Source organism: Monodelphis domestica, chromosome 2 (genome assembly GCF_027887165.1).
Source record: "Monodelphis domestica isolate mMonDom1 chromosome 2, mMonDom1.pri, whole genome shotgun sequence".
In the NCBI taxonomy this organism is placed as follows: Eukaryota; Metazoa; Chordata; class Mammalia; order Didelphimorphia; family Didelphidae; genus Monodelphis; species Monodelphis domestica.
Window position 1 is genome coordinate 201,217,841 of NC_077228.1, and position 288,358 is coordinate 201,506,198.

General features: G+C 39.3%; 4 protein-coding genes, 1 long non-coding RNA gene and 1 other non-coding gene across 19 annotated transcripts; 3 read left to right on the top strand and 3 right to left on the bottom strand.

Moving 5' to 3' along the window:
* The first annotated feature begins 6,311 nt into the window (after positions 1–6,311).
* On the top strand, positions 6,312–6,383 carry TRNAQ-UUG (transfer RNA glutamine (anticodon UUG)). Its single transcript has one exon. It is a non-coding gene; the product is annotated as a tRNA-Gln (tRNA).
* A 9,695-nt stretch (positions 6,384–16,078) lies between these two features.
* GNGT2 (G protein subunit gamma transducin 2) lies at positions 16,079–24,002 on the bottom strand. 3 transcript variants are annotated; one of them, XM_056816879.1, is made up of 5 exons: positions 23,865–24,002; positions 23,487–23,582; positions 20,283–20,552; positions 17,006–17,109; positions 16,079–16,479 (listed from the first exon to the last, which is right to left on the bottom strand). In XM_056816879.1, exons 3-5 carry the CDS (start codon positions 20,497–20,499, stop codon positions 16,354–16,356), a joined length of 447 nt encoding a protein of 148 aa, XP_056672857.1. In that variant the 5' UTR covers positions 20,500–20,552; positions 23,487–23,582; positions 23,865–24,002; the 3' UTR covers positions 16,079–16,353. The 3 variants fall into 3 exon arrangements, with proteins under 3 accessions (XP_056672857.1, XP_056672859.1, XP_056672858.1); XM_056816881.1 differs by lacking the exons at positions 20,283–20,552; positions 23,487–23,582; positions 23,865–24,002 and adding an exon at positions 17,520–17,676 and having other exon boundaries at positions 17,006–17,093; XM_056816880.1 differs by lacking the exons at positions 20,283–20,552; positions 23,487–23,582; positions 23,865–24,002 and adding an exon at positions 17,520–17,676.
* Positions 23,864–37,770, top strand: ABI3 (ABI family member 3). 2 transcript variants are annotated; one of them, XM_056816876.1, is made up of 8 exons: positions 23,864–23,921; positions 28,337–28,504; positions 30,541–30,717; positions 32,736–32,821; positions 33,236–33,322; positions 33,535–33,665; positions 33,993–34,124; positions 37,121–37,770. In XM_056816876.1, the coding sequence occupies exons 2-8, from the start codon at positions 28,370–28,372 to the stop codon at positions 37,282–37,284; spliced, it is 912 nt and encodes a 303-aa protein (XP_056672854.1). In that variant the 5' UTR covers positions 23,864–23,921; positions 28,337–28,369; the 3' UTR covers positions 37,285–37,770. The 2 variants fall into 2 exon arrangements, with proteins under 2 accessions (XP_056672854.1, XP_001373650.3); XM_001373613.5 differs by lacking the exon at positions 23,864–23,921 and adding an exon at positions 24,189–24,341.
* Positions 37,771–38,266: 496 nt separating this feature from the next.
* PHOSPHO1 (phosphoethanolamine/phosphocholine phosphatase 1) lies at positions 38,267–47,081 on the bottom strand. Of its 6 annotated transcripts, XM_007482382.3 has the most exons (5): positions 46,692–47,081; positions 44,880–44,931; positions 42,731–42,850; positions 41,507–41,625; positions 38,267–40,217 (listed from the first exon to the last, which is right to left on the bottom strand). In XM_007482382.3, the coding sequence occupies exons 3-5, from the start codon at positions 42,773–42,775 to the stop codon at positions 39,356–39,358; spliced, it is 1,026 nt and encodes a 341-aa protein (XP_007482444.2). In that variant the 5' UTR covers positions 42,776–42,850; positions 44,880–44,931; positions 46,692–47,081; the 3' UTR covers positions 38,267–39,355. The 6 variants fall into 6 exon arrangements, with proteins under 6 accessions (XP_007482444.2, XP_007482443.2, XP_056672856.1 ...); XM_007482381.3 differs by lacking the exon at positions 44,880–44,931; XM_056816878.1 differs by lacking the exon at positions 41,507–41,625 and having other exon boundaries at positions 38,267–40,117.
* A 54,192-nt stretch (positions 47,082–101,273) lies between these two features.
* On the top strand, positions 101,274–107,398 carry LOC103097905 (uncharacterized). Of its 2 annotated transcripts, none has more exons than XR_008916381.1 (3): positions 101,274–101,836; positions 105,248–105,432; positions 107,170–107,397. It is a non-coding gene; the product is annotated as an uncharacterized LOC103097905 (long non-coding RNA). The 2 variants fall into 2 exon arrangements; XR_008916382.1 differs by lacking the exon at positions 101,274–101,836 and adding an exon at positions 101,963–102,436 and having other exon boundaries at positions 107,170–107,398.
* Positions 107,399–115,673: 8,275 nt separating this feature from the next.
* Positions 115,674–225,781, bottom strand: ZNF652 (zinc finger protein 652). Of its 5 annotated transcripts, none has more exons than XR_462133.3 (7): positions 221,268–221,405; positions 138,312–139,473; positions 135,809–135,956; positions 134,262–134,377; positions 133,520–133,664; positions 126,570–127,398; positions 115,674–116,317 (listed from the first exon to the last, which is right to left on the bottom strand). XR_462133.3 is itself a non-coding variant. In XM_016430539.2 (7 exons), exons 3-7 carry the CDS (start codon positions 139,209–139,211, stop codon positions 126,893–126,895), a joined length of 1,815 nt encoding a protein of 604 aa, XP_016286025.1. In that variant the 5' UTR covers positions 139,212–139,473; positions 177,540–177,579; positions 225,537–225,781; the 3' UTR covers positions 117,886–126,892. The 5 variants fall into 5 exon arrangements, 3 of the variants coding, with proteins under 3 accessions (XP_016286025.1, XP_056672860.1, XP_003340342.1); XR_462134.3 differs by having other exon boundaries at positions 115,674–116,320; XM_016430539.2 differs by lacking the exons at positions 115,674–116,317; positions 221,268–221,405 and adding exons at positions 177,540–177,579; positions 225,537–225,781 and having other exon boundaries at positions 117,886–127,398.
* Positions 225,782–288,358: the final 62,577 nt, after the last annotated feature.

Consider the following 288,358-nt stretch of genomic DNA (forward strand, 5'->3'; position numbering starts at 1 on the left):
TTTTATAAATTTAGTTCTGATGTCAATCTTAAAAAGAAAAAAAACACTATATTATTTGTCCTGACAATGTGGTTGTTTCTTGTTCTGTCTGTTTTGCTGCTCATCACTTCATCCTAGTTTTGTGAGATTTCTCTGAATTCATCCCACTTGTGGTTTCTTATGACACAATGATATTCCATTACATTCATATGCTGTAATTTGTTCAGCCATTTCCAGTTAATGTGCATAACCTCCCTCTTTTCCAATTCATTGATGCTAAGGAAAGAGCTACTATAAATATTATTGTGCACGTGGGTCCTTTTCTTCTTTCTTGGGTTATAGGCCTATTAGTGGTATCACTAGATCAAAGGATATTCCCAGTTTAATAATTTTTTCAGGGCTTCTTTACAAATTACTTTCCAGGCAGTGGTCCTTGATCACTTTAAGGGAGTTTCTGGGAAGGTAGGATTTTTTTTGCAGAAACTCTGGGCATGACAGTAGAGAAAAAACTGAGAATGGTAAGGGAAGGAGATGGATTCAAAGTCTTATAAACTCTGGGAATTCTTAAACCCACTTCTATTCTCCTTTTTTTAACACAAAATTTCTAACTTTTTAAATATTGTAAACGATAATCTTTTATTGGTGTTTACATAATTACTTAGTTCTCTAGCATTTGTTTGCAATGGTGATTAGTTTTCCCTTTGCAAAACATGCTATGTGTCTTTTTTTTTTAATTCAAAGATATTTTATTTTCCTAATTACATGTAATGATAATTTTCAACATGTTTTCCAAAATTATAAGATCCAAACTGTCTCCCTTCTTCCTCCTCCTCTGGGAGATAGTAAGCAATTTGATCTGGGTTATGCATGTTTTATCATGCAAAACATACTTCTATATTGGTCATTGTTGTAAACCAACTCCCACTCTCAATGACAAGCTGAGTCCCTATAACAGTGATGGCAAACCTTTTAAAGACAGAAGACTGGGTCTCGTCCCCATCCCACCCCTAGACCGAGTGCTGTGCCCCTCCCCACCATGAGTGACAGGCATGCCCTCCTCCCCTTTTACCCCAAACATGTGAGGGAGGAAACACTCCCATTGGGCTGCTGGAGGGGTAGATAAAGTGAGGAATGTCCTCAGCAGCTGTAGAGAGGAGGAGGGGAGTGGCCTGGCTCTCTGCTCCCCTCTAGCTCTGCTGCCTGTGATCCACCCACCTTACCCACTGTGAGCTCCCATTGAGCTGCTAGGCAAAGGGATGGGTGATGTGAAAAAATGTCAGGTGCAGTGGAGAGGGGGAGGGGAGCAGTTCTCTGCCTTTCTAGTAACAAACTCTAGGGAATGAGGGGGTGGCTTAAGGACATGGAGCTTTGGTGCTTGCTCAATTCACTTCTGGGCTGGGTGAATATATGCTACTCCTCAAGTGGCCTTTTAAAAAGCTAAGTTTGCAAGCCCTAGAAGTCATTCAAGGATATGAAATACATCCAAGACAAGCAATAGTCTTATGGAGTGTGATCTCTACACCTCTACTAGAAGCAATTAATGTTGAAGGCAGTTTTGGCTCTCCTTTTCTCCTCTCTCCTTCCTACCCTCCCTAAAGTCCCTGGCACTTTGCAGCTGTAATAATTAAAAGTGGGTTTGACAAACATAAGAATTTTAAAAATTGTTATTGTGGTTGCCATTTATAAAAGTAATTAACTTCTCCAGTCAAAATGACTGTAAGCAGCTTTTATTTACAAGGTAGAGGTATTAAAGTGGGAAATATAGGAAAGAAGTAGAAAAAATCTAGCTACAAATGCCCTAAATACTAATCCTAATGCCTCCAGACTGCAAATGTGAATCCAAAAGTGAATCGTGCCAGAATCCAAAGTCCTAATTAGGAAGCTGAAACACGAAGAGCTAAGAGATGTTGAAAAATCTGCCAAGAACCTTCAGCACACACAAGGCTGAGACTGCCAAGAATCTCACCAAAGCTCACCCTTAAGAGAGTATCCCACTGAAAGAGGGGGAGAGAGGAGAGGGAGAGAGAGAGGGAGAGAGAGAGGAGAGAGAGAGAGAGAGAGAGAGAGAGAGAGAGAGAGAGAGAGAGAGAGAGAGAGAGAGAGAGAGAGTTAGTTCTTGCCAGAGCCAAGGAAGGAATCTATGAATCTTCTCTGCCTCACCTTTTATAGTTCTTTTTCCACTTCACTTTCTGTCTCACTCACTTCACAGGAACCAATCACAGCAGTGCTTGTGGCCTTTGGGATGTGAACTTTTTTTTTTCCTAGTAAGTGACTTGTGAATTCTCTTACTTAGTGATTTACTAAGTGTTCAGTAGTGTAAGACTAAAAATGAATACTCCAAGGATTTAAATTTGTAGATTTAATAACAACAAAGGGAGAGAGAAAGGGATCCCTTCAACCAAGTGAACAGAGTAAAAAGCCAGAGTCCCAGAAGCCTGCTTCCCTTGAGCCAAAGAAAAAAAAAAGCCCCAGCAACATGGGTTTTAGCAAATTTATAAACAAACTCATGCCAGGACAAAACATAGGGACTCCAGAAAAGAGAACCCCATGGAAGAGTAAAGAATGCTGGGAAATGAAGTCCCCAGGGTACATTTTTTTTTTAATTTGGAGAATTTATTTAATTAATTAATTTAGAATATTTTTTCATGATTACAAAATTCATGTTATTTCCCTCCCCTTCTCCCACCCCCCTCCCATAGCTGACATGAAATTCCACTGGGTTTTACATGTGTCATTGATCAAGACCTATTTCCATATTATTGATATTTACACTAGGGAGATCGTTTAGAATTTACATCCCCAATCATATCCCCTAGACCCATGTGATCAAGCAGTTGTTTTTCTTCTGTGTTTCTACTCCCACCGTTCTTTCTCTGGATGTGGATAGTGTTCTTTCTCATAGGTCTCTCAGAATTGTCCTAGGTCATTGCATTGCTGCTAGTAGAGGTCTTTTACATTCAATTGTACCACAGTGTATCAGTCTCTGTGTATAAGGTTCTCCTGGTTCTGCTCCTTTCACTCTGCATCACTTCCTGGAGGTTGTTCCAGTTCACATGAAATTCCTCCAGTTCATTATTCCTTTGAGCACAGTAGTATTCCATCACCAGCATATACCACAATTTGTTCAGCCATTCCCCAATTGAAGGGCATTCCTTCATTTTCCAATTTTTTGCCTCCACAAAGAGCACAGCTATGACTATTTTTGTACAAGTATTTTTCCTTATTATCTCTTTGGGGGTACAAGCCCAGCAGTGCTATGGCTGGATCAAAGGGCAGACAGTCCTTTAAGACCCTTTAGGGCCTTAGTTCCAAATTGCTATTTAGAATGGTTGGATTAATTCACAACTCCACCTGCAATGCATTAATGTCCCAATTTTTTACTTTCCTTTGCTGTCATGTTAGCCAATCTGCTAGGTGTGAGGTGGTCAGGGTACAAATTTTTAAAACACACAGTAGGGGTAATTTAAATTCTTAATTGATTAAAGTAAAGGTTGCTGGTTGATTACATTAAAAATAAACAAAGAGAGTTCAATTCTCTTTTCACACAGCTACTTATCCAGAAGGAGGTATCACACAAGAGTAGAGAGAGAGAAACACACACTAAGTTGGCGCAAGAAGCAATTTCAAGCAGCAACACCTTTGGAAGAAGAGAAGAAAAGTACAGTTGTAGATTCAAGGAAGAAATTACTCTGACAGTTGGGAGCTGAGCTAAAGATAGGAATGGAGCCAATATAAATGAGTAGATCAACAGGGACATTTAGCCCAGTGGGTGACAATATAATGATAGCAAGAGAAGTGAAAAAATGTCAGAGCCCTGCAGAATCAAGGGCATGGATTGCCTTGGCAATTTGTATTTCCTACATGTATACATTAATATCTGTTGTTCAGAATGTGTACCTGTTCTTCATTTTATGCTGTGTGTATTTGTGAGAGAGCATGCCTCAAGCTTCCAAGGGAAATACTTTGTAACTACCGTTATTAACTACGCCATTTTAATAAATGCCTTTGTTTTCAGCTAATGGTATCTGCCAGCTGACTTTTAAAGGCAAGTACACCAGTGAGGGTTTGTGAACTATAACTCCAAAAGTACAAACCCAAAGAGTACCCTAAAGGCAGTGAAAATAATTACCCGCTAGTCCTTAGCCAAGGCTAAGTTTAGAAAGGAGCCCAAATAGACTGTACCATGATTTCCTTAAGCGATTCTCCAATCAATGGATATCTACTTTGTTTCCAGCTCTTTGCCACTATAAATGTTGTTGCTATAAATATTTTGGCACATATCAGGCTTTTCTATCTTTGACAGCTTAGGGTATATGCCTAGCAGTGGGATATCTGAAGGATAGGAATATTTTAACCTCTTTCTTAGTATCCTTTCAAATTGGGAGCATTTCTACAGAATCTTTTGAAATCAATATTGAAGCACTTTCACATTTGTCCTTCCTATAAGGAAGTGAAAGAGAAAAGGAGAGACATTCACTCATTCATCCAAACTTATATTTATTGTTGTTCAATTGTGTCTGATTCTTGGTGACCTCAATTGGGATTTTCTTGGCAAAGATACCAGGAGTGGGTTTGCCATTTCTAGCTCATTTTCCAGATGAGGAAACCGAGGCAAACGGGATTAAGTGCCTTGACCAGGATCACATTATTGAATGTCTGAAGCCAGATTTGAACTCTTGAAGAGTAGCCTTCTGGACTCCAGCCTGGGCACCCTATCCACTGTGCCACCTGGCTGGCCTAAACATTTACTTACTATTATATACAATGCCCTATACTAAGGAATGGGAGAGGTATGAACTTTTGATAGAAGACAAGGTCAGGCTAATCCCGAACAGGATAAGACCCAGAAATAAACTATCCTTTGCAGTATTAAATCATAATTGCATTAGCAAATAACAAAGCAATGCCCAGTGTGAGGTCTGAAGAAGAAGGTCTCTGCCAACCGGGTATCGGAAAAGGAGACTGGATAAACATTAGAGGATATGTAGAATTCAACAAGTAAGGAGGAGCAACATGAACAAAGGCAGAGAGGGTTGACAATGAAGAATGAGTTGTGGGGACAAAGGTCATTTGGGTCCTGGGTAGAGTGGGTGATGGAGCCATGAAGCTAAGTAATGCAGTGGATACAGCCCTAGCCCTGGAGTAAGGACTGTTTGCCTCAGTTTCTTCATCTGTAAACTGAGCTGGAGAAGGCAATGGCAAAGTCAAAGGTAAAAGGCAATTTCAGGGGCTAAAAGAACACTGAAAAATGGGTGGAAGAGGCCTAGAACTATGAAACAGCCTGGGACTGGTAGAGTGATAACAGGTTGTGGCATTCCTACAACTCCAGGCTGCCTCTAATCTTTAGAAGATAAAGATATTTCAAGATAAAATCATTTGTAATTAATTATGAAAGATGGGGGAAGGCAGGCAGCTTGGTGGCTCAGTGGATAGGAAAAAAAAAAAGCCACTTAACCCTGGTTGCCTATCTTCTGCCCTAGTGGGGATTGATCCTAAAACAGAATTAAGAGTTTTTTTAAAAAATATTTTTTTAAGATGGAGAGGAAACAGACACCCATTCTAAAGATGAGGAAACTTTAAAGATGGTCACCCTAATTTACACCTTTAATGGTTTTCTAAAGAAGTTTCCGACAGGCAAGGGTTACAGACCTTCATTTTATTTGGAGAGAAATAAGTATAGAACACTGCGACCCTTAAGGTCTTAATGTTTATTTACAGAGTCAAGTGAAGAAAGGAGGACTCGAACCACCCATGATCCCCTTCTTCAGAGACTGACTCTCTCCCCACTTAGCCCTCTCATCCTTTCCTTGACTTATACTCTTAAATAAATATATAAATACCCAAACAAACCGCGCGAAGAGCCAGGAAGCCCTTTTCCCCCTAGAGCTCAAGGACAAGGAGCAGACACGATCTGGGCACGGGTCAGGAGGACACTGGACAATGGAGGGAGCAAGAGGTAGAGGAGATTCAGAGTCCAAGCTCTCCTCTCTCCCTTGCATCAGCTCTCCCAGCTCACAGCATGTCCCTGATGCCTGGTTCGCAGGGACAGCCTGGAGCCCAGGCTGCAGGGTGCCTGCCCGAGGAGACTAGTGGGAAGAAGAGCTCATTCCTCCGGGAAGCCCCTTGGAGCGCGCCCAGGCTGCTGCTGCTGTAGGAGCTCAGGGAAGTTTTCTTGCAGCTCCTCCTGCGAATGCCGATGGCTGTCTCCTTCTTGAGCGTCCTGGTCCCGGAGGTTCCATTTCTGCCCCAGGGAAATGCCACCACTTGGGGGAAGAGCAGCCCAATTGGTTGTGCTGCTTGAGAAGGCTGCCGGCCGCTTCCTACAGCCAGCGGGTCCCATGGTGTAATGGTTAGCACTCTGGACTTTGAATCCAGCGATCCGAGTTCAAATCTCGGTGGGACCTCAGGAGTCTTTTTGGATCCCATAATTAAAGTTTTGGGACCCCGCTGCAGGCTGCGGTCATGGCGAACAATGCAACTGCCCCGGTGACCGACTGGACTGCAGTTTGGGGCGTCCTCTCCCTCCCTTAAGACGCTTTCGTTTCGTCTTCCAGGGAAGGGCTCTACTGCGCAAGCGCTAGGGATTAGAAGGAAAGTATGCCTGGGGGAGCAACGAGACAGCAATTTGACCCCTCCCTCTTTCCCCCGCCCCTCTTCCACCCACCCCTCTCCTAACCCCTAGGGAGCACCCGAAGGAATCCGAAAGATACGGAGGCTGTTTCCTGCAGGGAACAGCAGCGCCCATTGGTTTCAAGGGAAGTCCCGCCCCTCGTGCCTTATTGGCTCTCGTGCAGCGCTGATACTCCTGTGGCAACTGTCCTGGTGGCAGGGGGACTGGGATGGGTGGAGGGGCGTGGAAATGAGGGACGTTCCAGCAGTTTCCATTGGCCAAAAGAGATGGAGGGTGTCTCCTTCCCCATTCGCTTCCTACTATTGGCTGTAAGGTGTTACCCTCCCCCACAGCCCTCCCTCCTACTTTGTCCCTCGGGAAGGGAAAGAGATCTTCCCGTGGGATTGTTTGGATGTTTGGGTGTCCGTCAGTCATTCTGTCAGGCAAGCAGAGTGTTACTTAATCTCTCAGTATCAAGCAAGCAGGAGTTTGAGTGTCTCCAATTCAATCCAAAGACAAAATTTTTGTGATTGATTGATTAATTGAATGATTTAATGATTGTAAATAGCATTTTATTAGGTAGGCAGCTAGATGGCGCAGTGAATAGCGAACCCTATTTAGTCAGGAAGACCCGAGTTCAAATTCACTCACTTGCTAGCTGTGTGACCCTGGCAAGTCACTTAACACTGTTTGCTTCCGTTTCTTCATCTGTCAAATGAGCTGGAGAAGGCAATGGCAAACCATTTCAAGATCTTTGCCAAGAAACCCCAAATGGGGTCACTAAGACCCCACAGCAAAAGCACTTATTAGCCTAGAGCTAGGAAAACAAATATTAATTACCTGCTTTGTGTAAAGCAGTATGGTGCTTTGTGTGTCCTGCGCTAGGAAAATAAATTCAAAACTAATGAAATAGAAAGTCCCTGCTTTCCAAGAACTTACATTCAGTAGAATTGGAGCTACAGCATGTAAACAGATCATTTGAAGATGAAGACAAGTAAGGTTTCCTTTGGAAGGCAGCATGTGAAATGAGCCTTTAAGAAGGTTAGGGAGGCAGCTAGGGGGCTCAGTGACTAGAAATGGGAGGTTCTAGGTTCAAATTTGACCTCAGAAGCTTCCTAGCTGTTCAACACTGGGCAAGTCACTTAACCTCAGTCACTTAGCCCCTTCTGATTAAATTTCCTTCTTTTCAACTCCCACCCATTGCTTCAATTCTTCCCCCAAGACCAAACAAAATGCTGATTCTCTTTCCCATGTTATAGCATCCACTTATCTAGGCTAAAACTTCCCAGATCCTTCAATCAATACTCATGTGACACAAATTTAAGGCCTTGGGTCAGAGCCTAACATTTCTTTGACCCTATCAATGTCTCAGACACTTCTTAGCTGTGTAACCCTAGGCAAGTCACTTAACCCCCCCTTTGCCTTGCCCTTGCTGCTCTTCTATATTAGAATTGATACTAAGAAGGTAAGAGTTAAAAAAAAAAACAACCCTAACCAAGCATTTATTAAGTGACTATCATCTGCTATCGGGGTTAACTACTAGGGATGTTTGCATCCAGAAATTTTAAAAAACTGTCCCTGTTCTCCAGTTCACAGGTGAATGCGGTTTGATTAGGTCAGAGTATATCAACACTGTAACTTATTTACAGAAACCAGATATCTCATAATACTGTCCAAGATCTCATTCGATTTTTTGGCTGTACTTATTGTTCAGTCATGTCTGACTCAGTGACCCATTCTTGGCAAAGATACTGGAGTGGTTTGCCACTTCCTTCTAGAACTCATTGGACAGATGGGGAAATTGAGATAGAGTTAAATGACTTGCCCAAGGTCATTTGTCTAGTAAGAGTCTGAGGCTAGATTTGAACTCAGGAAGGAGTCTTCTCAGATCCTTATTTTTTTATTTTGTTGTTGTTTTTAGACTTGTGAAGTTGTTTTCTTGGCTCTAACTGAATTTTATCTCCTTAAATTCAGCCTATAAAGATTTTTGTTTCTTTTTTCTTTTGGGGGGTGTATGGTTGGGAGAGCAATTAGGTGGCACAGTGCATAGAATGCTGGCCCTGGAGTCAGAAGGACCTACATTTAAATTCAACTTCAGATACTTACTAGCTGTGTTGACCTGGACAAGTCACTTTACCCTGTTTGCCTCAGTTTCCTCATCTGTCAAATGAGCTAGAGAAAGAAATGGTGAATTGCTCCAAATCTGCCCCCCCACCCCCTTAAACTCTTACCTTCTGCCTTAGAATTGATAGCAGGTATTGCTTAGATTGGTGTTTCTGAAGACATGGCACAGATACCCTGGTGTGCCAGAGGGGGCTGCTTGATTTCCTCCTCTCCACATTTTTTTGCATGCCCTGCCCCCTCTGTCCAGCAGACCAATTCAAGCACTTCCTCCCTCCACTCTCTGGGGTAATTCAAGGAGCTCACAGGAGGTTTAAAGGTGCAGTTTGGGCACATGGTCTCTAAAAGATTCACCAATGCTGACCTAGACCTTATGACTCTCATGTCTTCTAATTGATACTGTGTTGATTACAAGACAAAAGGTAGGGATCTTAAAAAATAATAATAACCCAATCTAGGACTTTCCCAGGAACTGGAGAGATTCTTTTCCACCCCAAACCTTCTCCATAATGATACCAGGATCCATGTGACAACTGGAAGTTGTTGCTGTTTGTTAAGTCATGTCTGCTTCTTCCTGACCCACCCCCTCTTCCCCCAATTTGCTGTTTTCTTAGCAAAGATATTAGAGTCATGTTGGCAAACCTGTTAGAACTTTTTAGGGATCTAGTGCCCAAACTGCACCCTCAACCCCACATGTCATGCTGGAGAGGACTGCTCCCCTCCCCCTCTCCATGTATGCCTGAGGACATTTCTCACTTCACCTGCTCCTCTGCCCAGCAGCTCAATGGGAGCACTTCCTCCCTCCCCTGTCTATGGTAAAGCGGCAGCTTACACATGGTGTGTGAGGGTGCAGTTTGGGCACTCGATCCCTAAAAGATTTGCCATCACTGTACTAGAGTAATTTGCCATTTCCTTTTCAAGCTCACTTGACAGATGAGGAAACTGAGGCAAACAAGGTTAAGTGACTTGCCATTAGTTATACAATTAGTGTTTGAATCTGAATTTGAATTCAGGTCTTCCTGACTCCAGCTCTGATACCACAGAGCCACATAGCTGCCCTGGCACTCAAAAGTCTTTGACTCAACTGCCATTTGGAACAAATGTCTCTTATTTATATAAGGGGAAAACTTCACTCCTTGTTAGAAAGACCCTGGTGGTCAAGTATTCTTAAAATGGTAATTGACCATTGTGCATATGCCTGAGCTCCTGGTCAGTTGTATCTTTTGGAATGATTTAGTCTCTGGAGCAATTAGACTTTGCCACATAATCAAGGCTCTAAGACTTAGAGTCTAAGCAGTCTTTGCTGGTAGTGCCTATAGTCGTTGGAAGAACTGTGTGATGGACTGCTTCTTTTAAGTTTCTCAAGAATGATGAACAGAGGTGGAGGTTATCTCAGGTCTTGGAGTCTGCTCAGCTAAACCAAGAATAACCTTGAGACAAAGCACTATTATCTTAACGTGAGGGCAAGGACTTTTGCAAAATTACAAGGAGGAAAAATCCACAACCGGTCAATCTCTTGGCATGCTGTTTTATGAGCTTACAAGTAGCCATATTTCAAAGAAAACTCTGAACGTCCAAACAAAAGGATTTAATGCAATAAAACCCCTGGCTCCTACTTAGGAAAGGAGCCTTTCCAAATTGGGGGGGAGGGGGGATGCTATACTTTCAGTTTAAGTAAGCAACAAGTCACAATAGCAATCATTTTATTTCTAAACTTTTTCCTTCTATCTTAGAACTAATATTAAGTATCTTTTCTAAAGCAGAGGCTCCATGAAGGCCAAGCAACTGGGGTTAAGTGATTTACCCAGAGTGACACAGCTAGGAAGCATTGGAGGCTACATTTGAACCCAGGTCCTCCCAGTCCCAAGTCTAGGACTGTATCTACCAAACCACCTAGCTGCCCTAAAAGCAAGCATTTTACTGGAGAAGGAAATGGCAAAGCACTTCAATATCTTTGCCAAGAAAATGCCATGGACAGTATTGGTGTGCTACAGTCCACAGGCTCACAAAGAATCAGACAACTGAACAAGAAGCATTTTTAAGGTTTCTAAAGCACTTTACAAATGCAATCTCGTATGATCTTCACAATAACCCTGGCACATGGCTGCTATTATTATTCCCATTTTACAGACAATAGAACCAAGGTGTGTTGCCTAAGATCACACAGCTAAGAAGTATTTGAGGCAGAATTTGAACTCAGATCTGTCCTTACTCCATATCTTGTGCTCTATCTACCAAACTATCTAGCTATCCTTTAAAATGATTATTATAATACCAGTAATTACAGTAGTTTAATCCGTTATTTAGCATCAATTCTACATTAAGTAAAAAATAAAAGGCATTTTAAACTGTGAGGTGGGCCAGAGAGGTCAAAATAAGGCATTAGTGGGGCAGCTAGGTGACATAGTAGAGTGCCAGGTTCAAATCTGGCCTCAGATACTTCATATTTGCCAAGCCCTTCCTTTTCCCTCTTAGAGTTGTTACTGGGACAGAAAGAAAGAGTTAAAGGGCCAGGGATGGGGGGAGGCATTAACTAATGAAAAAAGAAAAGGTTATTCAGGACTAGGAGTCCAGACCTCACCACCTCATTTAATCCTTGGGGTCATGAGGCAGGAGTCATTGAGGAGATGATTTAGCTGAACAAGAATTTGGAAATTCTCAGCACTGGACTTTATTGCCTTTCTGGTTCTTAAAGCAAATGTACCTAAGCAATAATGGCAGTGTATTTTCTTTTTGGGTCACATGAATTTTGGAAGATAAGCATTTTGATGGGAAATGAGACAAGAGCTCTATATTTAAACTATATTTGGAGATTTTCCTGAAATAAATTCCAGATGGAAGCAAGATTTCATGATAAATTTATGGAGTATTATATGAAGATGATTCTTTTATGTTTTTAATTCCCCAGACTGAATCAAGTGCAAGTGTTCTTGGTGTGTGCTGGGTCATTGACCACTTTGGCAGTCTTGTGAAGGAGGAACCTGTCCTTCTCAGATTGTCGTTCAGTCATTTCAGGCTTGTCCAACTCATTGTGACCCCATTTGGGGTTTTCTTGGCAAAGATCCTGGAGTTATTTGTCATCTCCTTTTCCAGTTCATTTTGCTAATGAGGCAATTGGGCTATCTTGCCTAGGGTCACACAGCTAATAAGTATCTAAGGTCAGATTTGAATTCAGGCCTTCATGACTCCAGGTTTGGCACTTTATCATTGTACCACCTAACTACCCTATTTTTGCTCCAGTTAGGAAGACTTTTTAATTATGCTACTAGTTGGGATAAATTCAACTTTCTTTACCTCTTTACCTCCAAATGTGAAGAAAAGCCTTTACCTCATATTTTCTTCAAGTTATAAGGGACTGTCTTATTTTCATCCTTATATATGGAATATCAAGTCATCTCTATGTATGGAAGACTTTTGTGATTATGAACCCTCCTAAAATGGAATGGGATACCTTGCAAAGGAGCAAATTCTCTATCCCTGAAAGTATTCAAGTAATATGATTCAAAAAGCAGAGACTGGCTGGTCAACTTGTCAAGGGCATCTTGAAGGGAGACATCCCTAAGGTGGAAGAAAGGTTGGGTTCAAAAAGAGGCAGGCTCTTCCAACTCTAAAAATCCATAAATTAAAATTTCTAGATACATTCTTTTTCAATTATGGCCTTGTTCATCATTCCCCAAGTCAAGGCCAGGGCTAAGGTGTCTTTCTTTTAAGACCTAGGTACCTCAATGATATACAGGTGGTTCCATTTATCTCTAAATCCTATGATGTTTCTCCCTTCCTCAAACACAGAATCCTCTCATTCTTAGACCTAGTCTCTTTGCAAACTTAATTAGAATTTGGAGATTTTTCTGGAATAAAATTCTAGGTCAGAGCAAGATTTGGGGGGAAATATTATGAAATATCATATGAGGATGATTCTTTTGTATTTTCAAAACCATAGGCAGAACCTAGAGATACTTGGTCCAATGTAAGGGGGCAAGTGTGTCCCTATTACCAATCCTCTCCCTTCCCCTATGGACTCTTCCTTCTCTGAGGTGGTGAAAGTCTTCCCTTTGCCCCTCTCATCCACCTGGGATCCTCTCTCCTATTTTATTGCAGCAGTCCACTGAAGTCCTACTATGATCACCTCACTATTGTGCCAATGAGACCCTATATTCTCAAAGATTCTGCTGACCCCAGGCTCTGATAGACTCTTGGACCAGTGATGAGTCCTATACTTGGTGAATGAGGGCCAGCCTAGTTGCATTCAAGGTAACTCCTCCGTTATTGGCTACTTTGGGGGGAAAGACTCAAGCCATATAGAGATTATGATTTGGATCAGTGAAGAGGGTATTCGTACTGGCTGCACTGAAATCACCACCAGTCCTTTCAAGATTGAAATTAATATCCCTGTGGAAGAGCCCTGAAAGGAGGACTAAGAGAAGGGGGACAAAAATAGAGCCGAGCCATAGATCTGCTAATAAGATTTGGTTCAGAGAGGGCCACAGGACCCCTACGCTCAGGTATAAAGACTGAACAGCAGAGGGCAGAATGCTCTCACCTATTGCTGCCTAGGGAGATCTCTCAGTTGTGGACGATGCCTTTCTGCCAAGGCTGGCTTTCCAGATGGGATTCCAGAATGTCCTTGTTTTGAGAATCACAGAATGATAGAATTGAAAAATACCTTTGGAATTATCTAACTCAATCCGTTCCATAAAGGAAACCGGGACTCAGAGAGAAGAATAGACTTCCCACTCCCATGTCTCTCTCATTCTCTTTTAAACCTTTATCTTCCATCTTAGAATCAATCTTGCATGTTGGTTCCAAGGCAGAAGAGTGGTAAGGGGTTAAGTTGCTCAGGGTCACCCAGCTAGAAGTGTCAGATAGGTCGGATTTGAACCCAGGACCTCCTGACTCTAGGCCTGACTCTCAATCCACTGAGCCATGTAGCTGCCCCCAGTTCCCATGTCTCCTCTTTCTTTTTGCCCACCTTAACCCTGATTCAATCTACATTCATGGGTCTGAACTTGACATGTTGTCTCTCTCTGCCTTGGATTAGTGATTGAAGTGAAAAGAAATATTATTCTGAAGTGACCTTCCCTTCCTATCCTTCTTCTCCCCTATCCCAAGCCCTCAGACAGGGACAAAGACAAGAATCTTGTTTCCCACCTAGATCCTAGTCTGAGATTCATGTCTTGTGCCTTCCCTCTTCAGTCTGGGAGCTCCTTGAGGTCAGGGATTAGGCAGGGGAAGAGAAGGGTGGCTCCTTTATCCTCTGCCTCTCTCTACTGGGGGTAATAGCTCTGGTTAAATTTCCCCACAGGTTTAAGGATCAGAGGGATACTAACTTCTCAAAGCCCAGGATCAGATACTAGGAGGCTTAGGAATTAGCTCCTCTTCCCTCCCCTCCCCACCCATCCCAACCCAGCTCCCACCTCCTTACCCAATCTGCCTAGCTGTCATGGGCTGGAGATGAAGGAGGTGTGGAAGAGTGGAGCAGGGCTGCTCTCTTTAGGATTATCCAATAGGACCAGTCTGAGGAACTGAACTGAACCAGCATTCCCTGGTTCAATCTTCCTTCTCTGTCCTTCCTGCCCTCCCCAACCCTGGACATCCTGGGCTGTCATCCAAAGATTCTTTAAGTAACCAGAAGAGACTAGTTGATACAGAGCCTGAGAATGGAATTTAGTTTACTTAACAGGCAGCAAGAGATGGTCCAGTGTCTTGGTGAACTGTCTACGATCCTTGGATTCTCTTTTATTTTCCCTCCCCTTCTCGACTGCCTTGAGAACATTTTCCTAGTCAATGGTATCTCCACTCTGCTTTTTGGCTAACTGTGGGTTTTAGTGATCCAGCCTGTCCTTGCTCTGAGGATTACCTCTGACATCAGAACAGAGCTAGTAATAGCCCATCTCTGAGATGAACTTGAAGAGTACTAAGCTAGGACTAGACTAATGACTAACGGCATTGCTAGGAGAAACTCTAGCAAAAATATCCTTTCTCTTCCCCTCCCTCCTTCCTGCTCCCCAATTAACTTACTATGGGACTTCACATCAGGGTTAGCCCTAGATCTTTGAATAGATTTCAAGGGATCTGTGAACTTGAACAGAAAAAAAAATAGCATCTTTATTTTGCCTAACTTCTAACTGCAACTTAGCATTTTCTTCTGCTAGGGGTCCATGATACGAAAAGGTCAAGAACTCTTGCCTTAAGAAAAGGGGCTGACTTTCAACTTTGACATCTTAGAGTTTATGATTCTAGTGAACTGGGTTTGTTTACAGACTGTGTCTGGAACTGAGAGGACTATGTTTGGGAGAAAGAGAGCACAGGGTTTATAACTATAAGGAATTGACTTTATATCATCTTGGTCAAGCCCTTCATTTTATAGAGGAGGAAACAAGCCTACAGGAGGCAAAACACAAGGTCTTCTTACCCCAGATCTAGTGAAATTTTAGGCTAATCATTAACAGTTCACACTTCTCCAGGGCTTTATGATTTGTCTCAAAACATAGTACTAAATTGGGTGTTGTAATTGTCCTCATCATCTGGTAGCTAAATGACAAAGTGGAGAGTGGTGGGACTGGAGTTGAGAAGACATCTTCTTGAATCCAAATCTGGCTTTGGATACTTACTAGCTGTGTGACCCTGGCCAAATCGCCTAAATCCATTTGTCTCAATTTCCTCATCTGTCAAATGAGCTATAGAAGGAAATGGCAAAGCACTATTAGTATCTTTGCCAAAGAAACCACAAATGGGGTCACAAAGATTTGGACATGACTGAGAACCAACTAAACAACAAATTATCCCACAAATTAGGAAAGATAGGCTCACAAAGATCAAAGGGCTTGCCTGAAATCACAGAGTCTGGTCTGAACCCAGGTCTCCAGACTCCAAGTTATGGGCTTTTTCTATTATACCATTACTGGGTCAAGTGCAAGAGACATGCCACAGATGGACAGGATAGGCTTTCTTTCCCCTTACCTTCCCTCAGGTCACCTAGAACAACCTGACAATGGAGAATAAATGACATTTGATACCCTTATTTCCCAGCCTTCCTGTCAATGTCTCCTTCCCTTTCCCCTACAAGTATAGACAGCACCTCTCAACAGTGGTGGAATCCCATACTATAGGTTCTCTTCCATTCAGATCAGACATCTTCCTTTCCTTCCAGTAAGACAGAGAAGCTAGAGACCTCACCATCTGACCTACCCTTATTCCCTCCATGTCCATGCAAGTTGCCATCTGATATGCTAATGTACCTGTTAGACTTCTCAACCCTTCCATCTCTCAGTTAAAATGGATGCTTCTGAAAACAGGACATGTTTCATTTTCCCCTTCCTATCTCCAGTACTTAGCCCAAAGTTTGATACATAGTCAGCACTCAATAAATGATTTTTCATTCATTCTAACATTTTATTGTCCCCCTAGATAGCCCTTTGGATTGAGCTGGCAGCATTTTCCTGGCCCAGCACACAATTAGGTTTTAACCTCCAATTAGTTAACTAGGAAAGAATGGGAATAACCTTGGAGGAAAGTGGACAGAATTGGGAGGGTAGAGTAGAATGATATTTTCTTGCCTGGTATTTGGGTCTGCAGGTGATCAGCTAGGGGACTGGGGAAAAGCTGAGCCTCGGGGTCAGGGTCAAGATTGGGGAAAGGGGTGGTCAGCTTATCATACAACCACCTTTCTCCTTAAAGGGATTTTTATCCTCAGGGATGCCTTTAAGGAGGGGGTCATCTCCAGCATGAGCTTCCACATAGTCCTTCAGTTCTTTCCCTGTTTTGGAAATCTGTGAAGGAAAAAAAAAAGTCTCCTTGGATATTTGTTCATTGCTTTGAGATCCTTGGCTAGGAGGGGAAAGGGTATATTCCCACTATCAGAACAAAAGTCCTGGCATTATAATGTCCCCAAAAGCAGTGAATTTCCCTAATGCATGAAAGAGGGTGGTCAGGCGTCTGAAAGAACTCAGCAACTGAGAAAAGCTTTAATCCCAAAGATTTAGTCTTCTCTACATGGGTTGACTTTAGTTTGGCCCAAGTTGGAGGCAGGGGAATGGATGTTCATATCACCAGGACACATTGAGCCCAAGGATCTCCTCTTCTTGCTCAGGAAACCTTGGCAGATCCACCTTATCATGCTCATTTTTGCAGTCCTAGCTTCCCCCATCATTCCCCTGATTCCAGCTCTTTAAAAAGGAGTTTCTAACACCTCCTAACCCTTTCCTCCCAATAACAACCCATTTCATCATCTCCTCCTATAAATCTCTCTCCTGTCATAAAGATAAGAAGAGAGAGAAAACAAGGAAAGAAGCTCACCATAGATCTTTCATTCTTCACTTCCTTCTTAAGTTGATCGATCTGCATTTTTAATAGCTCCTTTTCAGTGAGATCCTGAGCCATATTCCTGCTCCAGAGAAACTCTAGAAGAGAATGTCACTCCATATTATAAATGCCTCTACCACACCAAGCATCTTCTGTGTTCCCAGTCACCACCAAATGAAATCATTATACTCCCTTATCCCTTATAATCTTATGCTCTCAGTATTCAAGATGAAGCAAAAGAAGATTCTACTCTCCATGGGCAAGGAGCTTTCAGTCTGATGAAGGAGATCCTCACACTGGGAGAACTCAGTCTGATGGAAGAATCTCTATCTTTGAGGTTTTCTTCTCTCACCTCAAAAGATACAGGTGTCAGCATGGACTAATTTAACCCCAGAAGGTTTCCTCTTTGATCCACAAACATATGAAAACAATTTTTAGGGAGGTTCCTGAGAATCCTAACTCTCTTTGCTCAAATCTAGCTCCTGACCAAGTTGCCTTTGGTCCTCACCTGCCTGTAGTAGAGGTGATGGAACGGTGTCCTGAAATCTTTAGAGAGGCACTTGTCTCAGGCCTGGACCCAATATGACCTAGTCCTCTTACATTCCAGCTGAAGGTTTCTCCTGTTGAAGCAGCAGATGGTCTTAAGGCCAAAATCTCTGATCCCTTAAGCTGATTAATAAAATTGAAGTAATAAGCTCATCAAGAGACCTGAGCCCCCACTGGAAACAGAAAGGAATTGACACTTGTCCCTAAACCAGCACATTGGCCATCTCAAAATGGAACACTGTGGATGCTTAACCTATCCATGATTGGTGCCTTCAAGTATCTGAAGGTCTGTGATGTCAGGATCAGACTTTATCCTGACTAATGAAGCCCTGACAAACAAGGGATCAGACTTGATCTGCTTGAATCCAAGGTGCAAAATAAGAAGCAAAGGGTAGAAGTTTCAAAAAGACTAATTTGGGCTCCACATAAGGAAAAACTTTTTAATACTTATTGTTCAGTTATTTCCAAATCATGGTGACCCCATTTGGGTTTTCTCAGCAAATATTGTGGAGCAGTTTGCCATTCCCTTCTCCAGCTCAGTTGACAAATGAGAAAACTGAGGCAGACAAGGTTAAATGACTTGCCCAGGCTCACACAGCTAATAAGTGAGCTGAGGCCTGATTTGTACTCAGGTCTTTCTGACTCCAGGCCCAGCACTTTATCCACTGTACCACCTTATACTAAAGTAGAAGATATTTCCTTAAGGGGAGAAGATTACTTATGACTAAGGTAGGAAGGTTTGATAACCACTTTGGGGAATTCTTGGTTAGCTATAGGTTGGCCTTTGGTCTCTAATATCCCAACTGTAGAAAACTCATAAGTCATCTTCCTGCCTCCCAGCCCTACCTATCACTACTACAGTTGATTCCTTTAGGGTTCTGATTGCCTTAACTTCTATTCCAGTTGACATTCTCCAATTTTTCCTCCTCATCTTGAGCTTTCAAACTGTTTCCTCCTCTCCTCAACTCAGCTCTGAATTTTCTTTCCAGTCAGGCAACTTGCACTAATATGCTTTCAACACCTCAGCCTTTCTAACCCTAAGTCTTCAAATAAGCTTTTTCCTGAACTGAGAGAAAGCAGTTCCCCTTCCCACCCCTTCTGTCCTGTTCTCCTTCTTTCTGTAGCATTTATAAAGCACTTTTTAAATTCTGCAGTTGTGGAGGTCATATTGCCCCACTAATCTGTTCTGATACTTTTCCTTGGTGGGAATAATGTGTAGTACACAGGCACGAAGAGCTGTAAGTTGAGTTACCAATAATATTCACATGTCTGCTCTTTCTGCCTTGTACCTCAATCTGGTTAAGTACCAACTTCTGGACTGGTGACTGGTGAATGGTGGTATTTAGTTGTGGGAAAGTGTCATAGCCAATCTGACAATGTATTAATCACAAAATAACAATAAATCTCTAGCTTTTACACTTAAAAAAAAAGATAGATTAAATAATCTGATCAATCTCCATTTGAAACATTCTCCTCACATAAATTTGCCATCATTAATCCCACATGACCATAATTACTCCTTTTGGGGGTCCTGTTAGCCCTTTTCTTCAGTTGGCATTTCATCTCTTTGCTTCTTTATCTCTATTTCTTTCTGCCTCTTTCTCTATTCTAGGAGTGTGTCTATAAAACCAGGGTCAGAGACTATATCTTCATTTTCTTTTAGGTCCACTCCCAAGAGTTCCAAGAGATCTCTGCCTTCAGTCACACTCTATCCAGGGTTAGCTCAAAGAGTAAAAAGAAAATGAAGCTAAGAAATACACTGTGGTCCTTAATGTAAGAGAAAAATCTCCTATCCCCTTATATGAGGATTAGATTTTAATGTTAGCAGTAGGATTCAGTTAATTATTTGATTTTAGTAGACCTTTTGTCATTATTCTAGTATAAGTTTTAAAGTAAGATAATTGCTGGAATATAGTTAATCGTTGTTAGCATAGGTCTCAGTTTTAGTCTTAGCCTTCAAAATTGCTATATCATGCACCCTCAGCAATCATGGTTTTGAACTTGTGACTGGGCCTTCATTAGCATAGAGGCTTTTGCCTCCATTAGAAGCCTGGTGACACCCCTTCATCTTAGTATACACCCCTTATACATTATCCGGCTTTTGCCTGCTTTAAGGCCCGGCACCTCCTCCTTACCCTAGTCATCTTAGTATACATCATCCTTGACATCATCAGGCTTAGAAAGTAGGGTTCAGGATCCCCCACTCCCCTTTGTCTATCAAGTGACTTCTTCTGCCAATGAGAAGTATTTCCTGATTACTTCAACCAATCCATATCTCTCTATTTTTATCACTATCTTGGATTATTTTTAACTTGGCATATAAATTGTTTTGGGTATATTCTTTGGGGTATATAGGAATGTCTCTCACAGTGCTTGGGGTCTTTTGGTCTTGACCAGAAGTCTGGCTTTATTGGGAAACCTGCCCTCTCCAAATAAACCCATTTCTTTAGGGCTTTGAGACTTTGATTTGCATTCTTGTGGCTAGAAATTACATAACATTGAGGAGCTCATCTTGTCCATCTCCTTGCCCTTTGACAAAACCAATCTCAATTCCCTTTGGAGGTTAAGGAGGAGTGGGAGTGATGAGGAAATATGTGTTCTGTACTGCTCTTAGGAATATATTATATCCAGGTTCTATATTTAGCTACAGCTACGACAGGCCGGCTAAACCTTATGAGAGTAGCCAGCGAGTGGTCGACCCCTGGTGAACCAGGGCTTTGCTCACCCAGCATGTGAAGACTGCTTCGGCGGAACAGACAGAAGAAACCAATAAGAAGGTTCAAAGGCTGAGAGGACGACTCAGCAGAGCACTTAGGGCACTTTGGAGCACAAAAGACAACACGGCCATCCAATGCAGCTGAGGAAGTCTCCAGGTGTAACCACTTTTCGTGCCACTGGACCCAGGCTTCCAACGCCGAGAGAGTGGGACTGTCTCTGTGCATCGACTTTTCCACTTAAATCTCCTTCACACACAAGTGTCTTCGTGCACACTCATCTATCATAGATGAAAACGCACAAAGACAATCGTCATCCTCAGTTACCGAGAGACTACTACTAAATATTTAGCTAAGAAGAAAATAACATAGTTCCTGCATTCAAGGAGTTTACATGCTACTGGGAGGTAGACAGAGCACAGGAGCTAACATAGGGTCTTGTGTGAACCAGGAATAGATCCAGACAAAGTATATACTTTAGAACAATTTGAGCAGAGAAGACTTTGAACTTAGGAGCATCCAAGAAGGCTTTCTGGAGGAGGCATTTAAGTGGAATTTTAAAATAGGAGAAGGTGGAGTAGCTGGGTGGCTCATTGGATTGAGAGCCAGGCCTGGAGGTCCTAGATTAAAATCTGACCTCAGACACTTCCTAGCTGTGTGACCCTGGGCAAGTCAATTAAACCCCATTGCCTAGCCCTTACTCTTCTTCTACCTTGGAACCAAAACACAATATTGATTCTAAGATGGAAGATAAGGGTTTGGGTTTTTATTAATAAATAAATTTTTTAAAAAGGAGAAGTATTTGGAAAAGAGGTATCAGCCATGAAAAACCCATCCCTCAAATATTGAGAAACTTAGGTTTAATTAAAAAGATTATTAAAAGGGAAGGTATCAGACATGTTTGGCAGGGGATTTCCAAAATGAAGCCCCCACAGCCCTAGAGGGGCAGAGACTATGTTTGTAATCTACAAGAGGTGGTTTGGGGAAGAGTGGAAATTGGGCAGGCTCTTCCTGGGACAGATAAGAACAGAGAAGCAGGTAGTCTGGTAGACAGCCTAGGCTGACCACAAGGCTGGTTTAAGTCCCCTTAGGCTGCTTCAGGTTGAGTTTGTGATGGACAGCTCAGCTAGCAACACTGTGAATTAGTAACTAGGGCATACTGTGAAGGCATCTGGGTGTGAGCAAGAATTTAGTAAAGATGTCTGAGTGAAGAACAAGACATCTGGCTCACTGCAGGCTCCTGATTGACTTTTTCCTGTGAACAGGCTAATTCCATGTCCAAAGTGGATCTGCACAGTACAGTAGCTCATGGAACACAGACATATTAGTTTCAGGAATATTTCCACAAAGGAGGAACAAGTTTATCCCCAGAATGGAGAAAGGTCTGAACAAATTCATGGAGGTGGGAGATGTAATGTCAAATTTCAGGAAATAGCTAGACATTCAGTTTGACTGAAACACAGAGAAAATGAAGGGAGTAATTTGAAAAGCAGACTTTAGAAAACCTTAAATGTCAGAGGGAGGAATTTCATTTTTAGCCTAGAGGCAAAGAGGGAACTACTGAAGTTTTGAGCTAGGTAATGTGGTAGTCTATGGCTTAGGAAGGTTATTTTGGCAGCTATGTAGAGTACAACTTCCTTACTGTTTTGGGGTCTACTGTCACTCTCATCCATAGAATATCAAGTTTGGAAGAGACTTTAGGAGTCTTTTAGTCCAACTCCATCATTTTGCCAACAAGGATAAAAAGTCTAGAGAAGAAGACTTACCTAAGGTCAGTTCAGCCATATCCAACTCCTCATGATCCCATTTGGGGTTTTCTTGACAAAGATACTAGAGTGGTTTACTATTTCCTTCTCTAGCTCATTTTACAGATGAGGAACCTGAGGCAAACGGTTAAGTGATTTGACCAAGGTCCCAAACCTAGTATGTATCTGAGGCCAAATTTGAACTAGGGGAAATGAGTCTTCCTGACTCCAGGCCTGGTACTCAAGGTAATACAGATTAATATTAGGCAGAGACAGAACTAGAAACTAGAGCTTCTAACATCTAACTCGGGGTTCCTTCTTTACAAAGCTTTGCCTCCATGAAATAGCAATTTCCTCCTAAAATTAGAATCTGTCACCTATATATATTATAAGCATGTTTCTTTTTGGCATAGTAGAGAGAGCAATGTACTCAAAGTCATGGAAAATGGGTTCAAATCCTACTCCAGATGCTTACTGGATGTGTGACCTTGGGCACATATCTTAAATTCCCAGTATGTCTCAGTTTCTTTATCTATAAATAAGGAAGTTGAACAGAACCACTAAGATTCCTTCCAGTTCAAAATCAATGAATGATTCTATGATTTCTTTATCTGGGCACTGAGAAGAACATATCTCCACTCTACATAATAATAGCAACTCACCCCCACCCCCTTTGTTAACCCTTAACTTCTCCTAGAAATGATACTAAGCAGAAGAGCAGTAAGGGCTAAGCAACTGGAGTTAAGTCACTTACTTGTGACCACACAGGATGGAAGTGTCTGAGGTTAGATTTGAATCCAGGTCCTCTCAACTTCAGGCCTAGTGCTCTATCCACTGAAGTACCTAGCTGAACCAACTTCAAATAAACTCTTTTTTTTTATCTTTACTTTTCATCTTAGAATTAATACTGTATATGAGTTCAAAGGCAGGAGAGCAGTAAGATCTAGGCAATGGGGATTAAGTGACTTGGCCAGAGTCACACAGCTAGGACATGTCTAAGGTCGGATTTGAACCCAGGACCTGCTGTTTCGGGGTTCAGCCCTCTGTCTGCTGGGCCACCCAGCTGCCCCTCTGACGTTAACGCTTAAGGTGTTGCAGTAAAAGTATCCCTGGCTTTGGTATTCCTAGCTTATTTGGTCTCAGTAGAGATTAAAAAATAATAATAACCTTTTATTGGTATTAAGATTGGGAAAAAAATAATTTAAGTGAGTTTCAGAAAATGTAAATAAGTTTCTGTATAAATTTGTGTAAGATGAACTGAATGTATTTAATGGACCATTTATACATTCTTCAACAAGATGCAGTTTAATAAAGTTCCTTTTTATGGGGGGAAAATAGCATCATTTGGCCCCTACTCCATACAGGCTCCTATCTCCTATCCAGAAACAGCTAGATGATGATGCCATGTAACTAGAGTACTGGGCTTGGAGCTAGGACTATGTGAGTTCGAATCTTACCTCCAACACTTACCAGTTACTATTGGATATTGGGCACCTCAGATAAAAGCTCTTGGCCAGTTTCCTCTTCTACAAAATAGGGATAGGAATAAGCACCCACCGCACAGGGCTGTTGTGAAGATCAAATGAGGTAACTAACACATGTAAGGCCCTTTGCAAATTTTAAAGTACTGAATAAAAGCCAGCTATTACTATTTATTCCCTCCGGCTCACTAGCCCACCAGTGACTCATCTCTGAGCTTCCCAAGGAAGCCCCCACCCTCTGCCCTCTTCCCATCTCCCCACACCCTGGAGTGGAAAAACCATCCCCCCTCCCCCAGCAGTAGGACCAGCCTCCTTCCTCCTCAGGCTCCCAGCCCTCTCCTCCCTATCCCCCTCCCCCAACACACACCCTGGCTTCCTCTCTGGGGCCTGGAAGCAGATTCAGCTTTGGTTTCCTCCGAAGGGGGTAAGTTTACAGGAGGGGGAGGGGTGACATCCAACAGAGCCCACCGCCTCACCCTTCCCCTCTGGGCAGGGGCTGAGAGTCAGGAGGTGGCCAAGGGAACAAACGTTGGGCTTCCTCTTGTCAGGGAATGAGCCTGCTCATGCCCCTCTTCTGGCCAGGTTTGCTTCTCTGGCCCCAAAGAGAAAGCCGGCAAGAGGGGAGGGCAGGTAGAGCAGCCAATCAGGGCCCAGAAAAGGCACAAAACCAAGTGGGTGGCTCTGGGTAGCTGCCTAGTGAGAGGAGGGGAGCCACAGCCTGGGGGCCATGGCTGAGTTGCAACAACTCCTCGAGTTTGAGATCCCCACCGGCCGGGAGGCCCTCCGAAGCAACCACAGCAGCCTCCTCAGAGTTGCTGACTACTGTGAGAGCAACTATGTTCAGGTGGGTAATGCCAGACTCTTATCCCTCCAAGTTCCCTCTCCTGGCTTGCATTGGCTCCCCAGTACTTAGATGCCATTCCAGGCCAAATCCCTATCCTTAACACTGACCCTCCCCATCTCTGACTCACTTCTTCCATCCCTGTTACTAAATCCTTTTCCACAAACCTAACTCTCATTTCTAACACTGAACCCCAACTCCCATCAGCCCCCAGGGCCTGGGCCTTATGAACCTGTTTGCTGTGTAACCCAGGGTTGAAAGAGCCCTTGAAAGAGCCCTGCCCTCTCCCGATCCCCAGGAGCACAGCACTGGTCCCTGACTGAGGCCACAGGGTCCTGCTAAATTCATTTAATCCCGAGCTCTTCCAGGGAGAAGTGGCATCATCCTAAACTAGGTCCTCACCATTTCAGTTTCCGTCACCCCCATCCCCTGCCCCCAGAGAAGAGATGGGGTGGCTGGGGTGGTGAGGACCACCTTTCCACTCTTCCTAGTAGTCATTCGAAGTCACTGGGGCAATTGAGTTCAAGAGAGCTAATGGTGAGATTGTGTTCGTGTGGGACTCAGAGACAAGAAGATGGCAAAATGATCCCTGGGAGGGAGCTACAACTAAGGGCAAAGATTCTGGGATGTTTACAGTTCTCTGGGTTATCAGGGACTTGGCTGAAGCTTCTGCCTTCTCTGGGTCTCCTTCTGCAGCTCTGCTCATAATGGTAAGCTAAAAGAACCTTGTCACCTTGGTGAGAGAGCAGGAGTGGGGAGAGACTGGTGGAAAGACGCTGGAGAAAGGAGCAAGGGCTCGATTGCATATAGGCATGTGGGCAGGTAGAACAATGGGATTTCTATTCATATTAGCATTGTAACGTACAAGTGAGATGCCAAACGGTATGCAAAATAGCACCTGTTCTTGGACCATGGAAGAACTCTCACCTTTACAGTGATGTGGGGTAACTCAATTCAATTCAGTAAATTGAGGGCAAAGCTTTGGATTTGGAGTTAGGAAAGCTGGATTCTATTCAGACAACTCCTGTGTCTGCTACCGGGGCACCCTGTGTCTGATCTTCAGCTTGCTCTTCTGTATCCAGGGAGAATAAGTCTCCTCTGTTTCTGAAGTCCTTCCTTCTGGACATCTCAAAATATTTTTCCAGAGAGGCTCTCTTTTGCCTTTCTGGAAGGGAGAGAAAGAAGGAAGAGGCATGTTTCAGATTAAGAAACTGAAATCAAGAGGGAGAAAGCAACTCAGTCAGGGAGGGTATCTGAGGCCAAAGTTGGGGTTCTTGAAGACTCCGGGGCTCTGGTCTCTGCCCCTCAGTGAGCTAACTTGACTTGCCAGGCCTTAACTACCTGCTTTCTTTGCTTTATCTGGGAAGCTTACAGGCTGCTTCATCAAGTTGGGGGAAGATGGGTGGCTGCTCAATACCGTTACTTAAAGAGCCTCTGGTCTACCCATCCCCTCTACACACTTCTCCCCAGTCTGGCAGGTGTCAGGAAAACCACAAGGAGGAGATGCTGGGGTTAGCTTCAGTTCTGCAGTCAGTCATTTGTTTCTCAGGATTGACTGAGTTTCCAAATCTGGGGTGACTAGTGTGAGATCTTTGGAGGGGAGGAATCTCAAACTCAGTTCCAGGCACTTCCCCTATCCCGTTAGCCACTTTCCCCACCTGAATTCAGTAGCCTCTTCCCCATGAGCCAGAGTCAGGGTTCAGGGATGGACTCTAGCCTTCAACCTCCCAGAGACTGGGCCCAACAGCGGTTTCCTAATGAGGGCTAGACAAAACCTTACAACCATCTGTCATTTCAAGCTAGAGTCAGTTTGAGCTCCTAAGAGCGTTTAACTCAGAAATCATGCTACAAATCAGGGACTGAATGATTGGTTTTTTTATTATTTTGTCTTAAGAAAGCTATGGAGAAAATGTCAATAATGAAGATCAAAATTATAAGTGTATAAGATTGGGGGGGGGGAGGGCAACTAGGTGGCTCAGTGGATTGAGAGGCAGAGGTCCTGGATTCAAATGTGGCCTCAGACACTTCCTAGCTGTGTGACCCTGGGCAAGTCACTTAACTCCCATTGCCTAGCCCTCACTGCTCATCTACCTTGGAACCAAAACACAGTACTGATTCTAAGATGGAAGGGAAGAAGAAGAAACTAAGACCCAGAAGAGTTTAATGGCTTTCCCACAGTGTTCCGTATCAGAACTGAAATAAAAAGTTCTATATATTCCCTCAGTGTCCAACACAGTAAATGTTGAATAAATATTTACTAATAATAACAAACATTGTGAATAACAGCTAGCACTGATACAGTGTTTGCAGAATGCTTTACATAAGAGAATCACATTCTACCCTCACAACAACACTTGAAGGTAGGTGCTATTATTATTTCCATCTTACAGATGAAGAAACTGAGGTTGAAAAGATTAAGTGACTTGCCTAGGATCTCCTAGCTAATAAGTGTCAAAAGCCTGAGAATAACTCAGGTTTTCCTAACTCCATTTTTAGCACTCTTACTATTAGTAATGTGATTAATCTCTCACTTCTGTGGCTTTGCCTCATAGCAGCTAATAACTCTGTGCCCCCTTGGATCGTAAGTAATTTGTTTCTCAGGATTGACTGAGTTTCCAAATCTGGGGTGATTGGTGTCCACATCTCCAATGCATGTATCATATTCAATCTTGTACAGTAGTCATTCATGTACACATTATATCTCCTCAACTAAATTGCCAGCTCCCATAGCATAGGAATGATGCTTCTTACCTAGCGTTTCATCTCCCCTGAGCTCTAGTGCAGTGCTTAGCACATAGTGCGCACTTAATAAATGTTTACTAAGACTATTATTATCGACTTTGCACATAATAGATACTTGATAAATCTTTGACAAATGGATGAATGAATGAATGAATGAATGGGAAAATGGATGAACTGAATGGGAAAAGTCATCTGTTCTGTCTTCCTTCCCTCTTGTCTGTCTTCTTTTTCCTTTCTCAGTCCATCCACCAATGGCCAGGGAGGACAGGTGGTCTCCACACGTGCCTAAGGATGGAAAGGAAGCTGGGAGGATCATCTATTTCAACCCTCTTGTGGGGGGGAACAAAACTACTTCACCAGATGGCTAGAGCCATCGCTAGCTGTGCTTGTGTCTCGGGCCAAGAAAAAATCATTTGGAGCAAAGGAGGCAGCTTTGGGACATGAGGCCTGGGAGACAGGGGATGAGGAGACCAGGACCACTGTACAGCCTCAGCGGAGAGGGGAAAGAGGCAGCTGAGGAAGAGTTTATGTGACATATAGTGGCCAGGGGAAACCATTCTTGGTAGCCTGGGGTTCCAAACCTGGAATCCACAGATTCTTACGGGTTTCAAGAATTTGGATGGGAAAAAAATAACATCTTTGTTTTCACTGACTTCTAGCTAAAATATAGTATTTCTTTCTTTAAAAGAAAAATCCTTACCTTCCATCTTAGAGTCAATACAAAATGTGCTGGTTCTAAGACAGAAGAGCAGTAAGGACTAGGCAATAAGGGTTAAGTGACTTGCCCAGAATCACACTACTAGGTCAAATTTGAACCCAGGACCTCCTGTTTCTAGGCCTGGAGCTCTATCCACTGAGCCACCCAGCTGCCCCCTCCATTTAGGTTTTTTGAGGGTGGCCTGGAAGTCCTTTCTGAGATATTCTGACAGATCTTTCCCCATTACCTGTGATGAGACATCAGTCTTAATGACCCTAAGCTCTGAGGTGAACCTTTTCTCCCTCTTTTGCCTTTGACTCTCCGAGAGATAGCCATGGTGTGGTAGGAAGGGCCCTTGATTTGAAATTATGAGTGTTGGTGGGTTGAAGTTCTCATTTTCTGTGAAACCTTAGGCAAATCATGTCCCATCCACAGCCTTTAGTGCTCATCTATAAAATGAGAGGTTTGTAGTGGAGCCTTCGGAGTCCTGATGAGCAACGATGCGTGTGAGCTCTGGGAAGAGGGGCTGAGCTGAAGGCAAAGATTACGTGTCTTACAGGCCACAGAAAAGCGCAAAGCTCTGGAGGAAACCATGGCCTTTACCACTCAGGCCCTGGCCAGCGTGGCCTACCAGATAAGCAACCTGGCTGGACACCTGCTGAGGATGCTGGATCTCCAGGACGCTGGACTGAGGCAGGTGGAGGCCAGTGTGAGCACACTGGACCAGGTAAGGTAGCTGCCCTTGGCCCAACCTGACAGGGCCATCCTTATCACTTTCTTCCTTCATGTACCTTCACTTAGGTGGTCCTTCACCTTGGTTGTTATTTTTTGCTTTATTATTATTTTTCAAACCCTTACCTTCCATCTTAGAACCACTACTATGTATTGGTTCCAAGGCAGAAGAGCAAAAAGGATTTGGCAATGAGGGTTAAGTGACTTATCCAGGGTCACCCAGCTAGGAAGTGAGACCCCCCTCCCCATCTCCAGGCCTGGCTTTCAATTCACTGAGCTACCCAACTGCCCCTAAGAACTTAGTTTTCAAATATATATATATATATACATTGGAGTATCTAAGTAGTCTGGGCAAGTCATTTGACCCCCAGTGCCTAGCCTTTAATGCTCTTCCTCCTTAGAACCAATACACAGTATTGATTCTAAGACAGAAGGTAAGAATTGTTTTATATATATATATGGATATAGATCAGTTCTGTTCCCTCCATGGAATTCTTGTTGGAGACATGAAGCCTGGAGAAGAGGAATTATTTACTGGGGCATCCAGATATCTAAATTTATATATATATGATAACAGGGTCAAGTGAGGTGGCTCAGTGGATAGAGAGCCCAGCCTGGAGATGGGAGGTCCTGGGTTCGGATGTGACCTCAGACAGTGTGACCCTGGGAAAGTAACTTAACCCCCCATTGCCTAGGCCTTACTGCTCTTCTGTCTTAGAATTGATACTAAGACAGAAGATAAGAGTTAAAAAATTATTTTCAATGCTATATTTCAGTATAATTCATTTCCTTTGTAATCCTGTGTGGTTTATTTTATACATTGGGGTTGGGTTTTTAGGAACATTGTTTTTAGAAGTAGTCTATGGGCTTCAAGAACTGCCAAAGAGTCCATGATACAAAAATGGTCAAGAACCCTTGTACTGGATTCTTCCTCTCAGGCCATTCCCTGTCCATAATGGCCATCAGATCCCTAATTCCACTGTGGCTGTTCTCTTTTGAAATTATTCTGAATTCCCACACAGTTTCTCCATCTTTGTACTGGTTGTCTGATATAATCAAGTCAGAGCTCATGAAGGACAAGGAATCTGAATCTCTCCCAGTGCTAGCTCCTGGCTTTGTCTGTAGACTTAATTATGGCCTCAAGAATCATTGATTTAGAGCTAAAAGAGGCTAGAGATCATCTAGTCCAACTCCTTCATTTGACAGAGGAGGAAACTGAGGCCCCCAAGTGTTGTGTGATGTCCAAGGTACAGATCATTAGTGGCAGAGCCTGGATTGAAACCCAGAAACTCTGGGTCTGTATCAAGCACTCTTACCAGGAGATGGACAGAGAACCCAACTGGGAGAGAGTAACCTAGAGCAAAAGATTAGCCTTGGGTTGTATGCATAGGGAGGCAGTCCTCAGTGTGAATGTGTCCCTCACTTCCCCTCCCCCTACACTCTCCTCTTTCCTTCCTGCATATATACTTCTCCCCTATGACACATGCATCTCCCCACTCCAGCTGATGGGGTGTGTCCTTTCCTCTTGCCCCAGTAAACAATTCTTCTTCTCCAGGCTCCATGTCTCCAATGAGAATTCCACGGAGGGAACAGAGCTGATCCATCCACCCTTCCCATCAAGTCCTTCAGGCCCCCATCCCCTTTCACCACACCCCTTTGGCTGGAATGATATGTTCTGAGCCTATCTAGCTCCCTCCCAACATTCCCCCCACCCCCAGGGGGATTCCATGTTTTCTCCCTTCCTCCTGTTCCTGTCTGTCTAATAATAATTGCTATTCCCTTTCCACAGGAAGTTACTGAAGTGGCTCTCTCCTCCCCCTAGTCCCCTGCACATACATACATACTGCTGCCAACTGTCATTACTGTGTGACCTTGGAAACCTAGCTCACCCTCTCTGACCCTCATCTCTAGGTGGTATCCTCCCCAGTGGCAAGCCCAGGTTTGGAAGAAACTTTAATGGGTTATAAGTCAGGCAGGACCCTGGATAGGCACCTACCCTCCCCCCACCTCTTCTACCCCCAATCTCCACAGATGGTAAACATGCACATGGAGAAGGTTGCCCGAAGGGAGATTGGAACATTGGCTGTGTTCCAGCGGCAGCCGACAAACCAAAAGATCATCCCGCCTGAGAACCTGCCAGTGATGGAGCCCTACTACAGGAAGCCTCTCAACTTCGCCTGCCTGGATGACGTTGGGCATGGGATCAAGGTAGACCCAGAGCTCCCCTCAATCCTGATACACTATGCCCATCTCAGGGCTTTCCTCCCCAAGTCTTTCATTTCAACATTTAAAAATGTTTTATTTTTCGAAACCCTTACTTTCCTTCTGCCTTAGAATCAGTTCTATGGACTGGTTCCAAGGCAGAAGAGTAGTAAGGGTGAGGCAATGAGGGATAAGTGACTTGCCCAGGATCAAACAGCTAGGAAGTGTCTGAGGCTCAACATTTTTTTAAACCCTTGCCTTCCATTTTAGAATCACTACTGTGTATTAGTTTCAAGGCAGAAGAAAGGGTTAGGCAATGGGGGATAAGTGACTTGCCCAGGGTCACACAGCTAGGAAGTGTCTGAGGCCATATTTGAAACTTCAACATATTTTTTACTTCATTACACAGGCTACAGTATCTGTCTCTGGGAGAGATACAAAAATAACCACTTTCCCTCTTGCACCTCCTGGACTCCCTAGTACCCCTTCTAAGTAATTCATCCCACTTCTTATGCCTCCTTATCTCAGGTTTTTCATAATTGTCCCTTAGTACCCTTATATTCCACTTCTCAAACAAATATACATTTATTTTTGCTGAGTGTGAAGTCCTGAGCTTCCTCTCTTACTGTGGGGTACTGAGGAAAAGCAGTGGGTGCTGGGCCCTGGGTGTGCATGAGAACAGCCACATCACCGTATGAGAATAGAAACTTCCTCTGGTCTGGAGGTTTGAGGTTGCAGTCCTTTCTCAGCCACTGTCTCAAGCTGTCAGAACTGAGATCTTGAGAGAAAGAGGAGGTGCAGGGCTGCACATGCACATGCACATGCACATGCTCGTAGAGGATCTCAGGGAACCTACGGAACTGGAGTTTTTGTCTCAACCCTCAGAGACAGGGGCAGGAAGGGGGTGCCCACAAAACTTTCCAGAGAAACCTTCCTGATCAGGCCCCTTGCCCAAACTTTCTCACCCTGGGAGACTGGATTCTTCAAATCTCTATTTCTTATGCCATTAATATGGTCATTTTAAATAATCCCTTGATCTCAATCCAAAGGAAATTCCACACTCTGTTGCCCAAGTGTCATCTATCCTAAATCCCTCTTGCTACAGCTTTAAAATCCATTTCCTCTTACTGTGATCAGAAGTAATACTAGCCACCTTCTACATGGAAGCTTCTACTATCCCTTTTTCTGCCCTTGTCATCATTAACTGTCCCTATAAAAACTAGCCTTAATAGAAATCTCTTCCTTTACACAAAAAATCTTTTTCTGTCCTTTTATTATTATGCTCCTATGAATCAGACCTTCAGGAGATAGGATTCTTTCAGCTGTTCTCTAATAAAACAAATAAAAAACAACATTCATTTCCATATTAATGTGAATTATGTCCTTTGCAAATTCCATTCAAGTACAAAAATGAATATCTTTCCTGGATCAGCCACTTTCTCTCTGCTGTTTTCTAGAAACCAACCTGGCCTTCCAAGACTATTGCTTGGTCACACTGCTCAAGGAAGTTTCTTCCTTCCCTGAGGGCCCTTGGTTGGACTCAGAGGTCCAGCACATATTAGGGTCTTTCTTTCCCAAGCTCTACTATTAAGATGCTTCTGCAGGAGGAAAGAATCTGGAGAGAGGCAGAGGAAAGGAGGTTGTTGGAACATTAAGGGGCCAAAGACTTTGGAGGAAGTGTCTTCTCCAGAAGACCAAGAGAGAAAAATAAGGGGATGTTGTGGCTGAACAGAGGAAGTGCCTGGCAGACGGTGTGTCTGTCTCAGCTCTGGCTCTGGTGCCAGTGTAGTCTGCATACCTCATGCTTCTGAGGTGTGTTTTGAGATTGCCAGACAAGGGAGGAGGTATAGTTGGGAAGCGAAACTGGGAACTTGCTGAGCCATTTTCCCCACCCAGTTCCCATCCCTGGCACCCTAGTTCCTCTCTCTTGGTTCCTTTTGAGGTCAAGGAAAGGATAGCACAGAAAGGGGAACAGCAGGGAGATGTGTCAGCCCCTGAACTTTGGCTTATCTTTCCTTTCCCAGGATCTTAGCACTCAGCTGTCCAGAACTGGGACACTCTCCCGAAAGAGCATCAAGGCTACAGTTGCCCCTACCTCAGGAACACTGGGGTGAGTTTCTTGCATGGTCAAACCCTTTCCTTGTCCCTGGCATGTCCTTCCCTTCTCTTTCTCCCAGATCATTCCCAAATCTCTCCTTCTTCCCCATCCAGTCTACCCTTCCCTGGCAACAACATATTTACCTCCGTTGTTGGGGAGTCACAGTGGAGCATAGATAGAGCATAGGGTCTGGAGTCAGGAAGACCAGATATCAAATCTGGCTGACCTTGAGAAAGACATCATCTCCCTCAGTTTCCACAATTACAAAATGGAGATTATAAAAACACCCATCTCTGTTGTGAGGCTCAAATAAAATATTTATAGAGTGTGTAGCACCATGTTTGGCCCATAATAAGCACTTCATTCTTCTTTCCTTTTCTTTTTTTTTTCTTTCCACACCTCATTGTGTTACTCCTCATTCTCCAGTCGGGCCCCCAGAGTCCCCGAGCCTGTACATCTGCCAGTCATTCCTGATGACAAAATTTCTGCAGCTTCCTCTCTGGCCTCTTCCAGGTGAGCTCTATCTAATGGTAAAACCTGGTGACTAGGGAGAGTAGAGAATAGCTGCCCTTCCTTAGTAGTTGTTTTGGTTACACAATCTGCCCTTGGGATAGGTGGAATTTGGGTGGTCAAGGAATTTGGGACAAGGCCACTAGGCATTTGGAGGCGAGGACCAAGAGTCAAGGTCCCCAGTTCTCCTTATGTCCTCCTTTGGACTTCCGTAGCACTGAAGGCATCTGTGGGTTCCCCATGGCCAAGGTCCCAGAGATGCCCCAAGCCCCACCACTCCCTGGTTCCATGTCCCCAACCCCTGAAGAACCGGAGAAATCTGAGGAGCTGTCCACACTCCAGCCAGGTAAAGAGCCCCATACCTCCCCTATTCCTCTCTCTTCACCTCATCCCTCCCAGCCTGGCCTCGGGGTCCTCTCATTCTCCCATTCACCCTCACCAAAGGAGCCCTCAGCTCTTCTTTATATCATCATGCCCTACCCCAAAGGGAGAGGAAGTGCTGGGTGGGGAGGAGGTTGTGAATGTACTTAACCTCTTTGACAATGATTATGTGCAGTAAAATAGATTTAGACTTGCTCTAGGTTTTGTTGAAGATTATGGCAGAAGGCAGGTTCCATTTTCATGAGACTTTGCTCCAGATCCTCCCCTCCCCCACCTTCTGCTTTCCTTTCAGCACTAGATCTGCCGCTGCCCCTAGAGCTGCCCCCACCCTTAGAGGTTGATGAACTGATGCTGCCACTTCCCCCACCTCCTGAATTTGACCTGGAAGAACCAACCTGGGCTCCTGCTCAGTACTTGGAGAAAGGTACTACTTTCTACTTACTAACTGAAAAAAGGTGTCACTATGCCAGCAAAGTTTCAGCTGGTTCATATGCCTGGATCCCTGGCTCCAGTCTTTTGTTGGTCGGTTCTCTCAGCCAGAGATTCTTATCCTTTCCTAATGAGGACAATCTCAATGGAAGGAAAGGGGGCTTCAGGTTTTCATTTCCAAATGAAGGGACCTTTCCCCAGCTAATACTCGGTTCAGAATTTTGCCTTCTTTCCAGCATGGTGGGGGGGGGGGGGAAGGGGGGGTCCTAACTTTAAGCCTTCCTTTCCACAATCCCTTTGAAACTAGTTTCTACTGACCCGAGACCACCTTGTCTAGTATCCCCAGGGAAGCTATACTATGGACTAGTAAAATATCTCAATTTGGTACCACAAATTCCATGATCCTTGTGGTTTTAATCCTTGCCTTCAACTGTAGGCTCAGGAGGAACGGATCCAAAATTTATGGATGAGGGAAGAAAGCTGAGGTTGGAAGGAGCAATACAGAGAGGAGGAATTATTGTTTCATAATATGAGTTTTAAGAATTAGGAGACTTCAACAGTAACAACTGAGCAAACCTGTAAAAATTTGCCCTGGGGGTTGGGGAGGATCTACATTTTACAAAACTGAGAAGTCAATGATGAAGGTTACATAGCAAGTAAGTTAGGGCAGAGCTGAGAGTAAAAGGGCCTGTGTGACTGAACAAGTTATCTAAGCTCTCTATAATCCTCTTGTTTAATTAAACATTAAATCATCCAACTGGATGAGATGACTTCTAAGGTCTCTTCCCACTTCAAATATATGATCCTAGGTGTTAAAGCACAATTCTGACTTTTAATTCATTGGTCCTTCCATGGCACATGATCTGCTCCAAGATTGAGAGGACCTGGATTCAAATTCTAGCACTGCATGCCCTTGGCACGTCATTTAAACTGTTTATTAGTTGCCTTATCTGAGCTTGTTGACCTGGAGAACTTCTAAAGTCCTTTCCAACTCTAAAGGTATATTAGAGTTAAAAAATGTTCAAACCTTGCTGGGAGCACACAAATATGCCCAGACCAGGTTTTGAATCTAAGTAATTCAGAATCTGCCTCCTAAGGAAGTAGAACCCTAATATCTGATAACTGAAAACATTTTATGGCTGGGTTTATTCTTAGCATATCTTCTCCTGATTTTTAAATTTTATTCAAAGATATTTTCCCAATTATATGTCTTCTCCCCATTTTGGTAGTTGGTTCATTTTCCAGGCTGACTTGGAAACAAGTTTTGACTAGATAGTAGAGGGAGATGACTGGGAAAGAATCTTCTGTCCAAAGAGTAATTAGTGGATCTGTCAATTTGGAGTAATAACAGCAAATATTTATAAAGTATTTAAGGTTTGTGAAGCCTTTTATAGAAGAGCTCACTTAAACCTCACAACAATACTGGGAGGTTGATGCTGTTATCACCATTTTACAGATAAGGAAACAGGTAGAAGGAAGTTAAGGGTCTTGTCTAAAGTGATACAGGGGGTAAGTATATGAGACAAGATTTAAATTCAGGTGTTCCTACACCAAGTCCATTGCTCTGTGCACTATGCCATTGTGTAGAGTATATCTACTCTTTACCTTATTCTATTTACCTTTTTTTTTTAAGCAATGACTTGAAGGCACAATTGACAGGCTTATCAAATTTTTTGATTGGCACAAGGCTGAGAAAGTCAATATAAGATCCAAAAACATTTTGACAGAGAGGAAAGGCCAGCCCAGATAAAATGTAATAGGGACAAATGCAAAATCTTTCACTCAGGTTTAAAGAGTCAATAACATAAAGCACAAGATGAGCACAATTATGGCTAGATAACAATTCATGTGAAAATTGGACATTTTAAAAGACTATATGCTTAATTTGAATCAATAATGCAATATCACTGCTAAAATAGTAATATGCTGCAATGAGTTACATAGTATCCTGTATCTGTCTGTCTCCTGTTCTGGCCAGACAATTGGACGCCATCAACTGTCATGTTGTGGGCTTCGCTTTTTAAGATGAATATCTGGGTGGGGTGAAGTCTGAATAAGCAAATGGACTTAGTGATCGTGTCATGTCATAGAACTGGAGGAAGATCTATCATGAGGGAGGGGAATGTTTAGACTCCTTAGTTATATGGAACAGAACTAGAGAGGTAGATTCAGATGGCTTTCCAGAGGTAGCGAGTTCCTTGTCACTAGAAGTCTTCAAAAAGATGTCAGACAACCACTTGTGGGGATATTATTGGGAGGGATTGCTTTTCAGGCATGAATTAGATTTTAGATAGCCTGAGGTCATTTCCAACTCGCAATACCATAAGAGGTAGAAGAAAGCAGCTAGGTTGCCCAATGAATATAGTGCCAGGCCCTGAGTCAGGAAGATTCATCTTCTGAGTTCTTACTAGCACATACTTACTAGCTGTGTGACCCTGGGCAAGTCACCTAACCCTGTTGTCTCCATTTCTTCATCTGTAAAATGAGCTGGAGAAGGAAACAGCAAATCACTTCAGTATCTTTGCCAAGAAAATCCCAAATGGGGTCACCAAGGGACAGACAAGACTGAAATGACCAACAAGAGAAGAGGATAGTAAGCCTAAAACTTCACAGTAATAGTTGAGGTTTAAGGACACCGTAACCACTTGCCCTCTAAAATGGATTCTCACTCACACCTCAGGAATATAATACTTCTTCCAGGAAGAGAAGCAAAATAGCGAAATCCTGGGGCTTCATCTAGTGTTCCCTTTGTTCAATGCTGGGATCAATTAATCAATCCTGAGGCCTAGAGCTCATAGAATCAGTGCTGGGAGAGACCTTAAGAGGCACTACCTCATAAGCCAAGATAAATCAAATGATTTACTCAAGGTCACAATTAGCTTTGAAGCAGGATCCAAACCCAGGATGCCCTGTGTGACACACCAAGCTGCCTAAGTTTCCCTATGATTGCTACCTGCAGGTCTCAGTGTGTTGTTCCCTCCTCCCACACAGTGGTGACGCTGTACCCCTACACCTGCCAGAAAGACAACGAGCTCTCCTTTGATGTGGGCACTACCATCTGTGTCACCCGACGCTACTCAGATGGTTGGTGCGAGGGTGTCACCTCTGAGGGTTCTGGCTTCTTCCCTGGAAACTATGTGGAGCCAAGCTGCTAATTACCTTGCCCTTCATGCCACCTGGAAATTCCAGGACCACAAAGGACCATTAGAAAAGTGATGACTACCTAGCCTTGATCTTTCCCTTGTGTCCAGGGCCTTACCTTCTCCCCAGTATTCCCAGTAACTTCAGCCATTCAGGTAAGCTTTTCCCTGTGTGTGGGGACAGTTGGGGTAAATAAAGATGAAGAGACACCCAGTAATTAGATAAAAGCAGAAATTGTGAATCAGCTCCAAAAGATCCCAAATAAGACTGAATTATTTTTTGGTGGGCTGGGGCTGAACTGTCTTTGGGAGTGGAGAGGTGTTTTTCCTTCATGGGGAAAGAAGATGGGGAAAGAAGAACAAAGGACTGGGCTGGCTAGCTGGCTGTTTTGTTGGTGGGTGAGAATTTTGGTCTAAAATTTGGTGATCCTGTCAGAAAGCGTGGACATCCTCATTTGCCCTCCTCACTGGTGCCTACTTTAAATAAAACTCTCAGTTAAAGTTCTTGACTTGACTATCCCAGGTGGGGGCAAAGAGAGCATAAAATATTCAGCATTGTGGCTCTCCTCCTCCTTTCCCATTTCTAATTTTTACTACCAACATCTGAGAGTCCACTATATGAGCCTCATCCCCAGCTTTGGAACAGATCCCACCCAACTAAGCCAGGGGGAACAGCCCAAAGCATCCCTCTTGTAGGAAACTGCTGTTATGTGTAACTTCAGCAAATCAATTCACTTATCCAGGCCTCTTGCTGTTAAAAAGGGTGACTCAGATGGTGCCTCCTGGCTCTAGATTTGGGGGTTATTTCTCTTGCTGTCTCCATCCTGGTCCCATCATATTGGGAGCTCCTTGGGGGCAGAGGTCATCTATGTATTCTGTTCTTGAGAAATCTGTCTTCAAGAGAAGCCTGGTATGGGAGACGACGGAAAGGCTGATCTAGATTGATTGGAGCCCTCCCTCCCGCTGCCTCCCCCACAAAGGAGACCTGACTCAGTTGCCTTTTCCCCCTTCACCTCCTTTATAGCTCTTAGAAACAGCAGGGAGAGAGGGAAGAAGAGGGACCTTCGGCTTCTGCTGGCTCTGCTTTAAAACATCATGGCTTTGAGTTCCGAACAATCAGAGAGAGGGTTGAGGTGGGGAAAGGGAGATCCGACTACAGCCGGAGGCTTTGGAGAGGTCGCTGGCTTCTTGCTGCATAGATAAGGGGTGGAGGACTGGCCGAGAAGAGTTGGGACTGGGCGATACTTCATTCCACCACCAGGAGGCTATAGCTTATCTGGCTCTTCCCCGCCTTCCCCCCATTCCCCATTCCCCCTTTTGTACCTGGGTGGGGAAGGGGACTCTATAGGGGTCACTGTGGTGCAAGCTGAGTCGACTGGAAGGGGTGGGGTGGGGGTGGAGGACAACGAGTTCTTCCTCCCCAGCAGGGGATTGACAGTGGGTATGGCCCGGGGACCTGAGGGTGCTGGAAAGGTTTCCCTGCGGCTAGGGAGGGTCATTGTTGCTCATCAGTGGCAGGGCCAGAAAGCAACTATTTCAATACTTCCGCCCTTCCGCACCCAAAACAGCCTCACCACAATAACAATCCAGGTGCGATCTTGGAAGCTCTGATACCGAAGTCAGACTTCAGCCCCCTAGGAAAGGGGTAGGGCGGACTGAGTGGCTCCGCTCAATCAGGTGTGTGCTGCAGGACAGCCAAGACTGGACTCTGGGCTGCCCGGTAGGGCTATCTGCATAAATGGACACTGCCCCACCCCCATTCATAGGCTATGCACCCACCACACATTCATACATGCACACATGCGTGTGTGTGTTTGCGCCCTTCTCCCATCTCCCAAATAGATGGGATCCAGGGCTCTCGAAGCACAGTTGGAAGGGGCTGGTCCAGGGGAGTGAGAAGACAAAGCGAATTTGGGAGTGAATGGGGGAGGGGCAGGGGGAAAGTTCTGGTGTTGGTGGTTGAAACACAGTTTCGATTTCCAGGCTCCCCTCGGAGGCAAAAAGGGGATGTGGGTTGGGAAGGCCAGGCAGCCCTGGAGCTGCGCCTTTCCCAGCCTGCAGAACCAGAACCGCCCGCTTCGTCCCCTCAGCATTTCTTTAAAATCTCTTGCAAGTGACCACGGACTTCGGTCGCTGACTCCCAGGGCACCATGGAGCCCCGGAACTTGGGAGGCTCGGCCTTCAGGGCCTCCTGGATGAGACGGTGCATGGGGAAGCCGCGGCGCGGGAAAGCCACATCGCCACCCGATAGCAGCCCCATGGGGCAAAAGTCATTGGCGCCATCGCCCACATAGAAGAGATGCTCGAAGTGCACTCCATCCCGCGCTCTCTCGCGCAGGTATTCGCTGAGCACCTTGTGCTTGCACATGTTGGAGGGGCAGCGAGGGCAGTTGTGCGAGTGGAAAGGGCTCAGCACCAGGATGCCGTGCCCGTCCGGGCCCGATGGGTTGCTAATGATGCTGCGGAAGAGGCCACGGTAGCCCGTGGCACGCAGGGAGCTCTCCACACCGAATGTGTTGGCGTCGGAGATAAGGATGATCTCGAAGCAGCTGCTCTGTTTGTTCAGGAACTGGAAGAGGTCGGTCATGCCCGGAGTAAGCGGGATGTCCTCGTAGACTTCCCGGACGTCCTGCGGCTTCACACCCTCGTCCCCCAGATACTTGAAGACCCGCTGCATGTACTCGTTGTAGAAGCCCTCGCGGTACGTGGCCCGCAGGCTGTCGGGCAGCTTTTGGCCGGGTGCGGCGCGCAGGAGAGAGTCGTCGCTATTCTCATTTACTATGGTCTCATCAAAGTCAAAGACTAGCAGGAAGCGGGGCGTCCCTGGCTCCGCCATTTTTGTGCCGTCCTGGGAGGAGGGAGCAAGCGAGAAGGGGCGCAGCAGGAGCCCGCCAGGGAGAGGATGGTTAGCGAGCCGCTCGGGCCAGCGACGCTGGCACATCCACCACCTGAGGGGGACCCAAGGGCTCAGTTAACCTTGGCAGAACCTCATTCCTCCGAGCCCCCAGGGCCGCCCCCTTCCCCACTCCTCCCTCATTGTTCCTTGGTTCAAATTCTTTCATCATAAAAATCCCCATTAGCCAAGGTTTGGGTAGGAGGCACTTCTAATCAGCACCCACCCTGCTCCAAGCCCAGACTGATGTGGACTGCCCCATACCTTCATCCCTGAAATGCCCCAGTGGCTGTAAAATCATTTTTTACTACCCCCTAAAAAACCCCAGAATGTGTGAAGAGGGAATCTGATGCACTGAACTTTTCCTCAGGAGACATTTACCATACATTCTCTAAATAAAAGTAACTTAATTGGGGGGTGGGGCATTTTGAATTAGCCACTCTTTTTCATTGTGCCTTTGCTCTCCCCATGAGTCCCTGCAAAGGGGGAAGTTGCCTGTTGGGTTTTCTTTCTTTTTCTTTCCCTCTTTCCCTCCCATCCTCTTTCCTCCCTCCCTCCCTCCCTCCCTCCCTCCTTCCCTTCCCTTCCTTCCTTCCTCTTTTAAAATTCTCAATACACCCAGCAAACTCATTCCTAAAGTCATCTCTCTCTTTTCTGCAAAGTCCTCCTACCCCAACACCTATCTTCATGGTCCCCTTCCTCTACCCCAAACATAAATTCCAGGGTGCTGGAGCTCACTCTCTCCCCTCCCCCCCTCTTTCTCCATCCCCTCCCCAGGCACACACAAGGAGTTCCCTCATTCCTCTCTTAATTCCAAGAAGCAATCATGGGGCTGTCCAAGCAGGAATGGCTAGCATGGTTGCAGCCAAGGGAAGAGTCCCCAGCTTAGGGTGCATAAAATGAAAGACTACTTCTCCAGCAATCTATGGGATTCCTAGGATGAGGCTAAGTGCCAAGAATGATGGCTTGGGAAGCCTAGCAAATACTGAGTCTTGCCCTTTCCTAAAGACCTGGATGTTAGTTCTTCTAGACCAAAGGCTCTTAACCTTTTCTGTGTCATGGACCCCTCTGACAGTCTGGCAAACCCTATGGAACTCTTCATATTGTTGCCTATAGTCACAATTAAATACAATGTGAAATTTCGGTTACAAGTTTTCTCACCCAAGTTCATGGACCCTAGAAATCTATCCTCAGACACCTCAGGGGTTCTGGATTAAGAATCCCTATTCTAGAAGGAGTTAAAAGGAGATCCTCTGTTGCAGTGGAGGTAAAAGGCTCCTGTATCTAAGCTAAATCTGAGATTCCCAAGGACTCCCAACTATCGGTTCATCACTAATCACTTGCCAGTTCCCCAGGAGGGGGGTGTCAGCAGGCGGGGTTTCTACCAGTGTTCGAAGCAGCCGGACAGCAGCAGAAGAGGGGCTGGGGAGGGTGGGGCCGTCTCGAAGTAAAGTACAGCACACCTGGGAGACAGGGAGGAGGGGCATAATGACGGGGGATGGGATGGAGGGAAGGGAGGAAGCTCACCAGACAGGGGAGGGAGGCAGCCCCATAAGCAGAGGAGATAGTGCTGATGGCACCAGAACAGAAAGGCGAATAAAGAAAGAGGGGGAAGGTGAAAGGTCCCTCATGCCAAGAAGGATAGAGACAGAGGGAGATGAAGGAGAAGAGTTCAGCATGGGGAGTCAACATAGAGAAAAAGGAGTGGCAAGGACTGGGAACAGAGATGAAAGGAGGAAGGGGAGCAGGTGAGTGAGCCAAACAGTGTCAGAAAGTCATAGAGGAAAGGGACAAGACACAGGGAAAGCACAGCAGACCCACCTCTCCCTCCACTGACTTTGTGACACTCTGGTTGATAGTACTATGAATTATTCTGGAATATCAATGTCTCCAGCACCTCTAACCCCAAATCACTATACATGGAGGAATGGATTCAGGAAAACTGGGTCCTGGCTCTACAACTCGATTTGCTGTGCAGCCTTGGCAAGCCATTCCCCTGACTGTGCCTCAGTTTCCTCACCTGGAAAATGAGGAGGGAAGGTAGAGTGGGTCTAATGCCCCTTTCTACACAAATACTCTGTGAGTAGATAACTGAAAAAGTAGTATATTTATAACACTTCCCCCCTTTTCATCTCCTCTATCTTTGCCTGAGGGGAAAGAGGAAGGATGAAGCCAAGGTGATAATCTTCATGGCACAGAAAGGGCAAACCAATTTCCCAAAATTACACATCATTTTCCAGAGTTGGGATAGAAACTTGGCTCTCATACTTGACCAATGGGGATGGCTTCCAGTGGCCCTATTTCCCAAACACCTTTTATACCCAGTGAGCCCCAGGATACTGGGAGAGCTGAATTCTAGGGAGTCTTGTACTGGGTACAAAGCACAGGTAATTCTTCCTGATGGGAAGATATCCATAACCTCAGGATTCAGAGCTAAAGGGTAAATAAAGTCCTAGGGACATTAATCAGACCCTCTGTATTAGGGCAGCCCTTTGGACAACCTGATGCTGATTCCCTCCAGATCCCCCTTCACAAATACTTGAATGGCCATCAGAGGGAGCTACTTACCCTAGACAGGCATCTCAAGCCGGCAACTGGAAAACACCCGTTCATCCTCGGGACATTACTCAGGGCTCTGGCAATTGAAAATTTCTACCAGTAGTTCCCGAAAGCTGTATTCTCAGATCCCTGACAATCACATGAGAAAAATCAGTGAAGGAACACAGAATCCAGATTTCTGCATCCCATCCAGGAATGAATTCTGTTTCCTACCAAGGGGACTCAGTGGTCAATGCTGAGTTCAAGGCTCAGTGCTAGGAGGTTCTGAACACATGCTCACCATCCTTTCTATTTCTGTGCCCACTTCTGAGGAAGGATATGGGCAGCTGACACACTCAGTCCACAAACATATTTTAAAAAGCTTTTTACTATGTGCCAGGCACTGTGGTGCAGTAGTGGCTGTGGGGAAGTGGAGGGAACTGGGGTGAAGGGCTGAAATGCGGATCCCAGCTCTATCACTTACTCTCCCTGTGTGTATCATTTAATATCTCTGAACATGGTTCCTCAGATGTAAATACTTGTGTGTGTGCACACACACCCCATAGAGTCTTTGGGATCAAATAAGGTTACAGCTTGATATGGATGGCAGAGTGGATAGAATGTTGGACTTGGAGTCAGGAAGACCTGAGTTCAAAACTTGACTTAGACACTAATTAGCAGAGTTACATTGGATATCACTTTAATTTTCCCAGTCTTAGTTTCCACATCTGCAAAATTAAATGGGATAATTCAGAGTGGATTTTTAGACTTAGGGACCTCCTGAGTAAATGTAAAGCACTTTGTAAACCTTAAAGTCCCATATAAATGGTGGCTATTATAATTGATTTAAAATAATTTGCACACTAAATGGTACTATATAAATGCCAGGCATTGTTTTTAGACAACATTAAAGAATTAGGGATCAGAATCTGGCTTCTGACACTTCTTAGTTGTGCAACCCTGAGCAAGTCATTTAACCCTGAAACTGTCTAACCCTTACTGTTCTTCTACCTTGGATCCGAAAAAACAGAAGGTAAGGGTTTAAAAAGAAAAACCAGGGAACACTTGGGTTCCATGGCATCCCCTTTAGGGGTGACAAGCCAGGAGGGTATTTATTTCAGGGAGTATCAATATGTAGAATAATAATCTTTGGGGTCCAAACTGTCCCCGGTCTCTAAGGGATAAGTGGAAGTATTTGGATAGAAAAGATCAGAATCAAAATTAGGAGGGGCTGAATACCCTGTTGCTTGCTGCCCTCTGTCTGCCTATTTCAGTAAGACATAGAATCCAGCTTCCTCGAGGCTGACTCATTCATTGCTTCCAGGGGTAACTGAGAGGTTGGGAACTCCTTAGGGTTGTATATGAAAGATCCTACCTAGGACAGGCTCTAGAGAAGAGAGCACCACATCCCTAAAGATGACCGTGTCTCATTTGTCATGTAAAAAAAATGCCAATGCCAAAATAAAATAAGAGTAGCAGGGAAGCTACCCAATGAACCGAACTCAGATTCTGTCTCAGAGCTGAGCTATTGAATTTTGGTAGAGGCTGAAGTTCAATGTTGGAAAGAAGGCAACTGCAGAAATAGAAAGTGATGAAGATAAGACCACTGGGATATTAAAACACTAAATAGAAAGGGAAGATGGGAAATCATAAAAGAGGAAATAAAAATGAATTTGGGGAATATTGTCCCTATAGTATCTGTTCATGGGATAGGGGTACTGGCAACTTCCCTAGCCTTTCCAGAAAGATATCACATGTTAGGGATGGGACCAGGTCTCCTGCTAGAGAAAAGGTCAGGAGATGGCACTCCTGTAGTCAAAGCAAACACTAACAGGAACCAGAGACAGGCAGTATTTATTTTAAGGAGTTTTACTAAGCCCTCTATTGATGTAGTAACACCACTACCAAATCTCTGCCCTATTCTTGAATCTTTAGGGGAAAGGATCTCCATGTACCAGTTTACTCCTCCTGCCACACTATTTTCAATTCTGCCTTTCTCTTCAAGACCCAAACACAAAGAATCCTATCATCCTAACTCCCTGCCTCCATGAGGATCAAGGCAGAGATGCTGAAAATGAAGCTTCCCTCCTCTTCTTGGCACCATCAGGAGATGTATGTGGATGGTTCAGATTTGAGTTCAAATGTTTTCCTCTAACTTGTTTTAAAATGGGTGACTCACCTCAACACCTCAGTGTCCCAGCTCTATCCTTCTATCTTCATCAAAAGGAATTCTGGGGAAAAGGGATAGGATATAGACAAATTCTCTCCCATGCTAGAGAACTAAAGTATAGGTTCTTATAGGGAGGGAAATCATAGTTCCATCTTCTTCCCCCACCCAACTCTATTAAAGAACCAATCAGCAGAACTCTAGCCTCTCTGGACTCCTTCGGGGAAGTAGTCACCTCCCCAGACAAACCTCCCCTTTTCTTGCTCTCAATTCTGTGGAGGCAAAGACAGAGCCCAGGAGAGAGTTGAGAATCTTTATTTCAAGCCCCTATTTCTCCAAGCCCAAAATCCTTTCTTAGATCTAAGAAGTGAGAGCCTCTTGGAATTTGGAATGAGGAAAGACTCCAATTTCAATTCTGGCTCAGACTCATACTAGTTGAGTGACTCTGGACAAGTCACTTAATGTATGCCTTAACTGAGAAGAAAATGGTATATCATTTTCAGGCTCTTTGCCAAGAAAACCCTCCAAAGAGTTGGAAACAACTTAAGAACAACAATGGGAAGGGGGGAATGGTTTACTGTACCCAGAATTCACATTTTAAATTTGGCTTCCATCTTCCTTACATGGGGATACTACTGTCTCAAGGCCTGTTTCCTAACCAGGATGTCTTTGTAGGAAAGGACTGAGAAAATACATAGTAATCTGCAGTCCAAGACCAAAATTCAATTCTCCTTTGAATATATTAAAATCTAGTCCAGATCATTGTCCTTTCCTAGGTTGGGCTCCTTTTCATCACAAGGTGAACCTATGGAAGGCAGAAAGATTCCTCACTACTCCCCTCACTACTCAATCAAGATGCATAAACAAAAGGTACAGAGAGGTCGAGACACCTCCCCCAGGCCACTCAGCACAGCCAAGAATTAAATAATACAGAGCTCTTCGGTGTCCTTTCCAGTAATTCTAGCCAATACCTCCACTCCCACCCCCCTCGCACACGCACTTCCCACACCCTTTACCCTGTTCTAAGTGTCCCCTGCTTCCCCAACATCTTGCTTAACTCTTCTTAAGTTATGAGGAAACCCTTATTAAGCTGCAAGTTTTGAGGAAGGAGAGGCAGGTAGGAGCCAGGACTGTGACAGCCCAAAGGAACTAGGTGAAGGAGGTTAGGGTAGCTCCTCCTACAGGACTTCATCGGGGTCTTTGCTGGACCGGAATGGACTCCTAGCTGGGGTCAGGAAGGTGGCAGAGGGTGAGGGTGGGATATTTTTAGAGGTGGCTGCGAAGGAAACACTTTGGAACATCCCCAGCTGGCCCCCGGGCTCGTCTCTGGGGATCGAGTGAGGGAAGGGGAGGAGCAGGAGAGAACCAAGATTTAGTGTAGGTCGTGTTAGGGCAGGTGGAGAGGGACTAGGGAAATAGGGACTCGGAGAGGCAAGAGAACCAAAGGAAGGAGGGAACGAGGCAGTACTAGAGTTAGAGCTAGGGTGGGGAAAGAGTCAGGAAGAAGCAGTCGCGGGTAGACAGAAGCTTTTGCAAGAGTGCCAGGGACAGAATGGACATGCATGCTTTGGAGTCCAAATGAGGTTTAGCTCCTGGGAAGGGTGGCCGGGAGGGAGTGGGGGTGTGAAGACAGCAGATTCCTACCCCGAGTTGGGGTAGAAATCAGGACAACTCTCCCCCCCCCCCCCGACACAGATACATCCATAGCACACGCTGTAGCCTCCCACTCTGGCATGCACTGCAACGAGCGCTGCCGCTCCACCAATGCTACCTAAGCCCCTCACCCAAAGCCCGGACCCCAGACCCCCTTCTTCGAGGACTCACAGTGGCACGGTGGCGGCAGCAGCGACAGAGACAGCGGCAGCAGAGTGTTCAAGCTGAGCTTTTGTAGTGTGAATGCGTGTGTTGGTCGGAGGCTTGAATGAGATTTTGGGGGTGCGGGATGGAATAAGGGGGGCAAGGTCTGGAGGGAACTCGATGTCCTATGCTCCCCTCAGCTCCTGGGCTCCGATGTACAGTTCTTCCACCCGAGGGGCCTCGGATAGAGTTTGGCTCGGCTGGGCCCCCCCAGGCCTTTCCTGAACCCCCCCCCCCACCTTGGTCCCTGGGACGCCACTGCGTCCCCTTTAAGTGCCCCGGAGCCGGAGCCAGAGCCCCGGCCGGCGTTGCAGCTACCGCTGCACCAGAGCCCACCGCAGTCCCCGTACGTCACAAGTGGCTGGCCAATCATAGCCGCGCCGGCGCACATCAAAGGGGCGGGCCGCAGGAATGGCTCCGCCCCTCCGGCCCCAGGGGCGGGGAGGGAGGAGGAGAATTAAAAGAAAGATCTGGGTGGCTGGGAGCCAGAGCCCTGCGGGAGGAATGAAAGAGTGCACGGATGAATATACTAAATTTGGGGAGGTGGAAGTCCTAGCTTTCCGCAACCTCCTCCTGTCCTACACGCACACACTTTCCTCCCAGTTCCTCCAAATATCCCCCCGCCCCAATTCCTAAAAGTTAAAGCTGTTCCCTTTAAATTTACCTAGCTAATCAATGTCAGAGGTATATTAGCTTCCATGTTTTGCATAAACGTGCCTCAACTCTTCCATTTCACACGCGCCCTCCGCCCCGTTTTTATCAAGCCAAGTCCACCGACACCATCCCTTCTTCTTCTTTTTTTTTTTTTGGCAAACCTCCAACATTGTGTTGGCTCAGGTTGGGAAGTCTTTGCCCCATCTACGGAGTAGTTGCTTTACCTTCTTCCCTGGCACGCTGGGGACAGCAGCGCAGCCCAGTCCATGGACCTGACCCTAGAGCTGAGAATTCTTTTACCTAAGAACTCGGGTTAGAATTCGGGCTCAACCACCAGTGCAAACTGCGTGACCTTGGGCAAGACACAACCTTCTGGAGCTGAGATTTTTCTTCCTTTGTCGGAGAAGGTTGGACTCAGGTTCCCCTCTGGGTCCAAATCTATGATCTATAATTATACAGTAACGGCCTCCTTTTACAGAGGAAACAGGCCTTCAGTTTGCCCTCAGGTCGCTCAATCTCCAAGACCCCTTTCTACAGTCTAAAGATGCTGCGGGGCTGTGGGAGAAGAGTCCAGAGTGGGAATAAAAGGGTAGATTGCAAAGTGGAAGGGAACTCCAAATTCAACTCTCATTTTACAGATAAGGAAACTACCCAAAGAAGTTGTTTTTCCCTCTTTTTACACAGAGCTTCAAAGGCAAAAAAGAGGGAAAGTTTACACCACACACACATACATATATATGTCTCACCCCTAAAACTCCCCTTTCAAATTCATACTTGTTAATTCAAATTCAATCCAAAACCTTAAATATTGGTCAAATGCCAAACTGACCCAAAAATATCCTTTTCCTAGCCTTCTCTTCTTAGCCTTTCTCTGTCTCTGTCTCTCCCCTTAGAATCATAAAAACAAAAGCAGGGATATTCTAGGGCTTCTAGCCCCAAACCCTCATTCTATGGTAAGGAAACAGTTCCACATGACTTACCCAAGGTGACACATTTAACAGTAGGACCTAGGATTTGAATCCAGATTCCTTTCTCTCTAAACTCAATTCTTCTTGGCTACTTTCCCTTCTCCTTCTTCCACTTCTTCTTTTTTAATTATTATCATTCTGAAAGTCAATCCTGAAATTTTGGGTGTTTTGTTCTTTGTCTCAGGGGGTAGATGGAAAATTAGAAAACAGACAGGACTGTGTCTCTGGAGAGCTTGCACACCAACTACCAAATGGGGTTGAACTAGAGGACAGAAAGGAAAACACTACCCCAATCTAGACATGATAGAAATTGGCTCGAATTTATAAAGTCAACCAGGACCAAGGAGTTCAGACTGGCAAGTAGGAAGATCCAACTTTGCAGTCACCCCCCTCTTCCAGGTTACTGTCAACACCAGTAACTGGAAAAACAGATATTTCCATGATGGAGAAACTTTTTGATATCAACACCTTCTCCAGGTTCCTGGATTCTCCTTGGCAAATGTCCCATCATAAACCAGTTCCTTAGCTTGCCTATCAGTGACTGTAAGCAGTGGGAAAGCAAACTTGTAAACTCATTTGAATAGGAACCTGAGCTAAACACTAGGGGGGAAGGGAGGCCTGGCTGCCAAAAAAAGTCAAAGTGGGGAGGTTATCCTGAAGCTAACCCTTGCAGAGAGGATGTTAGGGTTATTCAATATTTTGGATTATTCAGGGCATTGCTCCCAACACAGTACCATGGGATTTGGAATCAAAAGACCACAAATCAGGCTGATTAGATGACCTCAAAGATCCTTTTCACATAATTTGGAGATTCTGTGTCTGAAATTGGTCAGATCAAATCACCTCTTTCCTTCTGGAAACCTTTATTCAAATTTTGGCCGGAACTCTATTTGGACTAGATGACCTTTGAGGTCCCTTATAGCTTTAAATCTATGATCTTTTATGTTACTTTGGTCTAAGCCCCTCATTTTACAGGTTTCCTGAAGGAAAGAGCTGATTTGAGCTTTCTTTCTACTATACCAGGGTGCCTTCCATGACTCAATTGTTTTTCTATTGTCACTTCTCATGGAAAGACAACGATTCCCCATATTTGTGTCTAAGTACTCTGAGGGAGGTAAGAGACTACAGTGATGGCAGGAAAGGGCAGCTTCTGGGCAGGGCTTCTGTGGGCCCTGGTATCTCTGAGCACCAGATGAGTTTATACCATGAATCATGAAGAGGGTTGGGGGCAGGGGAGGGGAAAGAAGGAAGAAGGGAACTGAGTTAAGCAAAACTATTCTAAAACAGTGTTCCAAGAGGAGCAGAACAGATCTAAAGTGGAAGAGAGACCCCTCCAGTGACTAGCTGGAGTCCAAGGAAGTACCAAGAAGGAGATCCAGAAAAAAAAATAGTTCAAGGGACAAAGTCAGTCCTTCACAAATTCATCTAAAATTACAGCAAGGCCTGCCTTCCTATGTGGTATGATAGTTCCTTTGGCATCAACAGTGTGTGAAATAGGACCTGGAATGCCAGAATCAGGGAGCACAGTCCATGAGAATTCACAGAAGTTTATGAGTCACCTGAGGGGACCCACTAAGGAATGGGGGTGGAGGCTGGAGTGGGAAGGCAAAGAGTCAATTCTGCTCCATTCAACAAGCATCTGTGTTAGGTTCCCAGAAAAGAAAGACAAAAACAAGACAATACCTGCCTCTGAAGAAGCTTACATTTCTTTGGGTAGGGAAACAACAAAATACAAGTTAAGCAAAAACAAAATATTCCAAACAAACATAAAATAATTTGGGGGTGAGAGGGATATCACTAACAACTAGGGGGAACAGAAAACCTTCCTCTAAGAGGTAGTCTTTGAGCTGAGCTTTGAAGGGAATGAGGAATTCCAGAAGGTAGAGGCTAGAGAGGATGTTTCAGGCAGGGAGGATACAGCTCATGAAAAGGCTTGGGGTAGGAGGTCAAATGTCATGGACAGGGAATACATGCTCCAATTTGGCTACAATGAAGAATGGGAGGATGTAATGTGAAATTAAAACTGTGAGCTCCTCAAGGGCAAAAAATCTATTATGCCTTTCTGTGAATCACCTGTGCTTAGCAGAGTGCTTAGCACTGTAAATCTTGAAATCTCTCAGACTTGTGAATGTTAAAAATTTCCCCATCAGGGAATTCTTAATTGGAACAAATTCCCTACTGAGAAACATTCCCCATTTTGATGGGATCAGAAATGGGAGGACCTCTACTCCAACCATACTTAAGACTGCTTTAGGGGAAGAAAACTCCTTGCTAAACAAAGTACTTGGATCCATGCTTATGGTGGGGCAAGGAGTTCTTTGAGCCAGGCCTGTTTTTAGAATTGATACAATGGGATGCTAGGTACCTAAAAGGGTTGGGCAAGTTTTCTCTTGATGAGATTAGTTGACTCAGCTGTGTTTTCTCTAGTTCAGATTTACTGAGGATCTTGGTCTACACAGCAGCATTTTCACTGGTTCAGACTTACTGAGGAGATTTGTCTACTTAGCAGGAATTCAGATGGGCTGTCCTTTGGAAAGCGTCTACAGTGATTGGTAGATGTAGGGACTTAGGGGAGGTGACATAGGAGAAAAACCCCTATATAAGAAAAAGCAGAATCTCTTGAGGAGATATCCTTTTGGAGAAATCCTTTTGGAGGATCTCTGATGAGGATCGCTTGGGAAGAATCTCTTGAGAGAGGCGCTGGAGAAGGGAAGCTCTTGGAGGACAATCTCTAAGAAGGTCTCGCTGGAAGGCTCTCTGGTGAAGTCAGCTGAGATGGAGCTGGCCTGGTGTCACTAGAATCCTTGTTTAGGCAGACCTTGTGGTGACTGATTCTCTTAAGACTCAGGTCTAGGCCATATTGGCTTGAGGCCCTTCATAATTATTCCTTTCCTACTCTTTCTCTAATTCCTCATTATATTATTAATTAAAAATCTCTATAAAACCCAGTTGACTTGGGTATTTGAATAATTGGGAATATTTCCCTGGCAACCACCTTATATTTGATTTAAAAACCAAGACACTGTAGTGAAACATTTTCTGTGGTCAAATTTACTCACCCTCTCTTATATCTATCACAATTTATATCTTCCACTATTTTAATCACTACAGTTTAAGACCTCAACCATTTTAAATCTCACAGCACATAGCACATGTTTAATAAATGCTTATTTACTGACTGACTGAGAAAAGGTTAGAAGTTAAGAGGGACCAGAAGCAGAGAGAAAAATTAGGAAACTAGGTGGTGCACTGGATACGGTACAGGGCCTAGCGCCAGGAAATACACTTCCTAAGTTCAAATCTGGCTTTGGACACTTTATGAGATGTGTGACCCTATTTGCCTTAATTTCCTCATCTAAGAAGGAAATGGCAAATCAGGCCAGTATCCTTGCCAAAAAAACAAAAAAACAAAAAAAAAACCCAACCACAAAAAAATGGAGTCATGAAAAGTTTTGAACCCATGTGAAAAACTACTTAACAGTAACAATTTTCTAATTGAGAATTGAGAAGGGCCTGAACTAGGGTGGAGGTAGTATGAGTTCAAAAGGAGTCTGATGAGAGACATTGCAAGGCAAAATCAAGAAGACTTGGCAAATGTGTTGGCTGAGATGGGTTTAAGGGAGACAAGAGAAGTCTTAGAAGTTACAAACCCAGGGGAAGTAGGAAGAGAGAATAAGCTCCTAATATGCCAGGCACTGTCCCAAATACTTTACAAATGTTATCTCATTTGAGATGAGCCACATCATAGAAAAACAAAAATAGCAATTAATTCAAAAGCCATTTTGGTGGGATTTATCAATGTCAGAGAGGAAAATGAGGAAATAAGGAAGCAGGACCTCTAAGATCTCTCCTAGGCAAAATCTATGATGCCACCACCTTGCTGGGACTTAGTTCCCTTATCTATTAAATTAGGAGGTTGGCATTCTGGAGGGCAATTTTGAAGTATGTCCAAAAGGCGCTAAAAAACTGTCTGCCCTTTGATCCAGCCATAGCACTGCTGGCTTTATACCCCAAAGAGATAATAAGGAAAAAGACTTGTACAAGAAAATTCATAGCTGTGCTCTTTGTGGTGGCAAAAAATTGGAAAATAAGGGGATGCCCTTTGATTGGGGAATGGCTGAACAAATTGTGGTATATGTTGGTGATGGAATACTCAAAGTGCTAAAAGGAATAATAAAGTGGAGGAATTACATGGGGACTGGAACAATCTCTAGGATTGATGCAGAGTGAAAGGAGCAGAACCAGGAGAACATTGTACACAGAGACTGATACACTGTGGTATAATTGAATGTAATGGACTTCTCCATTAGTGACAATGCAATGCTCCAGGACAATTTTGAGGGACTTATAAGAAAGAAGCTATCCACATCCAGAGGAAGAACTGTGGGAGTAGAAACACAGAAGAAAAACAACTGCTTGATTACATGGGTCGAGGGGACATGGCTGGGGATGTAGACTCTAAATGAACATCCTAATGTAAACACCAACATGGAAATAGGTTCTGATCAAGGACACATGTAATACCCAGTGGAATTATGCATCAGCTATAAGAAGGATGGGGGGTGGGAAGGGAGGGAAAGAATATGATTTTTGTAACCAAGGAATAATGTTCTAAATTGACTAAAATAAATAAATAAATTAGGAGGTCGGACTGGATGGCCTGAGAGATCCCTTCCAGTTCTATAACTATACTTCTTTCAGTTCTACGGTCCTTTCTAGCTCCAAATCCTTTGATAATAATTGTTGTTGTTCAGTCATTTTTCAGTTGTGTTCTACTCCTCTGGGATTTTCTTTCTTTTTTTTAAATTTTATTTAATTGATTAATTTAGAATGTTTTCCCATGGTTACATGATTCATATTATTTCCCTCCCCATAGCCAACATGGATTTCCATATTATTAATATTTGCACTAGGGTGATCATTTAGAGTCTACATCCCAAATCATATCCCCATCAACCTATGTGATCAAGCAGTTGTTTTTCTTCTATGTTTCTACTCCCACAGTTCTTTCTCTGGATGTGAATAGCATTAAGTTCCTCTGGATTGTCCTGGATCATTGCATTGCTGCTAGTAGAGAAGTCCATTACATTTGATTGTGCCACAGTGTATCAAGTCTCTGTGTTCAAAGTTCTCCTGGTTCTGCTCCTTTCACTCTGCATCAATTCCTGGAGGTCGTTCAGGTTTACATGGAATTCCTCCAGTTCTTTATTTCTTTTAGCACAATAGTATTCCATCACCAACAGATACCACAATTTGTTCAACCATTCCCCAATTGAAGAGCATCCCCCTTCATTTTCCAATTTTTTTTGCCACCACAAAGAGTGCAGCTATAAATATTTTTGTACAAGTCTTTTTCCTTATTATCTCTTTGGGGTATAAACCCAACAGTAATGTGGCTGGATCAAAGGGTAGGCAGTCTTTTAAAGCCCTTTGGGCATAGTTCCAAATTGCCATCATCTGGGGTTTTCTTGGCAAAGATACTAGAGTAGTTTGCCATTTCCTTCTCGAGGTCATTTGACAGGTGAGAAAACTCCTCAGTTCAAAGAGGGTTAAGGGACTTGTCCAGGATCATACAAGACTAGATTTAGAGTGATGAAGATATCTTCCTGACTCCAGGCCTGGCACTCTATCTGCTCTGCCACCTAGCTGCTCTTTGATAACAATAGTCAATATTGATAATAACAGCTAAATTTTACACAACACTTTCAAATTTGCAAAGCATTTTAGATAGATAGTATTATCTTATTTAAGCTTCATGACTACCCTATGAAGTAGTGCTATTATAATACCCATTTTACACATGAAAAAACTAAGGCTGAGAGGCTGATTTGCTCTGGGTCACCCAACCAAAAAGTACTTAAAATAAGATTTTAACTCAGGCCTTCCCAGCTCCAGGTCCAGCATTCCCTCTCTTCTACCCTCTACTAAGTGAGGAAGGGAAGAAAGAAAGAGTTCATGAAAATGTCATCTCAGGGCCCTGATGTTGGCAAACACTCCCTAGATTAACACTTCTTAGATGGGAAGATACTGGTCAATAGAGAAGAGGGAGAAAGTTGATTTGGAAACCAGATCAAAGCTCTGTTTGAATTATTGTTCTGTCAGACTGTCAGAGAAGGGAAGTTGGTCTGTGGTTCAGGCTGGGCCAATTCCTTTTGACAACACCCTGGTAGAGTCACATCAGGTCAGGGACTGGTCTTTGGTCCTTGGCTCTGCAGGTAGGTTGGGTAACTTGGCATTATCGGACCATCCAAAGGCAATCAGACTCTGGGATACATTCATTCTAATCAAACTCACCAAAGTCAATTAATAAATAAACCAGTTTGCTGATTTATACAGACATCCATGTTTCCATAAAAGAGAGAGTACTTTGAATGTGAGGAGTTATAAATGGAATATACTCAGTCATATTAGGTGTCCCAATATTTAGTTTGGAAAACACTGTCACCATAAATATACTAGTCAGTTCTCTGCATGGGATACTCCCTTCTTGTGGCAGGAGACAAAATTACATGGTCAAAAAATAAGGTTGCTTGGTAAGTCCAGAATTAGAGCAAAAAGGGATAAGTGTCCTGACTTAAGGGCTATTTTCATCAATGGTAGCCTGATGATTTCTGTCTAAAGAACTAGTATGTAGGGAAGGGTGGAAGGAAGATAAGTTTGATCATATAACTTGGGGAAACTTGTATGGAAGTTTGTTATTACATGTAATTGGTAAAAAAGTAAAGTAAAATAAAATAGAATAGAATGGGGCAAAAAATAAAATCAAAGAACCAGTAGCTAGAATTAGGCAATGCTAGGGAAACTCTGACAGTTCTCAGCATAAAATACAAGCACATTTATTAAGTCCCTGCTATGTTAAAACAGCTCTGCTATGCTCTGGAGGGGATGCAAAATTTAGGTGAGATATGAGCCCTATCTTCATTATGATTATGGTCTGAGTTGGGGAGAAGATACAGATGCAGATGCCAAATAAGACATAATATTAGCTCACATTTATATAGCACTTATTATGTGCCAGACACTGTGCTGTTACAATTATTATCTCATTTGGTCCTCACTAGGAGATCGGTGCTGCTATTATTATCATCATTTTACAACTGGGGAAACCAAGCAAAAAGAGGTTAGGAAATGTACTCAAGGTAACACAGCTGTTCAGCCATGTCTTTGTGACCCCTTGCACCACAGTTTCCTGGGGTTTTCTTGGCAAAAAGACTAGAGTGGTTTGCTATTCTCTTCTCCAGTGGATTAAGATGAACAGTTAATTAACTTGCTCTGGGTCACCTAGCTAGCATGTATCTGATTTTTAATTCAGTTCTTTCTGACTCTTGACCCTATCCATGGAGCTGCCTCCAGGGCAAACAGAGGTTAAGTGACTTGCCCAGGGACAAACAGTAGAGTTTGAGGTCAAATTTTAACTGAGATCATCTTGACTCCAGAACCAGTGTTCTATCCACTAAGCCATCTAGCTGCATACATGTGGAAGACAGGTATAAAAGGAGTATAGCAATTTCTGATGGAGAGAGTCATTACTAACCAGGAAAATCATTCAATGTTTCCCACCTGGATTGGTCTTTAAGATGGGTTTAAGGGTGTGATAGAACCAAACAGTGGAGTATACTATTATTATTAATTTATAAGATCAATTATTAATTTATGATGTTACTATTAAAGTCTTACACCTGGGTTCAAAAAATCTGTTTCATACATATGAGAATCATGATAAACTAGATCACAACAGATCCTGTTTTTGTCTTTGGTCCCCAGCACCTCCACATTTGTACTTGGTTGTTGCTTAATAAATGCATGTTCATCCAAGGCAGGAGAAAGTTTCTGGCAGGTGTGAAAATATGTCAACATTTATACAGGAATTTAAAACTGACAAAGTGCTTTCCTGGGTGATCCTTGAAACAACCTGGTGGGATCAGAACAAGAAATCTGTAAGCTCCATTTACAGAGGAGAAAGACTTGTAGGATCAAAGAACTAAAAAATACTGAGAGACTTGATGATCAATGATTTTATTTTTATTTATTTATTTTTGAAAAATCATCCCTTTCCTTTATTATTTTTAATAGAAAATTTTTATTTAATTAATTAATTTAGAATATTTTTCCATGGTTACATGACTCATGTTGTTTCCCTTCCCTCCTCTCCCCCCACCCCCCAGTACCCAGTGAGCAATTCCATTGGGTTTTATATATGTAAAAAATTCTATTTAATTGGGGATATCATCTGAGACCCAAAGACCCAGCCATTCTCACATCAGCCTATGTCAATTCCAGTTCTATCCAAATCAGATTGGTCCAGTTATGAGGGAGAGGATTCCAGAGCTACCATTGATAAAAAGAAGTGTGTATTGCACTGAAGGAACTAGTTGAATAAAAAGACAGGGTTTCTGTTCTCTGTCCAGGGCAAACACTCAATTTCAGTTTATCTTGGATGGATGGATGGATGGATGGATGGATGGATGGATGGATGGATGGAGAGATAAGCTAGAACACAGAATATTTATTATATATTAACCATTGTGTTAAACCCTGGGGAGATAAATACAAGAAAACAAAATGACTCCCTGCCTTCAAAGAGCTTAAATTTTAATTGGAAAAGACAAAATATAAAAGGAAGCTGGAAAAGGGGAAAGGGAGAAGGTCCAGAGAGAGGGTAGACACATGAAGGTCGAGCTACTGGTGAGGTAGAGCTTAGAAATGGTGATATTAGTCAGGGACTTATCAGTCAATCTCAAGCTGAGTGATGATTATTGTTCAATGCTTATCAATGACTCTTAAACCCCTATTTGGGGTTTTCTTGGCAAAGATACTGGAGTAGTCAGCAACAATTAACACACCATTTCATTTGATCTTCACAACAACCATGTATGATAGGGGCTGTTATCTCCTTTTTTCAGGTGTGGAAACTGAGACCCTAGAGTACTTAAGTGATTTACTAGTATTTTGAGGCGGAATTTGAAACCAAGTCTTACAGGTTCTAAGTCTAGCACTATATCCACTATTCCATTCTGCCTTTTAAGAGTCAAACTAAACCATATACATATGTGTCTTTTTGTGATCATAAAGGTTTTATGACCCTCAGTCAGAGAAGCAACCCTAGAAATCAAATTATGAGTTATTATCATTATCATTATTATCACATAATTCCCATATTCTAAACACTTTACCTAATTGACCTCAAAGGAAACTAAGACAATCTGAGGGTAACTTACTTCCCCCTCACAGCACTATTCACTTCCTTTTGCTTAGTTCACCCAGCAATAGGATTCTCATACTGATGTTAGACTGTAAGCTCCTTAAGAGCAGGGCCTCAAATGGCTTTAAAAGGCTGCCTGAATTTGGAACTATGCCCAAAAGGGCATTAAAAGACAGTCTGCCCTTTGATCCAGCCATAGCACTGCTGGGTTTGTACCCCAAAGAGATCATAAGGAAAAATACTTGTACAAGAATATTCATAGCTGTGCTCTTTGTGGTGGCCAAAAATTGGAAAATGAGGAGATGCCCTTCAATTGGGGAATGGCTGAACAAATTGTGGTATATGTTGGTGATGGAATGCTATTGTGCTCAGAGGAATAATGAACTGGAGGGATTGCATGTGAACTGGAACAACCTCCAGGAATTGATGCAGAGTGAGAGGAGCAGAACCAGGAGAACATTGTACACAGAGACTGATATACTGTGGTACAATTGAATGTAATGGACTTCTCCATTAGTGGCAATGCAGTGATCATGAACAACTTGGAGGGATCTACAAGAAAAAACATTATCCACATTCAGAGGAAGAACTGTGGGAACAGAAACAAAGAAGAAAAATAATTGCTCTATTACAAGTGTGGATGGGGATATGATTCGGAATGTAGACTCTAAATGATCACCCTAGTGCAAATATCAATGGTACAGAAATGGGTCTTGATCAATGACACATGTAAAACCCCAGAGGAATTGTGTGGGAGGGAGACTGGAGGAGAGCAGGGAAAGAATATGAATCTTGTAAGCAGAGAAAAAGATTATAAGTTAATTAATTAAATAAATTATTCAAAAAATTGAAATAAAAAAATAAAGGACTGTCTGCCATTTGATCCAGCCATACCACTGGTGGGTTTGTACCACAAAGAGATAATAAGAGAAAAGACTTACACAAAAATATTTATAGATATGCTCTTTGTGGTAGTAAAAAACTGGAAGATGAGAGGCTGCCCTTTGATTGGGGAATGGCTGAACAAATTGTGGTATCTGTTGGTGATGGAATACTATTGTGCTCAAAGGAATACTGAACCGGAGCAATTCCATGTGAACTGGAATGACCTCCAGGAATTGATGCAGAGTGAAAGGAGCAGAACCAGGAAAACCTTATACACAGAGGCCGATACACTGTGGTATAATCAAATGTAATGAACTTCTCTGCTAGCAGCAATGCAGTGATCCAAGACATTTCTGAAGGACTTATGAGAAAGAATGCTATCTGCATCCAGAGAAAGAACTGTGGGAGCAGAAACAGAGAAGAAAAACAGCTGTTTGATCACATGGGTCGGTGGGGATATGATTGGGGATGTAGACTCTAAATGATCACCCTAGTACAAATATCAATAATATGGAACTAGGTCTTGATCAATGGCACATGTAAAACTGCGTGTTGGCTATGGGAGGGCAGTAAGAAGAGGGAGAGAAACAAAATGAATCATGTAACCATGGAAAAAATTTTCTTAATCAATTAAATAGAATTTTTTTAAAAGGCAGGACCTTTTTTTGAGGGGGGAGGTTCTTCTCTGTTACCCTAGTACTTAGTATGGTGCCTGGCACAGAGCAGTCACATAATATATATGTTTTGTCGACTTGACTATTATTCTTCCTGTACTTTATGTCCCCATACTCACAGAACACCAGCCTTTCCCTATGACAAACTTTAAATCTGTCTCCATCATGCCTTTGGGTAAGAGTCAAATGAGGTACTGAGACATAAAGATGAAAAAGATTAGTTCAATAAGGCCTGGCACAGATGAATAATACAATAGGAAAAGGAGTCTTCAATTATCTGGAAATTTTCTAGAGCTCTCTTTCTGCCAAAAGCAAAACAGCTAATAATTGTTTGACATCCCTTAACAATAATTTAATTCTTCTAAATGTAGAGAAACCTACAACAAAGAGTAATAAAAGACTAAAGTAATCTCGTGTTTGACAAAAGTAAAGGCCCAAGTTTTGGGAATAAGCATTCACTATTTGATAAAAATTGTTGAGAAAACTAGAAAACACTTTGGCAGAAACTAAGTATAGACTAATAATATCTTATACTTCAAGATGAACTCATGACTTAGATAAAGGGAGATATCATAAACAAATGTGAAGAACATGGGATATATTATCTATCAACTTTATTATAAAGAATTTATTAATAAATAAGAGCATTGTGAGATATAAAATGAATAATTTTGATTACATTAAATTTAAAGGTTTTCATACAAATAAAACTAATGTAACAGATGAGAAGGAAAGCAGAAAATTGGGGAGGAAATTTTACAGGCAACTTCTCAGAGATCTCATATCTAATAGAGATTTTTGTCAAATTTATAGGAATAAGAGCCACTCCCAGGAATAGATAAATTTTGGATGAAGAAAACAAAACTAGATACAGCCAGATGAAAAAGGGTTAAATAATTATTGATTAGAGAAATACAAATCAAAACTCAGATTTCGTTTCACAACTATCAGATTGGCTAAAATTATAAAATACCCAAATGACAAATGTTAGAGTGGATATGGGGGGAAAATGTTGGTGGAACTATGAACTGATCCAACCATTTTGGAGAAACAAACTGGAATTATGCCTAAAGAGTTATGAAACAGTGTGTACCCTGTGACCAAGCAATAACATTATTAGATCTGTTTTCTAAGGAAAAAAGAACCTATATGTTCTAAAATATTTTTAGCAGTTCTCTTTGTGGTAGCAAAGAACTAAAAACTGAGGTGATACCCATAAATTGGGGAACAGCTAAACAAATTGTGGCATATGATTTTGATGGAAGATCACAATGGAAAATCTGTACAAAATGATGAGAAGGCTGATTGGGGGAGGGAGGATGATTCCAGGGCAAGGAGACATGGAAAGATATACACATGCTTGTAGTATTTGCTCCTTGGCTTGGGAGTTCTGGAATTTGGCTATAATAGTTCTAGGATTATTAAATTTAGGTTTTCTTTCAGCAGGTGATCTATGGATTTTTCAATGTCTATTTTCCCTTTTGTTCAAGAACACCATGGCAGTTCTCCTGATTAATTCTTTTTTTGTTCATGGCTTTCAGGCAGCCCAGTGATTCTTAGGATGTCTTTCCTGGATTTATTTTCCACATCAATTGTTTTTCAGGTGAGCTACTTCAGATTTCCTTCCATTTTTTTTTTCATTCTTTTAAATTTGTTTTATTGTTTCCTGTTGTCTTATGGAGTCATTAGCTTCCACTTATCTGATTCTAATTTTTAGAGGGGTATTTTCTTCTTTGAGGCTTTGTACTTCCTTTTTTGGAGAGTTATTTCCCTGTCTGAGGTTTTATATTTCCTTTATTTAGGAATCTTTTCTTCAGGACTTTTTACTCTAAGCTGTTAACTTTTACTATCATTTTCTTTACTAAAGTTTCTTCTAAGTTCCTTATTATTTGTTTTTTTATCCTCTTTTGGAGCTGTCCCAGGAGTTCATTTTGGGCCTGATATCCTTTCACATTTGCCTCCTTTGAGGATTCACACATTTCCATTATGGCATTGTTGTTCTCCTCTGAGTTCGCATATTGATCTTCCCTTTTGCCCAAATAGCTTTCTAGGATCAGGCCTTTTCTTTGTCTTTTATCATTTTGGTGGACTTTTTTCATGATCTTGCTTAAATTTTGAGGCTCAGCTCCAATTATAGGGTAAGAGAATATTGTCTCTGTGTTCCCCTGGGTATCACATTCAGTAGATTTAACTGGATTTTACTCTTCAGCCACCAACTCTTCCTAGTTTTGTGAGTGCCAGAGTTGTTTCTTCCACTGAGGGTTCCCCCAGATGTGCTTGCACCAGATCAGTCCTCAAGTTCCTTAGCTTGTGCTTGTACTGGACACTCCTCATGCCACTGATTCCATTGCTCTTACCTTGTACCCCAGCAAGCTGGATCCTGTCTATTGCCCCCCTAAATTTTCTTTAACTGAAATTCTGTTTCACTCCATCTTCTGTTAGTTCTATTGCTCCAAAATTTATTTTGAGGTATTTTTTTCCCTTTTGTGGTTGTTTGGAGGTGGTTTTGGGAAAGCTTGGAATGTTCCTTATTCTGCTATTTTGGCTGCCAGAAGTAAAAGTCAGGAACATTATATTCTCAGTTCAATTCTCACCAAGAAGTAGAGATTGGTTGTTAAAGATAAAAATGATGGGAATCTTGGGGAAAAGTGATCATTCCATCTTATAATTTGTGAAAGAGAAAGGATGAGAAAAGGTTGAGTCTTTTGGGAGAGCAGTTGTGAAAGGATTCAGAGAAAGAATAGATAGAATTCAGTGTACTAAAATTCTACAGAGGAGGCCAAGCCAGGAAAGACAGATGCTGTCAAGAATGAAATTCTGGAGACATAAAGAAATAATCCTGATGACAAATACAGGAGGTAGCTGTTTGGAGAGAACAATTTGCTTACACAGGAAACTTTTAAAAAGTCATATACAGAAAAAATATTTATAGCTGCACTTTTTGTGGTGTCAAAAATTGGAAAATGAGGGAGTGTCCCTCAATTGAGGAATGGCTGAACAAATTGTGGTATATGATGGTGATGGAATACTATTGTGCTATAAGGAATGATGAACTACTTGATTTCTTTAAGAACTGGAAAGTCCTCCATGAACTGATGTGGAGTGAAATGAGCAGAACTAGGAGAATGCTATAACTAAAATATTGTGGCATCATCAAATGTAATCGACTTTGCTACTAAAAGCAATGCAATGATCCAGGACTATTCTGAGGGACTTATGAGAAAGAAAGCTATCCACAGAAAGAACTGTGGGAGTAGGAATGCAGAAAAAAACCATATGATTGATCACTTGTTTATATGAGTATATGATTTGGGGTTTTGTTTTTAAAAGATTACTCTATTACAAAAATGGTAATATGGAAATAGGATTTGAATGATAATATATGTATAACCCAGTGAAGTTGCCTGTCAACTCTGGGAGGGGGGAGGAAAAAGGGGAAGGAGACAACAAGAATTATGTAACTCAGGGGAAAATTTTTTTTTTCTTTAAAAATAAAAACATACAGACAATGGAAGCCAGGATAAGTAAAGGCTGATAGTGGATCCTGTAAGAATAGTGTCAGAATAAGCTGAGAATATGGAGAACAACAAAGATTGGCTTTTGTTTGTTTGTTTAAACTAAGTTAAGTAAAGAAAAAAATCAAAGAAGGAATAGAGTTGCCACTTGGGGCAGGTGGGACAATAAATTACAACAGAAGGAAGGTAAAGCAGATCAGTTTCTGTTTTTGCTGCCAGGAAGAATGATCTTTGGCCTGGATAGGACAGAACAAAAATGACTAAGTTGGTGCTGATATTCAAGGTAACTAGAAGAATAACAAGAGAGTACTTCTCCTTCATAAGTTTAAGTGAGCAGGCCCAGATAAACTCTATCTTAAGATACTGAAAAGTAATGGATGTGATTGCTGAGCTATTGTCATTGACCTTTTCAAGGTCATGGAGAGGGAGCAGCTGGGTGGCTCAGTGGATGGAGAGCCAGGTCTGGAGTCAGGAGGTCCTGGGTTCAAATATGGCCTCAGACACTTCCTAGCTGTGTGACCCTGGGCAAGTCACTTGACCCCCATTGCCTAGCCTTTACCACTCTTCTGCCTTGGAACCAATACACAGTATTGATTCCAAGATGGAAGGTAAGGGGTTAGAAAAGAAGAATAGATTATATGAGGGGCAGTTGGGTGGCTCAGTAGCTTCAGGTGGGAGATAAACCCAATCTGAAGTCAAGTGACTGTCTCTAGACCTTCAGCTTGGGAGACTGATACACTTGACTTCAGATGGGGCTTATCTCCCACTTAAAGTGGATGTCTATTGTCTGATGAAGTAGGATCTTCCTCAGGGGGAAAACTCTCCAGTGACAAGGTCAAAACCTGGGGTTTCTACCTCCCAACTAAATAAACTGGGGACTTCTAGATTTCCATGTTGACAGGAAGCAGACCTCTAGAGATTGGAGGTCCTGGGTTCAAATTTGGCTTTAGACACAACCTGGATGTATCACTCTGAGCAAGTCATTCAATACCAATATATTAAGAGCCCTTAGAACTCTTCTGCCTTGAAATTAATACTTAATATTGCTTCTGTCAACATATGGAATCTAGAAGCCCCCAAATTCGTAGCCTAGAAAGATATAATGAACCCCAGTTTATTTAGCTTAAAGGTGAAAGCCTCAGGCTTGACCTGGTCACTTGAGAGTTCCTCCCTGAGGGAAAGTCCAACTTCACTAATCTCAGACTAACAATAGACCTTCAGGTAGTTTAGGTGAGGAAGGCTGTATCTTTTAGGCCAAAGTCCTTTACCGTTGTAAAGCAGCAGCCCCTCAGGGTTATTCCAGTCTGGAACTCCTCATTTTCCTTTCTTACCATTGTAAAGCCAATCAACTGTCCCTCTCATCCTTAGTCCCCATGTTCCCCTAAAAAGGTTAATGGCTCCTAGGAATTATCCAATCTATCCTGGTTGCCTTTCCCAGGGGTCAGGAACCAGAGCATCCAGAGTTCAATTCTCAGTGTGCAGCTCTGTGTGGAGGCCTAACTCAGCCCTGTGCCTCTTTCCTTAATTAAAGAGTGGTTTTTCTGACTATTTAATAGTTCTGTGTTTTTCCCAGTCAACACTTCTAAGACAGAAGGTAAGGGTTTTAAAAAAAGACAGATCACATGGTAGTCTAAATATGCAGGAAAAATATGCATTTGGGGCCTTGGCCAATGCAGGAATTTGCATGATTTGATTAGGCATATTTTTTAGGGGAGGTTAAGGGCCAGGCTTGACTTAGTCTGGTTTGATCTTGGAAAGAGTCACCCCTAAGTAATTCAACAATTTAAAAAAGCTATCAGTAAATTGCATCAAGAAAAGTGCTGTTTGGACCTTAGGAAGGAAGGAAACAAGTATTTATTAAATGCCTATGTATCAGACAACTGTACTTTACAAATTTTATCTCATTTGACCATTATAACAACCCTGGGAGGTAGGTACTATTTTGATCTCCCATTTTACATCGAAAGAAACCAAGGCTGAGGGAAGTTAAGTAAATTGTTCAGGGTCACATGGCTAGTAAGTGTCTGAGGTCAAATTTGAGCTCAAATTTTCTTTACTGCAGGAATGAGCTATCCACTATACTACCAGCTGCCTCTGCAGAGTTAAACCCAGTGAATTTGGTGAGGGGAGGAAGGGAGAGGAAGAGGAAACCCTGTACACAGTTGTCCTATAACACAAGGGTTTTCTTTTTTCTTTCTTTTTTTTTTTTTCAGTTGAAGGAGGAGGAAAGCAGGAGAGAAAATAAATGCTTGTTAATTAGAAAACAACAACAACACCATTTAAAATAGATTGCACCAGAACAATCTCATTTCCTTTTTTGATAGGGTTATTTATGAGTTCGGGGGAATCCTGTAGATACAGTTTACCTAGATTTTAGGAAACCACTTGACAAGGTCTCTTATGTTCTTATTGTGGAAAAAAAGAGAAAAGGATGGACATATGTGGGCTAGATAATGGTTTTATAAGAGAGATTCAGGTTTCCTGGGTGGCTAAAACACCCAAATAATCATTGCCATCTTCATAACTTGTTCAATGTTGTCAACGTGGAATCTAGAAGCCTCCAGTTTATTTAGTTGGGAGGTACAAACCCAGGTTTGGACCTGGTCGTAGGAGAGTTTCTGAGGGAAGATCCTACTTCACAGGGATCAGGCTAACAATAGACCTCCCATAGTTTGGGTGGAAATAGCCAATCCCATCAGAGGTTAAGTATCTCTTTTGTCCCTGTGGTTTCTCCCTCTAAACTAAAATCCTTTACCTAGGTGGCCAAGCCCGGCCCTGGGCTGGGTGCCCGGGGCTGGGTCTTTCCCTTTTGTGTCTAGTGAAGTAGCAGCCCCTCAGGGTTATTCCAGTCTGGAACTCCTCATTTTCCTTTCTTACCATGGTAAAGCCAATCAACTGTCCCTCTCATCCTCAAGCCCCCAAATTTCATCTAGAAAGCATTTAAGTTGGGGAATTTTAAATGCCCCTTGGAGTTGTCCAATCTAGCTTGGTTGGCACTCCCAGGGGTCAGTGACCAGAGCAGCCAGAGTTCACTCCTTGGACTCTGTGCAGTATGGCGAGCAGCTCTGTGTCGAGGCCTACTAGCACTGAACCCCATTTTGCCCTTGATTAAAGTGATTTTGACTATTTGCTAGTTCTATGTTTTTTTCCAGTTGTCAACTAGAAAAAACAGAACTATTAAATAGTCAAAATCACTCTTTAATCAAGGGAAAAGGGGTTAGCGCTACTAATAGGACAACAGAGCTGCTTTCCAAGACTGCACAGAGTCAAGACGCCCTGGTCACCAGCCCCTGGGAGTGCCACCGACTCAGGATGGACTCCGAGGAACAAAAGAACTTGGGGAACCTATATACCACTCTAGGTGACCTGGGGGCTTTAGGATTAGAGGGACAGTTGATTGACTTTACAATGGTGAGAAAGGAAAATGAAGAGTTCCAGACAGGAATAATAGTGAGGGGCTGATGCCCTACGATGGACACAAAAAGGAAAGACTCAGCCCAGAGCTGAGTCACCTTGGTCATGGACCTTAGCCCAGGGGGAGAAACCATTGGGACAAAAGGGATGCTTAATATCGAATGGGATTAGCTGTTCCCACCCAAACTACCAGGAAATTCACTGTCTGGTGAAGTGGGACCTTCCCTCAAGGGGAAACCTCTCCTGTGACAAGGTCAAAACCTGGGGTTTCTACACTCAAACTAAATAAACTGGGGATCTCTAGATTTCCATGTTGACACAGTGTCAACCTTAAAAGAAGTCTCAAAAAAGAGTGTTCTAGAGACCTATGTTTGGTCCTATCCTGTTTAACCATTTTTTACTAGAAAATTACATAAATAGCATGCTTATCCCATTTGTAGTTGATACAAGGCATGGAGGGAAAGCTAATACTTATAGAATCCAAATCCAAAAATATTTTCCCAGGCTAGAATGTTGGGCCAAGATGAAATTTAATGGGGATCAATAGTCTTATACTTGTGTTTTCAAAAGAAAAAAATCAACTCCACATAGACAATATAGAGGAGACATGAATAAATTCATCTGAAAAGCATGAGGAGAGGGCAGCTAGGCAGCTCAGTGGATAGAGAGCCAGCCTTAGAGATGGGAATGTTCTGGGTTTAAATCTAGCCCTCAGATACTTCCTAGCTCTGTGGCCTTGGGCAAATCGTTTAACCCCCATTGCCTATCCTTACTACTGTTCTGCCTTCAGACCAATATAAAGTATTGATTATGATGTGGGAAGGAAGAAAGAAAGGGAGGGAAGGAGGGAGGGAGAAAAAGAAAGAGAGATGAGGGCTTTATTGGACTACAAACTCAATGGGACTTCACTGGGAGACACATTGATAATTCTATTCACTGTTGATCTCATTGATATGGGTACCCCTCCAACACTGCTAATCACAACTTGTCCAACAGCTTCTCTTCCTAGTTGACTCTTGTCCATATCCTTTAGTATTTCCTCCACCGGGAGTCCCTCCCACATTCTGGGAGCCTTCCTCTTCATCTCTTGATTTTGCCTGAACACTGAGGGAATGTGTGGATTGTCCATCAAATATCTTTCACTCCTGCTACATGATAGGTCCACCTCTTTCTGGTCATGAATCTCTCTGATAATATCTTTTACCCAGCTTTTCCCTGCACAATTCTTCCTGGTAATATTCAGTAGCCTCAGAACGTTCACAATGCACCTCTTCTTTGCCCTTTGGGAGAGCCACTATTTTAAGACTTTAGAAATAGCAGCACGATATGACTTGCAGCCACACAGGCCTAGTAAATGAATACTGATGTCAAAAAGATGGGTCTTTGCTTCAGAAAGGAGCTTGGGGTCATAAAAATAATTGGTCATTTCCTAGTCTAGTGTTCTGTGCTCCTTTTCAGTTCTGGGACCTAAGGCTTCACTGTCCAACTAGGGTTTCTGTCCAAGACAGACCAGCTCTCTAGATTGTCCATTCAACTACAGATCATAATTTGAACTGACATTCTCCATTCACTTGGTTTTTATGTGGATAGATAGGTCAGATTCATTTGGATGATTAAGAATTTCATTTAGGTGCAAATATTAGTAATATGGAAATAGGTCTTGATCAATGACACATGTAAAACCCAGAGGAACTGCTCATTGGCTACAGGAGGGGGATGGGAGGAGGGGAGGGAAAGAACAGGAATCCTGTAACCATGGAAAAATATTCTAAATTAATTAAATAAAAATTTTCAAATAAATAAAAAAAAGAATCTTATTTAGGAGAATTTACAATGTTTTGGGATCCAATGCAATTAGCATGATAGGCTACCAACAGGAACACCTGGAGAATGTCATAACCTGTAATTCCTCTTAGTTTGGACTGTCTATTGGCCACCTCTATGACACTGGCAAGTTCCTGTGGTGAAAATATAATGTTTTCTTTTTTGTCTCATTTAAAATTAATAACCAGAGAATATTTGAGCAATAACTTTAATAAGTACAAGGAAGATAACATAACAAAAAAACACAAAAAAACCTTTAAGTTTCCAGTTTGCTCCAGAGAATCAAGTTGTTGTTTTATAGTCAACAAATAACAAATAGCAGAATTTTGTATTCTTTGTAAATTTCATTCAATTAATTGACTGTAAAAATATGGTCTACTGGTGGGATGTAGTTTCCAAAAGCTTGTTTTCTCTGTTCCTTTCTCAAATCTTCATCAAGGATGCCCTCAAATATTTGTGTAGATTTAGTCTTAACGAAAGTTGTGGAGAAGTGGAGGAATATAGATACTGACAATTACTTAGTCTTTTATTTTTTTAAATAAAAAAAATTTTTTTTGAGTCTTGATTATCCTATTTTCTTTCAGATATGCTGAGAACCTGTTCAATACTATCATAATTACATTGTCAAGGATCTGCTCTGTGTCTATTTGGTCTAGTTCGGTGTTTCTTCCAATCTTTGTTTTCTTTAATATCAATTCTTCTTTGTGCAATACATCAGAGGTTAATTTTAGAGTATAAAAGTGGTGGCTCTACTGTCACAACAGAGAAAAAGTTTCTGATCATAATTTTTTTTAAAACCCTTACCTTCTTTCTTGGAATCAATACTGTGTATTGGCTCCAAGACAGAAGAGCAGTAAGGGCTAGGCAATGGGGGTCAAGTGACTTGCCCAAGGTCACATAGCTGGGAAGTGTCTGAGGCCAGATTTGAGCCCAGGACCTCCTGTCTCTAGGCCTGGCTCTCAGCCCACTGAGCCACCCAGCTGCCCCCTGATCATAATTTTTTAATGCTCTATTTCTTTCTTTATTTTAAAAAGTATTTTTCCATGTTTACATGATACATTTTCTTTCCCTCCCTCCTTCCCTCCTCCCTCTCAGAGCTGACAAGCAATTCCACTGGGTTATACAAATGTTATAACTTGATACCTATTTCCATATTATTCATTTTTTTAATAGAGTAATCTTTTGAAACCAAAACCCCAAATCATATACCCATATAAACAAGTGTTAAATTATATATATTTTTTCTGTGTTTCTACTTCCACAGTTCTTTCTCTTGTTGTGGATCAGATTCTTTCTCCTAAGTCCCTCAGGATTGTCCGGGATCCTTGCATTGCTACTAGTACCAAAGTCCATTAAATTCAATCTGATCATAATTTTTATGATCTTTTCTTTTTCATCCAGTTTATCCTCCCAATTTCACCCTTGCCTCACCTCAGGATCATGTTTCTTTTGCTTGGTAACTCAACAAGCTTCCTGTAAGCTTGTTTTTCCTTTCATTGCTTCTGTTTTGAGGCAATATTGTTCATGATCTTCCAACATCCTCCTCCAAAAATTTTACAAATAAGTTTATATTCTAAACGTCTGTTGTCTTTTGTTGTAATATCTCTCTAGGATACACTGCTGACTCATTTCCACAGGACTTTAACATGCCATAGAAATGTTTTCACTTCTACCCCTGGACTACTTGGAAGTTCTCCTATTGTAAACCTCAAAATTCCTTAGACTTATAAGTGTTGGAAATTTCACCATTGGGATATTTCATACTTGGAAAATTTCTTACTGATAGTCTATTGGAATGGGAATCCCATTGGCATGGGAGGTTCCTTCTCTTCCCTTCTTAAGATTACTTTAGGACAGAAACCTTTTGCTGAACAATGGAAAGGACTTTGACCTATGCTTAAGCATAGAACAGGAATTTCTTTGAGTCTTGATTGATTTTAGAATTGATACAATGGAGATACTTGGAATAAATCTCCACCCTATTCAGTCCTAATAGGATTGAGTAAGGGCTGCAGCCTAGATCAAAATTTAATTATTCCAATCTCTACCATACTCAAGTTAACAGGATTTAGAAAGGGCTGTAACAAAGAAGTAAAGATTTAATCATTTGAAAAATATGACCTTCAACAGACATGTGCAAAAGCCAGAAACCTCTGGGTGGTCCTGGGTTAAGCGAGAGCCTCCATTGACAGGGAAATTGATGAAGAGTGATTGGTAGATGTGAGGACTGAGGGGAGGCAACTTGGAGGGTTTCCTGAAAGATAGGAGGGTCTGGAGACTGGAGGAGGGGGAGGTTTTGGTCGGTGTGGTTCCTGGGCTCTGAGGAGGTTTGCTCTGAAGGAAGCTGAAGGTGGGGGCCTCTGAGACTGTTTCTCCATTTTGGACACGTGAGTAATAGGGACTGATCTCTTTTCTTTGCCCCAGCTATCTAAGGGCTTGGGCCTTTTGGCCCAGCCTAAACAGAAGGGGTATTTAAGCCCTATTCCCTTCTCTCCCTTTTTCTCTCTCTCTATCTCTAATTCCTTTCTTACTCCTTATTGTAATTAAACTCCAAAAAAGGCTGATGGCTGACTTGAGTTTTTCATTTAGGAATTACATAGCTGATTCCTTGGCGACCTTAAATTAATATATATCAGTCTTTTAAAGTGATTCCCTTGTAACACTACCCAGCAACCCCAGGGCTTCTCTGAATGACTGGATTGACTCCATTTTAAGTAGGAGGGCCAGGCCAATCATGTCTTCATTTATTTCCAGGCTGCACTTCTAATTTATCTCCACTGGACTTTCTCTATCATTACCCCATTAAGCACCTTTAAGCTCCCTCTTATTTATTGTCTTTCCTCCATTAAAATATAATGTCCCACTATTTTCTTTTCACTTGCATTTGTTTCCCTCTCTCCCCAACCCTGACAACACAATGCCAAGTTAATTTTTTAAAAGTTTATTTATTTAATTAATTTAGAATATTTTTCCATGGTTACAAGATTCATGTTCTTTCCCTCTCCTTTCCCCACCCCCTTCCCGTTGCTGACACTCAATTCCACTGGGTTTTACATGTGTCACTGATCAAGACCTATTTCCATGTTGTTGATGTTTGCACTAGGATGATCATTTAGAGTCTATATCCCCAATCATATCCCCATCAACCCATGTGATCAAAAACCATTGTTTTTCTTCTGTGTTTCTGCTCCCACAATTCTTCCTCTGGATATGGATAGCTTCTTTCTCAAAAGTCCCTCAGAATTGTCCTGGATCATTGCATTGTTGCTAGTAGAGAAGTCCATTACATTTGATTGTATCACAGTGTGTCAGTCTCTGTATACATTGTTCTTCTGGTTCTGCTCCTTTCACTCTGCATCACTTCCTGGTTGTTCCAGTTCACATGGAATTCCTCCACTTTATTATTCCTTTGAGCACAATAGTATTCCATCACCAACAGATACCACAATTTGTTCAGCCATTCCCCAATGGAAGGGCATCCCCTCATTTTCCAATTTTTTGTCACCACAAAGAGCATAGCTATGAATATTCTTGTACAAGTCTTTTTCCTTATTATCTCTTTGTGGTACAAACCCAGCAGTGGTATGGCTGGATTAAAGGGCAGGCAGTCTTTTAAAGTGCTTTGGGCATAGTTCCAAATTGCCTTCCAGAATGGTTGGATCCTAGGCCATTTCTATTATTGTTGTTCAGGCCTAACTGTTGGTGACCCCATTTGGGATTTTCTTGGCAAAGATACTAGAGTGGTTTGCCATTTCCTTTACCAGCTTATTTTACAGATAAGGAAACTGAGGCAAACAGGTTTAAGTGACTTGTCCAAGGTCCCACAGCTGGGAAGTGTCTGAGGTGTAAACCTTAAAATTTCTTAGACTTATAAATGTTGGAAATTTCACCATTGGGAAATTTCATACTTGGAAAATTTCTTATTGATAGTCTATTGGAATGTGAACCCCATTGGCATGGGAGGTTCCTCCTCCTCCCTTCTTAAGATTACTTTAGGACAGAAACCTTTTGCTGAACAATGGAAAGGGCTTTGACCTATGCTTAAGCATAGAACAGGAAGTTCTTTGAGTCATGATTGATTTTAGAATTGATACAATAGAGATACTTGGAATGACAGAACCAGGTCTTGGAAATTACAATCTACACCCTACTCAGTCCTAACAGGATTTAGGAAGGGCTGCAGCATAGATCAAAATTTAATTATTCCAATCTCCACCCTACTCAGGGTAACAGGATTTAGGAAGGGCTGCAGCAAAGGATCAAGATTTAATTATTTGAGAATATGACCTTCAACAGACATGTGCAAAGCCACAGACCTCTGGGCAGTCCTGGGTTAAGCTAGAGCCACCATTGGCACAGGGAAGACATGGACAGTGATTGGTAGATGTGAGAACTGAGGGGAGGGAACTTGGATGGTTTCCTTAAAGATAGGGGGGTCTGAGGACTGAGGGTGGTTGGAGAGGTTTTGCTCTGAGAGGTTGTGCTTGCTCTGAGAAGCTTGCTCTGAAGGAAGCTGGAGGTGGAGGCCCCTGAGACTGTTTCTCCATTTTGGTCACGTGAGTGATAGGGACTGATCTCTTTTCTTTGCCTCAGCTATCTAAGGGCTTGGGCCTTTTGGCCCAGCCTAAACAGAAAGGGTATTTAAGCCCTATTCCCTTCTCTCCCCTTTCTCTCTCCCTCTCTCTCTCTATCTCTAATACCTTTCTTCCTCCTGTTTGTAATTAAACTCCATAAAAGGTTGACTAATGACTTGAGTTTTCATTTAGGAATTACATAGCTGAATTCCTTGGCGACCTTAAATTAATATATATCAGTCCTTTAAAGTGATTTCCTTGTCACAGAGGCTAGATCTGAACTCAGACTGTTACTGAATCCAGGCATGGTTCTCTTTCTACTTGGCCATCTATGCCTATTTCTTCCATTAGAATATAAGATCCTTGAGAGCAGGAACTATCTTTCTTTCTGCTTCTATTTGTGTTCCCAGGGCTTAGCACAACACCTGGTCCAAAGTAAACACTTAATAAATGCTGGCCTTGACAAAGATATCAGTTTCTGAGTTCTATTGATTTGCAGTATTTAAACTTCTTGAGGAAAACAGTGATAGTCTGTGTTATCTCTTTTTTTTAGCTACTAGGGATCAATAGCCTGTTTAAATAGGTCAAGCTCCAATGAAATATGATAACATTTATTACTCTAAGTCAGTATAACTATTTGTTTTTGTTCCAATGAATCCATTGTCTGTCTGTACATAGACAAGTGACTTCCCAAAATGAACTCTATGTAGTAGATATCCATAGTTTCATAATGCAGAACTCCTTTTCTTTGTATGGGGTCATGTTTACATTTGTTAACATTTGCCAAGTTGGGGCAGCTGGGCAGCTCAGTAGATTGAGAGTCAGGCCTAGAGACGGAGGTCCTGGGCTCAAATCTGGCCTCAGACACTTCCCAGCTGTATGACCCTGGGCAAGTCACTTAACCCCCCCCCCCCTTGCCTAACCCTTACCATTCTTCTGCCTTGGAACCAATAATTTAGTATTGATTCTAAGACAAAAGGAAGGGTTTAAAAAACAAAACAAAAAACATTTGTCAAGTTCATCAAAAGAAAAGGGGGCAGCTGGGTAGCTCGGTGGATTGAGAGCCAGGTCTAGAGATGAGAGGTCCTGGGTTCAAATCTGGCCTCAGACACTTCCCAGCTATGTGACCCTGGGCAAGTCACTTGACCCCCCATTGCCTAGCCCTTACAGCTCTTCTGTCTTGGAGCCAATACACAGTATTGACTCCAAGATGGAAGGAAAGGGTTTAAAAAAAAAAAGCAAGTTCACATCAATAACAAGTCATTTTCTACCATTTAAAATATAACCAATTTGGTTTTTGTGGGGTCATTAGTTGTTCACCATGTCCAATGTTTCATTAAAAAAACAACAACAACAAATTCTTTCTTTATCTCTTAGAATATTAAGTATGGGTTGTGGTAAGGGCTAGGCAATGGAAGTTTAGGATCACAAGCTGGAAAGTGTCTGAGACCACATTTGAACCCAGGACCTCCTGTGTTTCCTGGCCTGGCTCTCAACTGCTCAATCCACTGAGCCACCCAAATGCCTTGTTCAGGGCCTCTTGACTGTCTTCTAAAAGAAAGGTTTTGTGATTGGTCATAGATCTAGACCTGGGAGGGACTTCCAAAGCCATCTAGTCCACCCTGACAAGTTACAAATGAAAAATCGGAAGGCCTATGTAACAATTTTCCCAAGCTACAAAACTGAGATTTCTGTCAATCAATTCCTCAAACATTAATTAAGCACTTATCGTGTGCCAGGCACAAAAGGAGGTAAAAGACAGGATCTTCCCTCAAGGAGCTTACTACTAGGACAGAAAATATGGAAACAATATATACAGAGCAAACTCTATATAGGATAAATAGAAAATAATTAACAGAGGAAAAGCACTATAGAAGGTAAGCCCAATAATGCCAGAGCTTATGCTCTGTATCTTTACTGGGGACCATGCTGCTTCCTCTTGCAGGTGTGGTATGGTTTATAAGCTTATCATCTATTTTGACTCCATATTATTTTGCTATCCTTCCCTACATCCATCCCCCTCCTCTCTCTCTCTCTCTCTCTCTCTCTCTTTTTTTCCCCCTCTAAATTCTTACTTTCTATCTTAATAACAACTCTAAGACAAAAGGGCCAGGGCTAGGCAAATGGGGTTAAGTGACTTGTCCAAGATCACACAGTTAGGAAGTGTCTGAGACCAGATTTGAACCCAGGTTCTCCCAACTCCAGGACTGGTACTCTATCCATTCTGCCACCTAGTTGTTCTCTGCCTCTACTTGCATTGAGGTGGCTGATTAGAAACATAATCCACACAAGCCTCCACATAATTTCTCTACTTTCTTCTCCCTCCACAACAGCTTTGGATTTTATCTCAATGCTAGTTTCACGTAAGCTGCATTGATCTTCCTGGTGCTCTTTTTAGAATTGCTTATTGTATATGAGTAATTCAATATGAAGTGGGCACAGCATCTCATGAAATGTTATTTCTTGTTACCTTTGGACACCCAATAAAACCAACTCCACCACCTTTATTTGCATACTCAAGGGAGAACTCTAAATCTTCTTTCCATTTAGCAACTTACTTTCCTTTTGTCTTTTCATTTCCTTACTAGTAAGATTATTAAACTTGGTGGAAGTTGGTTCTTTCCATGGCACACTGACTAGCTGCTCACTGGATAAGGACCTCACATTTAGCATATTGTCAGTTGTTCCATGTTTACAGAAGATCTAAAAACCTTGTGATTCTTAGCATCCTCTGCCCCCTTCTCTACCACTCTCTGACTTTCACCACTGAACAGAAGGCAGTCATTCAAGACTGTGGACTATTTTTAAGTTTGTTTGTGTGTTTTGATTGGTTTCGTTTTTGGTTGCTTTGAATAAACAACATCCCCAAATAACCAGCCTCTTGGTGATGAGCTCCTCCATACTTTGCTGGACTGGTCCTCAGAAAGGAGACACTGGGAAAGAGAAGGGGAGGAGTGTAAAGAGAAGGAAATAAGCATTTATTTATTTTAAAACCCTTAACTTTTGTCTTAGAATTAATACTGGGTATTGGTTCCAAAGCAGAACAGGAAGAGCTAGGCAATGGGAATTAAGTGACCTTCCCAGGGTCAGAGTTAGGAAGTGTCTAAGGCCAGATTTGAACCCAGGACTTCCCATCTCTAGGTCTGGCTCTCAATCTACTGAACCACCTACTTGTCCCTATTGATTTTTTTTTTACCAAATTCCACTTTACTACGAGTCATGGAGAGGTGGTGGTGTAAAAATGGAGATTTGAACCCCAGACTTCAATCCCCAGAAGTCCTTGGTACTTCCCAGAATTCCCTATAATCTCACTTGAATCTCCACCTGGAAGAGATCACAACTTATTATTTAAAGGGCTCTCTGCCTCTCAAGAGCTCTCTACCTCTACTCAGAGATTGCAACATGTTGTAAGTAGGCTGTGAATGGGATAATTGTGCCCTAGGCATGTGATTTATTATTTTGTATCCTTGATTTCTAATAATCATTAATAAACCTCATAAAATATAATACTTTTATTACAAGAGACTAAATTAACTGTTTACAGTGGCTTGGATGATAGAGGAACAAGCATCACATCTAGGGACCTAGTGGGTACTGAGAAGAGAAGTATCTAAACCAGGAGGATGGTAGGTTAACAGAGAAAAGAATCAGATTTCTGGGGATACAGTGGATTGTAGATAGAGTTGAAGAGCTCATGGACAATGGAGGAAAAAGGCAGCAAGATGGGGATGAGGCAGTTGCAGGTAAGGAAGGAGAAAGCATAGAAAACTGGGATTATGAAAGCTTCAGAATCACAGGGAGACTAAGAAAAGGAGGTATTGTGATTAATGGAGAGACAAGCACCAGGAGGATGTGGGGTGAGAGAGAGCTCCAAAAGATGATGGAGGAGTCAGGAGGATTCCCAGAGAAGAGTCCAAGTGCTGAGTTCTAAGTTATTGCTCTGCTGGGACTTGGGGCATGAGGTCAGTGCCTCACTTTGAGTCAGTCATCTTTGTGAGAGGGGCATATCAGTTTCAGTCAGCTTTGGGGTTTCTGTCCTTAATTATTTACAGAGCCAGCAGGGTTTGGGTAGGTGAATATGATGATCAGAGGCACTGGCACCAGGGGATGGACGAAGGTCTCCCAGGCCAAGATAGGCTACCAAGCAGCACAGATAACCCTTGAACCAGTCCCCGCCACAGCATCAGATCCAGGATAGCTCCATAGGCAACCATAGGGAGAACCAAGTCAGAAGGAAGGTGGGACCTAAAGTAGAGGCCAAAGATGGCTACTGCAGACCCAGCAGGACCAGTCAGATCCAGACCCAGCTTGGGGTCCTGAAGAAGAGCTGAGCCAGGCAAAGGCCACCATGCCCAAGAGGAACTGGTCAGGCCATTTCAGGAAGATGTCACCCAGGATGGAACAGAAGAGACCTACTCAGAGGCATCTGATAGAGGGTCCTGAGGGGATAGTGGTGTAAAAAAAGAGTGCAAGGCAGAAGATGGGGAGGCATTTGATCAAGACACTGGTCTGAGGGCAGCCAGAGGAGGAAATAGAGGGGCTATTATCTCATTTGATTCCTATAACAAACTCTGAGATTTGGAATTATTATCCCTAACTCACAACTGAGGAAACTGAGGCAAATAACGGTTCAGTGCCTTGCCTGATGTTCAGGCTGAATTTGAACTCAAGTTTTTCTGACTCCTGCCCTAATCCTCTACCCACTGCACCAACAACAGGCATGTTGGCACTATACTCATAGCCTTTACAGTATGGTAGAAACTGCTAAAACTTAGACTTCTCCAAGAGCTCAGAGTCTTCACTCCCCAATGAGATGCTGGAGTAGGACTTTATGGAGGAATGACAAGACACAACAGCAATCCCCCAAAACCTTGACTAGTGAGGTGAAGTTCTGCTATCCTCTGAACTGCTCAGATCCCATTTGAAGCCTTGTGTTTAGTCCTGAGCAGTACATTCTTGGGAGGATGCTTACCAAATGGACTTTATCAGAGGAAGGCAGCCAAGATGGTAAGGAGCCTCAAGAACATGCACATGCCCCAGAAGGATCAGCTGAAAGGACTGGTGAACACTTGGAAGGAAACACAATAGCTGGATTCCAGCACTGAGGCGAGGTGATGATGAGGTTTGAGATTTTGCTGTTGTTGAGTTGTTTTCAGCTGTGGCCAATTCTTGGTGACCCCATTTGGGGTTTTCTTGGCAAAGATATTGAAGTGGTTCACCATTTCCTTCTCCAACTAATTTTACAGATGAGGAAACCGAGGCAAATATAGTCTAGTGACTCGCCCAGAGTCACAACTAGTAAATGCCTGAGGCTTGGATTTGAACTTACTTCCTGACCCCAACTAGCTGCATTCAAATCCCATCTCTGGTGCTAATATAACCCCAGCCCCAAAGCCCATTGACATGAGCCTCTTTCCTCACTCACTGGTGGTCAGAGTGTGAGATGGGCAAGGTGGAACTGGAGAGAGCAGAAGAGAGGAAGTCTCTTTAGTCTCTTTTGAATCTTTGACCCTTCTTTAAGTCTGCAGTCACTTTTCAGATATTTCTGGCTTCTAGCTTTGAGAGAAGATGTAAGATGCTAACCCTACTTCAGATTGCAGAAGAGAAAGATTCTGGGGAAAAGCTGGCCTAAGAGGAGCTGGCAGCCTCTATCATGTCCCTGTCCTCCAGCTGGCTACACTAGAGACTTTGAGGAACTTCCCCTTGGGTGAGATCTAGGACTCTTCTCTCAGATGAGCTGAGTTACCTCATTCCCAATGGGAGAGTTCCTTCACTTTGTATGTCTAGTATATTTTCTCTGACTTCTGTTTTGCGATGATTTGGATAAATTAATTTCATTTGGATAAATTAATGTTCATCGTGGAACTGTTATTTGGTGGGGAAAGGGTCAAGCCGTGGATAAAAGCTTGAGGTCTTCTTCCTTCATAATGAAATAGCAATTGGAAGTTAGCTTGAACCTGAAAATCACGTCTCCTAGACTAATATTTAAAGGAGCACATAGATATAATTCTAGCCCAAGACCCCTTCTCTCTGGGAAAGCAAAGTGGCCAAACTTCAGGTCCCAACCCTCTGCTTTCCCTACAGGCAGGAACTGAAATCTCCCTTGGAAAAGAGTTGGGGAAGGAGGCTAGAGATGCCTTCCTTCGAGCTACACAACAATATCCCCACATCACAGTCGGGGTCACAGCCTCTCACCACTGTTACTATTTGATCTTGGGCAAATCATTTAATTTCTTAGGCCTTAGTTTCCTCATCTGTAAAAGGAGATAACTGGTCTAGATGGCCTTTGAGGTCTTTCCTAGCTGTGAGATCAATGACCCAATGAAATATCTGGAGTTGTCTTATAAAAGCAGAATTAGAAGCAGCTAGATGGATCAGGGGATTGGGAGCCAGACCTTGAGACAGGAGATCCTGGCTTTGAATCTGGCCCCAGACATTTCCTAGCTGTGTGATCCCATGCAAGTCACTTAACACCCACTGCCTAACTCTTACTATTCTGCCTTGAAACCAATACCAAGACTGAGAATAAGGGTTTAAAAAAAAAAAAAAGCAGAATTAGATTCATTCTGCTTGGTCTCTAGAGGACAAAGTTAAGAGGAATGGGGAGAAATTGTAAATAAGTAAATTTAGGCTTGATGCAAGAAGAAACTTTCTAAATATCAGAGGTGTCCAAAAGTGAACTGGAACTACGTTGTGAGACAGGGGACGCCTTTCTGGGCCCACTGAAAGTCCTCAAGCAAAAGGGTGGACAATCCTTTGAACTTGCTGTTCCCTGAGCCCCCTTTCTGGTCTCCGTGTCTGTCATGCAGTGGAAGCACTTTGTAAACCATAAACAGCAATATTAATGAGTCATTTATATTATTATTTTCTTGCCACTAGTTTCAAGGGAGTCAAATCTAGAAGGCAGCTGAGTGCCAATCACTCACTGTCTGACTTTTATCTGTCCCACAGTCTGTCGGAGTCAACTGTCACACTCCTCTTCTTGGCATGGCTCAAGTGAGTTTGGTCCAAATTCTGCTGATCCAGGCTGGCTTAGACCCTGGGTACAACTTCAAAGGGCCCTAGGGAATCCCAGGCCAAAGCCACTCCCTGGGAGGTGCCATCCCATTCAGGGGATAATGACAGACTCTGGATCCCCAGTTCTCTCCCTGAGCCACAGATTACAGGGTAAGATTCTCAGGAGAGCTATATTGGGCTGAGGATCAGGGTTACATTCTACTTCTGCCCACGTTCCAGCATGGCTCTGCCTGCTTTTCGGGAAGGGGACTAATTGATATCTCCAGGGCATTCTTAAGAGTGCCACATAACCCAAGATAAAAGGGAGCATGGGGAGAATTTATAAAAAGGCTCCATGTTGTGGGAGGGTGGGGCTGTTTGGGACATTTAGTGTAACCACAAATAGACAGACAGGGTAGGGGTTGGGGAGATGGGGTGGGGGTGGGGGGAGTCTACATGGTTGGACAAATGGCAACTCCCAGAATAGAGTGACCCCGAGTAGGCAGTTTGACGGCCTACCAAGAAATAGTAGAGGCCATCCTGCCCTGGCCCCTCTGATATTCCATACCCTGCCAAGAGGCAAGGTGACCACATTTAGGGATTAAAGACAGGGAAAAGGCTGATTCATCCCAGGCCAAGACAGCCATGAAAGGGATGGTGTCTTTCCTCCCCTATTCTTTGTGGAGAAACAGGGAGGAGACCTGCTATATTTGCTCTCTGCCCACCAGGGAAGAGATTTTCAAGCCCTGGAAGCTCTGTTTCCTTGACCTAGCCCAGAATCATAGCATCTAGAGCTAGAAAGAATCTTTGAGCTCAGTTATGTAGTTCAATTTTCTTATGTTACTGAAGAAAAGGCTATCCCCTACATGAGAGAAAGGGGAAGAGCCTTGTCTAAGGTCAAGTATCCCTCTCATTTCCTCTTAACTTCCCTCCTTTCCTTCTCACCTTCTGCAAGAATTTCCCAGTCCTTCTCAATCTTCCCTCTGAGATAACCCTGTTTATTTTGTCTATATCTTGTTTGTACATAGTTGTTTATATGTCATCTCTCTCATTAGACTGTGGGCTCCTTGACAGTAGGCACCATTTTGTTTTTTGACTTTGTCTGGCACAGAGGAGGAACTTAAAAAACTTTAGTTGACTGATGTTAGTAGGTAATAAGGAGTAGAACTGTAATTTGAACCTATCATGGGGTGTTCCTTCATTTTCTCTATTGGGGATGCTTTCCTGAAGGCTTCCTAGCTCTTACTTACCCCTGGCCCTCCCACCCAAATTTAGCCCCAAACTCACCTCCTGAAAATCTTCCCTGAGTAGTCACGTGAATCTTTTTCTCTACAGCCTCCCCTCAGGACTGCCTTGAATCCATTTGCACTGGACTCACTCTCCAAAATGTTATGTGTTCGTTTTCTCTTTAACACATAAGGGAAGGTGAATTATTTTGTCATTTCTATAAGTTAAGGTGTTAATCCTTCAGGTTTGCTTGAATAATAATAACTGACATTTCTGGGTAAGCTTTGCCGACTACTTCATATACATTAGCTCATTTGAGACTCACAACTCTGGGAAGAAATTACCACAAAGTATTTTCATTTCACCAATTAGGAAACTGAGGCTGAGAGTGGTGAAATGGTTAACCCTGGCAACCTAAGTAGTGTCAGAGTCCATACTAGAAGAGATTTCCTGAGTCTAATACTTGCATTCAATCCATACCATCACTAACTTTTTTTGTTAACTTTATATGAAGTGTGGTAAAAATTTGCCCAGAAAAGACCAAATATCATCTGATCATAGATTATGAGCATCTTAAGGACAGAGGGACTGTCTTTTTGTATCCCCAGCACTTGGCACAGGGCCTGGCACATAGTAGGCACTTAAGAAATGTTTACTGATTGATTGATTTAGAGGTGGAAGAGACCAAAGAGACCATCTAGTCCAACAGGTCCTTTCTTTCCTTTACTATCATCTCAATAAGGTATATTATTTCCTAGGAAGGCCATAAATTATTTAACCCTTGGATTAAGTTTGTTTTGGCACAAATTCAAGTTTAAGACTAAGGTCCAGACACTTCCTAGCTGGGTGACCCTGGGCAAGTCACTTGACCCCCCTTGCCTAGCCCTTACCACTCTTCTGCCTTGGAGCCAATACACAGTATTGACTCCAAGACGGAAGGTAAGGGTTTAAAAAAAAAAAGACTAAGGTCACATACCTGAGCTGTACTTTTGGGTTTGGTCATTAAAGGGCAAGGTGTGTTAACAAAGGACCTGAAGGACAAGAGAGAAGGAAAGACTGATGAAGAAAAGGGCTACACACTGAGAACATGAGTTTTCATGAAACCCTCAAGAGTGATCCTTGTTCCAGATTGAAAAGGCTGAATTGACTATGACTAGGTTTTGCTTAGCTCTTGGGCTTTGTACCTCTGTCCTAAAGAACTGAATTTGTAAGAAGGTACTTAACTTTGGGACACTAATGCACTGCTGGTAGAGTTGTGAACTGATCTAACCATTCTGGAGAGCTATTTGGACCTGTGCCCAAAGGGATTTAAAACTGGGCATACTCTTTGATCCAGCAATTCCACTATTAGGTCTGCATCCCAAAGAGATTTTTTAAAAAGGGAAAGGACCTGTATGTACAAAATTATTTATAGCCATTCTTTTTTGTGGCAGCCAAGAATTAGAAACCGAGAGGATGTCCATTGTTTGGGGAATGACTGAACAAATTGTGGTATACAATTGTAATGGAATACTACTATGCTATAAGAAATGATGAGGATGATTTTAGAAAAACCTGGAAAGACCTACTTGAACTGATGCAAAGTGAAGCGAGCAGAACCAGGAGAACAATGTATACAGTAATAGCAATATTATATGATGAATATTTATGAATGATTTAGCTGCTCTTAGCAAAACAGTGATCTAAGAAAATCCTCAAGGACTCACAATGAAAAATACCATCTGCCTCCAAAGAAAGAACTGATAGAGTTTGAATGCAGACTGAGATATACCATATTTCATTTTATGTTCACTTTTCTTTTTTTTTTGTTTATTCAAGAAATTTCACAAAATGACTAATATGTAAAGATGTTTTACACTATTACACATGTAAAATCTATATCAGATTGTGTTTGTTATCTCAAGGATGGGGAGGGGAGAGGAGGGAGGGAGGGAGGGAGGGTAAAATGTGTCTTAAACTTTAAAAAAAAAGGAAGGTTAATTTTTTGTTTATGTAATTAAGGAAAAAAAGAAAATATTTTTAAAAGATGATACATAAGAAGGTACTTAACTTTAATTACATCTTCATCCCCTTATAAAGGATTAGCCAATAAATTCTCTTATTGTATCTAGGCCACTCTCGGGTAGATCTCCCTGGCTAGATCCTCTGTTCCAAGCTCATAAGCAGTTAGTTGTCTTTCCTTTCCTCTATAGTATATATAGCACCAGGAGTTCTACAGTTCAGTGGAAATTCCCAATGATATTACTGTGTGTCTTTCTCAAGACAGTGGTTGTCCCAGTGTGTTGACTGTGATCACGGTCTCCCTAGTCTTGATTAAAGACTTGTTCTTCAAAGTGTCCTGGTAGTTATGAATTATTTTTCAGGTTGACAACACAGAGATGGATTATAGGAAATCATGAAGCTTTAGGGATAGCACTGGGACAGAGGCAGCAGTAGAGTGATGGGAATTCCTAGGTTCAAGCATAGGACCTGGATCAATCCAGGAACTGTGTGAGCCAGATCTGGGAAGCAACAAAACATGTTTTTTTGCAACAAACCATGATAAAAAGCATAAACTTAGACTTGCCCATCTCTGATACGGTGAATGAGGACTGCAAACATCAGGCAGAAGATTGACTACCAAGCTCAAATTTTTTCTTTATCTAAGGTGGGGTCACAGATAAAGCTAGAGTAGACCTCATTGTTAATTTTCAGTGGTTTGTCTTGTCTGACTCTGTGACCCCATATGAGCTTTTCTTGGCAAAGATATTGGAGTGGTTTGCCATTTCCTTCTCCAGTTCATTTTATCGATGAGGAAATTGATACAAAATAGGGTTAAGTGACTTGGATTTTAGGTCTTCAGGCCAGCAATGTATCCACTTTGTCATCTAGCTGGAAAGGACCTTAGAAGTTATCTACTCTGATATACTTGTTTTGAAATTAAGGACATATAGGTTCCAAGAAGGGAAGTCACTTGCCAAAGGATACCCAGAGTAAGTAAGCTGGTTTTTTAATCCAGGTCTTTTGATTTCAAATCCAGTACTCATTCCACTGAACTGCCTCTCCTGCCTCCCTTGAAGGTGGAGCGTACCAGAGGAAAAGATCTATAGCAATGTTTTTCCCTTGTAGGGTTTACCCAATGTAGCAGTACTGTAAGCCGGATGAATTGAAGGCAGAAGCCCACTTCAGAGGGAAGTGGAGTATACACAAGTTCCTTGTACTTGCTATTTAAAAAAAAAAAGTCTGTCCTATATTTGGTGTCCTGTTAACCCGAGTACTTGCACAGGAACTGTGGGCCCTTTTTTCCTTTCCTTTCTTTCTTTCTTTCTTTCTTTTTTTTTTTTTTGGTGGAGACTTAAAATGCCAAATTCTATTAGTTCCAGGGGAAAGCATAGGGAAAGACATGGAACCAAATAGATAATTGAGAATTATTGGAAAACTTCCAAATAGGTCAGAGATTGTGACATTAAATTGTATAATATTCTACAGTTTACCCAGTCTTTACAGTTTCCTTTTATCATCAAAATCCCCCATTTTTACAGAGAAGGGTAAGAGACTCGCCCCAGGTCCCTGAGCCAGATAGTGGCAGAGCTGGCAGGGAGTTTCTGGGGCTCCTTAGGCAAGTGCTACCCTAAAATTATTTTTCCAGTTGTTTTGAGCACATTGCATGAACTGACTTTAGCCTAACAAAATTCCCTGTGGTTTAGCACTGCAATCTTTCCCCATTAGAGCTGGATCCCTTCTCTTTCCTTCTGAATCTACGCATTCTTGCTCACACCCAGCTGTGTTACTTAACTCTACGCAAGAACCTCTAATCTGCCACAAGGGAAGTCCTGTAATGAGGCCCAGAGGAAAAACTTGCTGATTCATGGGGTAACCAAGGACAGGTGGAGGACACATGATTGTGGGCGTGGAGATTCTGGTTCAGCTGGCTGAGTCACCTACAGGCAGAAATCCCCAAGCCTCCCCTCCCTTTCTGAGGAGCTCCATGAGACTCAGATCTTGGCACCAGACCCATAGAAGGCACAGGAAGAGTAGGAGGCCAACTATTTCTATGCTGTTTGGTCTCTGTACTGTTCACTGTGCCTTAGCATTCCATGGTATTCCAGGGTTTTTCCTAGTTTTGCCTAAATTTCCCTCCACCCCTGGCCACATTTACACTCTGATCTGACCATGCCACCTCCCTATAAACACACATAGTTTATGGCCCTGTTACCAACTTGGCTTCATGTTCTAGCCTTGGTATGGTATGCTGTAGCATAGTTGTGACTGCTAAGATCACTGATGAAATGACAAACAGGGGCCCACTTTGAAAAAACGTCCTTGGGGCAGCTGGGTAGCTCAGTGGATTGAGAGCCAGGTCTAGAGATGGGAGGTCCTGGGTTCAAAAATGACCTCAGACACTTCCCAGCTGTGTGATCCCTGGCAAATCACTTAACCCCCATTGCCTAGTCTTTACCCTTATGTGTTGGAACCCAAATATAGTATTGATTCTAAGACAGAAGTTAAGGTTTTTTTTTTTTTTTAATCACTCTTACTTAATTTTTGCAAGAAACCAAAGTACTTATTAAACCTGATTCCAATACTGTCTTTCAAAACTAAGGCACCATCCAGGAGGCTAAGAAGAACCAATTATTGGTCAAAAAATTTTTCCTCATGGCTAACCTTAATTCTTCCTGGTCCTCATCAGAAGCAATTTACTTCTCTCCTAATTCAATCCAGCTGCCTCATGGTAGCTCACAAGGGGAGTAGGTAAAATTTTTCCTCATATAGGCGATGCCTATCCTGGCCTCCACCAGGTAGACTTCCACTGAACCACCTGGGTGTCCCAGCTTAAGCCTACACTTACCTGGTTGGGTTTCTCTGAACTCAATCATGTGGTCGAAATCAAAATGAGGCTAAAGTGACTAGAATTCTCTCACTGGAATCCTCAAGAGTTAAACACAACATACCCTGCAGTATGGGGTGTATGGGGTGCTCAGGGAGGGCAGTATCTCTGGTATGGAGGGCTTGTCGTGCCTTCCTAGGGCAGCTCTCCAGCCTCTGACCCTCACCTGACACCCAGCTCTCACTTGTGGCTTCCAGTAGCTGCTAGCATGCGGTAGCGGCCACACCCCGGGCAACGGCTTCGACAGGCCGGCTAAACCTTGTGAGGGTAGCCGTCGGGTCGTCGTGGACCCCTGGTGAACCAGGGCTTTGCTCACCCGGCATGTGAAGACTGCTTTGGCTGAACAGGCGGAAGAAACCAACAAGAAGGTTCAACGGCTGAGAGGGCGACGCAGCAAAGCACTGTGGAGTGCTTAGGGCGTGTTAGAGCACAAAAGACAACATGGCCATCCAATGCAGCTGAGGAAGTCTCCAGGTGTAATGACTTTTCGTGCCACTGGACCCAGGCTTCCAGTGCCGAGAGAGTGGGACTGTCTCTGTGCATCGACTTTTCCACTTAAATCTTCATGCACAAGTGTCTTTGTGCACAAAAACGCACAAAGACAATAGTCATCCTTGGTTACCGAGAGACTACTACTATTACTACTACCCTGCAGTATTGGGCTAAACCCATTTAGTCTGCCCATCATGGAAGCACTACTAAGGAACCTTTGGAGCATGTACAGATCTATTTTTTAAATTAAAAAATATTTTATTTTCCCAATTACACATAATAACAATTTTCCATGTTTTCTGAAATTTTAATATCCAAATTGTCTCCCTCCATCCCTTTCCTCCCCAATCTCGGAGATGGTAAGCAATTTGATCTGAATTATCAGAGCATGTGCAACTTAATTAACATGGAGACTTCTTTGTCTGCTGATTTTCTGATAAAATGGGAATCCTTTCATGCAACATTATGATCTTCAAGAAATGCAGCATAGAGGGGGCAGCTGGGTGGTTCAATGGATTGAGAGCGAGGCCTGGAAATGGAAGGTCCTGGGTTCAAATATGACCTCAGACAAGCTGTGTGACCCTGGGCAAGTCACTTAATCCCTATTGCCTAGGAACCAATACTTGGTTCTAAGGCAGAAGGTATGGGTTTAAAAAAAATGTAGCATTGAAGGAGTAACTTATGACCATTTCTCAGAATTGAAAAGAGAATGCTCCTTAGAAGACTTGAGGGGAGTATTTTTTAGAACTAATATGAAGTTACTATGAATGTGACTCACTTTATCTGTGTATTTATCAAAGTTTCCATTTGCATTTTTCACTTGTATGTCTGACATCACAAATGTAAGATATATTTTTGTGGTAGCTTATGAGTAGAGGAATAAGTAAACCATAATCATAATGCTAAAAAAAAACATGGGTACCATAGCTTCCTTTGGCTGCTTGCATATTTAAAACTATTGAGTCTGAGTTGGCCACATTTTTTTTTCTTCCCTCTTTCTGGCTATTCTTATTTGCTGCAACTATATAGTGATGAACACAATTCACTCAAAGCCTGGGCACTATGAACTGAACTAGGAGAAGGAAAAGACTTCCTTTCCCTTGCTCCATCTCTTTTACCTCTGACTGTGAAATAGACCTAGTGGGGCTTGTTTCTCTTTTGTGTTATTTGTCCTCCACAGTTTCAAGTATTGGAGGTGAACCCACTGAACCTGAGAGTTTGATCCTGGGAGCCAGGCTTGTAGGTGGGGTGGTGTAGCCAGCCAGCCCAGCATAGAAGCCCTGGGAAGCATGCATGCCTAGGACTTGAGCCCAAAGACGGTTTTGGACTTGGAACTGGGGCTGTGGTCTATCAGAACCTAGCTAAACTATGAACCTAATCTTTTCTCCCTCCTGAGTCTGATAAGGTACAAAGAGTAGGGTAAGGAGGGAGGATTGTCTCTCATTGTATATTTCTGTATAAAAGCTAATGGGTACAGGGCACTACCTCCTAAAATTGAAGGAATAACACTAATGGGGGCTAGAGCTCTTTGTACAGGGCCCAGATACCTTTAGTCCCCTTAAGGGTACTGGAGAATCCCAAGGAAAATGAAATGTAACATTATGCCTTTAGGCAGCAAGAGTCAAGGTAGAAGCAAAAGAATCTAAACCAGAAGCTATTTCTTCTTGCACTAAGCACAACAACCCTGTGGTGCTGCTATTATTCCCATTTTACAAAGTAGAAAACTGAGACAGACAGAAGCACCAATCAGGGTCTGCTACATAATACAAAAACACCAAGTCAAAAAACAAAGAATTTGTATATATCAAAATACTTATGGCAATACTATTTGCAGTAGCAAAGAAATGCAAATATTTTGAAAATGATTTTTGTTTGCTGATTTTGGGAAACAGCTAAACAATTTATAGTAAATGAATGAAATGGAATATCACTGGGTTGTAGAAACTACAAAATATAGTGAAAACATGCCAAGACTTTTAAGAACTGATACAAAGTAAAGAATGCAGAACCAGGAAAACTATATAAATAGTTACAAGGTAAACAGGAAAAACACCACCAATAAAATCATCTAAACTGAACACAGTGAAACTACAATGACCAACTTGCCCCCAAAGAATGAAATAGGAGATACCTCCTCCCCTTCTCTTGAAGAAGTGGGAGGCCATGAGTGTGGGATTTAAAAATATTTAGTTTTGTGGATCCCCCCAACCCCCTTTCTTCTTCTTTTCACAAACCTTATTATAAAGGGTGGTTCTTTGGAATGGGATGGAGGGAAGACTATAAGGGGAAATACAGATGATATAAAAGCAACAGAAAACGTTGGAAACAACTGAACAAGGGCTATGAGCCAGACACTATTCAAAACATTTTACCAATATCATTTCATTTGATCTTTACAGTAATCCTGGGAGGTAGGTGCTGTTGTGATCCCCATTTTATAGTCAAATAAATGGAGGCAGACAGAAGTTAAATAACTTACCCAGGGACCCAGAGCTAGAAAATCTCTGAGGTTGCATTTGAACTCAGGTCTTTCTGACCCCAGACAGTCAGCTTCTTCCCTAAAGGCAACTTTATCTACAATGGCAAATTACTTTCTCTAGGTTGAAGGATATAACATAGCCCTGTAGCAAGGGAAGGTAGAAGCTACAATTGGAAAAAAAAGTCTCAAGACTTGGAATCTCTAGTGAGCTGGCAGGGACAGAGTTCTAAACTGTTGGGAAGGAGCAGTTTCCAGGGAGAGTCTGGACCTGATGGTGAAATCTGGAGGGTGTGGTGCCTGGACTCTACCTAGACAGGATCATCTTGAAAGCTGATTGCCTCTGAAAATAACAAGGCTGAGAGAAGATTCCCCATACATTTCTGGTGGACAGTGTTTGAAGGAGTCTTCTCTCTCCTCTGGGACACCTGAGGACCCAACAGCTGGATGCCTGTTACCTACCTGCCAAGGACTCTACTTGTGAGATTCTGGTCCCTGTTGAATTTATTTTTTAGTATGTTAGTTTAGTTAAGTTAAAGGTTTTATATTTATTAACTGGGCGGGCTATTATTATTAGTAGACACTCCTACCTAATCCCCTCCTAATTCTCTTTACCATTTTAAATTAAATATACCCCTGTTTACATATATATATAGATATATGTATATGTATATGTGTATATATAGTTGTTATCATCTGTTACCCTTCCCTAAAACCTCCCCCAAATCCCTTAGCTCTTCTGGTCCCATTTGACACCATCTTCTCTGATTTGAGGAGACCCAGGACCTCAGAACCTCTCGAACTCACAAAGCCTTGTTCAAACCTGGACATAACTCACCTGGATATGTTCATCCTGGGATAGACACTCCTACAACTAAGTTCAGGAAAAAACAAACACAAAAGAAGAAACAGCAGCCAGGAGCCTGGGCATTTTTGCTGTTCAGTCATTGTTCAGTCATGTTGGACTCCTGGTCACCCCATTTAGGATTTTCTTGACAAAGATAGTGAAATGGTCTGTCATTTTCTTCTGCAGTTCATTTTACAAGTGAGGAACCGAGGCAAAAGGGGTTAAAGCGACTTGCCCAAAGTCACACTTCTAGTAGATATGAACTCAGGAAGAAGGATCTTTTGACTTCAAGCCCAGAACTCTATTCACTGTGCCACCAAGCTTGCTCCAAATTAGATTCATTATCTTCCCTCCTAATTGCTGACACAATATTGTCCCTATTACTCAGATTTAAAATCTCAGAATAAGGAATTCATAGCCTTTAGAAAAATTGAAAGGGACACACCTAACTTTCCCTCTCCTTTCTGTTCCCACTGATATGGGATTATTGTTTTCCTCTAGACACCCCCAACCCCCAGATTGTGTGCCAGGTCAGAGAGTATACAAAAGACTTGTTTTTCCTTTCATTCCTACAGTGCTAAGGGAAGGTGACTTTGAGCTAAGAAGAAGATCCCCTCTGGTCTCCTCCCTCATTCTTTTTTTTTTTAAACATTATTTTATTTGGTCCTTTTCATACATTATTCACTGGAAACAAAGATCATTTTCTTTTCCTCCCCCCCCCCTTCCCTCTCCCATAGCCGACCCATGATTCCACTGGTTCTCCTCCCTCATTCTTGATGAGCACAGATAGGTACCTCCCAGCTTGCTGCTGATAAGCATCTATTTAATATCCCAGATATCTGATTATCTTCTAAACCAAACAGTTTATCCCCTTTTGACTTTGAGGCATAGGATATAATCACAGGCCCCCTCTCATCCCAATTGTAGTCACATAGGTGACTAAAGCCCAGAACACAGCTCCTCTAGGAGGCAGCATTCCATCTGCTCTGTTTCCTTCAGCCATCCTCATTCAAATGAATACATCTGTTATTTTCAAGCTAGCTACTGGAATCTGTCATTCTTGACAAGGGCAACCCATCCAGATCCAGGGTTTTACCTCAAAACTCTCCCTCAACACCACTGCCATCATTCTAGTTCAAACCTTATTATAACTTTTAACCAAACTATTGCAATAGTCTTCTCATAGGATCCCTGGCTCCAGCCTCCTATTAGGTTACTTACTCTACATAAAAACCTTCAATAGCTGCCTACTATTTACCAAATAATGCCTATCCTCCTTAGTTTAATAACTATTGCCTTCCATATCTGGCCCTAACTTGTCTGTTCAATGTTCTATTCCAGGGACCTCCCATTCCTATACAGGCTAGACTAGTCTCAAACAAGGTTTTGGAATTCTAACTTCCCCACCCCTACTCATGCAGCTCTATAGTCATAAGAGGTTTTAAGTCTTAACTTTCAATTAAAAAAAAAATACCTGTGTTGTAGATAACTGGATTTCCCAGCATTAAAAAGAAATGCCTTTATAAGCATCCCCCAAGTTCCTCCCTCTCATGTTTTGATTTTTCAAAACAAACTCTTACCTTATGTCTTAGAATCAATAAGTATCAATTCCAAGGCAGAAGAGTGGTAAGGATTAGATTAATTGGAGTTAAGTGACTTGTCACAACTAAGAAGTGTCTGAGGCCAAATGTGAACCTGGGACATTCCGTCTCCTGGCCTGACTCTATCCACTGTGCTACCTAGCTGCCCTTCCCCACCCATGTTTCTTCATGGCATAGTGGTGACCCTGGTTATCCTGGAGGTACACAAGCTCTGGTAGATCCTACTCAATCCAAACAGTTCTTGTGATAGGCTGTGATCATTAATTTCTGAGATAATTATCACCACAAAGTTGTCAGGTAATGATCTTTTTTTCAGGGGGAGTCACAACAACTCATTAGGAGCACCTTAGTGTGGAGAGAACACCCATATCAATAAGACAAGAGATCTTTTGAAGTGTTGGGAAAAGCATTTATTAAGAGTAATATTCAATTTTGAAAAAAAGCCAAATAAACATATAGATATTTGCATTCATAGACAATCATCTTATTCTCTTACACTACCATGAAAATGTGAATTGTTTTACTTTTGGCATTTAAGAATAAAAAATACTTTATAAACTAATGGGACAGGTAGATGAAACAATCTGAAACATCCAAAAAAATGTTAACAATTCCAGTGTGTCCCCTTAAAGCATCCTCCTGATTGTTGCATCCAAGGTGCTCACTTCATAGTCTCAATTTTGTCTTCCAGTGATCTCTGGTCTAAGCAAACTGAACTTGGGAACTGTCTCCAAATAGTTTCTGAACTATCCTACTTATGTGACTTTCCTCAGATTATTCATTCCTTATTGCCTGGAATGCCACCCATTACAGATGGGTTGAAATTCTATCAACCTTTAAAGGTCCACCTCTGATGCCACATCCTTCATGGTGCTTTCTCTGATCTCTCCTTCCTCTGAGTTCTTGTAGTATTTTTTAATATTTCTAGGACTCTTACTGAGTTCTGTTTGTATTACAAATATCTGTATCCCTCTCTTATCTCACCCTACAAGCCTGGGCCCTCCTTGGAGGCAGAGGCTATGTCTTATTTATGCTTCTTCTCAGGGTAGAATAAATGCTAGGTAAATATTTGCTGAGCTAAAAGCAAATACAACCAGATAAACACAAGCCCAAATAGTGCCACCTAATTAATTTGCACTTGATAAACCAGAAGCTGACCTGAAAGGAAGGCGATCAGACCTTTTCTGGAAGTTATCAGAGAGAAACAGCTGCAATGACACGCACTAATCAACTCACAACTTCAAAGTACTAGAAACAATCTTCTTCATCTAGGCTTATGCCCAGAAGATTCTCCTGGGTTCTTGGGGTGAAATCTCCAGGGTGGAGATTATAAGATATTTGATTTATTTTTTTACTGTTTTGTTTTTGAAACTCTTATTTTCTGTCTTAGTGTCAATTCTAAGACAGAAGAATGGCAAAGGCAAGACAATTGGGGTTAAGTGACTTTCCCAGGGTCACATAGCTAGGAAGGGTCTGAGCCTGGGAGTTAGATATTTTAAATATCCCAACTTTAGTCTTAAGGAGGCAAAAGTATCTAAGGGTAAAAGGATATAAACAAAAACCAGAGAACACTTAGTAGGTTTTCCCCCTTCCATTTTAAAGTGAAAATGACTTTAGAAAAAAAGCAGAATTTTTATATAACCATGTGAAGTTGGATGGGAAAAGGATTCCCACATTGTTTGAGCTGTTGGGGAGATTTTAAACATTTTTAATCATCATGAATAACTGGCAGCTAATTTTTTAAATGCAGACATTCTGACTATGAATAAAACCAAAAGACAAAGTTGTAGCTAAATGGAAGGTCATCCACTTGAAAAACAGATAAAAGGACAGATTTTGTTTTGTACCCAAAGGCAACAAAAAGCATCATTTAATGGAGTGTTTGGCCATATCACATTATAAGTTCTTACAATTAAACTGACTAGTTCAGAAATAGTCAATAAATAGTTCAAAAACATTTATGAAGCATCTATCATGTGCCAGGCACTGTGACAAGAAATGAGAGGAGGGCAACTAGGTAGCACAGTGGATAAGAGTGCCTGGTCAGGAGTCCAAAGGACCTGGGTTCAAATCTGTTCAGCCTCAGACATGTCTTAGTTATATGACCCTGGACAAGTCACTTGATCCTAATTGCCTACTTATTAGTGGTTTTAAGACAGGGTAAGGGTTAAAAAAAATGACAGTAAAGTACTGGCACTTACAAAGTCATTTCAGAATTAGTTGACTTTGTACAGTTAGATCATTACTTTGTTACAGTTGAAATAAATACTTAATTAGAAGAAAGGAATAAAGATGTGGGGGGGGGGGGACACCAGATATAATTACAGTAGATCCAAATCAACCTTTTAAAAATGAGTTGATGATTTTGGAAAAGCTGTTCATTGCTATTTCTTTTTTTTTAAAACCCTTACCTTCCATCTTGGAGTCAATACTGTGTATTGGCTCCAAGGCAGAAGAGTGATAAGGGCTAGGCAATGGGGGTCAAGTGACTTGCCCAGGGTCACACAGCTAGGAAGTGGCTGAGGTCAGATTTGAACCTAGGACCTCCAGTCTCTAGGCCTGGTTCTCAATCCACTGAGCTACCCAGCTGCCCCCATTGCTATTTCTTAAGGAAGTTGATCTGATGCAAAACAGCTGTCTTAAAATGAGGTCAAAAGGTGTTACTTTATCAAAGCACACTTAAAAATTGCACAGATTCAATTACATAATGCTCCTTTACCAAAAAAAAATAAAAAAGAATTTAAATAGCTGCAGGAATATTCAGGGTTCATGGCTAGGCTGTGCCATTATAATAAAAATGACAATGCTATTAAATATAATTTATACATGTAATGCTATGCCAATTAAATTATCAAAGGGACACTATAGAACTATGTAAAATAATAACAAAATTTAGGAAAAAAGATCTGGGAATTATTTTTATCAAGGGAAATAATGAAAAAGGCAGGAATGAAGGAGGAATAGCTGACTTGCAAGTTATATTATAAAGTAGTAATTATCAAAAGTATTTGGTGTTAGTGAAAAAAGGTAGATCAATCAAAAAAAGTAAGTACATCAATCAATCAAAAAAAGAAATGTAGATCAATGGAACAGACTGGACAAGCGATTACATGAAACTGAAAAACTTTTACTCAAAGTAATGTAACTACAGTATGGAAAATGGTTGACTATGAAATATCTTTGGTTTTATATCCAAGGGATAAAGATAACTTTAACAGAAATATCTAAGACCAAAAGTTATTCCCCAATACATAAGTAGTCACAGGATGTGGACAAATGGTTCTCAAAAGAATTCCAAATTATTACTTTTTATGAAAGAACACTTCAAATCACAAATAATAGAAGAAATGCAAATCAAAACAACCATAAAGTTTCACCTCATCTGCAGCAAATTGGCAAAGATAACTAAAAATGGGAATAGCCAATTTTGGAAGAGATGGAAAGACAGGTACATTGTTATACCATTGAAGCTATGAATTAGTATAATCATCCTGGCAAGCAAATAAAATGGTTAAAATATACATACCCTTTGACCAAGTGACTCTACAGCTAGGCATATAACCCAAGCATGTCACTAATAAAAAGAAAAGGTTCCATATATACCAAAATATTTATAGCAATACTTGAGGTAGCAAAGACCTGGAAGCAAAGTAGATACCTATCAACTGGACAATAACTTAACAAATAGTGGTTAACAAATAGAAGGGAATGGAATATTACAGGGCTAGAAGAAATGACAAATATGATGAATACAGAGAAGCATGAGAAGATTCATGTGACTAACAAAAAGTGAAGTAGGCAGAGCCAGGAAAAAATGTAATCATGAATACAACATTATAAATGGAAAGATCCAGAAAACAAATAAGGATTAATGTTGTAAAAATTATAAAGGACAAGTTTGTCCCCCAAAAAGAGATATGAGAAGACACATCTCTGCTCTGCAGAGGTAGGTAACATTTTATGGAACATTGCATGTAATGTCAGGTATTTTCCATGTATAGATTGGTTTTGCTGATTTTTTTTCCTCTCCTTTAAAAAAATTCTTTAGTAGTAACAGGAATGTTAAAAATAAAATGGTATATAAGTTGTACTTGTCTTTTGGGTATAAAGTAAGGAAGGAAGAAAGGGAGGGAGGGAGAGAGAATAGATATCAGCAATTATTAATCCATCAGGTAATCCTTCTCATCTTTATAAGAAGGGTCTATGCATACATTGAGGATATTATTTTTATTATTTTATTTTCCCAATTCTATATAATAATTTTCAATATAAGTTTTCTGAAATTTTAAGATCTAAACTGTCTTCCTTGCCCCGAGATGTCAGCAACTTAATCTGGATTATACATGCATGAACATGCAAAACATACTTCCATATTGATCATTGTTGTAAGAAAATACATTGAGGATATTATTGATGGAAGCATAAGTGAATAGGCAAGATTTGATATACTTCCTATAGCATGACTCCATATCTTTAGTTATACAAATGAATATTAGGTATTGAAAATAGGACATCTTACTATGTGAAAATTCCATTGCAAGTATTACAAAATAATATTTGACCCAGAAAAACTCAGCCTTAAAGACTGTCCTAAAAATAAGATCTCTCCTATGTACATGTCAATACTAAACAGGGCCAAAGACCATAACTTTATTGAATAATCCCCTGAGTATCAATATTAAGCCAGGGATAACTCAGGCAAACCTAATAGCTAAATTGATCACTACTGTCCCAGGAAATGTTTTGCATGTACCCTGAAGAAAAGGGTGCCCTATTGTTGGATTTCTTGATTTTTTTTTTGTTCCAGAATATCGTTGTATTTGTTATAACAAGCCTTGGAATTTCATGGAGCTTCCTCAATGAGATCTAGTCATTCAAAAGCCTGGCTTTCTATACTAGAAAATTGAAATGGATAACAAGCTAATATGGCCCATAGGGTGGCATAGCTGGATTCGTAGTTCATTCAGTTACTTTATAATATGTTGGTGAAAGTACCCTGGATTTGCAGTTGGAAGAACTAGTTTTGAATGCTAGGCCTGACACCAGATGTGCAACCCTGGCTAAGAGACAACTTCTATGTTTCTCAGTGTCTTCTGCAAAATGAGGAGGATGGATCAGACTAGATGACCTCTGAGGTTCTTTTCAACTCTAAATCTCATGATCCTGGATGAACACTGCAATTAGAAAATGAGCCAGGTCTAGAACTGAAGAGGGCATGAGGCATGTAGGAAATGATATGATGCTTTCAATGATCCCAAGCTTTTCAAGAAGATGAAAAGAAAACATCTTTTTGAAAACAATATTTTCAGTGGTGCTATGTGGCAGGGAATCCTGCAATATACATAATTTCAGAAGAAATTGCAGGTCACCCAAAGGTCTTGCATGGCGGGTGTAAGTAGGCTGTAAAGCATAACCAAAATGACTTATTTGAAATAAGGGGTGTTAAAAAACCATCAAGGACATGAATTTTAAAAAGATGTGGGAAGGAGACTTGGGAATAACATATGGACAATCCAAGTTCTTCAATGCTAACCATGAAAGACTAAAAAAGATCAGACAAAGACTTCTAGAGCAACAAGTAGATTCTCTTTTGAAAATTTATTGGAAGACATAGACAAGGATGATGGGTGAGAAGGCATGAAAGGATTTGTGATTTATACTGGAGGAAGGAGTGTCCATACACAAATTTCTGGATTCATTAAATTATCAAAGATTTCTAAAGTTATTTCCTTTTTGGCTTAGGGATTTATTGGCAGATGGAGACAGGATGGAAAGAGGTAATAGAATTACCATAGTGTTCAACACATCATTTATTCAGCAATTATGGGAGCAATATTATATAACTGGAACAGAAAGAACACTAGATTTAGAGTCAGAAGACCTGAGTCCAAATCCTGTCTCTTGCCACTTATTAACTGTGATAATTAGACAAATGACTTTAATGTCTTACGGTTTTAGTTTCATCAGCTGTAGAATCCTTTAGCTCTAAATTCTTTGATTCTATGACTTTCCATGTGCATAGCACTATGGGAGGCAAAAGTGAAACTGATGGCTAAAGAATACAATTTATATTTATAAAGTATCCTCCAATATTACATACTTTTGAAGGTGACTGTGACTTCTTAAAGGATTTGCCAGAATATAGATTCTGTCCAATGACATCTATGCCTAGTTGAGTGCTCTGAGTCTAGCTTAGTGCTAATCACCAGAAGCTTGGCCAATCAGAGATGAATTCTTTTTTCAACCACAGAAATTCATGTAGACAATTTACTGAAGCACAGAGTGATCTGCATCTGCACACCAATTTAATCACAGATTCTGAAAATACTACTATTTATGATATGCTTCCCCCAAACAATTCTGATATAGTTCATACAAGTCCAAGTGTAATCTCTGACTCAGATATTTCCTTCTCCTCGATATAGACCAAGCCTGATCTTGAAAGCCAATTCAAAAGATGAATGAATACCTCTAGCTCATTAAACCAAAATACAACATATGCCCATATAAATTGTGTCTTTCACAAATGCTGGTAGTAAGGCCAGTCAGTAAGAAGGCATCTATTAAGTGCTAAGTTCTGGAGATACAAAGAGAGGCAAAAGTATTCCCTACACTCAAGAAGTTCTCATTCTAATTGGAAAGGCAACATGTAAGTAATTAAATACATATAAGAACTATACAGGAAATATAAGATATATACAGATGTAAGGTAATGTCAGAGGAGAAGATCCTAGCAACTAAGGGGATGAAGGCCTTCTACAGAAGGTGGGACATAAAATGAATTTTTAATGAAGCTAGAGGATTAAGAGGCTAGAGTGAAGGAAGAGAGCAGGGTGCGAAGGGGAAGACAGTACCAAAGTACAGAATCTGGAGATGGAATGACCTATACAAGGAACAGCAAGTTCCTTGGCCAGTGTGGTTGGATTATAGAGAATGCAGGTGAAGCGTCATCCAGAAAACTGGAAAAGCAACAAGGGTCTTGGCTCTGAAGAGCTGTAGATGCCAAACAGAGGTAATGGCCACTGGAATTTGAGTAAGGGGGCAGCATGGACAGTTTGATGCTTCAGGAAAATCAACCAAGCAGCTAAGTACGGGATAGATTAGGGGAGAGACTTGGTGAGGGAGACCAATTTGAAGGCTACTACAATAGTCCAGGTAAGAAGAGATGAAGTTCTGGAATCAGAGCAGGGAAAAGGACACACACATAAAAGATGTAGTGATGGTAGAAAATGACAAGATCTGACAACAGAAAGGGTATGTGAGATGAGAGAGAGTGATGACTGGAAGAATGGTGAAATAATCAAAAACAAGGAAGATGAAAAGAGTAAAATTTTGGAAGGGAAAGATGGGTCCCCAGGGCCTACACAAGCCCTTACAATGAACAAATGCATATTGTATAGAGGACAGTCTTAATTTCACCAAATGGAAAATGTAGAAGACTGAGAGGAGCCCATAGACAGATACAGAAAATTCCCAAAGCACTTTACAATTACTCTTAAACTCCCCTTGGAAGGGAATTGAAATTGAGTAGTTATCAAGATAAGGACATTCTGGTAAAATCCTTGTCTCCCAGAGGGTTCTATACATGCCCTCACAGATTCTCTCTGGAATGCAAAGAATCTTCAAGGCTATCTGATAAGCTACTGAACCTTTCCTATGTGAACTACACTGTTTAAATAACTCACTATAATAGCAGAAAATGGGTGGCTATGGTGTTACAATGGATACAGTTCTGGGCCTGGAGTCAGACTTTTCCCCCCAAGTTCAAATCAAACTTCAGCCACTTACTAGCAATGTGACCTTGAGGCAAGTCACTTCACTCTGTTGGTCTCAGTTTCCTCATCTGTCAAATGAGCCAGAGAAGGGAATGGCAAACCCTGCAGTATCTTTGCCAAGAAAACTCCAAATAGGGTTACAAGTGTTAGAATGAACAACAATATCATCAGGGAGGTAGTAGCTGTGGAAAGACTCTAATCTCATTTCATTATGGTTTTAGAATCATTCTTCATACCAAGCCACTGAGGTAATCTTCCCTCCCTTTTTTTTTTTAAACCCTTACCTTCAGTCTTAGAGTCACTACTATGTATTGGTTCTAAGGCAGAAGAGCAGTAAGGGCTAGGCAATGGGGTAAAGTGACTTGCCCAGGGTCACTAGGAAGTCCAGGACCTCCCATCTCCAGGCCTGGTTCTCAATCCACTGAGCTACCCAGCTGCCCTTCTCTTCTTCCCTTCTAAGAGATATGTGACTCAGGAATTTCCCTAATTTCTCTAGAAGATTGGATCTTTGAATTTGGGGTTACAAGGCAACCCTCAAGGCTAAAATTCAATCAACCAACAAGCATTTATTAAGACCATATTATATGCTAGTATGTAGTTAGATAGCTCACTGAATAGAGTGCTGGGCCTGGAGTCAGGGAGACCCAAGTTCAAATCTGGATGTAGACATTAGCTTTGTGATCTTGGGCAAGTCACTTAACCTCTGTTTGCTTTAATCTACTGAAGGAGGAAATGGAAAACTATTTCAGAATCTTTGTCAAGAAAACCACATGGACAGTATTAATATGCTATGATCCACAGGGTGATGAAGAGTTGGGCAGGACTGAACAATATGTATCAGACAGACACTGGAGATACAAAGGAAAAGCAACAGCATCTGCCCTTAAAGAGCTTTCATTGTAATGTAAGAGATAACACATACACAAATATTTATATAACTACAAAGAAGTTATCACCTTAGAAGGGAAGGCAGTAATAGATGGGGAAGGCTTAGACTGAGAAAGGCCTAAAGAAGATGGCTTTTGAGATAAGGCTTGAAGCAAGTGATGAATTTTAAGAGGCTGAAGAGGGGGTACATTCTAGATGTGGGCTGGGGATGGGTGTACCACCCAGGGCAAAGGAATGAAAGGAGATGAAGTATCACTGTTGAAGAACCATGTGGTCCATCAATTGGACCCCAAATGGACCATCAAATGACTCAAATGGCAACTGATTGTAAATGCAGAGTGAGAGTAAGAAGCCAAGGATGCCTCTGAGGTTGTCACCTTAGGCAAACTGGAAAGAATGGTGGCAGCCTTGGCAGTAGCAGTACAGAAATTCATAAGAGAGGTAGGGTTCGGGGGGAGGGGAGGGAGAGGAAGATACAGAGTTCTGGGTTGGACACACTGAATTTGAGACAATTACAAACAACTAGTTTGAAGGTCCAGACTGCTGGGAGAACAAAAGACTATTCTAGGGGGGAGGCCCCAGGCTCTAAAGGAAGTTTTAGGATGAGCCACCAGTAGAAGGGACATGGCTTTCAAGACTAGAGGAGGTTCCAGTTCAAACACTATGATCTAGATTTTCACACTTGCTCAGGCTGATATGAAAATGAATTTGTGAAAGACAGTAAAGGAAGACTTAGGGTTAAATATGAGGGTCACTGGGTGGCTAAGTACCTAGAGCATTCCTGGAGTCAATTCAAATCTGACCTTGGATATTTCTTAGCTGTGTGCCTCTAGGCAAGTCATTTGACCGTGTGCCACTCAATTTCCTCATCTGTAAAATGAGCTTGAAAAGGAAATGACAAAAAAACCAAAACCCCCCAGAGGGGGTCATTTTGAGAGCCAAGCTCAAGGGTAAAGAGTCAAGCAGGGTTGAACAATAACAAATGAATGAAGAATAATGAAGTAATGAAGAATAACCAATTAATATCTTGATGACAAATCCCCATTCCAATAATTTTTCACCCTTGGGTTTGTCCTTTAAAAGGGATAATAGACATCTCTCCCTCAATAACTGAACTGAGAGGTGTGCTGCTTTTTTTTTTTTTTAAATAGAGGGCCAGAGCTTGAAGGATCACCAAAAACTTGATAGTTGTCTAATCATGAGTACAGGAACTTTGGTTCCATGCCTACTTTGCTGGTGGCAAACCTTGCTGTAACTTCATGTCCCCATTTATTAAATGGGACCAAGTCAAGTTCTCCCTACCAGTCATACTTCCTCAAAATGAACCACCAAGAAGCTGTTAACAAATATTTTCTCACTAATTTTTCTTCCAGTACTTTTTATGCAGAATTTGGCAAACACCAAGTAAAACCGGCATTTCCGTATGCCCAGTAGAACGGAAAAAGTTCTCCCTCATCTTAATTAGAGGTCTATTACTTTATATAACTTGACTAGACTGGTCCATTAGCTAGTGGTGTGAGCTTCAGTTACACAGACAGCTGAACCAGGCACTGTTCCCTGGTCCCTGGACCCACATTAGACTATCCTCTGTGAAATGGGAAAATTATCTAGGCAGCATGTACTACCGGTGTAACCTCGGTGAAGTCACAAGCTCTCCGGGTGGCCGGCTCGTCATCTGTAAAAATGAGGAGGGCTGCGTTCTAGTCTCTTTTCCAGTTCTACACTGCGTGGAAGGCAGTGGGACGCGAGCACTACAAATTCCCCACCCCGCCAAAGCCGGTCTAATTAGTAACTGACAGCCGGTGTCTCGGACCCATTAGTCCATCACAGCCTCCTCCTCCCCCAACCAGCGAGCTAGGGGGAGAGACAGAAGAGGGAGGGCCGTAGTGGCAGCCCCGGGGGGCACATCTGACGGGAAAGCCTAGCAGCCCAGCGACAAAATCCGATAAATATTTAGACTCAAGTGGGAGGAGAGAAGTGAAAAAGTGTCCAACGGTTTCTGAACACGGCACACACGCAGGAGCCCCTCCTTGCCCAACAACAGTTTCCATGGCGCCTTCGACTTCCCCTGTGCACGAGACACACGCAGCCCCACCCAGCTTCCCCGGAGGTTTGGACTCCGAGCCGGGAGTTGAGGGGCGCCACGATCTCCCCCGGCTTCCTCTAACCCCATGGGGAGAAAGTGGGGGTGGGACCCCCTGGCCTTGCCAATACTCCCCCCTCCCCCACGCAGGTATCCCCGCCCAACTTCCTTATTTGTTTCTCGGATCAGGAGGCGGAGCTGGAGCCCGGGCATAGCGTGGGGCGAGGGCATTCATGCCAATGCACGTGCATAGGCACACGTGTACACACACAGCCATCCAGACCCAACTTCCGTGTTTGCTCGGACCCCGAGTCCAGAGTGGAGCAGGCACAACACGGGCGTTGGGGACACATTCTCCCTCCGATTTCTCTAGTCTCTGGGATCGAAGGTGGGGGGTGGGGAGCCCATGCCTGTGCTCTCTTTCAAGCACACATACTCCCTCCCCCTCCCCAGGACACGAACTCTGTATGTGCCTAGTGCCTCGGCAGCCAGAGCTGCGTGACCTTCCCCGAGGCCAGCTGGTGGTCCTTGTCCCCAGGGCAATTTGCTCAATTGCGAGCACTGGCATCCTCACCCCCCACCTATTTCCCACGGTGGCCTTTACGTTTCTGACCCTGAGTTTCCTCTTTTGGACTAGATCTCTTAAGAGCCAAATCCATAACTTTCTTCCGTCCCTGGCCATCCAGAAGCGTCCATCTGGCCTTCCTCCCGACTACCCTTCCCCGGCGGCAAGAGGAAGCGATCCACAAGGTGTATGTGGATACTGAATCTGGAGGGCCTGGGTTTCAACCCCGACTGTGTTCAACTCTGGGCCTCCTCCCCAACCCTTTCCCCAGCTGCCTCCTCTTTAAAACAAAAGCCAATCTTTAAGCACCCATATCGTGCTAGGGAAAGGGAAAAGGGGACAAATGGGGGGAAAGGGCAGTCCAAGATCCCAGGGAGCTTTCATTCTGCTGGAGGATGAGGTAGACTAACTCCAGCATATATATACAGAGATAAATATAATACAGCAAGTCCTTATCTATGAGCTGTGGGTATCTGAAAAGGTCACATAAAGGAGAACCAGTTAAAACTGGGGACCCACCTTTCCTAGTCAATACCAAAAACATGGTTCTATTGAGGGCTAAATCCTGAATGATCAAAATACAGGACTGAGTAAAGCAAGTTGCCCAGATACTTGAAATACAATTATCAACCAGACATTAGATTCAGTGTGAAATGCAGATGCATTAAATAGAATGACATTGAGTGAAGTGTTGGAATTGGCTGAAGAAACTTAGTCATTCTTAGGCAGTTACCCTGTCCCTCATCTTTAAATAAGGCCAGTTTAGAATCTTGGTTATTTGAGCATTTGGCAGATTCCAGCAGGCTGCTGTGAATGACTGGTTCCCAGTGAAGACACTCCCATTAGAAATCTAAAATCCTTAGGCTCCTTTGAAGCTCTCAAAGTCTTCAGTCAGCCTAAGCAAGAGGGGAGAATGGTAGAAGGGAAAAAAAAAATCTTTGGTCAAAGGGCTCCCCTTCCCTTATCACCTTCCAATACATTCCTGGGGTTAGAGTTTGGCTAGAATTCTCCTTCTTTGCCTGTGTTCAGTGGAATATGAATCAGAAAACTGGTTAGTTTAAGGATGGATTTTATCAGTTGTTACTCAATAAGCATTTATTAAACACCTACTATGTACCAGGCACTGTGCTAAGTCCTAGGGATACCAAAAAAGGCAAAAGACAGTAAGGGGGCACAGTGAATAAGAGTACCAGGCCTACAGTTGAGAGGATTTGGGTTCGAATCTGCCCTCAGACACTTCCTTATTGCATGTGACCATGTGCCAGTCACTTAACCAGGATTGCCTAGCCTTTGCTCTTCTATCTTAGAATTGTTACTAGATCAGAAAGTAAGGGTTAAAAGGGGGGGAAAAAAAGACTACTAAGTTGAGCATTTGCTGATCTGCACTAGTATCTCCTTAAGGGGAGTTCCCTACAATGAACACTGAGGTCTGATTGGTTAAGATAGCAAAAGTAGGAACAGTTTTGTTGATGGAGCTAGGAAGTAGCCTAATCATGCTTGGATCTCCATTTAGAATTACTCATACCCTTTGTCCCATATTCACAAAAATATTCGTTGTGATATCAAAAACCTTGAAATAAGGCAAGTACTCATGGATTGGGATATGGCTGAAAAAACCTATGGTATAACAAAATATTGTTGGATAATAAGAAATGACAGCTATGAAGAATTCAGAGAAAGATGGTCAGACTTGCATGAACTGAGGCAGACTGAAAAAGGCAGAACCAAGAGAATGATATTCACAGCTAATGACTACAATGTAAAGCACAAGATCAATAAACAAATATTGAACATGTGAGTAGGAGAAAAACCAATTAAGATCCCAATGAAGTACCTTCTCCCTCTAAGCAAAGGGGTGGGGACAGAATATTGTATCTATCATCAGTATTTCTCTACTGGATTAAAATTTTCCCTCTTTACCCCAATGGAGAATAGTTGTGTTCAAATGAGTAGTATGTAAAAACAAAAGACATCAATAAAAATGTTGTTGTTGCTGCCCAGAAAATAAGCCATCAGTCTGGTGACTATAGGAATTCAATGATGAATATTCAGATAAAAGAATCTTCTACATGTGGTAATTTGATAAGGAATTACAGGTTGGCTTCATGAAGGGATAGAGGTAGGTGGGAAGAGCCTTGAATATAAGAATTCTTAAGAGGTATAATAACATGGGTTTCATGGGCATTTCTTATTCCCACCCCAACCTAGTTTCTAATGCCCCTTAGACTACTTTTTTATAGTATTAATGCCAGCTCTTTAGGAGGTCAAATACCTCAAATACTTTAAGCTAAAGCTTAAATACTTTGGTCACATAATGAGAAGACAGTACTCATTGGAAAAGATCCTGATGTTGGGAAAGAATAGATGGCAAAGGATGAGATGGATAGCTAGTGCAATGGAAGCCACAAACACGAGCTTGTATAGACTTCAGGAGATAGGAGGAGAGAAGGGCCTGGTGTGCTATGGTCATGAAGAATCTGACATGGCTCAACAACACAAAAGATCAAGGCAAGCATATGAGAGTCTTACTTTTGTCCCCTAGGGCTGAGAAGTACTTCCTCAACTTCACTCAACCTGCACTTTCCCCCCCCTAAAAAAAAAAAGGATAATGTCTATTTTTCTGCCACCTTATATTCCTTGCCCAGAGAGCCATCCCCTTGTACAGTAGATGCCATATTTCCTAGAGCCCTGTCACATAAGCTACTTAGGGTTCTGGTCAGAAAGCTTTGGTTAGCTCTTCTTCAAAGGTATTGTAATCATGCCAAGGTGAAGGCTTTAGAATCTGTATCCTAAAATCATAAAAGAGAATAATGCCCTCAGGTGTGGTGGATGTCTCACTGCCATCTGAGTCATCATAGCATGCTAACTGTACTCTAATGATCAGCTTTTTTTGTATGGAGATGAGGAAGGCTGCAACTACTTGAACCAAAACTATATCCTTGCTGAAGATCCTTTTCCTGCTATGACTAAACATGCATCCTTTTGTTAACTCTCAGATGATCTAAGAGTTTCTCATTTCATTTCAACCTCAAACCTGAACTCCAGACTGACCTGAATCATCTTTTCCCAAAAATAAAGAAAAAAGAGAAAAAGAACAGTTCAGCAAAATTAACCTACAATGCAACCAAGTCTGACAGTATATGCAATGTTCCACACTTATAGACCTACTTCTCCGATGAAGGTAAAGAGTTTGCTAATTATAATCATATATAATTTTTGGTTCTTTACATTTTCATTGTTGTGGTCACTATGTACATTATCTTCCTATATCTTACTTCACTTTGCATCAGTTTAAATATTTTTCAACTGTCAATGAATCCTTCATAGACCCAATTTTTGATGATCTATTAGTATTTCATTACATCAATATACCACAATTTGTTTAGCCATTCTCTAGTCTATGGGTATCTCCTTAGGTTCTAGTTCTTTGCTACCACAAAAAGTGCTGTTATGAATATTTTGGCATATATGAGGCCTTTATTTCTATCTCTTACCTTCCTGGAAAATATGACTCTCTGCATTAAACAGATGGGACATTTTAATAACTTTCTTAGCATAATTTTAAATTGTTTCCCATAAAGACTAACTTAAATAGCTCCATCAACCTTGTATTAAAGTGTCTGATTCTCTTCAGTCTGACACTTGACCATACCCATGTTTTGTTTTCTTTGTCTATCTGCTGGGTATAAGATGAAAGCTCTGAGCTCTCCTGTACATTTCTTATTATTAGTGATTTGGACCAGTCTTTCTTATGATTGCTAGTGGTTTGCAATTTCTTTTTTGAGAACTGTTCAAATTGTCTGACCACTTTTCCACTGAAGGCTCTTGCTTCTAATGCAGTATTTGGTTTAGTTCCTTATATATTTGGGGTATCAGATCCTTTTCAAAGATTTCCAATATAATTATCCTCCTCAATAAACTGCTTCTCCTTATCCTAGCTGCACTGATTTTATTGCTGCAAATGCTTTTCAATTTCAATGTGGTTGAAATAAATGAATTTATCTTTTGTGATGAACTCTTTTCCTTATTTGGTTAAAAATTCTCTCCTAGCATAGCTGTGAAATTTATTTGATCTGATTCTTGTCTAATTTTTTAGATGGTGCAAACTAACCAAATTTTAAAGTAAAATTTTGAAAAGCTACAGAGGAAACCAAATGGGTAGAGTGTATTTAAAAGTTCATTTATGCCTGTAGCAGTCTCTAATTCAGAACTGAATCTATTTCATCACTTGAGTTAACTGCTAACCTATGAGACTAGAGGAAATCTATAGTCAAAGGACCTGTGTTTGAATACTAACAGTTACTATTTTTGTGACCTTAGGAATTTGGCTTAATCTCTTGGAGTTTCAGTTTCCCTAGAGGAACCATAAGTTCTTGTTAGAAGCTTCAGACCCATCTGTCTACAGGGTACTACTCCTAGGCAGGGGCTGATGTTCTAAACTGAATCTCTCTCCCCTTAAGAGCTCTTCCTCACAATCTAAATTTTTTCATTCAGTTGGGTCTAATTCTTCCATAACTCCAAAGACTATAGTTATTTATGGAGTTTTCTTGGGATATAGGAGTAGTTTGCCACTTCTTTCTCCAATGTATTATTTTTGTCAAGCAATGGGAAGTTAAGTGACTTGCCCAGGGTCACACATCTAGGAAGTGTCTGAGGATGGAGTTGAACGCCATCTTTTTAACTCCAGGTTCAGTACTCTTAACCACTGAGTCCCAGTTGTCCCCTCACAATCTGAAGGCACAATCAGTGGCAATATTCCAAGAGACAGGAGAGATCTGTTACCTTTGAGTTTATTTGGGAACTACTCTAAGGTCTCCTACTACTCCTGCCAGGCCAAGAAGCTTCCCTTTGATCTGTAAAACAATGGAGATCCTGGAGAATAAAATGTGTTTTCTGTTTTCTACCTCCTCTCCTCTAGGTCATTGGCCTCCTTGCACAAATAACTCAAAACAATCTGCCTCCAAGAAGCTTTCCCTGACGAAAAGTCCCATTTTACTGTTAAGAACTTTGCATGCTCTTCAACTTAGATTTATTGCATTAAAAAAAACAAAACAAAACATCCTTACCTTTCATCTTAGAATCAATATTATGTTTTGGTTCCAAGGCAGAAGAATAGTAAGGGCTAGACAAAGGGGGTTAAGTGACTTGCCTAAGATCACACAGCTAGGAAGTATCTCAGGCCAAATATAAACCCAGAACCTCCCAACTCTAGGACTGGCTATCTATTCATTGAGCCACTTCGCTGGCCCAGACTCATTGCATCTGGTTGGAGCCTTTAACCTGATGTAAATATCTTCTCTATAGCATCTCTGACAGAAGTTTATTCACCATATACTTAAACACTGCCAGTGATGGGAAGCTCAACTGCCTTATGAAGTAACATATCCCATTACTGGACAGTTCTAATTGTTGCAAAGTTCCTCTTTAAATATTGAGCCAAGATCTGCCACTCCCTAGATTTGGCACTAGTTGGTTCTGGATTTTGGTCACGATGCTAATAGGCTCAAGAATTTTCACTTACTTCCATTTGCCAACTAACATCCTTTGCCTGGCATCCAAGGTCCTCCATAATCTAGCACTGAGTTAGTGGCAAAACCATCTGTAGAACCCAGGTTTCCTGATTACAATTTAATTAAAAAATAAATAATCCAATTAAACAAACTTATCAGAAGCAAGGTTCTGTGATAGATGCAGGGGATATAAATAAGAAATTGGACAATCCTTATAGAGTGTGCATGTACACAAAACTCTAATTAAATACAAGAAAGAACAGAGCAAGATTTGGATTAGTGAAGAAGGGAAATAGCTGAATTTTCGAGAGGAAATTTAAAGACAAATTAAAAAGACAATGAGGAGAGTTTGAAAAAGAATAATCTCCAGGTTCAGATATATTGGTTCAGATTCTATCTAGTCTATGAAAAATAGTAGAAAAAGAACAAACAGATTAATAGGAGATTAAAGGCATAAAAAAGATCTAAGGAAGATCTTTCAATTGTTTATTTGGGTTTCTGTTTTGGGGTTTTGGTTTTGTAAGATTATTCACAAAAATGAACAATATGGAAATGTGTTTTGTATGATAATACATGTGTAACCTAGATAGAATCACCTACCAGTATTGGGAGGGGGAGGGGAAGGGAGAAAGGGAGAGTAAGTTCTATCATATAATTTAGGAAAAGTGTGGACATTTGTTATTACATGTAATTGGTAAAAAAAAAAATTAAAATAGACAAAGTCAAAGAAAATATGGTTAAAATAATTAAAAAAAATTTCATATCTAAGGAGGATTAAAATATAATAACCCAGAGAAAGATAAAAGAAGGAAATGGCAGAAGGTAGTTGACAAGACACTAGATAAACAAGAAAAACTAAATGGAAGAATTGGAGGGCTAAACACACAGAATGGATTGGTGGTGAGTACGGCAAATTAGTGAAATGGTTGTTTGGTGCAAAGTGGAAAAGAAGATGTGGAATTGTAGAATGTAAACAGAATCAATGGGATTATCAAGTTATAAATAATTAAGTGCCAAATGCTCTAAAAATTGTTAACCAGATATTTAGGATTGACAAGTGAATACCCAGAAGGAGTTCCTCTTCCCCACTGCCCTCCAAAAGGAAACAGAAGTGAAGCTTCATTGAAAGGGAAAAGGAGAAAAATGACTTGAGGTAGAGGATAGACTTGACCCTTATCAGGAAGTGGGAAAGTAGAAGAATGTTATATAGAAGAGAAGGAAAAAGGCAGCTGTATATTTAGAACTTAGAGAAACAGGTGTGAAGCTGGCTCTTCCTGAAGAGTTAGTTGGATGCCCTAAGGACAGTGAAATTGTTTGTTTTTCAAAGAATGATATTAGTAGGGCAACAAAAGCTATCAGTTGTGAGGGCATCCTGCAAAAGCCAGAGAAATAAGAAAAAGAAGAAAGAGGAGGAGGAGAAGTAGTGGTGGTAGATGTGGTGTTGGTAGTAGAAGTAGGGGTGTTGGTCATAGTGATAGTAATAGTGGTAGCGGTAGCAGTAGCAGCAGTTGTTTTTACTGATTCCCTGCTTAGGGATACTTACTGAAGTAGCTATTTGTCAGCCTAGTAACAACAGAAAAGCCAGCTATTTTCCAGGGGAATGCATCTAAGATACAAAAGAAAACCTCTCAAGGTTAAAAAAAAAAAAGAGGGGGCAGTTGGGTAGCTCAGTGGATTGAAAGCCAGGCCTAGAAATGGGAGGTCCTGGGTTCAAGTCTAGCCTCAGGTGCTTCCTTGGTGTGTGACCCTGGGCAAGTCATTTAACCCCCATTGCCTAACCCTTACCAGTCTTCTGCCTTGGAACCAATACACAGTATTGATTCCAAGAGGGAAGGTAAGGGTTTAAAAAAAAAAGAATGATAACCATCTACTTTTGATAATTCAAGTGAATATAAACAATATTACCTCAGAGGTCTGGCCATTGTCCATTTAAGACAAGGTATACAGAAGAGAAGGGAGAGATTTAGGAATTAACAACTGGCCAAGAATGGGATTTGAACTTCTGGACCATGGCTTACACTATAAGAAAAAGAAGTTTGTAGCCAGAAAATGTATTTTACTCAAGTCCTTCAAGTCCAGTTGCAAGGTCTTTGGACTAAAAATGAAGTAAGAAACAGGGAAGGAGAAGGTTGTTTACTTATAGAGAGCTGCTATAAAGAAGGCAGAATAGTAGTTTAAGTACCCAGGAGTCCACAAGAAAGGACCCAGTAGTAAAATCCTTAGTCTTAAATGTCTATATTCAAATGCCCAAAGTTTAGGCATCAAGAAAGAAGTAGATGTTATCATAAAGGAGGAAAACCTATTACTGGAATATAGCTGTAAATACTTTATTCAAAAGAAAGAGGATGGTTAAAAGGTGAGAGAGGGGTAGCACCATAAATTAAAAAAGAATCTGAGGAAATCCACAAAGAGAGGAAAAGGCAAACATGGTGGATGGCTTTTGGGTGAAGGTCAAAGGATAGAGAAACAGAAGTGATTTTGTTATTTAATTTAATTTAAATAATTTATTGTAATGTAATTTAACCTCAAAAGAGACAGAAAATGGATTTATTTATTTTAAAAACCCTTACCTTCTTTCTTGGAATCAATACTGTGTATTGGCTCAAAGGCAGAAGAGTGGTAAGGGCTAGGCAATAGGGGTTAAGTGATTTGCCCAGGGTCACACAGCTAGGAAGTGTCTGAGGCCAGATTGGAACCCAGGATCTCCCATCTCTAGGCCTGGCTCTCAATCCACTGAACTACCCAGCTGCCCCCAGAAAATGGATTTACCATCAGTTGTTCTGAACATCATGCCTCCCCCAGGATAAGTCCTTCACCTGAAATTTCATCATCTTGGAGCTTAGCCAGGTTCAACACTATTTCCAACACTTCCTCAGCACCTTCAGCACCTGTGTCCTCTGGGGGCTGGAAAGCTGAGCAATAAACTCTCAAGGCTTCCTTTTATTTAAGGCTCAGATTTTTCCAACTAATTTCATATACCATGAGCTGCCCTGCTCAATTTTAACTCCACTAATATTATACTAGATACTAGATAGCATCTGGCAGCCCTTATCCATTCTCTTTTTAGATTTTGTGTATTTTATTTCCCTATTACATTGTAGCTCCTTGAGGACAGGTACTGTCTTCCTTTTTCTTATTTATATGCCCAAGGCTTAGCAGTGGTTGGCACATTGTAGGAGCTTAATAAATGTTTATGGATTATTAATTATTGAGATGAGGAATTTGGGAAACATAAACCAGGCACAGAAGCATGATAGTAGTGTTTGGGATTTTGATTATCTAGATATCTGCTGGAGCTCAAAATCAGAGCATCTAACGACTTCTTGACTTGTCTCTAATGATAGATCCCTACTTCAAAAGGTGGAATAACCAATTAAAATAAATTCTATTCTGGATTTGATTCTTACTAACAGAAAAGAAATGGTTGCTAAAGTAGAAATAAATGATGGGAATTTTATAAAGATATGAATCCTCCCTCCTAGATTTTGGAATAGAGAAGAAATTCTAAGGGCACCATATGGAAAAAGCTAAATCTAAGGCGGTCCAAAATTTGCCCCTCCTTTAAGCTGGGGGACACTCACGTACAACATAAATGAACCAAGATTCACTAACTACAGTCCTTCTGGGGAGATGAGTATTCGATTATCTTCCCTGCCACCACAACCGAAGGTTCTCTGGGCTTTATCATATGATCTGCTGCTACCCTCTCTAGATTCTCAGACACTTGGACCTGACATGCTGAAGGATCCTAAGATCAGCTGCCCTGCAGCTGAACTATTTTATGTGTGTTCTTTCCCCCAATTAGACGGTGATCTCTTCAAGCCCTGAAACTCCCTTCTCTTCTGTATACCTTTTTCTTTTCATATCCTCAGCATTTAGCACAATGATTGCACATCGTAAGTGCAAACTAGCCCCTTTTTTTTTCATTCATTCCAGCAAGACTTCAGGAAAGAGAAGGATTTACGAAGGATAGGTAAGGTTTTTCATCAACTAAGATGCTACCCGGGAAGTCAGCCCAGAAAAGATGGCAAATGCTCAAGAATAAAATCCTAAAGACAGAAAGAAAAACAATTTCAGGGAAGTGGGAAAATGGGATTTGTCTGGAGACTGAACTGAATATGCAGGGAAATCATTAGTCAGTGCTAATTTAAAAAAATAAATATATAGAAGATGGAAGGAGAGCCAGGTAACAAACACTGAATGAATGTCAGAAGTACCAAGGTTTAGAAGGAACAGAGGAAGGGAAGCTAGGGACAACAAAAAGGGTGAAATTTTTTGTGTCAGTGTGGCTTTTTTTTTTTGGTTAGACTATTTTATTTTTTTCATTTAAGCTGGATCCTGGAATTTTAAACCTCAAAAACCAGTCAAATTAGTTGTCCTGCCAGTTAGAAATCTACTGGTGATAAAAGATACAATATGGGCAGCATCTGGTATACAAGTTCTTTTTTTTTTTTTTAACCCTTACCTTTAGTCTTAGAATCAAGTATTGATTGCAAGGCAGGGCAAGGCAATTAGGGTTACATTACTTGCCCAGGGTCACACAGCCACTGTATAGGAAAGGAAGAACTTGAACCCAGGCTAGATCTCTATCTACTATACCATGCTGCCTCTTTCATTATAACAATCCTTTAAAGTGGTAGTACAAGTATTTTTTTCCTCTCTATTTTCCAGACAGGTCAAGTAACTAACTTACTGAAGGCCATGTTGGCAGTAAGGAGCTAGAGCTCAAAGCTAGGTTTTCTGGTACCCTTTCCAGTATTCTCTCCAATAAGTATGAAACTGTGTATAATTTTCTCTAAAATTTTCTTTTTTAATTAAAAATAGCATATCATTTTAAAAGCCCCTTATACTTCAGAATCCAATCATCACTAAAACATGGCAAATATAATTTACATTTATAATCTGCCTGCATCTCAAAGATACAGGTGCATTCATCCATTCATTCTCTGAATAATTTACTGAAAACCTACCACATGCAAAGCATTAGCTCTAGCTAAAGCATTAGGGAGCCTACACCAATCATAATTTGTTTCCCATGTGACTAATGTATGGAAGATGCTATTGTCCCACTATCAGAGGATTCAGGAATGAAATCCTTGAATATTCTCCTCCCCAAGGAGTATAGACAGCCCAAATCATTTCAACACTAGAAGATGAAATTCTACACTAAGTATGCCAGTGCAGTGTCTGGCTTTGATATACTTATTGGTCAGATAGTGACATTTATGGCAAGTTGTAAGCAAAAGCCTGAAATCAGAGAATTTAGAGCTAGAAGGGATATTAAGGATTATCTGGTCAAAATTATTTATTTTTAGGATGAGGATGCTAGATGCCTATTGCTCAGTTTTCTTTTTCCTTCTAAATTTAAACTCTTACCTTTGTCTTAGAAACAATACTATATATTAATTCCAAGGCAGAAGGGTGGCAAGGACTGGGCAATGGGGGTTAAATGACTCACCTAGGGTCCCACAGGTAGGAAGTGTCTGAGACCAGATTTGAACCCAAGACCTCCCCTCTCCTGGCCTGGCTCTCAATCCACTAAGCCACTTAGTGTCCCTCCATATCATTGTTTAAAAAAAAATTTTTTTTTTAAATCCTTACCTTCTGTCTTAGACTCAATCTTGGATATTGGTTCCAAGGAAGAAAAGTGATAAAAGCTAGGCAATGGGAATTCTGTGACTTGCCCAGGGACACATAGCTAGGAAGTGTCAGAGGCCAAATTTGAACTCAGGATCTTCTGTCTCTAGGTCTGGCTAAGCCACTTAGTTATCCCCACCATCACTCGTTCTAAATCATGCCTAGAAAAAAAAAAACTTTAGAAATTCCAAATATTAAGGACATATGACTAGGGGAAAGAGAGCAAGAACTAATTAAACTTTCCTCACAACCAGAAAACACTACAAAGTGTGCAGAAAGGCTAATTAATCTATATAGCTCACTCTTGTGGATTCTTCCTTCCAAGATGATTTGGGGGGGCACTATCCTTCCTGTCACCAGCATCTGTTATGGGATGCTTAAGGCATGCAAACACTTTAATGTGAGGCAAACCAAATCAAGAAGGGAAGCTTGCAAATATGTATTTGTATAAGAACTGCCTTCAAAGAGAAAGGAATTTGGGATTACCTGCTCTTTAGGGTTACTGGCTCCTCTGGATCTCACTGCTCCCCTTCCATTAGCCTGGCCAACTGAATTGCTTATATTCATCTGCAAAGCTGAAATAAAAAGTCCTCAGATAAGAAAGACTGGCATCAAGTTTTCAAATTTGTGCTAAACCAATAATGCAGAAGGGGTGGAACTGCAGAGAAGAGGGAATGGGGCCAGCATGACATGGATGGAGAGAGGAACAATAGGGAGCTTCTTCCTGACTACAGAAGACTGGATTTGGAGTTTGAGGACGAGGCTCAAATGCCAGCTTTGTCACTTTCTAGCTATGTAATTTTTTTTTTCCTTAAGGGTCTTGGTGTCCTCATCTATAAAATGAGGGGGTTATTTATCAGATTGACCTCTCAGGCCCTGGATCCTATGACTCTGGGCCCAGAGGGCCACCTTCACTCTATCCATAGTACAAACAATAGGGGATTGACCAGGCATTGCCCTGGGTGGATGGCTAGTCTGCACCAGAGGTAGAGAGGTGAGCACTAACAGCAACAGTTCCCTTATAGTTTTCTTTTAATCTTTACCAACTGTCTTGGAATCAATATGCATATTGGATCCAAGGCAGAAGAGTGATAAGGGCTGGGCATTGGGAGTTAAGTGACTTGCCCATCACACAGCTAGGAAGCACCTCCCAATACATACACAAACCTGTTTCTAGGCCTGGCATCAATCTACTGTGCTACCCAGCTGCCCCCTCTCTTATATAGTTCTGACAACATTGCAACCCTAAAGTGAGGTCAGGGCCAACACATTTAACTGAAATTAGGAGCATCATTCCTAATTCTTTCTGAAGGGGTAGTGTTATTCACTAGCTGATGAAATGGGCCCTGCTTCCTAACTTCTGAAGCCTGGATTAATTCAATTTATCAAGAATCTCTCAAAGCACATAAAGATAAGCCCTTGGGATCTATCAGGAGCTCTGGGACCTTAGGGATGTTGGGTAGTTTCTAGACTCTTACTGAAACAGATTCCTGGGGCCTCTCCTTGAATGAACACTTTCCCCCAAAAATTAGATTACAAAAAAAACAAAAAAGGAAGAAGCCAGAAGTGAGCCCTGTTCTCTAATTTAGAACAGTGGGTGTTGGTTTCAAAAGGCCCAACCCAAACATGCCTTATTTTCTCAAGACACATTAGCTTCATTCATCTTCCTTTAGCTGATCATTGGGGCAGAAAGGCAGTGGTTCTTGGGGGGAAGAGGATGGTAAATAGAAGAGTCTTAATTTGTAACTAGCTCCTCATTTAACTTTTAATTTTGTAACTTTCCAGGGTGTGTACTGTTCTGTGGTCTAGGATTGTTTAGGTTATTATTTGCCATCCAATCCCAAAAGTCACATGGATACAAATGTTGTGCTCTTTTTATATTCAGTTGTTGTATGCCAACATTCTTCTAAATCTGAGGCCTCAGGATTTTAACCTGAAATCACATTATTACACAATCACAGGTCTCCTCATGTCTGAGCTCAGCACCTCCCCTCCCCTGCCTCCAAGGTGTGAAATCAAGGTGTCTTATTACAGCAGCTTATCCAGTCTCCTAATTGATTTTCATAATCATAACTGAAAACAAGAAAAGTAATTTTGTTTAGTTGAATCCCAACTGTTTTTATTCTTAGTTCAATATTCCTGACACCAGGGGGTTGCTCTCATTATTCTGACTAGTTAGTATATCAAACCATTACTTCTGACCCCTCTGAAAGTTTACCTGAGTCACTTCACAAAATGAGGGGCTGCAGGGAAGTATATATATATATATATATATGCATTTATTTTAAAAGGAGCACTCCCTCCCCAATCAAAGGGGGAAAAAAGTTTGCTGGTTGGTATAGTAGCTTTTCAGCTAGGGAATATTTCATCAGAATTTCTCTATACTGTATCCACTTACCCAGAGTCTGGCCATATGTCTGTGGTTAGTATTCCTGTCATCTATAAAATTACAAAATACTAATTACCACAACTTGCAGTTATTAACATTTTATTGGGCACCAGTGGGTTCAACTGCACGAAAGCCCAGTGCCTTCTGAGCTCTGAATGCAATTTCTTCCTTTACTAGTCACAAAAAGCAAAGGGGCCTTTTTAAGACAATGAAAAAAAATAGTAGAATCTCGCACCAGAGACATCAAATTCCTGACCTGTGCATGACATCTTAAGAAAGACCAAAGGAGAACAAATGGTGAGATCTACCTAGATAGAGAAGAGAAAGGGAAATAAAAAAATGATACAGGGGTCGAGGAAAGAGGACAGAGGTCTGGGACTGGGTGCTTCCTGATGCAAAAACAGAGAGATGTTTCATAACACAGATGAGTAGATCAGTCTTCTGGATGATGAAGAGATCAGGAATGGTTGAACTGTTGAAGCTTGAGGTGGACACAAGGACTTCTCTCCTTCCCTTCCCTTCAGTCATAGCTGCTGAGTAAGAGTAGATCAGAAGAACAGTTACAGTAGAAAAGAATGAGATGAAACCACTGGTAATTTTTGACCAGGGTATAAAAATGGCTAGTGAATAATGTCATGGTACCATGTAAAGATTTGAATTTTATGGGTTGAATGGATTGAATTTAGGGCTTTCACAAAAAGAACCTGATAATTAAGCTGCATCAAAGCATGCCCTAACTGACATGGTGGTAGAAGGCTACATAACCTATAAAGGAATCTACTGTATAAAATACCTTTGGGGGAGGACTCAATTTCTTTACACTGAAGGATTTAAAGAGAAACAAATGGGATATCCTCAAGTTGGAATCACATAGGTCCCCTGGAGTCATCAGCAATTGGGGCAAGAAATCAATGATAAGATTCCTTTGGAGTAAACTGAGTTTGTATGACACAACTTCATGCTGATATTTCTTCTTCTAAATATGAATTATGTTCATGTCAGCCATTACATGATAATATTTATGAATGAGAAAGTATTAGAATGAATAAGGCCAGGCAATATAAATTAACTATATGCCAATGTTTATATGTAAATCATTAGAATCTAAGTTCCTTGATGATAAAGATTATTTCAATTTCTTTTTAGCTTGTGTCTTGAACACAGTAGGCACTCAATAAATGCTTATTAAATCAGATGTAGAATGGTGTGAAATAAAGGTATCAAACACTCTAAAACTGGCTAGAATCAGATATAACTGGGAAATATTCAACAAAATAAATAAAAACATAATAAAACATTTAACATTACATTTCAAAACTAAGTAGCCCTTGAGTATAGATTAGTGGCCCCTGTTTCTATTTAAGTTCAACACTGCTGGTTTATGAGCATGTGATTTCTGTGGTTTGGGTTACAAGAGAACAACTCATCCATCTGCTGGAGCTTGCCTTAAAAAAATGGAAAGCTTCACTCAGTCACACCCAATAGTGATAGCAGTGGTGAATGGAAGAGAATTCCTAGATCCTTGGGAAGCTGATTCCCCAGCAGCAGTGGACTTGAAGCAAGCTGGAGTAGAAGTTCAGAAACCAAGTCCACCATGAGAGGGGTGGTTTTTGTTTTTGTTTTTTTCCCCTTCATAGTGTGGGGGATGTCCACCCAAATGCTAAATCTTGAACCTACAACTTTTCACTGAATGAGGTTTGCAAACTGTTTTCCAAGTCTACTTTCCCCCTCAAATGGCAATTTTTGAAAACACTTTCTAGTTTCCCACCTTATTTGAGGCTCAGTTAGCTAAGTGGGTCAATGAGGCCAAGTACTGATTACTAATGGGTTGGTATTGCTTGGTATTCAGAAAATCCAGGCTCCTTTGTCCATTATAACCTTGGTCTACAAAATGTATCATTGGACCAGCTCATGTGTATAGCTCAGTCATTGCTTAAAAATACATTTTCACAGAGGTTGTTATCACATAAGATAATCAGACCTCCAAATGGTTCCTAATTTGTAACCATTTTCAAGTGTTTACCCATCAACTCAAGGAGAAGGGAAGGAAGGGATTCTCCCTTTAGGAACAGCCAGGAAAGAAAGACACAGGTGCAACTGATATGGCTACTTCTTTTACTTTGAACATTAGCATTAGGTTGGTTACCGTACACATCCAAAGGCCCAGCATCTCGGAAATATCGTGAATCGGCACACCTTGTACCAGAGTCTCACAAGAATAAAATATACAATGCTACATTGAGTGGTTAAAAATACACAAAAAGTAGTTTTAACAATCTATAATTTTTATGTTTAAAATCATGATTGAGTTGAAATAAAAGTGCATTCTCAATTGCTAAAAAAAATAATAATTATGGTATGGTCAACACAAGGGGAAAAGAATACAATAACGGGTCTGACAGGATACAGGAAAAAAGTGCCCCAGGGAAACTAGACAGCTTGTGCTAGTTTGGAAATGCTAAAGGAGAGCTCTGTTCTACTTCACTGCAATTCCTGGGGGTGGGGGTAGGGGGGCAAAGTGCCTCTCCTGGGGATCTTTCCAGACCAGAAATCCTGTCCTATTTGTCACCTCCCCAACTCAAAGACTCCTTTGAACTTGCTGCAGCATGAGGGATACCTGCCCTACATCAAGTCTGATTTGACCTTCAATTGCATCTCCACAGAGAGGTAGGAGAGGGATGCTGCCCTGTTCTGGACTTGCCACAAGCATCCAAGCTACAAAGTCTTAATCCTTATGACTGAGAAGGCAGAACAGGGACCAAGCAGCTTCTATTTTGCCAAACTCCTTTGGACAAGTTTTTAACATTCAACAACAAGCTTTGTAAACCTAATGCTCAACGATTCCTGGCAAGCAAACTGGATTTTTTTCCTTAAGAAATAAAGAAAAGTGCAAGTGATTTCTATAACTGTCAGGAGAAAAAACAAACAAACAGAAAACAGAGGACAAACATGTTATACCTAAACATCTGCTACTAAACTGATCACAGCTTTAGTGCTCTTCTCTCAAATGCTGGGATTACAAGTAGATACTATCAATGCTCTGTGCTTGGTGAGTTTTCTGAGAGTCTGATTAGGCTGGGTTAAAAGGGACCAGAGTAAGATCTAGTCTTTTAGGTACAAATGCCACTTGTTCCATTGACTAATATTCACCTGGTTATTTCTCCTGGGTTGACTGTATACATGCAGGAGGAAATGCTGCCTTTTAGCCTAAATAAGCCTCCTTGGTCATAGTGTGGATAAGTTACTACTTTAGATTGTCTGTCCCTAGCCTAACAGAGCATGGTACCAGGTTAAATTCCAAGCTGAAGGAGTACCTGCTATAGATGCCATCCCAGGGCCGTGGCCTGTGGTCTGACATAGGAAATAATAACCCTGGTGTAACAGTTATCCATTTGGAGCTGAGATAGGGAGGTATAACTACTTATCCTAAACTATGGGGCCAAAATTGCTTTGAATCTCCTTCCTACTAAATTCAAAATGATAAGAATATTCCCACCTCCACCCCACTCCTGAGAATTAATGATTTCATGGTCTATCATATTCTCTCCAACTACTGTAAATAAGGGGTGGTGTGGAGAGAAGAGTTTAAGGAAAGAGGGGCACGAAAGAGAAAATGAGATTGCCTTCCTGCTTTGGCATTCCGAATACAAGGACTCTGGAGAAAAAACTTCTACCTTACATGGAAAAAGACTGGCTCTCATCATTGGGCATTATTATTTAAACAGGCTAGTCAGGATACCCTGCCCAATTCATGCTCCCAAAACATCCCTGACTTATGGTGTCAAAGTATTCCCTACCAGTCTGCCTAAATCAAGGGAATTGGGGCAGAGATTGTAGTTACAAGAGAAAATTAAGATGAGGGAAAGTGGGGAGCAAGAAAAGAAAGTTTCAGAACCAAAAGTTATAGGTAAAAACTGAAATAAGCAGGGAGGAGGAGAAGTAAAGAAAGTTACATAATATATGAGCTGTCTGTTCCACAACAGAAACTTTTAAAAGTTCCTGCTGCTCCCCTGTGGGCAAGCAGAGTACTGTTGAATAGTGACAGAGTGATCAGTAATTGTATAGCCCAAGCAAAAAGATGAATAAAATGCACATGCACATTAAATGCAGAAGATTGAAAGGCATTGATCAGATCAGAGGCTGCCTATGTAGTAATTCAAAGGTACAACCTTAGCAGAAAACCCTGAAATCATACTACATCATTTAAACTCATAGTCTAAATCAAGAATGATTCAAATGATAAAGCAGAAAATATGAGAATTTCTAGGGAAGTTAGGTTCTAGGTAGAAATCATTTCCTACTAGTTTTCAAATGTAAACAGGTTGGTTTCTTAAGTCCTATGCAAAATGTGATTTGGGACCTCAATGCTGCTTTTTAAGCTTCTCCCTTGAAACATCCCCCCATTAAAGATAGATAACCAGATAAGAGATGTACTTTCAGGAACACTTCTCTTCCTCAACACATTCAGTCTGTCAAGTCTGTCTCTAGCTGATGAGAAAGATAAGCATTGAGTAGCTTGATGCCCTTACAAAGTTAAGCAAAATCCAACCACTTCTTTTTGCCACTTCCTCTCTTATTCTACCTTCAGGAAAGTAATATATCATATATCCCTATTCCCACTAGAGATGGTCTTCACAAGTATAAAGTAACCTTGGATCAGGCAGGCTGTGAGACAGCCTCTCCAAAGAACAAGGGCCCCCTCTGCTGACTGTTGCAAAACTTTTCTTCTCATCGAAAGAACAAACCATCAAGTTTTCTTGACAGACTTGATTTAGTTCATCCAAAAGTTCATCACTTTTCTCTGCCTGCACAGAATTAAAAGAATAGCTAAAAATGCAGCCAACAAACACCTCAAGTGTTAATATTAAGAAAACAAATTGAGTGAAAATGAAGCATATAAGAAAAAAGTTTCTGATGTAATGAATATATCTTTATGCTTGTTAATTTAGATGAAGAAAATTACTTGGTTTATAAACTAAATCTCCTCTTCCAAAAAGGCCAGCTAAACCTTCAACTACCTATGAATCTTCTCCTTGGCCAACCAGTAACAAGGGTAACAGGAAGGAGGGAAGGATATCAGACAAAAAGAATCAGGAAGCCAAAATTGTTATATTCTCTGGTCTCCTGCCTCAACACATCCTTTCTTTTCCTCTTATGAGTTTAATCAGACTTGAAAAGTCCAAGAACTACTCACAATGAATTTAGGGAAAGCAGCAATCTTAAAAAGAGAACACAAAGGTTTTGATGACAGCAAAAATATTCAGATTAATGGTTTGCATTTCTTTAAAACAACAACAACAAAAACAATCTAGTTTCCTCATTTCTTTAAAGATTTTGTTTTCAGTTTGGGGCAAGAATAAAGGAAGAAAGGTCTATGCTCAGCACAAGCCCCTTCTGTGGCAGCAAAGCACAATGCTGAAATGCTTTACCAATCAGACCCTGATGTCACATTCAAGATCATAAAGTAACCCTTATTTTTGTTTAATGTCCTTCACACTGAGGATTATACTATATACAGTATACACAATTAAACTGTAAAGATCAATCATAGGGAAAACTAGAAAAAGATATAGCTACACAATGTGTTAAGAAGTTGGATGAGAAAGAGAAGACTGTAAGAGAGGCAGAGAAATAGTTGGGGGGGGGGGGAATAAAGTAAGAATTTTAAAAGGAATTGAAATTATCTTGGGACTAGTATTCCAAAGAGAAAAAAAACAAGTGATCATGGAATGAGGAAGAAAAGTAAGCAGTCAAGTTAAAAAGAGTTCTGAAAAAATGAAGAAATTATTTTGAATTAGATTTGAGTTAGAGAAAATGTCAAAGACAAATCTGCAAACTGATTCTTGAAAGGAGAGTGAGAGCAAGTGAGAAAAGATATATAGCAACAGCAGCATTGAAGCCCATCCCCTTAAATGAAAGGGGAAGAATTTAGGAAGACCAAGATAAGCAAAAACGGTACATGAAATATACAATGAATTTAATTTTCCTGGCTAAGGAAGCAGATGTTAGGAGTCAGGACACAATAACTTCTGTTATTGGGGAAACATGAGGTGAATGTCTAGGGTAAAACTAATATAACCTGCTGCTATATGGTAAAAACTAGAAAATCAGGGGAAAGGACTCAGATGTTTGAAATTTCTGTTTGAGGCTTTATTTAGTTTTTGAAGAGCTAAACCAAATGGACTAAAGACAAAATCCAACACTCATGGAAAATAAAGCAGAGGTAGGATCTAAACCAGGGAGAAAATTTTCCAGGAATGCTGGTTTCTTCAAGGCACTCAAGAATGAGAGAGGGCTTAAGCTGCAATGATGGAAGAAAGAGAAGATTGGTTTGCATTTACTTCTGTAAAATTAAGGAAACAAAACAATTTAAAAGGTTATTTGATGACACCAATTATTAATCAATATAGCAACAAAGTAGAATTTCACTCCACAAATAATTCCATAATAAAGTAAGAAACTTAAAGAATAGGAAAGGTGGGGGAAAGCTAGTTTTCCATCAATAAAAAATACAGATGGGTAGAATGGTTTGACTTCAATGGGGAATTTGATTCACATGGTGAATTCACCTGTCCTCCAAATTTAAACCAAAGGAGCTAAAGTTCCATGCTGGTCCAAACTTGTAAAGCCTTTTCCCCCTCTATGACAAAAGGATCCAATTGCAAGGTCTATAAAAAGTCAGGATTATAGAGTACAAAAGTAAGGAACTATGAAAATGGACATATTGGTGGTAACTTTTATGGCTTCCATAATAAGGGGAGAGAGGACCTCTGGTTTGCTTTATCGAGGTAGTAATCCAGGGTTGGAAGGTCATCATTAATTATTGTAAATGCTACAGATGACAGAAGCAGACTAGCTTAGAAGCTATTATTGCATAATTATGTTATTATATATAATAACCTATGACCTTTCCATTACTGAAAAAATGCTTTTATTTTTTAATGAGATTTCTAATCTTGGTTCAGCAAAGGAAGGAGTTTTTCAAAGGAGAATTAAATGTCAATGTCAATTTGTTCAGTTGTAAAATATACAGAATTCCAAGTGAGATGATCTTAAATGCAATTGGCAGAATTCTTAAAAGCAATTTATCCCCCTTGGTCAAACATTCTCATGATTGAGCATCAAAATGCTTATTTTGTGGGTACACAAATCTAACTTACTTTACATAGTATAATACCTTATTTATAGTAGATAAAGCAGAGTTATCTCTAATTTTAATAAGGGTAGTCTGATGTTACACAACATCTATTATTCTTTATCTTTCAAATTGACATGAGTTTGCAAGATGTAATAAATATACTTCTTTGATGAGTTTCATGACAATTGTATTATCTGAAAATCAGAAACTGCCAATGAGATTAAAAGGAATGAAACACAAACATCCAACCAACAAATACGAAAACTTTTTAAAAAATCAGGTAAGTGGAAGGGGAGAAGGGATTAGGAAATTAAATATTTGCAAGCATCTCTTTTACAGAGGATATCATCTTCAGTATACCAGGCACACAGTAAGTGAACAAACAACCAAATTAAAGGGAGAGTCTTGGAAAGGTACTTCCAATGCATGAAGTACAAGTATAGTACTTTTATGCCTAGCCATTTATTTAGAATACTTAATGCAAAATGGGAGGCTTCAAACAAACTACATGCTACTAATTCTCTAAAAGTTTCTTTTGATACTATAATAAAGTTTTATGTGGAAGTCTTTCCTCATTAAAAGTATGCAAGAATGAAGTCACAAATCTATATGTGGCAGTGAAGCTATGTGCCATAAGACTTAGGTCATGTTTACCTCTTCTCCATTGTTCAAACCAAAAAACATCACTCAATATGAGCTAACCTGATTCAACTAGGTAAAGCAGCAATTTTACATTATGGGCTAAGATTTCTTATTTGAGTTTTTATGTCATGGAAAAAACTAAAGAAAATGTATACTACCTTAACTCAAAAATGTCTCTGTATCTTCAAATAAGTCATATTTTAAGCAATAGGATAGCAACTGTCAAAGACAGAGTACATAATGACAGACAGCCTTGTTTATTATCACTGTAATGCTTAAATACACTTCATAATGTGGCCTTCAAGGTCCTTTAGACTTATGTAAAGACATATATAGCAAAGACTAGAAACCAAACTCCTCCAAATTCTTCATTCATAAATCAGTGAATATCTAGTTAATCATTCTGAACAGTTTGCAGGATATGGGACTTTTGGTAGGTAGGGCAGAGGGGAAAGGGAAGCCCACATATCTCTAGGGAAGCCAAGTAAGGACTATAAATCAAATCTTCAAATTTGAGTTCCTGAGTTTTTAGATTAACCTGACACAGGTCTTTGTTTAAGGCTTAATCCTGTAGTTTTCATATTCAGAAGCACTCATTATTATTTTGTAATGTGTCTCATGATTCATTTTAAATGTGAAAATTATAAAGACACATTAGATTCTCTAGAGTACTTTCCCTTAAAATCACAGATGCCAGTCAAGTAAAGTCAAAACCCAGAAAAAAAAAATTAGACAAGAATTGGGATGTTTTAAGGTTGCTCCAAAATGACTTTTACTAAAGTTTTTTTTTTTTTGTGACAATCTTGGCAGACTTTCTTGATAGCCTATTTGAGTTCTTTTAGGATGGTAGTTAATACTGGATTTCCCATGTTGGGGGTAATCTTTATTAGGAGGTTAGATATTCGCTCAATTTCCAAATCACAGGTAGGACCACCTGAAATTCCCAGTGCATCATTATAGTATTCCTTGGAAAAGGACAATAAAATGTTCTTGAATTATAATTCAGAATGGCTGCCCAATACTGTAAAGTTGTTTAAAACAAAGATATAATTTAACTGAGATATATTTTTAAAATAATAAAGCATTTTAAACAAGTCTGACCATAAAATAGTGGCATGTCTACATAAAAATGTAGACAAGTATGGCATGGAATGCAAGGATTTTATGGGAGAGCAGCCACCAAGGATAACTCATACAAAGACCTAGCTTTCCTTACTGGCTTATGCATCTGGGAGCTTTCAAAATGTATCCAAATATCAAGAGAAATAACTCTTTAAAAAACTGTCCCAACTTTTTAAGGCTTTCACACAAAATAGGAAGCTATATTAGTCAGAGCTGCCTTTTCTCCCCAATTCCAAAAGCTTCTTATGCTAATCACAACAAAGGTAACAAATCAGAAGAAACTTGGAATAGAAAAGTATGATGTTTAAAACAGGAATTTTAACCCTCAGTTTTAAGTAATAACACAAAGTCCATGAGCCAGAAGAGAACCTCTAACACAATTGCACTTTTTTTTTTAATAGACCTTCAAAGGTTAGGTATTGGTAGAAGCAGTGATTTGAAAATATAGGGGAGGGAAGAGAAACACTGGGGAATTTAAGAGAATTTAAGAGAAAAGCACAAAACTAAAAAAAGACAATGACAATCTAATCTCAATTCTCTGAAGTGGGGGCAATGCCAATTCTTAAGCTTACTGTAAGAGTCAGGTCTACTTAAATAAAATGGAAGGGGGGAAAAAATAGGAGAGCCATATAGCAATTGAATATAACCAATGTGCAAGGCCTTCTGTTGAACCATTCCCTATAATAAACTGCTGACTCTTGTTGGAATAACACCAAACTGAAAAAATTACTAGTCTGAAAGGATTAGAGCTGCTGTCATCTCTATTACTTGTTCAAATTGGCCACCTTTAGAAACATTTGCTTAGGACAGTGAAATCTTACGAGTTTTCCCTTGCTATTATTGTACATGTTAGAAAAGCTCCAAGTTGTGGATATTCCAGTGATAAAAGACATCTTCAATCATGACCAGCTTATGTTCTCATCTAAATGCCTCTTCAGCCTCTATCAGCAACATCATGTTTGTGATTCGAGTGTAGTATTTTTCCTTCTCCTAACAACTCCAGAAAAAGAAAGCAACCTCAAAACAAGCAGCACATGATATGAGCCTCAAATTAGTCATATCATAAAAGTTAAACATGAACACTGTTCCTAATGAGAATGAGGAACAGACATGACTGACATGAGACAATCTTCCACTCCCTGCCCTTTTCTAGGTGGTGAGTAACTCTTCTCATTTTCAAAATGTGTGTGCTCTTCTCAGTGTCTTTCTTGGAAAGAGACTCATTTCTTTTCAAAACATTTCATAGAATACTCCACCTAAGCTAAAGGAGCATATTCTGTGAGCCTAAGACACTTGGGTGGGGAGTGGAGATTTAAAAATTACCAAATAATTTATACCAAGTTCTGAAAGCAAAACATAATTTTTGCAGCAATCTGGCCTGGAGACCTTCTCAGATACATTTAGTCTCTGAAGCACCTTTGAGTAGTACGGATGTAAGGATAACTTTTAACTATAGAAGCTATATGCATCTTTAAGAATCACATTTTGATGATTATAAAAATTCTTCTATTTTACAACATAGGTCCAGCTACACTGAAAAAAATTACATTGCTTATTGAAATACATTTCTTTTAGAAACGGGTAACTACTAAAGAGGTCTATACAAAAACTCTAAAATAATTTCTGTAGTAAAATAAAGAGTGCGTTAGGAGAGAGCTACACAAACAAGAAATTTTTGTCTTTCTCTATAATGCTTGATATACTGTGATACATAGCCAGTCCACCTTTGCTGCTGGCATCAAAAGCTGAAAAGAATTTGTTACAATACACAGTGATACAATTAATGCTCTGGATTAATCTCACAGCCTTCCCGATTAGTAAAAGGAAACCAGGCCTGTCTCCTCTTTGAGGAGAAGTCCAGGATATAAAAGCAAGCATACCTCATCAGCTGATATGAAATTATAAAATTCCACAAGTCTCAATATTTGAAATTTATAAAAGTCATCAGTAAAACGCAAGCATATTGGGCTTTAGTTCCATTGGCTCCCCTGGTTTTGATGATGATCCTCCTCCTCTATAAGACAAAGATAGTCTTCTCAATTCATTCACTTGGATCTGCTGGTACACCAAGCCCATGACAAGGCTCTTTTGCTGGAGGCTAAGAGGGAGTGGGAGAGGGCTATAGACAACCTCATCAACTCCCACTCTGCAAACTCTTAAGTAGGTGCATTCCCAAGGGACAACAGATTGAAGAAGATATTTGTTAATGATGTTGTGCTGAACTGTTCTTCTCTGCCAGGTGTCGCAGAAAGTTGTCCTCACTCTGGCCTCTATGATTTAAAGGCTCGCTCTTAAAAAGAGCTGGAGGTGGGGGTAGATGAGGGACTGGAGGGATAGGAAGGTGATGAGGATGATGTGGGTGAATGTGAAGGTGTGAAAAGGAATGGGGGATGGGCCGTGGGGGAAGAGTGCTTACTGGATTCATATTGATTGGTGGGGTAGGGGTTGTGGGTGTGTTCACGATGGAAGGGACGGGGGTGGTTGGGGAAGTTGTAAGTGGGATCTGGACAGCAGGTGGGATGTTCACAGGGCTGGTAACCCTAAAACACTTCTCCTTGTGAGCCTTGAGCATGTTGGAGAAGCGAAACCGCTGGCCACACACATCACATGGATAGGGCTTCTCGCCTGTGTGAGTTCGGCGATGCCTCTTCATGTTTGGGCGGCTGGTGAAACTTTTGCCACAGATTTCACAGATAAAAGGTTTCTCTCCTAAAGTGACAAAGAGACAAAAACCAATGAACACACTAAATTGCAGTTGTGGGCAGTCAGTACAAGAAACATCTACTGATTAAAAAACAACAGTGTTCCACTTTATCAAAGTATGCCAAGCTACATGCTAATAATCATAAACCCCCAAATTTGGGATTAATGACACTAAAGCAGTTAAAATAAAGTAAAACCTGTGTCTAGTACATTAAATAAGTCAACTAAGGTAGTAGTCTTTAACATGCTGCTCTAAAGTTTTCTAGCAAAGCTATTTTAATGTTTTAGTGAGCTTGGCCTCATCCTGTGCCAGTTCTTGAGTATACTTTTAAGTAGTTTCTAGCCGTCGCAACCAAAATATACATGAGGTTTCACAAGCTCTAGTTGAGAATTTCCTATAGAAAGAGGTTTGTCTTCTTCTGTATACTTCACGTAAAACTAGGCACGAGTCTACTCTTGAATTTTGGATTTTAAAAGCAACAGTATACAATACAGATTTCATATAGGCTACTGGATTTTCCAACTCTAACTGAAACCTCTTCCTTTTCTTCTACCTCCATACTCTCACTTCCTCAATGGATCCAGAGTTAGAAGACTGGGGTTATAAATGAATTCTGATTTTGCCATTGGGCTTTAGATGATGATGATGATAATCAATAATAATTTATATATTTAATTAATAATTTAAGGTAGCATAACACATTACTTGTTATCTCATTTGATCACTACTATAATTCTAAGGTGTTATTATTAACCTTATTTTATAAATGAGGAAACTGAGGCAGAGATTAAGTGACTTGTCCAAGGTCACACAATCTAGTCATATTCCATATCCAGTATTCTATCCACTGTGACACTCAGCTGCCTTGTTTCCTTATCTGATTATTTCATTCCTTTTCTCTCTATCTCTTATGTTGGGCTACCTCTGTCCTATGGCTTTAACTGACATATTCCTTCCTTCCAACTATGCTTTGGGAAAGTATTATTCCATTATGGCCATCGTCTTTTCCTTAACTTGGTCTTGATCTATATCTGAGCTCAACTCAACTGAGGCTGCTCAATTTCTTTATGTAGTCCATTAGTCTTTTTTATAGCTACCACCTAGCTCTATGAGACTTCTTATTCAAATTGGATTCCACAGCCACACATGACTTTCACAAAGGTATTCAATCAATATTTATGAAACTAACACAGGATGATACTTATGTTCTCATATCCTTAGGATCTTGGACTGGGCCAATGTGTTAATCTTAAATACTAGATCAACCTCACTTTATCTCTTTCCTGTGGATTCCCAAGCAATAGAGTTAGATTAGAAAAAGATACAGAAATGAACAATTGATCCTCTACAAATCAAGTGTCAGATCTCAACTAATCCCTTGCCAATATTCAGCAAATATATTATTCATTATTGTCTGATTCTTCAAAAAACTTATCACAAGAGTTATTTTATTTGCTCTCCCTTTTTCTCAGTTATCCAATCTAATTTATAATCCTTTATCTCCTTCAACCTATACTCTCAAAAATTCTTGCCCGTTTTCCTGAGATTCACACTGTTCAATGTTCAGGATTACATAATATCATGCTCAACTCAAGCACACTTTCTAGACTCACACTGTTTCATCTTTTTCTCTAATTTTAAAAGAGAAGTCCCTTTTTACAAAGCTAACCCCTGTTGCTCCCATTCTATCCTGGAAAAGAATTTTGTTTTCACATTTATCTATTCCCTTCCCAATATCTTCAATCTTGTCCTCTCCAGGGGTTCCTTTCTGGGCTCTTTAATTCTGCACAAGTGTTCCCTATTTTGGGGGAAAAAACAGAGGAAAACCCCCAATACTTTTTTCCTTTAAAAAATTCCATGGCCCCTATATTATTCTATTTCTTTCTTTCTACCCAAATCTTTAAATGACTGTTTTTTTTTTCCTATGCAAAGATACTAGAGTAGTTTGCCATTTCTTTCTCTAGCTTTTTTTACAGATGAAAAAACTGAGGCAGACAGGATTAAGTGACCTGCTCAGGGTCACATAACTAGTAAGTGTCTGAGGCCAGATTTGGACTTAAGTCTTCTTTCTGACTCCAGGCTCAGTACTATTCTCTCTGCTACCTGGCAGTCCTAAAGAGTCCCTCTTTAATTCCCAGCAATTTGGCTCACGTCCCATCTCTTGAATATGCACTCTTGAAAAGTCACCACTGATCACCTTTTAGAGAAATCCATTTTCTTTTTCTCTGCTCTAACTTTACCTCTCTGCTTACTTTACTCTACTTACTCTACTTACCTTACTTCTCCATTTTTCTATAAACTATCTCTTCCCTTTAGAAACGATACTATCCCAGCTTTTTCTCTCATCTTTTTCACCACCCTTATTTCCTTTGCTAACTCTCTTTTTAGCCTTGAATTCTTGATCCTCTGCTTTCTTCTAATTCTAAGTTTTTTCCTTTCATACAGCTTAAATCATTTTCATGACTTTTACTTCCAATGCTATGCTGATGACTTTGAAATATAAATTTCACTTTAGCTCCATTTTCATATCCTCCGTTCTCTGCTAGACACTATCACTTTGATAGTCTCTCATTTCTAACTCACATATACAAAAATAAAGCTCAACATCTTCCTCTATAACAGATCCCCCTCCAAATGTCCCCATTTGTCAATGACACTATCATTCTTCCAGTCTCTCAGGTTCAATTCTCCAACTACCAGCCATCTTAAAACAATTCTATGTTTTATCTCTTATATACCAGGGTCACACAGCTGGGAAGTGTCTGGGGCCAGATTTGAACCTAGGACCGCCTGTCTCTAGGCCTGGTTCTCAATCCATTGAGCCATCCAGCTGCCCCCAGACAGTCAGTTTTCACAACAAATCTTATTCATTTTTCCTTCAAAACATCTCTTGTATCAATGCCTTTTCATTTCTACCTAGGTCAGTGATGGCAAACCTTTTAGAGACCAAGTGCCCAAACTGTTGCCCTTATGCCATATGTGAGCTCCTGCCTTACCCCAGATAGGGGAGGAAGGAAGCACTCCCACTGGGCTGCTGGAAAGAGGGGCGTGTCATGTGAGAAACATCCTCAGGCAGGAGTAGATATGGAGAAGCAAGCAGCCTCTTCCAGCCTGCTTCAGCATGCGTGCCATAGGTTCCCCAACATAGACCTAGGTCCTCATTATTTCACTTCCTCAATTACCATTAATACCTTCTTCCATAATTACAGCTTTTCCCTCTCCAATTCATCCTAAATATAATGTTCTTTGAAATCCTATTTTCATTAGGTTACTCAGAAGTTCAAAAACCTACAATGGATTTTCATTTGTCATAGGTTCATAAGACGTAAAATCTGGGAAAGACCATAACAGGTTATCTAGTTCAGCAATTTCATTTTATACCCAAATTATTCTGTTTTACACATTCACCATTATTTCTCACCCTTCTTTAATATCTCTCCATCCTGGGTCATTATAATTTCTTCTTCCTTCTCATTCCTTTCCTTTCCCTGGAATGTTCCAACTCTAAATTTTATGATCCTCATTCTTACTATCTTTATAAAGTCTCAGTTCAGATCCCCCTTCCACTATGAAGACTTAACCAATTATTGTTTCTATAACTGATTTCCCCCTTCTCTAACATTCATAATCAAACTGTCATCTCTTTTCTGGTGCCCTCTTCTACACTGCCTGGGTACTATGCTAATTAAGTACATTGTAGGGATTCAATAAGTATTTGTTGACTGATTAAAGTAGGAGAGATTTTAATTTAATAAGACAGAGTGAAGAAATTGGCTGTAGAAGTGACAAAACAATAGGGAATGGACAACTGAGAGATGTTTTTCTGAAGCCAAGATTTTACCTATATCATTCCTTTACCCAATAAACTTCAATAGCTTCCTATTAGGCCTTTTCCATTTGGCCTTAAGAGCCCCTGGCAAATTGGTCCCAACCTTCCTTTCCAGTTTTATTACACAGTACTTCCCATGAGATTTTCTATGGTCCAGTCAAACTGGCTTACTTGGTATTCTTCACAAAACATAGCCCTTGCTCTGGCTATCCCTCACGCCTGTACTCCTCTCTTACTTTTACTTCTTAGAATTCTCAAAACTCAGGTCCTGACCTAGACTTTTCTGATTTCAATTGTTAGTGCCTTACACCTCCAAATTGCCTTGCATTTATTTTGTATATATCTTGTAAATATATATGTGTATGTAGTATCTCTCCTAGTAGACTATAATCTCCATGAGAGCAAGAACTGCTTTATCCTTAGCATCTGGCACACAGCACTTAATAACAGGTGACTAATTGATGTTACAGAGAATATCTATCCCATGAGATCTCGGGGGGAAAAGGCAATTATCTAATTTAAATTATTTATACCAAAGGTGGAAAGGGAAGGGGAAGAGAGAAAAATAAAAGGAAAAGAGGAGGAAGGGAGCAAAAAAGATAAGTAAGTTCTAAAATGAGCACAGGCTAAAAAGTTTGTTATATTCTGCTAATCAAATGGACAGTAAGTCTCAGGTTACTGTCAAATTAACTCCAACTTTTGAAATGCTATTTGGTTAGCTGTTCACAGTTATGCAACCACATTAGATTTTTAAAAATTCGTACTTTCTGTCTTAGTAACATCTCTAAGACAGAAAGGCAAGGGCTAGGCCAGCTGGGTAAGTGACTTGCCCAGGGTCATACAGCTATGCAGTGTCTGAGGCCAGATTTGAACCCAGGTTCTTCTAACTCCAGGCCTGGCACTCTACTCATTGTGCCACCTAGCTGTCCCAACCTCTTTAATTCTTAAACTTCGGACAGGATCTTCTCATAATAATACAAGTTGTCCCCAAAGTCTTCAATAATTAAGTTTTAGTAAATTTAATAAGCCAAATTTTAATAAGCTTAAGTTTACACTAAGACTTTTGGGACACCATAAATATCTATAACAGTGTACCACAAGAGGAAATACATTTCTGAACTTAACAAAAATGGTCAGAGGAATATCAACTTGTTGATCATCATTGTTTAGTTGTTGACCCCAATTGGGGTTTTCTTTGCAAAAATACTGAAATGGTTTGCCACTTCCTTCTCTAGCTCATTTTATAGATGAAGAAATGGAGGCAAAGTGAAGTGACTTGACCAGGGTCACACATCTAGTAAGTGTCTGAAGCTGGATTTGAACTCAGGTTTTCCTGATTCCAGAACGGGCACTCAATTGACTAGCTCCTAGTTGCCCACTTGACTACAAGATGATATTCCTCTAACCATCCCTATTAAGTTCAGATATCAAATGAAATCAAATGAAATGGACTTCCTCAGCATATAATACTTCCAATTTACTGAAGGTCTTAAAGTAGTTGAATGGCTACTATTTAGTTATGCTATGAAGGATCCTTTCAAGTAGAGATCCTGTTAGCCCAGCTCTCATCAGCTCTCACCTCCTCTTCTCCTCCCTCCCCTCTATTCCTCCATGTAGATATTTGTTTACCTAAAGAAAAAATGTTCTTTAAAATTCTTACGTCTCTGGAGCTATTATTCTACTGAATAATCTGGAGTGTGACAACTGTATTTAACTTAGAAAACTAGACATTTGTAAATAAATCATAAACCATTAATTAGTACGGGCTAAAGAAAGCCTCTCCCTAAACAGACAAAGATAAAAACAAAATAATAAGGATTATATAGTAATCTGAGACTTTTGTTTTGAGATCATGCCTATGGATATCAATCTGCTCACAAGATGCTTACTTAGTTCAAGTCAATGCTTTCAAATCTTAGGCTTTCCATGTGCTTTATAAATAGACAAATTGACTTGTAAAACCAATATAACCAAACTCATTTTTATTTAATAGATGTGTTCCTGAAATGTTGTATGTGAATGGAATTTTGTTTTCATATCATTCTAAACTATAGGAGCTCATTATTTAAAGAAATCTTGGTGTTACTATGTCAATAAGTCAAATAATCTTTCTTTCAAATGAATAATCATGTCCTAATATTATGATGAATAAATCAGTATTTTCTTTTATTGGTTTTGTTTAATATATGGTTATATCTATATGTTTCTGATTTAAAATTAAGTAGGTAACTGTCCCACACCAAAAGGCTATATCACCTAGGAACAAGGCATTTGTACCTTTCCCAAAAGATCCTTACCAGTGTGTGTCTTCATGTGCTCATCAAAGTACTGTTTCATGTTGAAGTCCTTGCCACACCACTGACACATGAACTGTTTGTGTCCAATGTGAATGCTCATGTGGGAGCGAAGTTGGTACTTGTATTGAAACCTTTCATCACAGTTCTGTATTAGACATAGTAGAGAGAATCTTGAATCATACTAGAAGATGGGTGTAGTAGCTCTTCTTGAGCAGTGGTATATAACAAAAACTTGTTCATCTTAATACATCTTAACATTTTTTCTGAGGCTGAGCTATGTTCATTTCAAAATGGGAACCCTCTGGTATTGATGATTTTGCTCTATCTATATAGCCAAGTGAATTAATAATGAACAAGGGAGGAAAAATCCCCCAAAAATGTCATTTTGGTATACTGAACCAAGTTCTATTGCTGAAGGCAGCAACATAACTCACCATAAAGTGATTTTTTAAATGGCAATGGCATCATCTCCTAAATATAGATCTGATCCAAGAAACTTAATAATAGGGCACATTAGTACTGTGTTAAAAATAAAACTTTAAGTTCAAGAGACAATACAAATCCCATAGACATACCATTCTATTCAAATAGTGATTAAACATATTGCCCATGGTAGGTTTCTGAAGATTTTGTAAAATCATAGTGTTGAACTAAGCCACATATTTCCTTCTCAAGAAAAAGTACCAAATATCCCTAAGCCACTCCTATCTGCCTATCTTTAACATTCTGGTAATTTCCTCACCTCACATCTGAAGGGCTTTTCTCCAGAATGTTGCAGGGAGTGCACCTTGAGTGACATACTGCGTTTGAATGACTTTCCACAGGTTTCACATGTAAATGGCATATCTTTTGTATGTGCTGCAACATAGAATGCATTTATACTTAGAATACCAAGTTTACCCAAAACATCACATTGGAAAAAAACATATGTCCTTAATATTAGGAAACTTCATCCCCATTTCTTGAATTAATTTTTTAGACATTAATGACAATGTCCTGAGTAGTAGAACTAATGATATTCTAAAAAGGAGACAGGGAAGTAGGAGAGGGGAGTACTATACCATAAAAAGAAATGTTGCCTGGTAAATTAAATATTCAAGATCACACCACAGAAAAATGAGAAGAGAAACAGATCATGTACCTTCACAGCTTTAGCTATGGGGAGAATTTTTGTCACAATGGAGAGAAGTAATCAGATAAAAAGATAAAATAAGATAATTTCAATTACATGGAATTGAAAAGCTTTTTCCAGTAACAAAAATCAGTGCCACTAGGATTAGAAGCAAAGCTACTGACTGGGAAATAAATATTCAAGTCAAACATCTCTGGAATGGAATTTATACCCAAGGTATATAGGGATCTAACACAAATGTATAACACTAAGAGCTATTCCTCAATTGATAAGTAGTGAAGGGATTCAAACAAACAGTTCTTAAAAGAAGAAGAATAATAACCATGTAAAAGATTGCTCTCAATCACTAATAATAAGAGAAATGCAAATCAAAACAACTTTGAGGTTTCACCTCACAATCAGCAAATTGGAAAAGACAACAAAAGATCAGAATAGTAAATGTTAGAAGGGCTAAGGAAGGTAAGGCACATTAATACACTATTGGTTGAGCTATGAGTTGGTCTAACCGTTCTGGAAAGCAATTTGGAATTATGCTAAGAAAGTCACTAAAACACTCACATCTTTGACTCAAAGCTCTCAGTGTACTGAGACCAAAAGTAGAAAGAAAAGCCCCATTTTCCACTAAAAATATTTATAGACTGGGAAGACACAGGAATTGATAGAAAATGAAGTAGAACAAGGAAAACAATATATACAATCACTACAACAACATGAGTAGAAAGAACAACAAAAAGAAACTGAACCTGTAGTTAATGACCAAGCTTGGTTCCAAAGAAGAGATGAGAAAATGCATCTTTTCTCTATTTATTGAGGAAGTAGGCAACTATGGATGTGAGCAGTGCATGTATTATCAGACTCAGTTGATGTTTGCTGAGCTGCATTTTTCCTTTTCTCACTTTTGTTCATATATTTCAAAATTAAGGTGATATAAAAACAAAGGAAATCAAGAAATATTTTTCTTTAAAAAAGAACTATTGTTTGATGCTTACAGAACTCAAGATTTTTTTTCATTTAATGTCAGTAAGTCAAGGATGACTGAGATAAGGTAATTTTTCCAATTTTGATCCATGGTGGGCAGAAAGAAAAGTCTTGTAAACAAGGAAAACTGCAAGTATAAGAGGATAAAGAAGGCAGAAGTAGTGGCAGGAAGAACTCACCAACCATGTGCTTCCGCACATGAGCCATGGTATAGAACTTCTTCTCACAAATCTCACAGGAAAATTTCTTTTCTGCATATCCATGGACAATCTTGATATGTTCATGAAGGGACCAGAGCTTCTTGAATGATTTGTTACAGGAAACGCACTATGTGAGTGGGATAAACAGAAAGAAACTTAATTTACAGCTCACAAGAAGATGCATTTTGCCTGCTGGCAGAAGGAACATACGAGTTTTTAATTCATGGCAGAAGCCACAAATCCAGAAAAACCCAATTCCTAATGGAGCTCAGATCCTACCTAAATCTCTCCTGAACACTAAATACTCTATACTTGCTATTTACTAAACCTACATCATTCAGACACACTTTGGGAGATTTAAAACTAAACTAAGGCAAGAAGAAATGAGGAGTTGCCCTTCCACTGAGATATCTATTATCTGGCTACTACTTTATTAGCAGAATAAACAGTTAGCTCTTGCTGAAGGAACTCCAAATCCTTAGTATGCAAACTATTCATTTTTCAGAGCAAATAGACTTTTCTGATCTCTCAACATGCTTTCGGGTCACTTACTCTGAAAGCCCAATTGGTATATACTAAAGAGATGCAAACAAATCTTAATTATAGTCTAAAGAAAGCATAATTAAGATAATGAACATACTGTGAAGAAAAAACAAAAGATCCACATAACGTATATTGAATAACAATACCACTAATTCTACTCCATCAAAATGGATAATTTAAAGCTAACTATACAGTCTTTTTTTTTTTAATCAAACTAATTAGAACTAGTAAATGGTTCTCTTTGACACAGCTTGGTACAAATTCAACAATGTAAACTACAACACTCCTTTCCCCAATATAAATTTCAGATCACTCTCTGCACTAACTTGTCTCTTGTCATTTGAGTTACCACCGAATTCAGTGGTGATCTTTTTTATCTACAGAAATATTGAATAAGAACTGTATCTGAACAAATGCTTCTGGTAAAAGAGATCAGGTCCACAAAGTTCTTTGGAATCATTAAGATCCAGAGTATATACACATAGTAATCATGCTAGCACTTGAACTAAAGAATCCAAGAATATCAGCTCTCATCAAAACCAAGTCTAGGCAAAGTTGATAAGAAATGTTTAAAGATATCAATATATTGCTTTAAGAAAAGTTTCAACTTACTGTGAAATTAGAATAAACTTTAATTTAATCCAAATTATCCAACAGACTTCTATGGAGAAACACTATATCATTCCACATAGAAGTAATTATGATTTTTTACCATCTCTCATATAACCAGAAACACTAAGTTTCTATAGGTGAGAACAAAGCACAATGTTTTCTTTTATGGATTCTGTGCACTCAGACAGCAAGATCTACAAACATTCATGTGCACAATTAACATTTGGCAAGGTGACAACTTATTTTCTAAAACAGATTTCCTTGGTATCTACTTATAAACTGCATTTTCCTGAAACTTAACATAAAGTCAGAAGAATGAAGGATGTTCATAAAGATCACTGACAATTTTCAATACTCATCAGAAACCAATGGGTACAGATTTCAATTTTACCCCTAGGGTGCAGCATTGTACTATGTATTCCCTTTGGACAGGATCATTCAGATCAAATCATAAAGCCAGATGCTATCTCTTAAAAGTAAAGCAGATTTTTTTCCTTTTTCTTTTTTAACCTTTTTAAAAATAAGAGATGGATCAGTGAATGGGGGATATTTTCAGAAATGAAAGTGATGTAAAATCAAAATATCACAAAATTTTTAAATCACATAAAAATAAGGTCAAGAAAAGTCAAGAAGTGGGATTGAAAACATAAATTTATATCTATTAGTAACTGACATCAAAGTCTCCCAGGAAAACAAATTCACTCTTTCAAAAGGTTTAAAATATTTTCATTTTGCATATCTCAAAAAGGAGGAATCTTTAAAATAGGTTTAGCTTTCAGGGAATATTCTTTAGTTTGTACTCATTTATAAACAAAATCCAATGTTATTAAAACACTTCTCAATCCTATTATAATAATATATTTCATTCACTAATTTGTTTCATACATGATTTCATTATCTTAATGATTGATTAATGACACTGCTGAAACTATGTATTCCCTCTGCTGTACTCAAATCTGGCATTCTTAAAAAGAGAAAGAACCCTTCTCCTCTTTCTTTACTCTACCTCACATTGATAACCTCTAACCTTTAAGGATTAGACCCTAAACTATATGTTAAATAGATGGAACCTGAGAGAAAAGATGACCAAGTACCAAAAAGAGCATTCCTTGCAAAATAGCCTGGCGCTCATTCTTCCAAATTTTGGAGTCATTTTATATTTAAAGTTTTTACTCTAAAATGTGAGACTCCAAGTGCTGACAGATGAAAGTAAATAGTTACTAAAAACTCACTCCAGCCTCTACTATCTATTCTCTTGAGTACATATCAGGGAAGTGTAGAGAGCCAATCATTACTCTAGGATTCCCTTCTTGTTGACCAAACCTACCTGGATGTTTTTTTCACAGTCTGTTTGCTGATGAAGGGACAGCTCACTTTCCAGGACAAACTTCTTGCCACATTTGTCACAGATCTGCATGCGCCTATGAGTGACATTCATGTGCTTCTCCAGGTACCAGCGGGTATTAAATACCCTGGGGCACTTCTCACAAGTTAAAGTCTCTTTCTCTTCACACTTAGCTTTCTGCACTGGTGCCTTTGGCTCCTTTGCAGCCTTCTTCTTACGTTTGGGAGGCTCTACACTTTTCCTACGGCCTCTTGTTGTTCTGGGTGTAGGGGAAGTGGTAGTTGCTGCAACTGATGCAGCTCTCCTTGTTCTCCTTTGTGCAACACTGACTTTCTCCACTCTCTTCTCCTTTTTCTTTTGCCGTTCATTCTCTTCATAGTCATTACTATCATCAGTGGCCTCTTCCTCACTCTCTTCTTCTTCTTCCTCACTGCTGGTTTTAAGAACTGGAGTCTCTTTGGACTGAGAGGAAACACCCTTCTCCCCTTTAGATACATTTAATGTTTGGTTGTTAAGATTTACCTCTACTATAATCTGTTCCCTTTTATAAGTTACTTCTTCCTCTTCTTCTTCAAGGTCATCAGAGTTCTCTTGGTCTTCTTTAACAGCACGTACTTCGGCCACTGATCTGGTTTCCCTGAAAAAAGGTTGTTCTTCTGTTTCATGGAGATGTGGTTTGCTCATTTTGGTGTCCACTAACACAGAATAAGGGCTTCCTGATTCCCTTTTGTACACTTTGGTGGACAGGTCAAGTTCTTGGTTGGCACCATGATAAAATGTGGATGGCACTTGACCACGATGGCTGTCTTCTTGTGCCATCCCTGCTACATGCACGGCACAGTTTTCAACCAGCTCTTGGCAAGAATTGGCTGTGTGGCTCATTGGCAAAAGGCCCAATTCATTAAGCAATTTAGAAGGTGTTAAAGCAGCTTTAAAATAAGGTGGGCAATAAGACACAAAACCCGTTCCATTCAGATAGAATGATAAAATGAAAAAGAGATAGATCCTTCTCTTAGAGCCTACATGCAATTCTTCCAGTGTTTCAGCACCAAAACAAAATCAAAGAAGTTTGGTAGTATGGCAAGAGTAGAGCACTAGAAGTTTTTCTTTTGAAGACCACTGTAAATGACTCGGAGCATCTTATCTACAAAAAAGAGCAAAGAGAAGGGGAAATGTCAAATGCCACTACTTCTTGCTTATAACACACATTGAATTTCTCCAATAAACACTTTAAAGATTAGGTCCTGTGTAAACCATGTAACACAGGCACCATTTAAAGGGCCCAAGAAAAGTAACTTGCTGGAAAAAAAAAGTAACTTTATTACAATATAGTCAACAGATTTTTTTTTTTTTGCTATTTGTACACTGTTGGAAAATACCCCCAAACTTGAGTTGATCATCTACTTATATAATATTCATCTTATATACAATATTTGAGGGGTCCAAAACAGGTTTTCTTTTTAGTAATTTCCATTATTTATTACACTTAGTACTTACTTTGGAAGGTCAGTAATTATTATGCTAAGGATTTAGGGGTCCGGTGATAGTTTCCCAAACAAAAACTAAGCTACATGGTTAATCAACTCTCTAATATGTTGCCACAAATGAGATGGTTTTAATATAAGTGAAGGCAGTATTATATTTGTGGCCTTTAAAACTAGAAACAGACACTTGTCAAGACCTATTTTGATAACCTCTCCATAAAACTGCATGCAACACATGTACACATATAAAATCACAAGTGTACTCAGTATGGGCTATTATGTGTTTCCTCAGTTGGTAGTTCTCAATCTTTTGTGACATGCATTATTTTTTTATTGTGATGCTAGTAGATTGTATTTATATAGTGCTTTAAACCTGACAAAATATCTCCCCCTCCACTGTTCAATCTCACTAAAACCTTGAGAGATAGGTATATTATTATTAATCCTCAAGCCTACCTTCTCACTCTGGAACTTCCCTCAACACCTGAGATATCCTTATCCTGGAACAGCCCTCTACCATGCCAGGTCCTCTTCTTCTATTGCTAGTTCTATCTGAGGATCTCCATTTTGGGGACAGACCCAGCCTGGCTATGCTTTATTCCTCTCCTAGATGTGCTTCATTCTTTCTACAAGCCAACATAAAGCCCTCATTTAGGTAACTCCTCTCCTCATCCCCCTCCTCATCCTCATACCACTCAGCCCCCCCTTTATGTATTGTTTTCCATTAAATGTAAGCTCCTTAAGGGTAGAGACTATCTCTACTTTTATTTGTATTCCATGGGATACAAATGCCTGATACATAGTAACCATTCTCTATTTTGTAATTAAGGGAACTGAAGCTATGTGATTGAAGTAGTTTGCCTAGCAATATAAAGCTATTAAGTGTCAGAGGCAGGCTTTGAACTGGGTTCTCTTAACTCTATGTTCAATACTATATTCATTAAACCATATTGCCTCAGCTACTGACTTGACTCACTTTCTGAAATATTGGAATTTTAGGAGGCACTTTCATTGTTTATCAAGATAAATACTTTGAAACCAGGGTTGACGCAGGAAACCTAAAAAGAATAGTCGATTATAAAAGGAATGTAAGACTTTAATATAATTATAGAACACACAAAAGATACTATCCTTGTCCTTAATTTACAACCTAGGTATACATATTAATAGACTCAGTTATTGATATAATTTCAAAGTTTCAAGATGTATTCTTTCTGGTTGGTGATTAGGATTTACTTAATAAATGGTACATCACTCTCATCACTAACTGATTTTTCAGACTGTTGAAGACAAATAGAGACTTAAATTTCAGGGAACATTTAGTAATCAGGTAGATATGATACCTAGAAAAACCAACCCCAAGAATGAAAAATGTCCTTGGTGACAGCAACAACAACTTCACTGGCATTTAACCAACTATCTTTATCATTTTGTTTCATTTAAAAGCAGGGTTTCAAAATACAGTGTACAGCTAACAATATAAATTAAATTCATGCTGAAAACTATGTACCTTTTGAATTACACAAAAGCAATTCCATTACTGGTATTTTAAATTACTTAAAATATTAGTCTTATCAGACACACACACGTTTTTTCACTCTAAATTAGGTAAGTCAATATTATTTTAATTAGTTAAAAGTCCTTTCTTATGGGCAGAAGTACCCCACATTGCTTACTAAAACTATTTTTTGGCTGTATGGGCCAGATTGAGGTTTCCTCAGTAATTACTAATTACTAATGCTGACTATAAAACAGATAACACTTCCTGAATAATACATGCAGATATAATAGGTAACTGAGTTCTTTGAAGGAAAGAAACTATGCAGTCAATAAATAAAACCCAGAATCAGAATACTGTGAAAGAGAATTCTTTACTCTATTGTCTATCCTGAGTTAACACTAACTTAAGTACCCCTACTTAGTACCTCACTAGACTGAAGACAGGATTAACTACCTCTTGTCTACTTTTGAATTGAATCAACAAAAGATTAAACATCCTACTTAGTACTAGGTGAGAAGCTATCAAGGTACTTAAAGAATTCACACCCTTAGAAATTCAATGAATCTGGGAATCTTTTTTATGAGAACTTAACCTTCAGAAGGTGAGAAATTAATCCTACAGACACTGTCCCCTGAGCAGTGTTAGACAATTTGGAAACTGTGATTGGCCCCTGTGAAGAGGAGAAGGGACAAGAAGTCACTGTAAAAAGCAAGCCCCGAACTCCTTCAGGGCAGATTGTCTTTGAGAAGATAGTCTGAAAAGATTGTCTTCTGGTGATAGTCTTAGATAGACTTCAGATACTACGGCTTGGATCATGGGCTCAGAGCTCAGCTTCTACTTGGACTCTGACTCTGGGATTACTTTGTTGGGTAAGTAAAAGGCTGACCCCTTTCCTAACTTCTGGAGAGACTAGCTTCCATCTTGGAGGAGGCTGCATGGTTACTTGCTACCAGCCTTCCTGGTTGAGAGCTAATTAATCTCTGCCTGGATTAAGTAGACCCCACATTTCTCTTCTTTATTGTTTCCTCTCTATTTGTAAATATTTGTAAATAAATTTCTGACTCAAGATATAATACTGACAACCATATAATTTCATATAATCATCATCCAAACATTAATTTTAACCTTTACAATATGTTGCACTGATGTTAGACATAGCCACAGATTTCTTTCATTTTTAATTTACACTTTGAGACAAAAATTCAAGTTAATTGTAGCCTTCAAAACTAACATGAACCAATCGATTAAAAGTATTTTGGGGACTGTACAAAATTAGAAAATAATACCGATTCATCAAAACACTTACAGTCTACTTGAACAGAAAAGACAACTATATAAGAAACAACTAGAAGTTATTTATATGTTATAGAAACTAACATACTAACTAATGCCTTTGGGTTGCTCCCAGAGTGTGATATACAAGCATGCACAAGAATATATGCATACAACTACAGATGCAAATATAGATATAATACTCATACATATAGACATATGTAGGCATATGCATAGATACATACATATATACACAATTGTTCAATTTTTAAATGAATAAAAATGATTAAATAGTATTTAAGGGTCTTTGATAAAGCTGTTACTTTTTTCAAAATTAAAAAAATTTTCATATGTCAAGAATTTTTCTTTCCTTACTTACTCCCTCCCTACCTCACTGAAAAAAGAAAAATAAAACTCTTACAACAAATATGCATGACTAAGCAAAATAAATTCCCTCGATGGTCTAACTAAAAATATATGTGTCATTTTACAACTTGAACCCATCACACTCCTCTTTCAGGAAGTGAGCAGATTGCTTCATTTGTGAAATCATGATTGGTTAGTAAATCTTTCAAAGTTGTTTAACTTTAAAATGTTGTCATTGTATAAATTGTTATTTTGGTTCTATTCACTTCACTCTGCATCATTCATAAAAAAATCTCTGAAGCTTTTCCCCGTTTGTCAGTTCTTATGGCACCATAATATTTTGCAATATTCATACCATAATTTTTTAAAATCCCTTAATTGATATACATACTCTGGGACACAAAGCTAGAAAATGTCTGAGACCAGATTTGAACCCAGGGCCTGTCATCTCTAAACCTGGCTCTCAATTCCCTGGCTCTCAATTCACTGCTGACCCCTACACCATAATTTGTTAAGTTATTCTCCAACTGATGAGCACCACCTTAGTTTCCACTTCTTTGCCAGTATAAAAAGAGTTGCTATAAATATTTTTGTGCATTTGGGTCCTTTTTCCCGTTTCTTTGATCTCTTTGGGACACAACTGTGGTATTGCTATGAACATATAACTATGATTTTATTTATTTATTTATTTTTATTAAAACCCTTACCTTCTGTCTTGGAGTCAATACTGTGTTTTGGCTCCAAGGCAGAAGAGTGGTAAGGGCTAGGCAATGGGGGTCAAGTGACTTGCCCAGGGTCACACAGCTGGGATGTGTCTGAGGCCAGATTTGAACCCAGGACCTCCCATCTCTAGGCCTGGCTCTTAATTCAACTGAGCTTCCCAGCTGCCCCCTATAACTATGATTTTAAAGGAGAGATGGTGAAGAATTCTATCACCTCCTAGAGGGTGACAGGTTTCAAACACAGAATGAGACAAATATTTTTGGACATTGCCAAGTTTTGCTTTAACTATGCACAACTATTTAAAAGGTCCTCTTTATCTTTTGGGGGGGGGGTTGGTGAGAGGCAGAGAAAATAAAGCATATTACATGAAAAAAAAATTTTAAAGCAACTAATTATACCTATGTATTCCCAAAACTGAAATTGCATCATTACTATGAGAAGCCAAGTTTGTTGAATATTGTAGCTTTATAAAGCACCAAAGTGGTTATAAGAAATTAGGCAGAAAACATACTAACTATAACCATGCTGAAATTATATATGTTGAAATATGTCCTGTAGAGACTAACCACTAGACAGCCTATGTGTTTCACTAATATCCTCATGATATCATGAGAAATCAAGGAAGGCTCCTGACTGATCTCTGTATGGAAAGCTTAATGGGAAAGGGAACAAGAGTAGAAAGGCAAGACAGATCTGCTGTGATACGCTTCATTGGGGGGAACATCTATATAATGAGGTCACGGATCCACTTAAGCATTCCTAGAAATATTATTTATATAGTATATATTTTTATAAGTTAGGTGGCACAGTGAAAAGAGCACCAGACCTGGAGTCAGGAAAACTCGTCTTCATGAGGTCAAATCTGGCCTCAGATATTTACTAGCTATGTGATGCTGGGCAAACCACTAAATTCTCTTTGCCTCAGTTTCCTCATCTGTCAGAAGAGCTAAAGAAGGAAATAGCAAACCACTCCTATATTTTTGCCAAGAAAACTCCAAAAGGGGGTCAAAAAGAGTTGGACACAACTAAAAATGACTATACAATACATAAAAGTTGTGAGATAACTACTGTACCTAAGTGAAACCATAGTGAGGAAAAAGGTTTTTCTTGAGATAAGTTTAATATTTGTTTTTCTAAAGCATCATTGTATTGTATTGTATTGTATTGTATTGTATTGTATTGTATTGTATTGTATTGTATTGTATTGTATTGTTTTTCTTTTTCTTTTTTTAGGATTTTAAAGCTTTGGAGAAATATTATGATGTTATAGAAAACTTTTGGAGTCAGGAGAGACTAGGTTCCCAACTATAACACTCAACTAGCTGTATCAGTCAATTAATAAATATTTATTAAGCACCTACTGAGTGCCAGGAACAGTTCTAAGCATTAGATTCGAATACAATTAATGAAACAATCATACTCACAAGGAGCTTATATTCTGATTGGAATGAGGCTAAAGAAAGCATCAAGAATAAAGCCAAGGTTATGAACCTGTAGTGCTTCTAATGAAAACAAGGAAAAGTGGTAAAGGATATGTATGAAGGGGGGAAATAATGAGTTATGTTTTGAACATGCTGAGTTTTTTTGTTTTTTTAAACCCTTACCTTCCGTCTTAGAGTCAATACTGTGTATTGGCTCCAAGGCAGAAGAGTGGTAAGGGCTAGGCAATGGGGGTCAAGTGACTTGCCCAGGGTCACACAGCTGGGAAGTGGCTGAGGCCAGATTTGAACCTAGGACCTCCCATCTCTAGGCCTGGCTCTCAATCCACTGAGCTACCCAGCTGCCCCCTGAACATGCTGAGTTTTGAGGTAGCTCTAAGACCTCTCAAATGTCCAAAAGTAAACTGAGGGTGACGGCTGGATAGATAGAACTATGGGTCACTTACATAGAGTTGATAATTAAATGGAAGTTGATGAAGTTACCTAAAAAGAGAAGCAAAGTAGGGAACCTAAGACAAAGCCTTGGGGGAATAACCAAAGTTGAAAGCAAACCAGATGAATGGATGATAAATCAGCAAAGAATTATAGGACATACTAGAGGCAATTCAGAAGAGAGTAAAGGTCAAAAAAAGTCAGAGGACAGAGTATCTACGAAGGGAGAGTGGTCACAAATATCAAATACAGCAGATAGATAAGAAATAGGACTGAGAAAAGATGATCAGATTTGGCAATAAAAGATCACCAGTAACTTTGAAAAGAGTAGTTGAATTGTGGGATAAGATTGGAAGTTGGAATACAAAGAATTGCGAGGTAAGGGGAAGTATAAGCCAGGAGCGTAGACAGTTTTTCCTAGGAGTTTGGCTGAGAATGGGAGGAAAAACTTAGGGTAACAGCTTGAGGAGATGTTTGGGTCTATTAAAGTTTCTTAGGGATGGGGAGAATTGGGAATGTTTGAAATTGGCATAGAAAGGAGAGATTGAAAATTAGAGGGGAAGATAATGGGGGGCAATCTGGAGAGGGCAGGGATACATGTAGAGAAGTTGGCTACCACCTCACCAGAATGGAGGAAAGAGAGGATGATGTTAACGGGGTTTGTAAATGAAGAGAAAAGAGACAGTGAAGGTAATAGGAATTTTAAAAATACTTTAAAAATCAGAAGAGGAAAAGAAAAGGAAATTAAGTGAAGACAGAGCTCATGGCAAATGGCCTCAATATTCTCAATAAAGAAACAAGGTTTGTCAGCGGAGATGGGAGAGAGTCCTGAGAGGCACAAGAGATGATCTGGAATAATTTCTGTATGAAGTGAAATGGACCTTCAGTTAGGGAGGCCTTGCTGAAGTGTGGGACCAGTTGAGAGTACTTAAAAATTATGAATGTATTGAGTGAATCCAGCTATTCTTCCAGTTCCATTCAGCTGCACTTGAACAGGAGTAGGAGAGGCATATAGTGGAAATCATTCAGGGATAGTGTTTGGCAAGAGATCTCCAGAGACAGTATAGGGGGCAAGAGATTAAAAAAATAGAGGACAATGAGCAAGAATAGAATTAAACTAACTCTAGTGTCAGGACAGGAGAGGGAGAGAAGTGAAGTTAGAGGACAAAAAAATGTAATGAAAGTAACAAAGATTGGAGGAGCTGGAAGCCCAAGTGAGAATAAAGAGTAAGTTTAGGAGGAGTGAGGCACAGAGATGGAATGATAGAAAGCTACAGTTAAATAGAAGAACACTGGAACCCGAATCAAGTAATTTAACTTCTCCAAGCTTCAGTTACCTAAGATGTAAAATGGAAATAATCCCTGCCCTTTAGTGTTGTAGGAAAAGTTATAAAGAAACACAAATTGTAAGGCTGCTCAGGCATTTATTAATCCAATAAACATTTATTAAGAATTTCAATTAAACATTCTTAACTGTCTATTATATGTAAAGACATTGTATTAAGAATGGGATATAGAAATGTAATGAAAACTAACCCCAGATCTCAAAAAACTTATGTTCTATTTTGGTTTTTTGTTTTTATTTTTTTTATTTAATTTTTTATTTTTTTTAAACCCTTACCTTCTGTCTTGGAGTCAATACTGTGTATTGGCTCCAAGGCAGAAGAGTGGTATGGACTAGGCAATGGGGGTGATTTGACTTGCCCAGGGTCACACAGCTAGGAAGTGGCTGAGGCCACATTTGAACCCAGGACGTCCCATCTCTAGGCCTGGCTTTCAATCCACTGAGCTACCCAGCTGCCCCCCAAATGTTAGTTGTTATGTGACCTACTTCTGACTGAAGAAACTTGTAATCATTGCAAAAACAACTACATTAAGGTGTCAGAAATTCTAAGTGCTACAATAATCTTACTACTTTAAACCTGTACAATGCATTATCATTTAAACATTATTTTTCTTATATACCAACCCTAGGAAGTAGAAAAAGACCAGGAAGCAAGTACTCTTAGATATATGAAAGAATAGTATCTAAAAACTCATAAATATATAGGTTTATCTCTCTCAAAGGAATAAAAATAAATCTAAATTCCAAAGTTCGAATAGACTTTAGAGGTCATTTAATTTATCCAATACTTGAAAGAAGTCTCTGCTACAACACTATAAACTGATTAACCAGGATCCACTTTAAGACAGCAAATGAAAGAAGATCCTAGCAGCCCATTCCACTTTTGCACAACTCTTAACTGAGAAGAATATTTACTTCACGTCAAGCAGAAATTGGCCTGTGTAACTTTCAAACTCTCCTGAGTTCTACAATTTACTCTGCTAACCAAGGTATAATGTAGTTCCTCCACAAGTAACATGTGTCTTTAAGTATTTGAAGGGCCATCCGGTCCCTTCTAAACCTTCTCTTCTCCAAACTAAACATTCAAAGTTCCTTCAAGCAATCCTGGCAGGAGTTTTGTCTTTAGTTACCTCATCATCTTGGTTACCCTATTCAAGCTGCGCTGGTTTGTTAACATCCTTCCCAAAATGAAATGGCCAGAAATAATCCTGTAGGCATAGTCTAAACAAGGCAGATTAGAAAAGAACCAATCATTTTCCTCCTTTGGAAACTACATTTCTAAATTCAGCCCAAAAGATCAAGTTGGCTCACCACTGATTCAAATTGAGCTTGGAGTTCAACAAAACCCTTAGACATTTTTCATATAACTGTTGTGTAGCACACCTTCCTATCTAACACTAACAGTCAATTTGGAAAAGCATTTATGAAATGTTTAGTATGTGCCAGGCACCTTGTCAAACACTGGGGATACAAAAGAAAAGGGGAAAAAAAGATTCCTTTGGGTCCTCAAGGTAGTTGATTGCTGGAACTTATTCTATATATCAGACTTAATCCCCCCCCCCCCCAATTAAGTTTCATTGTATTAGTTTAGTTCCATTGTTCTAGCCTATCAAGATTCTTTTGGATACCAACTTTGTCATTTAACATTTTAGCTATCCTAAGATATGTCTCACTTTCACTTACTCCACATGTCCCACCAGCTGCAAAATCTTAGTATTCGATCACAGAATTAAAGACCTGGAGTTGGAAGAGATCTTAGAGAACATCTAGTCAAGTTTATAGTTAGGGAATCTGGGGCTGAGAGAGACCAAATGAATATCCTCCTAAAGCCACACAGGCAATAAATAGCAGAGCCTAGATTCTAACTCAGTTCCTCTGGCTCCAAAGTTGGGGTTCATTCCACCATACCACAATGCCTCACCACATCTTGATTCTATTTCTATATCACCTCACATCTCACATAGCCACCACCCTAATTCAGGTCCTTATCACCCCTCACTTAGAAAACTGTACCATCCTTCTCACCTCAAACTTTTCACTTTAAAAAAAAAATGAGCAAAACAATTTATTAATCAATCCAGAATGGCTTGTCCTAATGTTTCCTGTTCAGCAATTCTGTTCAGGTCTTTCTGTCCCTGAGGTGTCAGCTTTTGATCAGTATCCTAGTCTTTTTCTGTCATATTAAGTCCCCCATATTACCCCCATACAATACTCTTAGAGACTGTGATGATGTGATTGGGCTCGCCCCCAACATAAATCTTGATAGAGAATCCTACACATGTATCTCCTCAGAGGTACAGTGGTGGGCTGTATAAGCAGCTTGTGTGTAGAACCAGTTTTTATGGTGGATTGTCAGTTCTTTATGTTTAGCCAATTTTACCATGCCTTTCAGTTTCCCTGATTAAAAAAAAAAAAAACCTTACCTTCTGTCTTAGAATCAATACTCAGTATTGGTTCCAAGGCAGAAGAGTAGTAAGGGCTAGGTAATGGGGGTGAAGTGACTTGCCTAGGGTCACAAAACTGGGAAGTGTCTGAGGCCATATTTGAACCCAGGACCTCCCATCTCTAGGTCTGGCTCTCAATCTGCCACTCTTCTCTGATTTTCTAGGAAAGCTGCCAAGACCCTGACAAACTACTATTGGTTCACATATTGTGACTCTAGATAACATGTGAACTCCACACAATCAATCAAGGGAAAGCAATTTTTACTGACCTCCTAAGTCTTTCTCCACAACAATAGTTTTTAATTTTTTTCTTTTTTCCTCAAGCTCCCAACCAAAAAACCACACACACTTACAACAGATAATGTAGCTCTGCTATTCAGAGAAAATGGAATCTGACAAGGAGTTTCTTCAATCTCTTTCCTCCACTCTTCGAAACTTCTCATCATCACCCCCATTTCTCCTTCCTTTGAGTTATTAGAGAAGACTTGCCTATAATACTTTCTAGAAATAATCCTCCTATACAATCATGCCTTTAATCCTTTTCTTTCCTGTTTTCCTGCAGAAACTGGCTCCAGGATTCAACTCTTCAATTTTGTTATGTTCCCTCTTCTCCAATGCCTTCTTACTGCCTTGCCTACAAATTTTCCCCAGTCTCCTCAATCTTAAAAAAAACCAAACAGGCCTTCTCTTTATCACTTAAAAAAATTATGAACTTAACAAAATTTTAAATATAAAGAGGACTATACATGAGAAAGTTTTTTAAAGAGTAAATTACATTTAACAATAGTATTAAAACGATTCTGTTTGTATCCCCTTCTGAACTTCCTTGTTTTCTCTTCTGTGTATTTTTTTTAAACCTTTACCTTCTGTCTTAGAATCAATTTTGGTACTGGTTCTAAGGCAAGGCAATAGGGGTTACATGACTTTCCCAGGATCATACAGTTAGGTAGTGTCTTATACCAGATATGAACTCAGAACCTCCTGTCTCTAGGTCTGGCCCTCAACCCACTAAGCCATCTAGCTGCTCCCCTTCTGTATATTTTTAATGTTTCTTTGATGCCTTTTCTTTTATTTTCATCACTATTGACATTCACTCACTCCCCTCCTATAGCTCAACTAAAGCAAATTCATAAATAAGCTGTGTCCAGGGGTGTGCTGGTAAATTTTTTTTTTAAATATATTTTATTTGATCATTTCCAAGCATTATTCGTTAAAGATCATTTTCTTTTCCTCCCCCCCACCCCCCATAGCCGACAAGTAAGTCCACTGGGCATTAGATGTTTTCTTGATTTGAACCCATTGCTTTGTTGATAGTATTTGCACTAGAGTGTTCATTTAGAGTCTGTCCTCTGTCATGTCCCCTCAACCTCTGTATTCAGGCAGTTGCTTTTCCTCGGTGTTTCCACTCCCATAGTTTATCCTTTGCTTATGAATGGTGTTTTTTTCTCCTGGATCCCTGCAAGTTGTTCAGGGACATTACAGTGCTGGTAAATTTTTAACAATCAGATCTCCAAAAAAAAAGGGGGGGGAAATGTATGCACAACATTTTTAGGTGAAATATACTTTATTAACAATTTATCCATTTCTTTAAGTCTAAACCAGAGGTATCAAACACATAGCCCCAACCAGTTTAAAATATAAATGGGAAATACTTAAATATGTTTCTGGCAAGGATCTTTACGTACAAATCTGCAGCACCATTTCTATTCGAGTTTGACACTACTAGATTAGACAATCAACAAAATAATAAACCAATCCCTTATATGTAGCATGCATTTGCCAATTTCTGAGATGTTAATGGCCACTCTCAAAATTTGACAATCAGTACCAGTTGGCTCCACTATACCACTGGATGTCTGAAAATATATGACATCTTCCACCTCTCTCACTCTCTGCTAGGCAAGTAGGAAGTATATTCATCATCAGTCTTCTGGAGTTATTTATGACTGAACACTGCACTGGATCATAGTTGAAGTTGTTTTCCTTTACATTACTGCAGTCACTGTATGGGCGGCTAGATGATATACTAAATAGAGCGCTGGGAACTGGCCCCAAACACAAGTTGTATGACCCAGGGCAAGTCACTTCACTCTGTTTACCTGTTTCCTCAATCTGTAAAATGAGCCAGGCAAGGAGCTGACAAACCACTTCAGGATCTTTGACAAAAAAATTCCAAATGGAGTCATCAAGAGTTAAAAATGACTCAACAACAAGATTATATAAACTGTTTTACTGGTCCTGCTCATTTCACTCTCCATTAGTTTATAAAAGTCTTCCTAAGTTTCTCTGAACCCTTTTGGTAATTTCTTATGGCATGATTCTTTTCTATAAATGAAAAGTACTGCTATAAATATCATCATATGTAAGGGTCTTTTCCTTCTCTCTGACTTCTTTGTGATACATGCAAAACAAAAAATTGGCAAAGAATCTCCTGCCATTTTTGTGGGAAGGATGGAAAGGAGTGGGATAGATACCTGTCTAGCTTGAAGGTTTGCACAGTGAAGCTGCTTGAGGGTAGGGCCTCTAGTCTTGGTTACATAGTAGGCATTTAAATGTTTGTGGGATTAGAAAAAACAATGAGGTCTTAGATCTGTTTAAATGGCTAGATTCAAAGATCAGTCTCTAGTGGAGTGCTTCAGAGACACTGCTAACCAGGCACTGAACTCATTAAGAATTAGTTGTACTTTCTTATATCCCCTACACCCACCAGTAGTAGTGGGAGAAATAGAATACCCCTTGCTCAAACTCCTTGCTACTTTCTGGCTCTTCCTCTACTAGCATCACTTAGCAATCTCACCTTTACTCCTATTTAAAATAAGCTCTAATATCTAAACTTCATTACATAATCTCAACTGAGCCTCACAATTCTTTTATACCTCCCAAATGACTTGCTTTTCTAATTATCATATCATATCAAATCTTTTTTATCCCAAGTGTCCCACAGAACCACTTCCTCCCAACCTCTCAGCTGGGGACCTCACCTCATATTTCACTGGAAAAAAGTGAGATTATCTGATAAGAATTTCCTCTTCTTCCCTTCTCCTCATCTTATAGGTCTTGGAAGTCTTTCCATCATCTCTTTCACTTTCTCAACCTTTCTCTTAGCCAAGTTAAACTCTCTACCTGCATTCTTAATTCCATGCTGCCTTCTTCCAGCAGATTGCTATCCTCTATCTATTATCCTCACACTCTAACATCCACTTATCACCTGATCTATTGGCTCCTTCCCTACTATCTACAAAAATTCCATATATCCCTCTCATCTTTAAAAAAATCACTTGATCCTATCATCCCTGCTAGCTATAATCCTAGAATTCTCCCTTTTCCTGCTAAATTCTTTGAGAAAGTAAGCCAACTACATGTTCCCTTCCCTTCCTCTCTTAAATCTGCATCATCATTCAACAGAAACTGCTCTCTCCACAGTTGCCAATTGTTTCTCAATTGCCAAATCTAATGGGCTTTTCTTAATTTATCTTTCTTAAATTCTAAACAACCTTTGATACTGATCATTTTCTAAACACTTTGTCCTCTCTAGGTTTTTGGGACACCACTCTCCTGTTCTCCTACTTCACTAACTGGTCATGACTGTCTCCTTTAATGAATCTTCATCAAGGTCATACTCATTAACCTTGGAACCCCAAAACCCTGTTTCAGGTTTTCCTATATTTTCCTCTCTATACTATCTTGCTTTCATTAGCTTCCATAGGATTAATGATCATATCTCTATGCAGATAACTGCCAAGTCTATTTAAACCTAATCTTTCCCTCAAATGCCAGTCTCACACAGCCAGCTACCTTTTGGATATCTTGAATGAGATCTCTTGTGGACATCTAAAAATCAACATCCATCAAATTACCTCCAAATTACATTATAGATCTAGAAAAAAATAGTAACAAAATTCATCTGGAAGAACAAACGGTTAAGAATATCAGGGGAATCAATAAAAACTATGTGAGGGAAGGTGGCTAACTATTATAAGGCAATAATCACCCAAACAATCTGTTACTGGCTAGAGTGGTGGATCAGTGGAATAAATGACCATTTTAATCTAGTGTTTGATAAAACCAAAGATCTGAGCTTCTGGGACAAGAAGTCACTATTTAATAAAAATTGCTAAGAAAACTGGAAAGCACTTTGGCAGAAAACAGGTGTAAACAACATCTCACATCATATACCATTATGAAGTTAAAATGGATACTTAATTTAGAAAGTGATATCATAAGCAAATTAGAGGAGTATTAAATAGTTTACCTGTCAGAACTAAGGATAAGGGAGAACTCATGACCATGAGATAGAGAATTATAAGATATTAAATAGATAATTTTGATTATATTAAATTAAAAAAGATTTTACACAAACAAAAGTCAATGCAGCCAAGATGTGAAGGAAAGCAGAAAACTGGGGGGAAATTTTACAGCAAATTTCCTTGATAAAATGCTCTTTTCTCAAATACATATAGAGAATTCATAAGAATTCAAGGCAGTCTCCAATTGATAAATGAATGGCCACAGGGTTTGAACAGGAGGGAGCAATCAAAGCTGTCTATAATCATATAAAAAGGCTCTAAATCACTACTGATTAGAGACATACAAATTAAAACTACTCTGACCTTTAAAACTGGCTAATCTATTGGAGAATAAGGGGATGCCCTTCAATTGGAGAATGGCTGAACAAATTGTGGTATATGTTGGTGATGGAATACTATTGTGCTCAAAGGAATAATGAACTGGAGGAATTCCATGTGAACTGGAACAACCTCCAGGAAGTGATGCAGAGTGAAAGGAGCAGAACCAGGAAAACATTGTACACAGAGACTGACACACTGTGGTACAATCGAATGTAATGGACTTCTCCATTAGTGGCAATGCAATGTCCCTGAACAATCTGCAGGGGTCTAGGAGAAAAAACACTATCCACAAGCAGAGTACAAACTGTGGGAGTAAAAACACCAAGGAAAAGCAACTGCTTGACTACAGGGGTTGAGGGATATGACTGAGAAGAGACTCTAAATGAACACTCTAATGCAAATACCAACAACATGGAAATGGGATCAAATCAAGAACACTTGTGATACCCAGTGGAATCACGTGTTGGCTATGGGATAGGTGGGGTGGGGGAAATGATCTTTGTCTCCAATGAATAATAGAATAATGCTTAGAAATGACCAAATAAAATAATGTTATAAAAAAAAAGACTGGTTAATCTTACAGAAAAGGAAAATGACAAATGTTGGAGGGGATGTGGAAAAAATTGGGACACTAATGCATTCTGAAAAAGCAATATGGAACTAAGCTCAAAAGGCATACCCTTTAACCCAGCAATACTATTACAAGGTCTCTACCCCAAAGGGATCCAAGGGGTAAATATCACCTTGTACAAATTATATATCATCTTTTTTTTTGTTCTGGCAAAGAACTGAAAACTGAGAGGATGTCCATCAATTAGGGAATGTCTGAACAAGTTGTGTTATACAATTGTGATGGAACACTATTATGGGGAGGAGGGAGAGCTAGGTAGCTCAGTGGATTGAAAGCTAGGATTAGAGACAAGAGGTCCTGGGTTCAGATCTGACCTTAAGCACTTTCTTTTTCTTTTCTGTGTGATCCTGAGCAAGTCACTTAACCCTCATGGCCTAGTCCTTACTACTCTTTAACCTCGGAACCAAAACACAGTTGTGATTCTAAACAGAAGGTAACGGTCTAAAAAATATATTATTATGTTTTGAGGTGATAAACAGGATGCTTTCAGCAAAACCAAGACTTACGAGACTTATAAGTGAAGTGAACAAGAACCACTGTACACAGTAACAGCAATATTGTATGATGATCAACTATGAATGGTCTAGCTATTCTCAGGAATACAATAATTCAAGATAATTCCAAAGCACTTATGAAGAAAAAATAATATCTACCTCCAGAGAAAGAACTGATGGAGTTGGAATTCAGATTGAAGCATGCTTTATTTTCTTTAATTTTTCTTTCTGGGGGGGTATTGCAACATGGCTAATATGAAAATATGTTTTTGCATGTCTACACATGTATAGTCCTCAGCGAAGTGGAGAAGAGGGAGGTAGGGAATTTGGAACTCAAAATTAACAAAAGTTAATAACTGTTTTTACATGTAATTTGAAAAAAATCACATAAAAAAGAAAGCAGCAAAATCATCATATTCAAAACTGAACTCATGAGCTTTCTCCAAAAACCTTCTGTTCTAAACTTCCCTATTACTATCAAGGGCACCACTACACTTCCAAATAATTATTGGATTAACTTCAATACTCTTAACAATATATCAATGATGATGCGATATTATCCGAGAAGGAACATTTCAAGGACATCACACTTCTGTAGTTCAAAAAGGATTATGATATGGAATGATTTTATTTATTTTATCAGAAGTTTTCTTCTTCATTGGATTTTTCTGAGGATTTTATCACTCAAGCCTAGCTCCTACTCATGAAGTAGGAGATTGTTGACCTCCCACATGCATTCACCCACTTAATCCACTTGAAGTGGACTCAATACACTGGCTTACCCTTGCTTCCTCTCTCACTTTCACACCACACACTCACTTTGGGGTCAAATCTTTCCTTTCTTATTTTTCCAACATCTCTAGTATATAGCCATTTTCTTATATAGCCACTATTCTGGTACAGGTTCTCATTACCTATTTCAAAAGCCTTCTGGTTGATCTCTTTGCTTCAAGGTTCTACCTACCCTAATCCATCCTACATTCAGCTGCCAAAGGGATTTTCCCAAAGTGCAAATCTAATCATGATATTCCCAGTCTTTGTTATTTCAGAATCAAATGTAAAATCTTGTTTGGCATTTAAAGTCCTTTACAACCTTGCCCCTTATCTTTCCAGTCTTCTTATACTTTACTCTGGTTCCACAAACACAACATTCCATCTCCTGAATTCCAGCTTTTTCATTGACTGTCCTCCATGCCTGGAATGCTCTCCCCCTCCAATTTCTCTGTAGTTCTGACTAGTCTCTGAGTAGTTCAGTTTGATAAGAATATAAATTATTTTGAAAGGCATAGTATGAAATAAGACTGAAAAGGTAAGGTGGTACTAGATTATGCAAGTCCTTGAATGCCTGGCTAAAAAATTTAACTGAAGCAGAAGAATGACAGGATCAGATCTATGCATAAGGAAAATAACTCTGGCACTGTGTCAAGGATGGGGAAAAAAAAAGGGGAGTGGGAAAACCGAATGAGGGAAGAATCAAAGATAACATAAGGTTTCAAAGAGAAAAGACTGATTAAATGGTAGTGCCAGTAAAGGAAATAGTCAAGTAAAAAGGAGCAAAAATAATCAGTTTGGTTTTAAATCTTTGAATTGACACCCAAATTAAAAAGAGCAGTAGCCATTTTGAGGTAAGAATCTGCCAACTAAGCTAAACACAAAGTCTTAGGAAGTCACCTGTGCAAAGATGACTACTGAAGCTTTGGAAGGGAACAAAATTATCAAGTGTCATTTACAAGGGTTAGGGAGCAAAGTCATACTCTTAGTGAATACCCACCTGGAGAAGTAAGGAAGAAAAAACAGATGGAGCAGTTAAAGAGGTTAAAAGAACCAGGAAAATGAAATGCTTCAGAAGACAAAAGAAGAGCAAGTATTTAGGAAAGGATGGTGAAGAGGGTCAAATTCTACAAGGTTATTAGATTTGGCAATTAGTAACCTTTAAATTAGTAACCTTTAAAAAGGCAGTTTCAGCAGAGTGGTGCAGGCATAAAGCTTATTACAAAAGAGAGGGAGACTTAGGTAAGAAGTTGAGGTATGGCTATCCTTTCCCAAATGTATGGCAGCAAAGGAGATGGAGACAGTAGCTGAATAGTATTAAAGGCCAAAAGTTTCTGTTGTTTGTTTTTTTAAAAGGATTGAAAAAGTTAAGTAGGTTTGTTAGATAGGAAAGAGGCAGTTGAAAGAGAGGTTATAAGATGTGTAGAAGAGGGAATAATTACCGGAACAACGCCAGGAAGATGTAGGAGGTGATAGAATCAAAGAAAACAATTACTTTTTTTTCATTTAAAAACAATTACTTTTTAATAAGGAACAAGCACACTACCTTTAATAAAGAGGCATGAGAAAAAGAGAAAAGAATGGCTGTTGTGCTTTAAATTTAAAGTCAAAAAGCAAATGGGGGTGGGGTCAGCTAGGTGGGCTCAGAGGATTGAGAGTCAGGCCTAGAGACAGGAGGTCCTGTGTTCAAATTTAGCCTCAGATACTTCTAGCTGTGTGACCCTGATCAAGTCACTTAAACCCTATTGCCCTACCCCTTACCACTCTTCTCCCTTAGAACCAATACACGGTATTGATTCTAAGACAGAAGGTAAGGGTTTAAAAAAAAAAAAAGCAAATTGGAGGAGTTTCTGTCAGATGGCCTCAAAATTTTCTGGGAAATGAGAGACTAAATTATCTGCTATAAATGTGAAGTTGAGAGTGCAACTGTCAGCTTGAGAAAAAAGAAATATTTGGAACTTTTGTTGTAGAAAATATAATATGAAGTAAGAGAAAAACAGGGTGCTAAATAGCAATGATGGCCAACCTGAAGCCATGTAACAAATTTATAGTAGTTACAATTATCTTTATTTCATAATATATAAAAGCTGAGTTTAATATATTTGAAAATGCCATTTGAGCTTAATATATAATATCAAGCTGCTACATTCTGACTACCAGTAAAGTACTAGGAGTTTTCTTCTGATAGTGTAAGGATAATTTTTAGTGTTTTGACTTAAAATCTAAAATAAGTGGTCGCCATGGGAAATTCCCAAATATGAAAATACCCAAGTCAGCTGGGGATTTATGGAGATTTTAATTAATAAAGAAAGAAGGAATTAAGGGAAGGAGAGAGAGAGAGAGAGAACTAATTTAAACTGCTCTGGCTTAGGCTGAGCCAAGCAGCAGTTAAAGGCCTAGGCCAAAGTGGCCTCCCTGAGCCTAAGGGGGAGCAAGTCAGTCTTATCACTCACCATATAAGACCATCTCCAAGCAAGCTCCAGTCCTCCACTGAATCTCCTGAACTCCAATTACCTGAACTGACTTTTTACCTTTCCTTTTAAAGAAAATTTTCTCTTATGTAACCTCCCCAAAATCTTCACATCTACCAATCACAGTAGATGCTTTTTTCCAGGACTGCCCATTCTTAGTTTTCACCACTCTTTAGTTCACACCTTCTCTGGTTAGATTATATCTTCTGAGTACTTCACACCTCTTTGTTAAGCTTGCCTTTTGTAAGTTACTTGACCTTTTTAGTTCTAATTTAACTTTTACAGGTACTTAATACTTTTTTGTATTAGATCTAAAAATAGACCTATCTTAAGGTTCTAGTTTTAATATAAGGTATGAGTTAGGAATTTTCATTGTTCAATCAGGAGTTTACAACTTTATCTTCCCCCAAGGCACTGTCTGAGTAGGGTGGAATAATTTTTAAAGTTTCCAAGACATTCCTGATCAAGTATCTCCAGGGAATAGCTAAACCAAATCTTCTAAGCTACAGTCTGAGTAGTTTTTAGGATTCACAATAGTGATATATTTGTGCTACTCCAACTACATTTATTGTATCCTATTGCTTGTGCCTGGTTACAAATAGCAAATATTTGAAAGATGGCTAGTTAGGGTTATTAATACAGTGTATGATGATGAATTAAAATTTGGAATGCATTCTGTTAACGCTGGACATATGAGCATAGTTGTGCTCTTTGAATCATTCTAAATTTCTGATATAAAGACAGAAGATAAACCATTTCAAGTTATTTGTTATCTCCAAACCAATCTAGGGCCACAGCAGATGTGAGTTGATTAAATACTATCAGTAACAAAGAGAATCAATTTCAACAAACTAGTAAAAACAGTAGCTATCTGAAGGGTTTCACAGGGACACAGATGAAACAGATAAAAAATATGGAAACATGCAAATAAGGGGAAAATACAAAGGCAAATATTGGCCTTTAAGAAGTCTCAATAGTGCTGAAGCTCAGGATGAACTGAGATTCCTGAGGAAAACTAAGGATAGTAATTAGGAAAGGCTTAAAGACAGCACAGGTCCTGATGCTCAGAATAAATGGGGTAACTGGTGATGCAGAGATGACAGAGCTCCTTAATTAATACTTTACTTCCTGCTTCACTGCCGAGGAAAAAATTATATTCAAACTAGAAAAGATCAATAGGTTGCTGATATCCAAGCTAAGTGTGAAGATAAGTAGAAGAGCACCTCAGTACTTTAATGAGATCGGAGAAACTGCATCGCAGGGAATAGACAAGGAGCATATGTAGTAGTAAGAGAAATGTAAATTAAAACAAGTCTAAGGTTTCACTTTACACCTGTCAAATTTGTCGTTTAGTAGTTTTCAGTCATGTAAAACTCTTCCTAATAACGCTTTTGTGGTTTTTCTTGGTGAAAATACTGCAGTCATTTGTCATTTCCTCATCCAACTCATTTAAAAAATTTTTTTATTTAGAATATTTTTCCATGGTTACATGATTCATGATCCTCCCACAGCCAACAAGCAGTGCCATGGGTTATACATATATCATTGTTCAAAACCAGTTTCCATGTTTATATTTGCAGCAGAGTGATTCTTTAACATCAGAATCCTAATCATATCACTATCACACTATGTGGTTGATCATATATTTTTCTAATGTGTTTCTGCTCCCACAGTTCTTTCTCTGGATGTGGATAGCATTCTTTCTCCTAAGTTCTTCTGGATTGTCTTCATTGCATTGCTACTGGTAGAAAAATCCATTATATTCGATTGTGCCATAATGTTATCAGTCTATTGTGTACAATGTTCTCCTGGTTCTGTTCCTTTCACTCTGCATCACTTCCTGGAGATTGTTCCAGTTCACATGGAATTCTTCCATTTCTTTATTCCTTTCAGCACAATAATATTCCATCACCAACATATACCACAATTTATTCAGCCATTCCTCAATGGATACTCCCTCATTTTCCAGTTTTTTGACACCACAAAGAGCGCAGTTATGAATACTTTTGTGTAAGTCTTTTTCCTTATTATCTCTTATGGGGTACAAACCCAGCAGTGGTATGGCTGGATCAAAGGACAGGCATTCATTTAAAGCTCTTTGTGCATAGTTCCAGATTGCCCTCCAAAATGGTTGGACCAATTCACAACTCCACCAGCAGTGTATTAGTGTTCCAATTTTGCCACATCCATTCCAACACTTAACATTTTCCTTTGCTATCTTATTGACCATCTGCTAGGTGTGAGGTGGTACCTTAGAGTTGTTTTAATTTGCAGTTTTCTAATCCGGAGGAATTTAGAATATTTTTTTCATGTGCTTATTGATAATCTTGATTTCATCCTCTGAAAACTGAGTATTCATGTCCCCTTGACCATTTGTCATTTGTGGTCCAGTTCATTTTAGATGAGGAAACTGAGGCAAACAAGGTTAAATGACTTGCTCAACATCACACAGTTACCAAGTGTTGAGAATGGATTTGAGAACTGCAGATAACACAAAGCTGGGAGAGAGAATGTAAGGAATGTTTAATGACATTTAATAAGTATAAATGTAAATTCTTGAAGATGATTTTTTAAAAATCAACTTTTAAAATACACAATAGGTAAGGTAAGACTAGAGAGAAGTTTGAAAAAAAAATCCTAGAGAATTTAGTCTGCTCAGCTGTGTTAATTAGAAGCTAGAAAAATAAAAGGAAAGATGTATGGGAAAAAAAATGGCTCCAGAGTTTGAGGTTATGGGCTCAAATCCTTCCATTTTTTTTGCAAAACTCTCTTCCATCCTCAGCTTCCCAGGGTTGGGAAAATGGCTAATATTGCTTTTTTCTTGATTTTCAGAATTTTGTTTGATGTTTTCTGTTTTCTGTGATTGTAGGAGAGGTTTGGGGAAAGTTTTAATAGTTGTGATCTTTCTCCACCATCTTGACTCCACATCATGGGCTCAAATCCTCACAGAAAATCCTGTGTGACCTTGGGGAAAATAAGTAGCCTCCCTAGGCCATAGTTTCTTCATCTATATAATGAGTTAGAGTAATCATTTCTCTGATTCCCGCCTGCTTTAAATCTATGATTCTTGGGTCTTATGAACTATAACTAGCAGTTATTAAGCACCTACTATGCATCAAGTACTATGCTAAATGCTGGGAGTACAAAGAAAAGCCAAAGGCAGTTCCTGTTGTCAAATTTATAATCTTCTAATGGGGGTAAGTTGTTTGCATGTTGTTCCCCTATGTACAAAGAAAATATATACAAGATAAACTGGGAGTAGTCTCAGAAGGAAGGCTTTCCTAAATTAAGGACTGGGAAATACTTCTTGCAGAAGGTGGGACTTAAGTTGAGACTCGAAAGCAGAGAAGCTAGGAAGTAGTGATGAAGGGGAGTTCCAGGCATGGAGGACACCCAATGAAAATGTCTATGTTTAGAAAGGAAAGAGGAAGGGTAGAAGGAAGAAGGAGGAAAGAAGGAATATTGTATTAAGTGCCTATTTGCAAGGCACTGTGCTAGGAACTTTATAAACATTATTTCATTTGTTCCTCACACTTTTAAGATATAGGTGCTATTGGGGGCAGCTGGGTAGCTCAGTGGATTGAGAGCCAGGCCTAGAGACAGGAGGTCCTAGGTTCAAATCTGGTCTCAAGACACTTCCCAGCTGTGTGACCCTGGGCAAGTCACTTGACCCCCATTGCCTAGCCCTTACCATTCTTCTGCCTTGGAGCCAATACACAATATTGATTCTAAGACAGAAGGTAAGGGTTAAAAAAAGATATAGATGCTATTATTAGCTCCATTTTACAAGTTGAAGAAACAGAGACAGAGGTTAAGTGACTTGCACAGGGTCACAAAGCTTTAAAATATCTGAAATCACATTAGAATCAGGCCTTTTTGACTGCAGGCCCAGCTCTCTAGTCACTGTGCTGCCTAGCTATCACTGGAACAGCAAGACCAGCGTTGCTACATCACAGAGTATACTGGAGAAAGTAAGAGGTATAAAGACAAGAAAGGTAGGAAGGGACCAGGTCTGAAAGGCTTTATAAGCCAAATAGAAGATTTTCCATTTGATCCTAGAGGTAATAGGAGCTCTGTTTTTTTTTCTGAATAGGGAGCTGCTATGTAAGGCTTACACTTTAGGAAGATTAATTTGATAGCTAAGTGTAGGACAGAAAGGAGTAGGGAAAGATTTGAGGTAGAGAAATCAACCAGAAGGCTATTGTAAATAGTTTAGGAGTATAGTGAAGAGAGGGCCTATAGTGGGATGATGTCAGTATTAGAAAAAAGAATGGAACATATAGGAGAGATGTTCTGAAGGTAAAACAAATGATTTGACAATTGATCGGATATGGGAGGTGAGAAAAAGAGCTGTTATCCTTAAATCCTCATTACATTGCCAGCTATCAGAAAATTGAAAAAAAAAATAAGGGGATTAGGGCAGCAAGCAAGTGGTTAATTGTGGGAATTAAGTAAACTACACTGACTCCATCTATTGACTCAATATTCTGGTTCTAGCTTAGTTCCTTTTCTATTCCATTATGGGCCTTGCCCAAATTCTGTTCTGTGAGAAAACTTTATTCAATTGTGAGAATTGGAAGAAAATCTTATTGCATTGTTTGAAGTTAGCCCTATATGGCTGAGAAACAAAAGCACCCATATTTGCTGTTCAGAGTCCCTTAACCAAAAACTTGGATAATGTTGGCAGGAAATGCAGTCAATGCAGTTGGATCTCAAGAGCATGTGTCTTATTTGAAAACCAGTCCCACACTGATCAATCAATTGATGTTTCCATGGTTCTTTGGTTGTTTACAGATTCTTGGGGGGAGTGGAACACCTCTTTTTTCTGAAAGAAGAGGGTCTAGGATAGAGACTTCAAGAACACTCAGTTATAGGGCATGATGAGACTGCAAAAGAGACTGAGAAGAAATAGTCAAGAGAAGTAGGAAGAAGTTAAAGAGAGGAGTGTCAAAAAATCCAGAGGAAAGAGTAAAATTAAAACAAAATAACTAGGTGGTCAATAGCAGCGAATGCAGCAAATAATTCAAAAGGAAGGAGGATGGAGAAGAAAACATCAAATTTGGCAATTAAAAGATCATTGGTAACTTTGGAGTGAGGTAATTTTTATCAGAGAGGAGAAAATTACAGTTTTTCAATCACTATAGTGCTGGAACATGTGTGGAAGATGGTAAGGTCATATATATGGCCGTCTTGTGAAGTGGCCAAGACTGAAGGAAGGCATAGGTCATGAGATTTAAGGAAGTCGATGATCTGTAAGAGCAGGGTACTGAAGCTAACATGCAAGTGTATATTCAAGAACCCAAAAAGAGGTCAAAGGTTGTAGGGCACAAAGAAAGATAATAAGTTACATATTAAATTTCTAAGATAGGAGTAAAAGAAATCCACAAACTTGTAGTTACAAAAGGATCTAGACATGGAAGGATGAAATTAATCTCAAAGGCAGAGAGGTACTGGTATCAGAAAAAGGATCTAAAAGTGGCAATGAAGAGCTGACTTTCACTCAGTCTCATTTTGTCTCACTGTGGCAGCAGGATTTGAGAGTAATAATTTATCACTAAAGAGTGATTCTCACCACTTACCCCATTCACTCATTCATTCATAAGCATGAATCTTGTACAATGTGGTGTAGAATGTAGGGGCTACCCTCAAGAGTAAAGAAGACTTTTGTTCAAATTCTGACTCCCAATTAGCTTCCCTACATTTTAAATTTCTTCCTTCTTCCACATCTTCACAGACCTTCCAGAATGATATCTGTAAGTCTCTTCCAAGCCTCAATCTCCTATCACCAACTGCCTAATGGATATGAATTCATAAATTTTAACATAGTACATGTTATTATTATGAATTCCAGTTTTTTGGTTCACTAAATTTTAAAAATTCATTGTTTACTTTTCTTCTCTGCCATTTAACTTCTAATCTCCCAATACATCTGGCTTCACCACTCTGACTTCACTAGCCATCAAGCCCACTTAACCTCAGGGTTTACTATTTTAGTATTTCACTAGCTACTCAGAGATCCCTTTCACCTATAATCTTCTACCATTCCCAAGCTGAGGATTTAACCTCATCTTTAACTTATACAAAAATATTTATAGATGCACTCTTTGTGATGGCAAAAAATTTGAAAATGAGGGGATGCCTTTCAATTGGGGAATGGCTGAACAAATTGTGATATATGTTGGTGATGGAATACTATTGTGCTCAAAGGAATAATGAACTGGAGGAATTCCAAGTGAACTGGAACAACCTCCAGGAAGTGATGCAGAGTGAAAGGAGCAGAACCAGGAGAACATTGTACACAGAGACTGATACACTGTGATACAATCAATGTAATGGACTTCTCTAGTAGCAGCAACACAATGTCCCAGGACAGTTCTGAGGGACTTATGAGAAAGAACACTATCTACATCCAGAGAAAGAACTGTGGTAGTAGAAACACATTAGAAAAACAACTGCTTGATCAAATGAATTGATGGGGATATGGTCAGGGATGAAGATCCTAAACGATCACCCTAGTGCAATTATCAATAATATGGGAATAGGTCTTGATCAACGACACATGTAAAACCCAGGAAAATTGTGCATTGGCTATGGGGGTGGGGGGGTGGGGGGAGAATGGGGACATGATTCATGTAACCATGAAAAAATACTCTAAATTAATTAATTAAATAAAAAAAAATTTTGATAAAAAATAATGAAACAAATCCTCATCTTTAGGCTAACTCCCACCAACCAATTTCTCCACTCCTGTTCTAGGGATGTTCTGACTACCCAAATTAATTTTATTTCATCCACTACAAATACATTTTATGCAACTTAAGTTATACTTTCAACAATTCTACTAATTCTACAATGTCATTTCCTCATAACTGTTCCAATCTTTTCTTATCTATTCTTGCCCCCAAAAGCACTTCTAGTTCTCACCCATAGAGCAGATGACTTATTTTCCCAGCTCACCCAGAAGAATGTTTTCTTTTGTGAATGCTGTCAGCTCCTCTCCTCAAAACTTTCCTCTTCCCTCTATATCACCATCTTTATAATGAAGACAAAATATTAACCAGACAAATCCACCAAGTAATATGCCACTTCCTGCTCAAGGAAGGAAGGTCATGTATTAAGGAGTTACTATATACCAGGCATTGTGATGAGAGGTAGAAGACATGATTCACCATCAGTCCTATAAAGTCACAACTGGTCATTGTAATGATCTGAGTTCCAAAGCTTTTCAAAGTTGTTTTCATGTCAGTCATCATGCAAATTGTGCTCCAGGTTCTGTATCAGTTCTCTCTTAACCATTTACGGTCTCACAAAATCAATCAAAATGCAATAGGGGTCAAAACACTGGGAATTCAAAGACAAAAATAAAAAACTGCCTGGAATCAAGAATCTTACATTCTACGGGGAAACAACATGTAAGCATATAAACAAATCTACAATATACATAAAATAACTACAAGGTAATTTTTTCTTTGGGGGAAAAGGGAGGCACTAACAAATTCAGGAAAGGTCTCACATAAGAAGTGACAGTTGAGCTGAGTTTTGTAGAAGGATGGGGATTCTAAAGAGTAGAAGTAAGAAGGGAATGTGTTCTATGAATGGGAAACCATTCTGTGTGCAAAGGCACAGAAATAGGAAAATAGAATGTCATATGTGAGAACAGCGTATAGGTCAGTCTGATTGAAATGTAAATGTATGAGGAAATATAATGTATAATAAGTTTAGAAGGGCAGGTCAGAGTCAAATTGTAAAAATTTTAAAATGCTAAACATAGTCTATATTTTGTTCTACAGGCAATAGAGTCTTAGGAAGCCACAGAAATACTAAAGCTTTTCTTAAGCAGGGATGTAACATGTTCAGATTTTGAGCTTTAGAAATGTAATTCTGGTAGTTCCTATGAGGATGGGCTGGAAAACTAAAAAGGCAAGATAATGAGACCAATTAGGAGGCTATTATAATAGTCCGAGTTGGAAGTCTGTAAAGTGGGGAGATGGGATTACTTCTCACCCTCACAAAGAGAGTCAAACCTTGTACTTGTCTTCAACACAGCCACATCTATGCTTGACCCATTACAATCTAATACTGTCCCATTCCATTCCCTCCCAAGACTGCAAGTTCTCAACTTTCTCCTTTGTGAACTTTTGTGGACAGTTATAACCTAACCTCTACCTAGCACCCATGGAAGCAAAGAACACTGGGAAAATCTGCCACTAAACCCAGCCCCTAAACATGTCTACCCTCCAACCCCCCATTACCTTAGGACTGAAACAAGCACCACTGAACTGGCTCTATCCTGGGGCAGTAATTGTCAAGTGAAAACTGCTTCTCACCATGCCACTCCTGCCTTTTCATTTTGAGTGAGACAAGAGTCATGGATGGGGTATGATCTGCATCACAGGTCACATTACATTACCTTTCCCTCAAAACCCAACTATCATTCAAAATTCTCTATTTTTGTCAAGGGCAATACCACTCTCTACTCACACAGTCATCCTAATTCACATCATTTGTTTCTTGGGTTGGTGATTCTTGGGGGGGGTCTCTTTTATTTCTAGGGTCAAATATAAACCTGACTGTTGGGCACATAAAGTCCTTCACAGTTTAGCCCAGCCTACTTTCTCAGTCATGTTACATCCCCATCCATTCCACCCCTACAACTATTGGGTTCAGCCAAACTGTCTTCCTTATTCATCTTCACATTCATACAACGAAAATAGCCAAGCATGAATAGGAAATTAAGTTCTGATGTCATCCAAGAAGCAAAACTACTAAAAGGAAGAGGAATAGATTCATATTGAAAAGGTTCTGCTCAAACTAGGAGAATATATACAGTAATAGAAATATTATATGATGATCAATCGTGGAGGACTAAACCATTATCAGCAAAATAAGTTCTCAAGATATCCACAAGGGACATATAATGAAAAATACTATCCATGGCCAAAAGAAGGAACTATTAGATTCTGCTGGTTGCAAATTAAAGCATGCCATATTCTACTTTATTTCCTTCATGAATTTTTTTTATTGTACATGTGATATGTGTCTTCCATCATATGAGCAATATGGAAATATGTATGAAAATACTAATCTATATCAGACTATTTACCACCTTGGACAAGAGAAGGGAAAGAGGGAAAAAATGTGAATCCTAAAATTTCAGAAAACAATCGTCAAAAATGATTTCTACATGTAACTAAAAAAACAAAAAAGATTTAACTGAAATGAGATAAAATATCCTTTTTTAAAGTACCTGATTATGTAGCTACAATGATCAAATTAACTGAGTAATTACCAACAATTGTTATTTATAAGTGCCAAATCCCCCAAGGTGTATACAGATATTTTTAGAAAAGAATACAGCATATTTATATTCAATCACATGCTCTCAAAAGCAAAAACTTTTTAGGACTCTTGTTAAAAATTTTTTTAAATACATTTATTTTACCATTACTCATCCTTTTAAAGTCTCTTTTGAGTATTCTTCATAATGTACTAATAACCTAGAACAATATCATATATATGTAATTTATAAATAAATATAGAAATATTGGGGGTACATAATCCAAAAAATTTGTCTAGGTGAGAAATATTAATGGTCTGAATGAGGATGGGTGGTAGCCATGTTGGTGAAAAAAAGGGAAGGGAGGGGTAGCTAGCTATCTCACTGGATAGAATCAGGCCTAGTCCTGACTGAGTTCAAATTTGATCTCAGACAATGCCTAGCTGTGCAACCCTGGGCAGGTCCACTTAACCCCAGTTGTCTAGCCCTTACCATTCTTCTGCTTGGAACCAATACTTGGTACCAATTCTAAAACAGAAGGTAAGGGTATTAAAAGCGGGGAGTGGGGGGGGAGAAGGATAGAGATGAGATGTGGAACTAGCATGGACAATATCAGGCAACTGAGTACACTGACAATACCAGATAACTAGTTATAGGAATAGTGAGGGGAAGTGAGGAGTCAAGGATTGATCCTGGATCATGAGAAGACAGTAGTGCTTTAGCAAAAATGGGAAATTTAGAAAGAGGAGTAAGATTGGAAGGGGGAAAATAATGAATTTTGTTTTGGATATTTTGAGCTTGAGATGCTTCCCATTTATCTGATTTTTTAAAAAAAACTTTATCTTCTGTCTTGGAATCAATACTGTGTATTGGCAGAAGAGTGGTAAGGGGTAGGCAATGGGGATCAAGTGACTTGCCCAGGGTCACATAGCTGGGAAGTGTCTGAGGCCAGATTTGAACCTAGGACCTCCTGTCTCTAGGCCTGGCTCTCAATCCACTGAGCTACCCAGCTGCCCCCACCCAGATTTTTTAAGTCTCTACCTTTCAGAGGAAGAACTGTGGTAATAGAAATCCAGAAGAAAACATATATAATTTATCACTTGTTTATATGGGTATATGACTTGGGGTTTTGGTTTTAAAAGATTACTCCATTATAAAAATGAATAATATGGCAATAGGTTTTGAGTGATAATATATGTATAACCCAGTGGAATTGCTTGTCAATTCTGGGAGGGGGAGGGAAGAGAGGAGGGAGACAAGAATCATGTAACCATGAGGGAAAAAAAAATAAAGTAGAGATTATTAAAATTTAAAATAAATAAATAAAAATCTCTACCTACTCTTATCTCACCCAGTTACATTTTTTTCTCTTATTGCAACTTTGCTGGAAAACTTGAAAAAGCCTGATTATAATCCATGGACTTCACTGCCCATTCTCTCTTTAACCTCTACCAATCTGGTTTCCTCTCTGTTCCTACCACTATTCTACTAAAACTGTTCTCTCTCAAAGTTCCTCATTGACTTGCTAATTTGCTAAATGAATGAAAAAGCATTTACTAAAGCACTTACTATGTGCAAAGCACTGCACTAGTGGCTGAAGATACAGATTTTAAAAAAATAATCACTGATCTTAAGCAGCTCATATTCTAAAAGAGTCAGTAATTAAAAAAAGAGTCAGTTGTAGCTACAAATTAGAAGGTCCTTGAGCTCTTGGTGATGACCTGTTCTTCAGTAGTAATTAGCTATTAATTGATATTAGTGGTAGAGATAGTAGGCCCCATGTCCAGAAAAGTTGCTTTCCTGGTTAATGGATGCAAGTTAATAAATAAGTTAACAAATACTTATTAAGCACCTATTATGCACCAGGCTCCATGCTAGGGCCAGGTCTGAAGCAGAGTTAAGTGGTCTGAGAAGCACTACTATCTCGGTCTCCTGTATTTACCTATCAGGAGTGAAGTTGGTCAATGATTGGTATTGATGATGGTGGGAAAGGCAGGCTGCTTCTCTGTGAGAATGGCTCAAATAAAGATAGCTGCAAGGGCCAAGTTGGAAGCAGGGCTAACTGGTATCTTCTTTAAGCTCTCTAGCTCCTGAAACTACAGACCATACCCTTCACTCTGCTTTCCAGATACTCTGTCCTTCTTTGGTTTTCAGACACACCATGATTTCTTGGTTCTCCAAAACACTCCTCTTTTTCACTGGCTCTTCAACCTCTTCCAGGTCTATTAATATGAGATTATTTCCCAAGTGTCTGCATTTGGCCTTCTTCTCTTCCTTCCATACAGACAATTTCCAAATATACACACAGACTTACTGTGTGTGTGTGTGTATTGTACATACATATACTTGAATATCACCCCACAGGCACTTCATCCTAAATATGTCCAAAACCAAGCTGATTATCTTTCCTTAAAAACCTACTCCTCCTTTCAACTTCACTATTTTTCTTTATGGCACGACCAATCAAGGGTCTCTCGTGTTCATAACATTAGGGATATCTTTGACTCTACCTTCCTCAAGAAATATAGTCATTTCATTCCATTGCTCACAAATCTTCACTGGCTCCTCATTCTATCAAATAAAAAAATCTCATACCATTCTACCTTTCCAACTTTATCTCATATTCTTCTTATTCAAACCACTCCCTTAGCCAACCTGATTACTCTCTCCCCTTTCCCTTTGTTTCCTACTTCCCCTTTCCTCCCTGATTTTACCTGCTGAATTCCTAACCCATGACGCAGTAGACAAGAGTGCTAGAAATGGATTTAGGAAGATCTGAGTTCAAATTCTCCTCCTGGTACTTACTAGCTGGGTGAACCTAGGCAAATCCCTGAATTGAAGAATGTGAACGTATGGCTCAGTATCCATCTAGTTCTACAACCTGTACACCTTACAATGTGTTTTATGCATTTCATTTAACCTCTCTTAAGACCAAGTTTTTGCACTTATAAAGATAGGGATAATAATTGTAAATTTTAAGTTACAACTCAAATGCCATCTCTTACATGCATCTTTTTTTGAAACTTCTCCATCCTCACTGTTGCCACCATATATAATTGGTCCTCCTGAGGAAGAAGGAGAATCACAGAGCAAATTTTATTTTGCAACTATCTCATGCCTTTTATTTGCATAATATTGTATAACTACTCCCATTTTAGACTAGAAGTTCAATGAAGAATAAGATGGTCTTAGGTTGCCCATCTCCCCCCAAGTAATGGAACAGTGCTTTGGATATAATAGGTTTTTAATATTAATAAATGCTTGCTGTAAAGATTAAAAATTTAGGGGAGACTGAGGCAAGATAGAAATTAGTTTCTCTCTGCAAGGAGTATTATATTTTTTAGAGATTTATTGAAGATTAAGGGTTAAAGAATATACAAGTAAGAAAAGCACATGCTAGGTGGGCCATGAGGCCCACCCAACCTTCATTCACATTATGAGACACGTCTGTTTGCCAGCGAAGCCAGGAAGAGAAGAGCCCGACCGTGGGCGGAGACCCTCTAAATAATCATTTTGACCTCGGCTGCCCATTTGAGAATTCAGTGAGATTAGAGGGCATTCTGGGAGCTAGCAAGGACTCCTGGGGAACGGAGTCCAGAGTTTAAATCTCAATTTTACATTGCTAACAGTATTTCTGCAAATCTGTTTTTTCTTAACATTTAATACCATAACATGGTATTAAATACAAGTCTTGAAGTCTATCCCAAGTGTTAGTAATATCTATGAAGTTTCTGCTTAACTGCTTTAATTTACTGTTACCTGTACTTTGTTCATTGGTATACAGATATATGAAGACAATATTGTCATCAAAATTCTTTAGTTATTTTATCCTATAAATTAGAGTGCCTCCACTCCATCTCTAGTTTTCTTTCAGTATCATATTTATTGGTGTCAAATTCAAATAGTAAATGGAGTCACTAAACCAGATAAAAAGATTCATATAGACCACATATTGACTAGGAAAACCACATATTAACATTATCTATGTTCTAATATATTTTTATTTTGTCAAATATTTCATAAATATATCTTAATCTGGTTGGGCACACTGGGAGTACTGTAAGCTGAATATATATTAAAAATCTGTCTTACAGAATCCAATGTTATAGCAATTTTAATCAGTTTCCAATTAAGTATGGTTTTTCCCTGTCATACAAATGACATTATTCCCCTAATTTTCTTTTGACAATATGGAAGCCAAGCTGCCTCCTGTGTTATGTGATCCTAGTTCCCTATTTTCCCTCTCTTCATAGGTTAAGTTTCAACAGCACATGATTTCTATCTTTTACTGATGATAGTTCACCCTGTGTATAGATTTTCCAAATAATCTTATATGTGAATATTATGCTGATTGTATAAAATCCAGAACACTAAAGAGTCTCATAGAAATCTATAATCATTCAAAGAAGTCTGGACTGAACAGCCACAGAAAAGTCCTCAAGTTAGATAAAGATTTATTGTCCAAACTTCAACAAGCAATTTAAAAGGACAGCTTATACAGCTTGTCCAACAGTATGACTATCTAGGACAGATAACACAAATGGATAATGAACTAGGCCCAGAGTTGAAAAGGGAGAGAGTAACTGGACTGTTAAGGAAACTTCAAAACTCTTTTACTGACCCCAACCCTCTCATAAAAACGAAATCCTATCTTTTCAGTATTCAAATTTTGCCAATGTTACTATATGGTAGCAAGACATGGAATATGACCCTCTCCAAAGAACTAAAAATGAGAATCACACAGAAGGTAACTGAGAGTTGTATGATGGGCATAAGCAAATTGCATATATAACTAACAAGGAACTCCTAAGAACAAGAGTAAAAGATATCAACAAGAAATTGTATTACAGAAAGAAGGATGAGATGATGACCCGATAAGAGAAATGGATAAAAGGTGGTTAGCTAGACTGCTCCTACCATACTCTCAATGTAAAGAGAAAGCATATAAGGCCTCCAGCATATTGGGTGAACTTTTGTAGTGAATTATTTAAAGAATATGGACAATAGTTGCACAAGATGAGCAGACATGGAAGGCTTACAATCTGCATCATTGAAAGAGAATTCTCTAATCTAGGAAATCATAGATCCTTTTAATTTATATTACATATATTGTCATGTTATATATACATATATTATATTATTATATGTAAACCATAGGATTATCCACCTACAGCTGAAAGGAACCTTGGGATTATCTAAACCAACCTCATAATTTTACAGGTAAAGAAACTGAGACACAGAGAGATTAAGTCACTGGATCAAGGTCACAAGGATACTAAGCAGCAGATCCAGAATTCAATCCCAAGTCCTTTGACTCCAAATCCAATGCTTCTCCACAATAGCATGTTGCTTTGCCAAGACTGTCACTTCTATTTCCTAAACCACATTAGGTACCTCAAAGATAGGAATCACATTTTATATTTCTCTTGTAATCTTTTATATTTCTCTTGTAATCTCCCAAAGTCCTGAAAGCAGTGGGCCAGGAACTCTCTGATCCTTGCTGTTCCTCAAACAAGACCTTCCATCTTTCAGTTTGGGGCGTTTTCTCTGGCAGTGCCTCATCTTTGGAATGCTCTCCCTCCTAATCTCTGTCTCCTAGCTTCCATTAAGAACCAATTAAAATACCATTTTCTCAAGAAACCTCTCCCAACCTCTCTTTAATTCTAGAGTCATCCCTCTGTTAATTATTTCCTATTTATTTTGTATATTCCTTGTTTGCATATGTTTGTTTGTTGTTTCTCCCATTTGACAGAGTGATACCCCTCAGGGCAGGGACTGTCTTTTGCCTCTTTTTGTACCTCTGGTGCTTAATGTTTACTGACTATCTAACCAAGCAGAGTTGCCATCCCCTTTCTCCCTACTATTCCTCCCCAGGCCCTTTGTCTAACTGGACTCTGTATCACTCTTCATGTTGATGATGTTTTGAGAAGATACATGTATCATCACCTCACATTGAAATGTAAACAGTGTGTCCTAGTATAGTTATAGTGCTTATTGATGTATGTCATTTTATATTCTCTTGCCTCTTTTTGCATTTTCTACGTTTTCTACATTTGGTCTTTTCATCAGAAATGCTTGAAAGTCCTTTTTTTTCCCCCCATTAAAAATCCATTTTTTCCTCTCTAGGATTACACTATTTTGCTGAACAGGTGATTCTTGTTTGAAAGCCTATATCAGTGATGGCAAACCTATCAGAGATGGAGTGCTGGGCTTCACCCCCCATAGACTGAATGCTGGACCTGCCCCATTCCCCCTTACCCCACATAGGGGAGGGAGATAGCACTCTCTTGGGCTGCTGGGTGGAGGAGTGGCCAGTGATGGTGAACCTATGGCACAGGTGCCAAAGATGACATAAGCCCACCATCACTGGCCTATATCTTTTGTTTTCTGAAATATCATATTCTAAGCTCCCTGCTTTATAGTGATAGCTAATAAATATTAGATGATTCTGACTGTGGCTCCTCAGTCCTTAATTTTCTCTGGATTCGTGAAAGCTTTAGATTTTGGCTATAATATTCCATGGAGTTTTCATTTGGGGGTTTCTTTCAGGATGTGCCCAATAGATTCTATTTCTACTTTGACTTCTGGATATAAAAAATCTGGGCAGTCTTTTTTGATTTTTAAAAATATGCCTCGGTTCTGTTTTTGGTCATAGATTAGATTTTCCAAATCAATTGTGCTTTTTTTTTTTGCTATAAGAGAACTTATATTTTTCTTCAATTTTTTTAGACTTTTGGGTTTGTTTTACTATGTTTTGTTGTCTTACAAAATCATTAGCCTATATTTGGGCTATTTTTATATTTTTCAGGGAGTTTTTTCCCCCTCAGTTAAGTTTTTGTACCTCTTGTTCCAATATGTTAATTCTCTTTCCAAATATTTCTCCTATAGCTCTCATTTCTTTTCCCACTTTATCCTCTACTACTCTTATTTGGTCTTTTAAAATCATTTTTTGAGTTATTTTTTTTAAAGGAAACAAATCCTGCTTCCTTGTTTCTAAAAAATTCTAGTTGTGCCTGTGCCCAGACTTTATTTTTTTTTTTAACCCTTACCTTCCATCTTGGAATCAATACTGTGTATTGGCTCCAAGGCAGAAGAGTGGTAAGGGCTAGGCAATGGGGGTCAAGTGACTTGCCCAGGGTCACACAGCTAGGAAGTGGCTGAGGCCAGATTTGAACCTAGGACCTCCCGTCTCTAGGGCTGACTCTTAATCCACTGAGCTACCCAGCTGCCCCCCAGACTTTATTTTCTTTGAAGCTTTGTTTATACATATTTTGGAATCTTTTTTGCTTGTTTTTTTTTTTAGTTTTGAGTCCCTGTTACCATAAAAGCTCTTTATGTAATGATTTTGTTGTTGTTGTTGTTTGCACATTCTTCCAGCCAACTTTCTAACTCTGGACTTAGGGCAGAGCTCTATCACTTTTTTTTTTAAACCCTTACCTTCCATCTTGGAATCAATACTGTATATTGGTTCCAAGGCAGAAGAACACTAAGGGTTAGGCAACGGGGGTCAAGTGACTTGCCCAGGGTCACATAGCTAGGAAGTGTCTGAGGTCATATTTGAACCCAGGACCTCCCATCTCTGGGCCTGGCTCTCAATCCACTGAGCTACCCAGCTGCCCCCTAGAGCTCTAGCTCTTCTGGAGGAATAACTAGGGCAAATTTTTGTCCTTTGGAATCCTACTGCTGCTTTCTTGGAGTATCTAGTAACTATTATTCCAAGATCTCTTGAACAGCTCAATTTATTGCAAACTTCTAATGTTTCTAAAGTGATGTGACTCAAGGCAAAGTATGATCACCACTATCCTATTCTGAGCTCTGTAAGTTCTTGACCCAGGAGTGGGTCTGTGCGATATTACCAGTTGGCTTGTTACTCCTGGTTGAAAGTTTCAGTAGACAATGGCTGGATAAAATCATTATTAGCTAGCTAAAAAGGTCTACTGGTTCTGACAGTACTGTGAGTTCCCCTTTGGTACAGAATTACTACCTTGCTTATTCTGATGAAGGATTCAGATTAAGGTGATAGTCAGAACTGAATCTGTATTAAGTTCCTGGGGTCAGAGACACATAGCCAGTATTCATTTCTGATTAAGTTTCTAGAGCATTTAGTATACTAACTAGGTATTCTATCTACCTTGGATCTATAATCCACAACTACGTAACTATGGCAGAACTGCCAGTTGGCACCTGTTCCTATAGCCTTCACAGTTTGCCTCAGAACTTTTTTATAACCTGGTATAAACCTTTCAGTTCTGGCTTACTGGAATGCACCTCAAGGTGCAATCTAGGTCAGACCCCAACCCTAGCGTCTTTAGTGTCTCCTTTTGCTGACCAAGGTTGGGAAAATGACTCACATTGATTTTTTTTTCCTTTACCCTAATCAGGTACATTTTCTAGATCTTTAAAAACAGGTTATGATGAAAGAGCTGCACTATATTCCTTTCTGCTATACTATCATTATGACCCTTGTGAATCTTAAAAATTCTCAGACCCTACTTCATAAAATTTGGTTAAGACCATTCCCCATTTAAATAATAAATAAATAAAAATAAATAAATAAAGGTACTTGATCAGGAATGTGGGAACTCTACTTCACCCATACTTAAGCATGCCTTAGGGGAAGATAAAGTTGTAAACTCCTTGCTGAACAATGAAAAGTACTTAACTCATACTTATAATAAGGCAAAAAACCCTTAAGCTGGGCCTATTTTTTAGATCTAATACAAAAGGGTGCTAAGTACCTATAAAGGTCAGGCAACTTGTAAACTTACAAAGGGCAAAGAGGTGAGAACTTACTCAGAGGTTTTTTCAGGTGTGAATTACTCAAAAGTGTAGTCTACTCTGGTGTAAATTAAGAATGGTCTCTCCTTTGGAAAACATCTACTGTGATTGGTAGATGTGAGAACTTAGGGGAGGTGAGATAGGAGAAAATTCTCTTTAAAAGGAGATGAGAAGCTGAGAGAGAGCAAGATACTCTCTCTCAGAGAACTCTCTCTGGAGATGGAGTTGGCCAAAGCTGAACTGGTGGGTCTCTGAACACTAGAGTCTTGCTTGGACAAATCTTGTGGTGAGTTGATAAAAGACTGACATCTCTCTCTTAAGGCTTAAGCCTTAAGGCTGGCCTAAGCTGGTCTAGCCCTCTCCCTACTATTTCCTCTTACTCTGTTTCTCTCCCTTTTCTTTAATTCCTTCATTTGTATTAATTAAAATCTCCATAAAACCCAGCTGATTTGGGTATATTTCATATTTGGGAATTTTCCCCTGGTGACCCCTTTATTTTTAATATAAAAAAACATATCTTTGTGGTCACAGTTTATGGCTCCAACTATTTTAATCATTATACCCTAACACTGATCTAATATGAATTGGCTACTTAATACCACTAAAATGAGGTTAGATTACAATAAATTGTTAGATGGTCCTAACTTCTGATCTCTGATGAAGCTATTAGCTCATTAAGGAAATTATACATGTCCTACTGCCAACTTGATTAAATCAAACACCCAATAATAAATAATACTCTGACAAGCACAAATTTTCTGATGGTAGCTATTTTCTCTTGTTTTTAAATCTTTTAATTTGGTTTGTTTGACTGTAAACCAACCTCACTTATCAAAGTCTACCAGAAAAGTACAAAAGAACAAAGACCAACAGTTTGTGGAAACTTCTGACCCTTTAAAAAAGCTGTCTTTTGTTTTTATTACATTCTCTTACATGAAAGTAACTAGAAAAAGTTGTTTGCAGTACCTAGTACCATCTTGAACATCTTATTCAGAATGAGTTCCTCAGTGGCCCCAAGAAAGGCAAGAAAATCTTCCAAGCTGGCAATATGTGTGTCCATTTGCACATTGCTTTGAACTGTCTTTCATAAAAATGCAAAGCCAATTCTTGTTAGAAAGTAAGACAATTAATCAGAGAGTACATAGGAGTAATACCTCTCTATTGTCCTCTTCAAAATCTGCACTTGCATAACTCCTAGGAAATACAAAGAAAATCTCATTGAAATGCATGTGTTAAAACATGGCAAATTTTCATTTTGTTAAACCTTTGTCTAAAAATGAAAGTGACAAGTATTTGACATTTTTAGTTCTTACAGAATGAAACAAGAGGAAATGTTTGGAATAATAGTTTGATTCTTGGAATTTTCATTAAATGAGAACAGACTTTAAGTATGCTACTTTGACATACATGAGATAGAACATGTTATCCAAAGTGGTGAAGGACAAGGCTTTGTAATACATTATTTCAGATTTTTGTTACAAAGCTGACATCCAAAGAGTTGGCCTTCAAAAAACTGACGATGGTAAACTCCACTATATAGAGACTGAAATATTTGTGCATTATTGAAAGGAAAAAGGCCTAATATAGTTGTGCAATTCACCAACAAACATTTATTGTCTACATTCTAGCAATGGAAAACATATCTATAGAAGTTAATACAAAATATAATATTTTGGTGGATAGTTAAACTAAGAGCTGGTGAGAGCAGGAAAGGTCAGGTGTTGGAATGACAAGGCTCTTCAGTTGAACTTGGAAGGAAACTATGGATTCTAAAAAGAAATGAGACCCAGATTTGGGAAAGAGCATAGGTCAAAGTATGGAAGAAGAAGATGTCATGTGAAAGAAACAGCCTATAGTCCAGTTTGGTTGGAATATAGACTTCAGTAAAAGAAAAGTAATGTACAAGTCTTAAAAAAGTACTAGAACCAGGTTATAAATGGTTTTAAATACCAAAGAGGAATCTATTTTATTCTAGAGCGGAAATTCTTTTTTGTTCCTTTTAAAATTTAGAATATTTTTTCCATGGTGACATGATTCATGATCCTCCCCCTCTCCCCCCCAAATTCTTAACCTGGGATTTGTGAACTTGTTTTGTTGTTGTTTTATTTTTAAAAAATATTTTTCTAAGTTATATTTCAATATAATTGGTTCTCTTTGTAATCTTAAGTACTTTATTTTATGTATGTAAAAACATTATTTTGAGAAGAGGCTCAGAGGCTGACAAAGACTGACAAAGGCATCTATTACACAAAAAAGATTAGGAACTCCTATCTTAGAGGCAGTAGGGATCCAGAGGAACTTCTTGAGAGGAAATGATATGGTTAAACCTATATTTTAAGAATACCACTTGGTAACTTGAGGAGGATGAATTAGAAAGGTGGAAACTTAAAGGCAAGGAGGCCAGTATTTTAGGTTATTGCTGTGGTTGAGAAAGAAGGTAATAAATCTTGAACTAAAGTTGTAGCTACGGAATGGTGAAAAGGGAATGAATGCACAAGATACTGTTGAGTCACTAAGACTTGGCAACTGACTGGACATGAAAGTAAATCAGGAAGTTAGAAAGAGAGGTAGCTTTGGGATGAAACAAAATGACTTTTGTTTTGGACATTTTGAATTTGAGATGCCTATAAGAGCTCAGGAGAAAGAAAACAACTTTGTAAAAAGATCTGGGACTCATATGCAGATGAAAACTGAATTCATGACAGCTACTGAGATCACCCAGAGTATAAAAGGAAAGAAGGGCCTAGGAAAGAAGTCTTAAAATACACTCATAGTTAGGGAGTAGATATGCTTGCCAGCTCCAGGAAGGAGGAGGAAAAGAGGAAGGAAGACAATTTGGATCATATAACTTTGGAAAAATTATGTGGAAATTTGTTATTACATGTAATTGGTAAAAAAGAAAAGAATGAGATAATCACTACTTAAGATGTTTACATTCTACTAGGAGAAACAACACTTAAACAAGCAATTACAGAAAAAAAACACAAACTAATCAAAGGTAGGGAGAAAACACTAGCAACTGGAAGGATCAAGAACGGCTAACTGTTGCAGGGGGTACTTGAACTGAATGTTTAAGGAGAGAGATTCTAATGAGGAAAGGGTGAGAAGGAAATCCAACCAAAGTGTAAAATAAACAGTGTAAAACAATATAAAAAAAATGGAGAACACAGGAGATGAAGTATCATGTGGAAGGAAAGGGAGGTAAAACCTATTAAACTATGATCATATAATAAGAAATATAGTGAACCCAAAAAGGTAGGTCAGGGCTAGGTTATATTTGACTTTGAAAGCCAAATAGAAGAGTTTATAATTGATCCTAAATGAAGAAGGAAACCACTACTTTCCTGAGAATAGCATGGCTACATCTGCACTAACGGAAAAATCACTGTCAGCTATGTAGAGAAAGTATATTGAAGACCAGAGAAACTTGAGGCACAGAAGTCAATTAGGAAGCTACTGAAATATTCTAAATAAGAAGATCTAAGGGCTTAAGCTAAAGTAGCAGCTGTGTGAGGAGAGAGAAAAATGCTAGAGGTTATATGGGTAAAAATAGCAAGATTTAGTAACTAATTGATTGCATATATATGATGAAGGACAGTGAGGAGTCCAGCATAACACCAAGGTTATGAATCCAAAAACTGAAAGAATGGCAGTATCTTCAACAGAAATAGGGAAGACTGGGAGAGATAAATTTGGAAGGAAAGACACTTGAATGTTTTGGATCTAGCATGAAATATCCAAAAAGCCTATATGATTATGAAGAATTAAAGCTTAGGGCAATACCTAAGAGGAACCAAGAGAGAACAGTGTCACAAAAAATCAGAAGGCAGAGTACAATAAAGAGAAGTAACAAGATGAGTCAACAGTATCAAATGTGGCAAAAATCAGTAAACTAGGCACTGAAATCTTTGAGAAAGGAGGAAGAATTACCTTGAAGTCAATAGACAAGAGCCACCATGGTGTGTATAAGGTAAAAAATTTTGATAGTCAATTTCAAAAAAGAGGTTGCCTAAGTGGTAGTAAAAGTCAGAGGGAACAAGTAGTATTGGGTTATGTAAGTAAAGTTAAGGCCAGCATTGAAGAGGATAGCCAAGTCTCAGTGAAGCAAGTAGATTAAATAAGTATAAGAAAAGTTCTAGAAATAAGAGAAATTTATTCATTGTGAAATAGAAATTCCAGAAAGCAAAGTAGGAATGGGCAGAATTGGAATATAAAATGAGTAGAATAGGTTTGAGAAGCATGAGCATAACAGAAGGAAAGCTAGCATTCCAGATAGTTTATTCCTAGGTAGCCAGTATCTAAGTAATACAGGTAAAGGGAAAGTAAAGGAGCTAGAATTTTGCTAGTCATTAAGGGTAGTAGTAAGTTATCATGTGACTTGTAATGTTCACAGTCTCCACAAGATGACACTGTAGGTCAGAGAGGGCAATGCTGCAGAAGAAAAGAAATGGAGAGGCAAAATAAGAAGAAAAGCAAAGAGAAAGCAATGACATTAAAATACAGAGGAGAGAGCAATCAACAGTGTCAAATACTGCAGAGGTCCAGAAGAAAGAGGCCTAGAAAAAGGCCACTGGATTTAAAAGCTGAGGTCTCAAATATTTTTTTTTGTTTGAAACTTTACCTTCTGTCTTAGAGTTGATACTAGGTATCAGTTCCAAGGCAGAAGAGCTGTTAAGTGACAGCAACTGGGGTTACGTGATTTGCCCAGGGTCACACAGTTAAGAAGAGTCTCAGCCAGATTTTAACCCAGGACCTCCCTTCTCCAGGCCTGGCTCTCACTCCACTGGTTCAACTATTTGCCCTTGCCTCAAATATTTTGAAGACTATAGTTTTATTTGAGATATGAAGTTCAAAGTTAGATTGCAAGAGGTTAAGAAGTGAAAGGAGAAAAAGCAGAGGAAATAAAATTTTTTTCTAGAAATGTGACTATGAAAGGGAAAAGTACTGGATGATAACTTAAGGGTATAACAGAATCAAAAGTGAAGAGTTTTTTTAAAGGATGGTAAAGATCTGTATAGTTTTAGGCAGAAGAAAAATATCCAGCAAGGAATTTCAAGATGTACTGTGAGGAAGTAGAGTCATGGTGAACAGTTTCTATCTTCTCAGTAAATTATGTCAAGTCATCTGTTGAGTAGTATAGTAAAGAAGAGGCTCCAGAAAAAAAGAAAGTTTCAGGAAAACCCTTTGAGAAATTTAATAAAATCATGCAGGGAAGAGGGCATCGAGGTGGCTCAGTGGATTGAGAGCCAGATTCAGAGATGGGAGGTCCTGTGTTCAAATATGACCTCAGACAGCTGTGTGACCCTAGGCAAGTCACTTAACCCCTATTGCCTAGTTCTTACCACTCTTCTGCCTGGGATATTGGTTCTAAGACAGAAGGTAAAGGTTTTAAAAAAATGTTTTTAATCAATTAGGGGAAAGAAAAAGGATTGCCTTTAGGAAATGAAAGTCCAGTTGGGATGGCTCAGCAAATCTGTAGTGGACTCACTAATAAGTAATAGTAATAATACGTATTTCTAAAATCAGTATTTGAGTTTAGCAAAAGCATGAATCCTGGCAGGACAGGTGGGCAAGGAATTTATGAGTAGAAAAATGCATAAAGTTGATCAAATCTGAAAAGAAAGAAAAGTGAAGCTGGAGAAGAATAAGGAAGTCCTGAGCTGTGAAAAGAATGAAGATCATGATGAGGAAAAAGAAGAGGCTTAGAAGAAGGCTCAGGACAAGCCTACATGATAAAAGTTGGTTTCTGACCCCAGCCCAGGATGTAATCACAGAAATATAGATACACAGAGATAATTAGGCATCAAACTAAATATAAAGATGCATCGATCTTCTGCCTTATCCCTTTATGATGTGTGTGAAAAAAATCTGATAGAATTAGAAGAGAAGCAAGCTTGGCTACTGGCTGAGTAAAGATTATCCATAACTCCCATGGTGGTTCCTAGCTAGCTTAGGAGCTCTGCTGTAGGTAAAAGTTAGAAAGAGCTTTTTGGAGTATGATCCTTAGGCCTATACCAGAGGGCAGCAAGGGTGAGGTAGAAAAGTGAACTTCTTTTTCTACATTTGCTCCCTACAAATTTCAGTAGGAGAGATCCTTCCTTCCTTCTTTCTTTTCTTCCTCCCCCCTTACTTTCTGTCTTAGAATCAATATGGTATATTGGTTTCAGGGTAGACAAGCAGTAAGGGCTAGGCAATGAGAGTTAAGTGACTTGTTCAAGGTCACACAGTTAGGAAATATCTGAACATTCTGAAAATATCTGAAGCCATATTTGAACCCAAGACCTCCCATCTCTGGGCCTCTTAATGGAACTATTTGAGAGAACCCTAAGAATCAAAATTGAGCTTAGGAGAAAAGAAAACCATGGGAGCACAACTGAAGGACCTGCCTAGCAGAAATACTGCATCCTATGGGAAAACAGAACTCCACAAGGAGATGAAGAACATTGGGGCCTTTTAGTAACATGTTATTCAATTTGCCTCGACGACGTCTTCCCTATAAGAGTGCCCCATAACTACTGTCCTCTAAATTTATGCCAACTCTCCCCATAAATGCTATGTTTAGTTGTGGAAGGGTGTGACCCAGGTTAATGGACTATTTTGTAGCTACTGTTATTACTCTGCCCTTTTAGTAAATGCTATTGCTGAAAGACAATTGGGTTTACTGTCTGAATGTTAAGGAATTCACAGGTATTCATAGTTCCTTAGGAATATAGAATCTCAGGGTACCCTCAAACCCAGTAGCAGCTCCCTCTGAGAATCAAAACCATGTGTAAGTTAGAGGAATAGGTTAGAAGGGAGGCTACAGAAGAATTTCAGAGTTCTTGATCATGGAATTAGAAAAATTGTAGGTAATAGTGAGATCAAGAGTGAATATTTCTGTATGTGGCTGAGATGGAGTATAGAAGGTCACTTAACAGCTCTTCTGAGAAGATTGAGAAATTAGGAAGTTAAAGTATTTGAGGGGGTGTACACACACACACACACACACACACACACACACACACACATGTTGAAATTCTCTAGTAAGAGGAATAAGCATCAGACTTTAGACAAATACTCATGCTGTTCTAATTTGAAGTACTTCCCACAACACAAATGTTCTACTTCCAGATTTGCAAACTCCAGAATTTTTTTCTCTAATCACATTCTTTTATTATATCTTCTCTATGTCATATACACCTTCACCTTTTTCTCCATCCTTCCTTAGCCCTCCAAACCATCCACATTTCATTACTTTTTCAGGTGTCAACCTGGCACTGGCTATACTTACTTTTCCTCCCTTCTCAATTTCAACCATTCTATGAACCAGTTCAATGCTTGAAAGATTAAAATTTAGGGAAACCGAGGCAGGTAGAAATTGGTTTCTCTCTGCAAGGAGTATTATTTTTATGAAGTTTATTAAAGGTCAAGGGTTAAAGAAAATACAAGCAAGAGAAGCACATGCTAGGTGGGCTATGAGGCCCACCCAAATTTCACTCACATCATGAGACGCATCTGTTTGCCAGTGGAACATGGAAGAAAAGAGAGCCCCACCATGGGCGGAGACCCTCTAAATAAAGATTTTGCTCTTGGTCCAGGTGAGAACCCAGTGAGATTACAAAGCACTCTGGGGAAGTGGAGCAAGGATTTCTGGGGATTGAAGTCCTGGATTCAAGTCTATTTTTACAATGCTACATTTTCCCTATTTTTCTCTAATTCTTTGATTCCTTGTCTTGTCACTAATCACACCATGACAAATTCTAATACTGGACTATTTCCTCCATCTGTCTCTTCCACTCCCAATCATATGTTGCTGAAAAGAGATGGAAGAAGCCTTAAACTGATGACAATTTGATTAGCTCCAAACTGATTTTATCTAATCTCAACTTGGCCCTCAGTGCAACAAAGCAAATCTATTCTAAGTCGATTCTCTAAAGAAAATTACCTAGAAATTCTAAAACAGAAAATGAAAGAATCCACAGATCACCACCTCAAAGAGGTTCAAATATAAAAATAAGAAAAAAAAAACAATTTAAATACTATGGAGTTATAATCAGCTTAACACAAGACTTATTAGCCACAGCATTAAAAAGAACATAGGACATGGAACAAAGCATTTCATAGAGCAAAAGAACTTGGCTTACAACCAAGAATAACATATCCAGCAAGGATGAGCATAAGCATAAATAGTAAAAATGAACTAAAGGCATTTCAACTATTGCTAAGGGAAAAAACCAGAACTCACCAGAAACTTTGATCTATCAGAAACACACAAAGGTAATAAAAGATCAATCATAAGCAAAAAAATAAAATTAAGAAAAATTTTAAAATTAAAAAAAAAATTGATTCTCTATCACATGCACCAGGGTTGCAGTTCCAAACTTTTTCACCTCAAATTTACCCATCCTCTCTCTTTACTATCCTTCTTTAGCTAAAGACATGATGTCTCATATTTCACTTTTTTTTAAATGCCATTTGCAGAGAGCTCCTTCTTCTCATCTTAAATCCTTCTGATATCAACTCCTACAAGCTCATCCTTCATTCCAGTCTCTGATAGGTGACTCTTTTCATTGCAAAAGTTAACTCCTCTTGGTGTGCATCTTCTTTGGCAGATTATTCCTAACATCCTCACTTTAATTTTCAGTATTTCCTATCTACTAGTTTTTCTCTGCACCTTACAAATATTGCCAAGTTCCCTCACCCTTTAAAAAAAAACAAAAAACCTTCATTTAATTCTGTAATCCTGATCTATCTAAAACTATCTCCTTCCCATTTGGGCTACATTCCTTGAAAAAGTCATCTACAATGGCTACCTCCACTTCTTTTCTTCTCATTCTCTTTTTTTTTTAAACCCCTGTCTTCTGTCTTGGAATCAATACTGTGTATTGGTTCCAAAACAGAAGAGTGGTAAGGGCTAGGCAATGGGGGTCAAGTGATTTGCATCTCTCATTCTCTTCTAAACCCTCTGCAACCTGACTCCAGACTCATCATTCAAAGTAAACTGCCATCTCCAAAGTTATCTTTCCTCAATCCTTAACCTTGACCTCTCTCTGTGACATCTGGCACGTTGATTCCCTTCCCTTCCCTTCCTAGATATCTCATCTCTCTAGGTTTCTATGACTCTGCTTTCTAAGGTCTCTTCCTACCTGTCTGTCTTTCTTTTCAGGCTCCTTTGCTGAATTTTCATTCTTGTCCCTTCCCATCCCCACTAACTGTGGATATACATTCAAGGGCCCCAATAGGCCCTCTTCTTTTATCTCACTTGGTTTTCTTATCAGTTTCTATGGAATTGTCATTTCCATGATAATGCTACCTAGATATATACATCTAGCCCTAGTCTCTCTTCTGAGTTACAGTCCTACATCACAAACTATTACTGAACATTTCAAAGTGGGCATCCATAAATATCTTAAACTTTCTATGTTCAACAGAGCTCATTATCTTTTCCCCAAACTCTCTACTCTTTCAATCTTCCCTATTGGTGACAAATTTTTGTATTATCCTCATTATTATCCATCTCACATATCCCCTTCTTTCCACTGATATGGCCACCCTGGTGCTCCTATCACCTCACACCTTACCCACTGCAATAATCTTCGGGTTGGTCTCCCACCCTTGAGAGTCTCTCCTCCCTCCAAATGCTAAAATGTATTCCTAAAGTATATATGTCTAAAGATAGCTCCTACTATTCAATAAACTCCAGGGGTTTCCTGGTGCCTCCAGTATCAAATATAAAATCCTTTATTTTGTATTTACAAATATACACTCTTCTTACCTCTCCAGTCTTCTTACATTTTAATCCCTTCCATACATTCTATAATCTAAACACACTGGCTTCACCCATTTCTATCTCCCTTTTGTTCTAGCTGTATCCTATAATTGGAATGCTAAGCTCAAATGTCACCTTCCAAAAGAAGCCTCTCTTGGTCCTCTCAGATGCTAAAGCCTTTCCCTTTAAGATTACTTACCATCTACTCTGCACTTTGTATGTACCCAGTTCTTTATGTGTTGTATCTCTGCCACCCCCCATTAAAATGAAAATTTAGACTCGGAACCAAAAGAACAATTATACAACAAAAATGAACAACTTAGAAAGGCTTAAGGGCCCTGATCAATGCAATGACCAACCATAATTCCAGAAAATCAATTATAAAGTGCTACCTTCTGAATAGAGAGGTAAACTCAATTTGTAGAGCAAGGCATATATTTTTGGACAGTGTCAATGTATATATTTCTTTTGCTTGTCTATCCATAACTGTTAGAAGGATTAAAAAAAAAATCTCAATGGAGGGGATGTCCTCAGGAGGAAGGTAGTAGGGAAAGAAAAGAAATGCTTGTTAATTTTTTAAATTAATTAAAAAGATAAGTTTCCTATCACTAGAAGAGCCTAGAGAATGGCTTGCAGAGGACATTGTAGAAGGAATTCATGTACTCAATAGGAAATAGATCCTTTATGGTCTTTTCCAATTGCAAAATTTTATGATTATTAAAACATATAACAGAAAGGAAAAAGTCATTAAATTCTTTAAGGCAAAGGACTGTTCATGCTTAGTGCAATGCTTGACACATGGTAAAATCTTATTAACTGACTGATGGTCCACAAACATTTGCTGCTAAACATTCCAGCATCAATATGGATTACTCCCATGCACTACTACGGTGAGTAGAGATACACTAGACTTCTTGCTTTATTTCAGGCACTACATTTTTGAATTTATTTTATTTTAAAAGATACTTACCTTCTAAGACAGAAGAGTAGCAACGGTTAGGTAATCAGGGTTAAGTGACTTGTCCAGGGTCAGAAATGTCAGAGGCCAAATTAAAACCCAGGTTCCCTAGCATCCAGGGCTGACGCTCTATCCATTGTGCTACCTAGCTCCCCTGTAATAACCTACTATATGCCATGCATTATACTAAGCTCTGGGGATACAAAGAAGAAGCAAAAGACAGTTCCTATCCTCAAGAATCTCATACTCTAATATGGGAGAGAACATGCAAAAAAAATTGTGTAAAAAAAAACTACATGTGGAAAGGTCAAAAAGAAAAGTCTTTAACAATAGAGGAGACCAGAATATGTTTATAAGAAGTAAGGAATTACAAGAAAAGATGATATTGAAGATGAAAGAAAGAAAATGATTTTTTAAAAAGTCTAAGAGAAGTCAAGAAGTAATGTAATCAAGGGCATTTTTGGAGGAGTGAATCCCAGAAAAGGGAAGGACAAACTGATCAATTTTTAAAATTTGGGATGAAGATATGTAGCTGGACAATTACTGTGAAAAAGAGCTAGGAAGTTTTAGTGGGCTGTTAGTTCAATGTGAATTGCAAGCATGAGGCAATCAGAAAAAATTAATGCCATTTAGGCTGTTTTAAGAGAAAAATACTCTCCACAAAAAAGCACCATGCTATACTTATTAGCCTTACATCTAAAGAATTGTGTTATGGGCACCACATTATAGGAAAGGCACAAGACAAACATGATCTCAGGATGGTAAAAAGACTAAGGGACTCTGCTGTGCAAGATCAGTCTTTAAAAAGTGGATAAAATTATTTCTCCAGTGCTGGGGGCTACTTATCTGAAGAAACTGTTGAGAAACTGTAAGTCTAGCAGAAATTAGGTGCAGATAAAGATTTCCTGCCATGTACCACAATAAGTTCCAAATAAGCATATGGCCTAAATGCCAAAGGTCTTTTCATAAACAATTTATAGAAAGGAATAATGGATAAGAGAAAGTTCTAGGACAAATAAGTAATATAATAGAAAATAAAGGACAATTTTGATTATATAAAATTGAAAAGCTTCTGCTGAAGTAAAATCAATATAATTAGAATTAAAAGCTAGACTTGAATGAGGAAAAATTGTTGTGGCAGATTTTTCTGATAAGTTTGATATGGAATAGAATGAAAAATCATTTATTAAGCACTATCTGCCAAGAACATAGTGTTGGAATTACAAAGAAAAGGCTGATAGTCCCTGCTTTCAAGGAGCTCACAGTCCAATTAGGAAGACAACATAAAGAAGGATTCAAGTTTATTTAGTTCATGGCAACCTAATAGATATGTGTATATATACATATACATACATATATAAATTGAAACAATAGTCATTTTTCCCAATAGACAAATAGTCAAAGTATATCAATGGGCAATTTTCAAGATAAGAAATATAAGATTTCAACATCCATTGGAAAAAAAAAAGCTCCAAAGAAAAATGCAAATTAATATGTCTCTGAAGTTCTACGTCACACTCAGATTGGAAAAAATGACAAAAAAGATAGATGGTAGTTGCTGGAAGGGTAGTTTGGAAAATACACATACTAATGCACTGTTAGTGTAACTGAATTAATCTAAAACATTCTGGAAAACAATTTGTAACTCTATGCAAAAAGTTTAAAAAAGTTCATTCCCCTTTGACCTGGCAATACCACACACTAGTCAGTCATATGTCCCAAAGAAGTCAAAGACAGAAGGAAAGGACCCATATATGTGAAAATATTCATAGCACAATTTTTTGTTGTAGCAAAATAGCAAACACATTCATCAGTCCTTTCAGAATAACAGCATGTAAAGCACCTAAGTACAAAGATAAATTTGGGGTACCTAGATGATACAATGGATAGAGCGCTGGGCCTGGAGTCAGGAAGATTTCTCTTCTTCAGTTTAAATCTGACCTTAGACACTCACTAGCTGTGTGATCTTGGGCAAGGCACTTCACCCTGTTTGCCTCAGTATTCTTATTTGTAAAATGAGCTGGAGAAGGAAATGGTAAACCACTCCCAATATCTTTGCCAAGAAAATTCCAAACGGGGTCACAAAGAGTTGGACACGACTGAAATGACAGCAGAACAATAATAAACGTATTGAAAAGAGCCAACTTTTATTATCTCTTCATTCATCCTAGTAACCACTTTCTTTCAAAGAATAGAGATCATTTCTCCTAATAGAGGAAGAAAGGAAAAAATAGTTGAGTAGTTCTGTCCTTTTTTATCTTCTCAACTATTCTGATAGAATATCTTTTTTGGGGGTGGGGGGGTTGGAGGTTGTCTTGTTACCAATATAGGAATAGATATAGGAGTTACATCTATAATTTCATTGATACAGGAAACACCTAGCTGAGAAAACTCACTCTACCAATGCTGGTTGGCACTTTCTCTGCAAATTATAGTCCAGCTTTGGCAAACCTTTTAGAGACGGTGTGCCAAAAGTGAATTTATAAGCTGCCTGTGGGCCTCACAGCATTACCCTAGACAGTGGAGAAAGTGCTTCCACTGGGCTGCTGAAGAGGGGTGGGGCATGTGAAAACTGCCCTGAGGCATGGTGGAGAGGGGTTATGGAGCAGCCCCCTCTGGCACACTGGGGTACACATGCCACACCTTTGCCAACATATTGTTCCAAGTTACGCAGTCAGTTATTGTCAGGAGGGCTTGTACTCAGTCAGATCTTCCCAACTTTAAGAATGGTTTTCTATTCATTATTTCACAGTGCCTCTTATCATCAGTAAAGCTACTTTTTAAAAAACCCTTTTGTTTTTAACATATATCACCAGCTTCAGCTATAGTCTCCTGACACTATTCTCCATCTAAATTGTATACTCCCAGAGGGGAAAAAAAAATCCTTCTTCAATTTCTCCCACCTTTAAAATTCACCCAAATTCTTTCTACTCTGCTTCCCTTCCCTCTAGTTCCTGAATTTCCTCACATTGAATATATTTCCTTAATATACTATTCCACTGCATCTTTTCGTTCCATTAAATTGAAACTGGTTCACCAGATCTGGTGATTCTTTGGTATTGTGTAGAGTGAGAAGTTAGTGTGTTATTCTCAAGTTATTAATCCAAGATCAATACTGCTAGGACCCAAGTAGAAAGCTTGTTCCTCTACCCCATTCTTCTCCCTTCAGGACACAGGCCTTACAGCCTATAAGTGTTTGGGGTTGGATCTTTGGAGTTTGTCTAGGAACTTGCCTTAGGGAGATCCAAAACTGACCTTTACTTAAACCCTAAAGTACCCAATGATCAAATCTTGTCTTAGAAATTTCTCACATTGTATCAGAGGCTTCTTCCAGGTGGTCAAGCCCCACAGCTGTAATGATCCTCTTGTATCCGTTATAAAACATCAGCCTCTTCCAGGTAATACAGCCCTGAACTCCCCCTCTATATAACATTCCTGTCCTTTTCTTCTGGATTAAAACATGTCTCTAACCCTAGTAAAAATATTATAATCCCTTTAGGGAGGCTTGATTGTATCAGGATTTTCCTATAACTCTCTGGGCACCCACATTTCTCAGGAAATCTTTTTTGGGGGTTGGGGAGGCATTTGTCTTAAGTCAATGATTTGAGGCACTGTCCCATATTTCTCTCTCTCCCAATAAACTAGTGCACTTTAAGTGATGAATCCCCCAGTTTCATTTTGAAAAGTAGCCAAAGAGGGTACATCTTGTTACCTCAAAATCCCTTAAAATTCCACTTCAAATGGTATCTTCCCATCATTTCCCAGATACATTACCTAGAAAAACTGTCAAACTCTACAGTACAAGCAAAGCCAACAAAGAGCTTTCTCATTACCATTTAAACAGGAAGTCATCAATCTCAATTTATGTCTTCTTCCATTGACCATTACCATCATAAGCTCAAAGACTGAGTTAGAAAGGACCACCTAGTCCTCCAATCCCTCATGCAGGAGACAAGAGAAAAGTGAAGCTCTGAGTAGTTTATAATCACTTGATCAAGGTTACACAGAAAGCAAGAAGCTTGGGCCAAGGGATGAAAAAGGATTAGGAATCTACTCTGTTCTATGCATTGGCATAAAAATAGTAAAGTGATCTAGTAATGTCCTAGGTTCAAATCTGACCCCAGATACTTCCTAGCTATGTGACCCCGGGCAAGTCACTTAATCCCAGTTGCCTAGCCCATATTGCTCTTCTTCATAGGAACCAATACGCAGTATTAATTCTAAGACATAAGATATGGGTAAAAAAAAATAAAAGTAAAGCAAAGAAGTCTCTAACCTGAAGGAATTTGCATTCTAAGAGGGAATTAAAGAAAAAAAAGACAGTGATATCTAGGAGTGGATTATTATAAACTTTAAAATTACTCCACCCTACTTAGACAGTACTTTAGGGGAAGATAAAAGTTGTAATCTCCTGACTAAACAATGAAGGTACTTAGTTCTCACCTTATAGTGAAACTAGAACATTAAGCTAAGTCTATTTTTAAACCTTAATACAAAAAGATGTTAAGTACCTATAAAGGTTAAATTAATCACAAAAAGGTCAAGTAACTAACAAAAGGTGAACTTAACAAAGAAGTAACTCAAAAATCTAATCAAAGAAGGTGAGAACTAAAGAATGGACAGTCCTGGAGAAAAGCATCTGCTGTGATTGGTAGATGTAAAAATTTAGGGGAGATGACACAAGAGAAAAGATCTTTGAAAAGAGATCTTTATGAGCAGCCTGAGAGTTCAGTTCAGGTGGAACTCAGCCTGGAGGTGCTCTCTCAGACAGCTTCCTTGAGACAGTCTCGTGGTGGCTTGGGTAAGGCTGACTTCCTTTCCCTTGGGCTCAGGGAGGTCACTTTGGCCAAGGCCTTTAACTCCTGCCTGGCTCAGCCTGAGCCGGAGCAGTTTAAATTAACTCTTTCCTCTCTCTCTTCTCCTTAATTCCTTCTCTCTATATTAATTAAAATCACCTTAATTTCCAGCTGACTTGGGTATTTTATTATTTGAGATTTCCCCTGGCGACCAATTAAATAGATTTTAAGTCACAATGCTAAAATTATCCTTTACATTGGGGAGGGGTAGAAATCACAGTTGTATGTTTTTAAATGTCTATAGTACATTAGTACATGAATATTATTCGCAAATTAATATCAATATACTGAGTTTATAGAGTGCTCTCACTAAAATGTTACTAATAATCTTTATTAGGGACAAACATTTTTAAATTTCATTTTTATCTTGTTTTTTTAATTTTATATTTTTGTATGCCTTTTATAATGTACATAATAAGCATATAAACATATATTGGTAATTTATAAATATAGAGATAAGATAGAATTGGGTTGAATTTAAAGATTATTGCATTAGAGCTCTGATGTGGCTTTCACAAGGCTATAGGCATGATTATGGGTTCATCCACTTGATAGTTTAATTCCAGGAACAGATGAAAAAAAAAATCAATCTTGTATCAGTTTCATTTTCCACATTCATATGGTCACCAACCTAGTTCAGGTTCTTATCACCTTTAGCCTAGATTATTATAATGGATTCCTAATTGGCCTCCCTTCTTCTAGTCTCATTCCTCTCCAATCCATCTTCCACAGTTCTCAAATGGATATTTCTAAAGAACAGGACTAGTTGCATTAGCACTCGAGAAGTTTTAATTACTCCCTAAAGCCTCTAGGATCAAATGAAAACATCTCTTTCGGGCATTTAAAGTTCTAAACAACCTGGCTCAAGCCTACATTTTTAGACTTAATGCATAAATAATGTTTCTTCATGTGCCTTAAGTTCCAGTCAAACTTGCTGACTTACCATTTTCCATCCACAATATTCCAAATATCTTCTCAGTGTCTTTTCAGAGCCTGTCTCCCATACCTGGAACTAGCCATCACCTCTTAGAAGGTAGCTCAAATGCTATCTCCTTCACAAGGTCTATCTTAACTGATATCCCCATTTACTGGTACCCTATGAAGCCCTAAATTACTATGTATTTTATTTACTTTTAGTGTATTTTGCATTTACTTATTTATATTCATATTGCTTTCCATAAGTAGAATGTTATCCTCCTAAGGGAAGGGATTCTTTCATTTTTTATTTTGGATTTCCAGCACCTTGAAAGCCATAATAACATAAATGAACCCATTTTATTATTCTCTGATAAACATCAGACAAGGTATATATATATATATATATATATATATATATATATATATATATATATATATATATATATATATATTTGCCAAAGGTATTTGCCACTTGAACAGAGGAAATCCTCTTCTAGTCAAAGAGGAATTCCTTGTGGATGAAGAGGTATTCCACATGTTACTGTTTGTAGATGTCATATGCATCAAGCCCCTAGAATACAATAAAGTCTACAAGAAGAGATCTTTAATCACTCAAAAGAGTTTGGCTCATCTATCCACAATGCAAAGACCAACTGGTGGTGATGGAATACTATTGTGCTCAAAGAAATAATATACTGGAGGAATTCCATGTGAACTGGAATGAACTCTGGGAACTGATGCTGAGTGAGAGGAGCAGAACCAGGAGAACAATGTACACAGAGACTGATACACTGTGGTACAATTGAATGTAATGGACTTCTCCATTAGTGGCAATGCAGAGATCCTGAACAACTCGGAGGGATTTTCAAGAAAGAACACTATCCACATTCAGAGGAAAAACTGTGGGAATTGAAACACTGAAGAAAAACAACTGCTTGGGGATATAGACTCTAAATGATCATCCTAGCGCAAACATCAACAACATGGAAATAGGTTCTAATCAAAGAGACATGTAATATCCAGTGGAATTGCCCATTGGCTACAGGAAGGGTGGGGGAGGGGAGGGAGGGAAAGAATATGATTCTTGTAACAAGGAATAATGTTCTAAATTGAGTAAAAAAAAAAAGAATTCACAAAGACCAACTGGGTAAAGAATGGAGACTGTCAAGATTTCAACATGAATTTGGCTCAGTGGATTGAGAGCCATGCCTAGAGACAGGAGATCCTAGGTTCAAATCTGACCTCAGACACTTCCTAGCTATGTGACCCTGGGCAAGTCACTTTGCCTAGTCATCCCATTGCCTAGCCCTTACCGCTCTTCTGCCTTAGAACCCATACACAGTATTGATTCTAAGATGAAGGTATGGGTTTAAAAAAAAATTTTGAAAATCTTTTTTAACTACCCCAAGCTTTCCATGAAAGCAAAGGTCTATCTCTTTTCAGTGAAATATTGATTTTTTACTGGTATTGCTTGCTCTATTACAGTGAGAAATGGAAAAAATCTACCCCTAAAGAAGTGATAAGTATCACAGAAAGAGTAATGGAGGGAAAGTTCCATCTCATGGTCGATGTGAGCCAGTCACATAAATAACAATGAACTCCTTAAGAACTAGTTGTAAAGAATGTCATCAAGGAACAGTATAATAAGAAGAGTAGATGGGCTAGTCATGTGGCAAAAAAAGGATGATGAGTGCTCTACTGGCATCCTTGGGATGTCAGATAAGAGGGTGGCATGCTTCCTCAGCATGCTGGGTGGAGCTCTTGTGTCCAACTTTGGGGAGAACATGGACAAAGGTCACACAGGAAACAGAGACAATAAATGGGTTTTGATCTGTGTCAAGGTAGGCAAATTGTAATTTTGAAGAAAAACTCAATCCTGTTGCTACCCACAAAAGCTTTGGAATAAATCACTCAATGCTATCCACTTTTTTCTTATAGTCTCAATCTTTATGTGATTATTTAACTGCAAATTTTACAGGAAATGGCACTAATAAATTTTAAAAATACTAAAAACAAAGGGGGAGTTTGTGTTATTTGAGTATCCCTAGCATCCCTGACAGAGTGGGCATTTAATAAATGCTTATTAAGTGAATGAGAAAATGGTGCATACTTGATAGACAATCCAAGGATAGATAGTAAAGCATATTGATGCCATTTGACGAACAGATTATACAAACTAAAATTATAACACTTGAACACAATTTGTATAAAACAACCAGCATATATTTCAAAATACAGGAATGTAACAAGTTCTGATACCTTGAATAGCAGAGATTGATTCTATGATTCACTTAGTCAAGACTAGGTTCAGAGAGGAAATCTTCCTAGATTAACTTCAAAATATCTATGCTTCTTAAATCAGAAGGATTGTTTTACCTTTTTTTATTTCAGAAGTTGTATGCTAAATTTTTAAATTTTTCTACAAAATGTTAAATTACTATTGTACAAGTAGATATAAAATTTTCTCTTGTTCACTTTAGTAACATTCTAAATTTTAAATAACCACGGTAAATTAAAATATAACCACTTCAAAGAATGGAGATCATTTCCAAATTAAGACCAAAACAACTTTTGATTCAAACCACTGCACTTTGCCGAAGTAGCAACCCAGTTTCATTTTGAGTATAGTGTTTGTTGCCCTCAAGGGACTTAAAACTTTCGAGCAAGATTTTTTCATTAACTGGCAGAAAGATGGTAAAGCAGAAAACAAATTAAAGAGTTATCAATATAGGCAAAATAGTACAAACTTTTAAATTAGAGTTACAAGGGCACAACTAATATAGCTCTATTTAAATAGCTTCATTTCTGTAATACACATATAACACTGACAACTAGTGGGGGTTTTTTTAAACATGCTCTTTTTCTCATATTGAAGAACCTGAATATTTCCTAAGCCATTTGCTATCATGATAACCCACTACTTCCAATACCAATATTCTCCTAGTAATGTTATATAGCATGATCTCAGAACAATCAAAATTTCAGATGAACCAAAGGGCAATGGAAAAAATTATACAAATATTCTGCAACATGTTATTAATAAAGACTTACAGTTGAGAAGTGATATAAAGATCAAAACGATTTTGAAATATTTAAGAGCTCTGACCAATACAATGGTTAACCATAACTCCAGAGAAACAATGATGAAGAATATGCTGCCCACTCTCCTAACAGAAAGGTAGGTGGTGATTGACTAATAAGAAGAATGAAATGGGCTAATAAGAGTGGGACACTCATTTTCGTATGTTTTGCTTACTGTACATATTTGCTACCAAGATTTTGTTTTGTAGTTTTCTTTTTTCCAGAAAAGGTGAGAAGCGAAAAATAATTATTTAAAAATAAAATTTATTTTTTAAAAAGATATCATCAAGGACACAGATTTCTATAAAAGGAAGTGGGTTGATAATGTAGCAGAATGAGAGGCTGAATTGATGAACACTACAAATGGTTATATTGATAGGTTCAAGATTTATTAAAAGTACCAGAATATGAGTGATTCCCCCTGTGAATAATTTATAGAAGGAATGAATAAGAGTCGCAGAGGGTAAGAAGGCATGGAAAGGTTTCAATCTGTTACTGTAGAGGGAACAGCCTCCTGAATAAGATCCACTATGATAATACTAGTTTTTTTAAAGCCAAATTAAAATACATAGAGCAATGTAATCATCTGACTAAGTTTCATTATGTAAAATCTCTTTCTTAGGTTTTATTCCCTTTTCAGAAAGTAGGTTGGAAAATACAGAATAAGTCAACTGATATGGGAAGGCTAGTAGACTCTTTCTGAAAATAGAAGTTTTTTATGCTTGGCCAATTGCTTTTCTGTTTCCAAAGCTACCTTGAAGGTCAGGTTTCTTGCACAGTACTTCAAGATGCAAGACATCAAAATTCCTGAACTAGGTCTACTATGTAGTTAACTCTAAACAAACTCCAAAAAAAAGTTGCTCTTATGATAAAGAGCAAATTAATTAGTAAAGATGAGACACTTTCTGTATTTATATTTAAATAGCTTTGGATTATCTTTAAAAAATAAAATAAAAAACTATAAGTCTCAAAAGCATAGAGCCCAGAAACAAGTGAAGATTCCTGAATTACAGACAAATGCATAATTGGAAGAAGCATCTATATAATGAGATGAATTTTATACAATTTCATTCCTCCATCTAAAGAAAAATCCACATCTCTTAATGGTATAATTATTTCTTAATGAACCCTCCTGAGTTCCAGAGAATGCAACTTAGAAAACTAAAGATACATTATGATAAATGGAAAATTTTCTTTAGCACACTTACTCTCTTCCCCAAAATCCAATGTTATTTAGTTAAGAATCTAAGATTCTTTATAAGTAAATATTAACTTTACAGAAAGGTAGAAATAAAATAATAAAACCCAAGACCTAACTACTATACATTCCTTCAAATAAAAATCTACCAAAAATCAATAATGGGCATTCATGCATATTTATTTACACTGATAGATTAGCAAAACACTAATTTCACATACACTTGAAAAATGCTTTTTTATTTTTTTATCTTTTTAAACCCTTACCTTCTGTCTTGGAGTCAATATTGTATATTGGCTCCAAGGCAGAAGAGTGATAAGGGCTAGGCAATGGGGGTCAAGTGACTTGCCCTGGGTCACACAGCTGGGAAGTGTCTGAGGTTAGATTTGAACCCAGGACCTCTCATCTCTAGGCCTGACTCTCAATCCATTAAGCCACCCAGCTGCCCCCTTGAAAATGCTTTTAAAAGAATTGTAAAATTATACCAATCTTCCAGTACTTCACCAGCTGCTAAGATGGGCAGCATAAAAAAGTAGAAAGAATATGGAAATAGGAGCCATAAGACCTGCAGTTTGGACAGCACTGCTACTACTGCTACATGATTTGAGGCATGACATTTAACCTCTCAGAAACCTGTAACCCCTTTTGTAAATCTTGCTCCATTTGATTCACAGGGTACGTGTGAGAAAAGCATATATCCAAATACTTGGATACTATACTCTATTATCTCCATATAGTTATTCCCTCTAACAGCGCAGTGCATATCACAACTTGGTGGGAGCCGTCAAATCCATACTGTCTGACATGGTCACAGGTGGAAACCAGGGACTGCATGGTGGCCCCCCCGGAAGGATGGAAATACCCACTTAGACCCCCTGAGTGACTCTTTTCTTACTAACACCCCCTAACACTGGAATTGTTACAAGTAATATTCTCACTCAGCTCCAGGAAAACTCCACCTTTATATGTTATGATACAGAAATTTCCCATAGAATATTGCCAAGAGATTCCACTTACAAAATCAGACCTAAGGACTCCTATGGACTCATTTAGATAAGGGATTATAGATGGGGACCCCCTTTAGGAATAAACCCCCAACAAAACTGTACTGTATATTAATTGACTTTCATGGAAAGGCTGGTACATTCCACCTCACTTCATTGGATTGTTTTGTTAACTCTGTAGGCAAGGCAATAAGTCTTGGATACCTTAGTAAAACATTGGAGAATGAAAAATGATTACTGGAATAATGCTTAAACTGGGTTATGTTGATTATACCCATTTACCCTGAAGACTAGACAACAATGTTGTGTTAATTTTATCTTTTGAAGTCTGATTGATTATGTAGTTGATTAGTGTAACAAATAATCACTCAGCTTAACTATGTCTGGTACCTCACAGGTTAATGAGAAACTGACCTCTAGTTGAGCTACACCCGTGATGAGAACACATATATTTTCTAAGCTTTGTGTTTGTTGTTAGAATCCATGGAATCAAAGTATGTAGGATAATTATAGAATGTCAATCAAACAATTTGTTAAAAGTTAACGTATGAATTATTCCATTACCTGTAAGAAAGCATGTATGTTGAAAATGAAACTGTGTGCCAAGTAGATGTGTAATCATTTGAGGGTATAAAAATAAAATCAATCCAAGCCAAGGCGGAGCAGTTTGTGACGCCTGGCTGTAGGTGAAAACTTTAACTGTATCCCATCTTCTTCATTCAGCCATGATGTCCTCCAGCCAAGGACCCCTGATCCCCAGGAGGGCTGGTTTCCCCCACAGCAATAACTGAACTATACCTTCTTATCCTGTGTAATTTGAGTTCATGTAGTTCTCAATTGAACAAACATTTATTAAGCACATACTACATGCAGTGCAACATTCTAGATGTTTGGGGAGATAGCAAGTTTATATAAAATACAGTGTCTATCTTAATGGAGCCTCTAATTTAAAAGGAAATAAATTATCTAATTTGATTTTCACAACACATTAGTGAGGTAGGCAGGGCAGTTACTATTTGCATTCTACAGATGGAGAAAAAGGCTCACAAAGCTAGACTGAATCTCTAAATCAAACAGTTCATTAGTGGCAGAACCAAGAATAAAATCTAAGCCTCCTGACTATATCCAGGACTCACTCTTTCTTTTTTTATTGCTTCCATATTTATCTAATGGTTTAAAACCAGAGGATATCAGATTAAAAATTGACTTTTATTGTCTCTGCCCACCAAAAGAGTAGAGGACTAGGGGAGATACAAAATTCAGATGAGATTTAGTACCTGAAATAATAGACCTTACAGTCTAGTAGAGTATATAAACAGCTAATAATCTGCATGAAAATGCATTAGAAAAATGCAAAACATAGATAGTGTGAAGACTTAATAGAAAAGGGAGAAAGAGAAGGTCAAAATGTATTCATGGCATGAGTGGGGAAATCAAATGTTTCATGGAAGGAATAGCATTTGTATTGGGTTCAAAAAGACCCTTAAGGATAAATCTAGTAGGCAGAGATAAGGGAAAATATTCCAGGCACTGAAAACATACTGGGCAAAGGCATGGGGAAAAGAAAAGCATAACGTCTGTTTTGGAGGACAGGGTCCGGTTTGGCTAAAGTGAAAACTGAATAGATGGATGGAAAGGCAGAAAAGGTGTGACAAGATTGAAGAAGGCCTTAAATACCAGGCAAATAATCTTTACTAAAAATATTTGATAATATAATTTAAGAATCAAAATTTTTATTAACAATAATTGAGAAGCCAGTTTTTTTTTCAAAATCTTCTAAGAGTTTTTGCAAATCTAATTAAATCAACAGACTTCAAATAAAGAAAAAATCTTATGACTATCATATAGGATTCTGACAGTATAGAAATTCACATCATAGAACTCAGTTTATTTGGTGATATGCTTTACATAAAGACATAAGAACAAATGATCTGTTCTATGACATAGAGAATATGACATTGGCATAAGAGAATATAATTCAGCACCAACAAGAATACAGTCTTTTCCAACAATGATGACTAAACCTTATTGATTACTAATAGATACAATAAATTTAACACAACTAAAAGTTAAGGAACCTGAATGATTTTTAGTCATGACAATATAAGACATATAAAGTAAAATAATAGTAACAAAATAGTAATAGTAATAAAAAGCAAAACAATGAATGTGGTACTTTAAAAAAAGTTTTCCAGTAGCTGAGATAGACTAACTGTAACATTGACTTGGAGGAAAAAAAATTTTAAACAATTTCTTTGCTGCCTTGTTAATTAAAAGGAAGAAAATAATTCCAAAATTACTGAACATTAAAGTAACAGAATTTAAAATTTTAATTTTAAAATTAAAAATTTAAAATCAGAGCTGGAAAAGATCTTAATGGTCATCTTGTCCAAATTCCTCATTTTGCAAACAAAGAGAGGTCTACACTTAATCTTAGCCAAGACTCCCAAATGTTAAAAGAGAGGTCTAAATGAGTTAAATGACAACCAAGTTCACACAACTCCTTCAAAGCAGAGTTAAAATTTGGAACCTGGACTCCTGATTTCCAAACTAGCATTTTCCCCACTAAAACACAATGCTGTATTTAAGCCCATGTTGTCAAGTGCTACAGAACTACATCTGTTAAATTTATCATTTGGGATAAAAAACACTAAGATGGAATATCCAAAATATAACAAAAGACACTCCACTAAATTAAAAGGAAATAGTCTTAACAGAACGAGGCCAGAAGTCTTATAACCCCTGGGGCAAATGACAATTTATAGGCAACATTTTATAATCATCCCTTGCCTGTGAAAACCCAGAAAACCCAAAAGTCAATTTCCTTGAACTGTATCTAAAACTTGACTCATATGTCTCAAGAGTTTTATAGCACTCCTTTTCACCTTCAGGCTGTATATGTAAGGTATCTAACAGAGCTGGGCTCCTATGTTAGCCACAGTTTGTCAACAGATGCCACTGTCTTTCAAAGTATATGTGTTCCTATCTAAACATGCCTTTATATAACTGCCAAATCTAATGGCCTTTTCTCAATCCTCATTCTTTTTGACCTCTGCAGCCTTTCACACAATCAACTCCTTGATTCTCTCTTCTCTTAAATTTTCTTGAAACCAATTTCTCCTGATTCTTTCTATCTGACCCATCCTTCTCATTTACTAGATCTTCTTCCATATCATGCTCAATAACCTTGGAAGTGCCTCAAGGTTCTGTGCTGGGATTCTTTACAAGGCCCTCTTTTCTTCTCTATCTATACCATTTCACTTGGTGATCTTATCAGCTCCCATAGTTTCAATTATCTCTCTACAGATGATTCTCAGATCTAACCCTAACCTCTCTCTTGACCTCTAGTCCCACATCTCAAACTACCTATTAGATCTTAAACTCGATGATTAGTAGACCTCTTTAACTTAACATATCTAAAACTGAACTCATCTTTTCTCCCCAAACCTTTGCCTATTACTATCAAAGATACCACCATCCTCCCTGTCACTCAAAATGGCAAAAAAGCCATCCTTGACTCTTACTCCTATTCACTTGTCAATTCTTGTCATTTCTATCTTCAAAACATCACTCCTCTAATACTGTCACCATCTTACTATAAGGTCTCCATGCTTCAAGTCTCTCTACTCACTCTAATTTATCCTTCACTCATCTATCAAATTGATCTTCCTAAAGTGCAATTCTAACTATGTCAACTCCCTATTCAATAAGCTCCTAACAATCTGCAGAATCAAATACCAAATTCTTTGGTTATTTAAGCACTTCAGAATCTCATACCATATCCTCCCATAAATCCCCACATACAACACTGGCCTCTTTTGTTGTTCCTAAAACAATGCATTTTCACAGACTGTCATTCTTACCTTGAATTCTCTACTCATTGCTACTTCCTATATTCCCTGGCTCCCTACAAGTTACAACTGAAGTCCTACCCCCCCCCCCCACACACACCTTTTTTAAACCCTTACCTTCCATCTTGGAATCAATACTCTGTATTGTTTCCAAAGCAGAAGAGTGGTACAGGCTAGGTGATGGGGGTTAAGTGACTTGCCCAGGGTCACCCAGCTGGGAAGTGTCTGAGGCCACATTTGAACCCAGGACCTCCTGTCTCTAGGCCTGGCTCTCAATCCACTGAGCTATTCAGCTTCCCCCTGAAGTCCCACCTTTTACAAGATGCCTTTTCCAGTCTTCCTTAATCCTGAAGCCCTCCCTCCAAGATTAGCTCCAATTTATCCAGTATTTACCTTGTTTGTACATGTTGTCTCCCTAGTTAGAAGACTCTGAGCTCCTTTACAGTGGTGACTGGCTTTTTGCTTTTGGCACATAGTAGCTGCTTAATAATAAATGCTAACTGATAGACTGGCTATTTGTTTGATTTCAATATATTGTCCCTACCAGTTTTCCCAACTTCTTGCCACCTAACTTCATAGAGGGGATGAATGATTTATATCAAAGGTATACAACCCTAATTTCTTGAGTTTGGATTTCAGTAACTTCAATGTACTTTAAAAAAGCAAATAAGCACAAAAAATTTGGTATTGTGTTCTGTCTTGATTCTATGATTAAAAGTAACATTTTAATTTAAAATAATATAATTTAAATAAATATGAGGGCATTCTAATCAATCAGCAATAGATAAAATATTTTCGGGTCAATGCTAATAAAATCTACATTGGAATGTGGGTGACATGATTGGGAAATTGATTCACAGGTGGGGAAAAAATCAAGCTTATATTTAGAAGATACTTCATATGCATTTTTATTCTAAATCATACTCTAACAGAAGATAGTTACTGTCTTGATTTCACAAAATTTGCATTTGAGATATGTTTATACATACACAGATTATGTACTATGTATTATACAAAAAAAATTCTTAGGAAAGAATCAGGTATTCCCTCCTCTGACAAAAGTATATGAATCTATAATGATTAAAGACCAGAAAGTCAGTTAATATGTTTTCATTCACATTATAATGCCTTTTAAGAATATCATACAGCACTATTGCTCAGCTATAAGGAATAATGAAAATGAATACAGAAAAGCACAGAAAGCTCTCCTCTGTAGAATGCTCAATCTGGGACTGAGACAACTGAGCCAATCCCAAGTACAGTATAAACAGGGGACAGTATACTTTTCCTCCACTCCAGGAACAGAGTTAAGTTTCAGCATATAGACAAAATCAAGGGAGAAAATAACCCCCAAATGAGCAAGTCTGAGAGAAATTCTGGGTACTATAAAAATATTTCAACAAGAGAGATGACAAATTGAGAGTCAGGCCTAGAGATGGGAGGTCCTAGGTTCAAATTTGACCTCAGACACTTCCCAGCTGTGTGACCCTGGGCAAGTCACTTGATCCCCATTGCCTTGCCCTTACCACTCTTCTGCCTTGGAGCCAATACACAGTATTGACTCCAAGAGGGAAGGTAAGGGTTTAAAAAATAAAATAAAATAAAAAAAGAGAGATGACAAAAATGAAAGCTTGAAAGAAGAGAGCAATAAAAAAATGAAAACGTGTGAAACCTCAAAGAAAAATGTGAAAGGATATAAAGTCCAAAATAAACTCCTGAAAGAGCTAACCCCCTCCCCCAAAAAACAAATAAGAGACTTAGAAGTAAAAAATCAACAGCTTAGGGAAAGCATGGAAAGATTTATATGAACTAACAGAGTAGGCAGACCTAAAAAAATACACAACTATAATAATATAAATGGAAAAAACTACCACCAAACAAAAGAAAGGGAGTATTTCAAATATACAAAGAACAAGCATAGTTCTCAAGAAGAAATATGAAAAGATGCTTTCCCCTACTATTTTTCAGAGGTAGAAAGTCCACTGTGTGGAATACTGCATATATTTTTAGATTTTTTTCTTGTATTTTGAATGCAAATGTCCTTTTCTCATTTTTATTTTAAAAATTAATCTTTGTTATATGGAATAACTTTCTAGAATGGGGGGGGGGAGTAGAAAATTTAGGAAATGTAAAAAACAGAAAACACCAATAAAATTCGATTTAAAAACTTAGATAAAAAACAAACCAAGAAAGTATCATAAAGCATAAAATTATTAAAGTCACAAATCAATACCAACAAGACATTACTCCAGCCCTGTGGATTGCTTTTCCTCTGTCTAGCAACAAAAACCTTTATCCTATTTCACTTTAACACATACTAATAAAATTCATAACTTTGAAGATTCACATTTATATCATAAATCAACTAGTTTTTAAACACATGGATAAAAGTTATTCTCAAAATATTTTCCTCTATTAAAAAAAGATAAAGTCACCAAGTGCCACAACTTGCCCTGAATTAGTTAGAAACTCCATCTCAAGGCTAAAAGTCAAATATTACTAGCTGACAAATATCTCATTTTTTGAATTATACTTCAAATGTCTGGAAATTATATTTTTAAAAAGTTAGCTCCCAATGAATATTAAATATTAAGTATTCCACAAAATGAAAAGCACATTCTCCAAAACATTTGATGACTGAAACTGGTAGAACAGTAAAATCAAACCGAATACTTTTTCTTTTGTCTGCCAAGTGAATCTCATTATGCAGATGCAACTGCAGGTAAGGTTTCTAGATCACATTCCTTAAACACTGGGTGTTCAACCAGCAGCTTTTCCTAAAGTTTATGTTTGTTAGTTGGCACAATATTAACAATATAAAACAAAATTTTTAGTTCTTCTCTAAAATATACAGAGCACATCAGAACAACAACAAGTTATCAAAAACTCATTTGCTTATGTAGGTAGACCCTGCACTACTCAAAAACCTTTTCTAGAGAGTATTCTGAAGTCACCAACCATAGGTCTCACATAGTGAAGTTTACAGTTAATATTTTTCCTATACTAGGATATTACAATTTGCAAAGGAATGGAATCCAAGGCACTCTCTCTGTCTTTATTCTCACTATCAAATGAAAGCACAACTACTTAATTCATTCAATAAACTTTTCTGAACTTTCAATTGTGCTGTCAGAACTATGCTAGACACCACTAGTGATACAGAGAAGAAGAATGTCACCTTTTTAGGGCTCAATGCTACAATTCACTATTGGATTTCTTTTACTCTACTCCCCATAACCACTTATCAATTTTCATATATTCTTTCTTCATAACATTTTAAATACATCCTTTCCTTTTTCAACTCTCATTACCATCACTCTAATCCAAACCCCTCTCAATTTGCTATCTATAATAGTTTACTAGTTGATCTCTGACTCCAATCTTTTCTACCTCCAATCCATGAAAATACTACTTTGATCCCATTTCCTTATACTAGTCAAGAAAACAAGTATTTATTAAGCTTTACAAGATGTCACATACTATACTAAGCACTGGGGATACAAAAAAAAAAGGCAAAAACCATCCCTACTCTTAAGGAATCCACATTCTAATAGGAGAAACAAAATGCAAACAGTTATATAAATCCAAGACATATAAAGGCCATCTTCAATGGACTCTTACTATTTACCAAAGAAAAAAATCCAAGATCATCTACAATATGGAACCAGTCAACTTTTACATTCCAAGTATCATAGGTATAAATCTAGAAGGAATCTTAGAGACTACTTAACCCTCTCTGCCTGCAAAGGGCAACAAGATGTCATAGTGGATAGAAAGTGCCAGGGCCTGGAGCCAAGAAGACTTATCTTCTTGAGTTCAAATCTGGCCCAAGACACTTCCTAGCCATATGACCCTGGGCAAGTCATGTTTGCTTCAGTTTTTCATCTGTAAAATGAGCTGTTGAAGGAAATAGCAAACCACGCCAGTTATCTTTGCCAAGAAAATCCCAAATAGGGTCACAAAAAGTCAGACATGACTGAAACTGATCAACAACAAAGTCCTACACCCTCATCTTACATATGAGTCCCAAAGAGGTTAAATGACTTGCCTAAAGACAGAGGTAAGTAAACAGATATATCAAAATTTGAACACAAATCCTCTGACTTCAAATTCTGCAATCTTTCCACTATATATCATGTTGCCTCTTCAAATTTTCTCTCCCATTTTCTTCCCTACCCAAAACTTAAAGAAATCAAATTGAACTTTTGAACATTCCTGAAAAATGTTTCAACTAAACTTTTCCTGCCATCTAAATTGTTACTCCCATTTCTAATCTCTGCCTGGTGAAATTCTACCCATCCTAAGCTCATTTCTTGAGAGCAATTTAGTAAAGACACTGGATTCATAGTGGATAATAGACCCTTGACTCTCAATTCACCTATTGCCTCTTCCTTGAATCCTTGATCCTTATATGGAACCCATCACATAATGACTTTTATTGCATTTAGTCATATTATGTATCATCTCCTCAAGTAGATTATAAGCTATCTGAGAACAAGAAATATATTTTATCTTTTACTATTTCCTCAGTAATTTGAGAGCAAGATCTCAGAAGAGGCACCTAGGTGGTGCAGCAGATAGAGTACTGGATCTGGAGTAAAAAAACCTCTTCCCGAGTTAAAATTTGGCCTCAGACACTTACTATCTGACCCTGAGTAAGTACCTTCACCCTGTTTACTTCAGTTTTCTCATCAATTAAAAAAAAAAACTAGAGAAGAAAATGGCAACCACTGCAGGAAATTTGCCAAGAAAACCCCAAATGAGGTTACAGTGTCAGATATGACTAGGAAAAAAAAAAAAGTGAACAACAGAACAGTATCTTGAACACAGTAAGTATGCAACAATTGAGTATGAATGCATTCACAATCTAATAAGGGACAATTGTAACTTGTCCTTTAGCTGAACTAAGAGATTTGATTTAAAATACTTATGCCTCTTCAATCTACCTTGAAAAAAAGATGGGCTCTATTCCCAATAGTGCATTCCAAGATCTTACTTATTTTTTAAAATCTGTGGTGTTCAGGGGAAAAGACACCAATAAGATGTATTTTAAAAATTCTATATGTTAAGGAAGAGGCAAGGAATAGTTATAGATTTCATTTATCTTGTATGAAATAGAATTCAAACATACATAGCAAGGCTGAAGATACTATATGTACATCTGCTGTTAATTTTTTTTCTCACCTACATGCACAGCCAAATTTCTTCAAGGAAAATTTCAAATTTATACAGTGGTTTGGGATACTAATTTTATCTCTAAAAAGAGGTATGGAAGACAAGTATCCAAGTAGTAATACAGTATTACAGGACTCTATTTTAAAGATGGAAAATATTTCCTACATCAGGAATTGTTAAATACTTCAACATTTCTCAGGGCAAGACACTATAGTCACTGAATATATCTAGACAGGAGACCCTTGAAGTCCCATATAAGTTAATTTCCTATTGGAAAAGTATCTATTTATCATTTGGTCTTCAGAAAAAGCCATATGTAATTACTATGAAAGACAGTTAACTACAAGGATAATATTTTTGAAGTATAAAAATAATTTTTCTACTTGGAAAAATAAAGAAACAGATTCTTAACCCTATCTTAGAAGGCTCCCTTATGCAGAACTTGGTTTTAATGTCAAAAGTAAATAACATCTATTTTGCTTCAACAAATATCAGGTATTGCATACACACTGTTTGTGAATACATGTATTGTTATGGCTTCCATGCAGAAAGTGGTTGAACTGAAAACAAGACAGAATCTGACCAAATATAGAAAATATCTAGTCAGAATTTTTTTAATGGACTAATTTTTAAAAAGAATACATAAGTCCTTCTATTGAACTTTTAAAAAGTTAAAAGATTAAAATGAACTAATTTAAATTGTTTTTTTAAATCATTCAAGTTGGCTTTTTAAAATAAAAATTTTAAGCTCTGAAGCAAATTTTTCAACATGCTGGTAGTCACAATCTGAAAATGAGCTAGAATATAAATACAAAACAATAATATCAAAGTTGGCTGGCTAATTTCTCTCATATAACTATCAGCATGATTGGTTAAAAATCAAAATGTTACACACACACACACAAACAAATATGTCTCACATCACAGCGGATAGGGACATTTACAATGAACATGCAATATGAAAAAAGAACCAAGAATGGACAAGTGGAATAAGAGCTTCCAAAAGCTTTAATTATAAACTTACCCCTAATGCTGAAAAGTGAAGAAATTATACTCAAACATAAAATTTAATTCTCTGCTGCCTAAAAAGAGTATATTTGACTATAAAAGGCAAACTACATATTAATATAATTATGCTAGAAAGGTAGACTAGCGAAGGGTTGCAACGGTCTTTTCAAGACAAACAGAGGAACTTTTATTTGATCCTTGATGTAATGGAGAAAGTAGCTAAGTTCTTGGAGTTTATCATGACACGGTTGACCACTGCAGGATAAATTTTGTTGGCCACAGCAAATTATGAAACTATTTAATAAGGCAACATGGGGTTGGAAAGACCCACACCAATAATATCACTGATCTTTTAAAGTGCTGAAGAATATCACAGCATAGCGATTCCTTTATATTCAAGCATATTATTACTGGAATTATAGTTATGAAGACTAATAGAATCTTTTTTTTTAACTCTTACCTTCCATCTTAGAATACTGTATATTGGTTCTAAGGCAGAAGAGCATTAAAGGATAGGCAATGGAGGTTAAGTGACTTGCCCAGGGTCACATAGCTAAGAAGTGTCTGAGGACACATTTGAATTTAGGACCGCCCATATCTACACCTGACTCAGTCTAGAAAAGGTACTGTTCACCCTTTGTTCAACATATACAACGCACAACCTTTTCCTTCTAAAAGCCAGCATTTCACCAATTTTAGGAGAACATAAAAAATTAAATCTCAGAATTTACTATGTTATTTAAAATGTTTATTGATCTTTTATTTTTACATCATCTATATACATGTGTATATATGTGTATGTATACATTTCTTCCCTTTCTAGAGAACCATCATTTATAATAAATAATAAAAATGGAAGAAAAAATCTTAGTTCAAGAAAACTAGTCAAGTCACTGAAAAAGTCTTAACATTATATAATATTCCACACCTATAGTCTCTTTCATCCTTGCAAAGAAAGCAGAGAGAGGCATTCTCATATCTCTTCTTTGTGACCAAGTTTGGTCATTACAATTTCACTGCATTCAGTTTCAACTATCGTATTAATGTTGTTCCATTTACAATGTAGTCATCATTTGTGTGTGTGTGTGTACATACATACACTTTTTTTTTTACTGGCTCTGCTTACTTCACTTTGTGTCAAGATATATGTCTCTGTGAGTTTCCTTTGTGTGCTTCAACAGCAGTGTACTCCAAGTTTGTGTCTATTTTTCCCACAGACGCTGTGTTTAGGAGACAGTGTTCCCTAGGTTTAGAGGGGACTGCTATTCTTACTGAGCCATCTTAGTTAATGCTCTGATTTATTCCAATTGTGTCTACTAGTGACTGTTAAGGGAAGTTCACTGATGGGGGCTTGTGAATTATAATTTGGTTTTTTTGTTTGTTTGATCAATTACATGTAATAAATTTGCACATAAATTTTCCTAAGTTCTATGATTGAATTTATCTCCCTCTCTTCCCTTCCCCCTCCTGGTGCTGGCGGGCAATTCAATCTGGGTTATACATGTATTATCATACAAAACATATTTCCATATTGTTCATTTTTGTGAGTAATCTTATAAAACTAAATAAACAATTGAAAAATTGTATGCCTTCATCAGCCAAAAAAAAAAAAAGATATATGTCTCTGTACTTCTCTGTATCCAGGATATTCAGTATTTCTTATACTGCAGCAATATTCCACTACATTCATATACCAAAACACATTTAGCCATTCTCAGTCAATGGGCAGAATCTGTTTCCCATTTCAAAATATCATAAAAAGTGCAGCTATATTTAGGAATATATCAGCTCCCCCCCCCACCCAAGTCACTGGCTTGCTTAGAATATATGCCTAGCAATGGAATCTATGGGTCAGTTTGTATATTTTAGTCACTTTTCTTAGCATAACTCTAAATTGTTTTCTGAAATGGCTAGATCAAACAACAGCTCCACAGACTATTACTGAAACTGTCTTTATACAACTGACGACTTGAGTTTTGTGAAAAAATGGCCATTAATTTTTCCCTGTTAAAAACCAAATGGTTCAAGTCATCAGTAACTCTTCATACAAAAAAAAAAAGCTAAGTGTAGAAAAATGGTTTCACATACAATTCTAGCTTTATAATCGGAAGAGAGACCTATAGAAATAACAGCCTATACTTCTTTGGCAAACCAGGATCCACAGAGCTCTCTTTTTTTTGGATCAAGTACATTAAGAAACATGCCCTGTCTTTACAACTAGACCTAGTATTCTTGTCCAGGGTTTGATTTCAGCACAGACAGTATTCCAAGTCTCCCACTGTTTCCCTTTGGTTGTCTTTCTTCCTAAATAAGTTGTTGTTTAAACCAGCTTTGTTATGGGCTAAAAGACTTTGCATTGCATTACTTTAAAATAGTATTTTGGAATCTCATGCAATTATTATTTCATATTTGAAACAAAAATACATTAGTTGGACAATAGAAGATCACTTACTTTCAGAAAGACAGCCTAGACAGATTCTCTATCTAGAGTAAGTTTTTGTTAAATTTGGGGTTCACATTTTGTTAGATTAAGGTCATGGCATGAACCATGAATCAGAGCCATTTTATGTGAGGTCACATTCTCTAGGATGAACATATTTTTTAAATGTAATACGAACTCATTCTCATTTTCAACATTGTTTTAAAGAAATGCTACATTTCCCAAGATTTTAAACTTATTTTGTACAGAATAACCTAGTTCTTTGCCTTTAACAAAATGTTTTGAACATCAGACAAAAAAAAACCCAGGATTATAAAAGCAGATGGTTTTTCCTCTGATTTTAACAATATTATTTATGCCTCAAATCTTTGCTGTATGTTACAGATCATTACTTTTCCCCTTTGTGGTTAACCTTCTAGATAACAGCTGTATTCCAAAATAATTTGGCTATAACCACAAGGGAACCATAAGCAGCTTGTAAAAGAATAAGTTCTCGTCTACCAAGTCGTGTGTGGTACCACGTACGTGGTGGTACATTCTAAACCTTACTACTTACAAAGTCATCTGGTTTAAGTCTTGACTCCTTATTGTCTCCAAAATAAAATATAAAATCCTCTGTTTAGAGTTCAAAGACCTTTGTACCCTGGTTCCTTCATCCTTCCAGTCTTCTTACACACCTTACTTATTTCTATATACCCCAAGATCTAGTCATACTGGCCTAGATGTTTCTGTCCTGCCATGGTTAGAATTAGTTGCTATCTCCACCTCCAGGCTTCTCTGACTTCAAGTCCATGCTAAAATTACACCTTCCACAAGAAACCTTTATTCTTCATTTTTTGTTTTTTTAAACCCTTACCTTCGTCTTAGAATCAATACTAAGTACTGGTTCCAAGTCAGAAGAGTGGAAAGGGCTAGAAAATTAGGGTTAAACTATTTTCATACAGGTAGGCTCTCAATTCCCTGAGCCACGTAACTGCCCCAAGAAGTCTTCCTTAACCCCCCTTAATGCTAGTGCCTTTCCTTTGTTGATGATGAGAGAGAGTGTATAGGCATAGCTGTTGAGTTGTGTGTCCAACTCTTTGTGACCTCATTTGGGGTTTTCTTGGCAAAGTGATTTACCATGTCCTTCTATATATGAAGTACTGAGGCAAAAATATGAAGTTACCCAGGGTCACATAGCTATAAAGTTTCTAGGGCAGTGATGGCGAACCTTTTAGAGACCATATGCCATGCCCCATCCTGTCCCACCTAGAGACCACAGGACACACCTGCCTCCCCACCCCCCCACCCCAATCTTATCCCAGATGGGAGGGACGACATACTCCATTGGGCTGCTGGACAGAGGGCCAGGTGAAGTGAGGATGTAGGGAGAAGGGTAGAGGAGTGACACTAGCACTCCACTCCTCTCCAGCTCTGCCACATGTGAGCTCCCCATCCCATACCCCAAACAGGGGGGGGAGTAAGTAAGCACCCCCATTGGGTGAGAGGCAGAGAGGCGGGTAAAGTGAAAAAATGTCCTCAGGTACATGGAGAGGAAAAAGGGAGCAGGTTAGCCCAAGTCCCTTTGCCTTTCTAGTAACAAACTCTGGTAGGCAACAGTGCATGTGCCTGTTCATAGGTTCACCACCACAGGTCTAGGAGAAATTCAAACTAAGGAAGATAAGTCTTCCTGACTTCAGGCCTAGCACTCTATCCACTGTGTCACCTAGCTGTATACACAAGCAAGGTAATCTTACCTAATGGCATGGGGTCAGTAGTAATTTCAGTATGACTTTGTTACTTTTTTGCTTGGCATATACTACCTTTGTTTGGCATATAGCTATTTTCTAGTTAATATATTTTAGAAAGTCAGTCAGTTAGTAAACATTTATTAAACACCTCCTATGTCCTAAGTGTTATTGATGTAAAGAAAGGCAAAAGACTGCTCTTTATGTAAAAGATCTTGTTTGAAAAGAAAGGCAAAAAAAGAGTTTCTGCTCTCTATGTATAAAATCTTGTTTTTAGTTCTGTGATTTCAAAGAATGGCTAACCCTAATTGCTTCTTATGTCTTAGACTTGATACTAAGACAGAAGGTAAGAGTTAAAAAAAAAAACAATCTCTCTCTCTCCCTGGAAATATATTAAAGTTGTAGCTATTAAAAGAACACACTTCAATGTCTATTAGTGATATTGCAAAGGTCACTGGTATAGAGAAATCGATTCAAGGATCATTCAAGTCCAAAATGAATTACAATCAGTTCCATCAAGGTGCAAAATAGAATGTAGATGAAAATAAAAAATGCAAAAAATGGATACAAATATTGCTTTAATACAACCTAATTAATCTTTAGAAAAGAAGCAAAGATCTTCAGAGACTTGGCAGCTAAAGGGGTTGTTGATTCCTCTACAGCAGTCAGAAGTTCTCAGACTTTTTGGTCTTAGGACTCTTTCTTGAGGATGTTAAGAGCTTTAATTTAATGGTTGTGTGTATTGATATTTTACCATACTAGAAATTGAAATTGATAATATAACATGTTTTTATGAAAAAGAAAAAAATTTTTTTCCAAAAGAAATTTGGCACAAAGAATAACACCACAATTTTGCATATCTTTTTAATAGTAGGCCTCCTGGAAAACATCTGGATTCTCAAATCCGCTTCTGCAATCAATCTGCTGAGATGTTGGTTTGGCTGTCAAATTGATCATCTTAAAGTGTACATCTATTCAACAAACTCCAGTGGCTCCCCACTGGGATCAAATAAAAAATCCTCTGTTTAGTGGTCAAAGCACTTCATAATCTGGATTCTCCCTAACTTTTCCTATTTTTCACACACCTTACCACCATTCACATGTTCCATGATCCAATGACACTACCTATTTGTTCTTCAAACATGACATTTCATCTCTAACTCTAAACATTTTTTCTCTGGCTGTCCCTCATACCTACAGAACTCTCTCCCTCCTAATCTCCACTTCCTTCAAGACTCAAATTTTGTCAAATAATTTTGTATCCAAGTCTCAGCTAAAGTATTACCTTCTGTAAGAAGCTTTCCCCATCCTCTTTAATTCTCTGTGCCTTCTCCCCGAGGCTACTCTCAATTTATCCAGAATATATTTTATTGATAAGTTGTTCACATGTTATCTCCCTGTTAAGACTGTGAACTCCTTAACAGCAGGGAATTTTCTTTGTCTTTATTTTTATCCCTAACACTTAGCACAGTGCATGGCACATGGTAAGTGTTTCAATGACCGACTGGTTGAAATACATGAAGAACATCTGCCCTCACAGAGATATGCAGTTAGAAAAAGGAGTATTTAAATATCCTTTTCATATAATATGGATACTAATATGGATACTCTTTGATACTACACCAAAATTCAACAAGTGTAATTCCTTAAAGGTTGGTTGCAATGTGGAATATGAAGCCATATCAAAGAGATTTTTGTACATTAAAATCCACCGATTTATCTTGTACTTCTAATGAATCTTTTAAGCAAGCAAAATTTTGTAACACTGTACATTGGTCATTTTGAAAATATTAGTTCATTAAGTTATGCATATCTTCCAAATGTGGACATATTTCATTATACAATAGTAAAAAAAAAATCACATTCATCAATAACACCACCACTGTCACCAGAAAAGTTTTTACATACCAAGCTCAAGATTGCAAAAACAAGTTTTCTGAAATTCTAATTTTCACTGCAAAATAAAAATTTTATCACTGGCAACAAATACTGCAAGCTGTTTTCCTTGAAGTGTCAGTCATATATCCAAGTCTAAACCAGAGTTCATCTGTCAGTCGTTGTTTGAAGTAAAGAATGTGGTTCCATGAAAAAAGTGACTAGTTCAGCTCACAACTCATACAATTGTACAACTGCTTTTCCTTGACAGAAACATGCTACTTTAGTATGCAGAAGATGCTTTATCCATACTTCCTATTTTATCATATAAAAGATAAAATGTGTACTTAAGGGTTCAAATCTAATAAAATTAATAATTTTTATTGCTTCATTAAGAATATTCTAAGTAAAACTGGCATTAAAAAAATGACTTGGGAGTGAGTGGCAACAAAGAATACAATGGCCACTGGTACAGTTTGGTGCCACTGACTTGATTTGTGCTAAGACACCAGCAGTATTACCCATCATTGCTTTTGCATTATCAGTGCAAATTGTCAACACAGTTATTCCAAGATAAATCAAGAGATTCAAAAAAATTATTCAACATTTAAAATCTTTCAGGATCATATGTTTGTTGTCAGGCACTCACATAAAAGAAGTTCTTCTTGGATGGGTAGTTGATGCTGATACTAGGAAAAAAATAAACAAGCAAAACAGTAAATTCAGCCACATCTATAGATCTGTCGTCATTTGTAAGGAAATAAATACAAATCTGCAATAAGATATGAACTCAGTCTTCACGTCTGCAGCTAATTCACAAGTCATGTGGCCTTTGGAAAAACTACATTGTGTTCTTACTAAAGAATAAGAATTTAAAAAAGAAAGAATGAGAATGAAAGAGGCAAATAACTATAAAAATAAGGCAAATTATGATAAAGTTTTGACCTCAAGGACTCAAAAACAAACTTTAAAAAAGGCTTAGGGTCTCTCAGGGATCTACTGCTACTCTAAAGTACGAATGTGGGCTTCTGAAGTTGGAAAACCAAGGGGGGAAGACCAGATCAAAAAATAAAAATAAAAAGATGCTAACCATTGATATGAAAAAAAAACTGTCAGATAATAGAAAAACGAAAACACTAAAGATTGGAAAAAAAGATAATTACTATTGATGAAATTCATTTTTTCATTTGAGTATATTAAAACCATTGTCACATCAAGTTCAAGTGAGTCTATGAGATCTGTTCATTTTCATCGGACTGCAAAACATCCACACACACCCCCACCGAAAAAAAAAAAGTGTTTTAGGGGTTTTTTTAAACTTCCAATGAGCCTGAAAATCTTGTGATATATAATCTTGTGACAAATACAGTGATATACAGAGAAGTATAATTTTCCTGGCCTTACAGAAATCTCCAAATAGAGATGGAATATTGCAATGTAGACTTACACATACCACAACATATCATGAAAGGCTAAAAATTTCATCCAAGAGATAGAGATAAATATGCTTCAATGGCTAGGGAATTCGTCTGACTTAAACTCCAAAGAAAATGTAGAGGCATATCAAAGCTAGACTTAAAAAAAAAAGATCTGTTCATCAATGATACACTGACTTTAATAGGATAAAAGTCTGATTAAGGAATGTGTCAAAATCTTTCAAACTTAATGTCACACCATGTAAAACAAAATACTATATTGTATATTAAAATTATTAAATTTAAAAATATTAAAATTAAGGATATAAAAATTGTATGGTTTACTGTATGTCAATAATTATTTTTACTTTGTACCAGTTAATGTGCATACCACTCAAGTTCCTTGAAGGCAAAGACCATTTCCCCCCTAATACCCAAGTACAATGTCTGGCACATACTAGGTGCTTAATAAATGCTTGGCAAACTGAATTGCACACAAAATGTATTCATAAAGCACATGAGAAGGCACAGAAAACAGTTCCAATGAGGTCCAAAGGGTGATTGCCATCATGTATTCAAATTTATGGTCTTTTAATTTTCCCTCCCTACCACCTATACCCACATATACAGAGAGACCTAAAATCTGTAGTCCTGCACCTATTACTAGACAAAAGAATCCCAATATAGTGGAAAACTTAAGTGAGTCAGACTATACCCATTATACTTGAAAAAAACTATGATACCCAACTATTTTTTTCTATTAGTAAATCTCTCCTCCAAATACTTCAATGACAGTGTCCTGGCACAATGTAGGTACTTTTGTCTTTCCTTACTTCTCCAAAAATTTGAAGGCCTTGAACCTATTTCTTATTTCATATTAATATCCCTAAGGCCTAGTACAGTGTTCTTACATATAATAGGCATTTAATAAGTATTTATTGAATTGCTTGAATCCACATAGCACAAAGTATTATGTTTCTGTTCTATATTTTGATCTTGCTTAAAGTTTTGAAAAGCATCCATTTAAAGCTAAAGTTGGATGGGAAAGCACTATGATAAAGACCACTGTCATTAAGGTAAACTGGTTTAAAAGGTTCTAGGCAGTTCAGATAACAAAGGAATAGTAGATCTCATTGCAATTAAACCAAATGCATTAACTATGAGCCTATACTACCACAAAAAGAAGTCTCTAGGAACTTTTGTGGTTTCAATGACATTAATCATGATAAAAAATATACAACAATGATAAAATAATTCAATCCTACAGAAATCCTGCTTTAGAAAGTTATTTCATGGAATAAAATTACTTGTGTCCTTAGATCCAATTTTTAATCTACTACATAGTGGCTTCTGAATTACAAGAGGAAAAAAAAAAAGAAATGCAATGCCAAATTTTACCATAAACGTACATTCCTGACTAGAAATAAAAGGCAGGAGAACAAATACATTACCTACATAGTTAGCTTGAGGGAGAGTTGTTAGAATGTGGCAGATTAATAGAATTTCTCTTCCCCATCTTCTCCATGTTAAAGTAAAAAGGACTAAATATGCCATCCTATATCCTAGAAAATGGGGGTTTATGCAGAAAAACCTGTCAGGTATTTAAAAACAAACAGATTGATAGAAGCAATCCTAATCAAAAATCAGATTAACTGTAAAGTGTCTGATGTCTCTCTACAGATTCCACTAAGCACTCTCCTGCCTGCATTAACCACGAAAATTTACACAAGGCTCTCCACGTGATTCAGCTCTGGACACAGAACTCATTGAGACATGTTAATGTCCTAAAACACCCCTTTCACCACATAAGCTCTGAATAGGCTTAAACAAGCAGTGCCTGTGGGTAACACTGTAGAATTTGGAGCAGAGTTTTATTGTCTCCACCAAGATCAGCCAGCCATGGAGCAACAAATCAAAGTTCCAAAAAGCACCTGCAAGATTCAGTTATGTTCCAAGTCAAATATTTGCAATTTTTAGCTTCTCAAATCTGCATAAATGAAGGTATGTGGATCATAGACTTTTAACCTATAAATCTTCTTCCTGTTAGTTAGCCAAAATAAACTATAGTTCCATCCCACTAGATCACTTGCTTCTTTCAGCTAAAAGGCCCCATTCCCCCCACCATGATTTTTCTCTAACCTTTTTACTAGAACAAAGCTCAAATGCTTAATCATCTAGTGTGATCTTGACAGCTGACAAGAAATTCATCTAAGTGGTTAACACAAGATAATCAATCTCTGTGAGGAAATGCAAAGCAGTCCCCTTTCTTAGAATCATTCTCAAATATAAGAGAATGTAGTATTTTTTGGCAGTAACTCAACTGACTTTTTTAGCACAGAGGAAATGAAACTAAGGGTCCATCCAGATTTCTTGCACTAAATTTTTTTTTAAAGTCCTTTAGCATGGATAATCATTTCTCACTCATATTGCAGCTTACTATAACATGCTTCAAAGAGTTACAAAAACATTACTTTTTTTCTATAGAGCTAAAAAGTATTTTCTTACCATACTACTTCGCAAACTCAAGAGAGCAAAATGGAAACAATCTTGTGCTGCACTCAATCAGATCAGAGACCACAGTTTGCAGAAAGTAGGTGTTGTTTCTTTGAGTAGGAGCTGCTGATCTGAAACCTCCTAAGGGAAGGGTGGCTGAAGAAGAGTGTCAAAGAAACTAAGGCAAGATGTTTGTATTAATGAGAGTGAGCTGCTGGCACCACTACTACCTCAAGAGTTTCACTGCTATGCAATTGTTTTCCAGTTTCCAAGCTCTAAACCTGGCAAAGAAACTGCTGTTCTCACAGCCATACATGTTATATGATCAGCTGCTCTGTGGTGTGTGGGTGTTTAACTAGGTAAGTGAATGGCTAGAAGAGGTTCTGCAATATTAAACCAAGGAAGCACGTTCGCCCCTGAGATTTTAATGCTCTCAACAGGCTGTCATTATACTTTGTCAAAAACAAAAAAAATACCATATTAGAAATTTTGAAATTGTTTGACTGCCTGAAACTATCTTCAACAATAAAACTGAAGGTGTGATATAAACAAAGAACATAATACAGCTGATGATCTAAGCCAGTTAAACATATGTTTGTTAAATAATAATTTTTAACTGATATTTGCAACATCAGCATTCATTTGACTTTATTACCTTATATAAATTAGCTAATTATTATATGATTTTTGGGATAAATGGCATTCTTTTGGTGTGTGAAAGTGATTAATCAAGATTCAAATGGGATTTCTTTCAAGAGATGATTAAAATCATGGTCAAAAACCTTACATTAAAGAAACCCCAAAGATACTAAATATTATGAATTTCAAATGATTCCTAAACTTCTAAATGAATAATATTATTAGAATTGTAAACTAGTAGAGGTTGGAATTGTGTTTAACATGATTTATATGATTTCCAAGACAATACTCAACACAGCTGAGAATTTAATAAATTATTCTTGATTGTTCATAACATCCACTAAAAGGCATCTGATTTTTTGGTTTAACTCTTCACAATGTTCAGTTCCTAGTTGTGGACTTTAAACCCAAGTCTAAATTCCCTTACTCTACTGCAAATGCATCCCTAAAAATTGTTTTTCATACATTCATTTACATATCTACCAAAATAGCTGATACTTGGTAATCAAGAGCTGTTTCAAATGGCTCCATACAGAAACAAAACAAAAAGCCTCCGAACTGATTTAAAACTACATTTAATATAGTTTAAAACTCTTAGCAGACCAAACATTGCCATAGAAAAGATAAGTCTCTTTTGAAACATCAAGAAGTCAAACTCAAGCCAGGATATAGGCTCCTCTAAGGCATTATAAAATAAGTCACACACTCTTACCACGTTCAAAATGAAGTAGATTTCACATATTTATATCAATTTACTCACATTTACACAAGTTGTGACTTCCAACTTTAAATTTTCTTGGAGGGATTTCTTACATATCTGTTTTCTGCATTTTCATAGTGAAATTAATAGCTAATGTTGATGTAACCTTTTAAAAGCATGGAATCCATATTATTTATTATACAGAATGCTACAAAGTAACAGAGGCTTTAAAAATAAAACGTTGATATCAATCCTCAGAGAGACACTTACACCACCACTGGAATTTATTTATATTTAAATATTATATACAAAGTTTAAAAGACTATTCTAAGTTCACAGCTAACAGGAGAGCATCTCAACTGCCAAAGCTGACATAATGCAACTTATCATTCACAAATAGATCTTCCTTTAGAACATCCCTCCTATAAGGTACACACAGCTCAGCAACAGCTCCGATTCATACATAGGGCATCCACCACTGTCAACAAAGCATGTGCTAGTTGCCATTCCCAGAACAATAAAGGTGTGATCATCTTCCCCAAATATGCACATACATTTCCCCTCAAAACACCCATATATTCACTATCACTGGCCTCCAAATGTTAAACATAAACGTAATTCCCCTCCAAAAAACACACAAATCATATGCCACCAGATCAAATGGAAATACTATGTATTTCTATAACAATCTTTTCTCATCTTCTCTTCGCTAGGGTATGGCTGAGGCATTCAAGAGATCCATCTGCACAAGGCAGTCTCTATAACAATGATCTTTAACTATGGGGAGGGTTTAGGAAAAATGCAAATCCACTCACAAGAAGCACCCTAAGAATGTGACTGAAGAGGGATGGAATCTACCAAATGCATACTCCCAAAGGTATAAAGCACACGCCTCCAAACATCACCACTACCTCCACCACTTCCCCGAACTGGCTTTTCAATGACTGAAGCTTTTCAGGAACCAGGAATTCAAGGTGGTTGTACAATCAAAAGATTCGGCACTTTGCCACGAAGAAAGCATCGGATCTTGCAAGGATAGATAATGAATTAAAAGATATCTGAAGGTTGGAGCTAGACTACTCGGTGCAGAGGAATCCTGAAGCACCTGATCCACTCCAGACATCCCTTGACAGTGCACATGGTGTGTGTGGGAAGTAGCCATGGGTGACACTACCTTCAAGAGTCTCCACTCTAGTTACCTGAGTTGAGCCAGATTGGAGGGAGGGGAATGGGGTGCACTACCCACTGGGTTGAGTTTGGTAAATGCATTTTCTATTCCAGTGGCACAGGCACAATACTCCTGGAGGTTAGAGATTTGGGCGCAACCGCAAGGCGGGGGAGGCAAAGATAGGTGCAAACCACCAGCTGCAGGGCAAGGAGAAAGCTAGCAAGCGGACCTGGTGCAATCCCTCCCCCGCCCACCCCCACCCTCTACTCTAGTAACCGAAGCAACCCCCACCTCCCGCCTCGGGGGCAGCGAGCTGGCCGCACAAACAGGAGCCAAACAGGGCTTCCAGGAGGGGCGGTAGGAAGGAGAAAACCCCGCGCTCCCCACGCCCCCCCCCCAGTCGTGGAAGCGCCCAAGGCCTCCCCGCGGGGCGGGGACCACTCCGGCCTAGTGCGCGCAGCCGCCGCCTCAGGAAAGGGTTAACCCGGTCCCCGGAGCCAGGCCCGATCCCGGGGGGAGGGGGGAAGGAGGGGCGACGGGAAGGAAAGGGTGCTGCCGGGAAGGGCCGAACCGCGGGTTGCGGCGGCGGCGGCGAGGTGGGGGCGGGAAGGGGCCCGTCCGTACTCACCCGGGCCGGCCGCCTGCGCCGCCTCCGCCGCCGCCTCCGCGGTCCATCCCTGCGGCTGGGGGGCCTGTCGCCGCGGCGCTCGCTCGAGTAACCACCGCCCGCCCGCCCCGGGCCGGCCCCTCCCCCCTCCCCTCCCTTCGCTTCCTTTCCCTTCCCTCCCCAACAGGCTCTCTGGCGAGGGCCGCTCCTCAGTCCCGGCCGCCGCCGCCGCCGCCGCAGCGCTACGTGGCCGCCGCTCCGACGTCTCGCGACTCCCTTTCGAGCGCGCGAGGGCGAGCTGGGGCTGGCGGGGCGGGCGCGCGGGGAGGGAAGGGGCGGAGGGGGGGGTTCGCGTGTATGTGTGTGTATGTGTGGAGAGGGGAGGGAGCTTGAGAGGCAGCGCGAACGCCTTCCCCCTCCCCTCCCCTCTACCCCCCCCTTTGCAAAGAGTGATCCCAACACCTCCCTCCCATTCACCCCCCCCTTTGGCATCCCGACCGCTGTGATGAACCGGCGCGCATGCGCGGCCCCTCTGGGGCTGGCCCGGGCGCACCTTTCTCTCTCCTGCCACAAAGTGAACGCTCCGCCGCCTAGATAACCGCCAACTCCCTACTCCACCCCCGCCCGCACCCTCCTCCTCCCACTCTCCAGCGCCCAGGTAAAAAGCAACGACCACGCATGCGCACCACCACCACCCCTTGGGGAGGAGGGTGGTCACTGGGTGTGTGGGGCAAGAGGAAGGTTCCAAAAGTGGGACTCTTGAGGAAGGGAGGCTGAAATGAGATTCAAGTGAGGAAAGGGGTTAGAATCAGAGAAATGGAACTTTGGTAGAGGTTGAGAGGAAGAGTGCCATTGGGTTTTTCAAGTCAGACCGGCATTTATTGAGCGCCTAGTGTGTGCAAAGCTTTGTGCTGGATTGGTGTTGAAGTGGAAGCAGTGGAGTTCAAAGTGATAGGGAGCCTTGGGAAACATCTCTTCCCCTCAGAGAGCTTACAGTCTGGCTGAGCAGGAAGGACATATGTGCATGAAAAGCAAGATTTAAATAACAGCCCGAAACCACAGAGAGGGAAGGTCCGCGATTGTTGTTAGTCATGTCTACCGTTCGTGACCCCATGGACAATAGAGCACGCCAATACCAACTTATGGATTTTTTTGGCAAAGATTCCGATGTGGTTCGCCATTTCCTTCTCCAGGGGATTAAGGCAAATCGAAGTTAAGTGACTTGCCCAGGGTCATACAGCTAAGAACTCAGGGCTTCTTTACTCCAATGCTCTATCCACTGAATCACCTAGCTGCCTCAAGGTAGTTAATACATGCAAAAAAAGCTCAAGGTTTCCTGTGAGCCTGAAGAGGCAATAGTAAGGGACTAAGGGACCAGGAGTACCAAGAGAGGGAAAGTCCCACATTGAGGACGGAATCCCAGAACTATAAAACTGTAAGGTAACTCAGGTAGAGTTTGGTCGTCCTCTTTTGGTTAGTTCATGTTTATGGAACTGAGTAAATGAGGCTGACTCCCAAAACACTTGGTAATTTATAGAAAGACATATAGCTGCTATTGGTCATTTTACTAACTTATTGTTAGAAGTTAATAATGCCCTTAATGAGATAACAAAAATATCCACCTTTAGAACAACAGAACTCCATTTCCTTCACCAAAATATACATATTTACATACATATACATGTAAGTATATATAGAGAAAGAAAGAGAGAGATTGAGAGAGAATGAAGATGAAGTTACCAAAGGCAACTCAAGCTCAACACCTCCCTTTCCCCACCAAAGCTTCCTTGAAGTTTCTGCCCTTTTGATTTTGGGGATTCTAACCCAGTTTCCTATATTAAAAACATTTTAGATTCTCTAACACTGAAGTCACTTTCTGTTTCACACAAACTTTTTTCAATACAGATGCTGCTTCCCAGGAGCAGATATCCTGGGGAATGAAATTTAGAGGGTGAGGAGAAACTAAGCTTGACTCAAAACCACAGAAGGGAAATAAGAAAAATTTTGTAAACATAAGGGACTGATTTCTTGACTGAACCTTTCCTATTCTAAGCACAAAAGATTCCTGATATTGATTGTAAATTCATATGAGCCCCAGACCTCAGTACTTGTATTCCCAACAACTTTAAATGAAAATCTTCAGTTGTAGATATTTTCAATGAATGACCTTTGAAAATGATATTACATATGACCAGTCAGGGAGAAAATGTTGTTACCCTGGCGGAAATCTTTAGTGGAAAATACTTAAGCAGTAGTGGGAGGCATTTAGTCAGGTATAAGAATCTGGTGTTAAGGCTAGTGAGCCCTAAACACAAGACCTTTAGTAAATCATTTGACTTTTCTTGGCCTTATTTTCCTCACCTATGAAATAAAATAGTTAAGACTAGTTGATATCTAGCTTCCCTTAGAGCTTATTTTCTTCCCAGGAGTTCTTCAAAGGAGGTAGAGAAGCCTCCTTTCCCCATCTGCTTAAATTGCTTTACCTTGAGGAAGAAGGATGGAAGAATTTGTTGTTATATACTAATGAGATAAAAAATTTTGCGTGGTAGTACTGGCATGCCTAGTCTGAGGGAATACTACAAAGCCCCATTGTGACTCTCTGGTGATAAAAGGATGGCTCTTTGTAGATATCTCACTCTCCTTATGCATCACTCTTAATGACCTTTCCCTCCCTTCTTTCCCCTCTCCTGGACCAGGGGAATCCCAGAATCTAGTCCCAAGGGCCTAATGCAGTTCATTCTTGCTGCTGTTAATGCCTTGGGGCTGCCTCAGTACACAGTATAAATTCATCTCTGAATATACCTGGTCCCTAGGATTTCAGTTTCCTGGCCTACATCATCCTCCTCTTTAACTTTTCCCTTTCATATTTTCTGACTGAGAGAAACTACAGTTTGGCAAAGTCATAGCAGATGATGCTGAGCTAGGTATCAGTCAATAATAATAATAATAAACATTTATTAAATACCTGCTATGTGTCAAGTACTGGTGCTAAGTACAAAGAAAGGGCAAAGATAATCCTTGCTCTTGAGGAACTCATAATCTAATGAGAGAAACAATATGCAAACAGCAATGTATAAGCCATCTCTGAACTGGATAAATTATAAATAATCAACAGAGTGGATAGAATATCAAGCCAGAATCAAGAGTACCTGGATTCAAATCTGGCCTCAGATACTTTCTAGCTGGGCAAGACATAACCCCAGTAGCCTAGCTCTTGCTGCTCTTCTCTCTTAGAATTGATAATAAGAGGGTCAGTTGAGTGGCTCAGTAGATTGAGAGTCAGGCCTAGAGACAGGAGGTCCTAGGCTCAAATCTGACCTCAGACACATCCCAGCTGTGTGACCCTGGGCAAGTCACTTAATCCCCATTGCCTAGCTCTTACCACTCTTCTGCTGTGGAGCCAATACACAATATTGACTCCAAGACATAAGGTAAGGGTTTAAACAAAACAAAACAAAAAAAAAATATATATATATATAGAATTGATAATAAGAAGGTAAGAGTTTAGAAAAATAAAAATAATCAACAGAGAGAAGGCACTAGAATTAAGAGGGTTTGGAAGAAGAATTCCTGTAAAAGGTGGGATTTGAAGGAAGGCAGAAAAGCCAGGAGGCAGAGTTGGGGTGCTATGTGATATCCACCTCTGGCCTTCCTGAAAGTTTGACTAGAAGAGAGAATCTTCCTGGTCTTGGATTAGAGTCTCCTTTACAGGGTTGGCTCCCAGACCCACATTAATTATTATGTCTCCTTCTATGAAAGTATCATATTCTCCTAGTGTTTAAATTTTTTCTTTCATACTTGGAAAAGCAAAAGATCCATGATTTCCTACATGTAGAGAACACCTGTCCCAGAACTATCACAGCTATCTCTATTTAGTAGTTAACTCCTAGAAAGCTTGCCTGAAATAGGTAGAGATGAAGTGATTTGCCTAGATTCTGACAGTGTTGAAGAATTTGAACACAGGTTTTTCCAACTCCAAGCCCAGTATTATGCACTATAATCCATCAACAACATCTAAATATCTTTACTAGATTTAGTTTAAAGAGGCAATGGAAATATAGGCTTGAATGAATTCAAATATAAGCCCCTTGAGGCCAAAGACAATTTCAAAGTTGCCAGGAACATAGCATATATTTAATAAATGTTTCTTCTTTTATTCAATTGGACATCTCAAACTCCTGCCATGAACTAAGTCCTGCAAATACAAAGACAAAAACAGTTTCTGCTGTCAGTGAGCTTACTGAACATTTACTGAATCCCACTCTTCAATGTACCCCATCATGTACTTACAGTAATATTAATAGGCGAGTGTGAGATTAATAAAATGGGCATGGAGTCTTCTCTGATTCTTAGCCAGGCAGGCTCTAAGGCATTTCTAGCTCTCCAAGGTCTCATTCAAGCTTCTTCCAAAACTTTCATGGAGTTGGGTTCCATGGAGAGCCTTCATAGGGTAAGACTGATCCAGGCAGGACTTTTGGCTTCATCGGTCACAGATTCACTGAATGAACTTTGTCTTACCCAGACCCATCTCTAAGAGGAGTGTTGGCAGATCCTGAACAAATTATATTGTACATCCCTTCCCCCCATCCCAACATTTGTATACAGGTGAAACCATCTGATTAAAGTGAACATCAAAGGCAACCTTAGAGGACAGAAGAAGAGGAAGTAGGTTTGTTGGAATGAACTGGGTTGGGGATGGTTCTATCCACCTTTGCCTTGAGAGTGGTGGGTTACATATGGGTTGTTTATATGTATAGTGGGTTCCAAATTAATTTTATATATATATATATATATATATATATATGTTAGCCTTCAGGTTGTTTGCTTTATTGTTTGATTGTTTTCACTTGATACCACCTCCCCTCTGCTCAGAATCAAGTCACTACCTAGCCATCATTAATATAACATGACCCACTGCCATAGTCTGATTTATCATTTTTAAGTCTCTAATCTTCTCATCGTTCTCATACAAGAGTATTTATTAGGCATGCATTTGTGCATAGTCATGAGCTGGACACCATACAAACAGAGTTGGCCTCTGCCCTCTGGGAGTTTGGTCTAAAATGGGCAGCACAGATTTGGACAAACATTAGGGAACAGAGTGACTCTCAGGCAAGTCTGTAAACAACAATGAATAAATGTATGAAGTAAATAAAGAAAAGTATATTGACATTTTCTACATGATTGTTTTCCAGGTTGGCTGGATAGAATACAACTCTAATGGAGCCAGTTTTGCTGGATTTAGACCCCTTCCCAGGTCAGTTTGCTTTTCACCTCTGAGGAAAAGTTCTGTGACACAAGCCACAGAATGTTCCCTTACATGTTACTAGCTATCTCTAAACTGCATGCCATTAGTCATGGAGTGACCCGCTGGCAAAGGAGAATGGATAACTGTAGCACACCATCCTCATTGTCAAAAAAATAAATCCTCTCTCCTGCTATGAGGGCCTGCAGGACAAGGCACTGTTTCAGAAGTTGACAATTATATAATATTTTTTCACATTATCTGGTTTAAGCCTCATTTCCATTTTAAAGATGGAAAAACTGAGATTCTGGAACCAAAGTAACTATTCCCCATGGTCACTGGACTATCCAAACCAGGCTTCTTTCAACTCCTAGTGTGACATTTGTTCTGCTGAACATGCTTCCTTTTTAATTAATGGAAGGCAGGCTGATTTCTTTCTTTCCTTCATTCTTCAGAAAAGGGAAGCAGGACTTTTCAATTGCATTTCAGGGAGTAGGGATTCTTTCCTGTGAAACAGAAATTTTCCAATTAGCATCATGTAGGCCTCCCAGAAATTTTAGAAGAAAGAGAAGAGTTCTTTCAAGAGTACCTCCATTTACTCTATGCTTGCTGTATCAGGTCAATATCCTACATCTCAATCCGGTTTTCCCGTCCTTCCTCCCCCACCTTTTTGGCCCCAAGGACACCTGTTAGCAAGATGAACCTGAGGAGTTAAGCCTGGCTTGTGCTGATCCTCATTAAAAAGGCCAAGGGTTTCTTTATGGCACGCTTTTAATTGTTACATGTAATTGACATGACATATGCCCCAGAGGCATTTGATGAGGTCCAATTTAAGAGATGATTTTTAAAAATTGGAATAAATTAATTAAAGAAGGCAGCTGCACAGGGCTGTGAGGCAGTGCCAAACTCTGTAATTCAAAACCAGCCAACCCACCCAACCGGCCCCACAAGCAGGAGGAGCAATCCTGGTCAGTTCTATCCAGGATTGGGCTATGGTAGGCTGAGAGTTTTGGGGCAGGACTGTGAGAAGTAGGGGCCTGGGCAAGCTGTCATTGACTTCCTTGATCATCAAGACCCCCCAAGAGAAGTATGGCACCTGGCAAACAAGGAAGGAGCTCTTTTGGGAATTAGGAGGAAGATGAACATGGGGGTGGCCAGAAGGAGATCTGTCCGTCATGGGGGAGAGGAGGAATGAAGAAGTCACCAGGGTGGGTGCCAGAATATTGTAGCTGAGCTGAAGGAAGAATTAGTATTGCCAAAAAAGAAAAAAGAAAGGAAAAAAAGTGTTTTGAGGAGGGCAGAAAGAGACCAGCCTGGAAGGGAGCCACCAGGGTGGAGAGGAGCAGGGAAAGGGTGGAGTCTGTGTGGGGGTGGTAGCAGGGTGCCTGGAGGCCTCTCTTTTAATGGAGGTGTTAATTAAACCCCTGACCTGAGGTCACAGTGAGTCCTGTGGCAGCTTTTCACAGGAGTAGGGGTAATAACAATAACAACAACAATAATAACAATTAAGGATAATGAGACTTTATCTGTAAAGTTGTTCCTAGAGCTTTGTAGGCATTAAGTTATTAATTCTTCTACACCCTCAGGGTTCTGCTTTCTCCTTTGCTAGTAGGGTAGAGTGGGGAGCATTTTGGGTAGCCTACATTTGGCCATTAGACTGCAATGTCCAATCCCCAACCTGGGAGTCCTCCTGCCCTAGGCTTGCTGGCTTAGTTTACAAAATCTAATGCACTGAGAGGGCAAACTATTATGGAATCACCCGAATCTGTAAGACGAATCTGTTTAAATTGATGCTCATTAGGAAACAACTCTCTGAACATTGTACAGACAAATTGTCTACTCGTTATTGCCACATTTCATCTCCCAACCTTTGCACAAGCTGTTCACCCACCCATGCCTGGGATGCCACCTCCTTTCCACTGCTTGGAATTCCTAGTTTCTCAGAAGAAAGAATTTCCTAGAAGTTCCTCAGGGCTTTCCCTAATCCCCCTCACCCTAAATTGTTAGTGTCCCCCCCCCTCACATAAACTACTCTATATATTTTATATTTACTCATCTTTATACAAATGCTGTTTCATTCTTGGGTAGAATACAGAATGTCCCCAAATTGTACCATGGTTTTGGGGACATCCTGTGTAAGCTCCTTAACATCTGGAACACTTTAGTTTTTTGCCTTTGTATCTGCTGTATCCCCAGCCACCCGACAGAGTGGTACTCTCATAGTAGGTACTTGTTGAATTGGATTCCTGAGTCCAATGTTTCCAGGAGGATCATGAACCCAAATAGTCCTTGTCTTGGAGCCTAAATGACACTACCCCTGAGCTCCAGGTTATTGAACTGGAATTTATAATGTCCTGTCCAAAAATGGAAATGGGATGGTGTCTTGTAGTGGTGAGTTTGCAACCAGTGGAAATAGTTAAACAGAGTTCAGTTAAAGATGTTACAGAAGACAATGCTGGACGCCTTGGCCTCTGATATCCCATGATTCAATATGATATAGCTGGGGAAGGCCAGGAAATAGTTAACAGGTACATTTTGATCCTCCTGCTGAGGCTCAAACAGAAGGCTGGGACAGAGAAGAAATGGTATCTGCCTTATAGTCCTTTTCAGAGTCAATTGGAGAGACAGAGAACACAGAGATGCAATGATGGGAATAATTACAGATCACAGAACAGAGTCTATAAGAAAAGAATGCAACAGCACAAATTGGATACACACACTTTTGGAACTTAGAATAAAGCAATAGTTAGAAGTAGAGATTAATCAAAAACTCTTGATTTAGGATCTGGAGACTTGGGTTTGAATCCTGGCTCAGCCACTTTCTACCCCTTTGCCCTTGGGTGAATCATTTCACTGCTCCAGCCTCAGTGTCCCCACCAGTGAAACAAGAATATTGGACTAGTTGACTTCTAAGATCCTTTCCACTTTAAATCTACAGGCCATATTCAGGAAAAAAACTGTTTGGAAAACAACTCTTGGGCCAAATCTTAGAGGAGGTGGTGTCCACGAGTTGGAGAGAGGGAGGAAGGAAGGAGGAAGGCATTCCAGTTGCAGAAAGAGAAGCTGAAAGACCAGCTAGGCATGTGGCAGCTTTGGTGCAAATGTTTTGGGTTAACCATGAGTCTGAGAGGCAGAAGTGTAAATAGGGACAAGCACTACAAATAGCAACCAGGGCTCTGTCCCCAGTGCAGGAGGGAGAGAATTTGGGTCAGGCTTTCAGTAACCCCTGCACACACCTCTAGCTATTTCTATCATCTCTAGAGGGTGATGGGTGGGAAGACAGTCAGTCCAATGATTTTATCTCTCTGGGGAACTTCTGATATGGGCATTCTCTCCAGTAATGCAGATCTAAAACTCCGTAATTTAGTTTTAGAGAGTTGCCTGAGGCACTGAAAGATTAAGTGACATCTAGGGTAATATGGTGAGTAGGTGTTGGAAACTGGAGTTAAGCCCAAGGCTTCTTGCTCTGAGGCTGTCCTGTTCACTATGCAGTCATATATAAACACAAAAGACAACAATCTACACATCCCTTAGTTCATACCTTCCAAGGAACTTGACACTATTCAGTAGAACGAGTCATTCAGCCTCCCCAAAGCTGTATTAGTTAAGGAGGCAAGTCTCAGAGAGGAAACCCCTTGCTTCTCTTAAATCTGTGCCCCAAGACTGGTGAATAATCATTCATCTCTGCAGATCAAAGCACGCCATCCTTCATGCATTGTTGGGGGGATTTTAAATTGTAAATATGATATGTGTCTTCAATCATAACATGGGGAATATGGAAATACTGAAAATGAATGAATGAAAGCACTAGTATAACTTATATCTGACTACTTATTGTCTGGGGAGGGGGGAGAAGAAGAATCACAAAATGTCAGAAAACATTTGTCAAAAATGGTTTCTATATGTAATTAAAAAATAAAATTTAATTAAATTTTTTTAAAAAAATAATCTCTGGCTCCTAGATCATTCTGCTTCTCCTTTATACTCCAACCTTCTGGTCCTTTCCTATAGCTCTTACTTCAGAAAGTCACCGAAAAGGAAGGATTTGAACCTAACATTTGAGACTTGTATACTAATCTGCTTTATGGATTGGCTTAAGACATCTACAACTAACCCTGTGGACAAATGGAAGGAATATGAGATTTAATGCCTGAAAGCCTAAGCTTGAATTTGCCTCAAACTATTACTACCAGTGTGACTTCAGATAAGGAAACTGAGTTTTTCCAATCCTCATTTTATCTGTAATGTGAGGGTTATACCAGATCTGTGATGGTGAACCTATGCCACACATGCCAAAAGGGGCACACAGACCCCTCTCTGTAGGCACTCCTACAGTCACTCATCAGAATTTGTTACTAGAAAGCCAGAAGGACTTGGGATAGAACTGTTCTTCTTCCCCTCTACATGCACCTGAGGACATTCCTCACTTCACCCACCCCTCTGCCCAATAGTCCAATGGGAGTGCTTCCTCCCACCTCCTGTTTGGGGTAAGCCTCTGGGGAGTGGGGCTCACATGCTGTGTGAGAGTGTGGCACAGATGGCAGCCTGTTGAGTCTGTGGTGAAGGTGAGTCCCATGATGGGGTTGGAGAGGAGCTAGGTTTGAAGGAAGCAAAGCTCACAGTGTGGCACATAGCTGGAGGGGAGGAGAGTGGCCCAGTACTTTCTTTGTGCCTCTCATCACCCACTCCTCTGCCTAGCAGCCCAATGGGAGTGCTTCTTTTCTCCCCTCTCTGGGGTAAGAGGGGAGCCAGAGGGAGGTGATATAACACTCAGTCTCTGGGGGAGTGGGCACAGCACTTAATCTGGGGAGTGGGGGCAGAACCCGGCACTCTGTCTCTAAAAGGTTCACTATTACTGTAAGAGATGCTATCTTGGGTCCCTTTCTGTTTTATGTCTAAGAAGTGACCTGGAGCATTGCTTCAACAGACATTTATCAAACATCTTATATATACATAAAGTACCTCCTTCCTATATTTCCCTCTCTTACTATCACTATTTTGCTGTAATAAAGCTACTAACAGTCTCATGACTTAATAATTATTATAAACGGCAACCACAACTTTTAAAAATTCTTATATTTATCAAACCCATTTTTAATTATTATAATTTCCCACTTGTAAATAGCTTTAGTAGCTTTATTACAGCAAACTAGTGATAGTAAGAGAGAGAAATGTAGGAAAGAGGTAGAAAATATTGCCTAACTAAAAATACCCTAAATCCAAGTCTGAGTGCCTCCAGATCACCAATGTGAATCTCACCAGCCCTTGAGAGTATCTCCAGCCAGGCTTTCAACAACTAAAGACCTATGCTGAAGAGGCTGAGCAGCAAAGGGCAGTCTCTCATGTCAAGGAGGCAAGTCTTACCCGAGTAAGTGTCCCTTTTCAGCCCAAGTTTCCAACACAGGAAGCTGAATCTTCCCCAGAATTCAAAGTCCAAATCAGGAAGCTGAAATCCGAAGCCGCAAAAGACGCCGAGCCATCCAAGAGCTCAATTGCCAAGGAGGCAAAAGACTGCCAAAAAGACCTCCAAGTTCCCAGAGGCTCTTGCTTATATGCTGTTCATCAGCTCTCCTCTTCACAACTTAGGAATCAATCACAGTCTCCAATTTGCCTAGCATTGGGGTGGGGCAGGGGGAGGCGGGAGGGCTTGTGGTCTTTTAGCTTTTAGGGTATAAATTTCCTTTCCTACTTAAAGGTTCTTGCTAGTATTAAAGACTAAGTGTGAAAGGCAGGGTACTCCAGGTTCTTGATCAATTAACTTAAAATAAACAAAGGGAGTTTAAATTCTCTTTCACAGAAGGTAAGCAATTTGATATTGATTATACCAGCTGTATAGTGACAAGCTCCAGTCTAGCTCCTAGAGCAACTAGGTGGCACAATGGATAGAGCCCTGGGCTTGGAGTCAGGAAGATTCATCTTCATGAGTTCAAATGTGGCCTTAGATACTTACTAGCTATGTAACTCATGGCAAACCACTTAACCTTGTTTGCCTCAGTTTCCTCTTCTTTCAAATGAGCTTCAGATTGAAATGGCAAACGACTCCAAGATCTTTGCCAAGGAAAGCCCAAATGAGATCACAAAATTGGGCATGTCTGAAACAACTAAACAGCATACTTGCTGTGTGACCCTGGACAAGTCACTTAACCTCTGTTTGCCTTGGTAGAAAGAAATGTCAAACTACTCAAGTAGTTGCCAAGAAAACCAGGAACAGTAGTGGTGTGCTATGGTCCATGGGGCCACTAAGAATTGGAAATGCCTGAACAATTAACAACAATAATAATACATGTGAAATTACTCGTCGTGTTTCCATATTAGTCATGTTACAGAAAAAAGCAACCCCACCAATAAAAATAGTTTTTTAAAAAAGTGAGTTTCAATCTGCATCCAGAATTCATCAGTTCTGTGGGTAGATGGCATTTTAAATCATAGGTCCTTTGGACTTATCTCAAATCATTATCTTGATCAGAATAGCTAAGATAGCTAAGTCTTCCACAGTCAGTCATTGTTATAACATTACTATTACTGTATACAATATTCTCCTGATTCTGCTTGTTCACTTTGCTTCAGTTCATACAAATCCTTCTAGGTTTTTCTGAAACCATCCTGCTCATTATTTCCTATAGTATAATATTATTCCATAGCAGTCATATACCACAACTTGTTTAGCCATTCTGTAATTCGTGTACATCCCATTCTTTGCCACTGCAAAAAAAGCTGCTATAAATATTTTTATCCAAATAAGTCTTTTCCCTCTTTACTTTGATTTCTTTGGGCTACAGACCTAGTAATGGTATTGTTGGGTCAAAGGATATAATTTTATAGCTCTTTGGACATAGTTCCAAATGGTTTTCCAGAGTGTTCGAACTAGTTCACACCAACAGTGCTTTAGTGTCCCAATTTTTCCACATTCCCTCCAGCATTTGTCATCACATCACAAATTATTGCATTTCTCTAATCAATAGTGATTTAGAACTTTTTTTTTGATGGCTTTGATTACTTCTAAAAACTGCCTATTCATATCATTTAACAACTGGAAAATGACTTATTTTTTTTATCATTTTGGCTCAGCTATCTATATATTTGAGAAATATTTTTACAGCAAATTTCTCTGATAGGCTTACCTTTCAGAGAAATTTCTTGTAAAAATATTTCCCCAATTTTCTGTTTTCCTTCTAATTTTGGCTACAAAAGTTTTATTTGGGCAAAAGCTTTTTAATATATAATAAAATTATCCATTTTACATCATGTGACGCTTTTCATCTTTTGTTTGTATCTTTTCTTTATCTACAGATCTTAGTTACATGTTTCCATTTTCCTCTATTTACTTAAGATATCATCCTTTAAATCTAACTCATACCCATTTTGACTTTATTTTGGTATTCAATGTGAGATGTTGGTCCATGCCTAGGTTCTACCAAACTGCTTTCCAGTTTTCTCATGGATTTTGTTAAATGTTGATTTCTTACCCCTAAAGCTTGAATCTTTGGGTTGATCAAACACTAAATTATTATCATCAATTATTATTGTTGTATTGTGGACTTAATCAATTCTACTAATTCACCGCTCAGTTTCTTAGCCAGTTCCAGATCATTTTGATTATAACCACTTTGTAATATACTTTGGAATCTGGAACTGCTAGGCTGCCTTTCTTCACATTTTTTTCACTGATTCCCTTGATATTCTTAACTTTTTATTATTCCAGATGAATTTTGTTACTATTTGTTACTATTTTTTTTTCTAGTTCATTGGTAGTTAGATGGCACTAAGTAAATTAATTTGGGTAGAATTGTCATTTTTATTATATTGGCTTGGCCTAGTCAAGAGCAATTAATATTTCTCTGATTGTTTATCCCTCTTTATTTCTATGAAAAATGTTTTATAATTGTGTGTAGACTTTCAAGTACTTTATATTACCTATCATTATTTTAAGTGTAATTTCTGTCTCTTGCTGCTGAGTTTTATTGTTAGTATATGGAAATATTGATGATTTAAGTAGATTATTTATATCCTGCAACTTTGTTGAAATTGTTGATTGTTTTTTTTCAACTAGTTTTTAGTTGATCCCTTAAGGCTATGTTGGTGAACCTATGGAACAGTGTCCTAGAGGGGGGATGCTCCCTTCCCCCTCCCCAGCTGTACCTGAGGACATTTCACTGATCACCTGCCCCCCCCCATCCTTTTCAGCAGCCCAATGGGAGAACTTTCTCCCTCCTCTGTCTGGGGTATGGGATAGGGGGCTTACATGTGGTATGAGGGTTGTAGTTTGGGCACTGCATCTCTAAAAGGTTCGCCATCACTGCCCTAAGGTCTCTATACCATTATATCATCAGCAAACAGTGATGGTTTAATCTCCTTATTATCTATTTTTATTACTTCAATTTCTTTTGCTTGTCTTATTGCTATAGCTAGAATTTTTAGTATAATATTGAATAATAGTGGTGATAATGGACATATTGTTTCACTCCTAGACTTCTTGGAAAGGTTTCAAGTTACAGATAATGATTGCCCTTAACTTGAAGTAGATACTACTTATCATTTTTTTCAAAACCTTCCACCTTAGACTCAATACTGTGTATTGGTTCCAAGGCAGAAGAGTGGCAAGGGCTAGGCAATGGGGATGTGTGGGGGGAGGTAAGTGACTTGTCCAGGGGCACACAGCTAGGAAGTGTCTGAGGCCAGATTTGAACCTAGAACCTCCCATCTCTAGGCCTGGCTCTCAATCCACTGCCCTTCCCTGACTTCTTTTTTATTCTTTTAAAAATTTAAATAAAATTCTTACTTTAATTTCATCTTCATTGGTGGTGTATTCATCCTTTTCATTCTTGATACTAGTAATTTAGTTTTCTTCTTTTTAAAAAGCAAATTAACCAATGACTTATCTATTTGTTGACTTTTATAAAACCAACTCCTAGTTATATTTATTTATATTTATTTTTTTAAGAGACTGCTATTAAAATGCATTTATTTTTTTCTTTAAATAATATTTTATTTGATCATTTCCAAGCATTATTCATTAGAGACAAAGATCATTTTCTTTTCCTCTCCCCCCCGCCCATAGCCAACCCATGATTCCACTGGGTATCACATGTGTTCTTGATTCGAACCCATTGCCATGTTGTTAGTATTTGCATTAGAGTGTTCGTTCAGAGTCTCTCCTCTGACCTGTCCCCTCAACTGCTGTAGTCAGGCAGTTGCTTTTCCTCGGTGTTTCTACTCTCACAGTTTGTCCTCTGCTTATGGATAGTGTTTTTCTCCTAGGTCCCTGCAGATTGTTCAGGGACATTACACCGCCACTAATGGAGAAGTCCATTACATTCGATTATACCACAGTGTATTAGTCTCTGTGTACAATGTTCTCCTGGTTCTGCTCCTCTCGCTCTGCATCACTTCCTGGAGGTCATTCCAGTCTCCATGGAATTCCTCCTATTATTCCTTTTAGCACAATAGTATTCCATCACCAAGATATACCACAATTTGTTCAGCCATTCCCCAATTGATGGGCATCCCCTCGTTTTCCAATTTTTGGCCACCACAAAGAGCACAGCTATGAAGATTCTTGTACAAGTCTTTTTCCCCATTATCTCTTTGGGGTACAAACCCAGCAGGGCTATGGCTGGATCATAGGGTAGACATTCTTTTATCGCCCTTTGGGCATAGTTCCAAATTGCCCTCCAGAATGGTTGGATCAGTTCACAACTCCACCAGCAATGAATTAATATCCCTACTTTGCCACATCCCTTCCAGCATTCACTGCTTTCCTCTGCTGTCATGTTAGCCAATCTGCTAGGTGTGAGGTGATAGATACCTCAGAGTTGTTTTGATTTGCATCTCTCTGATTATAAGAGATTTAGAACACTTCTTCATGTGCTAGTTATATTTATTAGTTCAATTATGTTGGGGGGGTTTTACTGTCATTGTTGTTCAGTAGTTTCAATTGCATCCAACTCTTCATGTACTCATTTGGGAGTTTTATGGACAAAGATCCTGGAGTGGTTTGCCACTTCCTTATTCAGCTCATTTTTTATAGATAAGTAACTGAAACAAAAAAGGTTAAGTGACTTACTCAGGGTCACACAACTAAGAAATGTCTGTGGCCAAATTTGAACTGATGAAGGCCAGATTTGAACTTATAAAGATGGCTCTTCCTAATATCAGGTCTAGCTCTCTATTCATTGTGCCACTTAACTGCCCATATTTTATGCTAGATATATCTACTTCTGATAGAGGAATATTTAGGTCCCCTACTATTATAATTTTACTATATTTTTCCTCTTGTAACTCTAACTTTTTCTTTAAGAATTTAGATGCTGTGCCATTGGGTGCACATATTAGTGTAGATATTACTTCCTTGTCTATGGTTCTTTTTAGCAAGATGTAATTTCCCTGCTTATCCCTTTTTAATTTGATCTATTTTTGCATCTTTTTTATTTCAACTGAAGCTAGATTCTGCTCCAGCCCCTTATTTTAACTCTATGTATATCTCTCTATTTTTTTTTTTGTAAATAACATTTTGTTTAATTCTGATTTCTAATCCAGTCAGCTCTTCACTTCCATTTTGTGGGGAAGGTCATCCCATTCACACTCACAGTCAATGATTTCTACTGTTCATTTCCCACCTGGTTTTCTTTATTATTATCTTTCTTTTTATCCTATCCATCTTCATAAGTTTGATTTGTTTCTAACCATACCTTCTTTTATTTGTCCTACCTTTTATCTTCCTTTCACTTATCCCCTTTCTTTCCTACTTCCATGTTGGGCAGGATAAATTTCTATTACCAATTGAGTATGTATATACGTTTTCCCTCTCTTATATCCCAGTTTAGATATAAGTGATGTCCTCCCACCCCCATTTTCCCCTCCCCTGTAAAACCTCTTCCTTGCATGCCTCTTTTATGTGAGATCATTTTTCCCATTCTTCCTCTCCATTTCCCTTTCTTCCAGGGCATCCCTCTTTCTAGCCTATCCTTTTTTTTTTACTAATGAAAAAACTAGAGCTAAATAGACATTTGATTTTCATATATGTGATTCAAGAGAACTATAAAAAGGTAAACAGGAAAGAGAATCAGAAGGGACTCAAGGTTTACCTTTCTATATAGGAAGATGAGACATGTATCTTTTAAGAACTTTACCCTTCCTTTCTTTTCTCCCCTTTTGAGATGATGTTGGGCTTTTTCTCTGTGTTTTGTTCATTTTGGAGTTATTTTTTCTCTTGATTTTGTCCACATACTGAAGCTTACCTCCATTCCTGGAGTGGAGGGAGTACTGTCCCTTGCTTGTATTATGCCTGGGGTCAGCTCTGCTGTCTCCATCTCAGATTGAGCACTTTGCAGAGGAGGCCTGGTTGACTTGCTGTGTGGAGGTCTGCCACATCCCTGTTTATTTATGAAGGCTGCAAATATTTAGATAAGAGAAAAGTATAATCAGGTTTGAATAAGAGTACACCACATGGAACAAGCATGGGGTTAAAGCTACAGGGGTCATCCTATGAAATGTGTACAGAGCTTCCATAATCGTTTCTAGTTATGGAAATTCATGACTCAGGGCTGAAGAACTTTCACTTTGAAATAATCTCTGACCATTTCTTCTCATACTCCTTTGTGGGATCTTCACCAAAGTTACACACCCACTAATCATGCCTGTCCTCAAGGCTCTTTCCTGGGACTTCTATTGACCCTCTAGACCAGGAGTCCTTAACATAGGGTCTTTGATCTTAGATAGAACTTAATTCTTTATTTTCACTAACCTCTAACTAAAACTTAGAGGTCCAGACTGATATAGATGCCAAAGCATAGCATGTTAAGAATTGCTAGGTGGCTCAGTGGATAGAGTGGGGGGGAGCTGTGGTTCAAATCTGTCCTCAGATACTTCCTAACTGCCCAACCTTGGGCAAGTCACTTAACCCCAATTGTCTAGTCCTTGCCCTTCTATCTTAGAGTTGTTACTAGAAAGTAAGAGTTTAAAAAAAAAAGAAAAAGAAATTCTGCTCCAGACTATCTTACTTGGTGATCTCATGACGTCTCATGGTTTCAATCACTATCTCTCTGAGGCTTGCCTATTCCCAGCCCGGCTAATTATTTTCTCTAAACAAAAAGAAATTCTATAGACAAATGGATAATACTTGAGCAAGTAGTAACTTAAAACAAATTTTAACTACACTTTTCTGGGAGGTACTTTAAATATTAAAACATCAAATGTCAAGTATTTGTGTCTGACTGGAATGACTGAACAACAACATCTGTTATCTACATTTTACAATAAGTATCTTACTAGTCTCCCATCTGGAGGAGACACTAGACTTAAGTTAACACCTAAATTTTAAGTGATTTTTCTCTGAGCCTCCGGGGTTGGAGTGTAAAAGGCCCAAGAGTTTGAAACAGAGTCTGACCCCTCCCTGTATAGGCTGGGTTGCTCAGCACTGGATCTGGTCTGAAAGTCTGGGCCCAACTAGTAACCCAATGTCCCATAACTCCTTAGAAATCATATTGTGATCATACTGTGAAGCACTTTGCAAACTCTAAAGTATTATGTAAATAAAATATTATTCTGGTTCCTGCTTTGCCACTAACTAATTTGTGATTTGAGGCAAGCCCCCAAACTTCCCTAGGCCTGTTTCCTTCTCTAAAACGAATGTGTTGGATTGATCTGTCAGTTCTCAAACTTTTTGGTTCCAAGACCCCAGTATACCCCCTAAAAAAATCCAACTCTTTTCTTTCTATCTTAGGATTGCTACTAAGATTGCAATAGATGCAGAAAAAGACTTTCATAAAATACAACACTCATTCCTATTTAAAATACTAGAAAGTATAGGAATAAAAAGGCCTTTCCTCAAAATAATAAGCAGTACTTATTTTAAAACCATCAGCAAGTATCATCTGCAATAGGGATAAGTTAGAAACCTTCCCAATAAGATCAAGAGTAAAGCAAGGATGACCATTATCAACACCATTATTTAATATTGTACTTGAAATGCTAGTGGTAGCAGTTAGAGAAGAAACTCTAAACTATCACTCTTTGCAGATGATATGAAGTATACTTAGAGAATCCTAGAAAATCAACTAAAAAGGTAGTGGAAATAATTAATTTTTTAGCAAAATTGCAGGATGCAAAATAAATTCACATAAATCATCAGCATTTCTATATATTTCCAACAAAACTCAGTAGCAAGAGTTAGAAAGAGAAACACCATTAAAAATCACTCTAGACCAGTGCCCCCACCCCAGAGTATATTACTAGAAAGGCAGAGGGATTCCAGTTTTTTCACATCCCCCACCCCTCTGCCCAGCAGCCAATGGTAGTGCACAGGGGGGTGACTCACATGAGGCAGAGCTGGAGGGGAGGGGAGTACTCCAGCCATATTCTTCCCATCTCTACATTGGTTGAAGATATTCCTCACTTCCCCCACCTCTCTACCCAAAAGCCCAATGGAGTGCTTTCTCCCACCCCGTGTGGACTAATAGTGGGGTGGGGTATCCCTGGCACCTGTGTGGGGTAGGGACACATCAATGGGTTTCTGGGGAAGGAAAGCTCAGCACTCCATCTCTAAAGGTTTGCCATCACTGCCCTATACCAAGATAAATTCAAAATGGGCAAATGACTTAAATATAAAGAAGGAAATTGTAAGTAAATTAGGTCAACATAGAATAATATACTTGTCTGTGGGAAAGGGAAGAACTTAAGACCAAATAAGAGATAGAGAATATTACTAGATATAAAATGAATAATTTTGATGCTATTAAATTTAAGAGGCTTTGTATAAAAACCAATGCAATCAAATCTAGAAGGGAAGCAACAAACTGGGGGAAAATTTTATAACAAAATTCTCTGACAACGGCCTAATTTTTCAAATATATAATGAACTAAGTCAAATGTACAAGAAATCAAGCCATTTCCCCAATTGACAAATGGTCAAGGGATATGAATAGGCAGTTTTCAAATGAAGAAATCAAAACTACTGATAATCACGTGAAAAAGTGTTTTAAATCCCTCCTGATTAGAGAAATACAATTCAGAACAACTCTACCTACCACCTTACACCTAGAAGATTGGCCAATATGACAGTAAAAGAAAATAATAAATGTTGGAGGAGATGTGTCAAAATTGGGACACGTACATTGCTGGTGGAGTTGTGAATTGATCCAACCATTCTGGAAGGCAATTTGGAATTATGCCCAAAGGGCTTTAAAAGATTGCATGCCCTTTGATCTAGCAATACCACAATTTTTTGTACCCCAAAGAGTGAAAAAAAAGTTTGTACAAAAATATTTATAGCCATGCTCTTTGTGGTGGCAAAAAAAAATGGAAAATGAGGGAATGGGTGAACAAATTGTGGTATATGATAGTGATGGAAAACTATTGTGCTATAAGAAATGATGAACTGCTTGATTTCTATAAAAACTGGGAAGAAGTCTTCTCCATGAACTGATGCAGAGTGAAATGAGCAGAACCAAGAGAACATTGTACACTGTAACTGAAACATTATGGAATGATCAAATCTAATAGACTTTGCTATTAAAAGCAATGCAATGATCCAAGACAGTCCCAAGGGACTTATAAGAAAGAATGCTGTCCACATCGTGAAAAAGAACTGTGGGAGTAGAAATACAGAAGAAAAACATGATTTATTATGTGTTTATATGGGTATATGATTTGGGGTTTTAGTTTTAAAAGATTTCTCTATTACAAAAATGAATAATATGGAAATAGGTATTGAGTGATAATACATGTATAACCCCAGTGGAATTGCTTATCAGTTCTGGGAGTAGGGAGGGAAGAGAAAAGGGAGAGAACATAAATCATGTAATTATGGAAAAATACTTTAAAAAAGATAAATAAAAAATTTTTTAAAAAGAATTGCTACTAAGTATCAATTCTAAAGCAGAAGAATGGTAAGGGGTAGGCAAATGGGGTTAAGTGTCTTGCCCAGGATCACACATCTAGGAAGTGTCTGTGGTCATATTTGAACCCAGGACCTCTCACACCTGACATACCCTGTTAATCCAGTCTTAAAAATTGAGTGATAGGGCAGCTAGAAAGCACAGTGGATAGAGCACTAATTGCCCTTCTGTCTTAGAATTAATTTTAAGACAGAAGATAAGGATTTTTTTTTAATTGAGAACCACCCATAGGTGGTCCTCATAATCATGTGGATTATATCTACTGATACTTTCCATATTAGTCAGTAAATATTTATTAAGCATCTGTTATGTGCCAGGCACTGTCCTAAGCTACAAATAGAGCAAAAACAAGAATCCTTGCTCTTCAGGACGTCATAGTCTAATATTGGGAGAAGATAATATGCAAAAAAAACTATGTACTAGAAAGAAAACCAATATTTATTAAATACTTACTATCTGCCAGACCCTATACTAAGTACTTTATAAATATTATCTCATTTGATCCTCACAACAATTCTGGGAGGTAGATAATATTATTTGGTCTCATTTTACATTTGAGGAAGACAGAGAAAAGTGAAGTGACTTGACCAGGATCACACAACTCTAATAAAGCTGAATCTGAACTGAGGTCTTCCTGACTCTAGGCCTAGTAGTCTATTCACTGTGCCACCTAGCTGTAAAATAAGCAGTATACAGGATGTATTGGAGATACCCCACAGAGAGAAGACACCAGAATTAAGCAGGATTGGGAAAAACTTCCTTTAGAAGATGTGATTTTAGATGGATCCTGAAGAAAGCCCGAGAAGCCAGAGATATGGAGGGAAAGCATGGGGATCAGCCTGTAAAAATGCCCAGTCATTTATAGAAATAAAAAAACTTTAAAGGTAGGGAGAGGAATCAGGTTATGAAGGGCTTTGAACACTAAGCATAGGATTTAAAATTTGATCTTGAAGGTGATAGGGAACCATTGGAGTTTCTTGAGTTGGGGAGTGACATGCTTTAGGAAGACCACTTTGGTATCATTTCAGGGAGATCAACCAATAGACTATTGCAATAATCCAGGTATGAAGTAATAAGTGTTTGCACCAAAGTGGTTGTGGCAGTGTTAGAGGAGAGCAGAGGGCACATATGGGAAGTGTTAGCACAGTAAATCAATAGACTTTGGCAAGAGATTGGATATGGGGAGTCAGAGTCAAGAGTGGCAGGTTATGAGCCTGGGTGACTTGGAGAATGGGAGTTCTCTCCACAGAAATAGGGAAAATTAGGAAGAAGGGAAGGTTTGGCAGAGAAATATATTGAGTTTGGATGTGTTGAGTTTAAGATATCTATGGGGTCACCCAGTTCAAGAAGTCCAATAGGCAGTTGAAGATTTAAGACTAGATGTCAGCAGAGAGAGTACGGCTAGATATATAGATTTGAGAATCATCAGCGTAGAAAAGATAATTTAATCGATGGTTGTTGATGAGATCACCAAGTAAAACAGTCTAGAGGGAGAAGAGAAGAGAGCCCAAATCTGAGTACTGTGGGACATCAATCATTAGCAAACCTGGGTGAACCTCTAACAAAGATGACTGAGTGGTCAGATAGGTAGGAGGAGAACCAGGAGAGAACAGAGTCCCAAAGACCTAGAGAGAAGACAATGATTGATGATCATTTGAAATTAAAAGTATCAATATTATTATGAAAATAGTTTTGGCCTCAAAGAATCCCTGAAAGTCTCAGTGATCCTGAGACATCATCAAACCATGTTTGTTTGTTTGTTTGTTTAATAACATTATTTTATTTGGTCATTTCTGAGCATTATTCATTGGAGACAAAGATCATTTCCCCTTCCCCCCACCTATCCCATAGCCAACTCGAGATTCCACTTCAAACCATGTTTTTATTATGATTTTTTAAAACCCTTAACTTCTAATTAACTAGAATTAATACTATCAACTCTAAAGCAGAAGAGGGATAAAGTCTAGGTAAACTGGGGTTAAGAGACTACCTGGAGTCACATAGCTAAGAAGTGTCTGAGACCAGATTTGATCCCAGGTCCTCCAACTCTAGATCTGGCACTCTATCCATGTGCTATCTACCTGCCACCAGACCATGCTTTGAGAACCACTCCTTAGAAGATGACCACTAAGGGCTGGCTCTAAAATACTACTACTTACTATTCTGTGATTCTACAAGTAAATGTCTTCGGCTTCAGAAAAAGGAGTGATATAGTGATATGTTTGGTTTGGGAGGTTGGGGAAAGCATGCTGAAGAAATTTAGGGAGGACATTTAAGTACAAATAAGATTCAAAATGGCTAAGAGGAAAGCGGTTTGGTATCCTAGAAGGAAAGCCCAGTATAAGTCAGGACTGTTGTTGGCCCTTTGTTTTTCTAGGACCAATGACATCCTGAGAGTCATATCTTCTTTTTTTTTTTTTTTACTTTTTAAATGATGTCTTGACTTGGGAATGATTGGATTTAAGTAAGATAGAGTTGTACAATTCATCCTCACTCTCTTTCAGAGTCTTCCACATTCAGTGGCAAGACAAAAGTCAGGACAACTGGCCACAGCTTGGGATGCAGTGGATGACTTTGGCATCTTCAATGTCTAACCAAGTCCTAAGTACTCCACAAGACCTGCTTCAGCTGCATTCATGGCCACTAGAACAAATTGTTCTCTTCTACCTGTTCCTCTAGGAGAAGACTTCATATGCTTGAATTGGAGAATCCCCCTGATTCTCCAATAAATTTGAGGCCTGTCGGTTACCCCCAACTTGATTTATCCCATCTGCTGAGACAGTTTTATCAGGGTGTGTCCACTAAGCATGCCACAGCTTCTTGGAACCACAGGTGAGAGTTGAGTGACAGGTGAACACCAAAGGTGTATGAGCAGCCCTGAAAAGGACTCAGCAAGCCCTCACTCCAGAAGTGCTGGTTCTCACTCAACATTCCATACACAACAAGCAAAGGGCTAGGGTTGCAGGGAGGAATGACACAAGATCATTGTTGTAATATTCTGGAAATAGAAAATTGTTCTAATCAGCAGATCTTTATCCTCTGCTTTTCTTCCAGAAACCTCACTGTCACTTTGGACAATGGCCTTTATGTGGACATTCCCTAAACTTCATTGCCACCCTTCAGACATACTGCCTCCTTCAACATTCAAAAAATTTGATCTAGCCCCACTGAAAGAGTTATCCCTAGGGTATTGGAAGCCCTGAGTAGGGACAACATAGTTCAGAAGTAGACTATGAAAAGAACTGGGAATCCTGCTTTTCATCCTTCTTCATTTTTCTTACAAACATACTCAGAATGAGAAACACTGAAAGCAGATCTGTTTGTTTCTCTCTTTATGAAGCTGAATGAAAATGATTAGAGGTCAATTATTCCTTCCTGTCCCTGAAAGAAAAGATTGAGGGGTGATTGGAAGCTATTTTCAGGTCTACGAAGGTGGAACCATTCACCTGCTTTGTGGAGAGGATTGAATGCTAACAAATGCATTTACAAGGCAGAGAAAGAGATTTTGATTCAACATTCCACTTAGGACTTCCTCCCACTGGATGGATAGCTCTCTGAAGTTGTGGAAATGTCTGTCCATGGACTTGGAATTCAAATTCTGGAAGGCCTAAGTTCAAATCCAGCCTCAGACACTAGCCATGTGACCCTAGGCATGTCTCTTCCTTCTATCTGCTTCACTTTCCTCATCTGAAAGATAGGGATAATAATGGCACCTTAGGATAAAAAAAAGTCAAGTGCTTTGCCAACCTTAAAGGGATATAAGTGATATGCTTACTGTTATGGAGAGAATATTACTGTCTTTAGTTATTTGGGCAAAGAGCAAAGTAGGATAGCATTCATCCTTCCAGGATTCTCCACTAATAAATTTAACAATGATTAAGCCCCTATTATTATTTTTTGAACATTATTTTATTTGGTTATTTTCAAATATTATTCATTAGAAACAAAGATCATTTTCTTTTCCTCCTCCCCCCCCCCCCACCTCTCCCATAGCTGACGTGCGATTCCACTGGATATCACATGTGCCCTTGATTCAAACCCATTTCCATGTTGTTGGTATTTACATTAGAGTGTTCATTTAGAGTCTCTCCTCAGTCATATCCCCTCAACCACTGTAGTCAAGCAGTTGCTTTTCATTGGTGTTTTTACTTCCACAGTGTGTACTCTGCTTGTGGATAATGTTTTTTCTCCTAGATCCCTGCAGATTGTTCAGGATCACTGCATTGACACTAATGGAGAAGTCCATTACATTCGATTGTACCACAGTGTATCAATCTCTGTGTACAATGTTTTCCTGGTTCTGCTCCTTTCGCTCTGCATCACTTCCTAGAGGTTGTTCCAGTCTCCATGGAATTCCTCCACTTTATTATTCCTTTGAGCACAATAGTATTCTATCACCAAGATATACCACAATTTATTCAGCCATTCTCCAATGGAAGGGCATCCCCTCATTTTCCAATTTTTGGCTACCACAAAGAGCGCAGCTATGAATATTCTTGTACAAGTCTTTTTCCCCATTATCTCTTTGGGGTACAAACCCAGCAGGGCTATGGCTGGATCATAGGGCAGACAGTCTTTTATCACCCTTTGGGCATAGTTCCAAATTGCCCTCCAGAATGGTTGGATCAGTTCACAACTCCACCAGCAATGAACTAATGTCCCTACTTTGCCACATCCCCTCCAGCATTCACTGCTTTCCTCTGCTGTCATGTTAGCCAATCTGCTAGGTGTAAGGTGATATCTCAGAGTTGTTTTGATTTGCATCTCTCTGATTATAAGAGATTTAGAGCACTTTTTCATGTGCTTATTAATAGTTTTGATTTCTTTGGCTGAAAACTGCCTATTCATGTCCCTTGCCCATTTATTAATTGGAGAATGGCTTGATTTTTTGTACAATTGATTTAGCTCTTTGTAAATTTGAGTAATTAAACCTTTGTCAGAGGTTTTTATGAAGATTGTTTCCCAATTTGTTGCTTCCCTTCTGATTTTAGTTACATTGGTTTTGTTTGTTTGTACAAAACCTTTTTAATTTGATGTAGTCAAAATTATTTATTTTACATTTTGTGACTCTTTCTAAGTCTTGCTTGGTTTTAAAATCTTTCCCTTCCCAAAGGTCTGACATGTATACTATTCTGTGTTTGCCTAATTTACTTATAGTTTCCTTCTTTATGTTCAAGTCATTCACCCATTCTGAATTTATCTTGGTGTAGGGTGTGAGGTGTTGATCCAAACCTAATCTCTCCCACACTGTCTTCCAATTTCCCCAGCAGTTTTTATGAAATAGTGGATTTTTGTCCTTGGGTTTGTCATAGACTGACTTGCTGAGGTCATGTACACCAAGTCTATTCCACTGATCCTCCTTTCTGTCTCTTAGCCAGTATCTAATTGTTCTGATGACCACTGATTTATAGTATAGTTTCAGATCTGGGACTGTAAGTCCTCCTTCCTTTGCATTTTTTTCCATGATTTCCTTGGATATCCTTGATCTTTTGTTCTTCCAAATGAACTTAGTTATGGTTTTTTCTAATTCAGTAAAGAAGTGTTTTGGTAGTTCAGTGGGTATGGCTCTAAATAAGTAAATTAATTTGGGTAGGATTGTCATTTTTATTATGTTAGCTCGTCCCACCCATGAGCAATCAATGTTTTTCCAATTGTTTAGATCTAGTTTTAACTGTGTGGAGAGTGTTTTGTAGTTGTGTTCCTATAGTTCCTATGTTTGTCTCGGCAGATAAATTCCTAAGTATTTTATATTGTCTAGGGTGATTTTAAATGGCATTTCTCTTTCTAATTCTTGCAGCTGAAATGGGTTAGAGATATATAAAAATGCTAATGACTTATGCAGGTTTATTTTGTATCCTGCAACTTTGCTAAAGTTGTTGATTATTTCAAGTAACTTTTTGGTTGATTCTCTAGGATTCCTTAAGTAAAACCATCATATCATCTGCAAAGAGTGATAGCTTGGTCTCCTCATTGCCAATTTTAATACCTTCAATTTCTTTTTCTTCTCTAATTGCTACTGCTAGTGTTTCTAGTACAATGTTAAGTAATAGAGATGATAATGGGCATCCTTGTTTTACTCCTGATCTTATTGGGAAGGCTTCTAGTTTATTCCCATTGCAGATGATGTTTGCTGATGGTTTTAGATATATACTGTTTATTGTTTTTAGGAAAGGCCCTTCTATTCCTATACTTTCTAGTGTTTTCAATAGGAATGGGTGTTGTATTTTATCAAAGGCTTTTTCTGCATCTATTGAGATAATCATGTTATTTTTGTCAGTTTGTTTGTTAATATGGTCAATTATGTGGATGGTTTTCCTAATATTGAACCATCCTTGCATTCCTGGTATGAATCCTGCCTGGTCATAGTGGATGACCCTTGTGATGACTTGCTGGAGTCTTTTTGCTAGTATCCTATTTAAGATTTTTGCATCTATATTCATTAGGGAGATTGGTCTATAGTTTTCTTTCTCTGTTTTTGACCTGCCTGGCTTTGGGATCAGTACCATGTTTGTGTTGTAAAATGAATTTGGTAGAACTCCTTCTTGGCTTATTCTGTCAAATAGTTTGTTTAATATTGGGATTAGTTGTTCTTTAAATGTTTGATAGAATTCATTTGTGAATCCATCTGGACCTGGGGATTTTTTTCTTAGGGAGTTCTTTAATGGCTTGTTCACTTTCTTTTTCTGATATGGGGTTGTTTAGGTAATTTATTTCTTACTCTTTTAGTCTAGGCAATTTATATTTTTGTAAGTATTCATCCATATCACCTAGATTGCCAAATTTGTTGCCATATAATTGGGCATAGTAGTTTTTGATGATTGCCTTAATTTCCTCTTCATTAGAGGTGAGGTCTCCATTTTCATTTTGGATATTGTCAATTTGGTTTATTTCTTTCCTTTTTTTAATTAGACTGATTAGTACTTTGTCTATTTTATTTTTTTTAAGTACCAACTTCTAGTCTTATTTATTAAATCAATAGTTCTTTGACTTTCAATTTTATTAATTTCTCCTTTGAGTTTTAGGATCTCTTTAAGCCCCTATTATTATGCAGCATACCATACTAAATGCTAAGACCACAAAGACAAAAAAGAAATAGATATTGTCCTCAAGAAGTTTATTTTTCCCTATGTGCTATGTTCTAATCATATGAATGGACCAGAATGGTCCTATAAATGTTTATTAAATGTAAATATAATATATGTATCATGTATTTAAAAATTCAAGTAGTCTCCAACTTTATAAGATTAATCAATCATTACACATTTATTAAGCACCTACTATGTATTAAGTGCTGGAGATATAAGACAGTCTCTGCCCTCAAGGAGCTTACAGTCTTAAATTTTATTTTATTTTTATTATCATGCAAAACACACTTCCATATTGGTCACTGTTGAAGAGCACACTTATACATGGTCAAAACCTAAAATAAAACCATAAATATATTGATGTGAAAGATGGCTCCAATAGTTCTTTCTCTGGAGGTAGACAGAATTCCCAGTCATATGTCTTTCAGAATTGTCCCAGATCATTACATTGCTGAGAGTAGCCAAGTTTTCACAGATAATCATCGTCCAATATTGCTGTTATTGTGTACAGTGTTCTCCCAATTCTGATTATTTCACCCTGCATCAGTTCTTGAAGATTTTCCAGCTTTTTCGGAAATCATTTTGTTTATCATTTCTTCTAGCACAATAGTATTCCATCACCAACATGTACCACAATTTATTCAGCAATTCCCCAACTGATGGACATTCCTACAATTTCCAATTCTTTGCCACCACAAAAAGAGCTGCTATAAATATTTTTATACAAGTAGGCCCTTTCCCCATTTTATTTTATTTTTATTATTTATTTTTATAATCTTTTTGGAATACAGACCCAGTAGTGGTATTATAGATTCAAAGTGTATGCACAGTTTTGTAACCCTTTGAGCATAGTTCTAAATTGCCAGGAGCAAGCAGATATATTCAAGATAATCTACACATAGGCTAAATAAGAAATAATTAAGACAGAGGGAAGGCATTGGAATTAAGAGGTCAGTCGTCTGAGGAGAGAATGTTCTGTGCATGGAGGACAACCAGAAAAAATGCCCAGATCCTAGAAATGGAGTGTCTTGTTTGCGGAACAGTCATGAGTCCAGTGTCACTGGATTGAAGAGTACATTTGGGGGAGTAAGGTTGTAAGAAGACTGGAAAGGGGAGGCAGCCAGATGGCTCAATGAATAAAGAGCCAGGAATAGAGAAGTGAGGTCCTAGGTTCAAATGCTGCCTCAGACACTCCTAGCTGTGTGACCCTGGGCAAGTCACTTAACCCCCAGTGCCTAGCTCTTACTGCTTTTCTGCCTTAAAACTAATATATAGTAAGGGTTAAAAAAAAAAGAAGAAAGCAACGGCTCAAAAATTTGGAAGGGGCTAGGTTATGAAGGGCTTTAAATGCCAAGCAGAGCATTTTGTATTTGCTGTTGGAGATAGTAGAAAACTACTAGAGTTTACTGAATAGGAAGATGACAAAATTTGTCCTGTGCTTTAGGAAAAGCACTTCAGTGGTTGACTGGAGGATGAATTGGGATAGAGAGAGATGAAACAAGTGGGCCCACCAGCAGGCCATTGTAATAATCTAGCCATGAAGTGATGAGGGGTGATTGGAAGCTATTTTCAGGTCTATGAAGGTAGAACCATTCACCTGCTTTGTGGAGAGGAGAGAAAGAAATGTATTTGAGATACATTGCAAATATGCTATCAACAGGCTTTGGCAACAGTTTGGATATGGAAGTCAAGAGATAGTGAGGAGTCAGAGATGACTCCTAGATTGTGGAGCTTGAAGGATTGGGAGAATGATGTTATCCTATACAGTAGTAAGGAAGGTGGGAGATTAGGAGGGTTTGGTGGCTCTCAATCCACTGAGCCACCTAGCTGCTCCTCCATCCTTCATTTTCAAAAAAGACCAATAACATAGGAGTGATGACTTGACTTGCTCATGAACTGGATTTAAGTGAGACAGAATTACACAAAGTCATCAGCCTCACTCTCAAGTCCTGTGGCAAGACAAAAGCCAGGACGATTGGCAATGACTTGAAATGCAGTGATGACCTTGGCATTTTTGGTATTTGACCAGGATCTAAGCTCTCTGCAGCACTTGCTTCAGCTGCCTTCATGGATTTGGAACAAGTTGTTTTTGTCTGCCTGTTCTGTTGGGAGAAGTCTTCCCATGCTTGAGTTAGATATCCCTCTAACTTATCAAGCTTTGGGGCCTGCCAATTACCCTCAGCGTAGGTTTGGGAGAACATTCTCTAGTTCTTAGTCTGATCTTCCAACTATTGTTCTTTACACCCTTGATGTTCTTGTGTAACTGGACCATTCCTCAATCCCAGTTTCATGCTTCATTTCCCCACCAGGTGCTTAAAAAAAAGCCCAACAACCCTTACCTTCTGTTTTGGAATCAATACTCAGTATTGGTTCTAAGGCAGAATTACAGGAAGGGCTAGGCAATGGGGATTAAATGACTTGCCCAGGGTCACACAACTGAGGCCACATTTGAACCCATGACCTCTAGGCCTGGCTCTCAATCCACTAAGCTATCCAGCTTCCCCCTAAAGTCCTACCTTTTGCAAGATGTCTTTTCCAGTCTTCCTTAATCTTAATGCCCTCCCTCCAAGATTAGCTCCAATTTATCCAGTATTTACCTTGTTTGTATGTTGTCTCCCTAGTTAGAAGACTCTGAGCTCCTTTACAGTGGCGACTGGCTTTTTGCTTTTAGCACATAGTAGCTGCTTAATAATAAATGCTAACTGATAGACTGGCTATTTGTTTGATTTCAATATATTGCCCCTACCAGTTCTCCCAACTTCTTGCCATCTAACTTCAGAGAGGAGATGAATGATTTATATATAGTTTTAATCTTCTGAGGAGGCCTCGTGGCTGAGTTCTCTGAACTTCCCTTGGCTTAGGCTAGGCCAGAGAAATCTTATACCCTTTTCTCTCTCTTCTTCTTAATTTCTTCCCTCTATTGTAATTAAACCACCATAAAAATCCCAAACTGACTTGAGTATTTTATTGGGATTGAATTAATCCCTGGTGACCACTAGTATAATATATTCAGTCAATAACCCCTAGTTTTACCCTTAACAGCCCTTTCCTCTTTTTTATTTTTTGGGATATAGACTCAGTAATGGTATTACCAGATCATCCCTAGCTATATGGTGGTTTGCTTATGACTTCATTGTATCATGGTTTCTTAAAAAAAAATCTAATTCTGTATTGTGGAGTTTTTGCTATGTTGTGGGATTTTGTGGATGAATACTGTACTGTACACAATGGAAATGCAGTATGCCACTACCACTTGTGCAGGTTTACCAATGTGAGATTGTACACGACACACAATTGGCTTATGGAATGAAAGGTGACCAAGCACAGCACTGTGTTCTGTATCCTGGGCACTTATTGGCTCAGTGACTGTAGTATCAGTCTGTTTGCTCTTCTACTGCTTCACAGATTTTCACCTATCACGGGGGTCTCTGAAATATAACTCCCATAATAGGTGAGGGAATCACTATAGTTCCAAATTGCCCTCCAAAAAGGTTCAATCAGTCCACAACTCCACCAACAATGTATTAGTCCCAATTTTGCCACATTCCCTCCAACATTTACTACTTTCCTTTATTGCCATGTTGGCTAATCTGGTAGGTGTGAGGTGGTATCTCAGTATTGTTTTAATTTGCATTTTTCTCATCAAGAGTGATGTAGAATATTTTTTCATATGATTATTGATGACTTTGATTTCCTCATTTGAAAATTGCCTGTTCATATCCTTTGACCATTTGTCAATTGTGGAATGGCTTGTATTCTTATAAATTTGACTTAATTCTCTATAAATTTGAGAAATTAGGCCTCAGAGACATTTGCTATAAAAAAATTTCCCCCAGTTTGATGTTTCCCTTCTAATCTTGGTTAGATTAGTTTTGTTTGTACAAAACTTTTTCATTTAATATAATCAAAATTATTAATTTTACATCTTATAATGTTCTCTATCTTTTATTTGGTCATAAATTCTTCTCTTCTCCAAAGATCTGTCAGATAAACTATTCTGTGTTCCCCTAATTTAGTTATGGTATTACTCTTTTTATTGAAATCATATATCCATTTTGAGTTTATTCAAGTAGCCTCAGGGAATCTTTATTGAGTTTGAGTGCCCAGAGGGCAAATTCAAGCTCTCAGTTAACCACCACCCCCAATTACCTGAGAGAACTGAGGGAGAAAGTGCTTGCTTTGGATAAAGGCTTGGGATATGCAAAAAATGTCTTCTGGAGCTGAGAAGAGGGAGAACAGAGGAACTGCCTGAGTGCCAGTCCTGCACTCATGCCATGTCTTTGCCAGTGCTGGCATAAGGTGTAAAATATTGGTCTATATCTAGCTTCTGTCATACTGTTTTTCAATTGTCCCAGCAGTTTTTGTTAAAGAGTGAATTCTTATTCCAAAAGCTGAGATCTTTGGGTTTATCAAACACTAACTTGCTATGGTCATTTCCCCTTGTGTATTGTGTATCTAATCCACTCCATTGATCTACCATTCTATTCTTTAGTCAGTACCAGTAGTTTTGATGATTGTTGCTTTATAGTGTAAAGAGTGAATCTAACTCTCTATGTCCATCAATCAGGAACTTTTAAGTTAATCAATAAAAAACTTAAGTACCCCTATTTAGTACCTTACCAGGCACTAAGTATGAGAGTTCACAAGTCACTTGCTAGAGTGGGTGACAACTCCAGAGGCCACTGCCTACCCTCTGGGCATTGCTAGGCAAATTGAAATACTGTGATCAGTTCCTATAAAGTGGTGGCGCAACAGGAAGTGATGTCAAGAAAACTGCTTTTAAAAAGGTCAGCTCTAGAATTCAGTGGGACTCTGAGTGAGCCAGACTGGAGGAGAAGACTCTTTCCCTAGATCCTGTGTTGGCTTACAGTGATGAGTGGAGTGATTCCTTCCTTGGTTCTTCAGTGAGGAGACCCTCTCTGCTCATTGGCTCTTCGGTGGGATTCTCCCTTCAGCATGAGTTCTGGTGAGACTCTTGGTGGTTTTAGCCTTATGTGTACTGAAGGTTCTCGGTGGATTCTTTAGCATCTACTGGCTCTTTGGATTTCAACTTCCTAAGTAGGACTTTGGATTCTGATGAGATTCACTTTTGGATTTGCATTTGCAGTCTGAAGACATTAGTATTAAACTTAGGGTATTTGTAGCTAGGCAGTACTTTCTGTCTCTACATTTTTCCACTTTTACTCTTTCCACCTCTTTGTAAATAAAGCTGCTAAAAGTAATTTTGACTTAAACTATAATATTTTTAAATTGGCGACCACAATATTACTTTAGAATTCTCATATTTAGCATAAAACCTAAATTTAAATTCTTACAATAGAACAATTTGAAATCTGGTGCTGCTATTATCCCCTTATTATAGGGGATATTCAGATTCTTATAGATCTAAATCAAAAAGGGCATTTGAAGGTTTCCAACCCCTCATTTTAAGTATGAGGTAATTGAGGCTCAGAGATGTTAAGTAATTTGTCTAGGGTCACACAGCTTTTCAGTGTTGGAGGCAAATTTTGAAAAAAAAATTTAATTAATTAATTAAGAATATTTTTCTATGGTTACAAGATTCATGTTCTTTCCCTCCCCTCCCTCTTCCCCCTCCCATAGCCGACATACAATTCCACTAGGTTTTACATGTGTCATTGATCAAGACCTATTTCCATATTATTGATAATAATTGCACTAGGGTGATCGTTTAGAATCTATATCCCCAGTCATATCCCCCTCTTATCATGTGATCAAGCAGTTGTTTTTCTTCTGCATTTCTGCTCCCACAGTTCTTTCTCTGGATGTGGATAGTGTTCTTTCTCATAAGTCCCTCAGAATTGTCCTAGATCATTGCATTGCTGCTAGTAGAGAAGTCCATTACACTCAATTGTGCCACAGTGTATCAGTCTCTGTGTAAAATGTTCTCCTGGTTTTGTGTAGGCAAATTTTGAAGAGAAGTCTTCCAACTTCAATTTTATTCTTATTTCAATCAGATGACTTTTATTTATTGTTTTATTAATTCATTTCAGTTATGTCTAACTCCTGAGGTATTCTATCCATGACAGTTCAAGTCACTTTTTATGCTACTTCTTTCAAGTCTTTTCCCACTCAGAGTCCCTTGGTAGCCCTATTGCCCTTCACAACCACTAAAAATGTCTGTCTGCAAAATGCCTATTTTTATACTCCCCCAATTCAATTTAGCAATATAAATGGATTGGAGCAACTAGGTGGCTCAAGTCAGGTCTGGTGATGAGAGGTCCTAGATTCAAATCTGGCCTCAGACATTTCCTAGCTGTGTGACCCTGGGCAAGTCACTTAACCACAATTGCCTAGTCCTTACCACTCTTCTGCTTTGGAACTGATAGTTAATATTAATTCTAATTCAAAAGGGAAGGGTTTAAAATATGTGTATATATATATATATATATATATATATATATATATACAAATATACATACATATATATCTATATGTGTATATATCTGTATATCTGTATATATATCTGAATTTCTGTATGTATATGGAATGTGGGGCACAGAGCAACCAAAAGTGTGAGACAAGGAATAAAATATATGCTATTGGTCCTTGCCCTTTCAGAACTGGCAATTAGTAGGAAACTGGGATTGCATTTTTGCTTTCTTTTGTATTCTGTGTTTAGCATAATGACTGGCACATAGTAGGTAACAGATAAATGCTATTTTATGGCTTCTAAGTGGCATAGTAAATAATTCACTGGGCCTTAAGTCAGGAAGATCTGAATTCAAATCCAGCCAGAGTCATTTACCAACTGTGTGACACTGGGCAAATCACTTAACCCTGGTTGCCTTAGTTTCTTTATCTGTAAAATGAGGAGAAAAAGAAAATGGCAAACTGTTCCAATATCTTTTCCAAGAAAACTTCAAAAGGAGTCAAGAAGAATCAGACATAATTGAAAAAAGTTTAAACATTATGTAGAGGATAAATTGGAAATACTCTCAGAAGGAAGGTGCTAGGATTAGAGGGTTCTGGGAAAAGCTTCTTGCAAAAAGTGAGGTCTTACCTGAGATTTAAAGGAATCCAGGGAAATTAGGAGGCTGATGTGAGGAGAAAGAGAATTCCAGGCTTGGAAAACAACCATCAAAAATGCCCTGAGTAAGAAAAAGGAGTGTCTTGTATGAGGAACAAGGAGGCCATTGTACCTAGATCACAGAATACATAGAGGAGAGTTAAGCATAAGAATTCTGGAAAATTAGGAAGGAGCCAAGTCTGAAAGGCTTTATAAACCAAACCGAGGATTTTATATTTGATCTTGGAGGTAATAGGGAGCCATTGGAGTTTACTGAATAGGAGGCTGATCAGATCTGAGCTTCAGGAAGATTAATCTGACAACTGAATGGAGGCTTTATTGGAGTAGGGAGAGATTTGAGTCAGGGAAATCAATTAGAAGGCCAGTAGTACAGATATCAAGTAAAGAGCCCCTGCCCCAGGGTGGTGGCAATGTCAGAGGAGAAAAGGAAGGACATACAGAAAATGTTCTGAAAGTAAAATTGACAGGTTTTGGCAACTGATTAGATATGGGGGTGAGGATGGAGAGAGAGAGAAGAGAGAGAAAAAAGTAGAGAGAAAAAGAAAAAAGAGAGGAATAGAGAAAGGAAGAAAGAGACAAAAATAAAGAGAGAAGGGAAGAAAGAGAAAAGAAGAAAGGAAAAAGAAAAAAGAAGAAAGAAAGGAAGATAGAAATAAAGAGAGAAAAGAACGCTAGAAAGGAAGAGTGAAAAAGAAAGGAAGAGAGAAAGAAAAATAGAAATAAAGAGTGAAAGGAAAAAAAAGAGGTAGAAAAGAAAATATGAAAGGAAGAAAAAGAAATGAAGGAAGAGAGAGAAAGAATAATAAAAGAAATAGGAGAGACAGAAGAGAGGGATAAAGACAAAGAAATATATGTCAATTGGTTGATGGGAAAGAGTGGAAGGGATGCAGCAGCCCAAACCAGTCAATAGGAAATATGGAATAGTGGTTGTGTTTTGGATTCAAAGTCAGGAAAATGCAAATTCCAATCCTGCCCCATTTACTGCTATGTTACTTCACTCTCTGATCTTCAGCTTCCTCATCTATAAATCTGGGGGCATCTTAGTTCCCTTCTAACACCATTGTCAGAGCTGCCCATAAGGGAAGGAAAGATGGAATTGGATGCCTTCAGACTTGGTGATTGAGAAACAATTCCATGTGATTTGTTTTTATTTTTAAATTTTAAAAGCCGTGTGTGTGGGGGGTGGAGTGGGGATGGGGATGGGATTTCCCTTAGAGTAAACCTGTGGGAAGTGAATCCCAAATCACAGAGCCTGGGGTAGGTGCTCATTGCTTCCTGCTGGATCTCTCCATCCCTCTGCTCTTCTGCTATGGCAGTGGTGGGTTTTGGTTGCTGCTATCAAACTTCAATCCAGCCACGACACAGAGATTCTGTTCCTTTCCCTAGTCCTCATCTCTCCCCAAACATACACATAAGACTGCCGCGAGACAGTCCCTAGTGTTCCTTCTGTCTATCTCTCTTACTTTGATCTGGTCTCTTCAGGCAGGGACATGCATGGACTGGAAGCCCAGCTTGCAGTCATACACACCTTTCCTTCCCTTCTTGGAGCCACCCTCTGGCCTGGTGCCCCTGCTCCCAGCCCATCTTTATGAGATCTAGGCTTCTCTGATCCTCTGTTCCGGAGCCTGGCCTCTGACGCCAGAGCACGGGATGCTTTCACTTGTCAGCAGTGTTACCTCGCCACCCCCCCCCCCCCCACCACCACCGAGAGTTGAGGACCCACCCTCCTGGCAGCCCCTTCCTGGTAAATGTGAAACTGAAAACCTGACCTCATGGTGCCCGAAGCACCTGGCAAGGAGGATACCCACTCTGCTCTCCTGGCTCTAGCCCAGTTCTTTTTCCTGCAGTCCACACCTTCCTTGGCTCCTTTCCAATCCAGGAGGGTTCTAGTTCATCACTATTGCTGGGGGCAAGCACAATCTAGTGAGGGATAGGGGCAGGGAGATAGTAGGGCTCTACTGTCCCAGCCTTAGATAAGTTGCTTGCTGTTCCTGTGCCTCAGTTTCCTTGATGGAAAAAAAGAGTGCCCCTTCCCAAGTTTCTGGGGCTAGGATGAAGATCAGGGCCAGAAAGTACTCTGAGCTCACTAGGGGAGAAACCCACAATCACAAGGTGTTCCAGCACAGCCAGCAGCCCCACCCCACCCTAGGAGGATGTGCTGGTTGGTGACGCGGGTAGAGAGGCAGGGTCTTGTGGGATGAAAGACTCAGGGAAAACCAGAGTAGGAATAATAATGATAATCATCAGCAGTGGCGTCCTAACCATCCAGGAATGTGAGGCCCCACACCCTGCTGGCTTCACACCTGGGACTCTACCAGGGTTCCTCTCCCTTGCTTTTATTGCCCAGATCCCACAGTCTGAAATTCCCATCCCTCCCCTTCTGCTTCCCAAAAGCCGCAGTCCAGTCACCCTTCTCATTTGAAACCGTGAGTTACGTGGGAATTCTCAGCACAATGAGCTTCATGAAGGCAGCAGGGGAGGATACCCAGCTTGGAAATAGAGGCACCTCAGTTTCCCAGGATACAGTGCCAGCCCCTGCCCAAGGGCACTTTCCTACAGACCTATAAACCTCTTGGGACAGTGGAATTGCTAGGAGACTTAGACTATTTCAGTTGATGCCCAGACTTCCAAAACAGATTCAAACCCTCATTTTGCTATATGTGAAGTTAGCCAAGCCACTTAACTTCTGTGGGCCTTAATTTCCTTAGCTATAAAATGGAGGCATAATCCTTGTCAGTCTACCCAGGATTGTTTGAATAGTGGTTTTTTGGGGGGAGAAAGGGGGAATGCAGGGGGCTCAGACATATGATTTCATCAGGGTGGGTAATAACTTGGGTGGAGATTTATGTAAATCGGCAGTTATCATAATTATGACTAAATAGCCTATGCCTTTTAGTCCTCGCCCAGAGAAATCGCATGACTAGGCTAGGGTCACATAGCTAGTATAGGTCAGAGGTAGGACTTGACCATTGATTTTCATGACTCAAAGACTGTTCTTCTATCCATCAAGTCATGCTGCTTCTTATGATAAAGCCTCTGCTTCTGATAGAGAAAAAAAAAGAAAAAAGAATTGGAAGAACAAATCGTTGAGGCATTTTTTTAATCTAAAGAAAGGAGAAAGAAGGCCCCCCAAAATCAGACAAGTGGGATAACTTTGAAAGTTACATATTGAATTTATTATGTATGTTTTTAAACCCTTACCTGCTATACTTAGTACTGGTTCCAGGGAGAAGAAAGATAAGGGCTAGGCAATGAAAGTTAAGTGACTTGGCCAGGGTCACCCAGCAACTCAGAAGTGTCTGAGGTCAAATTTGAACCCAGGACCTCCAATCTCCAGGCCTGGCTCTCAATCCACTGAACCACCTAGCTGCCCCCTGCAGTATCAATTCTAAGAGTGGTAAGTAAATTCGAAGTTAGTGACTTGCTCAGGGTCATACAGCTAGAAAGTGAGTCCAAATTTGAATGCAGGTCTTCCAGACTCTAGACCTGGTGCTCTTTCCACTGAGTCACTTATTTGTCCCTTTATTATATATTTAAAAAGAAAAATAAGCTGTACATAATAGAGATTTATAGTTTTATGTACATTCCTCTCCTGTTCCTTATTGTTTATAGAAGTTCCATTTTATTTGGGGTTTGTTAAGTTCACAATAAAAAAGAATATGTTAAAAAAATGTATCTGTAAGTAGGAGGACCCAAGCTCCAAGTTCCCAGAGCAGGTGGGTTCTGGTGCTATAGGTATATACTAGATATGAGTCGATGCTGTGGGAATGTTTTTACCTGAGGGGATAGTGACTATTTCAGCCCCAACATCTAATATTTTTGAAAGGTTTCATTGATGTTTATTTTCAAAGGAACTCCTACTATTTCCCCATGAAGCCTCCCTCTACCACTGGATCTTTCCTTCCAACAGATAAGCACAGCCTTAAACATTGACACTTAGTCTTATCTGAAAATATAAGCTTTGTCCCCCCCCTCTCTGTCAATAGCCAGGAGAAATATTTCACCGTTAGTCTAATGAAGTCAGGATCAGTCATTGCATTGATCAAAGCTATGAAGACTTTTGGTGCTAATCATCTGTTTTTCCTCCAGGAAAATGTAGGTCCTTTTCTTACCAGAAGATAATAGCAGCAGGGCTAGCTGGGTGGCTCAGTGGATTAAGAACCAGGACCAGAGGTCCTGGGTTCACATCTGATCTCAGACATTTCCTAGCTGTATGACTCTGGGCAAGTCACTTAACTCACATTGCCTAGCCTTTACTGGTCTTCTGCCTTGGAACCAATACACAGTATTGAATCTAAGATGGAAGGTAACTGTGGGAGTAGAAACACAGAAGAAAAACAACTTCTTGATCACATGGGTTGATGGGGTTATGACTGGGGATGTAGACTCTAAATGATCACCCTGGTGCAAATAATAATATGAAAATAGGTCTTGATCAATGACACATGTAAAACCCAGTGGATTTTCTATGGGAGAGGGTTTAGGGGGAGGGAAAGAACATGACATGTAACCATGGAAAACTTTTCTTAATTAATCAATAAATTTAAATTTTAAAAAATAAAATGGAAGGTAAGGGTTAAAAAAAGAAGATATTAGCAGCTGGGTGGTATAATGGATAGAGGGCAAGACTTGGAGTCAGAAAGACCTGAGTTCAAAGCGAAATTTTGACACTAGACAAATCAACCTATCTCAGCTTCAATTTCCTCCTTTTTAAAATGCAGACTATAAGAATACCTACCTCCCAGGGTTGTGGTAAGGATCAAAGGAGTTAACATCTGTAAAGCACTTTATAAATTTTAATGCTTTCTATTATTATTATTATTATTATTATTATTATTATTATTTCTGGGCTTAGGTTTTTGCTCCCTAGCTGCCATCTCAAAAATGCACCTCCAAGTGTGGAGAATCTCCAGTTTTAGAGGAACATAGATATAAATCTGAAAGTGACCTTAGAAATCATCTAGCCCAAACTTCTCATTTAATAGATGAGGAAACTGAGCCCCAGGAAAGTGAAATACACTTTTAAAGCCCTTCATAACATGATCCCTTCCTGCCATCCCAGTAATACTAAATAATCCATAATTTGGGTAGCTAGGTAGAGTAAATGAGTGGTTTGAATGCCCTGTCTGGAATCAGGAAAACCTGAGTTCAAATCTAGCCTCAGACACTTGCTAGCTGTGTGACCCTGGGCAAGTCTCTTCAATCTGTTTGCCTCAGTTTCCTCATTTGGAAAATGAACTAGACAAGAAAATGTCAAACTACTCCAGATCCTCTGCCAAGAAAACCCCAAATGGGGTCACGAAGAGTCAGACATGACTGAAACGGATCAAAAACAATCCGCTAGCCTTCTTGTGGTTTCTCACACATGTCTCTGTCTCTTTTAGTGGTTGACCCTCTTACCTTGATTGTTCTTCCTCTTCACTAATACCTCTTGACTTCTCTGGCTTCCTTCTGGACTCAACTGAAATCCTAAATCTAAGAGGCCTGTCTTGATAACTCTCACTGCATTCCTCTCTATCATTCTGTTTGAAATCTTTTAGACAGAATTTTCTGTATATCTCCCTCACCAGAATGGGAATTCTTTGACAGCTGGCACCATATTTTGCCTTTCTTTAATAATATCTGGCATTCAGCACAGTACCAGAGACATAACAGGCAATTAATATTAATCCATGTTGATGATGAAGTAACAGAGATGGGAATTAAACCCAGATTTTCTGATTCCTGTGCCACAAATCTACCAGGTTCGAGGATGAAAAATCATGGGAAATCCTTTGGGAAGATCACTGTGGGCTGGGTTGCCAGGAAGACTGATATTTGCTAATAAGAGAACCATAGCATCAGCATCATTTTAGCTTGCACAGGATAACGGAATGTTGGACCTGGAAAGGACCTTAGGAATGGTCTAGTCCACACACAATTCTCAAACTTTTTGGTCTCAGGACATCTTTACACTTTTTTTTTGGAGGGTGAACAACCTTTTAATCATCAAAAATTGCTATAAGGCAATGTAGTAAGTCTTACAGAACAGTATAATCATTTTTCCCCACAAAAGGATTTAAAATACTATAGAGGTTTTCACTGTGCATGTAAGGATTAGATTACAGTAGAAACAATATAAAAGCTTTTTGAATCAATACACATATTTAATTCAGTATCATCAATCTACCCCTGAATCTAAATTTTTTGATAATTAAAAACAAATCATGATTCACAGAGTATATGGAGATTAAAGCATTACACAATGAGGACAACAATGAGTCTCTTTTTCTAGTACTTTTACCTTCAGAAAGTCAATTGTTTTGGGGACACAATAAAAAGGAAAAAAAATAGTAATAGAATACTAAGTTGCACAGTATATGGGATTCTGGACAAGTGTAAGATTTAAAATTAGTTTTGACTTAATATGATCTTTACACTTTTTTAATGTAAATAAATTTTTATAGATATCTTCAGTTTCTTACATCATCATAATTATCCCAAAGGATCCCTGTACCCAAACCCAAACCCCCTGGAGATCCATCCTGTTTAACAAATGGGTATTTGGAATAATAATAGTTTTTAAAGAGAGAAAAAAAAACCCAATACTATTGATTGATACATTGAAAAAGTTGAAAAATAGTATTTGTTCCAAGGCAGAAGAGTGGTCAGGGGTAGGCAATGGGGATTAAACGATTTGCCCAGGGTCACCCAGCAAGGAAGTGTCTGAAGCTGTATTTGAACCCAGGACCTCCCATCTTTAGGCCTGGCTCAGAATCCACTCAGCCACCTACCTGCCCCCTTATATTTCTTCTTTGAATCCTACTTGATGTTTATAAGTTTGTTACATTTGCTTTTGATTTGGAAGGTATATCATTGTTCTTTCCATCTCCATTATTGTAGTTAGAGGACATATCATTTTCTTCACTCTATTTCATCCTGCATCAGTTCATTTAGCCCTTTCCTTACTTCTCAATATTCATCACATACATAATTTCTTTTAAAAAATTTATTATTTATTTTCAACATTTTTTAAATTTTGAGTTCTAAATTATCTCCATCCCACCCTTCTTCCAGCCATTGAGAAGTCAAGCAATATTATGTCAATTCTGCATGATACACATAATTTCTTATAGCACAGCAATATTCCATTATATTCATGTGCTATAATTTTTAAAATCTCTTTATATTCCAAAAAATTACTTAGGACGACTCATCCTCCTAAGATCTCTTTTTTAATGTATTATATCTATCAATATTGACTATATGAATAGACAGCTAGGTGGCTTTGTGGACTGAGAACTAGATCCAAACATGGGAGGTCCTGGGTTCAATCTGGCCTCAAGTACTTTCTAGCTGTGAGATTCTTGGCAAATCACTTAGCACCAACTGCCTAGTTCTTACTACTCTTTTGACTTAGAACCAATCCACAGTATTGATTCTAAGATGGAAGGTAAGGGTTTAAATATATTGACTATATTAGAAATGAAAGCATCTTGGTATTATTATGAAAATAATTATGTATTATTATAAGAATTGACTTTCAGGACTCCCTAAAAGGCTCTCAGGAGGAAAGGATCTCCTTGAGGTTCCCAGACCACACTTTAAGAATAAAACTGGTCTAGTCCAAATTTTACAGAGTTGGCATCTAGAACCCAGAAAAGAAAAACAACATCTCAGAAACCTGGACTCAATTAATTTGATTCAATGGCATTCAACAAACATTTATTAGGTATGAGACTCTGACAGAAGCTTGTAATATAAAGTAAAAAATCAAAATGTCCCTTCTCTCAAGTAGTTTATATTCATGGGGAGGAAGAGGAATTAGAGCATGTAAAAAGGTAAATTTGGCCCAAATAAAATTGAGGAAGAAGTACATTAGGAATAACAAAGGGGATGGATCAAGGAAGGTTTCACAGGACAAGTGATCCCCAGGCTGATCTTGAAGGAAAACAAAGATTCCTAATGTAGCAAATATATTGGGAGCAGCTAGGTGGTTCAGTGGATAGAGAACCAGGCCTGGAATCAGGAGGTCCTGGGTTCAAATCTGACCTCAGATACTTTCTAGCTGTGTATCTCTGGGCAAATCACTTCACCCCTATTGCTTAGTCCTTATTGTACCTCTGCCTTAGAACTGATACATATTAATTAATTCTAATAAAGAAGGTATTTCTTGAAGAAAGGAGGAAAGAAAGAGCATAGATGAATACTTCCAAGCTGGGAAGATGGCTGGTGTGAATACAAGTTGTTTTTGGGTACTGTTAATCATCTGATTTATCTGGGTTGACATCTAGGAAGGAGTAATGGGAAATAAAGCTAGAAAGGTTTATTTTGGATTATTATTATCCTTTATTGAGGAAGGTCTTTAATACCAGGCTAATATATTTTATCCTGTAGGTAATGGAGAGTCATGGAAGGCTTTGGGGCCAGCCAAGTAGCATAGTGGATAAAATGGCAGGCCTAGAGACAAGAGAACCTGGGTTCAAATCTGCCCTTAGTCACTTTCTAGCTGTGTGACCCTGGGTAAGTCACTTGGCCTCTTTATCCTAGCCCTAGCTGCTCTTCTGTCTTAGAGTTGTTACTAATACAGTAATAATTTTTATTTAAAAAAAGAATTATATTTTGGCATTTGTGTGAAGAATAATTGGAGAGGATTAAAAACCCATTTAAAAGACTGTAAAAAGTACTCTAAGCTTGGGGCATTATATGGAAGGAAGAGATTGAAAGAAGGTAAGTACAGTAGCCAGAATCCTGAAAACAAATATTCCTTGTTCTAAGTAAACTCTAAACAAATAATTTCAGACTTTCAGAATCAATAAAATAGGGAATCAATTCATCATTGGAATGGAATCCAAGGATTTAAGGAATTTCCAACCTAGATTGTATCATCATTTACTGGAAACTAATGCCTGCTTGTGAAGTGTAATGTTGCTAAATATCTCTATTAGACATTGAACATTGTTCAATAGTCTTTGACTCTTCATGATCTGGTGGATCATACTGTCCTTGGCAAAGATATTGGAGTGGTTCACCATTTCCTTCTCCACTGGATTAAGGCAAACAGAGGCTAAGTGGCTTGCCCAGGTTCCCACAGCTAGTAAATATCAGGCCATATTTGAATTCAGTTCCTTACACCATACATCAGGATAAAGTCAGAATGGATACTTGAACTAGAAATAAAAGGTGACACCATAAACAAATTAAAGGAACATGCAATTCAGGTCTTCCTGACTCCAGGCCCCGTGCTCTATCCTCTGAGCCATCCAGCTCCCTCCTAGACATTGAATATTCCCAAGCAAAAGGACAGCAACTTAATGAGGGACTCAGCAGTCTACATATTGAAAACTAACAACTTCTATTCTTGTGAATTAGTTTATTCTAGATCTTCCAGAGGTAGAACTGCCTTCTCTCCTGCAGAATGAGGACACTTCTTCCCATTCCTTGCCTTCCTCACTCCCAACCTCTTTTGCTGGAGGAGTGAAGAATTCCCCTCACAGGACATTCCTTGCTTTTCATCATCTGCTTTTAGTTTCTCAGCTTTCCTTTTTTGTTCAATCAAAAACTAAATATTTAGTCACCTCAATGCTAGAAATCTCACTTCTGCCATCACACAAATTAGGTAGGTGCTAGACTTTGCCCTTCCTTGATACCGTGAGTTATATGGACTGTGTATGTCCAGAGGAAAGTAATCAGCTCTAGCAATTCCATGTTCTTCTCCTTTATGTTGATGAGGTCCTGTCCAGGGGAGTATTATAAATCTGAAGGACAGATTGACCCTTGGATAGGTGAGGTTAACTATAGGGATAGGTTGCTTGACTCCCTAGAAGTTCTATCTTCTTGTAGGGGGTCCCACTTAGAAGTATTATGAATCTGAAGAACTAGACAGGTCCCTGGGAAGGAAGAGCCCCACTGGCAAAGAAAGGTGAGTTCTCCTGACAGTTTATGGGCTTTAGTGTGTGTACTGTTATTTGTTGAGTTATTTTGCCTCTTCAACCTTTAGATCTCTATTTTAAAAAAGAATATCCCGATGTCCCAAATTATCCCTCCTTCCTCCTCCCACCCCCAGAAAAGCCAACAACACCAATTCCCCACAGCTTCATGGGACATATACTCCATTTTTCTGATGATGCTTTCCCCTTGATAAAAACTTTGCACCAGGATTCAAAAAAAGACATTGGCAGCCTTTGTTTTAGTAGACCATCAAGATCCCATTGAAACCATCTGGTCTAGTACAGGCCCTGAGAAGATAGCCATTTAATCCCTCTCACATCCTGTGCAACATCTCCCCAGCATTCTGCAGAGGTCATATATCACCCATTTACCTGAGCCATTTCTGCCAATAATGTCTCATTACTTTCCTCTGGGGCTTTCTGTCAACCCTTTTTCGACTCAGCCTCACACTTCCTTCCTGTTCTTATTTCTCTTTACAACAAGACTGAGTATTTTTAACCTGAGGTTTCTGTTTACCTCTCATTGTCACTGATGGGGTAGGCTGGGAGTGTTTTTGCTGGCTCTCAAATATGACAGTTTGGGTCACATCTGCCCTACTATCCACACCCTTCCCGCCGCCTCTGCTAGGTTCACCACTCTCTGCTTCCTGGGGTGGCTACTTTGAATATCCTCAGGCTAGAGGGCTCTGGGGAGTTTCCCAGATCCCTGAAATCTAGAGCTTAAGAGTCTGTGAGTAGAGACCCCAAGTTTACCCCTGGAGCCATCCTTTGACCATTTAGCTGGATCTAGCCATGGACCTCAGTATGAGTTCTTGGTCCTATGGCTTCTGGTTAGGGAGATTTTTAGATCTATAGTTTCCCAACTTTTTCCCAGGACATTCTTCCTCTTACTACTCTTCCTCTGTGAACTCAATGAACTCCAATGGCTCCCTACTATGTTTATTATTTTTAAACTCTTACCTTTGGTCTTAGAATTGATACTAAGTATTGATTCCAAAGCAAAAGAGCAGTAAGGGCTGAGCAACAGAAGTTAAGTGCCTGCCAGGGTCACACAGCTAAGAAATGTTTGAGGTCCAATTTGAACCCAGGTCTTCCAGACTCCAGGCCTGGCACTCTATCCACTGTGCTACCTAGATGATCCTCTCTCTTTTTTTAATTCAATATTTATTTAGTACCCACAAGGATTCGCATTAGGAGTAAAAGATAGTTAAAAAAGACACCGTTCCTGTTCTCTAGGGAGGGGATGTATAGATGTGATCATACTGTACACAGGCAATTCCAACAATTACAATTGCTACTAGGAGGCTTGGGGTGGGGAGAGAAGGCTAGAGAGCAACCTTCTCTCCACTAAGTGGATATCTGCTCTGGATTCATGCATATGACTCAGTTTTGCGGGGAGCTTGGCATTTAATGATAAGAGTTAGGTTCTTTGGCCCTTCCTCTCTAGCTTTTTATTCACCCATCCTGGTGCCCCAGGGGAATATTTACTTAAAGTTTAGGATTAAGCTTATGTCTAGATTTTCTTCCAAATGAAGAGTAGAAAGGTATTCACTGTACATCATAAATCATTAATGGGGCAGGTATTTATTTTCTACACACAAAATAAACCCAAGAGACCCTCACTAGGTTGCACTAGAATTCTGCAACAAAGTTCCTATTAGTATAAAATTGACAGAAACTTTAAGCAAACTAAACATGTGACAATAACAACTTTTGTTAAGGAGGTGGGGTTAACTTAAACATCAGATCATGAATCCGTTTATATTTAAACAGAACAGGTATCGCTACATTTCACCTTGGCTTTCCACTGTTGAAACAATTCCCTCAAGGCGAATGTTTTCTGGCAAGTCAGGTTGGGACATGGTTTTATCATCTTGTTGGGAGGAAGGAGGGAATGAGCACTTATTTAGTACCTACTGTGTGTCAGGCATTGTGCTAAGCACTTTATAGATATTATCTTGTTTGATTCTCACAACAACCCTAGAAGAAAGATTCTGTTATTATTCCAATTTTACATCTGAGAAAACCGAGGAAGTAGAGGTTAAATGCCCAGGATCATATAGTATGAATGTCTAAGGTCAAATTTGAATTCAAGTCTTCTTGACTCCAGGCCTAGCTCTCTGTCCACTTTGCCACCTAGCTGTCTGTTGTTGGTAGTCATCTTCTCCAAGGCAGAAACTCTTACTGCTGTGAGTGAGCTCTGGCCAAGGGACAGAATATCTTCTGATTCTCACATGTGCTAGACTACCTCCAAGGCTGGATATATCCATCTCAGGACTGATGTTCTATAACCAGGGATTAGGCAAAGAAACACAAAGCAGAAGAGGCAACCAAATGCCCTGGGTCAAGTTTAACTATCTGAGCTTCAGCATTTGCTGCCATGTGGAGAATAGTCTCTGTACTTCTAGGATAAAGGCAAAAAGGCTCCAACTGGATAGGATATTCTTGGAGATCTTTCCAGCTTTTTATGAAATCATTCTATTCATCATTCCTTATACCATAATAGTATTCCATCACATACCACAATTTGTTCAGCCATTCTCCAATTGATGGGCAGCTCCTCAATTTCCAATTCTTTGCCACCACAAAAAAAGCTGCTATAAATATTATGGAATGATCAAATGGGATAGATTTAGCTGCTCTCAGCAATACGATGATCCAGGACTATTCTGAGGAACTTATGACAAAGAATGCTATCCATCTTCAGGGAAAGAACTGTTAGAGTACATGATTTTTCACTTTAATTTATTTGGGTTTTGGTTTTATACTACTATTCTCTTATGAAAAAGAACAATATGGAAATATGTTTTGCATGATAATATATTTATAATGTAGATTGATTGCTTGCCAGCTCTTGGAGGGAGGAGGGAAGGGAGAGAGGGAAATAATTTGGAACTTATAACTTTGGAAAACTTATGTGGAAATTTGTTATTACATGTAATTGGTAAAAAATAAAGTATATTTATTTTTAAAAAGAGCTGCTATAAATATTTTTGTAAAAGTAGGTCCTTTCCCCTTTTTTTATGATTGCATTGATATAGGATATTCTTGATACAATATGTAGTCAAAAGAGAAGAGAGCGATCAAGGGCAGGACACTTCCTTTTAAAAAGTCATTGGCTTTTTCTGCTCAGTTTCCAATAAGGGGACTGTTTAATTATCCCAAAGCATCAGTTCTTCAGTGCTCTTCATATGTATCCCTGAAATCCCTGGAAGTTTCCAGGGGAGTTCTGGTATAGGGTCCCTATAGACCTATTTCTATTAGTGTTTCAATGCTTGTCATATAAGTATAATACAAGGTGGGGTTAATTGGTTGGTTGTTGTCCTTCTTATTTGAAGAGCATCAAAATGGCATCATTGGTGATGTCTTTTGATTCAAGCATAAGTTGGATTTAAGTGAGATAGTTGTCCAAAGCCTTTGACCTCACTCTCTTCCAGAGTCTTTGAAGTTCAGTGACAGGACAAAAGTCAAGATGACTGGTGACGGCTTGGGATGACTTTGGCAATCTTCTGTGTTTAACCAAGCTCTAAGCACTCCACAGTGCCTACTTCAGCTGCCTTCATGGCTGTTGGAACAAATGGTTCTCATCTGTCCATTGTCTCATCTTCCAAGTAGGGAATAGAAAGGTACTCCCTGTACAACATTAATAATTTATGGGACAGGTATTTATTTTCTACATACAAAAGAAACCTAAGAGACCTGCACCATCTTGCAGTGATAAGAAGACTTAAAACAACATTCTGTAAAATAATTCCTGTTATTTGTTGACATTATATATTGACAGAAATTTTAAGCAAACTGGAGAAGTCTTCACAGACATCACTCTAACTCAACAATGGGTTTGATTCTTTTTGGTTACCCTCAATCTGAATTGCCCATCTGCAGAGACAGTTTACCTCTGGGGTATGGCTGCTGTGCATGCTACAGCTTCTTGGAGCTACAGGTGAGAGCTGGGGAGACATCTAAGAAGGAAAAGTAGGCAGATTGACATCAAAGAAGGAAATCAATCCTAAAAAAGGTTTGGTAAGCTCTCACACCAGAGATGCTAGTCTTTCCTGAACACCCCATACAAGATAGGATATGGCAGAGACAAAGAAGACACTCAAAGTTTCCTAATCATAAGATGGGAATGGGAATGGGGAGTCAAAGAAGATTTCAATTAAATCATACCTGAAATATCTTAGGAGGTAGAGATGGAAAGGAAGTGCCTTCCAGTAATAAAAGATATTCACATGTACAAAAGTATAAGTTGTCATGTTGAATTCAGAGAGCCATTTATATCTCAGTTAGCCAGGAAAATAAATTGTCTTCAGGGGAGTAATGCAAAGAAAGATTGGAAAAGCAGGTTAAAATCAAATTGTGGAAGGGGCAGCTGGGTGACTCAGTGGATTGAGAGCCAGGCCTAAAGAAGGAAGGTTCTAGATTCAAATCTGACCTCAGACACTTCCTAGCTGTGTGACCCTAGGCAAGTCACTTTGCCTAGTCACCCCTTTGCCTAGCCCTTACTGTTCTCCTGCCTTAGATCCAATACACATTATTGATTGTTAGAAGGCAAGGGTTTAAAAATAATAAAATCAAATCAAATAGTGGAAAGTCTTAAATGATAGTGAAATGGAGAGCCTTCCTGATGAATTGTGTTTGGGATGGACTTGTAGGGGCTATACATGGAGCTGGGCATGTGGCCTGGATGCTTTTGGTGACCTATGTTTCCTAGCTGGTGCACTTAGTATGGAGTAATGAGCCTATACCCTAATTCTTTGGGCTTTAGTCTTGATATAGGGCATATACAACTATAGGCTTCTAGTGGGTCCTTAGTGATGGGTAGGGGGAAGTTCTGTTAAAGAGAATTGACCAATAACCAGGACGCTTTACTTGGTGAACTTAAGAGGGAAAGAAAACTTCCATTCCCACTTTCTTCTTTCTCTTTTCAGGATATGTATGGCTTAGGATTCCAACAATTCTTCCTTGGACTTCTCATAGAGAGGAAGAGAATTCCTTTTTCTCCCCTCCTATCTCCCCCCAACCCCCTCCCCAATCCTATGGAAGTTGCTTGGAGATAGCTACAAGAGATAAGGTAGCTGGTTATCTAGATGAGACTGAGGCTGGATCTCAAGGCCCTAGCCTAACTCTAGCCATTATCTGTTTTTCTTTTCTGACTGAACAGCAGTCCTAAAAAGGATATTTCTGGAGGCAGTTGGGTGACTCAGTGGATTGAGAGCCAGGTTCAGAGATAGGAGGTCCAGGGTTCAAATCTGGCCTCAGACACTTCCAAGCTGGGCAATTCACTTAACCCCCATTGCCTAGCTATTACCAATCTTCTGCCTTAGAACCAATACACAGTATTTATTCTAAGACGGAAGGCAAGGGTTTAAAAAAGTTTTTAATAGATATTTCTAACTTTAGTGGCAACCTCATGAAATTGTCAGGTCAGGAGCTCATGGCTCCTATTTATTGCTTGTTGTCCAGCAGGAGGTGATGTTTGAAGCAACTTCTCAGAAGAGAAAATGACCACTTCCATAAGATAAGACCAAGCTTACTCTGGAGCACTAGAAGATATATACCTTACATGAGTTGCTGGGATGGTGCAGAATTGAGATGAAGGTAAAATACCTGTTGGGCAGTCCGCTGGTGCTTTTTGTTTCAATTTTACAGCCTCAGTTTCCTAAGAAAGCGTGATGTGTGATGATGTGGGAGGCACTATACTAAGCATTAAAAAACAAACCCATACTTCCTATCTTAGAATCAATACTGTGTATTCCAAGGCAGAAGAACAGTAAGGGTCAGGCAATAGGGGTTAACTTACTTGCCCAGGGTCACACAGTAAGGAAGTATCTGAGACTAGATTAACACTCAGGACCTTCTGTCTCTAGACCTAGCTCTCTAGCCACTGAGTCACCTAGCTGTCCCTTCTAGTGGTATTTTGACAAGAGACAGTACTACAGGAGTAAAAAGAGTGGCCTTAAACTCTTTCTATCCAAAGCCAATGTGGCTCTTGAACATGGACCTTAATTCCTTGCTTCAGCATTTGATCTTTTGTTTTAGGTCAGAAAGGCTATAACTTTGTGAGTTTTGAAATGTCAAGAGAGTAAACCACCAGAAGGTCCAGAAATGGAATCAATGCTAGGAGTGATAGCTAGAAGGTATAGCTTCAGGACTTAGTCCAGTGGCAGCAGACATAAGGGCTCATCTAGCAGGGATGCTGTATTTGTAAGTGAACATTGTGGGACCAAAGTTCTGTAGAAACTGTGTTGTCAGAGTCCACTCTTCTCTGACAGAGGTGGCATAGGGGAAAGTGGGCTCCGAGGTGTTAGAGGGAAATGTTTGTACTTTTGTTCTGTTGTCTTTGATGCAAATATTCCTTTGTAAAAGTTAATTGATGTTAATTGGTTCAGTAGAATTGGGGAACTAGTGATTCCTGAACAACTATGGAGGGACCAAATCAGAGTGTGGTGCTAGAATTAGAGAAAGAAAACCCAACCCCATATCCCTTAGATATTCCTTAGAACTCTGAGTGGGAGATGCCACTGATTTGGCTCTGGAATAACAAGGCCAGAGAATAGTCTTAGGGAGGGAGGTAGATAGGTAGGTAGGTAGAAAGGCAGGGAGAGAGACAGAGACAAGAGAGAGACACACAGAGAGACAGACAGACAGACAAAGAGAGGGAGAGTTCAGTCATTTTTCAGTTGTGTCCAACTCTTTGTGACCCCATTTGGGGTTTTCTTGGCAAAGATACTGAAGTGATTTGCCATTTCTTTTTCCACCTTATTGATGAGGAAACTGAGACAAACGGGGTTAAGTGACTTGTCCAAAAGTATTCTTAGCTGCGCTCTTTGTGGTGGCAAAAAATTGGAAAATGAGGGGATGCCCTTTGATTGGGGAATGGCTGAACAAATTGTGGTATATGTTGGTGATGGAATACTATTGTGCTCAAAGGAATAATAAAGTGGAGGAATTCCATGTGAACTGGAATAACTGATGCAGAGCGAAAGGAGCAGAATCAGGAGAACATTGTACACAGAGACTGATACACTGTGGCACAGTTGAATATAACAGACTTCTCTATTAGCAGCAATGCAATGATCCAGCACAATTCGGAGGGACTTATGAGAAAGAACGCTATCCATATCCAAAGAAAGAACTGTGGGAGCAAAAACAGAAGAAAAACATTTCCTTGATCACATGATTTGATGGGGATATGATAGGGATGTAGACTCTGAATCATCACTTTACTGCAAATATTAATAATAGGGAAATAGGTCTTGATCAATGACACATGTAAAACCCAGTGGAATTGCATGTTGGCTATAGGAGGGGGGTGGGAGGAGGAGAGGAAAAGAACATGAATCTTGTAACCATGGGGAAATTAATTAATTAAATGAAATCTTTCAAATTAATTAAAAAAAAAACCAACAACAACAACATAAATTACTTGTCCAGAGTCATACAGCTAGGACTTGAACTCAGGAAGATGAATTTTCCTGTCTTTAGGTCCACTGTGCCACCTAGCTACCCCAGATATATAGAATATTTATTAATTTCATGCTATATGCCAGGATATGCCCTAAGTACTGAGTAAACAAATACACAAGCAAGCTAGACAGTTCCTACCTGCAAGGAACTTACATTCTAATGGGGAGGAGAAAACATATAAAGGGAGACTAGAAAGAGCAGGGAGGAGGAAAGAGAGGGGAGAATGACTAAGGGGTGGTGTGAAGGCAAATTAAGGCAAAAGTTCACCTCTCAGAGCCTTGCCTCCTAAAGAATGGTGTCCCATAAAAGAGAGATGAAGGCTATGACTAGAGAGTAGAAAACATTATATAGAGATGGTGAAGAAGTGGTATTTGTAATGACCAAACTAAAGTTTTTATGATATACATTTTAGTCATTCAGGAATATTTATGTCACTTACTTTTATGTAACTAAGTGTCCCCTCTAATATTATTTCATCTAATATCATGTTAGGTGGAGGTATGCTTAAAAAGTATTCTAAAGTTCAACATTCATGATTTATGATTATGTTTCATTCTGGCTCAAACTATACTATTGCCCTCTTTTATTAGCATAGACAAATGAGAGTTGATTACATGGAATTTCCAAACTCATATTTTCTCTATCATGGCCAACCCAGGGCTGAATTAGTATAATAAAATATACTTAATTATAGATGAAATTTAATAATAATTATAGGATCATTGATTTATATTCATTGATCTTGGAGGTCATCTTATTTAATTTTCTTATTTTACATATGAAGAAGCTATAAAGAAGTAGTTATCAAAACTATCTGGTGCTGGCTAAGAAATAGGAAGGTAAATCAGTGGAACAGAATAGACATATGACAAACAATAGCAAAAATTTACAGTAACCTTATAGTTGACAAAAATAAAGATCCAAGCTTTTGAGATGAGAATTCAGTATTTGGTAAAAATTTTTGGGAAAATAGAAAGCAGTCTGTCTGGCAGAAACTAGGTATAGACCAATATCTTATACCATTTACCAAGATAAAAAATCAAAATGGATACATGACCTAGGCATAAAGGGAGACAACAAATTAGAACAGAGAACATAATACCATTCAGATTTATGGATAGAAATTTATAAACAAGAGTTAGAAGGCAGTATGAAATATAAAATGGATCATTTATTTTGATTACATTAAATTTATTTATTTATTGAAAATTTTATTTAGTCAATTTAGAACATTATTCCTTGGTTACAAGAATCATATTGTTTCCCTCCCCTCTCCCACCCCTTCCTGTAGCTGATGCACAATTCCACTGGGTTTTTCCTGTGTCCTTGATCAAAATCTATTTTCATGTTGTTGATGTTTGCACTAGGGTGATCATTTAGAGTCTATATCCCCAATAATATCCCCTTCGACCCATGTTGATTACATTACATTTAAAAGGTTTTATATGAATAAAACTAATGAAGCCAAGATTAAAAGAAAAGCAGAAAATTTGGGGATTTTACAGGCAGTTTTTTTTTTAACCCTTACCTTCAGCCTTAGAATCAATACTGGGTATTGGTTCCAAGGCAGAAGAGTGGTAAAGGATAGGCAATAGGGATGAAGTGACTTGCCCAGGGTCACCCAGCTCAGAAGTGTCTGAGGTCAAATTTGAACCTAGGAACTCCCATCTCTAGACCTGGCTCTCAATCCACTGAACCACTCAGCTGCCCCCTATAGGCAGTTTGTTTTTTTTTAAATAGAGATCTCATATCTTAAATATATAGAGAACGTTCTCAAATTTACAAGACTATAAGCCACTCCCCAAATGATAAATGATCAAAAGATATGAACAGACTTTTTTTAGATAAAGAAATAAGAAATATGTATAATCAAGGAGAAATCCAAAAGCAGAGAAAAACCTGAAATTCAAGGAAGATGGATCCAAGAGATGAAGATGGAACATTGAACCGACAGGGGGAAGGGAGAATTGAGAATACTATGGAAGATTCAAAAAGCTGAGCTCTTGATCAGAGCTGGTTCTGGTTACTCACTCTCTCACTTACTCTCTCACCAAAGACTCTGACAAGAGCCAGGGAAGAGAGTTGCTTTTCTAATACCCTTTCTACCTGGTTGAGCAGAAGAAAGTTCTTGCCCACTGAAGACCTCTGCTGATTTAACTCACTTTCCTTAAGGGGAAAGTCAAAACCATTTCTCTGAAGAGACTTTGTGACAAAAGTTTTCAACAGCTGATAAGGAAAAGGACATTAGGGACTTCCCATCTTTTCCCTCTACCCCTTTTTTTCCTCTACAAACTAGCCATTTAGTATACAGAAGACTGTCAGAAATATTGTAATAGGGCGGGGAGGATTTCAAAGTCAAAGAAGAAAGTTGGAGAGGGGTTAACTCAGCTTCTGATGAGGTCCAGACTCCATTAAGGTTGTCTAGCCTTAGTGGAGGAAGGAGGAAGTTGCTACACTGTAATCAGTCCCTTTCAGCAGTTGGTTTCCTGGTTCTTTCATTTCAAAGTCCCCCTCTGTCTCTCCCATTATTATAATAGTCACATGAAAAAAATGCTCTAAATCATTACTGATTGCATTACTATGCATTACAATCATTACTAATGCATATCAAAACAACTGAGATATTATCTCATATTTATCAGATTGGCTAAAATGACACAAGGATAAAATAACATATTGGAGGGCAATGTGGGAAAATGGGGGCACTAATACACTGTTGGTGGAATTGTGAATTGATCCAACTGTTTTGGAGAACAATCTGGAATTATGCCCAAAGAGTTATAAAACTATATATGCCATTTGACCCATCAATACCACAATTAGGTTTGTTTCTAAGGTGATCAGGGGAAAAGGAAAAAAAAAACCTATATGTTCTAATAACTATAGCAACTCTTTTTGTAGTGTCAAAGAACCAGAAATGGAAGGGATAGGGAATGGATAAACAAGTTGTGGCATGTGACTGTGACTGAATACTACTGTGCTATAAAAAAATGACAAGTAGGTTAATTCTAGGAAAACATGAAAAGACCTACATGAAATTGTGAAGAGTGAAATGAGCAAAACCAAGAGAATATCATATTCAGTGATAAATATATTGCTTAAAGAATGACATATATCTCTATCTGCCTCCTGAGAAAGAACTGATAAATAGAAATAAGTAAGATTTAGTTTGATATATATATATATGTGCATATATATATGTTTTCTAACAAATAATGTCTTTTCCAGTGTGGGGAGGGGAGGGAGAGAGATACCTGGAAATTTTAATGTGACCAACAAACAGATTAATTGATTAATTAAAAAAAACCAAGCAAACATTGAGAAAACTGAAGTCCAGAGAAGTGTTTTGATATTATATAACCTCTTACAGCTTTACATCTGAATAACACTTTAATGTTTTAAAATACATTATATCATATTACCATTACAACAGTCCTGTTATTTTTTTTTGTATGCCCTTAGTTATTTAAATATGGTCTCTATGAGAATACAAGCTTCTCTAGGGCAACGACTGTACCTTTCTTTGTAGCTCTAGTGCCAAGCACAATCCTTGGTACCTAGTAAGTACTTAATAAATGTTGGCTTATTAATTGGATTGATCGATTAGACAGACAAAGAAGGAATTATTATCTTCCCTTTATAGATGAGGAAACAGACCTCTAAAGGGGTAATGACTTGCTCAAAGTAACAGAACTACAGTTGGGTTCTTTTTCAACCATGTCTGACTCTTTATGATCCCATTTGAGTTTTTCTTGGCAAATATCTTGGAGTGGTTCACCATTTCCTTCTCCAACTCATTTGATAGATGAGGATACTGAGGCAATCAGGATTAAGTGTCTAGCCCAGGGTCACACAGTCTGAGGAAAATGAGTCTTCTTGACTTCCAGAACCAACACTCTGTGCCCTCTAGCTACCCTTTGGAACCACATAATTGGCAGTGGAGCCAAGATTCAAAATCAAGTTTCTTTATTCTGATTCTAGTGCTCTAAGGCTCCCAACAAGAAGCAAGAGGGACTCACTAGTGCCCATTTCTCCTTTTCTATTCTGGGAGACCCTCTGGCTTCGCAGGTTTGGGATATCAATGTGCCATCAAGGCTTCTTGGTAAGATTGGGTAATCCTTGTTTTTATCATACTTGAAAATGTTTTTTTTCAATATAATTGTTTTATTCTGAACACCAAATAAAAGATGACATTTTCACATACACAGTAGAACAGAAAAGAAGTCTTGTGTATATAAAACTTTGAATCTTATATCTATGGCTTACTTTTAAGTGTATAATAAATTCAATATATGACCTTGTTTTTTTAACCCCTACCTTCTGTCTTGGAATCAATACTAACTATTGGTTCCAAAATATAAGAGTGGTAAATGGTAGGCAATGGGTGGGTTAAGTGACATACTCAAGATCATACATCTAGTAAGTATCTGAGGCCAGATTTGAACCTAGGACCTCCTCTCTCCAAATCTGGCTATCCACTGAGCCAACAAGAGGTCCCTCAACTTATAACTTTCAATACTTTCCTTATTGTCTGTGATTCCTGTTGTCCATTAAAAAAATTCCTCTACTAACCCCCTTTTCTTTATGTCTTTTTTCTTTGTCTACCCTCTCCCTACCTGAGCCCCTTTCCTCCTACCTCCCAACTACCCAGTTGACAAAAACAAAAATCCTTATAATAAATAAGAATGACCAAGCAAAATGAATTCCCATGTTGACCATGTCCAAAATTGTCCATCCCATTCTGTACTCTAAGTCCATCCCTTCTCTGTTAGGAGTTGGATAGTATGCTTTATAATGAGTCATATGGAATTGTGGTTGATTAGATTTTTTTAAACTTTATCTTTTGTCTTAGAATTGGTTCATTCTTTTTAAAGAAAAATTAAAAAAAATTTTTTTCTAATTAATTTGGTCTTAGTATTAGTTCCAAAGCAGAAAAGCAGTAAAGACTAGGCAATTGGGGTTAAGTGACTTTCCTGGGGTCACCCAGATAGAGAGTGTCTGAGGTTAGATTTGAAACCAAGACCTCCTGTCTCTAGACCTGATGCTCTGTCCTCAGAACCAACCATCTGCTGATCAGAGGTTTTTAAAACTCTTACCTTCCATCTTGGAGTCAATACTGTGTCCTGGTTCCAAGGCAGAAGAGGGATAAGGGCTAGGCAATAGGGGTTAAGTGACTTGCCCAGGGTCACACAGGTAGGAAATGTCTGAGGTCAGATTTGAACCCAGGACCTTCCATCTCTAGGCCTGGCTCTCAAACCACTGAGCCATCCAGCTGCCATATAGCTGCCCCTCTCCCCCATCAGAGTTTTACATGGCTATCCTCTCCCACATTTGGCTTTGTACTTATGGGCTAGACACTTGGTATGTTTACAGACTCCATGCCCACGGATCAGGATGATTCCTGCAGACAGGGTCAATCTGATCTATTTCCCTAGCTCTGGTACAGGTTTCAACACACTGCCTGGAAAAACCTTCATTCTCCTTTTCTCCTGAGCATCAAAGCCATCACCCCATGCTGTCTACAGGTTTCCTGCTGCCACCTAGTGGACACACTGCAACATTGCCTCGCATGGGTCGCTTCAAGGCTGGATGAAGTCAGAGGTAGTTGGTGCCAAACTCTTCGTTCAACAAGTCAGAAAATGGATTTAATCAGGGTCTCACAGACAGCAAATGACAAAACGGAGGAACCAGGTCTCCTATGCTAAATACACTCTGGAATTTACTTGGTCAATCATCAGTCAAGCAAACAACAAGCATTTATTAAGTATCTACTATATATTGAGCACCGAACTAGTCCAAGAGGAAGGGAAGAGATATATATTTATTAAGCACCTACTATATGCCAGGCAGTATGCTAGCATTTTACAAATATTATCTCATCTGATCCCTATGAAACCCTGGGGGGCATGTGCTATTTTTTTCCCCTATTTTGAGTTGAGGAAACTGGCAGTCAGAAGTTAAATGACCAGGGCAGCTAAGTGACTCAGTAGGTAGAGCACCAGGCCTAGAGATGGGAGGTCCTGGGTTCAAATGTGACCTCAGATGCTTCCTAGCTGTGTGACCCTGGGCAAGTCACTAAACCCCAATTGCTTAGCCCTTACTACTCTTCTGCCTTGAAATTAATTCTTAGTATTGAATCTAAGATGGAAGGTAAGGGTTTAAAAGGAAAAAAAAAAGTCTTAGAACTGAGAACCACCCCCCCCCCCAACAGATATGGTATTTAAGAGGATCATTGGTACCTTGAAAAGAGTAGTTTTATTTTATTTTATTTTTTGAAAAGAGTAGGTTGAGGGATGAAGTTGGAAACTAGACGACAAAGGTTTGGAGAATGAATGATAGGAGAGCAAATAAGGCAAAGAGTGTAAGCAACTCTTTCTTTCTTTCTTTCTTTCTTTCTTTCTTTCTTTCTTTCTTTCTTTCTTTCTTTCTTTCTTTCTTTCTTTCTTTCTTTCTTTCTTTCTTTCTTTCTTTCTTTCTTTCTTTCTTTCTTTCTTTCTTTCTTTCTTTCTTTCTTTCTTTCTTTCTTTCTTTCTTTCTTATCATAACAATTCTAAGGGCTTGGTAAATAGTGTTGTGACTGACCCAGGGTCACACAGTTAGGAAGTGTCTAAGGCCAGATTTAAGTCCAGGTCTTCCCTATTCCAGGTCTGATGCTCTATCCACTGTGTCACCTGTAAAGGATAACTTAATTAAGCAACTTTAGTATTCATTGTTTTATGCCTCTTTCTAGCTTCATATCCTTTGCATGTAATCCCATTAGATATTCAGCATTTTAGTGATGAGCTATAATAATCCCAATTATTGATTGAATAAACTATGTATGAGAATCAATAATCAATAATCAGAATGAGTAAAAAAAATTTTTTTAATGTAGTGGCCTGAGTGGGCAGGTGGGTGGCTCAGTGGATTGAGAACCAGGCCTAGAGATGGCAGGTCCTGGGTTCAAATCTGACCTCAGATACTTCCCAGCTGTGTGACCCTGGGCAAGTCAATTCACCCCCATTGCCTAGCCCTTACCACTCTTCTGCCTTGGAGCCAATACACAGTATTGATTCCAAGATGGAAAGTAAGAGTTTAAAAAAAATGTAGTGACTTGATATATACCTCTGCCAAGGGGAATTTACACATGCCTTCAGGCTTAGAATGTGTCCAGATATTCCTGAGACTATAGATTCATGATATCTCATTTGGCTACAAAATATCCTTGTCTGTCTTTATCTCAACACATATGAAACAGAGGCTACATAATCTGCTCTAGAAAAAAAGGTGTAACAAACCTAATCTTTTTTTTTTTACACCTTTACCTTTTGTCTTTGAATGACAGAAGAGCAATAAGGGCTAGGCAATGGGGTTTAAGTGACTTGTCCAGGATCACACAACTAGGAAGTATCTGAGATTAGATTTGAACCCAGGACCTCCTATCTCTAGGCCTGACTCTCTATCCACTGAGTTACCTCAGAGCCCCCACATTTGACCTTCTTGAAAGAGGAAATTCAATGGCTATATCTTCGTCAATGGGAATTATAGCTGCCTGGCTTTTAGGAAAACACAATTAAGGTTACTTTTCTTTCAAAGGAAGAAAGATGTAGTTGGAGGGGGGGTTTGTCTAATCTGACTTTTACATAACGTAGAAATACTTGTCAGCGAAAGAGCTCTTTGCCTCAGACCATGCTGAGTGTCTAATAAAGTTAGATTTGCTCAAAAGATTGTTTCCCAGTATTTTTTCTTTTGCACATCTAGCTGCCCCATAAACATCTTTTTCTGGGAGATTGGTTAAAAAAGGAAAATAGTAGACAATAGATAGAAGACAATATATTGTTTAAGAGGATGTAGAACCTTGTGACGATTTTTTGATGGAGAGATTTGGATATGTGTGAAATTTGTGGGGAAGGAAACAGTAAATAGGAAAAGGTCAGAGGGAGTGTTGGGATCCTGTGGAGAACCTGAGAGGGGTGAGATTAAGGGCCAAGCCTATCCTAGTCAAGGAATTTTTTCCTTTTATCTCCATGGGGTTGGTGTTGAAGGCTCTTCTCTACACTGGTTATGAGCGGTCCCATCCCATTAGACCTCTGGATGGGGTTTTCAGGAGCTTATGTCACTTATGTGATCTCTCCTCTTTTAAAACCCTTAAAACAAAGATTCTTGTCTCCATACTCCACACATCCCATTGACCCATTATCCTGGAGTGGGGAGGAGACGAGAAAAGGGAGGAAGAGACTCTGCTTCATTCAGGAATTTCATCAGAAGCTATTGGCTTGTTTATTATCACCTTAGTAACCATCACTGGGCAGCTAGGTGATACAGTGGACAGAGCCCTGGACTTGAAATCAGGAAGACTCATTTTTCTGAGTTTAAATCCAGTCTCAGACACTTATTAGCTATGTGACCCTGGGCAAGTCACTTAACTCTGTTTGCCTCAGTTTCCTCATCTGTCAAATGAGCTGGAGAAGGAAATGACAAAGTATTCCAGCATCTCTGCCAAGAAAACCCCAAATGGGGTTATGAAGAGTCAGATATGACTCAACAACAACAACAACCCAGAACTGAGGGTTTTTTTTTTCAAATGATAGCAAGTTTATTTTTTGTCATGAGAGATTGCAAATGTACATACATTTGGATGGAGGAAATAATTCTTTTTTTTTTTCACTTTAAACATTATTTTATTTGGTCATTTCCAAACATTATTCATTGGAAACAAAGATCATTTTCTTTTCCCCCCACCCCCACCCCCTTCCCACCACCTCTCTCATAGCTGATGCACGATTCCACTGGGTATCACATGTAGAACTGAGGTTTTGAACCAAGTTTTCAGGCTCCAAATATCATGTTCTTTTTTTAATCACACCATTCATTCATAACTGCCCAGTCGTGTTGTAGTAATTTCAATTAAAGAATAGCCACATTTTGCTTCCCTTCCAAATCCTTTCCCCATCTCTTTTTCTTTTGTGCATATTATCAGATTTTGGAAACATGTTTTAAAATTTGACATTTAAAAAATAATATTTTACCTATATAGTCAGTCAATGAATTTGTTGTTGTTCATATCTTACTTTTTTCACTGTATCACTTGATGTAAATTTTTCCATATTTCTTCATGATTAGAGAAGAATAATGATCCATTACAGTTATATGACAAAAATTATTTACCTCTTTCCCAAATCAATAGGGAGGGGGAGAAGGCATCCAGGTAGAATGGAAATAGCCTTGGAGTTAGAGTCAGAAGACATGGATTCAAATTCACTCTTTTTTATTTACTCTCCAGGTGATTTTTAGATATTTTCTTAGCCTCTCTGAGGCTACTTTCGAATCTATAAAATTAGGGATTTGGACTAACTCTCTAACTTCATATTCTATAGAGTATTTCCAGGTTTTTGCTATTAGAAAGAATTAATATTTTTGTACAGAGAGTTCTTTTCTCTTTTCTCCTAACCTGGTTAATAATATCCTTAGCTGGTCACTGAGGCGAAGCCAGGCCTTCTGGCAGTAGTATGGGCAATCCTGGTAGACTCCTAATAATGGATTAGCTGGGTGAAAGGGTACAATTGGTTTTAAAACTCTTACTGCATTTTTTAGATTGCTTTCCAAAAAAGATGATATCAATGCAAGACTATTCCAGCAGTGCAATAGCATGTCTGGTTTCCCAAAGCTGTGTGAATGTTGAATTTTGTGACTTTTTGACCATCTCTGTCAATTTTGTGGTTGTTGGGTGGTATTTCAGAGTTATTTCAGTTTGTATTTATTTTATTATGGGAGTTCAAATGGCTGTTTATTTAAAATCTTTTCTTATTTATTTTTGATATTCATTAAAACATTTTTTTTTGAGTTCTGAATTCTCTTCCTTTCTCCTTCTCCTCCCCTGCTCATTGAGAAGGCCAGAAATGTAAAGTCAGGTACATGTGCAAAATAATGCAAAATATATTTTCATATTACAAATATTAAAGCAAGAAAATGTAAAGAAAGTTAAAAAACTACAACCCAGTCTACGTTCAAACTCCATCAGTTTTTGAAGGTGGATAGTGTTTTTCATCATAAATCCTTAGATTATTATCTTGGATCATTGTATTAATCAGAGTAACCACATCATTCACAGTTGATCATTGTACAATATTGCTGTTCTTTACAATGTTCTCCTGCTCACTTCCCTTTGCATGAGTTCATATAAGTTTTCCCAGCTTTTTTTTCTGAAATCAATCAGCTCATCATTTCTTAATAGTATTCCATCACAATCATAAACCACAATTGGTTCAGTCATTCTCCAGTTGCAGCCATGTCCTCAATTTCCAATTCTTTGCCACCACAAAAAAGAGCTGCTATAAATATTTTTGAACAAATAGTTCTTTTTCCTTTTTCTTTGATCTTCTTGGGTTCTAGACCTAATAGTGATGTTGCCGAGTCAAAGGATATATACAGTTTTACAGCTCTTTGGACATAGTTCCAAATTGTTTTCAGTTTGATCCAAATTGGATCATGAACAAGTGGTTATTGATAAATTTTGTTTCTTCCTGTGAAGCCTTTTTGTTCATATTCTATATCTATTCTAGATATAGACTTATATAAGATATATTTACCATATTTTCTCCTATTTGTTTTTTCTAAATTATGGAAACATTATCTTTTGTTATATAAATCCCCATCTTGTCCCTTTTAGAATGATATAATTTTTTCCACATTCATTCAGTAGATAAGATTTTTTCCCTCATATTCACAATGGTGGTAAAATAATCCTCTTTTTCTTTTAGCTTTTATTATATACTTTAAAAATGTAAATTACCAAGTCTTGTGGAATTTTTTTGTAGGCTAACACAGATCTGGTAGCTATATGGAGAATCCAAGATTCTAGTCCGTGGGATGAGGGGAATTCAAGAACTAAAAAAAGAATATTTCTTTAGGATAAAAAGTATCTTTTATTAATAAACCCTTAACAGTTGGCTCTATTTGTTCAAAACTTCAGTAGAAACCAACTTGCATTATTAAGCACCTACTGTGTGTGTAAGTAGTCAGTTTGTTCTCCAATAATTTTCTTTAATTGACAGTTTCCTGTGTAAGTTTTTATATGTGTAGATACCAGCTTTCTTCTCCTTCAACCAGCATTCAAACTCCCACCCTGGTGACCTTTCAGATTAGCTTGCCTAGTCACTTACTGTATTTTGTTTTAGAGTCATTTTTCAAACCATGCTGCCATCCATGTAATACCATCCTCCTACCCCTCCTCCCCACCATGTCTCCAGCTCCAACTCTAGCTTCTCTGTATATGTCTTCTTTCCCTATTAGAATGGAAGCTCCTTGAGATCAGGGACTATCTTGATTGATATATTTATATGCCCATTACTTAGCATAATGCCTCATACCTGATAAATGCCTAATAAATGTTTTTTAAAAATTCATTCATAGGAAGCAACTAGGTGGCTCAGTGGATAGAGAGCCAGGCCCAGAGATGGGAGGTCCTAGGTTCAAATCTGGTCTCGGGCACTTCCCAGCTGTGTGACCCTGGGCAAGTCACTTAACTCCCATTGCCTAACCCTTACCACTCTTCTGCCTTGGAACTAGGACACAGTATTGATTCTAAGACAGAAGGTAAGGGTTTAAAAAAAAAAGGATGGCAAACTTAATTGATCAATTTTGTGGATGTTCTGATTGCTCCACCAACTGGCCATTCTTGCCTCTCTCCCTCTCCTCCAGCCTCCCTCTTTCCTGAGACACCACAATATTGAAATCAAGCCAATTAATAATCCTACAATGACCTCTAAGTATTCAAGTGAAAGGAAGAGTCAATCAATGCAGCAAATTTTATTGTCTTATTTTAAGAAATTGCCACCCTAATCTTTGGCAACCACCACCCTGGTCAGCCACAGCCACCAGAAGAGGGAAGAGACCCTTTGCCAGCAAATGATTTCAACTCAATGGAGGCTCAGACGATGGTTAGCATTTTTTAGCAATAAGGTATTTTTAAAAAACCCTTACTTTTTGTCTTAGAACCAATACTGTGTCCTGGTTCCATGGCAGAAGAGCAGTAAGGGCTAGGCAGTGGGGGTTAAGTGACTTGCCCAGGGTCACACAGCTAGGAAGTATCTGAGGCCAGATTTGAATTTAGGATCTCTCCTTTCTAGGCCTGACTCTCAATCCACTGAGCCATCCAACTGCTCCAATAAGGTATTTTTTTTTAATGAAGGTATGTTCATTTTTTAGACATGATGCTATTGTACCCATAAGAGACTACAGCATGGCATAAACATAGCTTTTATATACACTGGGAAATAAAAAATTCATGTGCCTTGTATTATTGTGCTATTCACTTTATTGAAGTGGTCTGGAACCAAACCTACAATATCTCTGAGGTATTCCCATCTCTCTCTCTCTCTCTCTCTCTCTCTCTCTCTCTCTCTCTCAGTCTTTCCTTCCTTCCTTCCTTCCTTCCTTCCTTCTTTCCTTCTTTCCTTCCTTCCTTCCTTCCTTCCTTCCTTCCTTCCTTCCTTCCTTCCTTCCTTCCTTCCTTCCTTTCTTTCTTTCTTCCTTTCTTTCTTTCTTTCCACTGAAGAAGTCCTGCAGCAGAATGAACACAGGAGAACAACACCTCCATGAAGGTGACTGAAGCGGACTCTGTGGAGTACTTAGAGCTTGATCAGACATCAAAGATCCCATCATCCTCTGCATTCCAAGCCATTGCCAGTCACCCTATTTTTGTCTTGCCACTGGACTTGGACAACTGTGGAAGAGAGAGGGAAGTTGACAGTTTCAGGCTACTGCTTCATTTGCCAAATTTGAATTCATGCACGAGTCAAGACATCACCCCATGATGTCACTGATCCTCTTCCAAAATGAAAGTCAAATAATAATTTATGTTGGAGGAATTATACTAAGTGTTGGATATATAAAGAAAATCAAGAAACAGTCCCTGATCTCAAGGAGTTCATAGTCTAATGGGGGAGTCAATAGGTAAACAACTATATACAAACAAGATATCTACAGGATAAATTGGGGGTAAATTCAGAAGGCAGGCACTACGCTTAAGGAAGACTAGGAAGGGTTTCTTGCAGAAGGCTTGACTTTAGCTGAGACATAAAAGATGTCAGAGAAGATGGAGAGAAGTTATCAAAGCCTTCCTAGCAGGAGTGAGTGGTGAGTAGGGACTTCAAAAAGACATGGATTGATGGAGATGAGAGACCTTCAACACAATGTAGAGACAGACCTCTTGACAGAGGGAACTAGACTAGAATGGACTAGAATTCACCTGGAATGTGATATACATTTTTTAAGCCCTTATCTTCCATCTTAGAATTACTTTTGTGTATTGGTTCCAAGGCAGAAGAGTGGTAAGGGTTAGGCAATGGGGGTTAAGTGATGTGCCCAGGGTCACATAGCTGGGAAGTGTCTGAGGTCAGATTTGAACCTAGAACCTCCTGTCTCTAGGCTTGGCTTTCAATACACTGAGCTAATCAATTTCCCTGAGATGAACATTTTGGGACATAGACAATGTGTTATTTGGTTTTTTAAAAAAATGATCACAAGGGAGCTTTTTTAAGGAGAAGAGAATGGAGGGGGTAGTAATGATAGTGAGGCAGAGAAAAAGAAAAGGAAGGATTTTTTTTTTAAGTACATAGAACAGGGGGAAGCTGGGTAGTTCAGTGGATTGAGAGTCAGGTGTAGAGATGGGAGGTCCTGGGTTCAAATCTGGTCTCAGGCACTATCCAGCTGTGTGACCCTGGGCAAGTCACTTGACCCCCATTGCCTAGCCCTTACCACTCTTCTGCATTGGAGCCAATACGTAGTATTGAATCTAAGAGGGAAGGCAAGGGTTTTTTAAAAAGTAAAGAAAGTGCATAGAACAGAAGGAAGTTCAGAGTTCAAGTAAGTGGGACAATTTCAGAACTGGTATTCCAAAAGTATTATATTCTTTAAGAAGAATAAACTTAAAAACAAAAACAAATGCCAAGTTATATGTAATGAAGATTCATAGTTTCATACACAATCTTTTTTCCTCTTCTCTTTGTAATTGAAAATGTTTATATTTGTTGGTTTTTGTCACATTCACAATAATTTAAAATTACTTATCTATTTATTAAGCCCTTACTTTCTGTGTTAGTAATGACTCCAAGACAGGAGGGTAAGAGCAGGAAAATAGGGTTCAGCAACTCACCTAGGAAGTGTCTGAGCCAGATTTGAACCCGTGTCTTTCTTACTGCAGACCTGGCTCTCTATCCACTGTGCTACCTTAGCTACTCCCCTAAAAGTTGTTTTTGGAAGACAAAGAGCAACTAGGAATAAGGAGACCACTTGTGGGCAAAGGGGATTGGAATGGTTTGGATGTGGTGGCTGCTTAGACGATCTGAGCAGTTGGGAACCATTGTACATGCCAGTCCTGATTGGCCAGAGGACAGGAAGACTCGTCTCACCAGACTAGGGTAGGGCTAATGGACTTATTTAATTCCCTGAGCTCATTCTTGGTGCAGTGTCTGTTTCCTGGGTTCTTCTGGGTGTCAAAGAGGATTACAAGCGAGCAATCTCTCCTGGAGGATGGAAGAGGGGAAGGTAGTTGGCCTTGTCCCAGTCCTTGAGCTTCTGTAGAAGTTTAAATCTTTAGGGAACTAGCTTGGAATAGTTGGACTTGGGAGTCAGAAGACCAAGGTTTAAGACCTGGCTTCTTAGCTGGGTGACCTGGGGAAAGTCACTTTGTCTCAGGCCTCACTTTCCTTTAAAAAAAGCAACGATAAAACATTCATTTTTACTTGCCTTACAGGATCAAATACTATATTTTTTTTATATATTACCTACTTTAAAAAATGTTTTATACCTACTATACAGTACTGCACAAATGGAAGGTATTACTCCCCATGTGGTTCAGAACATCATGACATGAATATAATTGATTAATGCAGGTCTGGTGAGTAGCACAATTCTCGTCTCTGAGAATCAGGTTCCATGAATCCAAACTGAACATTTGTACAAAATAGTGACCTAATAATGTAAGAAAAATCTGGGTATTTTACCAGAGAGAGAAAGACCTAGGAAAGTCCAGTGGGGATCCAGACCTAGGTCTAAGGATTTCAGGGAATTCTGGGTAGGGGCAAGGTTTTTTAAGTCTGGCAGCCAGGAGACTCATAAGTCCTATTTCCAGCTCCTTAGTCACTGCAGCTGCTCTGACTCAAGGTCCCCAGGTCCAAATTCTCTCCAATAATTCTGCACCCTCACCCCAAAGGCTCATCACTCTCCTTCCATGGGTCCTTACTTGGGCTTTCCACTTTCCATTCCCTACATGCCCTTGGTCTAGACCTGCCATCCCCTTCTACTCCTTTCCCCCTCTGTAAAAGCCACTTCACAACACCTGCCTGCCCCCCATCACTCATTACAACTAGATCCAGGTTCCAACCAGGATGCATTTCACTCCCTAGACTTCTCCTCACCGGTTTCCTCACTACCCAGTGCCCTTCTTCCCCTTTCTAGTGC

Excerpts from the sequence above, each read along its gene's own strand:
- GNGT2 (XM_056816879.1), bottom strand. The coding sequence starts at position 20,499 with ATGCACAGAGACAGTCCCACTCTCTCGGCGTTGGAAGCCTGGGTCCAG. Across the intron at positions 17,110-20,282 it reads AAGCAGTCTTCACATGCTGG|AGTTTCTCTGGAGCAGGAAT; the intron begins GTGAGCAAAGCC and ends ATTCTCTTCTAG. Across the intron at positions 16,480-17,005 it reads TGAAGAATGAAAGATCTATG|ATTTCCAAAACAGGGAAAGA; the intron begins GTGAGCTTCTTT and ends TTTCCTTCACAG.
- ABI3 (XM_001373613.5), top strand. The coding sequence starts at position 24,225 with ATGGCTGAGTTGCAACAACTCCTCGAGTTTGAGATCCCCACCGGCCGG. Across the intron at positions 28,505-30,540 it reads GTGTGAGCACACTGGACCAG|ATGGTAAACATGCACATGGA; the intron begins GTAAGGTAGCTG and ends CAATCTCCACAG. Across the intron at positions 33,323-33,534 it reads TCCTCTCTGGCCTCTTCCAG|CACTGAAGGCATCTGTGGGT; the intron begins GTGAGCTCTATC and ends GGACTTCCGTAG.
- PHOSPHO1 (XM_007482381.3), bottom strand. The coding sequence starts at position 42,775 with ATGAACGGGTGTTTTCCAGTTGCCGGCTTGAGATGCCTGTCTAGG. Across the intron at positions 41,626-42,730 it reads GCTTGAGATGCCTGTCTAGG|GTGTGCTGTACTTTACTTCG; the intron begins GTAAGTAGCTCC and ends CCTGTCTCCCAG. Across the intron at positions 40,218-41,506 it reads ACCCCCCTCCTGGGGAACTG|GTGGTGGATGTGCCAGCGTC; the intron begins GCAAGTGATTAG and ends GGTCCCCCTCAG.
- ZNF652 (XM_056816882.1), bottom strand. The coding sequence starts at position 139,211 with ATGAGCCACACAGCCAATTCTTGCCAAGAGCTGGTTGAAAACTGTGCC. Across the intron at positions 133,665-134,261 it reads AAAAGCCCTTCAGATGTGAG|AACTGTGATGAAAGGTTTCA; the intron begins GTGAGGAAATTA and ends TGTCTAATACAG. Across the intron at positions 127,399-133,519 it reads GCACATGAAGACACACACTG|GAGAGAAACCTTTTATCTGT; the intron begins GTAAGGATCTTT and ends TTGTCACTTTAG.